At 46.7% G+C, this 250162-nt stretch overlaps 2 protein-coding genes and 2 long non-coding RNA genes across 4 annotated transcripts in view; 1 reads left to right on the top strand and 3 right to left on the bottom strand.

Annotated features, from left to right (window-relative positions):
- The first annotated feature begins 41084 nt into the window (after nucleotides 1–41084).
- Nucleotides 41085–149042, top strand: SH2D4B (SH2 domain containing 4B). Its single transcript, XM_077350816.1, has 8 exons — nucleotides 41085–41786; nucleotides 78207–78366; nucleotides 81090–81237; nucleotides 92575–92722; nucleotides 103988–104198; nucleotides 109607–109734; nucleotides 140959–141179; nucleotides 147148–149042. Exons 1-8 carry the CDS (start codon nucleotides 41603–41605, stop codon nucleotides 147238–147240), a joined length of 1293 nt encoding a protein of 430 aa, XP_077206931.1. The 5' UTR covers nucleotides 41085–41602; the 3' UTR covers nucleotides 147241–149042.
- Nucleotides 128421–137972, bottom strand: LOC143842733 (uncharacterized). Its single transcript, XM_077347896.1, is given in 6 exon segments — nucleotides 128421–128474; nucleotides 128595–129078; nucleotides 129234–131185; nucleotides 131645–132117; nucleotides 133684–133791; nucleotides 137960–137972. Coding segments are annotated over 6 exon segments (3084 nt in total).
- On the bottom strand, nucleotides 144309–169094 carry LOC143843955 (uncharacterized). Its single transcript, XR_013233765.1, has 3 exons — nucleotides 168919–169094; nucleotides 145201–145273; nucleotides 144309–144935 (listed from the first exon to the last, which is right to left on the bottom strand). It is a non-coding gene; the product is annotated as an uncharacterized LOC143843955 (long non-coding RNA).
- Nucleotides 169095–245656: 76562 nt separating this feature from the next.
- The window catches only part of LOC143842762 (uncharacterized), a 21630-nt gene continuing 17124 nt past the window's right edge, over nucleotides 245657–250162 (bottom strand). Inside the window, exon 3 of the long non-coding RNA XR_013233343.1 lies at nucleotides 245657–245836. This is a non-coding gene — a long non-coding RNA (uncharacterized LOC143842762). The remainder of the gene's footprint in view (nucleotides 245837–250162) is intronic.

The raw sequence follows: 250162 nt of genomic DNA, 5'->3' as shown, positions 1-250162 counted from the left end.
ACCCAATGGGATGAAATTAACTCCAAAAGAAATATTGGCTAAACATCTGGAAGAGGTTCCTGCCAATTAGAGCAGTTCCTCAGTGGAACAGGCTCTCTTGGGAGGTGGTGGGTTCTCTTTCCTTGGAAGTTATAAGCAGAGGCTAGATAGCCATCTGACAGAAATGCTGATTCTGCTAATTTAGGCAGATTGTGAGTGGGTGGACAAGAAGGGACTGTGTTGATGCTTGGCTCTTGTAGTCCTTTCTTGCATACCCAGGGAAATGCTAATTGGGGTCAGGAAGTGAATTTCCTCCAGGCCAGACTGGCCAGGGGTTCTGTTTTTTTTCGGGGTGGGGGCATCCTCTGGGCATGGAATTGGGGTCACTGTGGGTGGGCAGGTAATTGTGAGTTTCCTGTATTCTGCAGGGGGTTGGATTAGGTCACTTCAAACTCTATGATTCTATGACCCAAGGCAAAATGTAGGATCTAGGCTTTCAAGCTGCATGGTTTCAGTGACCAAAATCCTGCCTGAGATCCTTGTCCCCCACTCTGGCTCAATGGAGAGGTGGGGGAAATGTGTTGCGCTATATGTTGATGTCACTTCCAGATGAAAACTGGACATGACTTCACCATATCCAGACACTGTCTAGGAATTCACCCAAACTCTATGGTATTTACCATAGAAACTTGGAGGATTCTTTGAATGTTCTTGGTTGTGATGTCAACACATCACATGCTATGATGCTCCCCATGCCTTGTCCCCTGGTGAAGACATGCCAATCCTATATTTATGTATTGATTAATTCAAATTGGATCTCAAGATCGTGACCAATATAAATAAAAAGCACACCCAGCAGAGCAGAACCCCAAATTTAAAAACATAATTTAGGACTGCTTTACTTAAATGCACTCCTAAAGAAAAAAAAAGTTTTCAACTTCCTCCTGAAGTTCAACAGTAGGGTTGATTGCTCTGGATTGGGAAATACCTGAAGACTTTGGGGGTGGAGCCAGGAGTGGGCAGAGTTTGGGGCAGGTAGGGACCTCAGTGGAGTAGAATGTTATGGCTTCCATTCTTCAAAACAGCCATTTTCTTGAGAGTAACATATCTCTTTAGCCTGAAGATGGACTAGAATTCTGGGGGACCCCGAGGTCTCACCTTCGGACTGGCATACCAAATCGAAAGTCAGGGATCATGGCATATCTCCCTGCGGAGTTTGTTCCATAATTTTGGGGCTGCCACTGAAAAGGCCCTGTGTACCAACCAAGTTAGCTTCTTTGATTGATGGGGCAGTCAGGAGGGCCTCTTCCTGTGACCTAAATACCTGGACTGTATGGGAGAAGGCAATCCCTCAGACACCAGAGTCCTAATACATGTTGGGTTTTAGTAGGATCCCATTGGACTGTATTTCTATTTATTTACTTGGATTGTTCTCACTGTGTACATGCTGTCTTTTGACAAAAGCAAACAAACACTGACATTTCTGGCTCCAGTCTGGTTTCCCAATCTGAGCAATGTGTCATGCACAGGCACAGAACTAAGCGCCTTGTCTCTCTGCCCACAAGCAGCTTGTCTCCTGATACCAAAGTGGAAATATTCTGTATTCCCTCCCCCCCCCCAAAAAAAGTGTTCACTCTTAAGCCTGGCTCACAGGAGAACACATTTAGCTATGCTGTTAACATTTCAAAATGATTTGGGGGGAGTAAGCGGGTGAAGGAACAATGACAGGAGTGGACAGCGGGGCAGTTTGCCCAACAGACATGCCCATTTAGAACCCCCAAAGCATAGGCAAGAGAAGGAATTGTCGGAAGGTCCAACACCTTGTGTCCCATGGTGGCCAAAATGCAGATGCTGTCAGGAGCTCCACCAGCATTAAGAATCCCTGCCCCAGACATAAGAACTTAAGAGAGGCCATGCTGGATCAGGCCAATGGCCCATCCAGTCCAACACTCTGTGTCACTCAGTATCCAAATCCCAGGTACCATCAGGAGGGCTACCAGTGGGGCCAGAACTCCAGAAGTCCTCCCACTGTTGTCCCCTGAACCCCAAGAATACAGAGCATGCCCCAGACAGAGTCTTCCCTCTACACCTTGTAGCTAATAGTCCTGAAATTATAACTGATCTCCAGATGGTGGAGGGAAGCTACCCTGGAGAAAATGGTTTATTGGGAGGGTGGGCTGTATTTATTTATTTAACTTATATATACCACCCAACCCAGCAAACTGGGTGAGGGCAGTGCACATCCTATTATCAACATCAGCAATAATGAAACATTCAATTAGCTTAAAATTTAAAATAGATATGTTGGAAATTTAATACAAAGTCTGGTGTTAAAATTAGATTAGCAGCCTCAGCAGTCTTCCTTGATCTTCTGATCTTCTGGAGCTAGAGTGTGGTCCGGAGGCCTCTTTTTGACAGGGATGGCCCGGGAGATGTTAGTGCTTCACTGGCCCCAACTAAAAGCCTGGCGGAAGAGCTCTGTCTTGCAGGCCTTGTGGAACTGTACTAGTTCCAACGTGGCCTGGGTATGTTCCGGGACCTCCTTCCATGAAGTGGGTGCCAGGGTGTAAACTGCACGGAGCTTTTATTCCAACCCCACATCGATTCAGTCCCTGCCCTCTACACAGAATGTGATTTCCGTTTGGATTTGGGGCGATTTAAAATTTCCTTCTGCAGCAAGAAGGATTGATCTGGAGTGAGCCTATCTTTATTGTGCGATATCTTAGAGTGCTTTTAATGCTCAATATTTAAAGGCTGTTTTGAATCTGGGCTCTCCTCCATGGTAGAGGTCCTGTGATTGGCCACAGGTGGTCATGTGACAAACTTGCCTTAAAGGAGAAGCCCCTAATTTCTCTCACCTTCTGTCGGTCCTGGATTTTTTCTCCCTTCACCAAATTCTCCAGTTATTTTCCAACCCAGACTTGCCAATACAGCGACAGGTGGCAATACAGCGACAGAACCATTTGCTCTTTCCATCCGGCTGCAGGCCACAGAGAAGAATGAAGCGCTGAGTTCATCAGTAAAGACAAGGAGGGAAATGTGTGTGATAAACTCATCTTCTGTACCCTGCATCCTTGGGTGAGCGCTGTGAATATCAATGGCAGATGCCAGATGCTTTTTGTGGTGTGGGCCGGCCAGCCAGGGGAAGTTTGAACCGAGGAACCCCCATTTAAAGTATTATGCCCTGTCAAAATGGCTTGTAAAGATCATTGCCACAGAAGATGGGGATGCAACAGCAGCGACGGCTAATGTGAGAGCCGGTGGGTACATTCACGTGTGTCACAACGACTGCACCGCCAAAACTAAGTTGCAGTGGCAAAATCTGGAATTGATTTCACTGCGTTTGAGGTGACATTCTAGAAGTTCTCCAAATCTCTATGGTAAAAACTGTAGAGATCAACAGGATTCCTAGAACGTCCTTGTAGTACAACCAGGCTATTTTTTGTTTGTTTGTTTGTTTTTGTTGGAAAAGATTCAATGTCATTTCTGCCTCTTTGTCCAACTCAACCTTCTTGCCAGTTGATGGCTGGTAATTCTAGTCTTTACCTATGCAGACACGGATTGGCTATAAGCAGGTTTCCCTATGTCTCGAAGCATGGACATTTCTTATGAACCATTGAAAATATACGGGTACAATATTGCAAAACATGCCATTTTGGTAGGCTTGACAACCCTAGCTTAGGAAACTCCTGAAAATTTGCTGCTGGTTCCTGGTGGAAAGCAAAGGCTCATCAAGGATGCCATTCTCCTAGACTCTATGATATACCATCAACTCTGTCCTCCAAAACTGCCATTTTATCCTATGTAATAGAGAGCAGTTGCAATTCTGGGAGAACTCCAGGCCTTCCCTTGCCGTGCCAGCTCTTATCTCAGAGTTCTGTTGCTCTGCCATCAACAATTTCCATACAAGCCTGTGTGGCAATCTTCAGGCTAGTCACACATTTTAAAAATTTCAATTGATCTTCCCACTGCACACCTTGGGAACCCCTACGCTAGAGTGTTCCCAGATGCCGAGAGTAGAGGATGGGAAAAGCTGAAAATGTGTGTGTGTGTAAATAAAAGGAGGGTAACTGGTGGGTGAGATGAAACAAGGGAAGCAGGAAAAGGGAAGGAGAGACTCTGGGGGCTTTAGTGGAAAAAGAAAAAGTGGGCAATGGAGAAACTGCATGTCTTGCACTTACAATATCTTTAAACCGCCCACGGCGCCACAGGCTCCGTGGACTAAATAAAAGAGTAAGGACTGGTGGGGAGGAGTTAGGGCGGCCTCAGTCTGCAATAAAAACTCAGAGGAGCGAATCAGGAGCCGCTTTGCGGCTCCTGATTTGCTCCTCTGAGTGGCAATCCAGGGCCAAGTGGCCAAATGGGAGGCGCGCAAAGCGCGCCTCCCTATTGGCTACTTGGCCCGTCCCGAGAACAGCCGCCCATGAACTCCACACTCCTCCCGACCGTCATCCTTGACGGATGGCAGCCGGCCAGGAGCCTTACCCCACAGCGCTGCCCTCCGAGGAACACACTTCCCCTCGGCAAAGCGCCTGCCCTGCCCTGCCTACGCGCCTGCGGACGCCACCCCAGCCCTTCCCACCCCCATCCCGACCGTCCGTTCCCGCCTGCCAAAGCTCCTGCCCTTCCCACCCCGCTCGACTAGCACCATCCCTAGCACCCGCTGCCGGTGCCCTTCCCACACCCACCCCACCACTTGTCGATCCCCGGTTGCCCGCCTTTCCCCTGAATTTCCCGCTGCCGCCGCCGCCCAAACCCTTCCATGCACACGCCTTCATGCTCTCCACGGCCTTCACCACCCCCGGGAATAGAGAAGATGACGAGCCAAAATGGCGGCACTACTTCCCCGAGCGCTGCGCCACCAACCATGATGCCTCCACGCGCCCTACTGCCTTTGCCGCCCCCGGCCAGAGAGAAGATGGGGATTTAAAATGGCGCCTCTACCTCCCGGAGCACCGCGCCACCAACCACGCTGCCTCCACACTTCCCCCCCCCCGGCCACAGTCACGACTCACCACCGCCCAACTCACCACCGCATGCAAAACGCCGCCGCTGCGCCTCGTGGCCCCTCAGGAGCCACCCCCGCTGCCGAACGCCGCGCCGATTCCCTGGGATCCTCCACCAGCCACGGTAAGACCTGCCACGCTCCCCTTCTGCCGCCCCCACGAACGCCACCCCCAGCCTCCCTGACCCACACCACACCATCCAAGCCTAGGGGGAAGCCTTCGCCAGTCAGCGGGGGCGAGGCCCCTGCCATCTAGCTCCCATTTTATTTAGAATTAAAATGGGCTTTAAATCTAGTATATATATATATATGACTGGTTGTTCAGTTGGCCATTTCAGCATTGTCCCATGCTCTTAATCTCTTTCCTGCCTTTTCCTTTGTTGGAAGGAAGAAATTAGCAGGGGGGAACAAAAGTCTAAAATCTTCTCCTGCTTAAAAACTGAACAATGGTGATCCAAGGTTTAGGGTTTGTTTTGCAAGAAGGATGTGATTCCAGGTACGTAATTATAGGCTGTTTCGAAAACGAAAATTATGAGCCCAGAAGCAGCAGAAAAGATGCCTAATTATCCTTTTGAATGCAATTTTGTTTTCCCATTCTCTTGAAATGTTAGGCAAAGATGTTTGGGTGGGTTGTTAAATTTAAAGTTGCACATAAGGGACAGGTGCAGTTCACAGTGGAACCAGAGAGGTGGTATGGCATGGTGTAGGAGTTAAGAGCGGCAGACTCTAATCTGGAGAACTGGGTATGATTCACCACCCGTCTTCCACATGCAGCCAGCTAGGTGAACTTGGGCTAGTCACAGTTCTCTCAGAGGCTCTCTCAGCCTCACCTATCTCACAGGGTGTGTGTTGTGTGGAGGGGAGGGGAAGGGGTTTGTAAACCACTTTTAGACTCCTTCAGGCCATGAACATGACCATATATAGTCATCTCACCTAATAAATGTTTAAAGGTAAAGGTATCCCCTGTGCAAGCACTGGGTCATGTCTGACCCTTGGGGTGATCCCCATCTTCTGTGGCGATAATTAAATGTTTAATTTAAAAAAATATAAAAATTAAATTACTCCCACCCATTCAGGAAACTCCAGGGTTTCACAAAACCCTGGTTGAGAAAATCTGGTATAATGGATTGTATTTGACTTGTTGGGAAGCCACCCTCACCATCACTCATCATGGGCATGGTAGGGCATAAATTGGGTGCATAAGCAAAATAAGTAAAAATCATGTTCTCCTTCTGAGTTTCCTTGGAATGTCTGGGTAACTACTGATGGGAAACAGGAACCTATTTGGTCCGCTTCAACAGAGTTTGTTCTTCTGGAGACCATTGAACACGAAACTCAGCAGAGGGGAATTTTTCAGAGTCGTGGGCTCTTGGTCTAAAGAAGGAAGTATTTAGGAGGAAAAGTGTCTATTGAAAGCTTGTGCGTGAAGTATGATGTTTCTGCTATACCATCTAAGAGAAAACAGGAGGCTATGTGTAGGAGGGGGACTGGAGAAGGAAAATTATAGAGGGTGGGAGCAGTGCTCACAATCACACTTTAACACATGACTTGTGAAGCAAGGATTATTTCAGGACATCCCCCCTCCCCCCCCCGTCCCTAACATCTCCCTCTGTCATACATGCAGGTTCCATGTGCAACAGTCCATATTTATTTATTTTTATTTATTTAGATTTTTATACCGCCCTTCCATAAGGCTCTGGTTGGTTTACATAGAACATTGTAACAAATATAACAAGTATAACAATCATAACATAACATGTCAATCGGAGCAATATTTTAACAGGAACAGGAACATTGAGAAAGACTTGGGTAGGTCGGATTCTTTGGTCATGGAAGGGGGGTGTCTGGAGGGGGGGACCGGTGGGTGTTTTTGGGTCGGTCGGCCTCAAGTAAATGTCTGGCAGAGGAGCTCACTTTTGAAGGCCCTGCAAAATTGTGAGAGTTTGGCCAGGGCCCTAATCTCTTCAGAGAGCTCGTTCAACCAGGTGGGGTTGAGGTCCAGGTTGAGGTCCAACGTGCTTCTCTGGGGCCAGACATCCACAGCCAGTTGGAGGTGGTAGAGTGTAAGTTAGGGTTGTGCGCGGTGGCATCTGAATCGGCCGTTCCACGCCGACGCAGTCAGCTATGTGCCACGGGGTGGGGGAGGGGAGATGCGGGCACCGGCATGTGTGCGCCGAGTTACACACTGGTGCCCACACTTCCCCTCCCCCCTGCGGTGCGGCGCCGGCTGTGTCAGCCTGAAACGGTCGATTCAGACACTGCTGTGCACAACCCTTGCGTAAGTCTCTTTTGGGGTGTGGGCAGGGAGGCGGTCTCTCAGGTCCACTGGGCCCATACCATGTATGGCCTTAAAGGTGATTACCAAAACCTTAAACTTAATCCGGAATTCAACTGGGAGCCAGCTGAGCTGTTGGAGTACAGGCCGGATGTGGGATCTCCATGGTGTATTTGTGAGAATCCTGGCCGTGTCATTCTGCACCAGTTGCAGTTTCCAGGTCAAGGATAAGGGCAGGCCTACATAGAGTGAGTTACAGAAATCCAGGCTAGAGGTGACTGTCACATGGATCACTGTGGCTAGGTGTTCATAGAATCATAGAATCATAGAGTTGGAAGGGGCCATACAGGCCATCTAGTCCAACCCCCTGCTCAACGCAGGATTAGCCCTAAGCATCCTAAAGCATCCTAAAGTGTTCCGGGGCCAAGTTGGGCGCTAATAGCTTGGCTTGGCGAAGGTGGTAGAATGCCAGTTGTGCTACCTTTGTGACCTGGGCTTCCATTGTGAGGGAAGCATCCAGAATCACAGCCAAGTTCCTGGCGGAGTGAGCCGCTAAGAGCTGGCATTAAGTGATATAGTCACAGGTTTTATCCTTAAACCAATGTTCCCTCCCATGGGGATCCTGGAATTGGCAGGAAAACTTCAAAACAAATTGGACAGTGTGAAATTGACGTGCCTATATCAAGGACACCAGGCTGCTCTCCCCGGAACACAGGGAAGACGGAGGGGGGAGGGTGTAAAGGCAGAGGGAAATCAGGACAGGCAATAAAAGCAATTTTCATTGACAAACATTTCCAAATATATATTCTCTACAAACTACTAAAATAGGTTGAGGGACTTGGGAATGTTCAGCCTGGAGAAAAGGAGGTTGAGAGGGGACATGATAGCCCTCTTTAAGTATTTGAAAGGTTGTCACTTGGAGGAGGGCAGGATGCTGTTCCCATTGGCTGCAGAGGAGAAGACACGCAGTAATGGGTTTAAACTTCAAGTACAACGATATAGGCTAGATATTAGGAAAATAATTTTCACAGTCAGAGTAGTTCAGCAGTGGAATAGGCTGCCTAAGGAGGTGGTGAGCTCCCCCTCACTGGCAGTCTTCAAGCAAAGGTTGGATACACACTTTTCTTGGATGCTTTAGGATGCTTAGGGCTGATCCTGCATTGAGCAGGGGGTTGATGGCCTGTATGGCCCCTTCCAACTCTATGATTCTATGATTCTATATGGCAGAAACACAACACTTCCGACACAGCCTCTTGCCTGTGCAAGAGCAGCGGACACTAACTTGCTGAGTCTGTGGGCACTCTTGGGATTTTGAGGAAGGATATCAATGAGGTTGCCAACCTCCAGGTATCAACTGGAAATTTCCAGAGATCAGTTCGCCTGGAGAAAATGGCTGCTTTGGGAGGGGGACTCCAGAGTATTATACTCCACTGGGGTTCCTCTTTGCCCCAAATCCTGCCTATTCCTGGCTCCACCCCCTAAGTCTCCAGGTATTTCCCAACCCAGAGCTGGCAAAACTCCACCCTTACTCCACCTTCTTGCTTCCAAATGTTCTGCCAATACTACCTGCCATAAGTACTGCCCAACCTCATCTGGCAAAAAAGGGGGAGGGGCATTAGAACATGCACTGGTTCCCAACTGAATTCCCAATCAAGTTCAAGGTTTTGTTATTGACCTTCAAGGCAAGGTCTGGGACCACCTAGGTGACTATGCCCCCAAAGAGCACTTCATTCAGCCAATTTCAACTGGCTGGTTATCCCTGGCCCTAGTGAAGTACATTGTCCTCAACCAGGGCCAGGGCCTTTATGATCCTGGCCCCTAACTGATGGAATGAGCTCCCAGAAGAGCTGCGAACCCTTCAGGAACTTTCTCAGTTCCGAAGGGCCTGCAAAATGGAGCTTTTCCACCAGGCCTTTGATTGGGGCCAGAAAACAACCAGTTACACCATCAAATGGGCCCTCCCCAAGGTTAAATCACCCCTGGAGATGGGGGGAACACAGAATCTAATGAGTAGGTCAATATATTTTTAACTTGTTTTAAGTGGTTAATATTTAATCTATCATTGATTTTCATGTTGCAAATCGCCACAAGCAGGTACCTACCAGGAGAGGCATATCACATAATTATAAATACATATCTCTGCCCCAGAAAGAGTGTTCCATCTATTCTCAGCTCTGCTTGCAGATTTGCTGAACATGTCACAGGAGAAACTTTATCGACAGCATTGCTAACCTCAATATATTGCAGTAATAATAGGGACCTTGCATTATTCCAACCTGTTTCTGTGTAACATGGCTATTTGTCTTGTGTCACAGGGTAGGTTTGCTAAGAGCCGTAATTTCCACTCTGAGTGCATTTTTCTTCTTTGATGCTCTGACAGTACAGTGAATGGCTGTCTTTGGCTGCAGATTTGTAACTGGTTGTCTTCTCCTTCCAGGATTTCTGTCTTTGGATGACATCATGTGTTAATATGCACTTGGTTCTTCTGGGGTTACTGAGATGATCTAAGGGATCAAAAAAGAGACTGCAACTCAGGAGATTGAAATTGAGAAGGGCAGCCATGAAGGAGCTAGAAATAATCCTTAAATGGACACACATGAACACAGGAAGCTGCCTTTTACTGAATCAGACTGTTGGTTCATCAAGGCCAGTGTTGTCTAGTCAGATTGGCAGGAGCTCTCCAGGGTCTCAGGCTGAAGTTTCATATCACCTACTGCCTGGTAGTAACTGGAGATGCCAGGGATTGAACTGGGACCTTCTGCATGCCAAGCAGATGCTCTGTCACTGTGCCATGACCCCTCCCAAACACACAAACAGAACTCCCTTATTTTGAGGCAGGTCATTGGTCCTTCAAAGCCACTAATCAGACTGGCAGTGGCTGTCCAGGGTTTTGTCAAAACCTAGCCTGATTTTGCCATTTATTTTTTATTTCTTTACTCCGTTTCCTGTTCATGTAATTGATTAGCTTAGAAGCCTTAAGTGTGAATTACAGCAGTGGTCCCCAACCTTTTTATCACCGGGGACCACTCAACACCTTTTATTGAGGCCCGGTAGGGGGGGTTGTTTTACTCTCAACCACTGCCCTAACGCTCTCTGATCGCTATGGTAATATTTAAGATAGTCCCATCTGGGAGTGATGGGAGACAATGACACCCGAAGTGTGTTGTAAAGGGCGGGGAGGGGGGGATGAAGTGTGTTGTAAAGGGCCAGGGGGGGGAGAGAAGGCATCCTTCGGGGCCCACCTCCAATTAGTCGAAGGACCACATGTGGTCCACGGCCCACAGGTTGGGGGTCGCTAAATTACAGCAGTAGGGATTAGTTGGTTAGTGGGGGAATTTCCTATCCTGTCCTCTTGCCTGGCATCACTATCTCTACAGTGGCCTTGAAGAATGTACCTCTCTGGCTAACTGAAGGATGACATCCTGGAATCTTCACATCCAAGTGGACTAATGAGGGGAACACAGGGGACTTGGAGGTTATGACAGGGCAATGGACAGCAGGAGTTTAGTCTTAGCAAAGCTTCTAGGTAGCTAGCATTGTTATTATCTTCAGTAAAGAGATTTTTCTTGCAAATGGAGTTTTCTTATTGAAAGCAATCAGCTGAAACCTCACAGGTTCCGGGCTGAGGTCATTCAGATTACCTACCACCTGTTTCTTTAAACTGGAGATGTTGGATTGACTCCATCAAGGAAGCTACAACCTTCAGTTTGCAATCCCCGAACAAGGCTGTTAACAACCAGAAATTTGGGAAGACATTAGTTCGTAAGGTCTCTATGAGCTGGAAATGATGGCACTGGCCATTCACACATGACATTGTAGTCCTATGAAGAGTTATTCCAGGATAAACCCAATATAATAAATGGACTTAGGCTGGAGTAACTGTGTCTAGGATTGTGAGCCCCATTTTGTTGGACTCAATGGGATTTCATCATTTGTCATGTTTGATATGTTATTGTGATTTCAGGAATGAGTGGGATGATCTAAGTCTCTGATTTGGAAAAAAAAATCCATCGGTATGTATTTTAGGGGCAGCCTGAAGTGCAAGATAAAGAGGAAGATCCGAGTTCAAAGCGATCTGAATTCAACAGGATTGACAATGGAATAAAGAAAGTAAGTGCAAACTCTGCCCTGGTGTTTCCCATCCTTGACATTTGGTTCATCCCTCCCCCTCACTGCATGGTATAGCACTTATTAAAGTCACACATTTCTGTTGCTGCTCGCCCTGAGCCAGCTGGAAAGGGCGGGTTGGAAAAATGAAGTTGTTATTACTTACACTGATTTTGTAACAACAATGTAGATGTGTGATGAAGACCAAAGCCTGGTTTTGAAACAAGCGAATCGGGCCCACTAACAGAAAGCACAGCAGCCTATTCTAAAAAAACCGTTTATTTTTAGGCAACCGAGTTTTACAGCCTTTCTTATCAACCATCTGCTAGGCTGCAGTTTCAGACTTTCACTGGCCTATATACCATAGATTACATGCACACAAAAATGGAAACAATGCTAAACCCTTTATCTTTTTTTCCCCTTTCCCTGTGCAGCAGTTGCTATTTGTAGAAAACGGAGCTTTATGTAACATTTTTGAAACACCCTGAGAAACGGTCCTTGCTGGACGCCTCGTTATATTAGCAGGACAATCTGTACATAGCACAAAACCCTCGGCTAGCCATGATCCAAATCATATGACATCCAAAAAGAAAGCAGAGGGCCAGTGCAGATTTTATTTCTAGTTAGCATACATTACAGATTTATTGCATACTCCCAAATCCAGGTAGTAGACGTGCATATATCTAGGGCAGCCAGTCCTGGGGGTTTTGGGGGTGGAGCCTGAGAAGATCAGGGTTTAGAGTATGTAGGGACCTCAGCAAGGTAGGCCATATAGAATCAGAGAATCATAGAATAACAGAGTTGGAAGGGACCTCATGGGTCATCTAGTCCAACCCCCTGCACTGTGCAGGACACTCACATCCCTATTGCTCATCTACTGTAAACTGCCACCCCTTTGCCTTCACAGAATCAGCCTCTCCATCAGATGGCTATCTAGCCTCTGTTTAAAAATTTCCAAAGATGGAGAACCTACCACCTCCCGAGGAAGCCTGTTCCACTGAGAAACCGCTCTAACTGTCAGGAACTTCTTCTGGATGTTTAGATGGAATTTCTTTTGAATTAATTTCATCCCATTTGTTCTGGTCTGACCCTCTGGGGCAAGAGAGAACAATTCTGCTCCATCCTCCATATGGCACCCTTTTAAATACTTGAAGATGGTTATCAGATCCCCTCTCAGTCCTCCCCTCTCTAGGCTAAACAGACCATGCTCCCCCAACCTTTCTTCGTATGTCTTGGTCTCCAAACCCCTCACCATCTTTGTTGCCCTCCTCTGGACACTCTCCAGTTTGTCTACATCCCTCTTCAACTGGGGTGCCCAAAACTGAACACGGTACTCCAAGTGAGGCCGAACAAGAGCAGAGTACAGTGGTAGCATCACCTCCCGTGATCTGGATACGATACTCCACTTGATACAGCCCAAAATCCCATTCCCCTTCTTAGCTACTGAGTCACACTGCTGACTCATGTTCAATGAATGATCTACTAAGACTCCTAGATCCTTTTCGCACATGCTACTGCCAAGTCTCCCCCATCTTATATTGGTGTATTTGGTTTTTCCTACCTAAATGCAGAACTTTTCATTTGTCCCAATTGAACTTCGTTTTATTCAGTTTAGCCGACTTCTTGAGCCTATATAAAGCAGCCATTTTCTCTGGAGGATCTTATCTTTGTGGTCCTCAGCTCTGGGTTGGGAAATACCTGGAGATTTTGGGGGTGGATCAGAGAGTGGGAGGGATTTGGGGGCAGAGAGGGACCTCAGTGCAGTATAATGCTATGGAGTCCACCCTCCAAAGCAGCTGTTTTTTTTCAGCGGAACTGGTTTCTTTAGTCTGGAGATAAGCTATAATTCCAGGGGATCCTCAGATCCCACCTGGGGACTGGGATCCTTACTAGATGATCTTTTGGTTTGAGAACGTACGAGGAACCCTGCTGGAGTAGATCAGTGGTGCACCCACTTCAGCATCCTTTTCTACAACATGGCCAACCAGTTGCCTTGGATGTTGTAGAAGCCAAGGCCTTCCCCATGGCTGGCTTTCTGAGATCTCATCAGTGTGGCTATTTGCTAGAAGGGTGCACAAATCTTGTGGGCTCAGATGTTGTATTCCAAGGCCTCAACCCACCCACAAGTTCTACTGTGGATGCACTACTGAAATTAGTGCAAGCCAAATTCCGTGCCACCATCTCATCTCATTTTCCTCTGTTGCCTCATTGCATGCTTTCCCCCTCATGACAATGGCATTGAATATGAACTGTGAGCGCATCTGGAAGCCCCCAGGGACATTTTGGCCACTCCGGGGGATATACGTCAGCCTCTTCTGCCGTTGTGGTGGTTGTAGCATTTATGCATTCTGGCTCTGCTCTCCTAAGGGCTCCCAGAGAAGCACAGCAGGCTGTTTCCAGAGAGAAATGTCACCAAGCGGCCCTGCTTGAAGGCAGTAACTGCCAGGAGGCGCACAGATAATGCAATCGTCTTCGACGGGTAATTTTATTTTGTTTTTATTTTGGTCTCGTAAAACAGTAACGCTTGTCATTGTAAAATCGGTTATAGGGATGGAAACCAAGCAGTTTACGGTTGTTGTTTTTTGAAAAAACATTTTACAGTTCATCAGATTTGCTGATAGGTTAGTTGGCATCAGCAACTTCTTTTGGCTCCTTCGGTCATTAAGGGACAAAACCCAGCAGAAAACAGGTCAGCGTTTCCTGTTCTGAACTCTCTGCATTTTTTTTTTTTGTGATGCGGGCATGATCCCTCACTGGATGGGTTTTTTGCACACTGGAAGGTGTGTGCATAATCAGAATCATACGGAGGTGACACAAGAGGCTGGGCCGATTGAATACATTTTGCATCCTGATTGAGATGTCTGTGTACGCGAGACTGTTGAGCACTGAATTGGGGCTAGTGGAAAGCTGCAGAACTTTAAAAACATGGTACAGGGGTAGCCATGAACTACAACCCCCATGAGCCCCTGCCATGCTGCACGCTGGCAGGGGATGATGGGAATTGTAGTCCATGGACATCTGGAAAGCCACCCTTCCCAGGTTAAGTTTGGCCATCCTGGATAGGCAGGACTGGAAAAGCACCGAGCAGGGATCAGCATCATGGTACCTGGGGGTGCCTGCCAACACATCTCCTAGTACCCACCAAGTGCTTTAGAAAGTGGGTGGTAGCAAGGCTTCTGATTGGTCATTGGAGATCTGAGTGGCCAGACAGATTAAAATAATGTTTCAGTGGCCGCTGTCTTTCTAGTGTTGGTTTTATTCTCTCACTCCTGTTTCCCAGTGTCTTCTTTAACTCATTTCTTCTCAGCACTTGGGCTTCCTCTGTCTGCTTGGCCCTGCCTCTTGTGCCAGCCATTTTGTGGTTGTGTCCACCATCCTCTTCAGAATTGCAAAGGCTCTCCCAGACTCCAAAAGTTGGGGACACCTGATATGGAAAGGGTGCTGACCTCAAGATAGGAGCCTCTCTTCCCCACTGAGGGCGAGTCTGTCGAATATGCAGCTTCCTGCCTCCAGCTGGTCACACCAGGTCTGAATTGTCACAGACTTGGAAGAAGTTTCAGTGGTTAATACGAGAGAAATTTTAAGGACAGGAATGTAGCAGGGTGCATGTCTAATTCAGGAAACGACTTCCATAAAACTGCTGGGTCATCTTGATTATTAACTCCTCCTCCCGATCGTTCTCGGCCTCTAATTGCACTCGTAATCAATTCAGTTGCCTAATACGATGTGAGGCTAATGCAACATGACTGCTACATTATGCAGAACGTAGCTAAACTGTACTAGGGAGGATATTAAAGGACATTAGTGACTTGGTGGCATACTTTGATGCATTCTGTGGGAGAGAGAAATGCTGCGTGTACATATTTGAGAAAGAGAGGATGTTTAATTTGGAACTGCCCTGCACATGTCCCCTTTGCTCTGCATGAGCTGGTGAGGAAAAGAATTTGGAAGAATTACAGACCTCTGAAAATGGGCCTCCTGTTGTCGATTTGTGGATTCACATGGTCTGACCAAGGGAACTGACTCTTAAAAGCTTATAACCGCAACATCTTGGTGGTCTCTTGGTGCCAGCTGCTCTCCCTGGTGAAGGCTTCTAGTGGCTACCTTCCTTAACCCCTGCCTTCCGGGGTTAAGGAGCCCTTCTGTGATGGCAGCGGTTGTTTCTTTAGAAGAAGTCCTGGACTGGAGAAAGGCTTCTAATTTTGCTAAGTAGGGAGTGACAGAATACAAGTGAGGATCTTCCCTGGCTTCTCCACTTTCTGTCAGGATTGTTAGAATCTCCGCCATAAATTAGCCTGAGTTCTTCCATGACAGTTATATTGCTTGGCGCCTGGTTGCTCCAGGTCCTGTAATCATGCTAACAAGTAGAAAGTGAAATGTATGTTGTTGTAACCCTTATCACTTGCTGGGGCCTCTCGGCTGGGCCTGGTTTCACTATCAACGGTGGAAGCCAGTCAAGGCCATGGGAATGTATCACTGTTTCTAATTGCAAGTGTCTCTTCTCTCCCTCTCCCCTCCCTTGGGAACTTTCAAGTTTTAGGCAGGAGAATTGTATTGATAAGAAGAAGCAAATCTGCCCTCAAGCCAGATTTGACTTCGCCAGTCTAGATGTATGTAGTGCTTCTCAATAAAGCTTTCTTATTATTAAGAAGCTAGTTGTGAGTTCTTTCAATGTCTGACATTAAGTCAAATCACACAACACCTTTCGCCTGCCAACATGCAGGACGAAGGCAATATCTATACCGAGCAGGAAGAGGGCCTGGAGTGGGACTTCTCTCAGGGCGAAGTGGCCAGCGCGGGCTTGTTTAGTTCGGGCATGGCCAGAGCCTTGGGAGATGCGACCCCGGGTCACGCAGATTTCCTGGACAGGCACATCACCGAACGCAGGCTTCTATCGAAGTACGACTACCTGACAGGTGATGAGCAGTGGCCTGATCAACTGCCGGTGGGGGTGTCCAGCCAGGGGATGGCGTCCACCCTCGAGGTGCGGGAGTTGCAGCAGAGACTTGACAAGGTGACCAGCTGGCTGCAGGGAGTATTGGGACGGTTGGACCCTGAAGAGGAGCGCGAGGCGAGACGCTTGCTGCGCGAGTTGCAAGCAGACTTCCGCAAGCCCGGCGGCCAACGGCTGGGGGATCTTCCCACCCTGAGGGAGCGCGAGGAGGCGGCGATGAATGCCGCCGCCGAAGCCAAAGCCGCAGCCCTGGCGGCGGCGAGAGCGGCGGCGCAACTGCAGGAGGAGGAAGAAGAAGACGACGGCCTCGGTGTGGCCGATGCCGGGAGAGGAGCGGGACTCCAAGGTTTGGGTCAAGTCGTGGCCCAAGGACTGGCTGCTGGAGTAGGAGCCGGTGGATTACAAATTGCAGCGGCGGCTGCTGACAGGGCTGGAGCAGCGGCGGCGGCTGGTGGAGCGGCTGAAGCAGTGGCGGCAGCCAGAGCCGCGGCGGCAGCGAGAGCAGCAGCGGCAGCGAGAGCAGCGGCGGCGGCGAGAGCAGCGGCAGGAGTTGGTCGAGGTGTCGGTTGTGGAGCGCGGGCTCTGATGGATTGGGGCCCGGGGCGTCTGCTCATCTCAGGGGAGTGGAGATGCGGAGCACCTACAAGTTTAAAGCCAAGTTCTCGGGTGATTCGTCAACTTTTCCGTCGTTCCTGGTGCATCTTCAAGCCTACATGATGGACATGGGGTTCACCTTCAATGATGATGCCGAGCGCATTCGTTTCGTGGGAGAGTGTTTGGAGGGAGAGGCGGCAAAGTGATTCATGGACCTCTACCGCTATAATCCGAGAGCAGTTCGTAACTACAATCACTTCCTGAGAACCATGTGCTTGATGTACGTGGAGCCTTTTGAGAAGGAGACAGCGGTGAAGAAACTCAAGGTCCTGAAGCAAGGGACAATGACGGTGGCAGAGTATGCCCGAGAATTTAAAAAATTTTCTTCAGCTGTTCTGGATTGGACAGAACCCCAGAGAGTGCATGCTTTCGTGGGGGGACTCTCTGGAGACCTGTCCAGCAAGTGCCTCCTTCTAGATGATCCTCTGACCGTTTTGGGATGGGTGCAGCTGGCGGGAGAGAGGGAAGGACGTCTGGAACGGGCGGCCGAATATAAAGGAATTGCAGACAAGACGGGTGGAAAGACCTCTACCCCTAAGAAAGCCAAGCCCAAAGCTAAACTGGAACCGAGCGAGCGCTCTCGGCGCATGGAAAAAGGATTATGCCTGGGCTGTGGCCAGGCTGGCCATTTCCTCGCTCAATGCCCAACCAAGACCTCGCCTAGTGCCAAGCCATCGGGGGGAACCCCAGTCAAAGCCTCTACAACCAAGAAAGTGGTCCCGAAGAAAACCGCCAAGTCCCTGCTTGCTCCGGCTGGAGCCGCGACTATGGTGGAGGAATCGGAAGGTAGCAGCCAAGATGAAGAAATACAATTGGAGGAGCAGTCAGGAAACAAAGACGGCCTGGTGTGAAGGCGCCCCGCCAGCAGGTCTCCGGCAGGGGCAAACGCGCGGTGAGTGACTCTCCCCTGGTTCTCTTGCCCGCTACTCTCACAGAGCCCAACTCTGGGAAAAAACTGGGGGTTCGTTGCATAGTGGACTCGGGGTGTACAAAAACCCTAGTTAGCCCAGCGTTAGCCGAGACTTTGGGGGTGGGGAAGGTGCCTCTAGGGAAGCCCCTACCCATGACTCAACTGGATGGGAAATGTGCCCCAGGGGGGGAGGCCACAGTGAAAACGCTCCCGATGGACTTGGACATTGAAAAACATTGGGAGCAGATCCAACCCCTGGTAGCGCCCCACTCCGCATTTCCGTGTGTGTTGGGGCTGGACTGGTTGTGGGAACACGATCCCACGGTCAAGTGGAAGAAAGGGACAGTGAAGTTTTCATCTCCTAGTTGCAAGCAGCATGTGCGGCCCCAACCCGCTCAGGGCTGTCGAACCGTGGCCGCAGTGGGGGCGGCTAGGGCGCCTGCCCTCCCACGGGAGTATCGAGAGTTTGAGGATGTGTTTGCAGAGACCGAATGCGACCAACTACCTCCCCACCGCAAGACAGACTGTGCAATTGAGCTGAAGAAGGGGGAGCCGCTTCCCAAAGCCAAATTGTATTCTATGAGCCCTAGGGAAATGAAGGAGCTCAGGGAGTTCCTGGACAAGAATTTAGCCAGGGGTTTTATCAGACCGGCCACTTCCCCCCTGGCTGCCCCAGTCCTCTTCATGAAAAAGACGGATGGGTCCCTGCGCCTCTGTACGGACTACAGGGGGCTGAATGCTGTTTCCACCTGCAATGCTTACCCCTTGCCTTTGATTAAGGACTTGTTGGGACATTTGGGGAGGGCCCGGATTTTTACAAAACTGGATTTGAGGGAAGCCTATTACAGGGTCCCCATAAAGAAGGGGCATGAGTACCTGACCGCTTTCAACACCCCCTTGAGCCAATTTGAATACACTGTCATGCCGTTCGGCCTCACCGGCGCTCCGGGCGTGTTCATGAACATGATAAATGAAATTATGCATGATTTGTTGTATCAAGGGGTGCTGGTTTACATTGATGATATTTTGGTGTATTCAGAAGACCCGGGCAAACATGCCAAATTAGTCGGCGAAGTGCTCAGCCGGCTGCAGAAGCACCATCTGTTTGCCAAACTTTCAAAATGCGAATTCCACCGGGACGCGGTGGAGTTTCTGGGGTTCCGGGTTTCCAAAGATGGAATTGAGATGGACCCGGGCAAAGTGCGAGACTTGTTGGCCTGGGAACCCCCCAGGACTAGGAGGCAGCTCCAGAGCTTCTTAGGCTTTGCGAACTTTTATAGAACGTTTATTCCCAGCTTTGCCAAGGTGGCATTGCCGCTTACTGACTTGTTGAAAACGAAGGAGGGGGGAAAGGCGGCAAATCGACCGGGCGCCCCACTCCAGTGGACCCCCCTGTGTCAGGAAGCCTTTGAGAATCTGAAGCTCCTTTTTACATCTGAACCGGTGTTGGCACATGCTGACCCAACTAAGCAATTTACCGTGCAAGTAGATTCCTCGGATGTGGCAATGGGGGCCGTAATCCTACAAGAGGGGGAGGATGGGAAGCTGCACCCCTTAGCCTATCTGTCAAAGAAGTTTTCCGGGGCAGAACGCAACTGGGCGATTTGGGAAAAAGAGGCAGCCACAGTAAAATTAGCACTTGCCACTTGGAGGCATTGGTTGGAGGGGTCTGCCGTCCCACTTGTAGTTTGGACAGACCATAAAAATCTCCAAGCACTCAAGCAGCCCCGCTCACTTTCTGCCAAGCAAATGCGGTGGGCGGAGTTTTTCTCTCGTTTCAACTTTACTCTTAAGCATCTGCCAGGCAAAATGAACTTTTTGGCGGACGCCCTCTCCCGCTTGCCCCAGTACAACAGTAAGCGCGACCCATTGGTGGATACCGTGTTCACCCCCGCCCAATTGGGGATGGCAGCAGTGATGCGCAGTCAAACAAAGAAAGGAAACCCGATTCCCGGTGGGTGGGTTCAGAAGGAGGTGTTACAGGACTCTGAGTTTGCTTCCCTCCGCCCTGCCCTAGTCGACAAGGGGGGCCTGTTCCAGCGGCGGCGTGCGGAGACGTTTTAAAACTTTGTCACGATGCGAAAACCCCAGGACGTTTTGGTTTCGTGAAAACTCTGCACCTGGTCAGAAGACATTATTGGTGGCCAACGTTAAGGATCGATGTAGAGAAATACGTGCAGGGCTGCCCTACCTGCCTGGTTTCCAAATCCCCAGGAGGAAAGAAACAGGGGCTGCTGCAGCCTCTGCCCACCCCTGCCCGCCCCTGGTCCGATGTCACCATGGACTTTATCACAGACCTGCCTCCCAGCCAGGGCAAGACTGTAGTTTGGGTGGTTGTGGATGCGTTTTCAAAGCAAGCCCATTTCATTCCTTGTGCGGGCTTGCCCTCAGCAGCCAAACTGGCTTCTATGTTCGTGACTCACATAATCCGCCTACATGGAATTCCTAGGAGGATGCTCACGGATCGGGGCCCTCAGTTCGTTGCCAAGTTCTGGCGGGAGCTTTTGAAGTTGCTGGGGATAGAGCAAGCCCTGACATCAGGCTACCACCCTGAGTCCAACGGGCAGACTGAGCGGGTGAACCAAATTCTTGAACAGTACCTGCGTTGTTTTATTAATCACCAACAAAATGATTGGGTTGCCCTTTTGCCTCTTGCTGAGTTTGCCTACAACAACGGGGTGCATGCATCCACTGGAGTGTCTCCCTTTAAGGTGGTGTACGGGACAGACTTGGTTGCTGCACCCACCTGGGAATTAGTTTCTGCTGAAGCCCCTGAAGTCACAAAATGGGCGGCAACTATTAGTGCAGGTTGGCCTGACATTGTTTCTAGCCTTGAGGAAGCTAAACGAGCTTATAAGTCCCAGGCAGACAAAAAACGTGCACCTGCACCAGCCTGGAAAGTAGGTGACCTTGCCTACCTGTCTACAAGAAACCTACGTTGTCAGCAACAGTCTAAGAAACTGGGTCCCAAATTTGTGGGGCCCTTTCCCATTGTAAAGCTGATCAATGCTGTGACTGTGGAATTGCGTTTGCCTAAAACTTACAGGAATGTGCATCCAGTTTTTCATTCCAGCCTGCTGCGGCGAGCCCCTGTGCCGGATGTGTGGCACCCTCTGCTCTCAACACCAGTGCCTGTCTATATTGACAAAGACACCCACTACGAGGTCAACCAGATCTTGGCCTCTCGTGTGCACAAGGGCCGACTCCAATATTTGGTGGATTGGAAAGATTTCCCTTCAGGGGAAAGGGAGTGGGTGGAGGCGGAGAATGTGAAAGCCCCCCGCCTCCTCCGAGCTTTCCACCGTGCCTTCCCTGAATGCCCTCGACCAGTGGATGCGGGCTAGTGGGGGGGGGTCCTTTTTAGGGTGGAAGGATGTCAGGATTGTTAGAATCTCCGCCATAAATTAGCCTGAGTTATATTGCTTGGCGCCTGGTTGCTCCAGGTCCTGTAATCATGCTAACAAGTAGAAAGTGAAATGTATGTTGTTGTAACCCTTATCACTTGCTGGGGCCTCTCGGCTGGGCCTGGTTTCACTATCAACGGTGGAAGCCAGTCAAGGCCATGGGAATGTATCACTGTTTCTAATTGCAAGTGTCTCTTCTCTCCCTCTCCCCTCCCTTGGGAACTTTCAAGTTTTAGGCAGGAGAATTGTATTGATAAGAAGAAGCAAATCTGCCCTCAAGCCAGATTTGACTTCGCCAGTCTAGATGTATGTAGTGCTTCTCAATAAAGCTTTCTTATTATTAAGAAGCTAGTTGTGAGTTCTTTCAACGTCTGACACTTTCTGGAGTTGATGTCACCCCTGGAAGTGACATTACCACCTGCACCTTTAGCCCTCCTTTTGCTCCCTTTCCCTGCCTTACTACTAGGATGGCAGCTCTGTCTCATGTAGGCTGAAAAGAAGAGTAGGAGCTGAGAAGACATCCTGGACTTCCCATGCCACACCACTTCAGAGCTCCCATCAGCCCCCTTCAGACCCCTGGCTGGGAATCCTTGCTCTAAGGTGATACTGGACTGGAATTTTGTTCTTATGCTAAAATTTGACACAGCAACACCGGAAACTTTGATCACTGCATTTTTTTTTGGTTCCCATTGTTTCCCAGTTCAGAGCTCTACTCCATTATTTATTTGGGATCTTTCCTCTCTGATTCATTTACTCTGCATATTTTGGAATCTATCTGGAATATCCCTGACAAAGGTGGGCTATAAAGGAAGTTACTAATAATAGCTGATAGGTCTGCCAACTCCAGGTTGGGAAATACCTGGAGATTTTTGGGGGTGGAGCCTGAGGAGGACAGGGTTTGGAGAGAGGGGGAGGGACTTCAGGGGGATATAGTGGCATAGAGTCCACCTTCCCAAGTGGCCATTTTCTCCAGGGGGACCAATGGCTGTCATGAGGAGTTCAGTGGAAGTCCCAGGAGATCTCAAGCCACCGCCTGGAGGTTACCAATCCTAATGCATGAGGATATCAGCTAGCTGGCATGCAGCAGTACCTGCTACTGAACCTGCTATGAGACACATCTGACAACATGGAATTGGTAGTTGACATGCAATGAGATCCTGGATTTGAATTCTGGAATGAACATTTCTCATTCAAAATACAGAACTCTGTCTTTTAGAAAGGTCCTTGCATTGCTGAGTGGTGAAATGGAAATGTCAACGGATCTCAAGGGTCTGCACTCTGAGAGGTGCTCTTGTCTCTTCCCGTGCCCCTTTTAAACACTTTCAGGTTGCAAAACGGCTGCCCTTTTATGCTCCAGTCCAGAGCAGTGCCCTTTCTTGGAGAGCCTTGTTTTAATTAAGTTCTTGGGCGTGACACAGTTATCAGCCTGAAGCCACAACGATGAGAACAGTGCATTTAGCCCTGAAAGGCTGCTGATATGGAACTCTGTTTTCTGCTGTATTATGCATTGGTCAGTTCAACTCCATACTGGGGAACTCAGGGGTCCCTGCAGAGAACGCTCTTTCCCAATGCCTGCTGTGAACTTAAGATCCTTTCGTCTTGTGCTGCAGGGAGAGGAATGCCAAATTCAAAGTGCAGCCTGGAACCCCTTCTCTCCCCCCCCCCCCAAATTACAACCAATCTCCAGATGACTGAGATCACTTCCCCTGAAGAAAATGGCTGCTTTGGACATTGAACCCCACTGAGGTCTCTCACCTCACCAACCCCTGCCCTCCCCAGGCTGCACCCCAAAATCTCTAGGAATTCCTTGACCCAAAGTGGGCAGTTCTATGCCAGGGACTATGTTACATCTGTGGGTTCAAAGGAAGCCAGGACACTGGGAATTCAATCAGCTCTTTAATAGGACCGTAGCATGGTGGTACAAGAACCAAACTGAACCAACATCCCCCCCCTCCGAAAACCCCAGCATATATACACAGGCCAGACAATGGATCTTCCCACCCGGATGCACCATTGGTCAGTTTCAGGTCTTAACTGAGTGGATCCAGCAGACAGGATTTAGTGGTGCATTGGTCAGTTACATGTCTGCTTGGATCCTGCCTCAGACCTCAAGCTTGTCTATGAGCCATGTCTCCATCTGTTGTGGGGTACACATGTGCTAGATTTGGCATTCACCTGAAGTAGTTTGCTAGTGGCACGTATGCACTGATGTTTCCTAATGAGCATGGGGAAATAAAATGTGTACCATCTGCTGTATTTTTAAGAAATCCATTGTAAACTGAGTACATCTAGTGGCAACGCATGGCTAATAAATAACATCCCAGCAGAACCCATGTCTCTTGTTACAGAAATGGCGAAAAATGGCGAAAGCGTCTGGAACTTGGTAAGCGACACTTTTGAGAGTTCGCCCAGTGGCGGTAACCCGCCGCTCTTTCTAATGCGGGTCAGATTTTCAAATACTCTCCACCAATTGAAACAAAAATTGGAGCCGTGCCCTTTCTGACCGGCTTGTCAAAGCTTTAAGAAATTCTGCTGAACCATGCAAGTTTTCTTTTTTTTGCCAGACTTCAAAGTAATCATATGGAGCTCAAAAGGCAGCAAGCGATGCTAGGAGACAATTTCCACTGCCCAAAAATACGAGTGCTGGACCCTGCAATATAACAACAACAACAACAACAACAATTTTTATAGCCTGCCCTTTCCTACTGGTTCAGGGTGGGTAACAACAAGACCGTGATCAGCAGAGAATCGTGTTTGCTTCCCCGTTCCTCAACACAAAGCCAGACATGCTTTCCTCAGAACTCTCTCAGCCCCACCTACCCCACAAGGTTGGTGTTGTGGGGAAAGGAAGGGAAGGCAATGGTAAGCCACTTTGAGACTCCTTCAGGGAGTGCAAAGCAGGGTATAAAAACTAACATTTCTTCTTCCTCTCGAGGAGCAGTGGCTGGTCACTGTGGGAAACAGGATGTTGGTCTACTCTAGATAGACAGTGGCATTACCGGCAGGTCTCCTCGTCTTCCTTTTAGCATGCGGGAAGTATCTCCAAATGACAAGAAGCATCTTGGAATACTTTGTGGGCATGCTGTGGTAAGACTCTGATTCCGCTCCAATTGCTAGAGGCTGTTTCTGCAGTCTTGAGAATAGGTAGGACAGCTGCTACCAGCGCAGAGAAATGAGCAATGCAAATCCCTATTCTTTCTGAAAGCTGGAGAACAAAAGGAAGCTGGTAGGAGCCCGACTGTCAGCTTCCATAATGGTTCTTCCAGGAACAGGAGATAACAGAAGGCAAGCCACTGTTTGCTACAAGCTTATGTCTCTTTCTCTCTCTCTCTCTTTAGCAAGCAGGTCCTTCAGCTTACAGTGTGCTGCTTTGGACTGTGTGTCAGACCCGTTTCTCTTTGCTTGGTGGCTCTCTGATCCGTTCACAGAATGGCTCTTGGATCTCGTAATGTGACGGCTTGCTGAGGAACATGAGAACCATATAGTGTTTGCGGCTGATAGAGAGGTCTGACCTGTAGTTATGAGTCTGTCAGGGGTGGAAATCCAGCAGAATTTATCGGGCGGATGAAGCCGGGGGGGGGGGGGTGACACATGATATAGCTTCTGGTGCAAAATCGGCAGTGACATAATTGCATCCGGGCGACTGACTAGGATTCACCAGTGGTGGTGGTGGTGGTGGGGGGATTTTAGCACTTCTGCAGTGATATCATTTCTGGTTTTGTAGCAGAAGTGTTGTCATGAGTTGGTGAAGAGGCCCCATGCTCTGCAGTCATGTGGTCCTTGAGCATTCTAGCTCAAGAAGCAGGTAGGCTCTCATAGATGATATGGGGTCATTGCCATCCACCAAGCACAATCCACATTAGTCTGCATATGTATGTGAGTACTGCCAGCATGGTGTAGCAGTTAAGATCTGGAGAATGGTTTGATTCCCCACTCCTCCACATGCAGCCAGCTGGGTGACCTTGGGTCAGGCACAGTTCTCTTTGGACTATTCTCACAGAGCAGTTCTCTTAGAGCTCTCTCAGTACCACCTACCTTACAGAGTGTCTGTTGTAAGCTGCTTTGAGACTCCTTTGGGTGGTGAAAAACGAGGTATACAAACCAACTTTTCCTCTTCTTCTACATAAATATTTTAATGAAATACTGTTAAGTGCGTGTGTCTTAAGAGACGTAAATTATTTTTTCCTGTTTTTCTTCAGGGCAATATACTTCCCACCAACTTCCTTTCATGGGTGTGTCTCAGGAAAAACATAATGGGAGTCAACAATGGGAGAAGAGAATGGGCAGAACTCACTACCCCCTCTTAAGAAAATTTACGTTCCTTTAAGTGTTCGGGATGTGGTTAGGTACAGGCTGTAATCTTCTGATTAAAATTAAGAAATCTGACATTTCTACTGTTTTCTGTGAACCCAGGAAAACATAAATTGCAGGTTTGCGAAACTGTGGGTTTTGTTTGCAGAGAGATTTAAAGATGGGGTCGAAAACATGGAGCAGCTGTCTATTAATGCTGTTTCCCAAACCTCCTGTCCGGGGGAAGTCATATCCAATTTCTACTGGCAATTTAAAAAACAACAACATTTCTACTTTTTGTTAACCTGAAGGATAAATAATTAAAATCTAACAGAACTTCAAACTTAAATGAGACGCCACGATAATAACTAGCTAAGCTGGGCCCACCCTGAAATCCTCTTCAGGAAGTTCGCCTTGGTTCATTTCCCCATGATCATAGCCCCTTGATCTTTAGCCGACCAGAGGTGAACAAGCTTGTGTGAATTGGCTGGAAATAAATATTCTGGAAATTACAGGATAACTTCTGAAAACAGAATCTCCTCATCTTCTCCTGGGGTTGTCAGTTCCAGTTCAGGAATCGCTGGAGATCTGAGCCCTCAGTGTCTTTCCTCAGATCTCCAGCGATTCCTGAACTGGAATGATCATGGGGAAATGAACCAAGGCGAACTTCCTGAAGAGAATTTCAGGGTGGGCCCAGCTTAGCAAGTTATTATCGTGAGCCAGTGGCAGAGTGGCAGGGCAGCCCTCGAGGCAGCAGCCGAGGAGGACGAGGAGGAGCCGCGGCCCGGTACCAACAGATCTACGGACCGGTCCCGGTCCCCAGACCGGGGGTTGGGGACCACTGCTCTAGATCACAGAGATCAGGTCCCCTGGAGCAAATTGTTACCTTGAAGGGTGGTCTCAATGGCATTAAACCTCACTGAAGGCCCTCCTCTCCTCCAACTCTGCTCGCCCCAGGCTTCACCCTCAACATTTACGGGAATTTCACAACTTTGGCAACTACAAGTTGTGAAATTCCCGTAAATGTTGAGGGTGAAGCCAGGGACTCCGGTGGGAAAGCAAGTGGAGCAGGGGCTCAGGCGGTGGCAGCGACGTCCCTCGGCAAAAGTCTACACCCCTCCTGGGCCACAGTAAAACTGTCAAGCGTTGACTGGTCCCCGGTGATAAAAAGGTTGGGGACCACTGATCTAGAGAGTAGTCATAACTCTGTGAGATCTCCAGGCTCCACCTGGGGATTGGCAACGCTTGGGAAAACCTCATGGGATCAGAAGCCATTGTGTCTGCCCGCCCCAACTGCCATTTTTCCCCACAGAGGAGCTGACCTCTGTAATCGGGAGATCAGTTGTAATTCGGATAGTACTTAGGATCCATGATAATGAAGGGGAGAGGGGTTGCTTGATCCAGGTAGGGAAACTCCAGGGAATTTGGGGATGGAGCCTGGGGAGGATTGAGACCTCAGTGGGTTTACCACACCATAGAATCTGCCCTCCAAAGCAGACATTTCACCTTGAGGTTGATTACCTTACAAATTTTTCTAACATGAGAGCCAGTGTGGTGTAGTGGTTAAGAATGGCAGCTTCTAATCTGGCACTCCCCTGCGTGCAGCCAGCTGAGTGACTCACCTAGCTCAGCCCCATCTAGCTCACAGGGTGTCTGTTGTGGGCAGAGCAAGGGAAGGCGATTGTCAGCCTCATTGAGACACACAAGGCCTGCTGGGTGACCTGGGGCCAGTCAGTTTTCTCAGAGCTCTCTCAGCCCCATCTAGCTCATAGGGTGTCTGTTGTGGGGAGGGGAAGGGAAAGCAATTGTAAGATGCTTTGAGACTCCTTCAGGCAGTGGAACGCAAACTATTTCTTCTTCTTCTTCTTCTTCTTCTTCTTCTTCTTCTTCTTCTTCTTCTTCTTCTTCTTCTTCTTCTTCTTCTTCTTCTTCTTCTTCTTCTTCTAAATTGTTTCCTCCCTTTCTGGACTCAGAATCCGGTTTGGGCCATTAGAGGGCACCCAAGACTTAACTATGGATTTCAGAGGGGGAAAAAATTGAAAGGCAAGTCTGAGACAAACAAGCCACCCATAATTAAGAGTTTGTGTGTGTGTGTGTGTATGGGGGGGGGGAGGGATTCATAGTTAGGTGTTTCGTTTTTAAAAAATCAACAGACACAGGGACGATTTGGGAGTGTGTGTGTGTGTTTGCTAGCGTTTCCAATCCTTATCAACACTCGGCATGTGGGAAGATTGCCTCAAATGCAACATCTCTCCCCCCCCTGTTGTCCTCTTCCCTTGACTGCTTCTTGATCCAGACAGCGTGGTCTGCATTGCAGCAACCCAACGACGCTACATTTCAGAGTGCATATGCTGAAATGTCTGGACATTTGAAACCACCCTCTGCAGCCGAATCAGCCCTGGCGCCCACGGGGTGACAGATGTCGCAGCCAGATCACCCTCACATTCGCCCATCCTGTGCATTTGGGGGAGGATCCTGTGCAATGAGGGCACAATATCCTGCACTTAAAAAAAAAGTATGGATCTTTCTATGCTGCTTTTCACTCCCAATTTCTTCCATTGGAGCTCCTCCATTTATTTGCACAACCACCATCTGGAGAGAATGGTCAGGCTGAGAGTAGGCGACTGGGCTTCTGAAGGAAAGGCAGGATTCGAATCAGGGTCTCCCAGGATCAGAGTCTGACACTCCCCTGGATCCCCCTGTTTTACGGCTCCTTTCCAGGTGACAGAGATCAGTTCCCCTGAAGAAAAGGGCTGCTTTGGAGAGTGGACTCCATGGCGTTATGCTCCCCTAAGGTCCTGCCCTGCCCCAAATCCCACCCACTTCTGGCTCTGCCTCCAAAGTCTCCAGGTATTTCGTAACCCAGAGTTGGCAACCCTAAGTATACTGCCTCAGTTAGTCATTGCAGACAGGGTTGCCCACTAACCTGCTATGTTACATTGTCTGTGTGCTCCGTGGCATCTGATTGGCTTGTGGAGCTGGTTGCTAAGGTTACCAACCTCCAGGTGGGACCAGGAGTCTTCCTTAATGGACAGCTGATTTTCCGACTACAGAGATCACTTCGTCCAGAGGGAATAGCAAATTCAGAGGGTCTCTGGTATCGCACCCATTACTGGGCTCCCTTATGCTCCCTCCCAGATTTCCCCAAGTGGCCAACTTCCAGGTGGTAGATGGAGTTCTCCTGGGATTACCACTGATTTCCAAAGATTGATTCATCTAGAGCAAATGGCAGCTGTGTAAGGTGTGCTCTATGGCATTAGACCCCATTGAAGTCCCTCTCTTCCTCAAACTCTGCCCCCCCCCTCCAGCTCCACCCCAACATCACTATCCTCTGAAACCTTGAAACCTCTGCTGCTGGGTCAGCAATGCTCTGTATTCTTGGTGCTTGGGGAACAAGAGTGGGAGGGCTTCTGGAGTTCTGGCCCCACTGGAAGCCTTCCTGCTGGCACCTGGGATTTGGCCACTGAGTTGACAGTGTGTTGGACTGGATGGGCCATTGGCCTGATCCAATAGGGCTTCTCTTATGTTCTGTCATGTTCTTATAGTCCAAAGTATACATTACAACTTTAAACTTGTAATCTCTGGGCACCCCCAAACAAATTTTGTCTGTGCGCTTACCTAGATGGGAAACTGTCCCCAGGGATGCCTCATTGTTACAATATCTGCTGTTCAACCAATGGCACCATTTGGGGGAAACACTCCTCCCCCTCCCCTTGTGCTGTGGTGGTCCCAACCAGCACTGGGGCCTTGTGGTGTATTCTTAGAGCTTGGTATCAATATAAGGAGGCAGCCTATCTCCAGATAGTCCAGTTCTTCCTCCGTCCAGCGGTATAGTCCATACAGCTTCCTTTTCTCCCCATTCCTACCAAGGCCTAGAGCAGATGAGGGTGGTCTAAGACACACTCCTGGATTGCAGGAACGGAGTTCTCCTCACCACACCACACCGTGGTGCTGTTTAAAGGAGTTCCCCGTGAGAACTCGCCACTGCAACTCTAAAATGTCTGGGGATGTCCAAGTTGTGTCCAAGGATTTTGCCTCCTCTAGTTTTACATTAGACAATTGCACGTTAGGTGTGGGGAAACACATTTCCCAAATGCCAGGACCCGCTGTTCAGAGTGGGACTTCAGGCTAGGGGATCCCTCAATGTCAATTAAAATCAGGACCCCCCAATCCCAGCGGAAAGAGCTCATTGGACCCAGGTGCTGAGCGGGCGAGGGGGGGAGGGGAGATTGGGACTCGGATAGTACTGCCACCTGATAAATTTGTTAGGTTTTTTTTTCAGGGGTTTTATATTGTATTTTATTGTTTTATTGTAAACAGCTGTGAGAGTATTGAGGGCAGTGGTATAAAAATCCAAATATAAAATAAATTTTAAAAATGTGTGGGTGTGTGGGAGACTGGCCTTTCCCCATACCCTTTTCTGACCCTAAGTAGTCAAGTGGGGGGCAGAATCTTACATAGGACATGCTTAAAATGGTGCTGAGTATTTTGGCTCTTCCCAGTCCCCCCTCCCCCCAAAAACCCCAAACAAACTAGAAGTGTTTCCTGTTTTTCAGAAGTGACAAAATAGTGCAGAGGGTGGAGTGATTATTTTAAACCAGGCTAATTTTTGTGAATATAGAAGTGAGGGTAATTGCAATCCCAGGCTGGCGATTCCAGAGGAAAAGTGCATGACTTTGTACAAGTCACGGAAGGTGAGTGACAATCACAGTTGAGAAAATAGCATCGGCGACACAGTCTTTATTATTCTTTTTCGCTTCTGCCTTTTTTCTGATTGGAGAAGGTAGATTTGCTCTTTTAACTTTGCCCACAGAGTAATTTTATATAAATTCCGCAGCCGGCATGGAATTTTGGCCATGTCATAAACGGTGAATGGAAATTCTTTTCCTGCTGTCTCAGCACCTTCCTGTTTTAGCGAGAGAACTGCTTAGCCCAGGGAAAGATGCTTCGAACGAAAACAGAAATGGGAGAAAACGACTGTGCGATCCCAAGAATGCTTCCTTGGAAGTAAGCTCCGTTGACCAGTCCAAGGAGACTTATTTTAGGGGTGTCCAGGAAGTGAGAACCAGTTAAAGGCATAATTAGGAAAAAAATCAGTCTTTTCTTGCAACCATTTTAATTATTGTTATTATTATTATTATTTAAAAAATACATGGGAAACCACATTTTGCTGTGAAATTCACTTATAAATATCTTCTTGTTCATCCACACTCTTCCGAATGTTTTCATGTGCCCTCCCCCCACTTCCCACTGGTTCTATGTATGCTACTTTGACATGTTGCAGTGAGGGGTGGTATATACATCACATGAATAAAATAAAAAATAAAAATAAAATTTATTTACTTCATTTGTATCCCGCATTTGGCCCCAGCAGCTTGTGTCATTCTCCTCTCCTCAGTTTTATCCTCACAACAACCCTGCCAGGTAGATTAAGCAAAGAAAGTATGACTAGCCCTAGGTCACCCTAGGGTTCCTGGACACGAGTTGGAACTCAAACCTGGATCCCCCAGTTCCTAGCAGCATAGAGAAGGTGGACTGCCAATCTTTGGTGTTTGAAGACAACCCACTGGCTGCCTGTGAAGGCACACAAAGGAACAACAAGGTGATGGGCTATACTTGTCTATACACCAGGCGTGGCCAAACTGTGGCTCTCCAGATGTCCACAGACTACAATTCCCATGAGCCCATGCCCGCTGGCAGGGGCTCATTTGGAATTGTAGTCCTTGGACATCTGAAGAGTCACAGATTGGCCACCCCTGCCATACACAGTGGGAACCAGCTAAGCCTCAGTCACACCGGCTAGTGCCTCTGGGGTCTTTCTTTGATGTGGCTGGTGGCTTTGTCAGTCTGAGGAATTGCCTTTCCGTGTTGCCAACCCAGCCCTGAGGATTTCTAAAGACTAAGTTTCCCTCATTCTGGCTTCAGGTATTTCAATCCTGGATGTAGATGGAGGTGGGGCTGAGAGCCCTTGGAGTCTAGCCTAAAGGCTCTTGGCCCTTGTAGCAGCCTCTGGGGTCCAGTGTGTAGGGTTGCCAACTCCAGTGTTTGGGAGGTGGGCTTTGGGGAGGGTGAGGACCTCAGCATGGTATAATGCCACCAAGTTCATTTCCGATCTACCATTTTCTCCCAGCTAGCTGATTGCTGGAAATTGGTTGGAATTCCAGCAGATTTCCAGCAGGTCCCATCTGGAGGTTGGCAACCCTAGTAGTTCAGCTTACCTATCCATATAGAACACGGGAGCCTGTGGCAACTTCACCAATGGGCTTATTGCTCTGGCAATTAGAGCAATACACACTGAAGTGGACCCAAGAGAGGCCCTTCCCATACAGGTCTTAGGGGCAGAGGAAGCAGAAATTAATGTCTGAGGGCTCAGTTAAAGGTGTACATGTATGTAAATGCTACAGCACTTGGCTCACAGTCCATCACCCTGGCCTTGATGTTCTAACCCAGGGCTTCAATACCTTGATACCGAAATATAGCAAGGTACCGCGAGGGCCCCTCAATGGTCCTGTCGCATGGGATTTTTCAAAATGGCGGCTGGGGAGAGCCTTCCACCCTTTGGAAGAAAATGTCTTTTAATTTCTCAAAAATTCTACCCTGATTTGGGTAGGTTGACCCACCCAAAGTGGCCAACGATAGGCCTGGAAGGGGTGGGAAGGGGAGGGCTCCCAACTATTTAAGCCTTTGCTTCCTGGGGCTCTAGGGAGGGCAAGGCCAGGAAGGGTGGCCAACTGACATCACTTCCTGGTACCTCGAAGCCTGGACAAAATATTTCAGCAGTACCTCCATGGTCAAAGGATGAAAAAGGCTGTTCTTACATACTAGTTTTTAAATTTAGAAAAATGCTTGTCATATGCACTAAACATTTGTGGAGTTTTATGCACTTCATTAGCCATGCACTTTATTAAATGTACAATTTTCTCTTTTTCCTTCCCTTCCAGCCATTTTTCCCGTGTCCTTGATAGACTGTGTTCTATGCCCTGAGCCTACGCATGGTACAATTTATGAATGCAGATCTATGACGAACCACCGAAGAAGGCTGCTGTGCCTGATCTATTGACTCCTGGTCTGTTTATTGTCGTATTGATTTTACCTGTGAGGCTAATACAGAGGCCTTTGAGTGTTTTTAACTTTCTTTAAAAATAAAGACATGCATTTTCACATATTCTAATATTTCCAATTCTTTTAGGTAAAATATAACATCTGGCCTCATGTTTATATTCATTTAACCGTTTGGGTGTCTGAATCTATTGGACACCAGGCTAGGATGCTCTGTGTACATTTATTTATTTGTTTATTCAATTTGTATCCCACCACTCCCAATGAGAGCCTCTTGTGGCGCAGAGCATCTTGTGGTGCAGAGTGGTAAGGCAGCAGACATGTAGTCTGAAAGCTCTGCCTGTGAGGCTGGGAGTTCAATCCCAGCAGCCGGCTCAAGGTTGACTCAGCCTTCCATCCTTCCAAGTATCCAGCTTGCTGGGGGGTAAACGGTAATGACTGGGGAAGGCACAGGCAAACCACCCCGTATTGAGTCTGCCATGAAAATGCTAGAGGGTGTCACCCCAAGGGTCAGACATGACCTGGTGCTTGCACAGGCGATACCTTTACCTTTACCTTTACGCCCCAATGGGCTTGTGATGGGTAAAGGGGTCTTAAAACCCCATCAAAACACCCCATTAAAAGACTTAAAAACCCATAACATGGCGGATGATCTCCCAACCTACTTCCCCATCCCAACTAGAGGCGTTGAGAGCATGGGGCAGCATGATGTCCACAGGCCTACAACCTCCCTTCATGGGGGGGGGGCAGCCAATCTCCTCCGCTGGTCCCAGCCTCAACTATAAACCCGGCAGAAGAACTCCATTTTGCAGGCCCAAAACCTTGAACTGAATCCGGGCAGCAATGGGCAACCAGTGCAGCTGCCCCAGCACAACCTGGATGTGGGCCCTCCAAGGTGTCCCAGTGAGGGCCCTAGCAGCTGCATTCTGCACTAGCTGAAGTTTCCAGATTAAGGACAAGGGTAGGCACGCATAGAGTGAGTTACAGTAATCTATTCTGGAGGTGACTGTTGCATGGGTCACTGTGGCCAAGTGTTTGGGGGACAGGTAGGGCGCTAGTAGCCAGGCCTGGCAAAGATGGAAAAAAGGCATCAATGGTCAACCCCAAATTCCTGGCTTGGGGCACAATGGTAAGTTGCACTCCTGCCAAGGTGGCTGTGCATTTCCTGATCCTGCCCCCTATTTCCCAGCCGCAGTACCTCCTTCTTGGAGGGGTTGAGTTTCAGGTAACTCTGCTCGAAGCATTTAGACATTGCTTCCAAACATCTAGCAAATGGTTCCGGGGGGGAGTCCGGGCGGCCGTCCATAAGGAGATAGAGCAGGGTGTCATCATCAGCATACTGATGGCAACCCAGTCTATAGCTCCGCACCAGCAGTGCCAGAGGGCGCATGAAGATGTTAAACAGTTTAGGGGAGAGAACTGCGCCCTGTGGGACCCCACAAGGGAGTCTATAAGAGTGCGAGAACTCCTCCCCCACTGCTATACTCTGCGCCCGGTTCTGGAGAAAGGAACGTATCCAACGCAAGGCTGTGCTTTGTACCCCCGTGCCGGCGAGGCGGTGGACCAGCAAGTCATGATCCACGATGTCAAAGGCCACCGATAGGTCCAGAAGAACCAATACGGCTGACCCGCCTCTATCCAGATGGAGACGGACATCATCCAATAGGGCCAATATGGTTTCCACTCCGTGGCCAGGATGGAAGCCAGACTGATATGGATCAAGTGCCAAAGTTTCCTCCAAGAAAGCTAGGAGCTGCTCTGCCGCGGCCCTCTCGAGCATCTTGCCCAGGAACACTAAATGCAACACTGGGCGGTAGCTGGCAGGGTCCTGCAGGTCCAGCATAGATTTTTTCAGGAGAGGGCAAACCACTGCCTCCTTGAACCGCTTAGGGAACTTCCTGGACTCCAGGGAGAGGTTGATGATGTCCCTGAGTTGGCCTCCTATCTCCTGGCCCCCTCCTTTGAGGAGCTGAGAGGGGCAGGGAACAAGGGGGCGGCTGGTCGCTCTGACTAACCCCAGCAACTTGTCCACTTTGGAAGAAGAGAGCTGCCTGAAGCCATCAAACCTCACTACCAAAGGCGGCCAGCGAAGTCGACCTGTAGAGGTCAATACAAAGGAGACCCAGAGAAAATGGACAACTGTGGAAATGGCCTAGGAGGAGTCATCTCCCAGGGTTTGGTCCCTCTTTGATTCCTTCCTCTGGAATTTCTTGTGGGTGGAGTTTAAATCTTTAAAGGGATTGAGCACCAACTGCTGAAAGAATAATTTTACCATGAAGAGAAATAACTTTGTAAAGAGAGAGAGAGGGAAAGAGAGGGGGGGGGGGGCTAAATTGAGCGGCACTGGTGGGCCAGCAGAGCCTTTCTCTCACAGTCTCCAGACTGTGGATTTCTTGAAAGTGCTGGAGAGTCCAATGAAGCTGGGTTTTCTTCCTGGAGAAAGGACACCTATTTTGGTCCCTCTGGTGCCCTCCGGGATGTATCAAATGGAGTATCATGTCCAGATCACGGGAGGTGATGGTACCGCTGTACTCTGCTCTAGTTTGGCCTCACTTGGAGTATTGTGTTCAGTTTTGGGCACCCCAGTTAAAGAGGGATGTAGACAAACTGGAGCGTGTCCAGAGGAGGGCAACAAAGATGGTTAGGGGTTTGGAGACCAAGACGTATGAGGAAAGGTTGGGGGAACTTGGTCTGTTTAGCCTGGAGAGGAGACGACTGAGAGGGGATCTGATAACCATCTTCAAGTATTTAAAAGGCTGCCATGTAGAGAAGGGTGCCATATGGAGGATGGAGCAGAATTGTTCTCTCTTGCCCCAGAGGGATGGGCCACAACCAATGGGATGAAATTAATTCAAAAGAAATTATGTCTAAACATCTAGAAGAAGTTCTTGACAGTCTGAGTTGTATTGAGGAAGCAACAGGCTTCCTTGGGAGGTAGTAGGCTCCAATGCCCTGTTTTTAAAAATTTAGACAATCCAGAACTTTGGAGAACTTTGGAGTTTCCCAGTGGAACAGGCTTCCTCAGGAGGTGGTGGGTTCTCCATCTTTGGAGATTTTTAAACAGAGGCTAGATAGACATCTGACGGAGAGGCTGATTCTGTGAAGGCTCAAGGGGGTGGCAGGTTACAATGGATGAGCGACAGGGTTGTGAGTGTCCTGCATAGTGCAGGGGGTTGGACTAGATGACCCATGAGGTCCCTCCCAACTCTATGATTCTATGAGTTTTGCTCAGGTATAAAATGGGTGGATATATATTCAGAAAGCTGTTGTCCTTGACCGGCAGCATTCCTTAGGAGAAAGTCACCCTTTTCTATTACACTCAATAAACTTCCATATCTAAAGCAAACATGCCGACAGTGTTCCCCCTGATGTTGAAAAGAGCCTGATGTGTTTCAAGTTTTGCACATTTTTTCTTTTTTAAAAACTGCATCTAGCTTCAGTCCTGTTTACTCAAATCAACAGTAACATTTTTTTTCAGTCCCTGTTGTTAAAATGATAAAAGGACAATATTTGCCAACTCCTTGACCAGCACGGTCTATAAGGTTCAGAGCACCTAAAAAGTAAAGTGATCTTTATTTTTTCGAGACTGGAAAATAATTTTAGATGGTGCTCGAACAAGTCTCAAGAGACTCGGTTGGGAGGCTGACCGGTGGATGAAAGAGGTACAGTTTGATGGCTCCAGTCTGCCTTCATCCATGTAAGCTGTGGAAACTGGAGAGGATTTTGGTTTACCTAACCATTTAATTAAATGTAACTTGTTTGTGATTATTTTAATCATTGTTTAATTTCAAACTCTTCTTTGAAATTCAATAACGGAGCGCCTGGGGACAACATCAGGAGAGGGCTTCGGACCCTTCTACCTTGTTGTTGACTGTCCTGAGGAACTGGTTGTCCATTGTGTGAGACAAGATTTTGGACTAGATGGACCACCGGTCTGATCCAGCAGGGCTAAGTTTAAGTGCTTATTAGGGAAAGCGTTGTTGGCTCTCCCTGTTGTTGGCTCTCCAGAGGAATTGGTTGGCCACTGTGTGAGACAAAATGCTGGACTAGATGGACTAATGGTCTGATCCAGAAGGTTTCTTCTGATGTGCTTATTAGAGAAGGCCTTGACCTCTGTGCCCTGCTGTTGGCCATCCAGAGGAACTGGTTGGCCACCATGTGAGAAAGGATTCTGGATTTGATGGACCACTTGTGTAGATCCAGCAGAGGTCTTACTTTCTTAGTAGAGGAAGGCTTCAGGCCATGTCCTGTTGTTGTCTTTCCAGAGGAACGGGTTGGCCACTGTGTGAGACAGGATGCTGGACTAGATGGTCCATCCAGCAGGGCTTTTTAAATGTTCTTACAACAGTGACATCTCTGAAAGCTCCCAAAAATCTAAAGTCCAGACCAGCATTTTTGCACAAAAGGATTCTCTTTTTTGTAGGTGTTCTTCGGTATTTATCGCAAAGCATGATAAAGAAGGAGCATTATTCCTATTACTTCAGGATCTTCCATATATGGCTTTATTTGGTGTACCAATAAATAGCATATTTGGCATCCCAGATTTTGCATATTCCAACACGCCTTCTCATGATCCAGTTTGACAGTCCTTTACCATCATCCAGTTTGGTGTAGTGGTTAGGAGTGCGGACTTCTAATCTGGCATGCCAGGTTCAATTCTGCGCTCCCCCACATGCAACCAGCTGGGTGACCTTGGGCTCGCCACGGCACTGATAAAACTGTTTTGACCAAGCAGTAATATCAGGGCTCTCTCAGCCTCACCCACCCCACAGGGTGTCTGTTGTGGGGAGAGGAATGGGAAGGTGACTGTAAGCCGCTTTGAGCCTCCTTCGGGTAGGGAAAAGCAGCATATAAGAACCAACTCTTCTTCTTCTTCTTCTTCTTCGTCTTCTTCTTCTTCTACTTCTTCTTCTTCTGTCAAGTCTTCTGGGAGTCTTCTTATAAAACCCATCTGCATCCTTCCGCTTTCTTCCCTGGAGGAAGATCTGTGAATGTCCATATTTGGTCCTCAATCAGAGCTTCAATTTTCTCTTCTGCTGGGTCCTTCTGCTTTTCTCCTTTGCTGTTGGAGATCTTCTCTATGTCTTCCTATGTGGAGGGTTCTGCCACAGCCTCTGATTAGGTTAGATAGGGGAATCTTCTTGGTGGTGCTACCTTATTTGCTCTAGTTGACATGCTGACTTCAGCTTCTACATTCCTTTCTGGTTCTTGGGGTTCTGCTTGGGCTTCATCTGCAAAGTTCATGGTGCTCAGTTGCAGTGCTGCTGATTGCTGTACTCTGTGTCCTTCCATCATTGGTGTGGATTGATTGATGTTTTCCTTTTCTGTATTATGCCTTGCATTCATCTGGTTAAGTGCTGTGTGTTTAGCTGTTTTTCAAGTGGAATTGAGTATGTAGAATCAAAGAATAATAGAATAATAGAGTTGGAAGGGACCTCATGGGTCATCTAGTCCAGGGGTAGTCAACCTGTGGTACTCCAGATGTTCATGGACTACAATTCCCATGACCCCCTGTCAGCACTTGCTCATGGGAATTGTAGTCCATGAACATCTGGAGGACCATAGGTTGACTACCCCTGATCTAGTCCAACCTCCTGCACTATGCAGGATACTCACAACTCATGTATATATGTTCTTTTGGTCTGACCTGGATAGCTCAGGTCTAGCCTGGTCCTGCAGATTTTGGAAGCTAAGAAGGGTCAGCCCTGATTATAACTTGGATGAGAGACCACTAAAGAAGTCCAGGATTGCTCTGCATGAAGTCAGCAATGGAGAGCTACCTCTGAATGTCTCTTGTGCTGAGCACTCAACAGGGTCACCATAAGGTGACTGCAAGTTGATGAGAAGACAAATGCTTTGAAGAGCTATTCTCGCACTCTGGGATCTTTAGAGATTGTGTATTATAGGTGGGATTCTACAGATCCCTTCTGCTATTGGTGGTTCTTCCCTTTGGTGCAAGGTGAATTCCTTTGACACAAGAAACAACTCCACCATTGGAAGAGCCTTTTTCATCAGGGAAGACTTCCCTGCAGAACCAGAATCCCATCATATGTGCAGTTGCATAGAAACCTGAACAGACGAACAATAGGAAAAAAAACTCAGCAGAAAGATTGAAACTTTGGGGAGAAATCTTGAAATGTTCTCCAGAGAGCTCTTCGATCTAGTAACACCAGTCAGCTGAGGATCCCTGGCCTCAACCGGAGCCAGGGCCTTCTTGGCCCTTGTTCTTGCCTGGTAGAAAGAGATCCCTGGAGAAATCATGGCAATATCCAAGCTTGCCAACTTCCTCAGGGCATGTAAGAAGGAGCTCTTTTGCCATGCTTGTAGTTGAGGCTAGCCAGAAAACATTTACATCCAGTTCTGGACCTCCTTTCCATCCCTCCTTTCTCCCCCTTTTCCCCCTCCGATCCCTCCCTACATTCAACATCTTCACTGGATGAAACAATCACCAAGCTCTCTTGAGACAGCGTGCTGTATTGGTTAAGAGTGGCAACTTTCAATCTGGCGAGCCAGGTTTGTTTCCCCGCTTCTCCAGATGCAGCCAACTGAATGACTTGGGGCTCGTCACAGCCTTGATAGTGCAGTTCTGAACGAGCAGTCCTGTTAGAAGCTCTCTCAGCCTCACCTCTCTCATAGGGAGTCTCTTGTGGGGAGAGGAAGGGAAGGCGATTGTAAGCTGCTTTGAGACTCTTTTGGGCAGTGAAAAGCAGGGTATAAAAGCCAACTCTTCCTCCTCCTTTCTTCTTCATCATTGTTGGTGCTGTCTGTGGTTTTACCTGTGATTTAAAAACGATGGATTTGATTCTTATTTTCATGTACATTTTTATTGGCTTTATTATGATGTATTTCACCACCGTGAGAAGGAAATGTCCAAAAAGGGTGGTATAGAAATTGCTTAATGTAGTGGTGTAGTAGTTAGGACGGTAGTGGTTAGGAGTGTGGACTTCTAATCTGGAGAGCTGGGTTTGATTCCCCACTCCCTCACATGCAGCTAGCTAGGTGACCTTGGTCTTGCCACAACACTGAGAAAGCTGTTCTGACTGAGCAGTAATCTCAGGACTCTCCCATCCTCACCTCCCTCACAGGGTGTCGGTTGTGGGGAGAGGAAAGGGAAGGCGAGTGTAAGCCACTTTGAGACCCCTTTGGGTAGAGAAAAGCAGCATATAAGAACCAACTCTTCTTCTTCCTCTCCTCCTGTGATGCTAAGAGAGCCTTTGGTTGTACAGCAGCACAGTAGTGGGTAAAGCATCCTGTCTTAAGAAAAATTAAAGTTCTCCAAATGTCCAGATTGCCTAATTTTTTAAAAAACAGGGCATTGAAGAAACCCTGCTGAGATTATTCCGGCCAAATAACGGTCTCTTAGATTGTGCTGCCTTTCGCTATCCAGGATTCTTTGGCTTGATTATATTCCATCCTTAGCAGACACTGATGGGGCCAACCATAGCAGGCCAGCTTGTGAATGGGAGGTTTCCGTTGGGGGTTTCCAAGGCTACGGCCCTGTTGAGTCAGAAGCCCAGGGCATTCCGGAACCCAGGAGGGTGACAGTTAGAAGACTCCCGTGCTGAAGGGATTTCGCTCCTGACAGGATGCTTTAGGATGCTTTGGGCTGATCCTGCATTGAGCAGGGGGTTGGACTAGATGGCCTATATGGCCCCTTCCAACTCTATGATTCTAGGAGATGGAGGCAAGTGGGTCACCATGGGGCTCTGGAGCAATAGAACAAAGCCAGAGTCCAGGGACACCTGAAAGCCAACCAGCTTAGTGTTGTGGCTTCTAATATGGTGAGCCAGGTTTGATTCCCTGCTCCCCCACATGCAGCCAGCTGGGTGACCTTGGGCTCACTACAGCCCCAATAAAGCTATTCTGACCAAGCAGTGATATCAGGGCTCTCTCAGCCTCACCCACCTCACAGGATGTCTGTTGTGGGGAGAGGAAAGGGAAGGCGATTTTAAGCCACTTTGAGACTCCTTCGGGTAGTGAAAAGTGGCATCTAAATACCAACTCTTCTTCTTCTTCTTCTTCTTCTTCTTCCATAAAAAAAATAAAATTGTAAAAGGCCACTGTTGCTTAAAAAATGGTCTCGCCCTTTTCCTTGGTTCCGGAATGGATACTGCTGGAGGCCAAGCAGACAAACTTTTGAGGGTCGACATTTACCTCATTAATGTTAATTGGCTACTCACAGAGGTTTTGTGCAGCACATTTCGCCTTTTTATCCACCCCTTTTCAAAACTTTTCTTTCGCAGGTTGGGAAATCCTTCTGAATCAGTCCGGGCCGAATCACCACCTCCATCGACAGTAACTAAACCTTTGTGGGAGTCGGGCGGAGGCAAGCTCTCCGACAGAGCGTAAGCGGAGCTGGGAGCCAATGTGTAAACGCGTGTAACCTCTTATCATCGGTGATCAGATCGGCGCTGGAGCGACATGGATCGCACCGGTGTCGCTGTTTCTTTTAACCATGACATCACGGGTTTAAAAATAAACCCAGACGACACTCATGCCCCAATGCCGCACTGAGACAACACCGATGGGCAGGCCCTGCCAAGAGAACAAGGGAGGCCGGGACGCAGGGACACAATGCCTTTATTTGACTGGCTTTATTTGAACACACCGAACTCTCCTCAGGTTTTTTAAAGAGGCTGTCTTCTGCTGTTTGGGGGTCCAGTTTGCCCTTGCCAGCACTCCTTGGTGTGTCTTTCACCTGGCTCCTCTCCGGTTCCGTCTTCCCTCACTGAACACCTGTCGACAGGTGACGTGAGTGACTGTTTTTGTGACCGTTAAGGGAAAGCGATTGGAGCATGCAAGAGAACCGGCCGGCCTCCGGGGAAAGGGACCGGCTCTTTCATTTAGCTCAGTTCGAGGCTCACTGAAGGTGGTGTTTCGGGCAGGGCGTGTTCCTTTCAGGTTTCCCTTCCCCCTCCCCGGCGACGGTGTGTGAGCGTGCAGTTTTTCCAAAACCCCTTTTGCTATGCTGCAGCAAATTCTGCGGGACATGTACATCGATCCGGAGCTGCTGGCCGAACTGAACGATGAGCAGAAGCACATCCTCTTCTACAAGATGCGGGAAGAGCAGGTCAGGCGATGGCGGGAGAGGGAGGAACAGGTGCGCGAGGAAGAGGCGGGTCTGAAGAGGATGGCGAGGCTCAAGCTGAGTAAGCATTTGGGAGCTTTCCGTTTTGCTGCTTCTCTCTGTGAATTCTCACGTGCCGAGCTGTATACAGCAGGAGGGGCCAAACTGTGGCTCTCCAGATGGAGCTCAACTGTGGCTCTCCCTGGGGCTCCTGGTAATTGTAGTCCATGGACATCTGAGAGCCACATTTGGCCACCCGTGCTGAATATGCTCTTTTACGTCATCAGACATTGTCTCAAGAAGTCAATCTTAGAGAAGTTAAAAAGTGAGATGGTCAAGGCAACCTTGTCCATTTCAGGAGAAAATGTCCATGAATCCAGGCTGGTCAAATTTAGGTCAAGTATTCCAGCACCACTTGCAATCCTTTCAGACATTAGAATAGCACCCAGCCCTCCAAGTAAGCCGTATTGGAAGCATGAGCTACCCAATTTACAGGCGATCGCTGTATTGTGTGTAAACAGGAGCAATGGCATATTTATGGCATATGTTCAGCCTCAGTACAAGTGAGTACAAATTCTGAAACATCCCATTCATGCACGCAGAGCTTCTAGGGCATGGTTCATATGTTGCCACCGATAACTGCATGCGTCAGGAGATTCCCGGGACACTCCGTTGTAACATCTGAAAAGGTCTTCAGGAACAACTAGTTGCACTCCAATGGAAACAGTGATTGATTAGGGGATTTCGAAGGTGCGTTCCACTGAAAGGAAAATCCAGTTATTTGTATGTTGTTCCTCCTGAATTTTTCATTTGGGATTTGGTGTAATTCTCTGCCTTTGAAAATCAGTTTCTATGTCTGTCTTGCAGGGGTAGAGGAGGTGGGGCTGGTAGGAAAGGAGACTACTCCAGTTTGAGGGATCACATGAGTTGGGCACCCTTCTCCCCCATGGCTGGCTGACTTCTTGCTGAGCTCAGCTTTGTCACTGCGACCAGAGGATGTCCAACCCAGTGGCCTCCTTCTCTGCTGTCACCACCTCCTCTGCCAAGGGCTCCTGGGGTGGGCCCAGCTGCTGTATGCTGTCGAGGCCCACAGCCATAGCCCTGGTGCTGCTGCATGGCTTGCTGGGGCCAGCTCCTCCTCCTTGTCGCCAACTGCCTCTGCTGCTGGCCTCTACTCCTCCACCAGTCAACTGGGGAGTTCCCACTAGGAGGACCAGGTATCAGGGCCATCCTCAGGCAATGGGCAGAAGGGGGTAGGGGGTGGGAGCCTGGGTTCTCCTGGGTCACCAGGATGGCGCCTAGTTGGATGGCGCCTAGTCCTGTTGGATGGCGCCTAGTCCTGGTTTTGAACACGAGTGCTCCTGCGACTCAGCAGTTTTTGTGGATTTCTAAAAACCCTACTGAAAGGGACTGCAGTCCCTTTAAACGAGGTTTGCTGGGCCCACGAACTTCAACAAGAACCAGTTCATCAGAGAACGTACTGGTGTTTAGGTATGTGGATTGTTACATGCACATCCCTCATAGAGCATCTGCTTGGTGTGTGGAAGCACTGGTCAATCCCCAGTGTATCTAGTTAAAAGGAACAGGTAGCAAGTGAAGTGAAAGAACTGGAGAGTGGCTGCCAGTCTAAATAGAGAATACTGGCCTTGATGGACCTAGGGCCGGATTCAGTATAAGGCAGCTTCACGTGTGTGTTCCTATTGCCTCTGAACATGCAAGGAGGCCTTCTCACAGTTGGAGTCTTGGTCTGCCAAGGTCAATATGGTAAGGTGACCAGATTGTCCCACTTTTGGAGGGACATCTGGGGTACCTGGCAAATTGTACTTATATTGAAATTATACTATTTTTGTGTTCTATGTGTTCTATGAAACTTTTTGTTGCTCCATATAGACCAAATTTTTAATCAAGACCCCCCCCCCCCATTCAATGGTATCCCATTTTACCAATGTTAAAATCTGGTCACCTTACAATATGGTTTCCTCTTGGGCAGAGATCTTTCACATCACCTACTGCCTATTTAAACTGGAAGTATCAGGGGTTGAAAGTAGGTGCTCTACAACTGAGCCACGCCTTCTTCTCCACAACTCAATGGGAGTGAAGAAGATTAGGGGGAACTACAATATAACTGGTGTTAAAGGCAGCAGTACGCTAGGGGCATCTATTAGCGTCAGATCATGGCTCCCTCTTGCCACTTCCCTTTTTGGAATGTTCATGGGCAGGGGCATGGATAGTTGATTACACCACCATGTTTCTCCTTATGTTGTAATTTGTATGTCCTATTTTTAATTTTAACATGGTATTATTGGGGTTTTTAATGGACTGTTGTAACCCTCCATGAGCTGGCTCTGTGAATAGTGGGAATAGTAATAGTAATAGTAATAGTAATAGTAATAGTAATAGTAATAGTAATAGTAATAGTAATAGTAATAGTAATAGTAATAGTAATAGTAATAGTAATAGTAATAGTAATAGTAATAGTAATAGTAATACTGCCCTTCTATCTGAGGGCAGGCCATGCCCTCCTCTCCTTCAAGAGTGTAATAGGGTCACCCACATCAAGGTGGAAAGGCAAGCATTCTCCCAGTATTAGAACTCATCCCCAGATGACAGAAATCAGTACTCCTGGAGAAAATGGCCACTTTGGAATGCTGACTCTATGGTATATCATCAAGTCTAGGAGAAACAGAAGTCCCTGCCCAAAAGCTGGCAACCCTAAACCTTGGTGCCAGGCTTAGTGAGAGTGTTGACAGAGATCACTGGTATCCAGCAGTTAGGGATGCCCCACCTCACACTATAGCAGGATGTCTCCCAGGAATCCCTTTTTTATGCCTACCAATGCATCAGGCACACGCAGAAGGAATTGGGGGAGGAAAAACATGGCCTGCTGCATGCCAGTTTGCTGTAGTGGTTAGGAGTGCGGACTTCTAATCTGGCGTGCCAGGTTCGATTCTGCGCTCCCCCACATGCAACCAGCTGGGTGGCCTTGGGCTCGCCCTGGCACTGATAAAGCTGTTCTGACCGAGCAGTAATATCAGGGCTCTCTCAGCCTCACCCACCCCACAGGGTGTCTGTTGTGGGGAGAGGAATGGGAAGGCGACTGTAAGCCGCTTTGAGCCTCCTTCAGGTAGGGAAAAGCAGCATATAAGAACCAACTCTTCTTCTTCTTCTTCTTCTTCTTGTCAACCTCTGGGAGATGAGGATGGAGATTTCCCAGACGTACAATGGATCTCCAGATTATAGATATCTCCCTGGAGGAAGTGGCTGGTTTGGAGGGTGGACTCTGGGGCAGTAAACCCTGCTGAGGTCTCCCAATATCTCCAGGAATTTCCCACCTAAGGTTGGCAACCCTACCCTAGCAGCAACCCCTGGAGATACAGTTCGTCTCTAGCAGCAGAGTCAGCATATGGTATGCGATGAGACTGTTAAAGGCAAACAGTGGTCAGAAACATATGTGGTAGCTGCTCACCGAATGACCCAGCCGGTAATAAAACACAGAGGGGAAAGTTTCCAAGAAAAACAGGCCTTCTTACAGATCTTACCCTGACTTATTTGCACCAGGACTTGTCGACCTTACGATGGCACATCCCTTTGTCTATTCCCACAATTTTAAGTGCCGTAGAAAGAAATGCAAGGGACGGACTATGGCTCAGTGGCAGAGCATCTGCCCTGTATGTACAAAATCCTAGGCTCTGGCATCTCTCGTTTTATTTTTTTAAAGCACCAGGGAGCCCTTGCTAGCCAGTTCCTACCAGATCTCCAAAGCTAAACAGAGTCAGCCATGGCTAGCACTTGGGACCATTTCTGCATTTGAAGACTTACCTCGTTTTTGCCTTGCTTTGGATTTCCTTTGGATGCTGCAAGTCAACTCTAGGCTTTCTGCACTTGGGTTTTGCTCCAGGCAGAAATTTCACCATATGAGTTCTGTATCCAAATGGGATGGAGGAAGCGTCCCTTGATGCTTTGCTCCCTTCCCCTTTTTGACCCCCCCCCCAAATAGTGCGTGCTTGCACCCTTCATTTCATTGCTCCCATTAATTCCACCATTCTGCATCCTTGATTACCTCCCCCTCTAAGTATACTGGATTTTTTTTTTAAAGTGTGTTATTGAAGTACAATGCTGCTGTAGTGCAACTTGGAAGACTTCCATTGTTTTTCTTGCTAGAAATAGTGTCGTAATGCGGTAACCCACTTTTTTGAAAAAGGCTGATGTTTCAGGAGGGAGGGAGAGGAAGAGAAGGGGAAGGGAGGATGGTGATGAGGAAAGGGGTGTAAACAAATGACTCAAAATGACAGCTGCAGGAAAAAAATCTGAATGTACACATTTCTCCATTGGGCAGCCCCGAATTAGATTCCACCTTGACGGATGAAATCGCTGTAAGTGGGAATTTCCAGAATGCATGATAAGTCAGAGGGCTATTCAGGTTCATACCTGGGAATGTGGATTTTAATGCAGAAATGGACAGACAAGTCGGCCCTTTAAAAATGCAAATCCAAATGATATTGCTAGTGCAGAAATGTTCTGGGAGACCACCAAGAGTGTCCAAGGTTTTTATGCAGAGGCAAGCAATGACAAATTACCTTGGTGCGTCTTTTGCCCTGACCTGTATAGCCCAGGCTAGCCAGATCTCATAAGCTAAGGAGGGTTAGCGCTGTTTAGTGCTTGGATGCAAGACCACCCAGGAAGTCCAGAGTTGCTACTCAGAAGCAGGCAATGGCCAACCACATCTGAACGTCTCTTGCCTTGAAAATTCCTGAGGGTCAATATAAGTTGCTGTAATGTGACAGCACTTTATGCCACCCATACAAGGTCTGACACAAAAGACCTGTCTCCCCAAACCCGAGCAAGCCACGGCCAGTCAGAGTACAGCAGGGCTGATCTTGAGGGACCAATGGGATGCCTCCTGGCTTCAACCTCCTGTGTCCCCCCCCCAACCCAAATAAAGGCCTGTTTGATTGATGTGCACTTTGGAGGGAAGGGGCTAACAGAACTCAGAACAGAGCTCAGTTCTGCATAGCAAAACAACATTAGGGAACGACAATTGCCTTGCTCTAGAGATGAACTTCATGCGCGCCAACTCTGAGAGCGGGAAAAAAAAATAGCGGCAACATTTTAATATAGTAATTTGTCACACTTCTGACAGCGGCATTTCCATATATAAATTATACATTAAACCTATTCTGCTTTTTAGCACACGGAATTGTTGTCCGGGTAATTAATTTTCTGGTTTGCAAAGGAGGATGGGGAAAAGAGGAACGGAACCGGCACAGGAAAAGCTAGACCATCTGTCTCTCCTCTCAGAAAGAAAGTATCTAGACCCCATGTCTGCTCCCATCCATTTGACTCCTGGTTGAGCTGCTAGAATCTTCGGGGAGAACAGAAATGCAGGGTTGATAGGTAAAGTGTGTTGGCAGAATTTTGAGAGGCAAAGAAGTGCAAAGCACCAGAATACTTAAAAGAATAAAATAGTTTCATTGAAAAGAGAAAACTTAATACAGAAAGGGAGAATGGTTTCTGCACTAGAGATATTGCCTGGATTTGCATTTTTAAAGGGTCAACTTTTTTGTCCATTTTGGCACTTAAAATTTGCTTATTCAGGTGCAGTGCTGAATTGACCCCTCGCCCACAGCAAGGGAATCCCCAGAAAACTGGATTTGATCTTTTTATCAGGGTGTAACGGGTTTAATTTGGGGCTGCCCAATACAGAAATTGATTTTTCCCCACGCATGCTGTTTTGAGTTATTTGGGAATGTCCCTTTCCTTGTCACCATCCTCCCTCCCCCTCCCTTCTACCTCTGCCATTCCAAAAAATCTACCTTAAAAAAAAAGGGGGGGGGATCCCATTACAAGTTTTTTTTTTTTTTAAGTAGTCTTGCAGTCTTGCACAGCAGTGGTATAGCGTTATAAAATTATAACCCTTTTTTTTTTTAAGTTGCATTCAGGACACTTTGGGGGGAAGGTGGGGAGGCAATTAAGGATGCGGAATGGTGGGATTAAGGGGCACAACGAAAACAAAGGTGCAAGCAAAAACCCACACATTTTTGGAAAAGGGAAAGGGAGCAAAGCATGATGGGAGGCTGCCTCTGTGGGACTCCATGTGGAATTTCAGCCTGGGAAATGAGGGGAGGAAAGCCAAATGTGGAAAAGCTAGACTTGACTTAAGGTTCCAAAGGAAATCCAAAGTGAGGTTAAACGAAGGTATGTCTCCTAAGACGGAAACAGAGAGAGATTCCAATCGAACTGTTCTGTTCATTCTGTCTGTTCAGGAGGCAAGCAGGGAGGAAATGTGCTCAGAGGGGCAGGAAGTTTCCAGCTCATCCAATCAGGATGCAGGAGGAGAGTATTCGAAAAAATGATTCAGATTGTTTCCGACCTAAATATGCTAACTACCCAGCTCTCCCAAAGTCCCCTGCAGGACAGATTTTGCATATTCCAACAAAGTGTTCTCTGTCCTACACAACAAAACATCCCGGTCTATATTTTTCATCTCTTTTAGAGATAATGTCAGCCTGATTGATAGGGTTGCCAACTGTGATTTCGGAAATTCCTGGAGATTTGGGGGTTAGAACCCGGAGGGGAGGGCAGGGTTTGGAGAGGTGAGGAACATCAGCGGGGTCCGATGCCACAACCCACTCCCTGAAGTGGCCATTTTCTACTGGGAAACAGTTCCCTGTATTCTGGAGGTCAGTTGTAATTCTGGGAGATCTCCAGGTCTCACCTGGAGATTGACAATGCTACAAGATTAACTTGTACATTCGGACGCAAAATCCTCATGGACAAAGTAGCTGTTTTGCTATGCCAGTGCTCTAGAAGAGACACAAGGACTGGGTTGGAAAACTGGAATGAGATATAACAGGCTTCCTCAACCAGGGTTTTGTGAAACCCTGGGGTTTCCCGATTGAGTGGGAGGTAATTTTTTATATATTGTTTCATTTTGATAAACATTTATTGGGTGCAATGACCTTATTGGGTGATATGACCCCCCTCTCCCAAAATGGGCAATGATGGGCCTGGAGGGTGGGAATGGGAGGGGCCCTGGGGTGTGTGTGTACTGAGCTATGTTTCTGAACCATAATCTACACCAGGGGTAGTCAACCTGTGGTCCTCCAGATGTCCATGGACTACAATTCCCATGAGCCCCTGCCAGTGTTTGCTGGCAGGGACTCATGGGAATTGCAGTCCATGAACATCTGGAGGATCACAGGTTTGACTACCCCTGATCTACACAATTGCACCATTTCCAGGGGCTCTCAGAGCCTGAAGAATGCTTCTAGGGTTTCTCAACAGTAAAAAAGTTGAGAAAGGCTGAGGTATAGGGTGCAAGGGAGTTCATTAGAGCGCTGCATGCCAGAGGCAATCTCATGCCAAAAGCTTTGTGCCAACATCTTAAAACAGAAACCTGTAGAAGGGAGCAGGACCCCATCTCCTGATGCTGCCCAATTGTGTTCACCCAGCCTGAACGTTTGCAGAGAAGTTGTGTTAGCTCAGCCTGGGGATATCTCTTGCTCTGGCATGAAGCCTCCTGCCAATTGTTCTTGGGAGAAAAATAAAAATGCTGCTGGGATGTCACCGGGTACTTCTCAGAATCATTTTATTTTATTTATTTATTTTTGGATTTCTATAACTCTATAACCGAATTCTGGCTCGGGGAGGTTTACGATATAATAAATTCATTAAAACATTAATCATCAAACAATAAGGCAATCGCAATTAAAATGATGATAGCTAGAATTCCAATTATCAGCAAAGCCTATGTGCAGATGTTGAATCTCTCAGATCTCTTTTGTTCTAGGGGTAGATCTTCCGGGGACTTCTGGGAGGAGGCCAATAGATGTTATACCATAGATCAGGGGTGGTCAAACTGCGGCCCTCCAGATGTCCATGGGCTACAATTCCCATGAGCCCCTGCCAGTGAACGCCCATGGACATCTGGAGGGCTGCAGTTCGACAACCCCTGCCGTAGATCATTCATTGGCCCCAACCAACTGCCTTTTGAAAGAACTCCATTTTGCGGGCCCTTCAGAAAGCTCCTGAGGGGCCCACATGACTTCCAGGGGCTCATTCTGTATTGGCAAGAGCTGCTGCTGAAGCAATCATTTAAAAACTGCACAGCCAGTCAGAACCCCTGCTGGGCCAATGCTCTATCAGGCCCTGTCCATTTTCTGAAAAAAACCTGGGCTAATGCCAGCAAATGTGTGGGTGGGCACCACAGCTCCCATGGCAGATCCCTGGCTTGTAGTTTAATTTCCCCCACATTTCTATTTTTGAGCAACCACCAAGCCTTTGAAAAAAGATCTCATGGATATCCAGAAATTTCTCCTCTCTAAGCAGAAGGCAGGTCTTTCTGGGCCCTGTGAGACATCAGCATTTCTACGAGCCCAAAGCCCTCATTTCCGCACATAACCTTGGGCTTTATGCTGTGCGCTTACTGCATTAAGAGGATTTTATTCCCTTCTTAAAGAACGCTGCTTGCCAAACAAGACGTGAGTCAAGAACCGGCCACCTTGTTGTGTGCTCCAAGTAGTTTTGTGCAGACGGGTGATGGAACAAAATGCAAGGGCTGTTAAACCAGACAAGCGAGGTTTAATTTGCTCCAGGTTCAGGGTGGTCAAGTGCAGGGCTTTACTGTTACTGGATACTATTAGGATTCCCTTGTCCGCTCTAGGAAGGATGCAGAAAAGGTCGAATGGAAGTTTAATGTTGTATTAAACACAAGCCATTTTTTGCAGTAACAGAAGATAATGGGCTCAGTTGAGCATACAAGCGATGAGTCCAGAAACTTTCCTGTCTTATACTCTGGTACCTAGCTGTCTGATTTCTTTTGCCTGGGCAGCAGGAGGGACATGGAGGAGACAGACGGACATAGCAGGAATGTACCTGACTCGGATACCATCCAGCCAGAAGAGATTGCCAATATCCCACCCAACAGGAACACTCCCATTGGCATTTCTGTGCATTGCATTACCACCCCCCCCCCCAATTATTGTGTTCCCTTATCCTAGTGTCTTTATGAAGGAGTTCCTTCTTCCATGGAAATTCCTTGTTTGTATAGATTGTTTCATTTTCTGAGGTGGAACTTGCCTCCTATGCTATCTTTACTAAATTTTCTCGAGTCATGAGATGGGCGTCCCATTGCTCCTGGAGGGGAGAAATGGTGAGGGGAGATGAGTGGCATGCATTGTCCAGAAGGATAAGCACTGTGGGAGGAGATGGTGGGCAAAGGCAAATCCAATCTCTGGCCTAACAGCTTGTCTGTGGGAAGAGAGAAGAAAAGTTTCCACTCACGCTCTCTCCTGTTGGCTAGCAGGGTCAAGATATGCTGCAGGCTGGAAGGCGAGGCAAAAGCCAGATGAGTCAAAACCAAGGCCCATTTTGCGCATGCTAGACAATGTGCTTTCAGTGTACTTTAGGAATAGATTATCATATTCTGCACATGAAAATCCAGCTGCAAAAGCACACTGAAAGTGCATTATCCAGTGTGTGCAGAATGGGCCCAAGAGACACAGGTTGAACACAGGCCTGGGTTCCCTTTTGATGAGAGATCATGGACATGATGCTGCCCTGTGGTTAGTTAGAGCATTGGTCCCTCAAGTCAGACCTGTATGCCCAGACTGGCAATAGCTCCCTCAACCAGAGATACCAGGGATTCAACATGAGGCCTCCTTCATGCAAAGGAGATGCTCTGATGATGAGCCATAGTTCCTCTCCCCCAAATTAGTGATGGAGATCACATGGCTGAAATCTCACAGCTGACATGTGCTATAAAAGCAGATGCATCCTTTCCTTTGGACAATCCTGCCCTTCTAAGGAGCTCAAGGGCTGTGATCTTGGCTCTCCTGTTCCCATTTGAGTCTCCAAAAAGATTGAATGTGATTAGCTGAAGAGGAAGAGTTGGTTTTTATATCCTACCTTTCTGTACCCCAACAAGTCCCAAAGCAGCTTACAATCGCCCTCCCTTCCTCTCCCCACAACAGGCACCTTGTGGGGCAGGTGGGACTGAAAGAGAGCTAAGAGAACTGGCACCAGCCCAAAGCTACCCACCAGGCTTCCTGTGGAGAAGTGGTGGATCAAACCTGGTTCTCCTTCCTCTTCCACATGGGCCTGGCCTGGGACAGTGAAAAAGGGAACACGGAAATATCCATGTTCCCTAAAACGGGCCAGGGCCCAGCTGGCACCAACATCATGTGGAAGTGGGGATTAGTCCCACTACAAGTGCCCGCCCAGCCTTTAATCCTTGTGTGGAAAAGGCCTCAGTTCCACAGGGCCTGCAAGATGGAGCTCTTCCACCAAGCTTTCCATTGGGGCCAGTGATCCTGTAACATCAATTGGGGATAAACTCCACAAGGAGAATTACTTCTGACAGTTTACATCTAAAAGAAACTGCATGGTTGCACTGAGCTGTTTATGTTTTACTGTCAATGAACTACTGTTGTTCACTGCCCTGAGATGTTAGGGAGGCCAGTACATAAATTAAATACGTACATACGTACTACACTGGCTTTATCCAGCCAGATTCCCCAAGTGACAAGTGTATGGTTTTGAGCTGAGGTCTCACAGATCTAGGTTTGGGAAATACCTGCTGATTTTGGGGGTGGAGCCAGGAGTGGGTGGAGTTTGGGGTAGGGAGGGAGTTCAATGGAGTATAATGCTGTAGAGTTCACCCTCTAAAGTATACATTTCCTCCAGGGGAACTGATCTCTGTTGTCTGGAGATGAGCTACAATTCCGGGGGTCCCGAGGTCCTGCCTGGGGACTCCAACAGATGACTACTCAGTGGAAGGCTGATTAAACCAAGAAACAAAAGACTGAGTTGAGGCTTTCAAGTCAGCTGTGATAAGAGTTACTGTTTATTCAAAACGATGGCTGAAAGCCACATGGGCTGAATCGGTTTTTCCATATACTTTCTCATCAACCAGTATGTATTAAATTTATAACATGTCAGATATATCAAACAACCAAACAAATTACATTCCGGTATTCCATTTGGAGGTCACTTTCTATAAAAAGCAACAGAAATAAAGTCTCACAGGAAAAAAAGAAAAAAACATATCATGTGTGCCAAGTAAATATTCCAGTCAAAAGGAAAACAAACAACCTTATAAATTGTATATTGGACAAAGAGATTTACCTAAAGACAAATTTCAAAGTAAGATCCAAATCTGCAGTGCGAAGTATCTTGTGAGGGGCCCGGTCTTCTAACAGAGCATAGTCTATGAAGTAACTTTTGGTCTACCCAAATATCCAGTACTGGTCATGGTTGTGAGTCATACAATTAACATAGCATAAGAAAAATTTAAAGAGGGGACTGGTACCTGCCCCAGATCCTAGACTGACGCCCTTCTGACTCTCTGATGCCATTTGTCAGTTGCTCTTAGCTCTCTTGTAAGGAAAGAAGAGCTGCATTCTGTTTAGGATTGCCAGCTCTGGAATGGGAAATACCTGGAGATTTGGAGGAGGAGAGTTGGTGGATCTCCGAAGGATATAGTGTAGAGGCCACCTTCCAAAGCAGCCATTTTCTCCAGGGAAACTGACCTCTATAGCTTGGAGAAGAGTTGGATATTTTCAGTGTTTCTCAGTGGAACAGGCTTCCTCGGGAGGTGGTGGGTTCTCCATCTTTGGAAATTTTTAAACAGAGGCTAGATAGCCATCTGACGGAGAGGCTGATTCTGTGAAGGCTCAAGGGGGTGGGAGGTTACTGTGGATGAGCAATAGAGTTGTGAGTGTCCTGCATAGTGCAGAGGGTTGGACTAGATGACCCAGGTGGTCCCTTCCAAGTCTATGATTCTAGGGGCAATGCATAGAGAAGGGAATTGCTTGGCACCTCTCCCCTATATAGATTAATTAAAAATAACACATTATTGTATTGCTTTCCCTTTTGCCTTTGCACTTCATTTCCTGTGTTATGAAATGCCATAACCCAGATGATTCAAGGGTTGGAGCAGATTTCCTAGGAGAAAAGGCTGGAGAGTCTGGGACTTTTCAGTGGAGAAAGAGATGACTAAGGGGACATGATAGAGGCTTTGATAATTGTGCCTGGGCTGGAGTGAGACGACCAACAGAACTTTTGTCTCCCTCTCCCCAAATACTAGAAGTCGAGGGCATCCGATGAAGTCGATGAGCAGTAGATTCAGGATGGACCAAAGGAAATAATTAAAATGTGGGATTCACTGCTAGAGGATGTAGTGAGGACCACAGACATAGACACCTTTAAAAGAGGATTAGTCAGATTAATGGAGGACAAGTCTATGAATGTCTATTAGCTGACTTTATGTTCTATTTCATGTTCTTATGAAGGCCTCGGCCTCTCTACTCTGTTGTTGGTCCTCCAGAGGAATTGATTAGCAACTATGTGAGGTTGGATGATGGACCTCTGGTCTGAGCTAGCAAAGGCTCTTCTTATGTTCTAAGGAAGGCCTTGGCCTCTATGCCCTGCTGTCGAGGAACTGGTTGACCACTCCGTGAGATGGGGTGCTGGATGAGATGGACCACTGATCTGATCCAGCAAGGCTATTCTGCTTTAGGCAGGTTTTGTCTTTTTCATTGGTTTGACAGCATTCTCCCCCCCCCCCCCCAAAAAAAATCTGTAATCCTCGTCCTGCTGCACTTTCTGTTCCATGTCTGAGGCTGCCCGATTGAATTGTTTTTGTTCTCTCCTTTGCAATGCACTTCAAGTCGGAGCAATAAAGGCAGCCTATAAATGAAACCACAGAGCAAAGAAACAAGTAAATAAGCACTCATTTCCTTGCTTCTTTAATAATTTAATATCAGAATTGAGACTAAATTCAGACTAAACAATTGGGGAAATTAATCTGATTGTTCTTTTTGTTAGTTTAAATGCAAAACATTTGTCCTCTCACACTTTCCCCACTTTTCTTGGGGGGCCCACCCCCCGTGTTGCAGCGTGAGTTTATGATCCTGCCTTGGGACTCAGACTTGAACTACAGACATAACAGTAGATATAGCTACCTATGTGTAATAATTGGTAACTCCTTTTTTAATGTACTTGAAGAAGTGTGTTTTCACACAAAAGCTGATACCCAGAGCAAAACTCAATTGGTCTGAAATTTGCCACTGGACCCAAATTTTATTCTGTTGCTCTAGGTGTACCTCCTGCTTTGGATACTACAATACAAGCCCTTTCAAGGTTCTGCTTTTTCCTTAGGCTGGCCCTGTTGAATCTCTAGTTGCACTGGAGGCATAGTGGTGGTCGAAAGCCCCATTCAGTTGCAGCTGTCTTCTTGTGACCCCTTAGTGTACTCAGAGGAAAAGCCAGAGATGCTTGGCCATTGCTCATCTCCAAGTAGCAACCCCAGAAGGGCCATAAGTGCTGAGTCCCCATGGAAGCCCATTGCAAGGTGGTCAGTGGCCAGAGCAGGGACTCATGCAGATCTGCAACAGGCAACCTCTTTGGTACTCTTTGCTCAGCAGAGCCATGAATTATTTCATGTTGTCACTTCGTTTCTCATGCTGCCCTGGCGTAGGGCAGCACACACTGTGGGGCTTGCCATTCAAGGATGCCGCTTCCTTTTCCTGTTTAAGAGGAGTAAGCATAAGATGGAACTCCAAAGGGGCCCTTAAGTGTCACTCCTGGGAGACACGGCAGGTCTCTCCCTCTCCCTTCTTTAGCCATGCCGAGAGCAGGAGGGACATGCTGAGCAGCTGCCAAGGCGTCGTGATCAAAGGCAAATGGGATCACTAGGGTATCATTTCCCCTCTTGCTCTCTAAGTGTAGATTAGTGACTGAGGCCACAGGTGCAACCTCAGCACCGTTCCTGGGTTGCAAACTGAACTGCCATGTGTGTGTGTTTGTATGTGTGTTTGTCTGTAAGCCGACTGACAAGTCAGGGCCCGAAGTTGCATAGCAACGCTTCAAGAATCAACCTTTTGGAAAAAATGCTGGCCGAGATGACACCGAGGATGAAGCGGCCCCCAAATAGCGGTACCCAGACAGTATCCAGAGTGTTTCATTAAATAGTGGCCCACATGCGTCTCTGGGTTGGCTGAGCATTTGCGTTCATCAATTATGGATCCTGCCGCCCTTCATCAATTATAAAAAACAGCACCTGGACAATGTAGAAACCAAAATGACAGTGAAATTAGCCCTGAGCTGTAATCACATCAAAGCCCCTTTCCAGGATTGTCAAAGCACCTTTATTGATGCAATAAGAACAGTGATGCTGGATCAGAGTCCCCCAACCTTTTCCCAGCCCACGGGCATCTTTGGAATCCTGAGCCAGCCACAAAATGGCTGCTGCAAAAGGCAGAGCCAGCCACAAAAATGGCACGGACAACTTACCTTCGGTGGTGCATTAAAGAGCCTGAAGTTGTAGCAGCAGCTGCTGCCAAAGCAGTGTTTTTAAATTAATCTGCCCAGCCAATCAAATCTCCAAGCCCACAGGTCACAGAATCATTGAATCATAGGGTTAGAAGGGACCTCCTGGGTTATCTTGTCCAACCTCCTGCACTATGCAGGACACTCACAACCCTACCACTCATCCACTGTAACCTGCCACCCCCTTTAACCTTCTCAGAATCAGCCTCTCCATCAATGGCTATCCAGCCTCTGTTTTAAAATCTCCAAAGATGGAGAGCCAATCACCTCCCGAGGAAGCCTGTTCCACTGAGAACCCACTCTGACTGTCAGGAACTTCTTCTGGATATTTAGATGGAATTTCTTTTGAATTAATTTTATCCCATTCGTTCTGGGGCAAGAGAGAACAATTCTGCTCCATCCTCTACATGGCAGCCTTTTAAATACTTGAAGATAGTTATCAGATCCCCTCTCAGTCGTCTCCTCTCCAGGCTAAACAGACCAAGCTCCTCCAACCTTTCCTCATACGTCTTGGTCTCCAAAGTCCACACCCACTTTTTAAAAACAGTTGTGGGCATCAGGAGAAGTAGGGAATCAGGAGAGTTGTCGGCACCAGGGTGTCCATGGGTACCACAATGGCGATCCAGCTTGGGAAGATAATCTCTTGGAGGTCACCAGCTGAGAATGATGCTGATTTTAGAGAATATTTCATCCCTACAAAACTCTCCATGATGGCCAGAGGAACATCCCACTGGATGTTCAGATGGCACAGGACTATTTCTGGCCCATTTGGCAGTCATATTCAGGTTCCTTATCTCCCAAGGAGGCCTCCTGTGCCAAGGGCTGACTCTTGACACCAAGAGCACCTTCAGAACTAACCAAATTTGAAGGTGCTCTTGGATACTTGAAGGTGCTCTTGGACACTTGCTGTTTTCTTCTGCACCAGACAAACATGGCTGCCCATCTTGATCTATCACCCCTGCACCTTCCACCAGCTTATAGACAGAAATACTAATCTCAGTAAGCTGTTCCATGCACTTCAGGATTCGTTCATTTGCAGCAGGCTACAAAACTCCCCTGAACCCAAGCTGTGCGGCTCCACGGTCTTTTATTTCCAGTTGATGGCATTGCTATGCACCACGCTAGTGCACTTTCCAGCCCCCATCTTATTTATTTGTCTTTATTGATAAATCTTTCCAGCTGCCTCTCTCTAAAAGGCCCGGAGTGGTGTGTACAATAAAACAGGGAATTAAAGCAATGTATCTATTAAAAACAACATGCAACAAGCAAACAGTACTTTAGAATCACAGGCAATGAAATCCCAAGATAAAGTCCGAAGACAGAATGAGACTCTTCTCAAAATGCTATTGGAATAGAAATCTGCTGGGTGGGGCAAAGGGCACATGGATCGACCTTGGCCTTGTTGGCATGGCACCAAGCCCAAGAGGGTGGGCATCACAAGTATGGAGGCCCTGCATTCAGCTGAAGACTTCTCAGGGGTTTTCCCTGCCTGCTTGCCAATCTCAGTTGCATTTCTGTGTTCCTGAGGCAGATATAATTTTCAGATTTACTTTTATTGATATATTTGATCTTACTGTTTGGCATTTTTTGCTTTTCCGTTGCCCAAATACCTTGGGTAACAAGCCAAACTCCGATGTACTTATTTACCAAATTTATATTCCTGAATGGGAGTCGAGGAGGCTAACCTTGTCTTAAATGCTCCCGAGAAAACAGTTCAAAAGATACCAGAAATAAACTTTTAAAAATATAAAACGATAAAAAGTCAATCAAAGGAAGCTGCATGAATGGTGAAGCCGCAGCTGGGACACCATTTACTGGCCACCTGGTGGATCACGACAACCAAAAGAGTGGCCTTGCATGCCCTGCGGAGCTTAGGGAGGCCCTCTTCAGGAAGCTGGTTTCACAGGATAGGGGCCACTACCAAGAAGGCCTTTGCCCTTGTGGACACGGTAACAGTTTGTGGGCCAAGGGCCTTCAATGAATTCGGAGGTGACGATTGGAGAAGATGGGGAGGATCACATTGGCAGGGTTGGTCCTGGAGGTATGAGGGTCTTAGGCCGTTGAGGGCTTGAGTGACTTTTCGGTGTTTGCAAAGTCACCTCTCTTGTATTTTCTTTTTAATTAAAACCGAGCTCCAAAGAGAACATTTGAAACAAATTTGGGACGGCGTTTTGACGTTCCTCCAGCCACAGTGTGTGCGTCATTTTTCACTCATCCAGCCATCCTTTGATGAGTTTGGCTGAAGCACAAGGCCACAAGGGGCCTCCTAGTTGGCATGTTGACACCTCTTCAACAATGGAGCGGACGGCGGAGCAGCAATGAGATTTTGGAAGGTATTGCTGCCCGGAGTGCTGAAGGACAGGCTTGTGGGATGGGAAAGGTAATGGGCTGGTTTGCTGCCTGCTGACTCTGATACTGGCGTGAGCAGCAGAAAATTGTGTTGAAACAGAACCTGCCTTGTGGTAGCTGTGGCCCAGTGTTTGCCCGAGAGACTTTAGATTAGGGCAAACTCAGCACATAGCCTTCTTGTGGGCCTGAAGGTCTCATGGGCTCTCCAGGCAGCGTGGTGTAGTGGTTAAGAGCAGCGGCTTCTAATCTGGCATGCCAGGTTTGATTCCCTGCTCCTCCACGTGCAGCCAGCTGAGGGACCTTGGCCTCGTCACAGTCCTGATAGTGCTGTTCTCACAGAGCAGTCCTGTCAGAAGCTCTCTCAGCCCCAATTCCCTTACAATGTGTCTGTGGTGGGGAGAGGAAAGGGAAGGCAACTGTAAGCCACTTTGAGTCTCCTTCTGGTAGAGAGAAAGCAGCATATAAGAATGAACTCTTCTTCTTCTGTTCTTCTAGATGACAGAAATCAGTTCACTTGCAGAAGATGGATGCTTTGGAGGATGGAGTCTATAGCCTTATACCCCACCAGGGTTGCTTCCTTTCTCAAAACCTACTCTCCCCAGGCTCCTCCCCCCAAATATCTAGCTATTTCCCAACCTTATTATAAAAAGACCACATAAAGAATGTCCGTACAGCTCTGCTGAATCAGGCTAGCGGTCCACCTAGTCCAGCATCCTGTCTCACACAATGGACAGCCACACCTAGCCAGCGTGGTGTTAAAGAGCAGCAAACGCCAATCTGGAGAACTGGGTTTGTTTCCCCACTTCTCCTCCACATGCAGCCAGGTGGGTGACCTTGGACCCAACAGAGTTCTCTCAGAGGTCTCTCAGCCTTATCTACCTCCAGGGTGTCGTGGGGTGAGGAAGTTAAAGGTATTTATAAGCCAGGTCTCCTTTGGGAAGTGAAAAACAGGGTATTAAAAAAACCCTCTTCTTCTTCCGTTCCTATGAATAGCCAACACAGACACCTTGTGAGGCAAGTGGAAGTGAGAGAGCTCTGAGAGAACTGCTGTGAAAGAGCAGCTCTAAAAGAACTGTGACTAGTGCAAGCTGCTGCACATGGAGGAGAAGTAGGGAATCAAACCCAGTTCTCCAGATTAGAGACTGCCGCTCTTAACCACACCACTAAACTGGCCAGAAGTTCTTCCTGATGCTATGAAGACACGGCCATCATTCTGTGAAATAAATGGCATCCATTTTTCTATATGACTCAAGGAACCCACTCTAACACGGCCATGCCATTTTTGGATTTTTCTACCCCGGAAATTATTCTTGAGCAGGCTAAAGACAATGTATGAACAATCTTTAAGTCGCAATGGTTGCTGGGAAAGGACGCTGATCAGGGCCCTGCTTGCAGGGACCCGGTCTGCTTCAAGCCATCATTAATACATGTGCCTGCTATTCATAAATAATGCTGTGTGTATTTCCTACTGAGGAAGAAGGGAAAATTTCCCCAGTAGGGAAAATAAAAACGAACTGGCCCAAAGACATGTGTGTTTTTTTCAAATACGTCACCCAGCAGCCCTAACTCCCCCCATGTTCTGGCCATTCTAATTTGGTGTCCTTTGAAAAAATTTTTTTAAAAGATGCCCATGTATGATTCTCATTGAAAGAAAAGTTTACGGCCTTTGATGATCTAGAGTCTGGGCTGTAGCTATCGGCCCATCTCACTGGAGATGGAAAAAGCATTTTGAAACATGAGCAAAAACGGCCAGGAGTTCTGGCAAGGTGGAGTGGAAGCATCAATTACGCTCCTGAGAAGTGATAAACAAGGATGGGGTCATGGGGTGGGTACCGATACCCAGTATGGCGTGGGCTGGCTGCAAAGGTGGTGTCGATGGCCGTGAGATACGTGGACAGTTATTGACAAATAACTGTGTGTGGGGGGTGGGGTGGGGCGGGGGAAGGTGAAAAGCCAGGCATTGGCTCATTTAGGAAGGCAGTGTTGCGGTTTTTCCGTGACTCCCTGCCTATCACCTGCCCAGGGATGGTTCAAGGTATTTGGTTACCCCAAGCAATGATATCCATCACCCCTTCAACCCATGCAGCTCTTGGTCAAATCCAAGCTAATGCTCTTGGCAGGGGCCCAGCCAAAGAAAGGCGATAAGTCACCCCTTGAGCCGTGGGTGGCTGAAAATGAGTCGGGCACCTGCAGTGAATTGGGGCCCTGCTTATCAGGGTGCTCCAAGCAGTGGTCCATAGCTCTGCTTTCCAACCGTATTCTGCACGTTCCTGCCACTTCTGGGGTTTCTTGAAGCCTGGAGAATGTTTCAGGGGTTTCTCAGTGGAAAAAAGATTGAGAATGGCTGATCTATACTATTCAACAGCAGAAAGGCGGCTGGGGTTTGTACCGGTTGAAGCATCTGAACTGTCTTTGAGGACAGCCCTGTGTAAAGCATACTGCAATAGTCAGGCTGAGGAAGTTTCAGAAAGGTCAGAACAGTATGAAGGAGCTAAAGTCTTTGCTCCAGCTGAACAGCTCTTCTGAACTCCTTTTGAAAAGCAGGCCCAGGTCTTGGAACACCGCTAAGCATTTAGCTGGTTTGATAAGGAACCTTTCTTTCCCGCCAGGTCAGGTAAACCCCTTCCAGAACAACTGCTCTCCCAGCTATCGACACAATCATCCAGTCTGGGTCCCATGTGGATTTATTTGCTATTCTTCCCTTGTTAGCTCAGCTCAGGGCAGGTCCCAAATCCCCCTCCTTTCGGCTTTCCAAGATGTTGGCGGGAGCAGTGTTGTGATGCTCCTGCTTCTGCCACCCCATTTCAACTCAGCGCCTTATTTCCACGGCATTTCCAATTCAAAGGTGCAGCACCTGGCTGTCCCTCAGGCCATCGGAATAAATGAGGTGGTACAGAAAGGGGAGAAGGAAGGACGCAGGGCTTGAGTTTTCTTATTCCTGCTCTCCCCGTTGCTAGCCAGCAGAAGCTTTTGAACTGGCACATCTTAAGGCAGCTCTCATCTTTTGTGAGATGCCAGAATGGAGGGCCAGCTGTTGAGCATGCTTCCTTGTGCCAACATGCTGTCCCAGTGTAGCCTTTTGGGCAATTTTTTTTCAGAGGGCCTTCCTTGTTGACATTACAGCTGGGTGCAACATAGGAAAGGAGAGAGTCTCATGCTGAGTCCAAACTATTTAAAACTTCATTAGGTCCTCACAGTTTCTGGAGTTGAGGCTCTAAGGCTTTTTGAAGGTGAGAATTGTCTTATATGGGACTTTTCTTCTTTGTTCTCTATAGCAAGATTTTTGTGAAGTGAATCTGTTGGCAATAAGTGAAATGCATCTACATGAATATGCTATGGAGAACTGTCCTATTTTTGTAAGTAAAATTTTGTTGTCTTGTTATCATTGGAGTTGGAGCATCTTGTTGAAGAAACATTTGTTTGAATAGCAATGTCCCTGAACTGGGAAACAGGAAGGATCTGGAATACTGTGTAATGCATCTGTACTTCCACTTCAAATGATTCCCCCATCCCCCCCACACACACACATTTAACCCAATTCAGATGAGTTCTAGTGTTCCTGGTGTAAACAGGTCAGGAGAGGAAGCCAGTCTTAGGGGATTTCTGCCCCGGTTAAATGTAGTGAGATGCTTACCTTATGTTTACTACAAGAATTTTTACAACAAGAGGTGCATTGCCAGTCTCTCTCTGAGAACTGAGTAATCAGAGGGCCAAGCTCAAGGGAAGAAACAAAATGGCGGTGAGATGAAGGTTGTAGTTGGCCATGCACACTTGAAGTTGGCAGGCGGTTCTGGAGGCAAGGATGAGCAGAAGGTGTATCTGTTGCATTCACCAGTACCCTGGACAGCTCCTCTGGGGACGTCTGTGGCTCCCTGCAAGAGCCTCTGCTTTCCCATAGGGCAGGGGGGGGGGGAACGGTGGCTCTCCTGATGTCCATGGACTACAATTCCCATGAGACCCTACCAGTTATGTCCTGTGTAATACATGAGGAACAAAGACCACATGCATTTCGACCCCTAAGGGTCTTCCTTAGTGATCAAGTAATTTAAAATGCAGGCTTCCTCAGGAGGTGGCGAGTTCTTTATCTTTGGACATTTTTAAAAAGAGGATGGATAGCCATCTGACGGGGAGGCTGATTCTGTGAAGGCTTAAGGGGGTGGCAGGTTACAGTGGGTAAGGGATAGGATTGTGAGTGTCCAGCATAGTGCAGGGGTTTGGACTAGATGACCCATGAGATCCCTTCCAGCTCTATGATTCTGTGATTCTATGATTATGCAGTAAAATGGTGGTGAGCTTCCCCTCACTGGCAATCTTATTTTTTTTTTTTATTAGATTTATTTCCCGCCTCTCCCGACAGGCTCGAGGCGGGTCACAACAACCAATCCCATTAAAATTCCCATTAAAACATCACTCTACTAACATGGCGGCTAAAAATCCCATCCCTCCCCCAATTATTAAGAGGTGAAAAGGAAAGGATAGAGGAGTAGCGTACACTCCAACTCCTAGGGGGGGAGCGATGTCCCTGATTTGCTGACCCCAGCCTCAACCATAGACCTGGTGGAAGAGCTCTGTTTTACAGGCCCTGCGGAAAGCTGACAAATCCCGCAGGGCCCGCAGATCACCTGGGAGCTCATTCCACCAGGTAGGGGCCAGGACTGAAAAGGCCCTGGCCCTGGTCGAGGCTAGGCGCGCTTCCTTCGGGCCGGGGACGACCAACAGGTTCTCACCCGCAGAGCGTAAGGCCCTGCGGGGGGCATAGAGCGGTAGGCGGTCCCTCAGGTATGTGGGTCCCAACCCGCGTATGGCCTTGAAGGTTAAAACCAAAACCTTGAACCGGATCCGGGCAGCAATTGGCAGCCAATGCAGCTGCCTCAGCACCGGCTGGATGTGGGCCCTCCAAGATGTTCCAGTGAGGACCCTGGCAGCTGCATTTTGTACCAGCTGTAGTTTCCGGATCAGGGACAAGGGTAGGCCTGCGTAGAGCGAGTTACAGAAATCTATTCTGGAGGTGACTGTCGCATGGATCACTGTGGCCAAGTGGTCAGGGGACAGGTAGGGCGCTAGTAGCCGGGCCTGGCGAAGGTAGAAAAATGCCTGGCCCGCTACTCTCTTGACCTGAGCCTCCATAGTCAGGGAGGCATCAATGGTCACACCCAAATTCCTAGCTTGGGGCACGATGGTAAGTTGCACCCCTGCTAGGGTGGGTAAACGCGCTATCTGTTCCCGCCCCCTTCCCCCCAGCCACAGGACCTCCGTCTTGGAGGGGTTGAGTTTCAGGCGACTCTGCTCGAACCATTCTGTCACTGCTTCCAAACATCTGGCAAATGGTTCCGGGGGGGAGTTCGGGTGACCGTCCATTAGGAGATAGAGCTGGGTGATAGAACCTTAAAGCAAAGGTTGGATGCACACTTTTCTTGGATGCTTTAGGATGCTTGAGGCTGATCCTGCGTCGAACAGGGGGTTGGACTAGATGGCCTGTATGGCCCCTTCCAACTGCAGGATTCTGCAATTCTGTGAAAATGATCTAACATTAGGGCTTGCTAGGTGATGATTCTTTTTTTCTTTTTTTTGGCTCAATGGAAGAGAATGCATTTCGAATAAGAGTCAGGCAACACTGAGTGGGGTGTTCTTTGAATACTATTTGAAAATGTGGGCTCCTTGCTAGGCAGCTTTATACACAACACATATTAGTTGGAGCATACCCTGTAAGGGTTTCACAAGCCCCTTTGAGACTCCTTTGCATACTGAAAAGGGAGGTATTAAAAAAACAGCTCTTCGCTTCTTCTTTTAAAACTCTAAACTGGTTCTTTTAAAACTGGTGGGCAGAGCCATGAAAAGCCAGACTTTGGGATGGAGCTGGGAGTGGGCAGGGTTTGGGGCAGGGAGGGACCTCAGGGGAGAAGAATCCTAGGGAGCCCCTCTCCAGAGCAGCTGTTTTCTCCAGGGGAAATGATCTCTGTCACCTTGAAATGAGCTGTAAAACCAGGGGCACCCCATACCCCGCCTGGAGATTGGCTTCCGTAGGCCCTTCACAATTCCTAAAAGCTATTGGGGGGTTCTCAGAAAGGGGTTGGCAGGGGCCAAGATGTTAAGAGACCAACTCTGGGAAATTTCTAGGTTGTGTTTCCCCTACTTTGGACAGTGCCTTTGTAACATCAAGCAAGAATCTTGTGACATCAGAGGTTGTTCCACCAATCCCTTCCCACAATTGGGAACTGATTTGCATGCCTAGCAACCAGCACAGCTGGGGAAAAGAGCAAGGAGATGAGGGCAGGAAGGGAGGAGTGAGGTCACCCAGGTGGCTGCTGATGTCATAAAGGCAAGACTTTCCCTCTGATTTGGGCAAAGGCCTGGGTTACCCAGGAGGAGGACTAAGGAGAGGCGAAGAGGATGCAGGAACTAGATATACAGGATCCCAGAAGACAATATGAGAAGGTGAGAAGAAGATGTCATGGTGACTAAGGGAGGGGGATGGCTACCAACCATGGTGACTAACCAGTCTCTGAATCCCAGAGCTGGGAGAAAAATGAGGGGAAGGTCTCAGCCTCCATGCCTTGTTGTTGACCCTCCAGAGGAACTGAGTGGCCACTGTGTGAGACAGGATGCTGAACTAGATGGTCCACTGCTTTGATCCAGCAGAGCTCTTCTGATGTTCTTATGTAAGCCTGGGCCTCTCTGCCCTGTTATTGGACCTCCAGTTGGACCACTGTGTGAGACAGGATGCTAGACTAGATGGTCCACTGCTCTGATCCAGCAGAGCTCTTCTGATGTTCTTATGTAAGCCTGGGCCTTTCTGCTCTGTTATTGGACCTCCAGGTGGACCACTATGGGAGACAGGATGCTAGACTAGACAGACCTCTGGTCTGATCCAGCAGGCTTCTTCTGATGTTCACATGAAGGTCTCAACCTCTCTGCTCTTGTGTTAGTCCTCCAGAGTAATGGGTTGGACATTGTGAATGGTGGAATAGATGGACCCTTGGTCTGATCCAGATCTTCTGATGTTTTTATGAAAGTCTTGGTCTCTCTGCCCTGTTATTGGACCTCCAGAGGAACTGTTTGGCCATGAGACAGAATGCTGGACTAGACAGACATTGTGCATGCTGGATGAGATGGACTAGATAGACCACTGCCCTGATCCAGCAGAGCTCTTCTGATGTTCTTATGAAGGCCTTGGCCTCTCTGCCCTGTTATTGGACCTACAGAGAACTGGTTGTCTACTGTGGGAGACAGGATGCTAGGCTAGAGGGACCTCTGGACTGATCCAGCAAAGCTCCTCTGATATTGCAATGATGCAGAAAGAGGGTATTTGGGCATTTTGTCATCCACAATAAGCTACAATACCCACTTGATCCACTTAGATATTACATACTGCAACATGGGTTCATAGAATATAACCTTCATTTTTCTGGGATCTTTGCTTTTTTTAGATTTCTTTAATATACAGAATTTATTAATTCATCAGAAGGGCTTACAAATCCAGGTCAGAGTGGATTTCCCCCCATTCCTCCACATGCTGTAACTTTGGTCTAGTCACAGTCCTGTTGGAACTGTTCTCACAGAGCAGTTGTGTCAGAGCTCCCTCAGTTCCACCTCCCTCACATGGTATTTGCTGTGGGGAGAGGAAGAGAAGTTGATAATAAGCCACATTGAGATTCCTTTGGGTAGTGAAAAACAGGGTATAAAAACCAGCTCTTTATGTATGTATGTATGTATGTATGTATGTATGTATGTATGTATGTATGTATGTATGTATGTATGTATGTATGTATGTATGTATGTATGTAATTAATTAATTAATTGAATTTATATAACCACCACTCCCCAAACTGGCTTGTGGTGGTTTATAATTTCACCACACAATCCATACAATAAAACAATAATATCCCCATTAAAACTCCATTAAAATACATTCTAAAACTCCAATACAATTTATGGCGATACATAATTTAAATTTACATCCCACACGTGCCTAGTGGGTGGATCAAAGATGGGCCAGTGGAGAATTGAGATGATGTCACAGGGGACCTACAGAGTTAAGGCCAGTCTAGTACAGGCCCTGACCCTAAGGGAAGAGGGGAGCCTGATCTTAACTCCTGGAACCACCTCCTGACCTCAGACAAACGCCTGGTGAAAGAGCTCCAATTTGCAGGCCCCATGGAATTCAGAGATCTCCGACAGCTCTTCTGGGAGCTCTTCTTATTTACCTGAGGATCCATTGTAATTCCAGGAGATATCCAGGCCTCACCTGTAGCCTGGCAACCATAATCATCCACTGCCCTCAAAATCGCAGGAGACACAGATGAGGCATCCGGAAGCCATTTTTAATGTCACATTTGTATTCTGGCCTTTGAAGAGGTCAGGGAGGTGTGTGTGCTTGTCTCCTTAGTTTTGTCACCACCACGCCTTGCGAGGTAGGATGAGCAGAGAGAGGGACTATCTCAAGGTTCCTTGTTGAGCTTCATGGCTGAACAGGGGATTTGAACTTGGCCAGGATGAGGACAGGGACTAGATGACCCATGAGGTCCCTTCCAACTCTATTATTCTATGATTCTATAATTCTAGGGGAGATGGCACTCGGCAGGTAAAGGGCATTCTCTGTCTTTGCATTAGTTCTTCCACCTGCGTTTCAGAGCTTAGAACAAGAACATGCTGCACCAAAATTATTTTAAACCTCCCCCACGGCTTGCAATCAAATTCTATCTTGATATGGGCTTCTGTGCCCTGACCAGTATAGTCCACGCCAGCCCAATTAATTAATGCACCTTCCTTTGAAGTTCCCAAGGCAGGTGACAAAAATGCTGAATAAAATAAGGTAAAACACATTAAACCTTCACCATTAACATTATCATCATTGTTAAGATTTATTACATTTGTTATATGCCCCATCTCTGTGGAATCAGGGTGGATTACATCAAAGTAGAACACGTACAAAAATAGAATGTATGGATTAAATATAGATAGTTAATAATCACACATACCCCACCAACCATCCATTAGGTATGATGGCTTCCAGGTGGGACTTGGGGCTCCCTTGGAATTACAGCTTATCTCCAGACCAAAGGGATCAGCTTCCCTGGAGAAAATGGATGCTTTGGAGGGGGGACCCTATAGCATGGTGCCCCATTAAGGGACCAATCTTCCATGGGCTCCATCCCTAAATATCTAGAATTTTCACAACTTGGAACTTTCACAACCTTGTCCCCTGCCCATCCCCTGTCAGTAGGCATGAGGGATTGGGCAAACCAATTCCAAGGACCAGGTCATGTGAATGATCTCTGTTAAATCTGTGGGTTCAGAAACCAGGACAGGGGGAGCTCATTCCAGCTCCATACAGAGGACCAAAACTGAACTGAGAACCTCACACAAACCTACAACTTTTGTACATGAATGAACAAAAGGATCTTCCCACCAGTACATGCTATTGGTCAGTTTCATTTCAAATTGACTGGATCTGGCTGACTGGATTTGACTTCACACTGGCCAGTCATGTACTTGGGATTATGATCCTGTCTGGGACCTCAAGCTCAGTCCTCAGACACAACAATCTCTACCTGTGACTTGCATGCAAAAAGTACATCCTCACTCATTCAATAGAAGAAAGTAAGACTGTGTTGAAACACAGTCTGCTAGCAGAGAGGTAAAATGGTCCTTAGAATCAGAGAAAACATTCTCTTTGACTCCGCAAAGATGGTGGCTTCCATAAATTCTACCTGCGTCCCTCTGTGATTGGTTGCGAGCATTGCTCAACATGAAACTGAGTGCACAGTTTCTACAGTGCAAGATCAATTGTTCACAGGCTCCTTCCCTTCCTGGCCCTTCCATATATGGAGAATGCTTCCAATCCTGCACTGTGCATGTCCATCCAAAGAGGGAGAGACAAACCCAAAAGAACACTATACCTACAGGGGGAGGAGACAGAATCCTACACATGCTCTGTGTCCGACAAGACTTTTGAGAGCCACTGGAATTCTGAGTCAACAATACTGACCAATGAACCAATGCTTTGATTCAGTGTAAGGCGGCTTCATGTGTAATATGTAGATAAGAGCTGCAGCTTCTAATCTGGTGAGCTGGGTTTGATTCTCTGCTTCTCCAGCTGGGTGACCTTGGGCTAGTCAGAGCCCTTATAGTGCTGTTCTCACAAAGCAGTAATATCAGGGCTTTCTCAGCCCCACCACCTCACAGGGTGCCTGTTGTAGGGAAAGGAAGAATAGGAGATCGTAAGCCACTTTGAGAAATTGGGGTATAAAAACCAAGTCTTCTTCTCCTCCTCCTCCTCCTCCTCCTCCTCCTCCTCCTCCTCCTCCTCCTCCTCCTCCTTTCTTGGACTACCCTGCAAAGAAAACTAAAACCTTTAACTCAGCAGGCCAAATGGCTGTGGGCAGCTCTGTCCATCTAGTCCAGGAATTCTTGATGCCCTGTGGTGGGAAGGAAGGCCTTCTCTCCCTCTCTCCCTCTCTCTCTCTTTTCACCTAATGATCAGAACCCCCCCTTTTTTTGAAGCTTTGTCGGCCGTTGGTGAATGTGAGGTTGGGAACAACACTCTCGCTTGTGGTATATATTAGACCAGCCGCACACTTCATTGGAGACTAATAATTCGTAGAGGCCAGAAGCCGAATCTCAAGATTAGTCTCCCAGGCCTTGTTTCCTGACTTCATTGCCGTGAACTTCAGCCAGAAGCACTTCCTATTAATCTGTCACGGAAGGCCGTGGAAAAGCACAAGCAAACATTATGCTTCCAGAGCTGAGCCAGGGTATGTTTATTGGGGATAATAAGAATAGGTTTCTCAGGTTCTGTTAGCCTCAGCTGCCCGCTGCTGGAAAGCTGCCCCATGTGGTTGTTGATAGTCCAAAACAGGAGCCTCTCAGGACGCATCTGAATCTGTTCCGTTAGGCCCATAACTGGGCAGTTCCTAGGCATAGAGAATGGTGCAAGTGATCATCATATGGCAAAAGGCACTGGGAAGATCATCTGTGAATGACCCAGTGACAGGGATGCCAATCCCCAGGTGAGACCTGGGGATCTCCTGGACACTCTGCCTGGAGTGCAGCTTAACATTGCTCCCTCGGCCAGAAATTTGGTAAAATGCCTCCCTCTCAATGGAGGCCCAGGTCACAGGTGTATCCGACATGGCATTTTTCAACCTTTCTCAGGTGGGGCTACTAGCGCCCTACCTGCCCTTGGACTGTCTGGCTACAGTGATCCATGCAATGGTGACCTCCAGATAACACTTCTATAACTCACTGTATGCAGGCCTGCCCTTGTCTTTGACTTGGAGATCAGAGCTAGTGCAAAATGCAGCTGCTAGGGTCCACACTGGTACATCTTGGAGGGATGATATCCAGCCTGTGCTGAGACAGCTGCATTGGTTGCCATTCATGGCTTGGATCAGATTCTAGATTTTGGTATTAACCTTTAAGGCCATCTGCAGCTTGGGCTCTGCCACTTGTCTCCTAATGCCTTCCACAGGGTTCTTCTCTCTGTGGGTGCTAATCTGCTCATGATCCCTGGTCCCAGGGAAGCATACCTGGTCTCGACCCAGGCCAGGGCCTTTTTGGTCCTGGCCTCAACCTGGTGGAATGAGCTCCCAGAAGAGCCGAGGACCCTGACGGAGCTGCCTCAGTTCCACAGGACCTGCAAGATGGAACTTTTCTGCCAGGTCTTTGGTTAAGGCCGGGACCAGGAATAACTGCGGCCCCTCCTCTAGCTATGCCATCTTGCAAACCCTCACCCTGTGGTGATTGGCTGTTGATAGGGGAGGAATGGGGATCATGTAGCTTCTTGTGTTTTGTGGTATTCAGCGGTTTATGATTGGTTTTATTGGGGCTTTTATCTTTTATGTAACCGGCTGTGAGTTTATGGAGAGTGGTGGGATAGAAACTGAAAAAAATAAATATATAAATAAATATATAACTAAATAAAACTATAACTTATCTCCAGACCAAAGGGATCAATTCCCCTAGAGAAATGGTTGCTTTGGACTCCACAGCATTTCCAACAAGGAGGGCCGTACATCCATCTCCATGCTTCCCCTCACAACAACCCTGTGAGGTAGATTACGCTGTGAGAATGAGTGGCTTCCAGAATTTCCTAGAATGCTTCACGTAAGAGTGGCATTGAGCCTGGGTCTCATCTTCCAGAGTCTAATCTGCTGTAACCCACTGTTGTTGTTGTTATGTGCGAAGTCGTGTCCGACCCATCGCGACCCCATGGACAATGATCCTCCAGGCCTTCCTGTCCTCTACCATTCCCCGGAGTCCATTTAAGTTTGCACCTACTGCTTCAGTGACTCCATCCAGCCACCTCATTCTCTGTCGTCCCCTTCTTCTTTTGCCCTCGATCGCTCCCAGCATTAGGCTCTTCTCCAGGGAGTCCTTTCTTCTCATGAGATGGCCAAAGTATTTGAGTTTCATCTTCAGGATCTGGCCTTCTAAAGAGCAGTCAGGGCTGATCTCCTCTAGGACTGACCGGTTTGTTCGCCTTGCAGTCCAAGGGACTCGCAAGAGTCTTCTCCAGCACCAGAGTTCAAAAGCCTCAATTCTTTGACGCTCGGCCTTCCTTATGGTCCAACTCTCGCAGCCATACATTGCAACTGGGAATACCATAGCCTTGACTAAACGCACTTTTGTTGGCAGGGTGATGTCTCTGCTTTTTAGGATGCTGTCTAGATTTGCCATAGCTTTCCTCCCCAGGAGCAAGCGTCTTTTAATTTCTTTGCTGCAGTCCCCATCTGCAGTGATCTTGGAGCCCAGGAAAATAAAATCTGTCACTATCTCCATTTCTTCCCCATCTATTTGCCAGGAATTGAGAGGGCCGGATGCCATGATCTTTGTTTTCTTGATGTTGAGTTTCAAGCCAACTTTTGCACTCTCCTCCTTCACCCGCATCAACAGGCTCTTTAGTTCCTCTTCACTTTCTGCCATTAGAGTGGTATCATCTGCATATCTGAGGTTGTTGATATTTCTCCCTGCAATCTTGATCCCAATTTGTGACTCCTCTAATCCCGCATTTCTCATGATGTGCTCTGCATACAAGTTAAATAGGCAAGGTGACAGTATACAGCCTTGCCGAACTCCTTTCTCAATTTTGAACCAGTCAGTGATTCCATGTTCAGTTCTCACTGTTGCTTCTTGACCTGCATATAAATTTCTCAAGAGACCAATAAGATGCTCTGGTATTCCCATCTCTTTAAGAACTTAAAGTGTAACCCACTATACCACAGTTATCCTTCAAAATGGCACTTTAAAGAAAAAAAAGCACTTAAACAATGCACATTCTTTGCTAGTTTCTGGAAAACAGCTCCTGCTTACAGTATCACTATACTGGGGATGTCTGTTTTTAAATTTTAGACAACTGTACATTATTTCAAAGGACTTCTTTTGAACCTATGTTTGCTGTAATGCTATGTTTGCAACTGAGAGCGCTGTGCGTCAGACGCCCATATCTATGTTTGCAGAACAATGTGCACGCTCTTCACAGACAGCATGGATGGCGACAGCCCAATCTCTGACCCTCCAGCGCTGTCATGTGGCTGCAACATTTCCAGCCGAGCCTGCCAATCTACGTGGGGACTTCGTTAGGCCTGAAGCCATTAAAATATTTTAAGCTGATAAGCACCATGCGCAAATCTATTGCCGTGTCAGGAACGAAGAGTTAAGACCCTGTTTACCCCTCCGCCATGTTTTACACGGCAATAGCCATTAATAGGAGTGAAGTGCAGTGTGGTGTGAATTAAACAGAAGTCATTTCCACTAAGTGTTACCGCTCAGCATCCATCATTCACTTGTTATGGCAGTAAATAATGACCAAAAATTGCCACTAACTTCTGTGTGACAAGAACCCTGCAGACGACTGGGGCCTTCTTTTCATGCACATAAGCAGATTCATTTTACCTCCGCAATTGTTCCTAAAAGGAGGACATCACCCGAGCTGAGGGATAACTGTAGTTTTGCTTCTAATATAGCAGGGGGTGGCCATACTGTGGCTCTCTAGGAATGCTGGCAGGGGCTCATGGGACTTGTAGTCCATGGACACTTAGAGAGCCATAGTTTTCCCACCCCTGTAGTATAGGGTTGGCAACTCCAGGCTGGGATATTTCTGGAGGTACTGAGCTCTATTCGAGGTATGGTTTATGACATATTAAGCCCTTCTGGCCTTGGACCTTCGTATCTGCCAGACTGCCTCTCCACCTACGTCCTTCAGTGATGATGTTATCAGAGCAGGGCCTTCTGCATCTGCCAGCCTGCAGAAGGGAAAGATATAAGACTTCCTGTACACATGACTTTTCGGCAGTGGCCCCCGCCTCGTGGAATGGCCTAACTGAGGAGGTTAGGAAGGCCTTCAGCCTCCTGACATTTTGCCAACTGTGAAAATTGTTCAGGAGGTCATTTTTGTAAAGACAGTTAGCCTGGTGTTGTGTTTGTCTGGAGAACTCGGTTTGATTTTCCATTCATCCTCTGTCAGGAGCCAGCTGGATGACCTTCTGAGATCTCTCAGAACTCTCTCAGCCTCACCTGCCTCACAGGGCGTATGTTGTTGGGAGAGGAAAGGAAAGGTGTTTGTAAGCTGCTTTGATATGTCTTTGGGCAGAAAAGTGGGGTATGAGAACCAACTTCTTCTTCTGCTATAGAGAACAGCTGTTGCCTAATGTTAACATGGCATTATTTCATATGTTGTGTTTAATGCTTATGCTTTGTTCAGGTTTCATTTCAAAAATCTGCATTTCTTAGTCCCATGACCTTGTTTATTAGATGTCTCACCTTTTTGATTGCACTGATTTATGTCATGTAACCCTCCTTGAGTGTGAGAAGGGTAGCCTATAAGTAACATGATAAACAATTGAATGTTGCCCTTTGATGATGATGATGATGATGATAGTAATACAATTTTATTTATAATTTGCCATTCCTTGAAAGCTCAGAGCTGGAAAATATACATACATACATACATACATACATACATACATACATACATACATACATACATACATACAATAATTCAATATAAGTGTTATTTATTGTTTATTAATTATATTTTTATACCGCCCTTCTCATATGGCTCAGGGTGGTTTACATCATGGGGCGATATATAGAACAAACTAATATATAACATAGTCAAATACAACAACAATAATCTAACAAATTAGTTTACAAATTAGATCTGTGTTATGTTTTTATGTCTGGGGTTTTAATGGGGGTTTTATTGGGATTTTATTCAGACTATTGTAACCCAATAAAAGGCAACTAAGAGTGGCGGGTAATACACTGAAGTAATAATAATAGATTAAAATAGATCCTTATAACGCTGTCTCTTCTCTTTCTGATGTGAGGAGTAATGTAGACATAGAGGGGTGGTAAGAAGATGACTGGGTTAGCCCAGGATTTTTTGAGGGCCCTGGAAGCATTTCCTGAATGGATGGGAGTTAAGTTGTAATATATATATTTTATTTGTTAAACATTTATCGGGTGATATGACCATATGGAGTCCTGTCGACCTACCGCCAATGGCCAATTATGGGTCTGGAGGGGGTGAGAAGGGGCTGGGCCCTGTGTCGGAGTGTATGCAGCTATGTATTTCAGTTTATGACCCTATATATACATTTGACTTTACTTGACACAGCTATACTTCCCAACAATATTCTGCCCAATTGCACCACTTCCAGAGTTTCTCAAAGCCGGATGAATGTTCCAGGGGTTACTCAAAGAAAAAAAGTTGAGTAAGGCTGGGATAGCTGATGTTCTGAGTGGACTGATGTTTTGGGGACCAAGCATAGGCCTGGCAGGACACCTCTGTCTTACAGGCCACATGGAGTTGTCCATATCCTGCAGAGCCCTGATCTCACCAGGGAGAGCATTCCGCCAGGGCAGGGCCGGGGCCCATAAGGCTCTGGCCCTGGTCGAGCTGGTACCCATCTACCATGTGTACCCCCAATCAAGGCTAGCCCTACCTACTATTTGCTGCCTGCCTTTCCCATCAGTCAGAAATGAAAGCTTTCCCTGTGGAATCTGACTTACAAGGTCAGACCTTACAAGGTCTGACTTACAAGGTTGAAGGTCCTTGCAGAAGAGAAGTTTGAGGTTCTGGAATCACAAACAAGAATAAGGAATCTGAGGATTAAAGGTGCTTCGGATGAATTTGGCAAACGCAATTTACAACAAGAAATAACCACCTCCCTGGAAGAATACATATTGGAGGAAGATATTCGAATTGGCAAGGTTGTTTGAAGGCAGAGGTCCATAAGAAGTAACAAAGAGATATCTTGGTCAGCTTTGACAGCAAACTTGTGAGAAACACAATTCTTCAAAAGAATTGTATTGTCCTGCTTAAATTTGCTGCACAAGAAGTAATTTTTTTTCAAGATTTACCAACTGATTACTTACGAAAGAGGGCAGTTTTATTTTTTGTACCAAATTTTGCTTCACAAGGATATCAGGTATTTTTGGAAGATTCCATTTGCCCTGGAAGTTATCTTGCCATCTGGGAGGAAGATGATTAAGACAGTACAACAAGCTCAATACTTAGCCGGTCATAGAATCATAGAATCAACTAACACAAGACTCTGGCTCAACTCCACAAGAAGACCTGCAGCCTGCAACCCACTTGGAATTGTTAGGAGCATCGGGCTTGGGCTGCCAACAACCACTTCCATCTTCAGTAACTCCTGCACCACAAGGAGCCACCATTACCACAAAGGTCAACAGATCTCTGGTTGGGAATCCCTGAGCTAAGAGGACAAAACTGGTTAATTAGCAGGATGCTAGAAGTGAGTAGAAATGGGTAGTTTTCCTGGTGAAAGGTGGTGAGCAATGGGGCACCTCAGGGTTCAGTGCTAGATCTGGTGCTTTTTAATTTAATTAATAATTTGGAGTTGGGAGTAAGCAGTGAAGTAACTAAGTTTGCAGATGACACCAAGTTGCTCAGGGCGGTAAGAACCAGGGAGGTCTGTGGGTCATTCCAGAGGTATCTGCCGCAGTTGGACACATTGGTGTCAAATGAGGTTTAGTGTGGGCAAGCGCAAGGTAAAGCACATGGAAGCCAAACATCCCAACTATAAATACATGTTGATGTGGACTGAACTGGCAGTCGCTGATCAGGACTCAAGAGAGAGATCTTGGAGTTATGGTCTAGATAACTCACTGAAAATGTGAACTCAGTGTTGCAGTAAAAAATAAAAAAGGCAAATGCTATGCTGGGGATTATTAGGAAGGGAACTGAAAACAAATCAGCCAGAATCATAATGTGCCTGTATAAATCTATTGTGCGGCCTCATTTGGAATATTGTGTATAGTTCTGGCCACTGCACCTCAAAAAAGATGCTATAGCATTTGAAAAGGTGCAAAAAAGGGAAACTAAAATGATGAAGGCAGCTTTTCCCCCATCCTTTTGACTTGGAGGAGCCCCTGAAATAATTTCCCAGGCTTCGAGGAGCCCTGGAAGTGATGTCAACTGGCCACACCTCCCTGCCCCGCCCCTGGAAATGACATCACCACCCATGTTAACATGCAGGCTTGAGGCAGACTGAGGGGGCATGGAGAGACAGGAGGTGGTTTAAGGTGGGAGTAGGTGTGCAGGCTCTGCCCCCTCCCAGGCACAGAAACCACAAGAGAACTCACTCATGCTTGGGAGAGGGGAGGGGGAGCAATGGAAGTGGTTGGTTCCCTAACTTGTGATTGAGTCCATTAAGGCAGGAGGGGAAAGGCTGTGGACCCCCTCTGCAGTTCCTGCAGACCCCTAGGGGTCCATGGATCATTGGTTGGGAATCTCTGTACAAAAGGGATGGGATACTTTCCATATGAGGAAAGGTTAAAGGAGTTAGCTTGGGGAAATGATAGGATTATGCCTGTTAGAGAAAGTAGAGAAAGAAATACCTTTCTCCCTTTCTCACATACAACAACTCATGGGCATTCAATGAAAATAATGAGCAGTAGACTTCGAATAGATAACAGGAAGTCCTTCTTCTTCTGCTACTGGCTGGCAACCCCACCCTCAGTTTCCCCCTGTTGACAGCCTGGTATATCTGCACTACCCTCAGCTGCTTCTGGCTGTGAAGGTATAATGATTTCAAACAGTGCAGTGTTCCTAGAAAGAGCCAGGTTGGTCTTGTGGTTAAGAGTGGTCACCTCTAATTTGGAGAACCTGGTTTGATTTCCCTCCTCATTCTTCCACATGCAGCCAGGTGGGTGACTCTGTGCTAGTCCCAGTTCTATCAGAGCCTCACCTACCTCACAGGGGGTCTGTTGTGGGGAGAGGAGGGATAAAGTGATTTCAGTCTCTTTCAGGTAGTAAAAAGCGGGGTACAAAAATCCAGCTCTTCTCCTCCTCCTCTTACCTCCCTCAGATCCACAAATTTGCTCTATGTCAACACCATCTTTCAATCAACATGGATGTATTCCTTCCTTCTCTACTATGCCCACTTTGGTGGCCAGGCTGACTCCCCCTGCTCCTGCTAGCTCTTACCAGCTTTTACAATGTAAGGAAACAAGGGTGGGGGTGGGGAAAATGTCATCACGAACATGTCAACGTCACTGCATCCACATTCCTCTAGCAATTTCCCTAATATGGCCTTACCATAGAAGTCTGGGGAATTCCTAGAGTGACAGGGAAGGATTACATCACTTTCCCCTCTCTGTCGTCCATCCTCTGAAAAGCTTCCAGAAGTTTCCAGCACTAAGCTGAGTCAATAGATCCCTGGAGGGATCTCTCAAAGCAGCCTCCTTTGAAAAGCTGTTCTCTGCTGAGAAACTGGGGGAAGGTTTGATAGCTTGATGGGCCACCAAAGTCTACTGGCAATTTTAGGATAGCCTTTATGACCCATTTTACTGATCTTGGACCGCAGCAAATATGCAAGGGAAGCACTCCGAGAAGTTAACTTACAGTGTCTGTGTGGCCAATAAAATGTGACTTTAAAACAATCCCTTGAACTGAAGGCCACATATAAATGCAAGGAGGAGGGAAAGTAGCCTTGTATAGCCTGATCTCATCAGATCTCGGAAGCTAAGCGGGATTCTGTACTTAGAAGGAAGACCACCAAGGAAGGCTGCAGAGAACCACCTTTGCTTCTCCCTTGCTCTAGGTTTCTGGCCCATCCAAATAACCTGAAAGGTTATTCTGAAAGGAAGTCTCTTTTTTTTTTCCAGGCTAATGTTGTAATCCTGCCAGGAGGCTACAGAGAATTCAGGTGTGGATGTAATGAAATCACAACCTGCCTTATACTGTATCAAACTTCCTGTCCATCAGAGTCAATATTGGCAGCAGGTTTCCAGAATCTTTCATACCACCCACAGCCTGCTTTGTTTAACTGGAGATGCCAAGGACTGAGCTTGGGACCTTCTGCATGCCAAGCAGTAGCCATACCCCCTCCTCTAGTGATGTGACAATCTGTAGTCCTCAGTCCGGGATATTTTGGGAATCATGCTTCAAAAGGGTGATCTGCTTCATTTATCAACTATATATATTTTTGTCTTCAAGCCTACATTTTGATGTCACCCATCATTATAATGTCAACAGTGGGGTGAGCAGGTATGCTTGCCAGCCCCACCCCAGCACAGGGAATTCCCACCTCCAAGTTCCATTTTATTTTTAAAAAATGGCTGTGTTGCACATATCATTTTATCACTTGCAGTGGAAACCTGGAGGTGATAGAAATAGCTGGAAACTCTATGGTTTTACAATAGAGTTTATGCCAGGGGTAGTCAAACTGTGGCCCTCCAGATGTCCATGGACTACAATTCCCAGGAACCCCTGCCAGCAAATTCTCGTGGGAATTGTAGTCTCAAGGTCTCTCAAGTAACGCAGTTCTACTTTGCTGTTTTGATTCTCTTCCAGAGAATGGCAAACGAGTCCAGTGGCTCCGGGGGAATGACGGCGAGGTCTGGGTCTGGATCATGGGAGAAGCACCTGGAGATAAGCCCTACGATGAGATTTCGGAGGAACTCATGGCAGAAAGAGCCCGGCAACAAGCCCAGAAGGAAGCGGACGAACTATGGTGAGTGGACTGCAAAAGGTGAAATCCATCTGTTGAACATCCACAAACACCAAGTTGCCTTTTGCCGAACCAGACCCTGGGTCCATCAAGGTCAGTATTGTCTATTCCAGGGGCAGTCAAACTGTGGCCCTCTAGATGTCCATGGACTACAATTCCCAGGAGCCGCTGCCAGCGAATGCTGGCAGGGGCTCCTGGGAATTTTAGTCCATGGACATCTGGAGAGCCGCAGTTTGACTACCCCTGGTCTATTCAGACTGGCAGCAGCTCCCCAGAGGTCTTTTGCACCCCCCACCATGTGATTCTTAAGGTGGCCAGGGACTGAAACTGGGACCTTCAACATACCAAACAGATGAAGAAGAGTTGGTTTTTATACCCTGCTGTTCACTGCCCAAAGGAATAGAATCATAGAGTTGGAAGGGGTTTCCATGGTCATCTAGTCCTACACCCTGTACAATGCAGGAACTCACAACTACTTGCCCACCCACACTGAACCCAACTTCATGCCCAAGTGATACCCTTCATCAAAAATCTCTGAGAACTTTGTAATCTGGTCTTGGAGCATCTCATAGAATCACAGAACCATAGAATCATAGAGTTGGAAGGGACCTCATGGTCATCTAGTCCAACCCCCTGCACTATGCAGGACACTCACATCCCAATCGCTCATCCACTGTAACTTGCCACCCCCTTGAGCCTTCACAGAATCAGCCTCTCCATCAGCTGGCCCCTGTTTAAAAATCTCCAAAGATGGAGAACCCACCACCTCCCGAGGAAGCCTGTTCCACTGAGAAACCGCTCTAACTGTCAGGAATTTCTTCCTGATGTTTAGATGGAATTTCTTTTGAATTAATTTAATCCCATTGGATCTGGTCCGTCCATCTGGGGTCATGAGAAAACAACTCTGCTCCATCGTCTATATCAGTGGTCCACAACCTGCGGGCCTTGGCGCCGGGCCTTGGCTCCCTCTCCCCGCCCACCCCCCACAGTAAAAAACTTCCCAGGCCGCAAGTGGAACTGACGAAAACACAACCTGTGCTCCAAAGTCCTTCACTTCCCCCCCCCCAAGACCACGGAGTCTCCCTTCATATGCTCCACCCTGCACTGGGCAGTATCATTTCTTCCCCCCGTGAATGAGCAGGAAGGGATATCTGTCCCTGGGCTTTACAGGTCTTTCCACCCTTCCTGTAACATCCTTGATTCTCATGCCAGGTAGCCAGCATACCTCTCAAGACAACAAGTGCAGTCGTCATAATTTGGCTTCTACTTCTCTCAGTAGGGAATCCCCAATTACCAGCATGTGTCTCCTAGTCCTAACACACTGTGGAGCAGAAGAGGTAGCCCTCTCATCCACAGGGGTGAAACATTTGTGAAACATTTCCCGAGCTTTGTGGGAGTTGGGGGAACAGCCCTTGTTCCTGTGGTCCAGAGTTTCTGTGGTCCTGTGGTCCACTCTCTACAGGCAGATCCTGGAAACGATTTCTCAGTGTCAGAGGGGCAGAATATTTCAAAGCAGCTTACTATCACCTTCCCTTCCTCTCCCCACAACAGAAACCCTGTGATGTAGGCGAGGCTGAGAGAGCTCTGACAAGACTGCTTTATCAGAGCAGCATTATCAGGACTGTGATGAGCCCAAGATCACCCAGGAGGAACAGGACAAATTGAACCCAGCTCACCAGAGTAGAAGCCATTGCTCTTAACCACTGCACCAGTTAGACACCTTCACAGAATGTGACCTAAGTCATTTTTGTTTCTAGGAAGAGTTTATTATTTTCATTTGTCCCCTGCCCCTCCCAGCATGTTGGCCCTGGGTGGCTTGATTTGATCTAGTCTTTACCTGGTCTAGCATAAATTTACACAATGGTATGCTTAACATTTCTTACACTAACAATGTTATTTTCCAAAAATCACTAGCTTTTATACAGACATGTGAAGCCCTTTCTCATACTGTGTTTAAATGGTTCTGTTTGTTTGGTTTTTTTACTAAGGCATGAAGGTCATTTCCCCGCCCTTCAATTCAAATTGAATGTAAACTGTGACTTTTAAAAAAAGTCTATTTCCCTTAGAGATGACATGCTGCGAGGCTGTTTCGCCATTTAAAAAATACAAGGTTCTTTCATTTTGGTAGAACCTCCGATCTCTTAAGATAGCGATCCCCAACCTGTGGGCTGCGGACCACATGTGGTCCTTCGACTAATTGGAGGTGGGCCCCAAATGACGCCTTCTCTCCCCCCCCCCCCGCCCTTTACTTCATCCCCCCCTGGCCCTTTATAACACACTTCGGGTGTCCTTGTCTCCCATCACTCCCAGATGGGACTATCTTGTTGCAGAGAAACAAGCTCAGGGTTCCCATTGATTTGTCATTGTCATGAGTTAACATTTCCATGAGAATAAAATGTTCCTTATGTTCATTGTTGTGGCGTGCCTGTATCTTATTTTGAAGGGATGTTTAAACATTACCATAGCAATCAGAGAGCATTAGGGCAGTGGTTGAGAGTAAACTACCCCCCCCCCCCGGGCCTCAGTAAAAGGCGTTGAGTGGTCCCCGGTGATAAAAAGGTTGGGGACCACTATCTTAAGACACTGAACGAGCGTGAACGTGTCTGTCCATAGGAACAATCTCCTTGATGTGGTGGTAACAAATAGTAGGCTCTTCACCGTCACTTGAAAGTTTTAAAACAGAAGCCCCTCCATTTAACATACCCTTATTTGTCTTATTTTTAAAGGAAGAAAAAAGAAGCTGAAATTACGCAGAAGTTCCGGGATGCTATGGCGAAGGAGAAAGCTCGGATCGTGGCAGAGAAGTGGAAGATCGAGACAGAAGATCGCAAAGCGGCCAAACTGATGGAAGAGAAAATCCAGGAGGAATTAATGGTTTGCCTCTGTCTATTGTATTCTTTTTTTTATCCCCCCCCCCTTCCTTCAAGAAGCTCCGAGAGATGTATGCATTTTCCCCTTCCTTGCTTGATCCAAAAGTCACTCAGTGAGGTTTAGGACTGACTGGGGGATTTGAACAAGGATCTTTCTGATTCTAGTTTAGCAGACTGAAATAATGTTTTTAAAAGTTTGCACAGTCAAATCCCTGATGGCCAGTCAGAAGCCCTGCTGAGCACATGCTGGGGACTTTCCACTATTTCTGGCTGCAGTCCCAGCACTGACCACACGGCACCACTAGTGTGCACACAGGTGCAGTTTAGCTGCTTAAGTAGTTTAGCAACAGCCCTTCAAGACTGACTTCACCAAATGACTTGCTGCTGGCAATTCCAACAAGAAGTCATTTTTACTATAGAGTTCCTGCCCAAATGCCAGAGCAATAGTCTCACTTCTGGTTGCATCACCATGTTGCTAGCAGGGGGTCTTGCCAGCTTAGGTCTCCCTCTGATGCTGTAAGCCCCCCTGCCAGCCAGCTACTCAGCACTGGGAGAGGGGCCTATGGGTAGGGATGTCCTGCCCCAATGGGGAAATCTGGCAGCCTGTTTCAGGGATTCCATTAAGCTGTACTGGGTGGGAGGGGAAGAGGCAGACAAGTTCTGTTCCACAGATGGAGATGCAATTGGTTAATGGAACTGAAGTTTGGATGCAGCCCACTGGTCTTTTATTACTAGAAGAAGAAGAAGAAGAGTTGGTTCTTATATTCCGCTTTTCCCTACCCGAAGGAGGCTCAAAGCGGCTTACAGTCGCCTTCCCATTCCTCTCCTACTAGCAAGTCTACATGAGTGACCGACTCAGTGAATTTTTAATTAACCAGTTTTAACAAAGCAAAGCACCCGTAAGACATTGCACAGGTAATAACAATGACACCGCACTTTGAATGGCTTTTAAAAGACCATATTCTGAACATAATAAAGCAGAGGCCCTACTCTTCTTTTAATCAGGGCCCAAAAGCCTCTTGACCTGTGACCCCACCAGCCCTTAAGAGAAGCTCCACTATCTGAATATGAGAATTCTCACTACTCTCATGCCAAGCTGAGCAGATAGAAACTTTTTTACATTCAGTGTTCCATACAGATAAGTTGTAAGAGATTCAGCAGAAAACCTCCTGACAATTTCCTTGGCTGAAAAATTGGAGAGGGTCAAATGCCACCACAGTCAGGACAATTCTGAAGTCAACAGAGTCCTAGCAGGTTTATCCTAGGGTCACCGACTTTGCAGATATGCTGCAGTCCCTTGTTTCAGAACGTCCAATTGCAACTTTGTTTGTCCTCTCTGTTTGTCCTTTCAGTAAAAATGAAGATAACAAAAGTGAGGCTGTAGCATGACATTTTTGGCCTTTGGCTTCTAAGGTTGTCACTCCCTGCCTCCCCCCCCCTCCAAAAAAAGATCCTTTTCTCTTAACAGGGTCAGAAATACTGCAAAATAATAGGCAAATTTAGGTCTAGCCATGAAGAATATCTGATGGAGGAATTTGCGTCTTCTTAATCCGTGTTTGGAGCTGTGGCTAAACAGTTGTGGGAGGAGGGCTAGTGAATTCAGTGGCGGAGATTCCCATCCTGCTCTGTTCTACCTCTGCAGATGCCAGCCAAAGATACTGGCGGAATGTCAGAGACTCAAACTAGCAGGTCATGGCCATCCAGGCCAGAAAAATCACAACCACCAATGGCGAGGCTGTTTTGCATGATACTTCTGAATTGTTTGAAATGACATTTAAAAGAGGGAAAACAGTGGAAGCGCCTGCGCACCTGCAGAGACATGTTTTACACATCTTGAAGTGAAATTGGGTGCATCAGGTCGGTCTTTTCTGATTCTCACTCTCAAGTTTCTACCTCTCCTGCCTCCCCTGTGACAGACTAAGGAGTAGGGCTAGTATCTCTGGGTTGGGAAATACCTGGAGACTTTGGGGGTGGAGCCAGGAGTGGGTGGGATTTGGGGTGGGGAGGGACCTCTGTGGAGTATCATGCTATGGAGTCCACCTCCCATCGTAGCCATGTTCTCTAGGGGGACAGATCTCTTTAGTCTGGAGATGAGCTATAATTCCAGGGGATCCCCAGATCCCATTATGGAGGCTGGCCGCCCTACCAAGCAAGAGAGACTCTTCCTCTGGGAGAAGAGCTGATTGAGTGGAGGGAAGGCTTCAGAGTTCGCTTGGGAGAGAGTTTGGATACAGACAGACTTGGGGCTACATTATTCATAGCCTTGTTCATTTCTGCTAAGTCCTCCTTGGCTTTCCAAACACCCAAACCAAATATTCTAAAATGTGTTCCCGGCATGCTGTCAAATGCTTGAAGACGTCCAAAGCTTATTTCCCATTCTCATTCCTGAGTTAGAAGCAGCTTCTTCTTGCAATAGCTTGAAAATAATATTTCAAAAGGTGGATTCTCTCTCTGTAGATGTTTTGCAGCTTGAAGCCCTTCTGTACAGGTGCAGTGGTGCCCTAAGTACATTCATTCTGAAACAAGTCTCATACAGTTACATTGGGTTACATCAGGTCTGAGACATCTACCTCATGCCCACCTCATAGAGCTGGCTCAGATGCCTGGACCGATGCAATAGTACCACTCTTTCAGAGTCATCTCCAGGGCCACCTCCGAAGGTCAGGATCCTCACAAATGCATCATGGAGATCTCACATCCAGCCGAAACTCCAACAATTAAATTGGCTCCCAATTGAATTCTCGATCAGGCTTAATGCCCTGGTAATCACCTTCAAGGCCATATGCAGTCTGGGCCCAGTGTACCTGAGAGACCATCTCTCTGCTTATACCCCCAAAAGAGCACTACGCTCTGCCACCACCAACTAGCTAGTAATCTCTGGCCCTAGAGAAGCATGTCGGACCTCAACAAGGGCCAGAGCCTTCTCAGTCCTGGCCCCTGCCTGGTGGAACCAGCTCCCTGAAGAGATCAGGGGCCTGACTGAACTCCCAGAATTATGCAGGACCTGCAAAAGGGAATTCCTCCACCAGGGCATTTGACTGAGGTTAATCCGACCTAGAATCCGGTTAATCGGACCTAGAATCAAAGCATCCATAATGTTTCTGACCTCCCTAGGGGCTCTGTTAAAGTTGTTCTATTGAAATTGTTCAATGAGTTATGGTAACCTATTAAACTTATAAACTGTTTATAAACTGTTATAAACTTAAAAACTGTTTAAACTGTTGGAATTGTTATTAATATATTGTTGTTACTGTTGTTAATGTATAGTGTTCTATGTATCCCACAGTGTTCCCATGTAAACCGCCCTGGGCTGTATGGGAGGGCAGTATAAAAATCTAATAAAATAACATAAATTCTCCAGACCAGCTCTGGAGCTTCTGACATGGCATAGGGTCACTGGGTCAGCACTCAATGCCCAGGTTGGCACTTGGCAGAGCATTCCCAGACCTCTGGCGTCAGCTCATATCAGGCTCAGCTCTATCTAGAAGGCTGAGCTGCGATAACTTTAACATTTTAACCTGAACCATTTCAGAGTATCTATCATTCACTTCCAGCCTAATTCTTCCATTTATCTAAAAACCTTGCATGAAATACAGCCTTACATGGGCTGCTGGCTCTGCTCTGTTGGGGGCAAAAGGCTACGCAGCATGCTGCATTTACTTAATACAGAGCAAAAGAGAAAGATCCAATCTTGGTCGACACTATAAGACTGAAGCCAATTTCCAATAACTGTACAATCAATTAGAACACACTTTCTCAACCAGGCTTTCATGAAACCTTGGGGTTTCTTCACAGCCCTGGAAGGGGGTGGGAAGGGGAGGGGCCCTGGGTGGGCATGTATACAACTTTGCTTCCCAACCATATTTTATATGATTGTGCTCCTCCTGGGATTTCTCGAAGCCTGAAGAATGTTTTAGGGGTTTCTCAACAGCAAAAAAGGGTTCAGAAAGGCTGAATTAGAAGGCTGTGATCATTTCCTTAAACGCCACCGTATCAAGGGGGAACTCATGCACAAAGCTGGTTTATTGAAAAAAAAATCCATTCATGTTTGACTGGAAGTCATTGAAGCCTTGACGAAGTGTAACCGTTATGAATGATGCAGGGGGTCAGAATGAGATGCAGCTCAGTTAACAAGCCTGCTTTACCAAGTTTTAAATATTTAACATGTCATTAGTCATCATTCGAAGCAGATGACTGGGTCCCTACTTGAAACAGACTCAAAGGGAGAGCGAGAGAGAGAGAGAGAAAATTATGAACTCCATTAAAGTTTCATCACCCGGAAGCTTTTTGATTTGCGAAATTAAATGATGTTGTCCATTTTCCTGACGTGTCTAACCTTTAATGACAACGTACGATCAGGCTCCACTCTTAAAAATAACTTTTATTCCTTTTGACACCAATCAGGGCTCTGAACCTGACCAGATGAAAGGAATTATCTTTTCACTTATCAAGGTGAATAATGATTCCTTTTTTCTCTTGCCAATACTAATCTACCCCTAGCACTCCTTGAGAGGTGATGGATTTTATGGCATGAGATGAAGTGAGGCCAGAAATTTGGGGGGGGGGGGAGGTGGTGGAGGGCAGCTCATTTTTCTCTGTCTTTTTCTTTGGGGGGGGGGGGGGGAACAGGTCTGCGAGTGAGTCATTTCCTTGCTATGGAAACAGTGACCGTGCCCCACTTCTTACTGATCAATCGCTCAACGTTTTGCTATGGGTTGTGTTTGTTTAACATGTACAGGAAGTACATACAGTAAGGATACATGGCTATCGATGAGCAGATGAAGCTACAGAGCTTTTTGAATGGGCTGGACAGTCTGATATAGAAGAGGAAGAAGTTTTTTATACCACACTTTTTTTACCTGAAGGAGTCTCAAAGAGGCTTATAGTTGTTGTCACTTCCTTTCCTCACAACAGGTACCTTGTGAGATAGGTGGGGCTGAGAGAGCTCCAAGAGAGCAGGTCCAAGGTCTAGGACTGGCCCAGCAGGTTTCATGTGGAAGAAAAAGAACCCTACCCTACTTTTCTGAAGGCATCTCAAAGCATCTTTCACTTGCTTTCCCTTCCTCTCTCCTCAGCTGAGAGCCAGTTTGGCGTAGTGGTTAGGAGTGCGGACTTCTAATCTGGCATGCTGGGCTCGATTCTGCACTTTCCCACATACAGCCAGCTGGGTGACCTTGGGCTCGCCACGGCATTGATAAAGCTGTTCTGACTGAGCAGTAATCTCAGGGCTCTCTCAGCCTCTCCTCCCTCACAGGGTGTCTGTTGTGGGGAGAAGAAAGGAAAGGCGAATGTAAGCCGCTTTGAGACTCCTTCGGGTAGAGAAAAGCGGCATATAAGAACCAACTCTTCTTCTTCTTCTTCTTCTTCTTCTTCTTATTCTTCTTGGTTTCAAAAAACTTCTACCCAGCTCTCCTTTGACTTTAATTAAAACTCTCTCCATCCTTGACAAAGGCAAATAGTTTTGCCTCTAGGAAAGAATTCTCTTCCAGACCCCTCCAGGCGCTGTCATAGTTTTTATTGTTGTATTGTGTTACTTGATTAACATAACAAATATAAGAGCATCCTGCAGAGAGATGTCTGTTCTGTGACAGATCTCCTCTCTGTGTGTAGCAGATTGCATCTGCTCAATGGCTGTAAAATGGGTATAAAACATACAGTGCAGGAGCATTAATATCTTGGGGAGGCAAATAGAATGATCTGGTATCTCCAAAGGTGTTTTCATGTTGGATTCCCACCCCCCTTCATCAGGATTAATAATGTATTTTGCTGCGATATGCTGAAGTTAAAAACCTGTCCTTATCTCCCCCTCCCCCCATGAGTTTGGCTCTCTAAAAATGGGAAAGTGCTTTTTTCTCAACTTAAATCTTTTGAAAATTGGGGAAAATGCTTTATTTGTTCTTGTTAATATCAGAACCACAGTCCTGGACTGTTCTGATGCATCTCCCTGGTGCATCATGCATCTAAGGTACCAGTGCATCACTGATAGCAAGAATGATGTAGTGACTCCAGGACTGGACTAAGATCTCTTAGTGTAACCCAGGGGTTACAGCGTTTGCTGGCAGGGGCTCATGGGAATTGTAGTTCATGAACATCTGGAGAACCACAGGTTGACTACCCCTGGTGTAACCCACCTCAAAGGCCCGTTGTGCAGATAACAATGAGTAGAGGAGAATTATGCAAGCCACTTTGGATCCCTGGTGGTGAGAAAGACAGGGTATAAATGAAGAAAATAAATTGAGAGGTGGTGCTTTTAAGCCTTCACCATCTTTAGTTTAGTGGCTAGAATTATTGAAATAGGACAAGGGATACCTTTGGTCAAATCCTGGCTTGCCATGACACTTACTGAATGATGATGAGCCAATCATTTTCTCTTAGCCAAGCCTACCTCATAGAGTTGTTCTGAGGTTAAATAGGAGGAGGGGAGAAACCATGGACACCTGCACATGAATGCCAATTGGTTATCACTAATGTTCATCAACCGAGCTTATCTGTTCAACTAGACAATCTCCTCTGGCTAAAATCTTCAGCTGCCCCATACCTTTTGTGGCTATTTTAGCTTTTTTCAAGGAGGAAGGTACAGATCAGTCTTCTCCAATCTTAGAAGTTCAGCAGGATGAGTACTTGAATGGGAAGCCACCAAGAAAAGCTCTGCAGAGGAATTGTTGGAATTGCAATCAGCAAGTAATTTGGTGAATTCAACTCTGAAGGCCCCCATCAAACCTGGCAAAGGGCACTCTGGTGCAATTGCCACCAGTTTGCCCTGACTGTGCTGGGATAGGAGGCTGGTAGGGCTGGCTGGGGGTGGGGGTAAAGGGAGTTCCCTGACCCGAAAACACCTGCCGAGGCTTGGACAGGCCGTGGCAGTCGTTTTCAGGTCAGGGGAGAGGGCTGGCGGGAGGGGCTGCAGGGGGGGAGGGAGGGAGGAGAGGACATGCTGGCACCCATTGCATTTACATATGCAATGGGCTTTAAATCAACTAAGAGGAATAAAAATGTTACGGTTAGTGATTAATGGCTGGTGCTTTCCCAGTTATGAAAAGAAGTAATTAAAAGACAACTGTTGCTAGCAATATTTATTGATCCTGCCATAACCATACAACTTCTGAACACCAGGTTGTCCTGATCTAACTAGCTATTAAATTTAATTGTATTCGGAGAGGGAGGAATTGGCAACTGCCAAAGTGATAGTATGATCAGTTCCACCCAAAAGAATCTGCAACTTCCAGTGGGCAGGAAGACAAGCAGATTCTATCCCAAAAAATGAAGTAAGGATGTCCCAGGATTCTTTGATTGTAGTCCACACTATAGGCATAAGGGAATGCCAGAATTTTTGTTCCCTGGCAGACTGGGCAAAAGGGGGAACTGTATTAACCAGACTAACTTACAAGCTAAGACAAGGAAGTGTACAGATTGCTTTCAATTCTGACCGGGGCGAGAGATATGTTAAAGTGTAACCTTGAGGACTTGTAGGGAGAAGAATCATATCACTATATCTGGCTGGTACACTCACCTCAGGTTTCAAAATGGAATTGTAGCAGCCATTTTGGATTACCCAAGAAGTTCAGAATAGCTGCCAACGTGCTGTGCGGTAACCCCACAAGTTCTTAGCACTTAAATACTTTTAATTTTTCCTCTATCCAGTCTTTTCTATTTATTAATTTAATAATTTAATTCCCTCTCGGGCTTTCTCTTTGAGTTGGAGAAATATATCCTTGTTTTTGTTCCAGAACCCCACTGTGCAGATTGTTTGATCTGTGCCATGGGGCCAGGTTCAGATTTAAATCGGGACTACCATATTTTGAAAAGCGTAAAAGAGGACATATTTCTCGACTGACTACATCAAACAAGTGATCACTGTGACAAATCTCATTTTAAATGCCCCAGCTATTTAAGCTGTGAGAATTGACACCAAATAGAAATATTTCTACCTTCCTACCCCAAAAGCAGGCATTTTAATCAGTTTTTTTAAAAGAACAAAACAAGATGGACCCCAAAATAAGTGGACATATTGTCTTAAAAGAGGACATCCGATAAATGGAAATAGAACTTTCTGAGTATTTTTTTTATAAATGAGTGAAACATATGCCCAACATTAGTCTGAAAAAAACTGCATTCCAGGTTGGGTTATCAGGTGCCATTTGGGAAATACCTGATGATTTTGGGGAGGGTGGGATTTGGGAAGGAGAGGGACTTGAGTGGGATGAAAGGCCTTAGAGCCCACCCTCCAAACAGCCATTTTCTCCAGGGGATTTTTGTCTTCTAGAGATTTATTTTAATACCTGCAGATCTCTAGGACACACCTGGACATTGGCAACAGTAGATATCAAGAGACTGGGAAATTCTGTCACAAGGGAACAAGAGCACCCTTAGAATTCAGACCTGTGCAATCTGCAGGCTATTTGGCAGGCTCTCTGCACCGCAAATCCTCTGCAAACCAGGCCTTACGTTCCCAGCTGGTATGAACCTCTGGCATTTGCTGCTGAACCCCTTCAGAATTAGTTATTGCCCTTATGGAACTTTTCCAACCCCCTGGCATAGCAACTTGATTACTTGCCAGTGGTAGAAACTAGGGCCCAGTCTGCACACATAGGATAATGCACTTTCAATATGCTTTGGCAGCTGGATTTTCCTGTACGGAACAGGAAAATCTACTTCTAAAGTGCATTGAAAGTGCATTATCTATTGTGTGCAGACTAGGCCTAGGTGGGTGCATCTGATTTACCCCAGGTGGAAAAAATACTGAAAAAACACCTTACTAACGTTTTACATTATTTTCTAAGCCAATCCCAAGTTCTCTGATCTGTTTCGACTACCGGTATAGCAGACTTGAATAAAAGCTGAATTTTTCTGGCTTTTTGAGTGTATTCAGCTTTACTGATCAGCGTTCAGTTTCCTTCCCCCCTTCCAAGTTAGGGGAAATAAACCATTTCCATGGCTGCTGCCCATTTAAAATTAGCAGCTGGATGGACCCACCCATCAGGTTCTAGTGGCCAGCAGCCATTTAAACCCTCCATTTTGCTTCCCCCCTTCCATACAGAGGGAAGTGAAAGGGACCTTTTGGTGGACTCATACTTAAAGCCACATGACTTTGTGGCTTGGAGAACTCTTATTTTTTAAAATTTATTTATCAGATTTTTATACTGCCCATTCTGGTAACCTAGCTCTGGGTGGTGCACAGCACAGCATATAATACACTTAACATTAGATTACATTAAGACAGTTTACGAGCCTCTTGTGGCACAGGGTGGTAAGGCAGCCGACTTGCTGTCTGAAGCTCTGACCATGAGGCTGGGAGTTCGATCCCAGCAGCCGGCTCAAGGTTGACTCAGTCTTCCATCCTTTCGAGGTTGGTAAAACGAGTACCCAGCTTGCTGGGGGTAAAAACAGTAATGACTGGGGAATGCACTGGCAAGGCCACCCTGTATTGAGTCTGTCATGAAAACGCTAGAGGGCGTCGACTCAAGGATCAGACATGACTCGATGCTTGCACAGGGAATACCTTTACCTTTAAGACAGTTTAAAATACAGTTAAAACAATTAAAATAGCTCCTTCCACCAGGCAGGGGCCAGGATGGAAAATGTGATTCTGAGTTAGCTAAAGCAATGGTCTCCAACCCCCAGTCTGCAGACCGGTCCTGGTCCATGCACCAGTCGGTACCGGGCCGCAGCTCCTCCTCGTCCTCTTTCCCGGCTGCTGCCTTGAGGGCTGCCCTGCCACTCTGCCGCCGGCTCACCTTTGGTGCTCTCCAGCAGCTGCCATGGCTGGGGCTCCACCTTGGTGTAGCACTGTGCAGCTGCTGCTGGCAGCGCCTCCCAATGGGTGGCGGGAAGTCAGGGGCACCGGCGGGAAAGAAAGTAGAGCAGGGGCACTGATGTCCCTCGGCAAAAGACTACCCTCTCCCCAGGCCCCAGTAAAATTGTCAAGCATTGACCGGTCCCCAGTGATAAAAAGGTTGGGGACTGCTGCGGAGTTCATGGAGCCAAAATATTCAGCATTCTCAATTATTTCCAAATCCAAATACCATACTGGCATTGGGATTCAGGAATATCAGGAAATACCTGAATCTTACAAATACCGGATTGTTTTGCAAACCCCTAGTAGAAACCTGCACTTCTTGTATTCTTGGAATGTAGTAATAAATAATAATTGCTTCTAATAAAGCTGATCTCCCACTTAGTTTTGATCATTTTGTTAAATGTCAAGGATAAGAAGGGTTTTTGAATGTTGTCGGAGGACGGGGGGAGGGGAACAGTTTGTGAGAGGAGTCATCTTGTTGGAACCCAAGACACCTGTCCTTGCTTATTTACAATTGACAAAGTATGTCTTTTCTTTGCTTCTCCTTCCTAACAGAAAGTGTCTATTCTTCTTAAGTGCATCCTTAAAGGGGGGGGGGAGCACTCTTTGTCTCTCAGCAGTCAAATGACCGGAGGCCTTTTTGGTATCGTAAAGGTCATAAAAAGAAACACTGGAGGATCTTTTGAAAGATCTTCAGATCTTGGCAGAATGAAAGCTCTCACCAGACACCCTTGCCATTCTCAAGGTGCAACTGACTTCAGCGCAGAGCTGTTAGGAAATAAAATGGAAAGGGCCTTCCAGGAAACAAAACGATTCCTTTTAAGACTTGCAGGAAACTGTCAAGATTTCTCTGCTTTAACCACTCATCTGGTCCCAACTTTATTGATTTATTTATTTCCAGAGAGCAGGTTCTTTTGACAAAAACACATCTTTGGGGTGCAGGCTCCGTGGTATGCCACAGAAAAGGGCTAGGCAAACTGTGGCTCTCCAGATGTCAAAGGACTACAATTACCATGAGCCCCTGCCATGTGACAGGGTCTCATGGTAATTGTAGTCCATGGACATCTGGAGAGCCACAGTTTGGCCACCCCTGCCTTAGAGGCTAAGAAAAATTGAACTTCTGGAGCAGGCTTTCTCAACCAGTCTATATTGAGGAATCCATGATGCTGTACTTTCTTGTGTGGGTGAAGGGGCAGGTCTCCAGCTATTCTTGCATTTTATCACTGCTGTTTTAGAGGCAGATGGGAGAAAGTGGATTGCATGTGCTGGCAGTGTGTGTCTGGCTAAAAAACCCAGAAGTGAGGTCATGACATGATCTTGATATCAGGACTGAGTGTCATGCCTGGGATATATCTATGAAATCTGTCCTTAGATCAGAACATTGACCAGGAATACATTTTTGAAACATCCTGGTGAGAACTGTGCACGGCATGTGGCTGTTGTATGATCTTCTGCCATCTTGGCCAAGAGACTGCTTTGGGGAGCTGTTGCCATAGGGCATGGGAGACTTTCTTATTCAGAGCTATCTTCTTTTGCTTTGTTTAGAAACGGGAGGAAGAAGAGAGACAGAGGGGCGAAGAGCAGATCCGTCAACAGGAAGGACGCAGAGCTCAGGAGCTTTACTTGAGCCTCAAGCAAGCCCAGCAGTACAGCCAACACCATGAAAATGAGGATCCAGAATGGGTGGAGCAACGTGAGTGAGCCTTAACATGGAATTTTAAACAACAATCAGAGCCTGGTTTTGCTTCTGCCATTGTCACATAATGTGACACATGGATACACGTGAAGCTGCTTGATACTGCATCAGACCTTTGGGCCATCAACGCCTTCTCAGACTGGAAGTGGCTCTCCCGGGTGGAGGTCTTTCCCATTACCTACTGCTTAGTCCTTTTAACTGGAGATACCAGGTGATTGGACCTGGGGTCGTCTGCATGCAAAGCAGAGGCTCTCCCACTGAACCACAGCCCCTACCAAGGCCAGCGTTGCATTCTTTGATGTTGAGTTTGATAGGCCAAGGATATAGCTTATCACAACATGAGAGAAGCCATGTTGGATCAAGCCAATAGCCCATTCAGGCCAACACTCCATGTCACACAGTAGTCCAGGTGTTACCAGAAGGTCCACCAGCAGGGCTGGAACTCCATAAACCCTCCCACAGTGACCTCCCAAATTTCAAAAATATAGGACATCACTGCCCCAGATGGAAGAACATAAGAAAAGGCATGCTGGATCAGACCAGTGGCCCATACAATCCAACACTCTGTGTCACAAAGTGGGCAAAACACAGGTGCCATCAGGAGGTCCACCAGTGGGGCAGAACTCCAGAAGCCCTCCCACTGTGCCCCCCCCAAGCACCAAGCATAGAGTGTTACTACCCATAAAAATACGAGAGAGCATCATGTCTGTATTCAGTCATGCTCATAGTCTGTCAGTAGTTCTCAAGGGAAAGATTTTTCACATCACCTACTATCCGATGGTTTTAAGTGGAGATGATGGGGATTGAACCTGGGACCTTCTGCATGTAGAGCAGATGTTCTACCACTGAGTCATGCTTCACCTCCTGTCACAAGGACATAGGGGAAATGGTTGAATCATGGGTGAAAGCAACTAAAGGGAAAATTATTCACCAAGTATGAGGAAATAGGAACTGTCCCGATAAACAGGGTAATTGGAGTGCTTATTTTAACCCAACTCCTGTCTTCTCCTGTTCCCTTTTGAGTTCCATTTCTTCAGCTTCTAAGTTTTTGAGCCAGGACTTTGTTCTTTCTTTTAATTTTCTGTGGGGTACCCAGTTAAAGGTTAAGCACTGCACAGATTAATAACAATACGACGGCGTTGCATGAAGTGCCATTATGGATTTCATTTGTGTTGTGTTAGAGGCAGCGACGTTCTGCGAAGATGCCATTAGTCATAGAATTCGGCACAATTCCTTTAATGCCAATGAGTCCAAGTCTGTGACCTGCCATTCATATGAGACAAAATTACTTTGAGACAAATTAATCTCATATGCGACAAACAATACTCCTTATTAACCGCGAGCGTACCTGGCCTCTGCATTTCTGATAAGAGCCGAATCCTAAAGAATTTCAGTGAACGAGGGGGGAAAAACCCATAATTCTCTGAGGAATGAAATCTGGCCTTATTGTTCATGTCAAAAGGAAGCAATTATTGCTTTGAACAATTGGGTCTCTGTGGCGTGGGAAGAGGCTCAATGTGAAGTTCGCCTGATTTCTGTCAGTGGTAGAGATGGTTATCTGTTTTATTCTTAGAGAAATAGTCTTACACAAGATATGGAAGGAACAAGGTCAGAAACTATTAACTATATGTAGGGGACCTGCAAGGACTTTTATGTGGGGATCCCATTTCCCCCTGTGTCCCTTTTCCTTACTATTTCCCCTTTCCCTTCCCTGGCTGGCTCCATAGCTCCTCCCCAATTCCTGCTTCCTTCTCTCCTGCCTGCCCATCAACCTACTTGTATCTGCCACCATGTCTTTGGCTTTCCTTCCTTCTCTCCCTTGGCAGAATCTTCCTGGGATAAGTCTGGTTGAATTGTGTGGGGGCTGCAACATGCCTACCAGGTCAGGCTGAGGCAAGTGATGGGCATAGGGAGTCTTCTTTCATCAGGGATCATGAAGGGGATGGCCTTTTCCAGGGTTCTCTAAGTCTACCCCTATTTCTTCCCATGGCTTGCTTTGGTGTAGAGCAGGCTTTCTTAACAGGGGTTTTGTGAAACTCTGGGGCTTCTTGATAGCCCAAGAAGGTTCATTTCATTTCATTTCATTTATCTATGGTCATTGACCAGCATCAACCCAAGAACGGTTTTGCTGATTGGGTGGGAGTTAATTAATTTTTTAAAAACTTAGGTAATATGACCTTATTATTATGATTATATAATAAAGTTATATTGACCCATGAACAATAATAGTCCTAAATGAGGTGGAAAGGGGTGGGGTCCCAGTCATAAAAATGACTTCTGGGGACGCGGCAGGGAGGTATGGCCTGCTGACATCACATCCAGGGTTTCTTGAAGCTTGAAGAATATTTCAAGGGGTTCTCAACAGTAAAAAGGATGAGAAAGGCTGGTGTAGAGGTTAAGAGTGGGGCTCTCTAATCTGGAGGACCAGGTCTGATTACCCACTCTTTCACATCCAGCCAGCTGGATGACCTTGGACTAGTCATAGTTCTGTTCTCACAGACGAGTCCTATCAGAGCTCTCTCAGCCCCATCTACCTCACAGGGTGTCTGTTGTGGGGAGAGGAAGGGAAAGCGATTGTAAGCTGCCTTGAGATTTCTCCTCCTCTTCCTCCTCTTCCTCCTCCTCCTCCTCCTCCTCCTCTCTCTTTATAGAAACCACGTCTTGGAAAGCTCACCAGTATAGCTGGAATTGCCTGTGAGGTTTTAGTTAATATTCCCTCTAAGCAGAATTTGTTGAAGAAAATCTCTTTATTTATGGAAAGGCAAAATGGGACATCTCCTATTTCTTGCTTAGACTAAACCTCTAAACAAAGCTCCTTCATATCTACACATCCCTTCACAACGGCCATCTCTTCCTATGGCAAAACGATCTGCATAGTGTGACCTGGTTTGGAACAGATATATAATTCTGTTGGGGGAAACACTAATGGGATAATCTCATAATTTTTGATGTGGACATTACTAGGGAGATGTAGCTCACTGACGCTTGGGGCCACAAGCAGGGAGATAAGATATTTGCTCCTTTCTTTGTTGCTAAATTGAGTGGTAAGATAAGGGTATGATGCTGGTGGAAAGTGCCATCAAGCCACAGCTTACTCATGGCAACCTTGTCGGGGAGGGGTGGCCAGACCATGGCTCTCCAGATGTCCTACAATTCCCATGAGTCCCAGAGGCTCATGAGAATTGTAGTCCATGGACATCTGGAAATCTACAGCCTGGCCATCCTTGCCATATGGTTTTCAGAGCAAGAGACATTCAGAGTTGGTTTGCCATTGCTTGCCTCTGCAGAGCCACCCTGGATTTCCTGGATGGATTCCCACCCCAAGACTAACCAGGGCCTACCATGCTGAGCTTCTGAGGTCTGGGGGAAAATTGAGCTAACATACAGCAAACCAGCCAGGGCATTGGTAGGATCCACTCCATTAAAACAAAGAATTAAAAGTTTACTCGTCATGGATTTGAAGGCCAGTTTTATATTTATTTCTTTATTTTTCTATTTATTTATAATTCGATTCATAAGACCACCCCTCTTGGCCCAGCTGATGGGATCTGGAGGCAAAAAGAAGAAATCCTTGGGCTTCCAAACCCCAAAATAAAAATTAACAACATCATGATGAGGTATTGGGGGGAGGGGGAATAACCACAAAGGCTCTTAAAACATTCTTGGCTTTTACAAATGAGTTCTTGAGAATCCAAGAATGCAGCAGCACACCTAACCTACCTGTATCTCTGGTATTCTATTACATTTGGCTTACCCCTACAAGTGTGGCCAGGGGAGGGCAGCCCGTTTTCACCCCTTGGTAGAACATAGCGCAACCCTGGCCTCTGTCCACCAGCGCCGGAGGCTGGGGAGATGCAGACATGTCAGTGTTGGCATCGTTTTGCCATTATGTGCTGACTGCAGATGCCAAATTATCCATTAGGACCGATGCCAGGCCCCACGATGTCTTGCCCCCCCCCCAAGTCAGCAGCCGCACTCAGCAGTGCCAGGGGTCGGGGGGTCGAAGTGGCACGTCGCTAGTGCAGCTGCTGCCTTGGGAGAACGTCGCAATGATATTGATGACACTACTAATTTATTTAGTGGATGGAATTTCCAGCAGAACGAGGATTCATCGCCTCATCCCATCGCTATTTATTGCCAAGTCAATAGGCGAAGCGTTACTAATTTTAGTGTTCAGCTTAATTCGCCACTGCGGTTCCCTTTGTTGAGCCAAACAAACAACACCACCGGTCTGCTGGAGGTAATTGAAATATAGCTTTTAAATATATATTCTGTTGACTTCCCTCCAATGTGGACATCAGCGTTTCGTTATATTGCCCCGTAAGTATTTCCTTGATGAGTCAAACCAAGGACCCTCTAGCTTAATAATGGGACATGGGTAACCCAAATGTGTTAAACTCCCCCTCCCCACAGTTTGGCATCTCTTATTCAGAGGTACACTGCCTCTGAATTTTGGGGTTCCATTCCACTATCATGGCTGTTGATAGAGCTATCTTTTATTAACTTCAAAAGGACATCTGAGCAAACTCTTACTGCCACACCTCATGGGAATGAATTCCATAAGTTAACATAGAATCATAGAATCATAGTTGGAAGGGACCAACTCTAGTCCAACCCCCTGCACTAAGCAGGACACTCACATCCCTATCGCTCATCCGCTGTAACCTGCCAACCTCTTGAGCCTTCACAGAATCAGCCTCTCCATCATCCATGCTGATAAAGCTGTTTTGACCAAGCAGGAATATCAAGGCTCTCTCAGCCTCACCTCCTTCACAGGGTGTCTGTTGTGGGGAGAGGAAAGGAAGGCTTATATAAGCCGCTTTGAGACTCCTTCGGGTAGAGAAAAGCAGTATATAATAACCAACTCTTCTTCTTCTTCTTCTTCTTCTTCTTCTTCTTCTTCTTCTTCTTCTTCTTCTTCTTCTTCTTCTCTTGTGTTTTTTTTAATGCTCTGGTCTGTGACCATTTAAATAAAGATCAATTGATGGATAGCTCATCTCCAGGTAACAGAGATCAGTTCTGTTGGCGAGAATGTCTGCTTTGGAGGGTGGACTCAATAGCACTTTATTCCACTGAAGTCCCTCCCTGCCCCAAATCCTGCCCACTCCTGGCTCCACCCCCAAAGTCTCCAGGTATTTCCCTAATCAGTAGCCAGCACTTTAGTATGTTCTCCGTAGTTTGCCCCAATCAGCAGTCTAGCTGCAACCGCACTCAAAGCTATCATTGCCAGGATCATGTGATTAATGTTTTGTGAGGACCCTTCTCCCCTTCCCCTCCTCAGCTGAAGAGAAAAACACCTTTTGCAATGTTTGCACTCAAATACCACTTCAATCCGGAATATTTGCAGCGAATCGCTCCCAAATTAGCTACAAGACCAAGCACTATTAACAGGAGAGCAGCTGGAACCGATCATTAAAAATCCGAGATGCATATTCATATGGCCTTCTTAGAAGGCACAGCCAAGCTTAGCAGGATGACTCACCGGCCATGTGAAGAGCAAAGAACAACCATAAAATACTGAGCTCTCCTAAGCTACCCCCAGCAGGGGAACTTGCTCAAGTTCATTCCCAGCGCAGTAGGATTTCATTCACATATTTATCAAAGAAACTGGAGTGAAAACCTCATCATCGCTACCCATAAATTCTGTATTATGCCAGGACAGTGCCAAGGTTTTATTTCTTGTGCCACTTTCCCTGTCCCAATATGCGTGCCCCTACTCTGTGATTAAGGGGGTGAGAACATGGGAGTGGGCCTTCTCGCATGTGGCACCAACACTCTACAATACTCTCTCCCCAGAGAGACTCACCAGTCCCCACCAGTTATCTTCCACCCAGTGATTGAAGCCTGTTTTTTCTGCTGTTCCCTCAATGATTCCTCCTTGCTGCCCTATGTTTGAGTTGCTTTTATGTTTTGGTCACTGCTGTTTAGCTCAGTTTTTATGATCTGATTTTGTTTGACTTTAATTGTTTTTAAAAACTGAGGTTTTTGTTTGTTTTTTTACTATGTGCGTTTTTTACCATTTAGTTTTCTTGATGACCATGATTAGGGTAGAAAGGCCAGATATAAAAATTGTAAAAAAGTATATAATGACTAGCCTTAAAGCCCACTGTAAGAGAAATACAGCGGGCTCTAGTGGGGCCCCCCACGGGAGGAGGAGATGGATCAAGTGGCTTCCCGGCCCAAGGGGGAAGAGCAGCCATCCTTCCCCGCCAGGCTTACCAGTGGGCTGGGTGCCAGGACTGCAATGGCGGTGAGTTTGCCAGAGTGCTTCTGGCCAGGCTGGGGGGGGGGGGGGCTGGCTTTGCGCCTCCCAATTGAGCCAAAGATTGGACAGACCTCGCCCAGTCTCCACCCACCTACCCCTACGCTTTTTATATTATACAGCGAAGCTGTTACAGATTCTTATGCCACTATTTTTTTGTTTTATTTATCATATGGTGTGTGAAGTGTAGCCAGGAGATCCAAGGATTGTCCAGCAGCCAGGAAAGGGATGGTTGCAGGTGGTTTGCCACTACCTACCTCTGCATCATGACCCCTAGGTTTCCTTGGAGGACCCTTGGTGGTCTCCCAACCAAATATTAGCCATGGATGTTTGGAGGTGGTTTGCCATTGCCTGCCTCCACATTATGAGGCCTAGTGTTCCTTGGAGGAACTTCCACCCAAATCCTTGGAGGTCTTCCATCCAAATATTAGCCAGGGTCAGCCCTGCTTAGCTTCTAATATCTGACAGGACCAGGCTTGCCTGGGCTAGCTTATGCCTCTGTTATTGCTTGATCCAATCTCTGTATATCTCCAACCTAAAGCAGTTTTTTTTTCTGACAGCAATGAGTCCGAGGCACTTCACCAGGGATCAGTCCTGGAAACAATCCAGAATCCCAATTCTAGTTCCGCAGGCTGATTCGAGCACTTTTCGGGCTTATCTGAGCCGAATCACACTTCCCAGAAGTTTAAAACAGCTGAACCTGAGAAGCCAAAATCAATTTGTCTCTGAGTCGGCTGATTCATGATTCAGCTAATGAAGGATGAGCTGTTTGGCAGTAACGTTACCCCCATAGATCCCCCTGAAACTGGAGCTGGGGCTTTGCATAGCCTTAGATGATCTATAGGAGAGAAAGAAAGATCCTTCCAAACAGCTGATCCTGAGGATAGCTGCTTGATAGACTTTTTTTCCCCCTCTGAAAGACTCCTCTGGTGTTAGCCAGTTTCTTACTGAGACCCCCAACCCCAGGGTCCCAGTATGCAGACTGGTCCCTGACCAAATTCCCCACCTCCTGCCCCTATTCCACAGCTGTGACAAACAAAATTAACAACCCCCCCCCCCAAAAAAAAATTACAACTGGGCTGGAGGGTGGGCAGCTGTCCTTCGGCTCAGTGCGGCAGACAAAGGGGCAAGCTCCAGCACATGGTGCCTTAAATAGGCATGGTGCCTTAAAAACCCCTACACTACCACTGGAGCACGCCTCACAATCACGCCCACCTCCTGCCGGGCCTGCCATAGCCGCATCCTTCACGGCCTGCCCACCTGCCACACCAACCGCAGCCTCTGCCCGAAAAGCAGAGCATTAAATATTTTTCACTCTTTTGCCTCTCTCTCAGTTTTCCATATTTTTCACCACCTGGAGGATGGCATTGGTGGAATGTCACGGGTCTCGATGAGACAGTTGCAACTAGGGTTGTGCGTGGCGGCGTCCAAATTGGCGGTTCGGTGCTCGGCTGCTTTGGTCTGGAACGGCTGATTCAGACCATGCTGCGCACAAGCCTGGTTGCAACTCCCCGGCACACTTTACTTTTAATCACAATTTTTATCCTTTTCACATGTTCGCTGCTTCCAGAAGCATGTTCCTCTGCCTTGATGTGAGCCTTGGTTTTACTACAGAGGGGGGAGCATTTCCTTTTTCATCTCTCTAGGCCAGAAGAAAAGTGGGTAACCTGCCCGGGGGCGGGGAACCAATTTCACAGGAACCTGTGTTATTTTTCATGACTCAGAAGAAGCTCTCATTCAGGGCAAAGTCAGCAATCCCAGCTGCTGAAAAGGAGACTCTGCCTTGGAACTGTTGAACTGGAATTCATCAAGAGCTTTGACACCATTTCACCTTCGGGGCAGAATGGCAACCTGGGATTCCTTAGTCATTATAGGTGTTAACAATCTTGGTAGAATCTGGACTCCAGAGCCATTTCTGTGCTAAGCAGCTTAGCAGTGAAGTGACGCAGAAACGGCTGCTTTTGTGACCGAGTTTTTCTTGTCGTCTACTAGGAATTTATCTCACCCTCTAATTTCGGCTTTTTCTGGCCTTTTATTGATTGATTGACTGACTGATTGATTTATATACTGACCCTGTTGCTCATCATCACAGGATGGTGAACAACAATCAAATTTACAATTAATATAACAATAACAATAATACAGTTAATAACATAACAATGATCAACACAACAATAAAAATTATACAATTACAATTAAAAGCAGCTATCAGCACTAATATAAATTGTTGCTGGCACAATATACAGTACGGGAGGTGAGGAATCAGAGAGAAGGAGGAGGGAGGGAAGGAGGCCCGGTTTGTTGTTATAATATAATTTCTGACTGGCCTCAACCGAAAGCCCAGTTGTTCTATAACCAACCACAACCTCCACAAGTTCATTGAGAAATGACTGCTTGGTAAATACCTACCATGATTTCCTTTACTTATGTCCTATCTTTCTTCCCAATGGGCATCCAAAGTGGCTGATGTTGTTCTCCTCTCTTCTGTTTTATCCTCTCAAGAACCCTGTGAGGTAGACTAGGCTGAGAGTGGGTAACTGGCCCAGGATCACCCAGCAGGATTCCATGACACAAGCCAAGAATTTAATTAGTACTTCCCAAATCCTAGCCCAACTCTTTAACCTCTATACCACGTTGGTGCTCCATCTATGTTTCCTCGGAAGAAGTGGGAGAGCCATGAAGTTTATGTTTCAATACAACTACTGTTAGTTTTTGAAGAGTCACAAGGACCCATTATGCACAACAGCAGCCATGCTGGGCTGCTGCTGGTCATTGTGCACTGGGGCATGCCCTGGCGCTTCCTGTGTACTCATGGGGGAGAGAATCCCCCAGTGTATGTGGGCTGCCCCGGCATTGCGCGCACGCAAAAGGCTGGGGCTGGAAATCCCGGCCCACTGCCTGGAGGCAGCAGTAGTAGGGGGGGGGGAGTGAAGGGAATGGGGCCCCCACTGCACAATGGTGGGGAGTGGTATGCCACTCTCCCACCAAGGTGGTGATAGCCAAGAGCCTGGTGTGGGCGTTTTGGAATCGTTTGCCTAGTGTGCATTACCCAAACAGAGTGACCACTAGACTGGAAAACCTTTTATAATTTTATTCATCTGCAGAAGAACACAGTGGGTTTGTCCCAGAAAAGCCTATGTGTTAAAGGATTACATGAGATTTTATAATATTTCACTGAAGGCAGGGAAGGATGATGCTTTTCAGGTCAAGCCAATAACCTGGGGTCTCCACCCCCTTACACGTCCCACCGGGCTACCCCATTCCCATTATGCTAAGTCACCGGAAAAAGGTTCCAAAAGGCAATTTCCGAATTCTTTCTCAATCCTCTGGTAACATAAACAATGGCATGATATAAACAATTGTCTCTGGCCTTGAGAATAGAACATATCAGCCTTGGTAACATTTCAAAATACAATCAAGAACAGGAATAAGTTTTCTGGGCCTTCTTTTACAAAACAATCTGGTACACTAAATTTCTCTTTACAGAACAATAATCACAAAAAAAAAATTATTTCACTCTCCTATATATCAGTGGGAGTGAGGGCACTCCCCAGCCAACTCTGCGGCTCTGTGGAGCTGACGGGCTTGCGGGACACCATAGGTTGGGGGAAAGGCTGGTCTGCCGATTATGCTGGTGCTGGCATGATCCAGCCACCACTTGTGCCTGCGGCATCCCAGGGAATGTGAAAAATTCCACGGTCCCTTGCCACGGGTCTTCCAGGGTGCTGCGCCATGCCATGGATGGAATGCTGGCAGCATCAGGGCTGCCCTGTTGCCGCCATCCCAGATTTCCTGCCCCGTGCATAATCAGTCAAGAAGTGGCATATTCTTCCTTTTTTCATATCTTTTGGTAGGGTTGCCAACCTCCGGATGAGGCCAGGAGATCTCCTGGAATTACAACTGATTTCCAGCCCACAGAGGCCAATTTCCCTGGAGAATTCTGCCAGGCATTTGGATGAGGTCGACTGAAACAACGGCATCTACTGGGCCCCCAGAAAACCCCTGTCCATATACTGAATCCTATGGAATCATAGTTAGCAAGTTAATGCTGTTACTGGGGTTTTTATATGGAAATGTTACATGAAATGTTATAGACACTCTTATCACCAGCTGAAGCCACTGTTACTATTGGTTTTATTCGATTTCAAGAATTACATTGTGCTTCCTCTCTGTTTTATGTAAACCACCCTGAGCCAAAAGGGAGGACGTTATAGAAATATAAGAAATAAAATAATGAAAATTAGAAAATTGCTGCTTTTGAGGGTAGATGCCATGGCATTATAGCCTCCCGAGGTTCCTTCCTAAACCCTGCCCTTCCCAGCTCCACCCCTAAATATCCAGAAATTTTCCAACCAAGAGTTGGTAACTCTGCTATTCAATCTATTACTCTGAGGTCTAGTCTTAGGGAAAGGGCTGTGGCCAGGGTTGCCAACATCCAGGTGGGGCCTAGAGTTTGACATCAATCACAGTGGATTTTAGACTATGCAGATCAGCTCTCCTGGAGAAAATGGCAGGTTTGAAGGGCAGAGATCATGGTAATTGTAGTCCATGGACATCTGGAAAGCGACAGTTTGGCCACCTCTGCTCTATGGCATCACCTCCCATGAAGAAAGTCTAGGCTTCAGTTCCTGGCATCTTCAGTCCAAAGATCATGTGGCAAATGTTGGGGAAACCCTCCATCAGAGAGCTGCTGCCAGTCAGAGCAGACAATATTCATCTTGACAGATGAAAGGCCTGACTCAGTAGAGGACAGCTTCATCCAGTTATTGCACTTGTGGTTTTGTTTGCATTATGCAGGCTTCCAGTTTCTGCCCTGCTTCATTTTGGAACCTAAATTTGACTCTTCTTTACAAAAAATTTTTCTAATAATAAATCTTCTTGTTCCCCTCATATAGCAGCTGGAGTTTTCCATCTGCTGCAGAAGCGCCCCACAATTTTAATTACAGTGGAACAGGGGAGCCATGCCATCCTTACGACTCTCTGCTTCCTCTTCCCCGCAGTGCGTCGCTCGAAAGCTGCTGATGAAGAAAGGAGCCACAAAGCACGGCGGGCTCGGGACGAGTATCGGCGGCAATCCTTGCGGGCCATCCAAAAAGGGAAAGTGGCCGGCCTGAGCAACCTCTTCCAAGGGACGGGTCTGAATAACGAGCAAGAGGCAAAGCTGGCCGTCACCTGTCCTGTTCCACCAGTGATCGTGAAGATACCAAACAGGTTGGTTTGCAGGGGAACTTAGTGGTGCTCTGTATCAAGGATCATAGGATCATAGAATCATAGAGTTGCGAGGGGCCATACAGGCCATTTGGTCCAACTCAAGGCAGGATCAGCATAAAGCATCCTTAAGTACTTGTCCAGTCACTTCTTAAAGACCACCAGCGTAGGGGAGCTCACTGCTCCACTGCTGAACTACTCTGACCTTGAACATTTTTTCCCTGAAACCTAGCTGGTACTGTCTGCATGTGGTTTAAACCCATTACTGCAGGTCCTCTCCTCCACTGCCAAGAGGAACTGCTTCCGGCCCTCCTCCAAGTGACAATGTTCCAAGTCCTTAAAGAGAGGAATTATGTCCCTTCTCTTTTCGCTCCCGTATCAGAGTCATTGCTCTCCTGCCTCTATATATGAATTGCCTAGGCTGTATAATGATTTATATGTCAGAATAAAGTATGAAACATCATGATTTTCAAAAAGGTGATGAAGAAGGCCTGTTTTTTTTTTTAATAACCCCACTTTTCACAACCCGAAGGAGTCCCCCAGTGGCTTACCAGCACCTTTTCTTTCCTTTCCTCACAATAGACACCCTGTGAGGAAGGTGGGCTGAGAGGGTTCTGAGAAAATGGCTCTGTGAGGACAGCTCTAAGAGAACTGGGACTGGCCTAAGATCACCCAGCTGGCTGCATGTGGAAGAGTTGGGAATCAAACCCGTTTGTCCAGATTAAAGTCTCCACTGCTTTTAACTACTAGACAATGTTGGCTCTCAAAAAGGCTGGGTCCCTCCTTTAGAAGCCCTCTGGAAGCCCGTCCATCTGGGCAGATGACCTCAACTGAGGCTAGTTGGTGGTTTCAACGGGGACAGGACAGTGGGTTGGGAGGGAACAAATGGGCATGTGCTGCCAATATTGTTTCATCTTATACTGTTTTCTGCATTTTTATCTGTAAGCTAGAGCCTCTTGTGGCGCAGGGTGGTAAGGCAGCAGAAATGCTGTCTGAAGCTGTCTGCCCATGAGGCTGGGAGTTCGATCCCAGCAGCCGGCTCAAGGTTGACTCAGCCTTCCATCCTTCCGAGGTCGGTAAAATGAGTACCCAGCTTGCTGGGGGGTAAACAGTAATGACTGGGGAAGGCACTGGCAAACCACCTCGTATTGAGTCTGCCATGAAAACGCTAGAGGGTGTCACCCCAAGGGTCAGGCATGACCCGGTGCTTGCACAGGGGATACCTTTACCTTTTTATTTGTAAACTGCCTCGAGTCGGCAGGGCTGGGAGTGGCGGTCAATAAATTCAAATATAAATACGTAAATAAATGCATAAATAAATACGTAAATAAATGAAAGGCATACTCTTGAATATATTCTAAACAATATTGCATAAAAGGCAATGCATTTTTTTAAGGTGGATTCAACCATCCTTCAATAAGCCTTCCTCCAGGCTAAGGAGGCTTCTTCTATCTGGAGTGGCCTTTTTTCCAAGGGAAGAGCCTCCTAAGTTGGAGGCAGGCTCCTTGACCTGGAAGATGGCTGCAAACATTGTGCAATGGAGCAGTAGGGTGGAGGGAGGGGGATGGGAAGGAGAGCCCACCATTGTGTCATAACAACACCATTCACAATTTGTCTTTTTCAAAAAATAGATGCAAAGCACACGTCTCAAAATTGTAGGATCCTCATTTCACCAAGCTGTGCGCAACAGCCCCTAATAATTTTCCTAAGTAACATTGTGAATCACTTAGTACAGTGCAAGCCTATGGGCTGTGCGGAAAAGCCCAAAGTTTCTCATAGTTTGAGGAAAACTTCTTGACATCATCACAGTAAAGTGAGTGTGGTAAAGATTGTGGGAAAGAAAGGGAAAATTAGGGAGGGATGCACAATCCTTGCAATACCATGTGGAGATGGGGAGGGAAATGCTTCCCAGTAAGGTATAAGCCAAGGCAAACAACTCATACGTAAAGGCATTACTCTTGGAGTGGGTAATTCAGCATGCTTGGACATTGGGGCAGGGGATGCTAGGTGTTACTTCCTTGAATGGGATGCCTCTCTTTGTCTTCACCTGGGAGTTGCCCTCTGACCCTTTTTCTTCTCTCTCTCCCTCTTTCTTCTCCCTCTCTTCACATGGCCTTCCACGGTCTCTTCTGTTTCATGGTTGGCCTTCCTCATTTGTATAATAATTGCTTGTGACCAATAAATTCAAGCAGAGCTCAAAATCTCTTGGGTAATGGACCACAAAACTAAGACATCAGTCTTGATTGCATTTGATGATCACCATTCAAGACAATGAAGACAAAATACCCTTCTTCTTGCTTGGCTTAGCATTGACCTCCAGTGAAAATATAAGACTAGACTATGACAATTCAAATGAAATATTTGGAAACTTACAGGATTTATTGAGCTATGTGTTTCCTCCCCCCCCCCCCGTTTGCGTGCCACCTGGAGGTTGGCAATCCTATTGTGGGCAAAGAGTACTTGGCAAGGGGCCTTCCATCCTTGTCCACCCTCTTGACTATTCCCCTGAAGGGCTGCCGGGCTGCCATGCAAAGTGTGTTGTTAGCCTTGCTTTGAAGGCAGCCTGAAGAACTGAGCATACCAAGGCCATGTGGTGTCAAACCGGAGATCTGCATCTCCTCTCTGTTTTTCCTCTGTGGCCAGCTCCTCTGACTCAGAGTCTTAAAAGGAAGGTGTGAGATCATGGATTCATCCCCCAGTCTTAAGCTCCTGCTGGGTTCGGTTTGTGCTTCTAGCCGTCACAGCGCGCCGCCACCGACTCATCTGCCCTCCTTGTAGTTTTCTAATCCTTTAAAAAGCTGGTTTTGCTCTTGGCCATCGCATCACATCACACAGTGAAGAAACGCTTTGTTCAAAAAAAATTTTCATCAGCCTGCTGCCTGTCCGTTTCGACGGATGATCTCCGGAGTGTTCTGTGCATCGGGGATGAGTGAATCGTATCTCCATGTTATTCGTTCTGTCCTCACTGCTCCCAGTCGCACACGGATCTCCCTTATCGTGTTCCTTCCTCTGTCTTCTTTCATAGATGAAAAGATCCAGGTGTTTAAATGCAATGCATTCGCTTCAGCGACTCGTGTAGCGAGCACAAGGCCACCTAGCAGAACAGCGGCTGTCTCCGCGTGGAGGAGTGGATTTCATTCATTCATTCATTCATTCATTCATTCATTCATTCATTCATTCATTCATTCATTCATTCATTCATTCATTCATTCATTCATTCATTCATTTTTATATTTATTCCCCACCATTCCTGAAGCCAGTTCGTGGCGGGTCACACTAGTCCATAAAATGACATTAAAACCTTATTAAAAGTAAATAAAAATTCCATTAGAATTGCAACAATATAATAAGATAGGAAACATGGCAGGAAGATATAGTCCCATCCCCACCCTACCACTCGGGGGGGGGGGGGAGGAAAGAGGCCTAGATCACTTAAGATGTTAAAAAACACTAAACAATGGAGGGGGGGACACTGATCTTCCTCGCCGACCCCAGCCTCAACCACAGACCTGGCGGAAGAGCTCCGTTTTGCAGGCCCTGCGGAACTCCGAGAGATCCCGCAGGGATGGGCAGCCGCTCACCTGTGTGGGAGAGAATTGCCTTTGCTATCTAGACTTAGGCTTACTCGGGGTCTTAGGAGGAGACATCTCCATGGCCCCATCCTGGCATCTCTTGTGCTGACAAGGAAAATCATGCTTGTTTTGATATGGGTTTTGCAGGACCAAAATACGCCCTCTAAGGGCTGCCAAACCTCTGTTTTTTGCCATTGTGATGTCTGGTCGCCCAAAGGAATCAGGGCCAAAGTAGGACCCAAAGAATTCTGGTCCATTCTGCCTGGGAAAATCTGTTCTGCTTTGACAGGCTGTCCGTTTCTCTCCCTGTCTTTCTGTACAGAGTCCCTCCTCTAAGGACGTCTGTTTGCTTTTCCCAGCTCAATGAGGGAATGAAATTGGCACCTTCTGAGACACTCTCCGTGTTTGCTCAGGAGCTGCTTGTCAAACAATATTCTCCTCGTTTCCCTGTTCTCCTGTGTGTCCTAAATCCAAGTGTTTTCTCAGAAATAAAGTTATTAAAATGTGTATGCCAGCATTACATTTTAAGGACAGTTGGACACAATTCAACTTCTGGCTCTGAACGCTTCTGATGCGGTGCCTCGTCTGACTGCCGTGGTGAGCTGTGGGCTGTTTTATCACACCAGCTCCCCCCACCAGACTGTCCCCAATCTCACTAAAGCTTAGATGAATCCTATAGAAAAAAAGAAAGAAGGAAAGTCGCTGACCAAACATGGCAGCGGGTGGGTTTCCTTTTGCAATTTTGTTACATTGGAATCTCATTGTAATGCAATCGGACGTGCTTGGTTTTTCTTAAGGCTGGGGAAGGTTGCGAGGGTAGATTAATGAAGTGACACTGTGTGTGTGTATGTGTGAATGCCCAACTGGGGTGGCCAGAGTTTTCCCACTTACGCATGGCCGAGCCCCTACGTGCCCCCCGTTGTATCCCACGGCAAAAGCAAAAAAGGGAGCACAGATTTCTCCATGGTCCCTTGCTGTTGGGCAACTGAGAAGGCAAGTCATCCCAGCTCTGTGACCACCTCAGAATGGGCCCGATTCCGTGAATAACTGGGAGGAAAAAACGGTGATCTGAGCCTCATTGGTCATGTTGAACCAACTTGCCATTTGGGAAATGGCCCTCTGTGCTCATATGAAGATAAATGTTAATTTAATAAACACAACCTATATTTAGTGTGAGAGGAAAAAAACACACTATCTTTCCAGGTTCTATGACTTGTAAACGTTTCCATTCAAGCAGCAAAGGCTTACCACAGAGAAGCTATTTTAGGAACTGTCTTTAGGAACTGTTTGCATGACCCCTGACATGCTTCATGAGAGACAGTGTAGGATAGTGGTTAAGAATGGTGGACTCTAGCCTAATCTGGAGAACTGGGCTTGATTCCCCTCTCCTCCACATGAAGACTGTTGGGCGACCTTCAGCCAGTCAAAGTTTTCTCAGAGCTCCAAGCCTCACAACTCACAAAGTGTCTGTTGCAGGGAGAGGGAGGGAAGGAGATTGTAAACTACTCTGAATCTCCTCAGGGTAGAGAAACATGGAATATAAAAACCCTTTTCTTCCTCTTCATAAGCAAGAAAATTTAGGAAGACGTTTAGGAAGATGCTACTGCTCTGTAATTAGCTCATGTTTGGATTGACTCCTCAATTTTGCCTCACAATTTGGAGAAGACATTTTGGGAATGGTTGAAAGTTGCTTAGAGAAACAATAGTTGCCTGCAAGACTTGTAAAAAGACAGAGCATAAGAGAGAAAGCCATTTATTTGGTAAGCATGGTATAATCCCTTTCAGCATGATCTCTGCCTGCCTCTAACCCCGCTTTTCTTTTTTTTTAATTTAATACAGCAAAGTTTGGGAGCGGCCTCTGAGGCCTTTCTCCAGAGAAGTCATCATTCAGTGGTTCAAAGTGGAGCAGCTGCCACGCCGTGCTGGATTTGAAAGAAATACGAACATGATTGCTCCGTGGTTTCACGGTAAGCGTTCTTGAGCAGAAAATGCTTTTTTCTGGAAGCTATGGTTGGTGGCAGCCAGGAGTACCTAGAGATGATAGTTTGTTTCCCGTAGTTTGCTCCTACTACCTGTAGGAGTCTCAGAGAAGCTTACAATTGCTTCCCCTTCGTCTCCCCTCAACAGACACCCTGTTAGGTAGGTAAGGCTGAGAAAGCTCAAAGTATGACTGTCTGAAAGTCATTCAGCTGGCTGCATGTGGGAGAATAGGGAATCAAACTTGGTTCTCCAGGTTAGAGGCTGCCACTCTTCACCATGACACCAAGCTGGCTCTCAATAGCAGATCTCCAGCCACCAGCTGTTGGTTGTCAGCCTAGTTGTAGGAACATTGATGACATTGCTTCCTTTTGAGCAGGTAGAAGTGGTGTCATGGCATCAGTGACACTGTAGAACTTCCCACGATTTCTATGGAAAATATCATAGAGATCTGGGAAATTCCTACAGCGATGCTGATGTCGTGACATCACTTCCCCATGCTGTATGGGAAGTGATGTCATGGCACTGCATTGATGTCCCTCCTTCCCATTTTTCCTTCTTGCTACTCCATAGACCAGTTTGGGAGTTGGAGCATGGGGTGGGTGGGAGATTACCTGCTATGGCAGAGCACCTGGCAAGCTTGGTGTAGTGGTTAGGCGTACGGACTTCTAATCTGGTGAGCCAGGTTTGATTCCCTGCTCCTCCTCCACATTCAACCAGCTGGGTGACCTTGGGCTCGCCACAGCACTGATTAAGCTGTCCTGACCTATCAGGGCTTTCTTAGATTCACCTCCCTCACAGGGTGTCTGTTGTGGGGAGAGGAAAGGGAAGGTGACTGTAAACTGCTTTGAGACTCCTTTGGGTAGAGAAAAATGGCATATAAGAACCAACTCTTCTTCTTTGTGCCTAACTGTATAGTAGTTGTAGTGCTGGAGGGTCATTTCCTTTTGCCATGTTTCTGTTCTTGCATTTGCACAGCAGATGAAATTAACTTTTTCCTAGATTCATGAACGGCTGAGTAAGGTCATTAGGGAATGCTGGGAGAGGGGAATTATGACTCCCATAAAGCTCTGCAAAAATAGGCATGAGCCAAGCAATGGTGGTAACAGGAACGTTGATAAAAGCAAACAGTTTATTTATGACAATACCCATAATATTTATAAATGACTGACCTACATCATTTATTTATATATTTGACTGTGGCGTGACACACAATGACTACAGATTTTGGGGGGTCTACAGCTTCCCTTGGGCCGTGCAAGAATGCAGATGCACAAAATGCCGCCCATTGCATTTGGCTGCACTGAATGGGGCCGGGCTCCTTACGAGCGGTTAAACTGCCCCACAACCAATCCCTCTGTCCAATGAGCAGAATGCAGGCCAAACCAGAGGGTTCCCATGTACCCCTCGTTCCATAAACTGCCATGATCTGTACAATACTATCTGGGGCAGCCCGTAATTTGGCAATTTGTTTGCACCAGACAATTACTTCAAACTCTTCAAGGCTCTTTGGAGGCCCCAGTGGGCATTTCCAAGGTCAGTCGGCCTTCTGGCAGCACTAGGAAAGCTGATTTGCCTTGTTGACTCAGATCCGCTGTTCCCCTGGGAAACCACGGGGTGTGTTTTTCCTCCTCTGTCCTCGCAAATAATTCAATCCTCCCCACAACTCGTCACCTCATTTTAGTTTTTAATAACTCTTTAAGTCCATCCGTCCTTCTGACGGACTTGTGACTGTTGTTCTTCAGGCCATTGTCGCAAAGTGTTGGGGCCCATATGGTATTAGCAAACACGATAAATGTTTCAGAGCCTCAGCCTCCCAGAGGAAGAAAGAAAGGGAGCGTCCAAGTGAGGTAATGTGAGTTGGGACATATGGCAAGGAGAAAGGAAGCAAAGGGGGGGAAGGGCCGGCTTAGCTATCGCCTGGAAACCAGAGAGCCAGGGGGAGGCTGAATAATTCATGCCGGTGGTCTAATTGCCAAGGTGGAAAGAGGGCTTTGCTAACCCGCCACCAGACGCCCGACATCTTTGCTTTGTGTTTAACCAGGAGTCAAGTGCCGATTCGCTGAGGCGGTAGATGATGAATGGGGGGAAATTGCTGTATTGGACAGCTGTTCCTGATTTGGAAGGGGAGAGAAAAATGTGATTGCACAGTGTGTTAGCACAGATGTGGAGAGAGGCTTGTTTGCTGACGCGTGATGAAGGCTTAAGAGCTTGAAGCAAGCTCTTGTACGTTGGATACAAGTTGCCCCCAGACACAAAGGCTTTTCATTTTAGTGTACATTTTAATCTAATCCTGAGGTTTTAGGAATGATAAGACTCACTTTGTTGTTAATCAAGGGGACACACCACTACTGGCCTATGAGAATTTGCAGATGCGTTGCCTTTCGTTCTACCTGCCATGTATACTGGGAGACTCCTAGCCATGGCAGATGAATGTGCCCAAGACTCATTTACCAATATGGAGAGAGATGATGTTGAAATACACACCTGCTGCGGCCTAGAACAGGGAAGAAATAATGGCTGAACCCTTCCAAGTCTGACAGCATGGGTGGTGTAGTGGTTAAGAGTATCAAATGTGTATTTGGGAGACCCAGGTTCGATTCCTCGCTTGTGTCATGGAAGTTTGCTGGGTGAACAGAGGAAGTGGACTTCTTTTGAATCAGATCATTGGACCATCACAGTCAATATCGTCTACCCAGACTGGTAGCAACACTCCAGGGTCTAGCAACTTCAGGGAATGGTTAACCACTATGTGAGATAGGATGCTGGGCTAGATGGCCCACTGGTCTGATCCAGCAGGGCTCCTCTTATGTTCTAAGGAACGTCTTGGCCTCTATGCCCTGTTGTTGGCCCTCCATAGGAACTGGTTGGCCACTGTGTGAGATAGGATGCTGGGCTAGATGGCCCACTGGACTGATCCAGCAGGACTCTTCCCGTGATCTTATTTTCTTAATTTCCCATCGTATATCAGTTGCACCTACTAATGAGCCAGCAGCCAGTGGCATTAGCTTTCCCTAAATCTGCTTTGATTCTAAATAGCATGATGCGAGTCAGGCAAGTGCCTTTTCTGTATGTGACCTTCGTCTAATGATCTTATCATCGGGGGCACTGCAGTATGTCCTTTTCTGTTCCACTATGCTAGAAAATGCCACACAAGCCCACGGCTCCATCCCACATCATCAATGCTAACATGGCCAGTTTCTCCCGCGTGTCCTTGGTGTATTGATGCTAATGAGAGGCATTTGCTACAGTGACTCAGAGTTGCGGAGAGAACTCAATGCCTGCTGCACAATAAAAACGCCTATAATTTGATTTTATTTATTTATCTACATGGTTTATAGCCCACTGTTCTGCCCTCACAAGGGTCACCAAGATGACGAATAATTTAAAACATACTTTATAACATTGCAGTTTGAAGCCATTGAAATCAACCCATCCCTAGCACACCTCACTGAAACCAGTGAGGTGAAAATACATACTGGGTCTGGTGTTTTTCAACATTTTTATCAGTGATCTGGATGAGGGGGTGGAGGGACCCTTCATTAAATCTGCAGATGACACCAAATTGGGAGATGTAGTGAACACCTCAGAAAATAGAACATTCTGGAAAAGTGGGCAAATGAGAGCAAGATGCAATTCAATAAGAAGAAGTGCAGAGTTCTACATCTGGATCACACAAATGAAAAGCATGCGTACTGGAGGGGAGATACACTTCTGGGTAACAGTGTGTGTGAATCAGATCTTGGGGTCCTTCCAGACTGTAAGTTAAATATGGACAGACAGTATGACACAGCAGTACAAAGGGCGAATGCAGTCTTGGGCTGTATCAAAAGAGGCATTGCATCAAAATCCCAAGACGTCATACTCCCTATATACCGCATGAGTTAGACTGCACCTGGAGACCTGCGTGCAGTCCTGGAGGCCTCAAAAAGCATGTGGACAAAATTGAGAGGGTGCAGAGGAGAGCGATGAGACTGATCCTGGGCCTGGGGAACAAGCCCTGTGGGGAAAGGCTAAGGGACTTGTGAATGTTCAGCCTGGGAAAGAGGAGGTTGGGAGGGGCCATGGTGGCTCTTTTTAAGAAGAAGAAGAGTTGGTTCTTATATGCTGCTTTTCTCTACCAGAAGGAGCCTCAAAGCAGCTTACAATTGTCCTCCCTTTCCTCTCCCCACAAGAGATACCCTGAGGGAGGTGAGGCTGATATGACTGCTCGGTTAGAACAGCTTTATCAATGCTGCAACAAACCCAAGGTTACCTAACTGGCTGCATGTGGAGGGGGAGCAGGAAATCCAACCTGGCTCGCCAGATTAGAAGTCCAAGCTCCTAACCACTACACCAAGCTGGCTTTAAGTAACTGAAAGCTTGTAGTTGGGGGAGGGCAGGGAAGGTTCCTGTTGGTGGCAGAGAATAGAATCCACAGTAATGGCTTTAAACTATGAGTAGAATAGTATTGGCTAGATATCAGGAAAGAATTCTTCACAGTCAGAGTAATTCAGTAATGGAACCAGCTGCCAAAGGAGGTGGTGAGCTCCCCCTCACTGACGGACGGACAGCTACTTATGCTGAATGCTTGAGGCTGATCCAGTATTGAGTGGGGGTTGGACTAGATGGCCTGTAACACCCCTTCCAACTCTACGATTCTATAAAAACAGCCATTGAAACATTGGTCAGGAAGGAAGAGTCGCCGAGGGAATGTCACACAAAATGATCAAGTCTTCCCCTGCTGGCGGGAGATGGTCACAGGAAGGGACAGATGGATCTTGCTGGGGTCAGAGTTCTAGAGCTTTTGTGACATGAATGAGAAGACTCTTCCCAGAAGTGTCATCGGCCTAACTTTGGAAGAACTTGAAGAAAGGCTTCCAAAGCAGACGGTTGGAAGGATTCATAATCTGCCACTCCTTTGTAAAACGATGTGGTATTGGGGGTAGAGTGGTAATCTGTCAGAAAATTGAGATTCCCAGGGAAAGAAGAAATTAAATTCTTTTTTAAAATATAAAAACAGCTGAATGGTGCCTCCTGAGGGTCATCTAGTCCAACCCCCAAATGATGCAGGAAACACATAGCTACCTCCCATCTCTCCCAGTGACAATTGTTCTATTCCCAGAGGCATAGTTATTTCTCTTAAATCTTCCTCGTTGTCATTAGTTCCCCTGTTTGCTTCAACTCCGGCAACTTTTTTTTTTTCCCCGGTGGCTACCGGCTCTTTCTTTTCCTGGATTATTCACAGTGGTAAGCTCAGTCATTCAGGGTTTGCTTAATAAACAGGATGATGTTACCACACTAATGGCCAGGTTTGGGTATATAATGACATCGTCAAGAGTCGATGAAGGCAGCTGAGACTGGAAATACGAGAGGCCAATGTACGTTTAGAACCACATTTGATTAATTTGGTAGGAGCTCTAAATTTTGGGCTTTTCCGCCTTTTCATATTCCTTGATTGTTCGTTCCTATTTCTTTGGGTTTCTTCTCCCCTTGCTCTGCTCATATTACATCCGTTTATGTCAGGTATCTGCATGTTTTTGTGTTAGACATAAACTGGTGTAATTTCTAATTGACCACTTGAAAGTGTAAGAACAGAAGCAGCCCCCACCCCCTATAAACAGGAACTTACAAATGAGGAAAACCAGACTGTAGAAAAGCACTTAGATTTTTAAATGTTGGGGTTTCGAAAATGTATTTAATGCATTTTATCTGCATTGTAAGGCACCTTGAGTTCTGTAAGGCAGAAAGGTTGCTAATAACTGTTTTGAATGAATAAATGAATGAATAGGTACATTAATTTGCAGGTGTTGAAAAACATTTCAAAGAGGGAAATGTGTTTTTCAACACAGCCACCGTGTTACTGAAAAAATAGTAGGCAGTTTGGGGCTCAGCTATATAAACAAGCGTTCAATATGAAGTGTAACAAAGATATCAATATTCTTTCACTCAGTTTAGAAGTTGAATTAGATGTTTTTTTAATTTTTTTAAATTAACAGCAAATATTATGGTAGATGTCCACCTGACCTTAACAGTCAGCTCTTTTTTGCCGGTCTTTTCCCCCAATGTCCGGCATACTGAAATGGCATACCATTGATCTGTAGGTGGGAGTTCCTACAGCTGTCAATCTGGGGGGGGGGGGGAGGAACCCCGTCCTATGGAATGATGATATACGTATTTGAGTACTGCCAAAGTAAAATCATGCTTGCAAATGGGCTCTCTGTAGGTTGCTTGTCTTTTGCAATCGCACTACAAAGGGGGGGATGGGGGCACACCATGTGATTACATAGAAATATGCAGAGAGATCAAAAATGCAAAATGTTGTCACTCTGGGAACAGCGGGAGGCAGTCCTTATCATACTGATGTTACAACAGATGAAACAGCAGAAGATTAGAAAATAAGGAAATAAGTCTCTGATTTTTTTTTTCAGCAGGAGGTTTTTATTAGCAATTCTGCTCACAAAGCCATGGGTTTATTTGTGTGGACCAGAGGTGTCCGTAAGGAAAAAGAAAACTTGCAGGAAGTGTAAAAGAGAAGGCTTCTTTCCAGATATTAATTTGGAGAACCAGGTTTGATTTCCCACCTTTCCTCCACATGAAACTTACTGGGTGACCTTGAACCAGTCCCATTTCTCTCAGAGGTCTCACAGTTTGGTGAAGTGGCTAAGAATGGCAGTTTCTAATCCAGTGAGCTGGGCTTGATTCCCCTCTCATCCTCATGCAGCTAGCTGGGTGACCTTGGGCTAGTCACAGCCTTGTTACAGCTCTTCTCACAGGACAGTTCTGTCAGAGCTTTCTCAGCCCCACCTACCTGACAGGGTGTCTGTTGTGGGCAAAGGAAGGGAAAGCGATTGTAAGCCACTTTGAGACTCCTTCGGGTAGTACAAAGCAGGGTATAAAAACTACTTCTCACAGGGTGTCTGTTGTGGGGAGAGGAAGGATGGGCAATTGTAAGCTTTAAGAAACAGGAGGCCCACACTGTAAGGCCCCTTTCATGTAATATAGCAGCCCTGTGTATGCTGGGGGGTTGAGTGTCCTTCCAGTGTGTGCAGTTGCCAGTCTTCGAGGATAGGCAATCATAACATCTGGAAAGGGTTACAATGAAGGGCAGAAGATGTCAAAATGGCACATAATTTTTCATGGGATGCCAGCCTCCAGGTGGGTCCTGGAGATCTCCTGCAAGGACAACCGATCTCTAGACAATGGATAGCCATTACCTTGGAGAAAATGGCAGCCTCGGAAGATGGACACTGTGGAATTATGCCCTGCTAAGGCCCCTTCCCAAGCCCTGCCTCCCCGGGCTCCACCCCCAAATCTCCAGGAATTTCCCAACCCAGAATTGGTAACTCGGGTGTGTATGGAAGGGTCTAGTCACAGCAGGATAAGAACAGTGAGGTGAACTGTGTGACCGAAGCCCTGATTCTTGTGGAAACCCTACCAGAGACGATGGCCTTACTGATTGACTTCCATCCTTCATTCCCACCGGTGTTGTCGTTAGCACTTCCTTAAGACAAAGCTTTTATTTTGCCTAGCTCCCATTAAATAAAATCAATATATAAATACATCAGAAGCAACTAGACAAATATTAAGTCAACTTTGTTAATTAGAATTCTCACTTTAGCCCAAGTGATTTAACAAGGAGGAGGGAGGCATGGTTCCAATTCCCTCAAGCTATTTAATCTTTAATTGAAAAGCAGTTTCTGAGGGGAATTTTTTTTTAATTTCTAATTTGTTGTCCGTTAATGTAAGGGTATGTGTGTGCGCGTGGGTGGCGGGGAGGGAGTCCTTCCGCTTTGAATAGCAGAATTTTCATTTGGAGATGGATTTTAGACTTCTATCATTTAGACTTGGTGTCTGATCCAAAATGGATTTAAAGCTGTGGAGGACCATTAAGGCACACAGTAGATTTGTTGGGTGTAAGCAGTAAGACCTGATGCATTGGGGGAAAAAAAAGGGGGGAAAAAAAGAGTGGAATTCTTTCATTCTCTGTGGAAAGGCCTTTTCATATATTGGGTATGCACATAATTGTACACCTGAACACATATAGATGTATCATCACAGACTTACCTTCATCAGGTACACAGGTTTGACTTCAGTTCACCGCTGAATGAGGACTCAGAATAAAAATGAATTTGCTGTCCTGAAATCTGTGGAAGAGTTCTTTTCTTTTGCCTTGCAGGCAGGCATCCCTGGTCCCAGGAAGGACATGCACACCATAACTTGGCTTAACATGGACACAGCTTTATTAACAAAACTCAGATTGTTAGCATGGCATAGGTGGAGACTTGCTGCAGTGGTCAGCTGACCATGCCCCTTGACCATAGCGGCCCCCTAAAGGAATCCTCCCATTTCCAAATGGGGAACACGGGTCCCCTTGCCAGTAGGATCCCACACAAGGGAGGTGCCTTCTGAGGCGCACACCTCCCTTGGAGGCGCACACCTCCCTTGGTCCACCTCAGGCCACCTGGCAGAGCAAAACCTTTGGGGTCAACCCTGCTTGCACTGGGCTCCCTCTTCTGGAGGCCCCTAACCTGGGGAGTCTGGTACACAGGCCAGGCTCCCCCCCCAAATGGGCTGCACCCTATGCCAGCCGGCAAGCTGTGACAAAATCAGTGCAACCCTAACATCATGTAACCAAAGACAGCTGTAAACCATCAGCATGATGGGTGGATGTGCAGGAAGCTTTCTGGCTGCAGCTACCAGGTGAAAGAGGCCAGGCTCACAAACATGGCACCTTTTAATGGCCCGGCCTCCCTGCCCATTGTGGCACAATGCCCCTGTACTATGCCATGCCAGGTGTGCTGCATCCCGGCGCATCCTCCTTCTTGTTGCCTGCACCGCTACTTCTGGGGTTCCTTGAAGCCTGAAGAATATTTCAGGGGTTTCTCAATGGTAAAAAAGTCTGGTGGTTGTTGTGCATGGGGGCATGCTAGACTCCTCCATAGTCGGGGCCTCCATAAGTGTGTGGATGACAAGCCACAGTTGTGCCCCCAGGTGGGGGCTGCTCAGCTGGCTCGCATTTCTGGGCAGTGAGCAGAACCCAGTAGAAACCAGCATCCCTATGGGTCCCCCATTGCCTGCCACCCCTAGAAGTTCCAGCAGGCAGGAGGAGCTCATCTTCGAGCTAAAATGGAGTCGCTTGATTGCTCCAGGCTGGCTGTCAGATGGCTGATTTGGTTCCCCATATGTCAGCCATGATGCCACACTGGGTCCCGCTAAGAACCAAGATCTATTTCTTTCAAAAAGTCAAGATAAAGCAAAGCAGGGAAGAGAACTGGAATTTAATGGAGGCTTACTTCAAAACAAACACTATGACTGGTTTTGCCAAACTGGGGCTTCCTCCCACCATGTGCAGAAGCCCTTTTCCTGTGGCCTAAGCTAGCCGTAGCCAAAGCCGGTGTGATTCCCATCGAGGGCATCTCAGACCCTCCCCTACGGAATTCATAGGAGGAAATATCGGAGCATCAACATGTAGCGCTGAAGTTATACCACGAAATGCACAGGAGTTAATCCATCATGGCGGAGCACCGCTGAGCATTAATATCAAGCTGTGGTTTGGGGAGGAGGCTGCTGAGACGTAATTTCATAATGCTTGAATGTTTCCCTGAGGAGAACATTTGGGATGTGCACTGCTCTCAGTGGGGCTGCACAGAAGAAATTTCGTCAAGGTTTAAAAAAATTTTTTTTACAGGGGCCGGCTCTGTTTCTTATATTCATTTAGTTCATGGCTGAAGAAGTTGTCATTCTCTTCGGGGCGTTACGGCACAAGACCAAGTAATATCTTAAGGCTTTTAGGGATCAGATGCAATGCCTTGGATTCTCAGGGGAGCAAACTTTGAACGGCCGGGTCCTTTTCCCCCTTATTATCAGGCCCTGCAGCATATATTGATGGCAAACGACTGAGAGCCAGACTCACGCTCTGCGATGCTGCTGCCAGGAGATAATGTGCAGCTCTCCTAATAGCATCCTGCAAAGTTCCTTGAAGGTACAAGCTCCTGCTGTTTGCATTTGAATAGAAGGGGGGTGGTGGTGGTGTTCTGTTAGCCTCCCTTCACGACATTGATGTATTTCCACATTATGGCTGCACCAAGGGCCTTCCGGAGGGACTCTGCACCACAGTAGTTGTAACCAGCTTTTTGAGTGCTAAAAGCGAGGTCACCTGCTGGGCTTTCCTGGGGAAAGCGTTTAGCAGGCAGGGAGCCAGTGCTGAGCATGCATAGAATGTCCCTGCACAGCACACAATGGAAGAAGTTGTCATTAGGTTATGGCTCGGACCTTATGAAATTTGGTGATTTTCAAGCTGAGCTGTGTGTGTGTGTGTGTGTTTGTGTGTGTTGAGAAATAATTTAAAAAATGGTTTTACCATAGAATTTCTGGCAATTCCTAGAGCAACCCCATGTCACTTCTGGATTTTCTCCAGAAATGATGCAGTGGAACAAGGATATGCTTAAGTCCTGACCTGGATAGCCCAGGCTGCCCTGCTCTTGTTAGATCTTGGAAGCTAAGCAGGATTGGCCCAAGTTAGTATTTGTATGGGAGACCGCCAAGGAATACTAGAGTGCTCCCGCGGCAGGCCTCCAACTCTTCCCCCTTGTCCAGCATTGAAGGGGAGTTTGGAAGAGAGGGAGAATCCTGGTCTGCTGATGCCCAGAATAAGATACCCAAACTCTTTCTCATCATACCTCAGTAGGTTTGCTGAAGCAGCAAGCTTCTTAAGGTAGGAGAGGGTCAAAGAGAGTGTCAAGCCTCTGTCAAATCCCCAGCAAGAAGACTTATTGTGGAAGAAAATCTTTTTATTGAAGAAAGTAATGAACAGAGGGCAAGGTGATTCCTTGCTAGAACTAAAGGGCAAGCTTACAAGCATAGCATACAAGAATTCCCTGAGATCCCTCCCCCCAATTGGATATTAGGCACACCTAACAAACTACCGGGCATGAAAGCTTCCCAGGCAAAGTTTCCCATGCCATGTACACACTAACACCTCAGCACTATGAAGCATTTTTAACCCATGAATATACAAAGTTAAAGCAATAAAAAAAGTTCCGGGAAGAAGTGGCCTCTCTCCCCCTTTGGGTCTCTGATCTGTGTAAAAATACTTTGCAAAGCAGGCATACTAGCACGTCAAGATAGGGAAGAGACCTTGGAAACAGGTAACATATGAACATGGCATCACTCATGGCAAGACCGTGGGAACAGATAAACAGGTAATAGGTGAACAGGGTCTTGGCAGGGGGACTGGAATGTCAGCAAAAAGCCAGGGGGACCAAAAGGACAGGGCAGAAGATACAAACAGGAGAAAACGGGATGTTACCATCAGTGGGGAGAGGACTAGGACAGTGTTGCAACAATGCTGCCAACAATGTAGCAATGTTACTTCTGGTATGCACCAGAAGTGATGTAATTGTGTTGCAGGTGATGCACGACACTCCATGGTAGAAAACTATTGTATTACAGAGATTTCTGCCCCAAATGCCAGAGTGTCCTGCATTGCTGGTGGCACAGTGATGCCACTTCTGGGGTGTGCCAAAAAATACTTCACCACATCACTGGTGATACTGCTGCAACATTGGCCTAGGTCTCCCCCCCCCCCACTGCCGGTGAGTCCCCCCACTGACCAGCTGATCAGAGGGGGCAGCGTGGCTGCGGTTGGGAGATCCCTTCCCATTGGGGCCTGACATCTCTGGAAGTAACTGAATTCCAAAGCATTTATCTTGGGCACAACAAAGCCAAAGTGTAGCACAGCTGGCTTTAATGCCTGTCTTGATTATTAAATGTACACATGTAGATTAGCAAGGGGAAGGAAAGCAAACTGTTTTGCATCTGGGCCAAAATGTTCGAGCATCTGAAGGAAAGCTGAGGAAATCAAATGGCCTCTGCTCCTCTCCACAAACTAATTAACTGGAACAAAGATTCTGACAGCATCACACGAAGCAGAATCAAGGTAGCAGCACAAATTGCATATTTTCTTTACAAGCGTCCGTAAATAATACCATTGTCAAAACAGACCCCCACGTTGTAGGTTAATAACTGGTTTCACACTTAAGAAAGGGCTGTGAAATGAAACGCAACCGTCCTGTGCATTGTTCTAAACGTGGCGGAGGGCAATTCTGCCTTTGCCGTTCAGAACTGAGATCTCCATCATTTGCATGGCCAGAAGAGGATCTGAATCTTAACGCCAAATTCCTGAAGCACCTTAACGAGACAAACGTTTTTACAGTAGAATGCATTTCCGTAGGCCAAAAAGGCTGTCAGGGGCCGACACCTGGGGGGAAATTTGGGGGCGAGGGGCATCGGGGTGGCATTGCGGCAAAACTGTGATGTCACATCTGGGGTGAACCCTCGGGCTCGTCGTGAAAGTGATATCATGCAGTAGGCTCCATACTGGTTTTCCCATTTCTCCCCAGTGCCCTAAGCAGCATTGGGGGGCAGGGGGCGGGGCGAGAGTGGGGCCGCCAGGTCTCATTGAGACTTGAAGGCCCCCCTGTGAACTCAGGGGCACAAAATTCTGTGGCACTAAATTGCTAGGGAAGGCAGCATGTTGTAGTCCAATCTTATCAGATCTCAAAAGTTTAGCAGGGTTGCTACTTGGATGGGAGACCACCAAGGAAGACTTTACAGAGGAAGGCCATGGCAGACTGCCTCTGCTTCTGCCCCTTGTTGAGGTCTCGAGTTAAAAGACATTTGAATAGCTGCTTTGGGGGAGCAACCACCTCTGCTTCTCACTTGCCTTTGCCCCTTGCTTGGGTTGCCACTGCCTGGTGGCATTTTGATGAGCTACACTCACGCATTAGGGGAAAATATGATCTTCTCTATTCTGGAAAGAACTGGGTCTGATTGTCCACTGAGATACTCATTTTGCAAATAAATAGTGTGAAGCGCTCCTCAGAATAACAGACAGTATAAACTTTTATAATCAAAGGTTTCTGTAAAGTGACTGTCCTCCATCAGGGGGTGAGATGAAGCAGCTTGAAAGAGATTCCAACCTTCCTCTGGAATCTTAAACACTAGTTCTAATTAGGAACATCCTGACCTGGATGGCCAGGTTAGCCTGATCTCGTCAGATCTAGTAAAGTAAGCAGGGCCGGTATCTGAATGGGAGACCACCCAGGAAGTCTGGTGTCATGACAGAGGCAGGCAATGGCAAAGAAATGAGGTCACCATGAGTCCGCTGTGATTTGCTGGCACTTTCCACCACCACCAATTAGAAATAGTGGTGGGACGTAGGGATGTGCAGAGAAAAAAAAATTCAGTACTTTTGAGATTCTAGTTGAATCGAGTTTGCCAAATTTGAGTCACCCAAATCACTGCTTTGGATTCTGGGTTTGGGGTCTGGTCGAATGGATTCGGCGCCATTATAACCTATGGTGCCATTGAAGTCAATGAAACCCTGCGCTGGGTTAGTTCTGGCTAGCAGTACTTGGATGGGAGACCACCAAGGAGGTTCAGGGTTGCTGTGGAGAGGCAAACCACCTCTTGTTTTGAAAACCCTGTGAGATAATCCTGTGCAATAAACTGTCCATGATTTGATGACACATTCCACCATGTTAACTCTCAAAACCCAAATAGAGATGTAAAGTTGAAGAGTGGTCTCCCTCAACCTTTCTCAACTCCTGAGAGCAGGAGTAAGACCATGACTCAGGTACCGAGCAGCCATTTTTCAAACAGGAATTTCTTATTCTTGTTGAGTAATGCGGTATTTACACTTGTACCTGATCTTTTTCCTCAGTGAGGACCAAAACCCACTGACATTGTTCTCCTCTCCTCTAGTTTATCCTCACAATAACCCTCTAAAGGAGAACATCTGTATTTGAGTCAGATACCTGAGAAAGGGAGTGTTGTCTTTCAAAAGGTTATACTCTAGAAAGCTGTTGGTCTCTAAGGTGATCGGACTCAAATCTAGCTCTTCTGCTAAGACTAACATGGCTGCTCTCTCAGAGATTGTGACTGGCCCAAGGACACCCAGCAAGCCTCCATGGCTGAGCAGGGATTCTCAGAGACTAGCGTTGTATGACACTCTAGCCCGCCTTACCACAGTGATTCTATGTTTCCATGAGAAAAGCTTTTTCCTTAATCTTGATTAGCATTAGGTTGGGCCAGCAGGAATCAAATGACGTTGTTTCATAGGTTGGATCAGGCCCACCACCATCTCTTTCAATGTGGTTGTCATTTGCATTCATGCATCTCTTTGGGTGATTTAGTCTCTCCAAAAATAGCATAAAATATGTCATGCTGTAAATATTTATTTATTGTATTTATATGTGGATTTATATCCTGCGCCCATGCCCAATGGTCCCAGGGCAGGTCACAATGGTCTGGGGGGGAAAGAGATAAAATAAATATACATAAAAATATTTAAAATATAACCTCTCACCCACCCTGGCAGGACAGCACACAGACGAAACTAGATGTCCAACTCCTGGATGAAGAGGTGTATCTTTGCCAGGTGCCAAAAACCACACAATGTAGGCACCTGGTAAGTCACCATGAGAAGGCTTTTCCAAATGACGGCACTGCGTTAACATCATGAAATTCATCACTGGGCTTTTCCATATCATTTGACAACCTTTTGGCACATGAAAACCCCCTAAGGGGATGCAGGAATCAAATCTAGTTCTTCTGCTACAGACTAACATGACACCCAACATTTGCGAGGTACATCCCAATGCGGCATGCATGGCAACGGGATTTGTATTCAGCCCTGCATGAGGTTATGCAAGCATGCAATTACCCCAGCAAAATCTAATCTAACTGACACAAATTATGTACAATTTTTCTGCAAAGGGAGAACACTGAAAATGATCAGGACAACCATTTGTTCATGCTTTAAAATGGATACGCGAGCTAGAAAGAAATGCCATCTTTTTCTTTCTTAATTTTTCCCTCTTTTGTTGGCAATGGCTTCCATTTTTCTTTTCTCCCCTTTTCTGGGCCATTTTCTCCAGGTAATAATGCAGCTCCAAGCTGGCCTGCCGTTTTCTGTGACTGCTGATGAAATCCATAGCTGCTTAAGAAAGAGCAGAATAAATGAGGCTACATTTTCTCTGTGTTAGTAATTAGATTCCCCCCACCTTCCCAAGAGAGGAAATAGCTGCGATGCTTTACGAGGTTACTGAAACAATGCAATCGTTTCATCATATTTATACTGCGGTTATTTTTACCAGCTTGTTCCTCCTGGGATTGGAGTCCCATTTCATCCAGAACGCTGTATGCATACTATGCTGTTCCTTTCACTTTACAAGTATACCATGCGGCAGCCTCCAGGTAGCTTGGAACCATCTAACCACTAGGACAGCTTTTTGTGCGAGTTAAGTTGTGTCAATTAACTTTGGACATCTGAATGAATGCTCTCCAAAATTTCCTAGCATCGAAAGTCTTGCTCTGGTCTTGCCAACTGAGGGCTGTGGCTACCTTGATTGAGTCCATCTTTCTCTGGTTGATTCTTCCTCTTTTCCTGCTGCCTTCCATTTTCCCCAGCAATCTACTAAATAGCATTGAAAGTACACTATCCAACGTTTGTGGAATGAGCAGAGCCAATTTTTTTGGCATTTTATCTCCTTGGATTCTGCCATTATAAAAGAAGAAGAAGAAGAAGAAGAAGAAGAAGAAGAAGAAGAAGAAGAAGAAGAAGAAGAAGAAGAAGAAGAAGAAGACGAGTTGGTTCTTATATGCCGCTTTTCTCTACCCGAAGGAGTCTCAAAGCGGTTTAAGCTGAGAGAGCCCTGATATTAATGAAGAAGAAGAGTTGGTTCTTATGTGCTGCTTTTCTCTACCCAAAGGAGGCTCAAAGCAGCTGCCTTCCCTTTCCTCTCCCCACAACAGACACCCTGTGAGGTAGGAGAAACTGAGAGAGCCCTGATATTCCTGCTCAGTCAGAACTGCTTTATCAGGGCTGTGGTAGCCCAAGGTCACCCAGATGGCTGCTTGTGGGGGAGTGGGGAATCGAACCCGGCTTGCCAGATTAGAAGTCCACGCTCCTAACCACTACACCAAGCTGGTTCTGAAGACACTGAACAGCCCCCCCCCCCCAATTGCTACTGCATCTGCTTTAGCTCACCTTAATACTATCTCCTCTGAAGTGCTACAGGCAGATTTTGTTGCATTCCATATTCGGATCATCTCTGCACATTTGGGTAAAATTGGCACTCGGTCTCACAAAACCTTGGAATGGCCTTTCTTAACCACTTTTAGGTACAGCTGATCTTACCACTTTTATCACACACTCTGGTTACGAAACTCTGATGCCAGACGGTGACCCAAACGCAACCTACTCGTTTGCCAAATTTCTGTCTGGCATATTTTCCTTTCGTCAATAATGGATGATTCTTTTAGTCACTGCTCAGGATCGTCTGCTCATTGGAGCTCCGGAAAGGAACGGAAGGGAAGGAAAGTGGATCTCCCTTAGCATCTCATTCTCCTAAGCTAGCATTGCTCAACAAATGAAACGGCTTCATGTAGATAGACAGAAGGCTTTATTGGCACTAGGAGCAAGATATCCAAAAGATACATAATATAGTTATGATAAAACAGCATTACCCAGATTTGTTAATTAATTCTGAAAACATTATCTACAAACGCCGTAATATGAGAGGTTCGTATAAGAGCAGAGCCTTCAAGCGGTCAAGATATATTCCCATGTACTCCTGGGAAGAAACGTAAGGTACAAATGTGATAAGTAAGGGTTTTTTTGTTGGGTTTCAAGGGGGGGAAAGCTCCATTAAACAGGAAAAGGATGTCATGTGTGTGGCCAGGATCACAGATTCCTTGCTTTGATTCATTCTGGAACACCTAGTTAAATTATTTACAATGGTGTTCTGACTTGGGGTGGATGATTCAGTGAGGATAAGCTTGAAGATAACTGAATCAATGCTGATTCAGGGACTTTTGGGATGTATCCAAGCCAAATTGCACATTCCTTCAGTTTAAACAAGGCAAATCGGGCAAGTCGGGCTTAACTCAGCAGATTTGGCTCACTGAGAAAAACCCTGAGATCCCTGACAAATAGTTGATATTTTCCCTGAGGATCAGCTGTTTGGTAGGCTTTAAATGTCTTTGCAGCAGACTACACATAAGCTGTGAAGAGCGGGCTGTCCACAGCCTCAGAGGGGTCTGCTGGGGAGACATAGAGTGTAGGAACAGGGATTATATGGATGGTCAACCGGATTCACCCCCTGAGATTTTTGCCAGTTGCTTGGAAGCAACTGGATCAAGCAGAGGAAGCAACTGGAAGCAAGTTTGGATCAAGCAGAGTCACCTGAGACTCAGCCCTTTGAAGATGGAGGTCCTGCGGCTGGAGAGGAAGGGATCTCTGTGGGTTTGGATCTTCAGAAAGCCATTGTATAACTGGTAAAAGCCTGTCATAGAATTTGGCAGGAAATCCAAAGCAATTATGGCCCATTAATACCAAAATAGTATAAAGTTATTTCAGGTCACATCTTTTTGAAAAGAGACACGGGGATAAGTGGAAGGCCATCTACACACTGGACTCCTGACAATTCCTATAGTTGAAGGTCTGTTCCCTCCAAAATATGCAGCTGCCCCTCAAGATGGAAATGTGAGATGAGACCTTTTACAAGGGTAGGTTTGGACCACAACCACCATTCCTGATGAGACTATGATTATTGTTAGACATTCCTCATGGGTGCTTAAAATGAGCACCACATTGCTTTGATTCCCACCCTTTTTCTGGAGGTATTTTCCTCCCTCTAGTGGTTGGTTTGATATTACATTACGGTATGTCTGGCAAATTGACGGATACACAGTGATTATAATATGGAATTGACCACTAGAGGAAACAAAACATACACAGAATAATAATGGAGACACAGTAGCCATGAAAATGAGAATGTGGAAGAAGCCTGCATTCTGAACATAGGTTATTATTTATTTATTTATCTATCTATCTATTTATTTATTATATTTATATACCACCCTCCCCAAAGGCTCAGGGAGGTTTACAGGAAACAGGAGAAGATAAAGATAACATATGGAACAACAGGTGATAACAGCAATAAGATGATAACAACAATAATATTAGAGAATGATAGAACTGCAAAAGAGCCTCAGCTCAACTTTTAGGAGACATTTGAGAAAAGATGTTCCTCTGCTCCTTAAGAATCTGCTGCTCAGCCTGATCGTGCTACCACAGAACAGATCTCAGCTGATGTTCTAAACCGGCCTGGAGAGGAGGATCATAACACTTCAGATGTGCTTCCAGCACCTGTAGATTCCCTCCAACCCCCAGCTGAGCCAAGCACTAGCGAGCGCTGATCCCACATTTTTTGCAATATATGTGGGTTGTACCAACTACACTAAAGTAAAGAAGGGGGGTGGTGTGGAGAGAAATTAGGGTTGTGTATTGCCTCTCTAGATCTGCTTTTCGTTTTTAAAAGTTTGTGAATAAAGGATGGTGGCTGGTCGGTTCATTGTGCGAGCTCTTAGAACTTGCAGAAGGTTTTTAAAAATTGATTTCAATTTATATGTAAACAGGATGAACTATATGTAATATAATCCCATGCTGAATGAAAAGCCACGTTCTAAGGCTAAACATTCAAACATTTCTTTGTTCCAGTGTAGGATTTGTAACACTGTTAAAGTCTACTGCTGTTACTCAATCTCTTTCCACAAACACTGAACATTCAAAAGGTTTCTCCCTCTGGATTTTCTGATGCTCTTGATGATTGCTACTAAACCTGAATCTCTATCCACAGTCTGAGCATTCAAAAGGTTTCTCCCTGGTGTGGGCTCTCTGATGCTTTTGAAGATGGCCACTATGACTGAATCTCTTTCCACAGTCTGAGCATTCAAAAGGTTTCTCCCCTGTGTGGGCTCTCTGATGCTTTTGAAGATGGCTACTGTAAATGAATCTCTTTACACAACCTGAGCATTCAAAAGATTTCTCCCCTGTGTGGGTTCTCTGATGCTCTTGAAGATGGCCACTGTGACTGAATCTCTTTCCACAGTCTGAGCATTCAAAAGGTTTCTCCCCTGTGTGGGATCTCTGATGCTTTTAAAGATGGCCACTGTGACTGAATCTCTTTCCACAGTCTGAGCATTCAAAAGGTTTCTCCCCTGTGTGGGTTCTCTGATGCTTTTGAAGATGGCCACTGTGACTGAATCTCTTTCCACAGTCTGAGCATTCAAAAGGTTTCTCCCCGGTGTGGGTTTTCTGATGCAGTTGAAGATGGCCATTCTTACTGAATCTATTTCCACAGCCTGAGCATTCAAAAGGTTTCTTCCCGGTGTGGGTTCTCTGATGATTTTGAAGATGGCCACTGTGACTGAATCTCTTTCCACAGTCTGAGCATTCAAAAGATTTCTCCCCTGTGTGGGTTCTCTGATGCTCTTGAAGATGGCCACTGTGACTGAATCTCTTTCCACAGTCTGAGCATTCAAAAGGTTTCTCCCCTGTGTGGGATCACTGATGCTTTTAAAGATGGCCACTGTGACTGAATCTCTCACCACAGCCTGAGCAGTCAAAAGGTTTCTCCCTGTGTGGGTTCTCTGATGCTGCTGAAGATGGCCACTTTGACTGAATCTCTTTCCACAGTCTGAGCATTCAAAAGGTTTCTTCCCGGTGTGGGTTCTCTGATGATTTTGAAGATGGCCACTGTGACTGAATCTCTTTCCACAGTCTGTGCATTCAAAAGATTTGTCCCCTGTGTGGGATCTCTGATGCTCTTGAAGATGGCCACTGTGACTGAATCTCTCACCACAGTCTGAGCATTCAAAAGGTTTCTCCCCGGTGTGGGTTCTCTGATGCTCTTGAAGATGGCCACTGTGACTGAATCTCTTTCCACAGTCTGAGCATTCAAAAGGTTTCTCCCCGGTGTGGGTTTTCTGATGCTCTTGAAGATGGCCACTGTGACTGAATCTCTTTCCACAATCTGAGCATTCAAAAGGTTTCTCCCCGGTGTGGGTTTTCTTATGCTCTTGAAGATGGCCACTGTGACTGAATCTCTTTCCACAATCTGAGCATTCAAAAGGTTTCTCCCCGGTGTGGGTTTTCTGATGCTCTTGAAGATGGCCACTGTGACTGAATCTCTTTCCACAGTCTGAGCATTCGAAAGGTTTCTCCCTGGTGTGGGTTCTCTGATGCTGTTGAAGATGGCCACTGTGACTGAATCTCTTTCCACAGTCTGAGCATTCAAAACGTTTCTCCCCGGTGTGGGTTTTCTGATGCAGTTGAAGATGGCCATTCTTACTGAATCTATTTCCACAGCCTGAGCAATCAAAAGGTTTCTTCCCGGTGTGGGTTCTCTGATGATTTTGAAGATGGCCACTGTGACTGAATTTCTTTCTACAGTCTGTGCATTCAAAAGATTTGTCCCCTGTGTGGGATCTCTGATGCAGTTGAAGATGGCCATACTTACTGAATCTCTTTCCACAGTCTGAGCATTCAAAAGGTTTCTCCCCGGTGTGGGTTCTCTGATGCTCTTGAAGATGGCCACTATGACTGAATCTCTTTCCACAGTCTGAGCATTCAAAAGGTTTCTCCCCGGTGTGGGTTTTCTGATGCTCTTGAAGATGGCCACTGTGACTGAATCTCTTTCCACAGTATGAGCATTCAAAAGGTTTCTCCCCGGTGTGGGTTCTCTGATGCTGTTGAAGATGGCCACTGTGACTGAATCTCTTTCCACAGTATGAGCATTCAAAAGGTTTCTCCCCGGTGTGGGTTCTCTGATGCTCTTGAAGATGGCCACTGTGACTGAATCTCTTTCCACAGTCTGAGCATTCAAAAGGTTTCTCCCCGGTGTGGGTTTTCTGATGCTCTTGAAGATGGCCACTGTGACTGAATCTCTTTCCACAGTATGAGCATTCAAAAGGTTTCTCCCCGGTGTGGGTTTTCTGATGCTCTTGAAGATGGCCACTGTGACTGAATCTCTTTCCACAGTATGAGCATTCAAAAGGTTTCTCCCCGGTGTGGGTTCTCTGATGCTGTTGGCCACTGTGACTGAATCTCTTTCCACAATCTGAGCATTCAAAAGGTTTCTCCCCGGTGTGGGTTTTCTGATGCTCTTGAAGATGGCCACTGTGACTGAATCTCTTTCCACAATCTGAGCATTCAAAAGGTTTCTCCCCGGTGTGGGTTTTCTGATGCTCTTGAAGATGGCCACTGTGACTGAATCTCTTTCCACAGTATGAGCATTCAAAAGGTTTCTCCCCGGTGTGGGTTCTCTGATGCTGTTGAAGATGGCCACTGTGACTGAATCTCTTTTCGCAGTCTGAGCATTCAAAAGGTTTCTCCCCGGTGTGGGTTCTCTGATGCTGTTGAATATGACTACTGTAAATGAATTTCTACACACAATCTGAGCATTCAAAAGGTTTCTCCCCTGTGTGGGTTCTCTGATGCTCTTGAAGATGGCAACTGTGACTGAATCTCTTTCCACAGTCTGAGCATTCAAAAGGTTTCTCCCCGGTGTGGGTTCTCTGATGCTGTTGAATATGACTACTGTAAATGAATTTCTACACACAATCTGAGCATTCAAAAGGTTTCTCCCCTGTGTGGGTTCTCTGATGCTCTTGAAGATGGCCACTGTGACTGAATTTCTCACCACAGCCTGAGCAGTCAAAAGGTTTCTCCCTGTGTGGGTTCTCTGATGCTGCTGAAGATGGCCACTGTGACTGAATCTCTCTCCACAGCCTGAATAGTCAAAAGGTTTCTCCCCTGTGTGGGTTCTCTGATGCTGTTGAAGATGGCTTCTGTAAATGAATCTCTTGACACAATCTCAGCATTCAAAAGGTTTCTCCCTGTGTAGGTTCTCTGATGCTGTTGAAGATGGCTACTGTAAATGAATCTCTTTCCACATTCTGAGTAGTCAAAAGGTTTCTCCCCGGTGTGGGTTCTCTGATGCTGTTGAAGATGGCTACTGTAAATGAATCTCTTGACACAATCTCAGCATTCAAAAGGTTTCTCCCTGTGTGGGTTCTCTGATGCTGTTGAAGATGGCCACTGTGACTGAATCTCTTTCCACAATCTGAGCATTCAAAAGGTTTCTCCCCGGTGTGGGTTTTCTGATGCTCTTGAAGATGGCCACTGTGACTGAATCTCTTTCCACAATCTGAGCATTCAAAAGGTTTCTCCCCGGTGTGGGTTTTCTGATGCTCTTGAAGATGGCCACTGTGACTGAATCTCTTTCCACAGTATGAGCATTCAAAAGGTTTCTCCCCGGTGTGGGTTCTCTGATGCTGTTGAAGATGGCCACTGTGACTGAATCTCTTTTCGCAGTCTGAGCATTCAAAAGGTTTCTCCCCGGTGTGGGTTCTCTGATGCTGTTGAATATGACTACTGTAAATGAATTTCTACACACAATCTGAGCATTCAAAAGGTTTCTCCCCTGTGTGGGTTCTCTGATGCTGTTGAAGATGGCCACTGTGACTGAATCTCTTTCCACAGTCTGAGCATTCAAAAGGTTTCTCCCCGGTGTGGGTTCTCTGATGCTGTTGAATATGACTACTGTAAATGAATTTCTACACACAATCTGAGCATTCAAAAGGTTTCTCCCCTGTGTGGGTTCTCTGATGCTCTTGAAGATGGCCACTGTGACTGAATTTCTCACCACAGCCTGAGCAGTCAAAAGGTTTCTCCCTGTGTGGGTTCTCTGATGCTGCTGAAGATGGCCACTGTGACTGAATCTCTCTCCACAGCCTGAATAGTCAAAAGGTTTCTCCCCTGTGTGGGTTCTCTGATGCTGTTGAAGATGGCTTCTGTAAATGAATCTCTTGACACAATCTCAGCATTCAAAAGGTTTCTCCCTGTGTAGGTTCTCTGATGCTGTTGAAGATGGCTACTGTAAATGAATCTCTTTCCACATTCTGAGTAGTCAAAAGGTTTCTCCCCGGTGTGGGTTCTCTGATGCTGTTGAAGATGGCTACTGTAAATGAATCTCTTGACACAATCTCAGCATTCAAAAGGTTTCTCCCTGTGTGGGTTCTCTGATGCTGTTGAAGATGGCCACTGTGACTGAATCTCTTTCCACAATCTGAGCATTCAAAAGGTTTCTCCCCGGTGTGGGTTTTCTGATGCTCTTGAAGATGGCCACTGTGACTGAATCTCTTTCCACAATCTGAGCATTCAAAAGGTTTCTCCCCGGTGTGGGTTTTCTGATGCTCTTGAAGATGGCCACTGTGACTGAATCTCTTTCCACAGTATGAGCATTCAAAAGGTTTCTCCCCGGTGTGGGTTCTCTGATGCTGTTGAAGATGGCCACTGTGACTGAATCTCTTTTCGCAGTCTGAGCATTCAAAAGGTTTCTCCCCGGTGTGGGTTCTCTGATGCTGTTGAATATGACTACTGTAAATGAATTTCTACACACAATCTGAGCATTCAAAAGGTTTCTCCCCTGTGTGGGTTCTCTGATGCTCTTGAAGATGGCAACTGTGACTGAATCTCTTTCCACAGTTTGAGCATTCAAAAGGTTTCTCCCCGGTGTGGGTTCTCTGATGCTGTTGAATATGACTACTGTAAATGAATTTCTACACACAATCTGAGCATTCAAAAGGTTTCTCCCCTGTGTGGGTTCTCTGATGCTCTTGAAGATGGCCACTGTGACTGAATTTCTCACCACAGCCTGAGCAGTCAAAAGGTTTCTCCCTGTGTGGGTTCTCTGATGCTGCTGAAGATGGCCACTGTGACTGAATCTCTCTCCACAGCCTGAATAGTCAAAAGGTTTCTCCCCTGTGTGGGTTCTCTGATGCTGTTGAAGATGGCTTCTGTAAATGAATCTCTTGACACAATCTCAGCATTCAAAAGGTTTCTCCCTGTGTAGGTTCTCTGATGCTGTTGAAGATGGCTACTGTAAATGAATCTCTTTCCACATTCTGAGTAGTCAAAAGGTTTCTCCCCGGTGTGGGTTCTCTGATGCTGTTGAAGATGGCTACTGTAAATGAATCTCTTGACACAATCTCAGCATTCAAAAGGTTTCTCCCTGTGTGGGTTCTCTGATGCTGTTGAAGATGGCTACTGTAAATGAATCTCTTTACACAATCTGAGCATTCAAAAGGTTTCTCCCCGGTGTGAGTTTTCTGATGCAGTTGAAGATGGCCATTCTTACTGAATCTCTTTCCACAGCCTGAGCATTCAAAAGGTTTCTCCCCTGTGTGAGTTCTCTGATGCTGTTCACCCCTCCCCTTTCCACCCTCTCCAGTCCCACGACTGGCCACTTTGACAATGGGTGGGGTTAACCTGCCCAAATAAGGCTACAGATTTTTTTTTAATTATAACTTTTTTCTTTCGGTGAGAGAGGGTTCTCCCCAGCTGCCATTTTGAAACTCCCCATGCCATGTTACCATTAAGGGGCCTTTGCAATACTGTAAGGTACTGTAAGTTACTGTGTCTCTTGTGGCACAGAATGGTAAGTGGCAGAAATGCTGTCTAAAGCTCTGCCCATGAGGTTCAGAGTTCAATCCCAGCAGCTGGCTCAAGGTTGACTCAGCCTTCCATCCTTCTGAGGTTGGTAAAATGAGTACCCAGCTTGCTGGGGGGTAAATGGTAATGACTGGGGAAGGCACTGGCGAACCACCCTGTACTGAGTCTGCCATGAAAACGCTGGAGGGCATCACACCAAGGGTCAGACCTGACTCGGTGCTTGCACAGGGGATACCTTTACCTTTTTTTAAAGGTATTGTAAGGTACCTTGATAGAGCCTCTTGTGGCGCAGAGTGGTAAGGCAGCCGTCTGAAAGCTTTGCCCATGAGGCTGGGAGTTCGATCCCAGCAGCCGGCTCAAGGTTGACTCAGCCTTCCATCCTTCCGAGGTCGGTAAAATGAGTACCCAGCTTGCTGGGGGGTAAACGGTCATGACTGGGGAAGGCACTGGCAAACCACCCCGTATTGAGTCTGCCATGAAAACGCTAGAGGGCGTCACCCCAAGGGTCAGACATGACTCGGTGCTTGCACAGGGGATACCTTTACCTTTTTAAAGGTACCTTGGTACCGTGGTTGGAAAACCCTGATCTAGAGTCACATGATATATATATATCAAGAGAATTCTCCCAAGTTTTAGCTTATTCAGCCTGGAGAGCTTCTCCAAACTTGGTTAAACAAGCTTAGATGTTTGACCATTTCCATAAGGTATGAAAACCAGCATTTTGGAACCTTGGCTCTCATGCTCATGTTTTGGTGGGACATTTCAAGGGAGGCAAATCCAGATTAAAAGAGAAATACTCTTGTGCTTCTGAAGTGAAAACAAGAAATAGAAGCTTCTTCGATACAGCATTCAGCACAAGCACACCTTTGAAAAGTCTACAATCCCATATTTTTTCCCTTTTTCCTTTTGCAAAAATTATTATTATTATTATTATTATTATTATTATTATTATTATTATTATTATTATTATTATTATTATTATTATTATTATTTCAAGAGGCAGAAGACATCTATGGGAATCATTGAATGCCCTTGCTCTAGATCTCACAGGTAGTGCAAGATCCTAAACAGGGGGGATTTGGAAGCCGATGGAAGGAAGGGCACCCAAAGCGCTTGACTGGAATCCAAACTGATCCAAATGTTCAGGTAGAATTTTGCACAGGTGTTGTTTGTTTCTGAGCAGCCATCCTGAAGAACGTGGAAATAGTTTTGTGAGTCCCCTCCCATTTTCTTTGTACTCTGTTTTTCCTGCTGCTGCCATGAGAACTCTTTAAAAGGAGGCAAATAAGGGCTTCCATTGCTCTAATTGACATACTCTCTGCACAGAAGCACACATAGAAATGAAGGCAGAGAGAAACAGAAAAGAAAGGCAATTCTCCAGAGTCACTTGACAGTACCAAGAAAGGAAGTCTGGTTTTATAAAGAGGGAGGAGGAGGATTCATCGAAAGCTCTGGTGAGTTAAAGAAAAGAGAATTAAAGCAAAGCGTTGCTGTAAGTGAGGGATAATTTCCTACCTAGGCAATGATAATAGGGCCTCGGATCAAAAATATACTCAGACAAGGAAGAGAGACTGTGTTGAAAATTATACCATTTTCACATCAATGGTGGGAGCTGGGAGCAAGAGAGCAGTGTGTTTGGAAATAAAGAGCCAGATTTGTACTGCTTTTCTCCCCATGTGGACCACAAGTGGTATACAGCCTTCTCCTTTCCATCATTTTAATTCTCAGAAAAATTCTGGGAGGCTGGCTAGGTTGGCAGAGAGTGACTGTCCCAAGTTCATCTTGTGAATTTCCATAATAGGGTTTTGAACCTAGGTCCAAGATACTAGTCCTCTACACCCGTGTTCCCCAATCCCTGGGCTGTGGCCCGGAACCAGAAGTGGAGCCCTTGGTACTGGGCCATGGCAGTGGGAGGGAAGCACGGGTGTGCCTCCCTCCCTCTGCGGCACTCCCTCCCCCCACAGCGTGGCGCTCAAGCCTAGCCGTGCTGCAGGGGGAGGTGTGGGTGCAAACATACAGGCGCAGCAGCTCCACGCCTGCGCGTTTGCGCCTGCGCCTCCCCTTGCAGCACGGCTAGGCTTGAGCGCCGTGCTGCGCCATGGGAGGAGGGAGCACAGCGGGGGGAGGGAGGCACACCCGCCGGCATGCTGGTACCTGCACCTCCCTCTCCCGATGCCCTCGGTGGAGGACTGGCTGTTCTGCTTAATGGCTGCCATTGATGAGATCGCTCCTAGGCTCCACCCTCACCTCAGACAGGCTCCATAGTAATCCCAGAGGCTTTGGGAGAGGAAGAGAGAAGTGAGACGGCTAAAGTGGGCATGGCAGAGGACTCGCGATGAACTAGCAAGAACATCTTATTGCATGCTCATGAGAGCGTACGAGATGGCAGTGAAAGTGGCATGGTGTGACTTTGCTGCGGAAATCGCATCTGCTAGCTCTTGCTTGGCACAATTATTTAGGGTAGTTCGATCTTTTACCGCCCTTGAGGAGAGGTGCCAAAATATTAGTAAATTGGAGTTACACTGTGAAGCATTAGCGACCTTTTTTGCGGACAATGTCTTGTCACTCTGCCAGGACCTTTCTGCCACAATTGATACAGAACTGGGAGCTCCATGGCCGTTGCAGGGGATAACGTGTGAGGGCTTCAGATGGCTCTCTTTTACTGAAGTGGGCAACTTAGTGGGCTCAGTGAGGGCCACCACTTGTCCCTTAGATCCCTTTCCATCATAGTTGCTCAAATCAGGTGACTGACGGATAGGAGGTTCCTTAAGGGAGACTGTGAACCTCTCCCTAACATCGGGGGAGTTCTCTGAAGAGCTTAAGGCCCTAATGGTCCATCCTCTCTTGAAGAAGCCATTGCTGGACCCGAGGGACCCCACCAGCTACTACCCAATTTTGCATCTTGAGTTTCTGGGAAAGGTGGTTAAGGGCTGCAGCAGACCAGCTCCTAGCATTAGTGGAGGAAACTTCGGCCCTGGATTCATACCAGTCCGGCTTCCGGCTGGCTGGAGCTCTCTGGTGTCCGCCAGGCATTTGGTTGAGGCCGGGGCGGAGACCAGGATAGTATGATCGGGTCCCTCCCTTCCTTTTTTATAATCTGTACCCCCTCATGCTAACATCGCCTAGAGTCATCTATTGGGACACAACAACTACGAACAGAAGAGTCAGGGATCTGCAGGATAGAGCAGGACATTGATTGTTTCTACAATCAATTGAGTAAATTGTATTAGGTTTGAATGGGTTTTTGTATATTTTTATATTTTTATTATAAGAGCCTCGTGTGGTGCAGAGTGGTAAGGTGTCTGAAGCTCTGCCCATGAGGCTGGAAGTTCAATCCCAGCAGTCGGCTCAAGGTTGACTCAGCCTTCCATCCTTCCGAGGTCGGTAAAATGAGTACCCAGCTTGCTGCTGGGGGGTAAACGGTCATGACTGGGGAAGGCACTGGCAAACCACCCCGTATTGAGTCTGCCATGAAAACGCTAGAGGGCGTCGCCCCAAGGGTCAGACATGACTCAGTGCTTGCACAGGAGATACCTTTACCTTTATATTTTTATTGTAAACTGGCACGACATGGCCTAGCCGAGGCAATCTATAAATCTAATACTAAGTACTAAGTAGATAAGTAAACAAACAAATAAACAAATGGCTAGAGTCTTGCTGGGCAGTACAGTAGCCCCACTTCCTGTGCATCCTTTTTAGGGCATTGTAGGTTGGGAAATACCTGGAGCTCAGTATTGTCTTTTCTGGGGGTAAACATCCAAATCTTCAGGCACTGTTCTTTACCTGGAGTCCTGCTACCTGATAGCCTTCTAACAGATGCCAGGGACTGACTCTGAACTGTGTACACGCACATTAGATGTCCTGCCACTGACCTGTGGCAGGCATGGCGTACATAAAGAGTGAGCCAAAGCTCTTTAGCTAACTTTGGTTTTCTTTTCATGAATGTTGAGAAGTACCTCCCATTTCCCAATAAGTTTTCTATATACTCCTTGTTAATCTGCGTTGTGCAGATGCTGTGGTTTACCATCTCAGTCCGTATACCTATTTGCCCAGAATGCAAATTAATCCAACAGGGTGATTTGAAATCATCAACATCTGCTTTCCAATATCTAGGATTGATGGACTCATGTTCTAGCTGTATCTGAAGAAGTGAGAAGTGGCTCATGAAAACTCCTCCCCTGCCACAATTTTGACTTCAGGTGCTCCTGAACTCTTGTTCTTTTCTCCTGCTACAGACAGTAACTTTTCAGACATAATCAAAGTCTGTAATTATTCCATGTCCTCAAAATGGCATGTCTAACCAAAATGATTTTTAAAAGCCGTATTAATTATAGATTTTTCATAGCAGCCACCTTATCTCAAATCATGCTCTTCTAAGCCCAGTAACCTTCTGTTCTTCAACATGACCCAAACTAGACATTAAAATACAATTTCAAATCAGTAAACCCAGCTCCATCCTATGATGCTCATGGGCACCATGTTATGGACCCCTAATTGCAGCCCTGACTAATCGGGAGGGGCAGGTTTGTGCTGTGGGGGAGCAGCAGGAAGAACCCGGGAACGGGGCGCGGCAGAGTGGCATGACCCAAAGAGTCGTGCCATTGGAGGAGGTGGGCCAAAGAAGTGCAGGATATAAAGGGCACCATGTGTGCCTCTCGGCCTCTTTTGCCTGGACCGCTGCCAGGACAGCATCCCACCCACCCCATTTGGTTGTGCTTTTGGGTGGGGATACTGGTTGTTAAAAGTTGTCGTTTCTTGTAAAAATTTGTCATGACTTGCGAGGGTATAAAGGATGGAGCCTGTTTTGTGGGGAAGTCCTGCTTGTGTGCTTGACTTCTCAGCTGTGGGGTCTCCTTAAAGAGGCAGCAGGGTTGCGAGTAAGTGGCTGACCTGGCTGGAGAGGACTTGATCTCACACTGCGAAGTGGCCTGGGGAGGATCAGGGGAAGTGTGCACCTCTTCTTGGTGCCCCAGATGGATACTTCCAGGTGGAGGTACCCAGCGGATGAGGAGCCCTTGTTTCCAGCTGGGAGAAAGGAGAGGAACCCTGGGCATCAGAGTTTAGGGTTTTTGGACCCAGGGACCAGGCTTCTTCCTCTGTAGGGCCAACACTTGGTTTGGTTGTATTAATAAAGCTGTTGCCTATGATTAAGCCATACCATGGTGATACGTGATTCTTGAAGCCAGTATTGCTCTCCTGCCAGCCAGTCTATGTCACAGAGACAGGAGCCGGGACAAGACAGGGACTGGACTAGATTCCCATGGGAAATATTTGTGATCGTTATAATATCAGTGATTACAGAAGCTGCCTGACTTGTGCCCTGCATAAGTAGCAGAGCAGGTTTCTTTTGGCACAGAAGTGCTGAGGGAGGGTACAGATAAGAGCTCTCTAAAGGTCACTAAGAAGGTAACTAAGGAAAATGCCCACCGAATCTCCCACCAGCTCTCTTTGAATGTGTAGTACTGCTCCGGTCAGTGTGACAGTCTTAAGCATCAGTCTGTTTTCATGCAGACCTAGTAGCTGCCTGCAATAGGAAATGTCGTAAGCAAGGTCCGTTCCTCCATTTGCAGATTGAGATAGGGATCATCCTCAATGCCAAAGAGGCAAAGACTTGAATGCTTCCCTTGACCAACGGAGAGCTCCTTTCCCATGTAAGCCTTCTTGGCCTGTGCAACATGTTGCATTCAAGCCTGCTGGAGCAGCTTCGTGCAACATGTGCGACTTGAGCTGCTGGAACTGTCGGTTCCTGCCATGCCAATGTCGAGCGAGAATTATGCAGATTTGAATGCTTCTTCTTGCACTTGGGGAATAAATGAATAGTTGACTGCTTTGGCTCATCTTTTGTCAGGCAATTCCATATTTACATGCACTATTGAAAAGAGGCTGCTATATTTTGGGGGAGCTGGGAGAAAGCAATTAGAATTAATCCGATGCTACATATTGATGTTATTTGCCAGATATGCACACCGCTGTAAAGGTCCTAATAATTTTAATCCAGTGTTACTGCATATTCCTAACTCAATGTCTGTATTCCCATCTCTTCTGAGGCACAGATAGGTCTCCCAGAATGACAACTGATCTCCAAACTACAGAGGTCAGCTCCCCTGGAGAAAATTGTTGCTTTGGAGAGTAAACTTTATGGCATTATACCTTCTTGAGGCTCCACCCTTTCCTAAACCCCTCCCTCCCGAGTCTTCCCCTCAGAAATCTCCAGGTATTTTAGAACCTGTTGTTGGCAACCTTAGGCATGGAACAAAGGCTTGTTCTACGACCAGGCTCAATCCCTGAAATCTCCAGGGTAAAATATCAGGTAGCATGTGTGAGATTCCAGTTGATAGGTCCAGATTCAAATATGGCTGTCCAAGGCCATGGCCTTCACATCTCACAGCCAGTCACAATTTATTCATGACACATGCGGAGAACTGAAGAAGGTAGGGATGCCATCCCTAGGTTGGGAAATACCTGGAGATTTGGGGGGAATATCCAGTTGAATGTTGGGTTTGGGGAGGGGCTTCAATGGGGTATAATGCCTTCTATCTTCTATAGTGGCCATTTCTCCCCCTCTGTTGCCTGGAGATGAGTTGTAATCCCAGGAGTTCTCCAGCCACTTTGATTCCTAGTTTAGGAAAGTTTCTTTCTAATGCTAACTTGTTTCAGTGTTTGAGGCTGGGTGCCATAATGTCCTGCCTTTTCCAGAATAGCATGTTTTGACATGGCCCTAAAGATGAAGTCATTCAATGCTTTTGTAGGTAATAACTTGTTTCATCCGATACCAACCCTGAATGGTAAGTGAGTGGACAGAGCTTAGGTTTTCAGATCCATGAAAACCCACAATCTTCTTATCACGGCCCTTTTTGTTCTCTTTTGTCAGGTATTATTAGTCGCCAGGAAGCGGAAGAGCTGTTGATGAACAAGTCGGAGGGAGCTTTCCTGGTGCGGGTCAGCGAGAAAATCTGGGGCTACGCCTTGTCCTACCGCCATCAGTGTGGCTTCAAGCATTTTCTGGTGGATGCATCCGGAGATTTCTACAGCTTCTTGGGGGTGGATCCCAACCGACATGCCACACTCACGGACCTGATTGATTTCCATAAGGTATTGCCAGGCCCAGCTCAGTCCGTGAACTTGAGATATGATTAATACAGGGGTATTTTCTGCATGAGCCAGCATGGTGGAGTTAATTAACTCATACCCATTCGGAAAAACCTTTCAGGGCTGTCAAGAAACCCCAAGGTTTGTGATTCCTCATTTAAGCTGGTTTGATTCTCCACTCTTCCACATGTTGGCAGCTGGATGATCTTGGATTACTCACAGTTTTCTTAGAGCTCTCTCCACCCCACCTACCTCACAGGCTGTGGGAAAAGCTAGGGAAGGTGAATGTAAGCTGCTTTAAGACTCCTTTGGGTAGGGGAAAGTGGCATATAAGAACCAACTCTTCAGTAATATCAGGGCTCTCTCAGTCTCACCTCCCTCACAGGGTGTCTGTAGTGGAGAGAGGAAAGGGAAGGCGACTGTAAGCCGCTCTGAGACTCCTTCGGGTAGAGAAAAGTGGGATATAAAAACTAACTCTTCTCCTTCTGCATGTGAAGTAAGCATTAGCTCAGTGAGGGATGTTTTACATTTTGATGAAGACCTTTTGGAGAGACAGATGGAAGAACAATAGCGCTATACAGAGACTTGTGTACTTTGGGCTAATTCCATGTAATTCAGAGCCCATAAAAGAAAGGCTGATTTTTCTCCCCAGTTTTTCAACCTGGACATCTCAAGGTAGCCCGATTGTGTCAGATCTTGGAAGCTAAACAGGTCAACCTTAGTGAGTACTTAAATGGGAGACCACTGAGGAAGTCCAAAGTCATTCCACAGAGACAGATTGTGGCAGATGACCCCTATTTGTCTCTTCCCTTAAAAACCTATGGGGTCCTTTAAATTAGCTGCAATGATGCCATTTTTCACCACCACAAAATTGAGTTAACAGTGCATTTGAACAGTCTGTTCATTTTTATATCCCTGACTGTTCCATTTTTGCACATCCCCTCTGTGCCTTTGCTGCTCCTACCTGGGGCAAAGATCAACCAAGGGCCTATCACGGACAGTATCCCTTTATTTCTTCTGGAGGCTTTGAGCGAAAAAATTCTGCATTCCTCTTTGCTTCCTGTTTGCTCCTCGCCAGTAATCAGAGGCCAAGAAGGAGGGAGGGCAGAGATACCTGTCAGGAGCGACGGATCCATTAGCCTCTGACATTTCAACTGAAATAGGTGGGAGGGAGGGGGTCCCCTGATGAGAAAAATCAATGGCTGCCATTTTGACAAGCTTACAAGAGGCTGGGCTCGGCCCCTCGCAAGCAGGTAGCTCTTGCTTAATTGTCTGCGGTCAAACAGGAAGCCACTTTAATCCTGTCGTCTCGGGAGGTTGGCCCTTCCTTATCTCCCCAGCCACTGACTCCGGTGTTTTCTTCCGTCTGAGTGCTCTCGAACGACAAACACTGAAAAAAGTTAGCCCTCTTCTAATAAAGGCAGAAGGCAACCGATGTCTAGGCACCAGACAGTCTAGCTTCTATTATTAAATCCACTAATGTATTTCTTTTCCAAAAGTTGGTGTGCCTTTCGATGCAGCACGGAAAGCGCTAGAGGAGGCAATTACAATCAGGTGGTGGAGTCATTTCTATCTTGTGTACGTTTCTGGCATTCCTAGCTGGTGTAGTGGGATAGACTCGTATGAGTGATCTTTTCTGTATGGGTGACTGCTATTTTTCAGCACGGCCTGAAATCTGGACTGTGGAGGGTACGTACTCGCAGCGCTGCTCAAAACCTGTATTTTCAAGGGTATGTGTTTATAGAGCTGCCCGAAACCTGGGTTTCCGAGGCTATATGTTTCCAGCACTGCCTGAAATCTGGGTTTTCAAGGTTATATGTTGGCAGCACTGCCTCAAGCCTAGATTTTCAAGGGTTCACAGAGCTACCTGAAACTTGGATTTGTGAGGGCGTGTGTTCACAGTACTGCCAGGAATCAGGGTTCTCGAGGGTACGTGTTTGCAAGTCCTAATGCTACAAAACGTATGCATTGCAATTTTCCCATCAAATGGCTATCCCTTGTACCATGCTTGTAGCAATACATGAGAACAGGAGTCATGAAATACAGTGCCTGAAAATGGTAATAGGTAAAGGTAAAGGTAAAGGTATCCCCTGTGCAAGCACCGGGTCATGTCTGACCCTTGGGGTGACGCCCTCTAGCGTTTTCTTGGCAGACTCAATACGGGGTGGTTTGCCAGTGCCTTCCCCAGTCATTACCGTTTACCCCCCAGCAAGCTGGGTACTCATTTTACCGACCTCAGAAGGATGGAAGGCTGAGTCAACCTTGAGCCGGCTGCTGGGATTGAACTCCCAACCTCATGGGCAGACAGCTTCAGACAGCATATTGCTGCCTTACCACTCTGCGCCACAAGAGGCTCTTGAAAATGGCAATAGGTTTTAAAAATATAGATCCCCCACCCGAAATATCAGCTGCTGTGGCTGCTGGGACAAGGCAAAAGGGATAACAGCTCATGAGCTCCAGGTTCATTTTGCAGTGTTGCCTTAAAAAAAAAGTCAAGCCATAGCTGACTTATGGTGACCCTGTAGGCTTTTCAAGGGAAGAGACTTTCATGGTGGTTTGCCATTGCCTGCCTCAGTGTAGGGACCCTATTTTTCCTTGGAGGTCTCCCAGCCAAATACTATCCAGGGCCGGCCCTGCTTAGCTTCCAAGATCCAATTAGATCAGGGTAGTCTGGACTATCCACATCAGGTCAGATGTTGTGACTCATAATTTTTATGCCTTGTTTATATTATAATGCCCCCCCCCCCAAGTATCAAACTAAGCCTAGACAGGGAGTCATTTACTTCATTCCAAGGCATTTTCCTCCAACAGAAAAAGACTTTCTCCAACAGGAACCGAAAATTGTACTCTGTTGGAAGAATACTTAGCAGAAGGCAGTAACTGAAGCCAAACTGGGGTTTCATTAGACAATATGAGCAACACAAATTGGGGGAAAATCTAACTCAATTCACGCTTAATGTGTAACCTGGGATTCATCTTTAAAATGGGGGGAGGCTAAACTGTACACAGATGCAGAAGGGGCTTTGTTCACACCTGCTTTCATGAGAAGAAAATGACTGGGGAACAAAGATTTTGTTGTTTTTTTATGTGTGTCTGCCCAAGAGTTCGTTCCTCATTCCTTCCTTCCTTCCTGTTTCAGTATGCCTGCCTCCAGTTAAAATCAACATCAGGAATTATAATGTGAGAAAGAGCTTTAACAAATATGATTAAAAAAAAACATATAGGGGAAGATGTAGATGAGACATTTTGTAGAAATATAACATCAAGTGTTGATTTGCTCTCTCTGTGCGCTCTGACTCCCTATTTCTGTTTCATACATGAAAATAATTAGAAGGACCCCAAAGCTGTGTCTGTTCCATGGGCTCCGAACATCCCTTGATGTTTTATTCCATCTTCCCTGCTGCTATGTCAAACGATGGGGGCTTTTCAGGTTGAAATGTGGAAGGCTGCCCTCCCATACGGAGGGGTTGGTGCTTGGTAGCCATGAGGCTTTTCTTCTCTGTCTGAAGTCTTCTGGAAGTTCTCTGGAGGTACCCATGTGCCAGGCAGCCCCTTGAACACGGGCTAGGCAGCTATGCACAACTGCCACACGTTGGATGTTGAAAGAGGCAAGGCTCCAGCTTGGAGACAAGCATCGGCTCTGGATTGTGCACTGGAGCACTTGTGCCTGTGATGGTAGTTCCAGGGCCGAGAGCATCTCTCTTGGGCTGCTCTGTTCCTGCTTTGAATGTACATGGAATGTCCTTGAAAACTTTTGTCCTGTTAAAGAGAAGCTACATTCAGAGGGAAACTTTTATGGCTTCTGGCATAGGATGAGAGCTCCTGACATGGGCTGCCCTCTTTCTCTGCAAGAAATCAATCAGAGTTTTACGATTGATTTTTATAGGTTTTGCCCATTTAACTTGCAGCTCTCCGGGTTTTTCTCTGGACTTCTTATTTTTTGGTTTTCTAAATATTTTTGTTAAACAAAAAGAATTGGAAAAAAACTAAAATACCCCCCCCCCCCAAAAAAAAACACTCTCACCTCTCTTCAGTCCCCTTGAAGAATCTCGATATGCCAGACATGGCAAGAAATCATTTCTTCAGTGAGTCATGGCCTGGAAGCAAAAGCCGAAGAAAAGAAATCCACTTTCAAAGTTGTTGGGACTTTTGGATTAAGTCCCTCTAGAAAATTAGAGCTGCAGAGCAACAGAGCATTTTGAAAGTATGCAGTTTTGGTCACCTTTTGTGGATGAGGCTCCCACCCAGACTCACAATGCTTGGAGATTTAAAAGAGAGATAATCTTTCCTGGAAAGATTATTTAGAGAAATATATATCGTATTCATCTGTTTCTGTCTCCTTACTCAAGAAGAGTAAAAGGTAAAGGTAAAGGTATCCCCTGTGCAAGCACCGAGTCATGTCTGACCCTTGGGGTGACGCCCTCCAGCGTTTTCATGGCAGACTCAATACGGGGTGGTTTGCCAGTGCCTTCCCCAGTCATGACCGTTTACCCCCCAGCAAGCTGGGTACTCATTTTACCGACCTCAGAAGGATGGAAGGCTGAGTCAACCTTGAGCCGGCTGCTGGGATCGAACTCCCAACCTCATGAGCAAAGCTTTCAGGCGGCTGCCTTACCACTCTGCGCCACAAGAGGCTCTTAAGAGCCTCTTTTTGTACTCTCAAGAAGAGTACAAAAGCTCAAAAGACAATTACAAAGAAAGCACATTGGAAGCCTCTACATTGGAAGCAGACTACATGCTTACACATCAGCAGATGCAGAGAGAGCAGAGCATAATTGAGGATGCTGCTCTTCCTTGCTAGCAGAAGCACACATGAATCTTCTCTTTCTCTTCCTGAAGAAAGAGGAAGTGGGCAGGAACCCACCTTGAACAAAGGAATCCCCTGGACATGTGCTTGGGTTTTTCCCATTGCAACCTCTCCTGTGACCACATGGTGCACTAGTGAGCACACAGGGGCAGCTCTGCTATTTAAACACCTTAACAGCAGCCCTTCAAGGCTGACTTCACCCAATTACTTGGTGATTGCAATTTCAACAAAAAGGTTTCAAATGATCGATGTTTATGTAGAGGCAGCTGAGTATGGGAGGAACAACCACTGTTGGATTATTGTTGCTGTCATTTCTGACTATTTTCTATGCTTAGGCCATTCAATGTGTTACGTCACAATGTTGTATGTAAACTGTCCTGAGCCGTATGAGAAATATAAAAATCCAATAAATAACTAAAACAAAAAATGCCCCAGGCAGCTCTGCTGCACTGCACAGCAGAGCCGCCTTAACATATGTTTAGTTTTTAAGAATGAGGCATTGCATAGTAATGCAATACCCTGTTCTTAAAAATAAATAGTGGCTCTCATTGCCCTGCAGCATGGTAGAACTTTGTTGCGCCAGCTGCCTCATCCAGGGCACAAATCTGGGGCAGACCGAGTCCAGTGGGGAAAATGCTCCCCATGTGGGACCTGAAAGTATCCGGGTGACGTGGTCTGGATCGGACGCCTGGTGGTAGCGTTGCGTGATGCTGCTAGTGCGGAATAGGTCAGGAAGAGGCCCTCCTGATTGTTCTGCCAATTGAAGAAGTTCATTTGGTGGGCACGTGAAAGAAGGTGGCAGCCCCAGAAGCTCCAGGGAGGAGCACCTGGCCCCCTCACGATCCATCTCAAGGCAATCATAGACTTTTTAAAAAAATTGGACTGCATTTGACTAACTTAGTTTTTAATTGATTGGCAGTCCTGATTGAGATATCAAGCTGGGGTCTTGGAAGTTTTGTTAAAACAATAACTGTGGTTTTATTAATATCGCAAACCGCCTTGAGTTTCCCGAGATAAGAAAGTCGGATAATGAATATTTTAAATAAATCAATGAGGAATCACTCGGTTGAGGATTACACTGTCGGTCTGATTTCCACTTGCAGCCATACACTCATGGTACAATCTGTTTTCATGCTGCTGAAGCGATTTATTTTCTCTTTCCAGGAAGAGATCATCACCTCCACCGGTGGAGAGTTGCTTTTGGACCCCTGCCGCCAGATGAAGAACCCTCCGGACTACAGTCCTTTATTTGAATGATTTTTTAAAAAGCTTACAGGAAATATTTCTGGACTGAAATTATTAGTGAGACAACCCCACCTTGAGAAACTAGGCACCAATGATTGCTGGGTAAGGGACCTGCATAGTTTAATCAGTAAGAAGTCTTAGATGGGATGACCATTTTTAAAAAATCTTCAAGTGTTATTTTATGTCATTAGGAATAAAAAGCTGGGGGAGGGGGAATGGAAATGAAGATAATCCATTGTCAGTTACCCACTGATGCTCCCTAGACTTCCAACAAATGGAAGCCTTTATTTCTGTAATGTTTGCACACTTGTACATCACAGCATGAGCTTAGAAATGATCGATGGAGGCTATAATTTCTGGGTCTGTGCTGAGATGTACGTATATACACACAGGGCTCAAATGTTACAGGAATGAGGTTCCCCATGGGGTGAGGGTCCATGGGGCATCAGCAGGAAGTAATCCAACTAATACTGAATGGCAGTGAGTCACGCTATGGGTAAAAGAAATGTAAGGCAGCTCCTCCCTCCATCACCCGAGGGCTGTTTCCCTCAAGGACCTTGGTGTTCCCTCCCTGATAATTTGATCTTAGCAAATGATCCAGATCTCCAAGGTAATAAGCAATGGGCCAGTTCCAGCAATTCCTCCTACATCTTAAAAACTGTTCAGGAAGGTTTTGGCCACAATGTAATGAAGTCAGGTACCCAGCCATAAGTACTTTCCCAGCTCTCCCAGAGGGAACGTTACTTTGGTACTCTCCATGCAAAAAGGGAAGACGTTCCTCCACAATGCAAAGAAAGGCTTTCTGTTCAAAGTAGGTCATCTGTTCTCATCTCAGGACATGGACAAACTGGAGAGAGTTCAGAGGAGAGTTTTGAAGATGATCCGGGGCCTGGGGACCAAGTTCTGTGAGGAAAGGCTGAGGGACCTGGGAATGATCAGCCTGGGAAAGAGCAGGTTGAGAGGGGACAGGATGGCTCTCTTCAAGCATTTGAAAGGTTGTCACTTGGAGGAGGGCAGGGAAAGGTTCCTGTTGGCAGTCGAGGAGAGGATCTGCTGAAATGGCTTTAAACTATGTGTTGAATGGTTCTGGTTAGATATCAGGGGGAAAAAATTCACAGTCTGAGTAGTTCAGCCATGGAATCACCTGCCTAATGGAGATGGTGAGCTCCCCCTTTCTGGTGGTCTTCAAGCAGCAGCTGGACAGATACTTCTCATGGATGTTTTAGGCGGATTCTGCACTAAGCAGCAGGTTGGACTACATTATCTGAATGGCACCTTCCAACTCTATGATTCTATGACTCCATGAAGCCCATGGAAGGGTGGGAGGGTGATAGTGCTATAGAGACACTAGTCTCCCCCCACAGACACAAAAAGAGTCAAATCTAGATTGGGAAAGGCTTGCTGAAATGAAGAAATTGTGTGATTCTTTAATGGGAGGTGCCAGTACATATATATTTCCCTCCTCCCTCCCTGAAAGACCTTCTCAAAGCTTGTCCATTGTCTTGTTACTAACAGGGTCTTCTTTAAATGGGAGTTAACCATCCTTCACTACATTCTGGATGAAACTCTCAAATCTCATAGCATTCCTTTTGTGATCTGACAAGTGTTGGGGGAGATAGGAATGATATAATAAACTTTTTATAACAAACAATAAATGTTTCTGAAACGCACATTGTGTGTATGTGTGTAACTATAGATCTCTCTCTCTAGCTTTGATTTAGCTGGTAAATTACTCTCCTGCACCCCTGTGTTTTCCGTTTCAAACCTATTTTGTCAGTTGTGCTAATGCATTTGTATTTTTTTTTGTACCAAGCTTGGGTGTGATGCATGTGTGTGATCGACTGGGAGATTTTCCCACTGGACTATAAATAAGCTTTTTAGTTTCATTTATTTGCTTCTCTGTTTTTACCTTCATTTTCTACCTTTAAGAACCCTCCAAGTGGCTTCTAGGGATGAAAACATTCTAAATGCAACACAACCATTTAAAAGATAAAAAATATTTAAAAGGAATAAAGGAAAAATTGTGGCTAGTTTCACAGATAGTGAGGAAGAGTGTACAATATGCATGACCCCTGGTATAATGAACAGCAACAGAAGAAGAGCCCTTTAGCTTGTCTAAAAGTGACAAAGTTTTCCTATCGGCTTCTGCAAGGAAGGTGCCACGACAAAGAAGGCCCTGCTTGTGGTGTATTTTTCACTGAATTTTGACATTCATTCATTCATTCATTCATTCATTCATTCATTCATTCATTCATTCATTCATTCATTCATTCATTCATTCATTCATTTATATACCACCCTCCCTGAAGGCTCAGGATGGTTTACATACAACGTGGAAATTGTACAAGAAACAATCCATATATATAAATAACCATAACATTAATACTACTAGCTGATAATTATAACAGTGGTAACAGTGCAACAGTACAAACAGTATAATAGTACAAAGAGGTCCATGAGCAGAACACATTGATGGATTTCTGGGAGGGAGGGAGCAGGGGCCATGCAGATGTTGTTGGTTATTCCAGGTCTCAACCAAATGCCTGGTGGAAAGAGCTCCCTTTTGCGGGCCCTGCGGAACTGTTTTAGCTCCATCATGTAACACAGTGGTCCACAACCTTCTTGAGGCTGCGGACCGGTGGCCTTGGGGAGGGCGATTGCCCGGCTCTATGCTCTATGCAAATGCACATGCGCGCATGCGTGGGAGTGCTGCGCATGCACGTTTGCGGCCACGCAGCTCCGTGGTTGGGGACCATCGATGTAACACAATGAGCAAGGTCTATTCTAAAGATCTCAGAATCCAGAAAAAGAGGATGGATAACTCCTCAGAGTATCCTGGTCTTAGCAATGGAACCTTGCATTGTGCAGGAATGTTTGAAGAACTCTAAGAAAGGCCTAGGCTAGCTGGCTCTCATCAGATCCTGGTTGCTAAGATGGGCTGACCCAGGTTAGAGTGTGTCTGGTAGACCACCAAGGAAGTCCACAGTCATGATGCAGAGGCAGGCAATGGCAAACCACCTCTGAATATCTCTTGCCTTGAGACCCCACCAAGGATTACCAGAGATCAGCTGTGACTTGATGGCAAAAACAACTCCAAAACCAAACTACAAAATCCTGGAAGAGAAGATGTTATAATGTGAGAGGAGCATAACCGCCAAACACGGTGACTTGTTTCCTGCTCAGCGTCAACATCAGGAACTCCCATCTGCCCTGTGCGGTGTGAGCTTCAGCTGTGGGTGCATCTCAACCAGCTCATGACAGCTGGATTGGCTTGACTCTGTTTATAGGACCCTGTTCCTGGGTGAGACTGAAGGTGGATTGCAGAAGAGAAACTAGGGTCATCAGATGGCACAAGACAACTCATGAGCAATGCAATAAGACTATTTATTAATTTATTATTTATTATTTATTTATTTATTTATATTTTATTTATTTATAAATTTATATTTTATTTTATTTATTTATATTTATATACCACCACTATATACCAAATGTCTCGCGGCGGATTACAAGATTGATAAAATACAATAAAATCCCCTAAAATACCCCATTAATATCAATATAACATGGCGAAATAATAACATAACAAGATGGCGAATAATGAAATACCAACCACTTCTCCCGTTCAGCAAGTGTCAAGTAACTCTTTCTCTCCCTGGGAGTGAGGAACACAATTGACCACAGCTCAGAGATACCCAGAGGGTAACACCGGGTACTGCTCTGGCCTCAACCATAGGCCTGGCGGAAGAGCTATGTCTTGCAGGCCCTGCGGAAAGCTGACAACTCCAGCAGTGCACAGCTCTTCCGGGAGCTCATTCCACCACATTGGGGCAAGAGCTGAGAAAGCCCTGGCTCAGGCTGAGGCCAGGCGTATATTCCGGGGTTCCGGGACAACCAGTAAATTCATACCCGCAGAGCGGAACAAAAGAAACAGTGTGAGCAAAAGGCAAGGCCAACCGACTTACGGCAACCCCTCAGTGGGTTCTTCATGAGCAGAGGTGGTGGGCCATTGCTTGCCTCTGCAGAACAACCCTGTTCTTTCTTGGTGGTCTCCCGTCAGAGTCCTAACTGCAGCCGGCCCTGGTGAGCTTCCAGGCTGAATGCCGGTTTGTAAATCTGTGCACAACTTTAAAAAGAATACAAATTCTAACCTTTTAAAAACAGTTAAGTGTAAAAGCCAGTGAAGGGGGGGGGGCGAAGCCAACAGCAGATTGAAAAACCACCAACAGCAGCCTCCCCTTCCAGTTCCTTGCGGGGGAGGGAAAGAGCTTTGTCCATTTATTTACTTAAACCATTTTTATCCTGCCGCTCGCAACCTAAAAAGCCTCCCGAGGCAGCTTTCAATATCGCACAAGACAATGTTAAAATGCAATAAGAACATCTATAAGAACAGCCATAAAACAAGTGGGTTTCCTTAAAGGAAGATAACGGCGACTTTAAAGCGGCAATAAAGACATTTCGGATTGGAGGCTAAGGGCGGCGTCAAAATGTCCTTCTGGAGGTAGGGCATCCCAGGGCATCTTCTAAAGAGGCTCCTTGAGTGGATGCTAATTTTGCGACCGCATAAGGTGGCACCCAAATGGAGCCTCCCTGGTAAATCTTAATGCATGGTGGAATCATTGGGGAGCAAACAATCCCTGGGGGATTCTGGGTCCAGACCAAGTTCGGTGGGGGTGGAGTTGCTTGGGAGAACATTTTTAAAGGAAAAATAAGGCTCAACTACTTACAGGCAACTGATGGATTCAAATGGGTCGCCGTGTTGGTCTGAAGTAGCACCATAAAATCAACCAAGATTTATTCAGGGCGTGAGCTTTCGAGTGCTTGCACTCAAGTGCTTGCACTCGAAAGCTCATGCCCTGAATAAATCTTGGTTGGTCTTAAAGGTGCTACTGGACTCTGATATTACAGGGTCATTGGCAATTCGCTGTCACCACTGGCACCTTGGCAGCCCTAGATGTAGTGGCTGTAAGATGGATGCAATCTACTCCTATCAGTTTGTGTAAGTGAAAAGCTTATGACAGTATTGGGGGCTGAGACTTCTGTGGTAGTGTATGCAGGGCATAGAGGGTGGGCAGCATGCCCTAGGCACCGCTGGGGGGGGGCACAGGAGGACCCATGAGCCCGGCTGAACAGAGGGATTGTGCCTGCTGGGGCCCACCCAGTTCCCCCCCACCCACTTACCAGCTGCTGGTCTCCAGCAGGCCACTGGGAGGCCACAGTGAAGTGGAACCCAGAGCCAGCATGGGCAGGCTTTAATTTGGACACAGCACTGGTGTTCCCACCCTTGTGACACCAGGCCCCACCCACCCACCCACCTGCCCCAGGAACCAAATAGCCTAGGAATGCTGCTAGATCTCGCTGATGGCTTCAGAACACCACTAAGCAGTTGCAGAACTCCTATGTAAAGGCGGTGTCCTTTTTTGAATCTGTGGGCACAGGTAACTGTGTACAACCATGGACGGGGGTGCCATGAGTGAAGGAGCCAACCTGGAAAGCACAAAGAACAACAAAACTGAAACGGAGCCAAAACCACAGGTCAAGGGAGAAAAGTGGTAATTTAAAAAGAGACACTGGGAAAGAGGAGTGTGGGAGAAAATGAAATGAACACTGATATCGCAGCTGTCACTGGCATGACTTTTTGAAAATCTTTGCAACCAATCCAATTCCCTAGTGGCCAGTCCAATGCCCTGCTGCAGGGGTAGGCAAACTATGGACCTCCAGATGTCCATGGACTGCAGCATGAGCCCCTGCCAGCATTTTGCTCTGCTGGGCAAAAGCTTCCCCTCATGTTCTGAAAACTTCTAGGCTCCAGGAAAGGTGTTGGTGGCCCCCATCGTGTACATGATTGCATTCAGGGCCAGCCAAACTTTCTGTTGGCTCCTCTGAGCAAATACACAGTACAGTTGGAAGCTATTCAAGCATAGGAGGCCCCGACCTGGGTGGTCCAGGCTAGTCCGATCTCATCAGCCCTCAGAAGTGAAGCAGGGTGGAACCTGATTAGCACTAGGGTGAAAGATCACCAAGGAAGACTAGGATCATCAGACCGAAGAGGCTACAGCAAACCACCTCTGAATGTCTCTTGCCTTGAACATCCCACTGGGACGCCAGATGTTGGCTATGACCTTCTACCACCCTACTGAAGCACAGATGATGGCCATTCTCCTCTAAGAGGGGTCCAGTCTGTGATTCAGCAGAAGCTGGTGAATGGCACTCATAGGTCGCTTCCAAACTGTAACGGTTCTTCATGTAGCTGTCATCACAGATGCAAATGAGCACGGGATAGGAGAAGCTGATTCACTTCAAAAAGGACGTGGACAAAACAGGGAGGGGGCAGAGTGACGAGGATGATCCGGGGCCTGGGCACCAAGCCCTGGGAGGAAAGGCTGAGGGATTTGGGAACGTTCAGCCTGGAGAAGAGGAGGTTGAGAGGGGACAGGATGGCTTCTTTAAGGGGGTCCCTTGGTGGAGGGCGCTGGAAGGCGTCACCCCAAGGGTCAGACATGACTCGGTGCTTGCACAGGGGATACCTTTACCTTTACCTTTACCTTGGTGGAGGGCAGAGAGCGGTCCCTGATGGCAGTAGAGGAGAGGAACCACAGTAATGGATTTAAACTATGTAGAATGGTACTGGCTGGGTGTCGGGGGGGGGGATTTCACAGTCAGCATTGGGATCAGCTGCCTAAGGAGGTGAGCTCCCTTACACTGGCAGTTTTCAAGCAGCGGCTGGGAAGATAATAATCTTAATTATTGTATCCCATCCTTCCTCAGGGCAGGTAACAGCATATGTTAAAACCAGTATACTCTTTAAAACATCTACATACATTAAATCAGTCCCAGTCAATGGAGCTGAGGGGGGGGGGGGTTCAGATCCTTCTTGGAGAAACAGATCTTCCTTCTATTTCAGCAGTAAGGAGGTGGTGAACTTTCCCTCACTGGTGGTCTTCAAACAGTGGCTGGATCAAAGCTTATCAAGGATGCTTTTAGCTGATCCTGCATTGAGCAAAGGGTTGGATCGATGGCCTGAATGGCCCCTTCCAACTCTGCGATTCTATGATTCTAGTATAGCTATGGAGCATCTACATGCATGCTTCCCTCTGACTGATTATGCACAGCGGCAGGACATTCTTCTTATTATACTACTAGGGGCCAAGCCCATTCAATTCAGAAATACAAGGGCATTAGTTTGGGGTATGTGTGTGGAAGAACTCGGAGGATGGCCTCTCCCTCCTCCCATGACCTGGAAAGGCTGCAGGCAGCTGTTATGGAACTCACCGGCATGGACAGTTCTCACGCGGCAGGGATCTGCAGCCTCCGAGCCTCAGAGGGAAGTGGAAGGAGGAGGGGGTGGTCAGGTGGGGGACGGAAGGCAATTGGCTGGCCGCTGGACAGACAGGCAAGCCGGTTGGAGGAGGAGGTTCTCAGGGGCGGGACAGCTGCCCTGAGTGGGTATTAAGTGCTGAGTGGCACTTAAGCCATGAGTCACATTCCTCCTCCAAGGCCTTACCAGAAATATATTATGTGGAACAGACAGTGATACAGGCAATATAACAGTAATAGAAATGTGTGTGGAGAATTCATGTGCAGACACTCCATTGGAGAACCATAGCTGTGTGGAAACAACCTATGAATGGCATTTACTGCTGGTGTCTGAGATGGTAACTGCACCCTCTCTTGGAGAACTGATGTGGGTTGGGGTTTGCAAAAATGCAGACCTTCCTGCTATGATTGTTAACAGAGTTTAAATATGCAAATGGGTAAAGCACAGATTGCGCAAAAGAATGACATAGTTCTATTTAGAAGAAGAGAAACAATTGTGGAGAGAGGGGGAGAGAGAGAGAGAGAGAGAGAGAGAGAGAGAGAGAGAGAGAGAGAGAGAGAGAGAGAGATCTAAACAGTCTAACTGATCAATTGTGTTGTTCATCTCTTCAGTCTGTTATGGAGCCAAGCAGGGAGGAAGGGAGTTCAAAAGAGCAGGAAGTATCCTAATGAGTCAATCAGGACACTGAGGAAGATTATTTTTGGGGAAAAAATAAATAAGTTCCTATTCTATCTAAACTAAATGCACATCTCCTCTGATGCCCCCTCTAGGATACGCTTCAAATGCCATTGACTCCTGCAGGCTAGAGATCTTGCATATTCTAGCACCTGGGGCATGCAAAAACAGGTCAAATGTCTTCAAAAAGATTGTCTCAAATGACATGTGGAGTAAAAAAAGGGGGAAAAACTCGGAAGGGGGACAACTGACGGATGATGTGGTGTGAACAACATTAAAAGTAAAATCCCAGTTCCAAATTGGAAGCAAATCACATGCTCCATGTGGAAGCAGCTCTCAGAACAGTGACTGCTTGAGCTGCCGGCCACCAAGCTGAACAAAGAGTAATCTCAAGTAACTGTTGGCGGAGTTTGACTATACAGAGAATGCAAAACATAGGACTGCTTAAAGAATAAAATGTTTATGAAGAGAAACAACTATGTACAGAAAGAGAGAAAGAGAGACCTATCTATTTCGCTTGAGTCATTCTTCTGATCAACTGCTGTTGTGGAGGCAAGCAGGGAGGAAGTGTGCTCATAAAGAACAAAGTCTCCTATGAAGCCAATCTGGATACTGGAGGAGATTATTTGAACTGTGAAGTTCCTATCCTATGCTAAATATATATATATATATATTGATCCCCCCTGCAGGACAGCCTTTGTATTCTGCTCAGTCATGCACATTGCAGATCTTCCATATGCCAACAGTAATTGCTCCCATTGCTGATTGTTTGAGGGACTGGGACACAATTTTGGGTTGAGGGCAGCTGAAAGATAGGCCATCTGCCTCACTGTCCTCTAATGAACATATATGGGACAATGGCCTGATTTCTCATCCCATAATCCATTTTCATCTGTTCTCCGGCCTGCGTTTCATGCATGCCTCATATTTTAGGTTTCACCTGGCTTTAAAATAAATTCCTTGTAAGTTCAGCAGCAAATGAAATTACCGGCTGGAAAACTGCAATTTCATCTTGAGAGTTTTATTATGCTAATAAATGTCAGGATTCTCAAATAAAGGAATCAGGGTTCTTTTTTCGCCTTTTTTCTTTTGCCCAAAGTCCCGTGGAAATAATGAAAAACGGCCAGCCAACTCATCGAGTCCCAGCCGGGAAAATCTCGACAATATATAACCAGAAACAGGAGCCGTATAATAGAGTGAGACTTAACTGAAGATAAATTTCAAAGGAAACAAAGGGAGATCATAGTGGGAGAGAATTTAAAAGATAAGAAGCATGCTGCAAAAGATGCATAGCCTAAGCACACCTGAAAGACTGCCTCTCCCAATACATCCCCTGGAAGGCACGACAATCAACTAGCACCAATGGGCTGGTGATCCCTAGCCCCACAGACGTGTGCTTGGTCTCAACTAGAGCATTGTTGAGAACTGTTGAGAACAGGGCCATGATGGAGCTGTCAAAGTTCCACAGGGCCTGGAAAATGGAGCTCTCCCACCAAGGCTATAGTAGAGAACAGGGCAGCAAGAAGTTTATCGCCCCTTCCCCCTACCTCTTCCTCTTTGGCTTCCCCCGCTTTGATGTCATCTCCAGCCTGGGTAGTTGGCGGAGGGTGCAAAGGAGCGAGGGGGAGTCTGGGGAAGGGGTTTTAAATGCTACTTTATTGTAATCTTACCATTGTAACGGATTGCATTGAATGTTTTACTGTTTTGAACTGCCCTGAACCCATATGGGAAGGGCCAGTATAGAAACTGAATATTATTGTTGTTGTTGTTACTACTCTTATTATTAATACCCGGGATGAGGGCAGAAAGCATTTAACATGCCAAGGCCTTTCTTCTAAGCTTCTAAATTGTTCAGGTTGACTCTGTGAGGTAAACTGTATTTGGGAGACAGAGGGAGGTGGAAATTAGTCTGCCAGTGGAAAAAGAAACAGGAGCCTGTACGATTTCCCACGTGATGCAGCTTGGTCTGGAGGCATCTCTATAGCTCTACTGGTACTGAGAGCAGAGCTGATTCTGCACAGAGCTGATTCCATTGTGGATCCTGCTGAATTCAGATCAATTAGAACTTGGATCTTCTTCTATCACCCCCCCCCCACTGAAACAGAAAAATGTTCTGCATGTGATTAGGGAAGCTTGGGGGGGGGGGAGACAAGTGCGGCAGAAGCCTCTTTCTTTCTTTTCTTGAAAGGGGGTGTGTGTGTGTTAGGATTGGAGACAGCAGAGGTGGGAGAATAAATCCAAGAGGCAAATCTCTCCAGAGAGAAGTTAGGGCTTCTGGAGCTTCTGCCGAGAGAAGTTAGAGTTTCCTCTTTAAGGGAAGCCTTGCAACATGGGAATGAGGAAGCCTTTGAACTGATGCCCTGGCCAATCAGTGCTTTTCTACAGCGTCGGAGGCTCCAGGCAGCAAGTCAGGAGAAGCAGAGAGCTGCACCTTTAGTCATGCCGATTTTTCAGTTTTGGCCCCAAACCAATTGGGGCCAAATCTGATTCATCCAAATCACCCATAGGTTTTTCAGATTCAGCTGAAACAGTTGGGCTGGATCTGAACTGATTCATTGCCATCGAACCAACGGTGCCGTTCAAGTCTATGGGGATTTCCCCCTTTTTAATTTTTTCTGGGCTTGGGGTGGGGGGTTTGTGGTATAGGCACCAAACTAGCCGCATGGCTACAGGAGCCTCTCCTCCCCACCTTTCAAAAAGTTTGTGCCAGGGGGTCCTCTTTGGGTGCCCCATCTGACCATTATTTCCAAAGATCAGAAAAAGGCAGATTCTCTGGTCTCTTTGGAATTTACCATCATTGGAAATAATGGAAGGTGGATGGGGACACCATCTTTGGGTGCCTCTAGAATTGGCCCTCCAAGGTCCCTGCAAAATATCAACCCCTTTTTCACAAGAATGCCAATAATCATAATGCCTGACATTTGGCATGCTGTTTCTTGCCTTATACAGTACAAAAGAACAGGGTTTGCTGCTCTGAACTGAGAAATTCCTGGAGGTGTGGAGGGAGGGGGGTGGATCCTGAAGAGGCTGAAATATGGGGAGGGGAGGAATGCTCGGCAGTAAAGAACTGACAGTACAACCTAGTCAGGATCTGTGCTTGAATCCTCAGCATATCCCTGTTTACATGGCCAGCTGCTTATTGGCCGTTTCATTTCCCTAGGTTGTTGGGGTTTATGAGCGTAGAGCAGTGACCTTCAAACCCAACTCCATGATTTACTATTCCTGTTATACTTAACGTGGAGTTAGGGGAGCTTTGCCTTTTGTGGGCTTCCATTAGAAGCCCCCCTGCCAATAATTCCTGTCAGCATGACTTTCTGGAATCGATTACAAGACACTTCGTGTACTTCAATTTTTTTGGGGGGGGGGGGGAGAAGCCCAGTAAAGTGGGAGGGGGGGATCTCTCAATGCACGGCCATTTTCTTCTGATATTTAGTAATGGGAAGTTCATAAATATAAAAAATGAAGGGTTGATTCTTACAGAAGGGAAAGCAACGCCCTCAACCGTTTGCTTAGCCAAAAATAATTCTGATCACATCGGACTGGATCTCGGACAGTTATTTCCACAGGTGTAAGGACTTCCTCCCACAGAGCACAACTTTTGTGTCTCCTCATCCTGTGGCCACCCAAAACGTCCTTAAACCTTATTCCAGAGAGGGTCCCTTCTCTCCCCATAGCAGAATTTCAGATGGCATTTTGGGCTGTCAAAATCATACTCTGTGGGTGGAAGTCCTTGCCCCTGCAGAACTGCTGTGCTGGATCCAACCATAACCCACAGCCATGTTAGCAGTGTCACCACGATATACTTATGGCATTTTTTGCTTTCTCCAGGATGGCCCAGACTAGCCTACCTTTCCCCACCCCACAACAGGGACCTTGTGAGGTAGGTGAAGTGGAGGGAGCCCTGAAAGAACTGTGACCGGCTCAAGGTCCCCCAGCTGGTTGCCTGTGGAGGAATGGGGATCAAGTTTAAGGTTCTGGGACTTATCCAAATGTTACCTGAATTGGTAGTGTCACGTTTGAGAAAATGGCTTGTGAGAGGTCAGGTAACTTTAAAAGATCAGAGGTCTAAGTATACCAGGTAATTACACCCTAGGAACTTCAGGCAGACAACCGATATATAAGGATAAAATAAGCAGCCTCTATTTAATAGAAAAATAAATAGACACAGACAAATATAAGAAGCACACGTCAATCTAGCAGATGGGGACTGAAAAGAAAAGAGTCTGGGATAGAGGGTGAATGGAAAGATAATTACCAGTTCATGAAGAGGCAGAGACAGAGACAGCACAGAGTCCAGCAGGGTGTCGAGCCCTCTGGATGGATCCTGTTTGAGGATGGTGTGTGCTGGAGATTGCATGTACACCGGGTGAGCTGTCTCAGGGTTGAGACAATGGGTGAAATGGGTGCTGATGGCTCAGGAGATGGGTGCAGCTGAGGCTTGATGACTCTGAAGAAAGGAAACCATCGGGGTACAATGAGAAAGTTCTAGGTGTCCCAAGAGATTAGCTAGCTGGGTGGAGGGAAATTCCCTCCTGGCAGAGTGGCTTAGGTTGAGTCGACTTGAAAAACCCAGCTTTAGGGCTGGCAACTGGCAGGATACAGAGGGGGGAGGGTCATCCTTGTGCATGACATCACTTCCAGGAAAACTGGAAGTGATGTCAGGTCACTCTAGGAATTATCAGAAACTCTATGGGAAAACTCTGTAGCAAAGCCACAGAGTTTCTAGTGATTTCTGGAGTGGTGTGACATCACGTCTGAGTTTTCCCAAAAGTGATGTCCCATTACATGCAACTCTGGTGATTAAAATATTTTTTTTTCCCCTTCTGCTTTTATATTTGTCATCTGCTGGCTGCCGTGATGGCAGGAGGAGCGGGTTGCCGGCAAAAGGCACGGGAACCCGTCCTGGATACCTGCTCAATAGGAACCGGCACAGAACAATTTTCCTTATATAAACACAAGCTTTTATATACTGATACATTATCACAGAGTCCTCGTGCACCATTGTGGCTGGCTGTCTGAACTAATAAATCCTTATCTGCAAAGATTTTATATTCTGTCGCATCACATATTTGTGTTAGGGCGAAAAATGTTCACCCGCATCTAGGGAACAATTTTCTTCCCTGTCTTCTCTCTCTTTTTTCACATAGGAATGTATTCATTTAAATTGTTTGCAGACGAGGGTCTATAGTTCACAGGTTGGCAGAGATTTACATTCTTATCTGTTTTCTTCTGCCATGACTCCTTCCCTGGAGGTTTGGGGTTTGTGAACCAAGATAGCCGTGCGTCTTTGACTGAGTGATCAATCTGAAAAAGAAGGCTGTGGGGGGGGGGGGATGCCTAGGACTGGGTGGGAAAGATGGTTGACCTTTTTCCTGGACTGGGCCTAGTGATGATGGGGTGCAATTGATCCACTCCCAGCTCCTCGCTTACCATGCTAGCACTCTGTGAACATCTTTTTGACTACTGGTTTATTCATGTTTCTTAGGCCTGCAGCCTGTTTTCATTATGATAAGGTTGCCAGTCTCCAGGTGGGACTTGAGGATCCCCCACTTTGGCTCCCCCCCTTTTAAGGGTTCAAGAACAAGGGAGAAATCCCTCCCAAAAATTTGTGGAGCTTCTGATTGTGGTTCCATCACTATCACACTTGCTCCCCCTCACGCTAAACGTGTGGAATTCTACACCAACAGTGGCTCTGCAAGTTTCAGGTGTGTGTGTTTGCTTGTGATGGAGGCAGGTGGCATCTGTGGGCAGCAAAACCACAAACAGGTTCCGAAGGTTTCAGGTGGGGGGGGGAGTGGGTGTAAGGTCAGAGTGTCACCCTCAACATCTCCAGCATGCTGATGTCATTTTCGTGTGACATCAACACATTGGGGAGCTTCTGGATCACACGTCCAAATCCTCTGCCACCAGCCTGATTCCAGCTGGCAATCCTAATTGTGACCCTGTGGCTAATGTAGATTTTCTAACCAGCTGGAGTCGTTTGCTAACAAACATCTCCACTTGCCTGATGCACTGGTTGTTTTGAGTGAATAAAATCCTGCTACATGAGGTGTTACTGTCTGTTGGATTAACAGGGAAGATTGAACTGCATCCTGACATTGTTGTGAGGGGAAGCATAAATGGAATGATTAAATACAAACATGTAACTATTTCAAAATGGGAAGCATAACCTGGTTTTGAGAGTTGCCAGCCCTGGCCCAGGCAACCCTGATCTCATCAGATTTTAGATTCTCTGCCTGCCTGCCTGCCTGCCTGCCTGCCTGCCTGCCTGCCTGCCTGTCTGCCTGTCTGTCTGTCTATCTATCTATTGTATGGCATGTGTAAAATGTAGCCAGAAGATCCTAAAATGTTCTGGCTGCCAGGCAAGAGATGTTCAGAGGTGGTTTTGCATGCCACACATCATAACAAGGGATGGTTAATTCAGTTCAAATAACTGAAAAGTACTCAAATAAATTATGGTTCAGGCACTTTTTAGACTTATCCAAGCGGAATCACCAATCCCTGTAGTTTAAACCGGCTGAATTGACTGTCACAAAATCATGATTCTGTGATTCAGGAAACTTTGAAGGAAAGACGGAAGAGCACACCAATCAGCTGATCCCAGTGGTCAGCTGTTTGGCACACCTTTTAAATGTCTCCCCCCAGAGCCTTCCAAGGCAGTGTAGAGAAGGCTTTCTGCTGCCTGGGACATCTAGGGTGGGGGAAGAACTGCCAAATGTGATTTCTTAGGATCACCTGTCTGATGGTTCTTTAAATACCTCCTTCCCCCCACTATCCCAAGCAGCAATGAGCTGGATTTTTGCTACATGGGAAAGATGGGGGGAGCTGCCATCTCTGGGATCAGCTGTCTAGTGACTGTTTCAGCTGGATTGGCCAAACTGGTTTCAATCTCCCAAATTTGCAAAGCTCAGATAAATATACCAAATCAATGATTTGTACTGAATCAGGAAACCCGAGACAAAGAGTACTAACCCCCCCCCCCCCCGGTACATCCCTAGTCATGATCCTGGTATTCCTTGGAGGTTGCCCTCCCAAGGGCCAGCCAGAGCCAACCCTGTTTAAGCATCCATGATCTGATGGCACATGACTTGTCTGGAGTATAATAGGCCAATAGGAAGTCATTCACAGGGATGCATACATCAGAAGTAACTTGACAGCACATTTAGAGACAAGAAACTCTCTTCTGATGTCAGAGACTCATCCATCAATAGAATGGTCAGCAAAGGGCTTCTTGGGCCTCATACAAGTACCGGCATTAATGGGCCTGATCTGCAGGATCTGACCCATTGCCCATAGGATGCAATTGAGGGTCTGTGGTCACAAACATTGTTCATAGTACAACAAACTAAAATAAACTCATTTGAACTACCAAGGAGTCAGTCAAGGTGGACTGAAAAGCCCCAACTCTATTATCAGCTGGTCACTGTTTTCAGATCAAAGAAGAGGCATCCTTTTGAACCCCCTCCCCACCTTCCTGATTGATTAATAATGAAAGACATTTGCAATACCAAGGAGAAACTTGCCTGCTGGCTAATATTCTGTTTGGGGATGTAATTCCATCTCTGTCTGCTCGCCCGAGGATTCGATCATTTCATTCTGTTCTCGCTCTTTCTTTTTTTTTTGTAATTGATGATCATTTGTGCGTCCTTTTATAAAGCTTTCTTCCAGCAGTGTCTGCATGTTTCATTTTATATCAACAGAGAATCAATGAAAATTTAATGGAAGCAAGTGTGTAGCTTCAGTCTGGATTAATGCCCCTTTACTTCTTTCGGTATGAAACCCTGGCACCCACATTCAGAACTTCCTAGTTCTTTTCATTCTCTCTGCTTTCCTCTTTCTCTAAAAGAAACAATGCTAACAATTTAGACAGCACTACGGCATTATTCAGAGCCTCTTGTGGCGCAGGGAGGTAAGGCAGCAGAAATGCTGTCTGAAGCTCTGCCCATGAGGCTGGGAGTTCAATCCCTCTTGGGGCGCAGGGAGGTAAGGCAGCAGAAATGCTGTCTGAAGCTCTGCCCATGAGTCTGGGAGTTCAATCCCAGCAGCCGGCTCAAGGTTGACTCAGCCTTCCATCCTTCCGAGGTCGGTAAAATGAGTACCCAGCTTGCTGGGGGGTAAACGGTCATGACTGGGGAAGGCACTGGCAAACCACCCCGTATTGAGTCTGCCAAGAAAATGCTAGAGCGTGTCACCCCAAGGGTCAGACATGACCCGGTGCTTGCATAGGGGATACCTTTACCTTTATGGCATTATTCATGTGAAGATAAGTACATAGTCCAATATTCTGTGCCCCACAGTGGCCTAAATCCAGGAGCCATCAGGAAGTCCTCCAGTGGGGCCAGAGCTCCAGAAGCCATCCTACTGTGCCCCCCCCAGGAATACTGCCCCAGACATAGTGCTGCATCTATATGTTGTGGCTTATAGCCACTGAGGGACTGCCAGTGAGGAGGAGCTCACCACCTCTTTAGGCAGCTGATTCCACTGCTGAACTACTCAGACGGTGAACATTTTCCCAAGCAAATAAATATAGGCAAATAGCTACATCATCAATATAGGATAGGGTAGAGGGAGGCATGTGCCAGTGAAGTTTAAAGGCAATGTATACATGAAGCCGATATATCCTGGAGACAAAAAGTGCAGCTAGCTCTCTATTCATATAAAATAATAATGGTCCCATTTTCAGTATCAGCTTATTCCAGAAAGGGAGGAACAAGAGGGATCATAGGTTTCTCCTACCTTCAACAGAACCCAATAGAACAATGCCAAGAGATGAACAGTGAGCATGAGCAACCCACAGAATTCAAGAGCTTTAACTGATACCAACTGGTTACAAGCAGCACCCACCCTGAAAGAACCCTATATCAATGGATCTCAACTGCTGCCACTCTGCAACCCCGACAGTGGGGCGGCGGTGGCAGCGGCAACGTGCACACTCATGTCTGCACATGTGCATGCACTCACGTGGCGGCACACATGCGTACATGCTGCCGTTGCTCCAACTGTAGGGTGAAGTGGTAGCGTCATGGCACTGGCTTCCTCCGTGAACTCCAAGGCTGCATGGAGGACGCCAGCTCCATGCTGCCACCACCACCACTGCAACTCCCCACAAAAGGCCAAACAACCCCTCAGGTGGTCGTGACCCCCGGGTTAAGAACCGCTGTCCTATATGAATGAATGAGTCATAATTTTTGATTGGCATAAAGCCATTGGAGATTGCAAAACAATATTCAATCCCACCAAAGTAAAAACAATGTAAAACACTATGTAAGCTATAAGACAATACAAGGAATAGGCCTTGAGTAACACCTGAGCAAACAAAGTCGTTTTATCAGAAATATAGGCCTCAGAACCTGATAGAGTGCCAGCTGGAACCAGAGAGAAGCAGGACAAGGCATTTGGCCCTGGGTTCTTCATAAAGTGGCCGATCCAGGAAGAAGAAGAGTTGGTTTTTATATGCTGACGTGCCGCTTTTCTCTACCCGAAGGAGGCTCAAAGTGGCTTACATTTGCCTTCTCTTTCCTCACCCCACAACAGACACCCAGTGAGGGAGGTGAGGCTGAGAGAGCCCTGATATCACTGCCCGGTCAGAACAGTTTTATCAGTACCGTGGAGAGCCCAAGGTCACCCAGCTGGTTGCATGTGGGAGAGTGCAGAATCGAACTCGGCTTGCCAGACTAGAAGTCGCACTCCTGACCACTACACCAAACTACCCCAAAATGGAGATCTTAAAATGCACTGGCATTGTTCCTTTGGCTTTGAATGATAACGACCAACTCAAATGGCCATTTGTACGGACTGAAAATGAAACAATGTGAGGACCGCTCTAAGGTTGTGATTAATAATATTTACTATGTAGGGCGCTCTAAAGTGATGAGTTTTTAATAATTTGAACCGAGACTGCAAGATTAATGATTGCAAGATTAATGATCTGTCAGGGCATTGCATTTAAACACCCATGTTTAAGTTGGAAATTATCAACAGACGGTTCAAAGAGGTCACCAGGAACAGGGTAGTGGGATAATATACTGTTCAAGAAAGCAAAGCGGGTTGAATCTTTAATTGACTAAATGATCTTTGACTAAGCAAAATAAGAACCCTATATTATCCTCTTTTACAATGCATCACCACCCACAAAAATGTTGCTACTTATAACATGATCCTATTATTGGCATCTGACACCTTAAGATCTTACATGATCTCTGACTGTCTCAAGAGTTTGTTCTTACTTAGCCTGTTCATTAAGACAGAACAAGCCAGTACCCTTCTGTTATTGTTATATAAATTTTATACACCAGCTTTGTGTAGTGGTTAGGAGTGCGGACTTCTAATCGGGCAAGCCGGGTTGGATTCTGCACTCCCACCCATGCAGCCAGCTGGGTGACCTTGGGCTCACCACAGCACTGATAAAGCTGTCCTGACCGAACAGTAATATCAGGGCTCTCTTAGCCCCACCAACCTCACAGGGTGTCTGTTGTGGAGAGTGAAGTGGAAGGTGATTGTAAGCCACTTTGAGACTCCTACAGCAAGCGGGGTATAAAAACCAGTTCTCCTTCTTCTTCAGGTTGTCATCCCTGGGATGGGAAATTCTTGGAGATTTGACGTTGGAGGCTGGGAAGGGGCCTCAATAGGATATAATGTCATCCTCCAAAGCAATTGTTTTCTCCAGGTCAATGTGAGTCCAGGAGAACCTTAGAGAGCAACAAGAGTATTGGAGGATATTCTGCCAGAGTCAGTGATCCATCCATCACAGACCACTTTGACTCTAGAGAACCTTAAAGAGTAACAAAGTTTGTGGTGGGGTCTTTGTGAGCCACTGCTCACTTTCATCTTAATCTGCCTCAAACTCTTGTTAGTCACTAAGGTGCTTCTGGCCTTGAATCTAGCCTCCTTTCCTGCCCCCATCTCCTTGCTCTTTTCCCCAGCTGTGCTTGGTTGCTAGGCATGCAAATTCTCATGGTTAGTAGCCAACCCCCCTCCTTTAGTCACCATGACATCCTCTTCTCACCTTCTCATATTGCCTTCAGGAATACTATATATCTAGTTCATGCTTCCTCTTTGCCTCTCCTTAGTCCTCCTCCTGGGTAACCCAGGCCTTTGCCCAAATCAGAGGGAAAGTCTTGCCTTTATGACATCAGCAGCCACCTGGATGACCTCACTCTTCCCTTCCTGCCCTCATCTCCTTGCTCTTTCCCCCAGCTGTGCTGGTTGCTAGGCATGCAAATCAGTTCCCAATTGTGGGTAGGGATTGGTGGAACAACCCCTGATGTCACAGGATTCTTGCTTGATGTCACAAAGGCACTGCCCAAAGTAGGGGAAACCCAGCCTAGAAATTTCAGAGTTGGTCTTGCCAACCCCTTTTCTGGCACTCTCCAAGAGTTTTTAGGAAGTGTGCGGGGCCCACGGAAGCCAATCTCCAGGTGGTGCCTGGGGATCCCCTGGTTTTACAGCTCATCTCTAGGTGACAGAGATCCTTTCCCCTGGAGAAAATGGCTGCTTTGGAGGGGGGCTCCATAGGATTCTTCTCCCCTGAGGTCCCTCCCTTCCTCAAATCCTGCCCACTCCTGGCCCAAACCCCAAAGTCCCCAGGGATGTTCTGACCCAGAGCTGGTAACCCTCGCAGTGCCAGATGGGGCTTTTGCTAAGCAAGGCTTCTGATTGGCTACTGGAGGCTTCACTGGCTGCACAGATTTCAAGTATTTAAAAGGCTGCCATATAGAGAATGGAGCAGAGTTGTTCTCTCTTGCCCCAGATGGATGGACCAGAACCAATGGGATGAAATTAATGCAAAAGAAATTCCGTCTAAACATATGGAAGAAATTCCTGACAGAGCGGTTTCTCATTGGAACAGACTTCCTTGGGAGGTGGTGGGTTCTCCATCTTTGGAAATTTTTAAACAGAGGCTGGATAGCCATCTGGTGGAGAGGCTGATTTTGTGAAGGCTCAAGTGGGTGGCAGATCACAGTAGATGAGCGATTGGGATGTGAGTGTCCTGCATAGTGCAGGGGGTTGGACTAGATGACCCAGGAGGTCCCTTCCAACTCTATGATTCTATGATTCTATGACTTCTCAAAATGTCACTTTGGCAGCAGCACGAGGATAGTCACTGTGTGGCCAAAGGTAAGGTGGCTATTTTTGTGGCTCTGCCCACCACATTTATTTATTATTTTATTTATTTAGATTTCTATACCGCCCATTTCTTTGCAGCTCTGGGCTGTTTACATTGAACATTATATAACTTACATGGAACAATATATAGACTGCAACAACTTTCAAATAAGGCATCAAAAGATTGCAAAACCACATTTATAATATAAAAATAACAATTAACAGTAACATTGGGGGTTGGTCCTTTCAGTCATGGAGGGGGCATCTGGGGGCTCAGCAGGTGTTCAAAGTCAGTTGGCCTCAAGCGAATGAATGAATGAATGAATGAATGAATGAATGAATGAATGAATAAATAAATAAATAAAATAAATCTTGGCTATTTTCGTGGCTCTGTCCACCACATTGCTTTACAATTTTGTAGGAAGAAGTGAAGAAGGAGTCCCAAAGGGGTTTACAAACACTTTACAGACATCTACCAGGTGATGTTCCAACTAATATGCATTGTGTATAAAGCTGCCTAGCAAGGAGCCCACATTTTCAAATAGTATCCAAAGACCATTCATCTCAGTGTTGCCCGACTCTTATTCAAAATGCATTCTCTTCCGTTGAGCCAAAAAAAGAAAAAAAAGATTCATCACCTAGCAAGCCCTAATGTTAGATCAGTTTACTGCAGAAGTGCATTTGTTCCTTTGTTCCTCATGTTTCGTGTGTTATGGTTGATTGTATTACACATAACTGGCAGGGGTTCATGGGATTTGTAGTCCATGGACATCTGGAGAGCCTATGGGAAAGCAGAGGCCCTTGCAGGGAGCCACAGACTTCCCCAGTGGAGCCTCCAGGGTACAGATGAATGCAACAGATACACCTACTGCTCTTTGACTGTGGGATATTTTTTCTTGCTTCAAGAAATTTATTAGGTTTTCAGAGTACCACAATTAAAAAAAACAAAAACAAAACCTACTCTGATGTTTATCATAAAGGAAGGAAAGGCTAACAGGGAAATAAAGGTTATTTTCTATGAACCCATGTTGCACCATGTAACATCTCAGTGGCTGAGGTGGGTATTATAGCTTATTGTGGATTACAAAATACCCAAACATCCCAAATTCCCTCTTTCTGCATCATAACAATATCAGAGGAGCTCTGTTGGGTAAGAACAGGGATCCCTCTAGCCCAGCATTCACAACAGCCAGACCATTCCTCTGGAGGGCCAATAACAGGGCAGAGAGGATGAGACTTTCATGGGAACATCAGAAGAGCTCTGCTAGATCAAACCAGTGGTATGTCTAGTCCAGCATCCTGTCTCCCACAGTGGCCACCCAGTTCCTCTGGAGGTCCACTAGCAGGGCATGGAGGCCAAGGCTTTCATAAGAACATCAGAAGAGCCCTGCTGGATCAGACCAGGGGCCCGTCTAGTCCAGCATCCTGTCTCACACAGTGGCCACCCAGTTCCTCTGGAGGGTCAACAACAGGGCATGGAGGCTGAGGCCTTCCCCTCATGCTGTCTCCCAGCTCTGGGATTCAGAGACTGGTTAGTCACCATGGTTAGTATCCAACCCCCTCCTTTGGTCACCATGACATCCTCTTCTCACCTTCTCTTATTGTCTTCTGGGATCCTGTATATCTAGTTCCTGCATCCTCTTTGCCTCTCCTTAGTCCTCCTCCTGGGTAACCCAGGCCTGTGCCCAAATCAGAGGGAAAGCCTTGCCTTTATGACATCAGCAGCCACCTGGGTGACCTCAGTCCTCCCTTCCTGCCCTCATCTCCTTGCTCTTTTCCCCAGCTGTGCTGGTTGCTAGGCATGCAAATCAGTTCCCAATTGTGGGTAGGGATTGGTGGAACAAACCCTGATGTCACAGGATTCTTGCTTGATGTCACAAAGGCACTGCACAAAGTAGGTGAAACCCATCCTAGACATTTCCCAGAGTTAGTCTCTTAATGTCTTGGCCCCTGCCAACACCCTTTTGAGCACCCTCCAAGAGTTTTTAGAAATTGTGTAGGGCCTAGGGAAGCCAATCACCAGGTGGGGCCTGAGGAGCCCCTCGTTCTACAGCTTATCTTTAGGTGACAGAGATAATTTCCCCTGGAGAAAATGGTTCCTTTGGAGGGGGGCTCCCAAGGATTCTTCTCCCCTGTGGTTTCTCTCCTGCCCCAAATCCTGCCCACTCCCGGCTCCACCCCAAATTTCCCAGGGATTTCCCAACCCAGATCTGGCAACCCTAGATGGGGCTTTTGCCAAGCAAGGCTTCTGATTGGCTACTGGAGGCTTCACTGGCTGCACAGAAACCGTGGCTTTGGCAGCAGAATGCAGATCTTCACTGTGTGGTCAAAGGGAAGGAGTGGCGGCTATTTTCATGGCTCTACCCACCACATTGCCTTAGAATTTTAGGGGAAGAAGAGAAGAAGAGCTTTTTAAAAATGCCTTCCTTTTCAGTATCCAAAGGAATTCCAAAGGGGCTTACAAACACCTTACAGACACCTACCAGGTGATGCTCCAACTAATATGTGTTGTGTATAAAGCTCTTAGAGCCTCTTGTGGCGCAGAGTGATATGTCAGCAGACATACTGTCTGAAGCTCTGACCATGAGGCTGGGAGTTCGATCCCAGCAGCCAGCTCAAGGTTGACTCAGCCTTCCATCCTTCTGAGGTCGGTAAAATGAGTACCCAGCTCAGTGGGGGGTAAACGGCAATGACTGGGGAAGTGAATGGCAAACCGCCCCGTATTGAGTCTGCCATGAAAACGCTAGAGGATGCTTGCACAGGGGATACCTTTACCTTATAAAGCTCTTATTCAAAATGCATTCCCTTGCATTGAGCCAAAAAAAAAAGAATTATGACCTATCAAGCCCTAATGTTAGATCATTTTACTGCAAAAATGCATTTTAAATTTCTTGACCACTGAGGAAGACCCTTAGGGGTCGAAATGCATCTGGTCTTTGTTCGTCCTGTTTAATGTGTTATGGTTTATTGTATTGCACAGTACGTAACTGGCAGGGGCCTGTGGGATTTGTAGTCCATGGACATCTGGAGAGCCACCCTTGCCCTATGGGAAAGCAGAGGCTCTTGCAGGGAGCCACAGACTTCCCCAGAGGAGCCTCTAGGGAGCTGTCCAGGGTACTGGTGAATGCAACAGATACACCTTCTGCTCATCCTTGCCTCTAGAACCGCCTGCCAACTTCAAGTGTGCGTGGCCAACTACAACCTTCATCTCACCGCCATTTTGTTTCTTCCCTTGAGCTTGGCCCTCACAGGAAGATGCTGCTTGCTTGGGGGGGAGGGGTGTGATCCATCCCCCCCAAAAAAGTTGGCCACCTCAAGTTTAGCCTGTGATTGAACAGATGATAGGATAAATGAAATTTGCCCTTCACATGCATGGTAGTTGGACGGAAAAAGATAGATGGGGCAGCAGGCCTTATACACATTACATGGTCCTTGGGTCATGTCTGCTGTCTGCCATGAGGGCTTTTAGCCAGACGTATGGTGGACTCAGTTTCCAAACATACAGGAGTTTGATTTTGATCAAGACTGCGGCACGCAGGGGGAGGGTACTTAAGTCTTCCCTCACATGAAGATGCCTTGAACTATTGGTCTATCACAGCTGGAATTGCCTGCTCAGGTTGGGAGCAGCCCTCCAGGATCTCAGGTTGAAAACCTTCCACATCATCTGCTTCCAGATTCATTACCTGGAGATGCTAGAGCTTGATCCTGGGGCCTTCTACATGCCAAGCAGATGCTCTGCCACTGTTCCATAGTGCCAGCTATGAATTCTTCTGCGTTCGCAGCAAGAGCAGAAAAAAATACCCAAAACTGTGGGATGCTGTCGAAATCAGGTTATCACAAAAGTAGATTATTTTTTAAAGTTAGATATTAACATGATTTATTCATGCAATTTTCAGATTGGCAGCCACTACAGAATGTTTCACAGCGTGAGGAAATACTTCTACATCGGGACAATGGGATAATTCGGGTTGGAGAGAATTGTTAAGGCAAGTTGAAGGAGAAAAACAGGACTCTCCCAACCAGCTATTGTGCACACCACTGCCATTATTGACAAGAAGCAAATGAAAATGTGAGGAAAAGGATAACGACATCTAAATAGCCCACCCAGTGAAGTCATATTTGCATCTGAATGTTGCTCATGATACACTTTTCTATTTCCCAAACAGCTCCATTAGCCTTGATTGGAAAGGGATTTTTGTTGATGGTGAGAAGAACTATCTCTGCTTCTGTCTGAATTGACCCATGAAAGGGAAATTAGTAAAATCCTCAGGGCAGCCTTTCTCAGCTGTTCTTCCACTGAGAAACTCCTGAAACATTTTTCAGGCTTCGAGAAACCCCAGAATTGACATGATCAGGCAGAATATGGTTGGGAAGCAGAGCTGTGGACATGCCCATTTGGGGCCCCTCCCCTTCCTACCTCCTCCAGGCCCACTATTGGCCACTTTGGGAGAAGGGTGGGGGTTGACGTGACCATACATGGTCTTTAAAAGGTAAAGGTATCCCCTGTGCAAGCACCGAGTCATGTGTGACCCTTGGGGTGATGCCCTCTAGCGTTTTCATGGCAGACTCAATACGAGGTGGTTTGCCAGTGCCTTCCCCAGTCATTACCGTTTACCCCCCAGCAAGCTGGGTACTCATTTTACCGACCTCAGAAGGATGGAAGGCTGAGTCAACCTTGAGCCGGCTGCTGGGATCGAACTCCCAGCCTTATGGGCAGAGCTTTCAGACTGCATGACTGCTGCCTTACCACTCTGCGCCACAAGAGGCTCTTTTAAGACATGGTCTTATCACCCGATAAATGATTAACAAATCTAAAAAAATATTTTAAAAATAATTAACTCCCACCCATTTGGGAAACCTTTCCATGGCCATCAAGAAACTCCAGAGTTTCACAAAACCCTGGTTGAGAAAGTCTGCCTCAGGGTCACCCATTACATTAGGACATGTTAAAATATTTCATTTGGCTCACTGTAGCTAACACTATATGAAAACCCATACATACATAGCTAAAAGCCAATAAAACAATAATGGTAATGAACAGTGTAGAGGATATAAAGGGCTTCAACAAGGTCACCAGTAGAGGCTAATCCAGTTTTTGTTTTCTTGCCGTCAGGAAGGAGACAGGGAAGGAGGGATGCCGATCTTGATTTCACTTTTGCTTGTTTTGTCTTCAACTGCAAGCCTGGTGGGAGAATGCCATTTTGCAGAACCTTATGAACATTGATAGTTCTGAAAGGGCCCAGATCTCTGCTGGCAGCTCTTTCCACTGGGCTGAAAAGTCATTGGCTCTGTTTAATGTCAATTATACCTCCTAGGTCCCAGGCACCACCAAGAAGTTGGTATTAGCTGAGTGCGATGTTCTTCAGGGTACATAGACAGGTATTTCCTCAGGTATGCAGGATCAGGACTAGATAAGGCCTTATTTTAAAAAAATTATTTCTTAAATTTCTAGACTGCTTTCCTGGTGAGCCAGCTCAGGGTGGTGTACAAATGCAATTTAAGGTTAGAATTAGTTTTTAGGTAGATAACAGATCGATTATAAATTAACAGCAACAGTTTCTTCACAGCAGCTGTTGAGGTCATTCCAAATAGGTCAGGTTGGTCTGAGGATAATGGACAGATCAATGGACAGATGGAATGGCTGGGACCATAGGTGGGTTAATGGGTAGATTTTGGCCCCAACCAAACTCCTGAAGGAAGATCTGCGCCTTACATGCCCTGTGGAATTTTGCTAACTCTGGGAGGGCCCAGATGTGTCCCGGCCATGGTTGAGGTCAGATGTACCTCCTCTGGGCCCCCGGGACCATCAACTGGTTGGTATTCAACGAACAAAGGGCTCTTTGGGGGGTATAGATAGATAGGCGGTCTCTCAGATACACAGGGCCCGGACCACAGATGGCCCTATGGGTAAGCACCAGTACCTTTAGCTTCATCTGGAATTCAACTGGGAGCACAGGTTGAATATGCATTTTCCAAGCAGTACCTGTAAGAACCTTGGCTGCTGTATACTGGGCAATGCAAAACCAAAAAAGGAAATCAAAACCCAACCTAGCAAAAAAAGTTAGGAACCCAAAGGTTGAGCTGCAAAAATAATTTAATTTTTTTTTACAAATATTTAAAGTGCACTAATTCAACATATTAAAAACATAGTCATCATAATTAAAAAAACAGCACATTTCTAACTGTAGAATGGACCAAACGTGTTTCGACCCCAAGGGGTCTTCCTCGGTGGTCAAATTATTGTGCGGAATGCACTCATGTATAAAATCAACATCAAAAGGCTTGCTGGGTTGCAAAGAAAAATCTTGAAAAAATAAAATGTTCAAAACCTGTTAGAATTAAAGGTAAAGGTAAAGGTATCCCCTGTGCAAGCACCGAGTCATGTCTGACCCTTGGGGTGATGCCCTCCAGTGTTTTCATGGCAGACTCAATGCAGGGTGGTTTGCCAGTGCCTTCCCCAGTCATGACCGTTTACCCCCCAGCAGCAAGCTGGGTACTCATTTTACCGACCTCGGAAGGATGGAAAGTTGAGTCAGCCTTGAGCCGGCTGCTGGGATTGAACTCCCAGCCTCATGGGCAGACAGCTTCAGACAACATTTTTGCTGCCTTACCACCCTGTGCCACAAGAGGCTCTATTGTTAGAATTAGCATATATTTTAAAAAATCTGATGTAATATATTTTTTATTTTATATATTTAATTTGTATAAACATGGTGGTAACTTTCTGTTAGGTGGTGTTCCAACTAGTCTTTCTAAGGTTTGGAGTTTACCTTCTAAAATATGCACTTCCAGAGGGCCACCACTCTGTAAATTAGATGGAGATTAAATTATACAATTCAAAAACTCAAATGCCCATATTTCAATAAGAATATCTCCTTACGTACCTGTGCTTTTTGCCTAGCTCTCAATCAAGAGTGCATTCCCACGTGTGTCAGAAAAAGCTTTGGCATTGAAAATAGGGGGGGGGGCTTTTTATGCCTGCCTCTATTCTGGGCCACTTGCAAATTAACACCAGCACCTTGAACCTGACCCAGAACTCATCTGGAATCTAATATAGCTGCTGGAAGGCAGCTCAAATATGAACCCTCCAGGGGATATTTGTAACAGCTGCATTCTGCACCAGTAGTCATTTCTGGAAAGCCAGTATAGAGCAAAAGCCCTGCTTCTCACTTGCCATGAAACTCCCTTGTTTGGGTAGCCATAAATTGGCTGTGCTGTCTTCACCTACTTCTGGAGGAAGGGTGGGCGCTACAGTTTAAGTGGGGACTGTCAGGATCTGTACCTGCTCTCTGCCATGAATTGTCCATGAGCAGGGGTTACCCCATCTTGTCTGTATTCCTCTGTTCTTTTCCTGGCTTTCTATGTAACCGAAGCTTGTTCTCTGTTCCCATGTTATCATGCTTTGTAGTGCCCACTCTGAATTGTTTGTCCTTTGATCCCTGCTCGCCAGCTCTGCTTTTTGTAACAACAACATTGTATCTTGTCAATAGGCGCCGGCCAGTCCAAGGACGTGCGAATAGTGGCACCTCTGGCAGGATGCTTGGGCTGACACCTGGGGATGAGGGCACCCCTCCCCTTGGGAACATTCAAGTTTTGGGCGGGAGAATTGTATTGAAAAGGGCTTGCAATTCTATTGTGGGGTAGATTTGACTTCTTGAGTTATAGTGACTAGAGTAAACTTCCATTAAAGCTTTCTTATTATAGAAGTTTTGTTGTGAGTTCTTTTAGCGCTTGACAGGGATTGGATAAACATATATCAGAAGTTCATGAAACTTTATGTGTGGGGCAGTGCTGCTGTATATTGCTGTCATCCAGTCCAGTTCTTAAGATTCAGTGATTCCCTCCAATCTTCTAATAATCAGAGGTTGATGTTTTTTTTAACGAATTCTTCTCTCGGGTCATTTAGATTTTCATTTTTCCAGTGGACTAACAACTGGGCAAAAGCATATTGGATCAAAAATGAGATTAGGTGAAGGGCATGTTGTCTTTCTTGTATTCACCTTTTCATATATCCTTCAAGTCTATCTTTCTGCTGAAGTTTTAATTTCCTTTCCATTCTTTTGTGCTTAATCTCTGTCTTAATATCCCCTGAAAAAATAAAATGCATAAAGGAAAGGTGCAAAAGCCCGGAATTAGAAGGGACTGATCCAAAGAGAACTAGTATAGGAGGTTGGCCAGAATTTACCACAATTAAAAATGTATGAAAAATGTACCCTCATCTTATTGGACAATTTTTATTACTGACCTCCAAAGTCATAAAGTGTCTCTCTCATTCTCAGTTATTCTACTTTGCTGTCAGTGACATTGTCACATAGAATTCGGTATATACCACTAGGATATCACAACATTTCCTGATTGCCTAGGATGACTCAAAGATGACCTACCAAGGAGAAAGACACATTAGCCAGAGGAAACTAGAGGATCAAAGCAAGACGAACAGTCATTCAATCAAGAGATTTTCAGGAAAGTCTTCTACCACAATAAAGTTAATTTTTCTGTCCAAAACCTTGATCAGGAGTGGCCAAGCTGTAGCTCTCCATATGTCCCTGGACTACAATTACCATAAGACCCTGCCAGCACAGCAAGGGCTCATGATAATTATAGTACATGGACATCCGAAGGGTGACAGTTTGGCCACCTTTGATTGAGAGAATATTTATCACAACCTGGCTTGTACCCTTTAGGTATCTCCTTAGGTTTTCTTTCAACTTTGATGTAAACTCCTCGGCAACATGGCTCAAAATACAATTCTCATGAAACTGAGAAACATAAAAGGGAGCAAATACCTTCCAAATCTGACCATGTCCTGCAGGCCTATCAGCGATTTTGCTGAACTTGAGAGGCGTTGACTCTTTCAAGAGGTTTCCAAGAAGCATCTGTACTCTTGTATGGATAAACGAACTTCCCGAACTTTGCAAGATTAAGCTGTCTCTAATATAAAACAACGTCCTTATGTCGATTTTTAATCTACTCCGGGAGAAAGTGCAGCATGAAGAGGTTCGCTTCTTAACATCTCTCGGGAAAGCGTCCAAATGTCAGGATGCACAATGTGGCACCTTCCTTCATAAAACCCAGAGGCCTAGCTGACAAAAAAAGAAAAGAAAAGAAAAAAAGATTGTAATACAGAGGGAGATCATCATGGCTTACAAAGCAGCTTCTGAAAATGTCAGTGGTAAGTAGCCCGTAAATCCCTTATTATCAATATTGTGGCATTGATATACGGTCGAAAGGCATATATGATACTTTCAAATCCATACCGTCAGAAACGGTTTAGTCTGTAACAATCCCAGTAGACCCAAGCCAAACCCAGCTCTAATACATGCTGGTTCTCGGGTTTTATAAATACTGGAGAAATTGATATCACATTCTAGGGACTCCTGATGGGCAAGTGGACTTGGTTTTAATTGCGTTCTAGGGAAACATGGGTGGGGTTTCTTTTGCTCTCGTTTCTCCATTTTGAACATCATAGAAGAGACTATAATCCCGAAACACCGACCTTTCTCAACTTTTTTACGTTGAGAAACCCCTGAAATGTTCTCCAGGCTGGGAGAAACCCCAGAAGTGGCGTGATCGTGAAGAATATGGTTGGGAAGCAGAGCTGTGGACCCGCCCACCCAAGGCCCCTCCCCACCCCTCCAGGCCCATCATTGGCCATTTGGGGCAGAGTGGGTGGGTCAATATGACCATATATATAAATTAACATGTTTGTATTTTGTGGCTGGAGTAGAGTTGCCAATACTAGGAAATTCTTGGAGATTTTGGAGCAGACCCCTGAGTGCAATGATGTGGTTCCTTCTCACATCGGATCATGTGGCTCCTGTCTGTTTACATTTCAGAGGGTTGGAGCCCATGGAAGCAGGGCTCATGCCACAAAGGGTCTGCCTGACTGTGCCACTGTTAGCCAAGGAGGCTGTTCTTCATTTCTAAGGGATTTTGCTTCCTTGGGAAATTTTTTAATTTGATTGGCAAAGAGACCCCAGTCTGCACGTCTGCATCTTTATTTCTTACACTGTGGCCCATTCTGTGCATATTGGATTGGGAAAGAAAACATGAAAATCGACTTCCAAAGTGCGTTGAAAGTGCATTATCCAACATGTCCAGAATGATCTAAAGAGCAGAAGCAAATGCTATAGGGAATGGTTGGCTAGACTGTAGCTCTCCAGCTGTCCTTGGACTACAATTCCCATGTTTTAGCCATATTAATTCTGTAACTGTGAAATAGTTTTGATTTTGCTGGTCTATGACCATAATAAAGCTATGTAATGTAATGTACAATTCCCATGAATCCCTGTTGGCAAGGGCTCATAGAAGCTGCAGTCCATGGACATCTGGAGAGCCACAGTCTGGCCACCCCTGCTATAGAGGATCTAGCTCTGAGTGGGGAAATACATGGGGATTTCATAGGTGAAGCCTGGGGAGGGTGAGATTTAGAGGGGGGAGTAGGGTTACTGAGTCTGTGTTCGGAAAAACCTGCAGACGGCAGAGTTTGAGAAGGAAGAAGGATTTCAGACTAAGGCATTCTAAGTGTCTGTTTTCTACAGGGATCTATGTTTTACTTTTAATTTTGCCAAGAGGGTCAAGCTGCAACATCTTTAAACAGCCCCGTGGCGCAGCGCGCCACGGACTGTATAAAGGAGTAAGGGCACTGTGGGAGGAGTTAGGGCGGGCCCTGTCCGGGATAAAAACTCGGATGGGCCAATCAGGAGCCGCAAAGCGGCTCCTGATTGGCCCCTCCAAGTGTCCATCCCGGCCCAAACAGGCAATGGGGAGCCGCGCAAAGCGCGGCTCCCCATTCCCTGCTTCACTTGCAAGGGAGCACCCACCAGCCGCGCTTAGCGCGGCTGGCGGGTGCTCCCTGCCCGGCAGCCTGATGACTGCCTCCCGAGCCATCAGGCCGCCGGCAAGAGAGGACCCGCCAGCCGCGCTTAGCCCGGCGGCCTCCCGGCGGCCTGCCCGGCGGCCTGCCCGGCGGCCTGACGCGGCTGCCAGGGACTCCCGTCCGTTCTTCCAACGGACCTCTCAAAATGGCCACCGCCGCCGACAGCCAGCCGCCGCTGCCGCCGACAGCCAGCCGCCGCCGAAAATGGCCGCCGCCGCCAGCCAGCCGCCGCCGAAAATGGCCGAAAATGGCCAGCCAGCTCCCGCCGCCACCGCCTGCAACCCAGCTGCCGCCGAAAATGGACGCCGCCGCAGCCTACCAGCCAGCCGCCGCCGCTGCCAGCGAGCCAGCCGCCCAAAATGGCCGCCGCCAGCGAGCCGCCGCCGCCGCCGCCGCCCCTACCCGAGCCGCTACCGCCGTGACTGCCCCGTTGCCGCCCATCAAGACAGGTAGGCCGCTTCCCCCCAGCCCCGGCCCCACTGTACCCTTATGCCGGCCGGAGGGGGGAGGAGGATAAAGACTTCTGCGGCCCCACAGCTGCGGAAGCCTTTGGGAGTCAGGGGCAGGAGGCCGTGCCCATCTAGCGCCCATTTTATTCCAGATTAAAATTGGCTTGATTTCTTGTATGAAATAAAATACTTAACAAATTAAATATTTGATAGGGCGCACATATAAAATTAAAATCATTAAGTGTCTGAATATCAGACTATACAATGTACAAGCTTTCCTAGTAGATGAATGTGTTCCATGAACCAAATGAAAACAGACCCGTTTTGGCCTCTGCTGCCTTCCTCGGGTGCTCAAAAATGCATCAGATATACAAAAAACACTTTCAGAGAGTATTATACATTTTACCCAGCCTGTTGTTGTTCTCTGAAATTTACAAAAAAAAAAAAAGGGGGGTGAGCCCAAATGAGATTGACATTATACTAAAATTTTATTAAATTATCACCTTGGTGTAGTGGTAAAGAGTGGCAGCCTCCAATCTGAAGAGCTAGGTTAGGTTCCTGATTCCTCTTCTACGTGCAGTCAGCTGGGGGACCTTGGGCCATGTCTCAGTTCCCTCAGAGCTCTCTCAGACCTCACAGTGTATCTGTTGTGGGGAGAGGAAGGGAACAGTCCCCTGCCCACGGCTGGAGGCACCTGGCAACCCTACCCCATAAACTCCCTTGATTGGTCGCCATCCCTTTTGTTTTCTGTCTTGATTTGGCCTTTGGATTTAATTTTTTTTTAAACTTTGAGGCCTTTCTTATTTAAAAACTGGCTAAACTGAAAGAAAAAGCTGAACCGTGTTCTGTCATGATGGTTATACAGCATATCCCTCTGTCTGAGGAGAAGCTGGGCAGAATTTTTAAAATGTGCTCGCTATTTTGTGACATCCCATCAGGCATTGGGCCACTGCCATTTGATATGGGCCCCTGACCTCCAAAGGCATGGCTTTGGCAGCTCCCTCTTAATGTCCTTCACCTGCTTTCCTCTCGGCTGTGGAGGGATTAGTCAGCATTTCGAGCTCCACACTCACGCTGCTTAGCTGAATTAATTCCATGCCGCGGCCTGAAGGAAAGAAGTTATTACGCCATTATTCACTTCAAATCACGCTTTGGTGCAATTAGACGGCGACGTTAAAAATGGTAATTTGGGGTGAAAAAAAAATTCCTGTTCCTTATGGATGAGGTGGATAAATATCCAGGCAGTGATGGATGGGTGATACTCAGAGATCTTATTGGCCAATATTATTTTTTTCCTACTCATTATTTATTTGTTTATTTCCACCCAAGAAGAGTTACACTCTCAAGAGCAGACTTTCTTAACCAGGGTTTTGTGAAGCCCTGGGATTCTTGATGACCCTGGAAGGGTTTCCTGAATGGCTGGGAGTTCATTAATGTTTTAATATTTTTTTTAAAAAAATTGTTATGCATTTATTGGTTAATATGACCATATATAGTGAGGTTAACCCAACCCCCCCGTTCCAAAAATGGCCAATGATGGGCCTGGATGGGGTGGGAAGGGGAGGGCCCCTGGGTTACTGCAACCTGTTTTCCCTCCGTTGCCAGCAAAGCCTCTACCCAACCCTCCCTTGTTGAAGGAGGGCAGGATGCTGTTTCTGTTGGCTGCAGAGGAAAGGACATGCAGCAATGGGTTTAAACCAGTGGTCCCCAACCTGCGGTCCGCGGCCCGGTGCCAGGCCGCGAAGGCCAGGGCGCCGGGCCGTGGTTCCCTCTCCCCGCCCCCCCCGCAGTAAAAAAATTCCTGGGCCGTAAGCTTGCGGCCCGGGAAGCTTCTTACTGCGGGGGGGAGAGGGAATAAGGGCCACACCGCGCATCGCGCATGCGCGACCCGGCCGCGCATGCGCACATGCACGCTGCGTGGCCGAAAATGAGCATGCGCGGCACTTTCGCGCAATCGCGGTGCGCGGGCGCGGCCACGCATGCGCGAAGCGCGGGCGTGCCCATTGCTCTGCCGGTCCCCAGCCAAAAAAGGTTGGGACCACTGGTTTAAACTACAAGTACAACAATATAGGCTAGATATCAGGAAAAAAATTTCACAGAGTAGTTCAGCAGTGGAATAGGCTGCCTAAGGAGGTGGTGAGCTCCCCCTCACTGGCAGTCTTCAAGCAAAGGTTGGATACACACTTTTCTTGGATGCTTTAGGATGCTTAGGGATGATCCTGCGTTGAGCAGGGGGTTGGACTAGATGGCCTGTATGGCCCCTTCCAACTCTATGATTCTATGATTCTATGAATTGTTCTATTATTGGCACACATTGTTACATACACAATTGTTTGGGTTTAAAAAGCCTTGACACCACTTGTGGGATTGGAGCTTGGACGATCCATTTGTGGGCTGGGCTGAGCCTTTGTGCTGGCCTTTCCATTAGAAGGGGGTCTCCATAAGAGGTTATGCAGATGTGCAGCTTGGTGACCTCCCCTTCATTGTGAGGGGGTGGGGGCCTGGATGGCTGGCATGCATTTCCAGGTGGCAGGAGAACCTACCAGAGGCTAATGCCCAATGGGTTCCTAACCATCTGCTGCCTCCCAAGGGCACAGAAGGCCATATGGGGGCCAGGGGATGCAGACGGGCTTACCGAGGAGGTTCCTGGGGCAGTGGCTGGCTGACTGAAGGGGGTGCCTTGCAGCCAACTAACTGCAAGAGGGCAGGATCCTTCCCCATTCAGTGCAATGCTCTTGATGTGAAATAAAGTTGTGGCCAATTTATACCAAAAGAGAGTTGGGCTGTGTCCTTCTTGGCCACTGGAAATGTCCCCCTGCAAGACAATAGCTAAAATTAATTCTATAGAGTTTGAAACTGTATAGTTCCTAGAAGCATCCAGTTCTGTTAGTTGGCACATTATTACCAATCTACATTAGAATGTGCACTGGAACAGAACATGGCAAAAATGTAGCTTGGTTATCCAAGGTGTAGTCTGCACGGGGCTTTTTACCCACTCCAAGTTTGAATAAATTCCTCCCGTCTACACTGAATCTGATTTCCATTTTGATGCAGAATCAGCCCAGGTGATCGTATTGAGAATCTGTCATTGTGCAGTGCACAGACAACACTGCTTCTCACTGCAGTGTACAGAACAACAAACACAGACTCAGCCTTCTTTGTGGACGTGTAAATTTGTCCTAACACATATACCTTCTCCCATGTACCAGCAAAGCACCATATAAGAAGGATATCATTATATGGACCACCATCACATTAGTTGCATTTTTTCTGGTCCATGTTTTATTAATGTGCACACACAGGTAACACAGAAGAGGGAAAGCACTGGAGGTGGAGCAAATTGCCCATGTGTGACATTCCGTATGAAACTCAAGGGAGGAAATCAAGGAGAATTTATAATGCACAGGCTGCACTTTGGAAATCAAGACCAGGTTGCTTAGAACTCCAGAATCCCGAGAGGAAGAGAAGTTCAGAAGAATCCCCAAGGGCTAGTGGTCTCCCCACCCCACCCTTCTGTTTTCTTGCATGGTAAAAAATTAATGTGTTCTTGTAAGCATTGATCAAAAAGCTATGATGAGAGGGCTGCACAAGCAGAATGTTACGGCGCCTCTTGCAGACACAAATCTGTGGAAAGCACAACAACAATTTGTTTGTGCTGCAAGTTATTGTTGGCCTAGATTTCTCCCTTCAGAAAGGGATCACAATTGCCTGAAGTTTACAGTTCCATGACCTGATCGCTACACTATCAAGACCCTCTTCTCTGGTTTACCAGCTATTGCCATGTCGTCTGCATTGAGGCTCATTTATTTTTGTTATGATGTATTAACCTTGGATTTTGTTATGACGTATTAACCTTGGATGCTTTGGCATAACTGCCCCTGGTGAGTATTTGGATGGGAGACCAGAAAGAAAAGCCAGGGTCCTGTCATGGAAGCCGGTAATGAGAAATCATCTTGAATCTTTCTTGCCATGAATCTCTTTTGCCTTGAAAAACATACAGGGTCCCTCTAAGTCAGGGGTAGTCAAACTGCGGCCCTCCAGATGTCCATGGACTACAATTCCCAGGATCCCCTGCCAGCAAATGCCAGTAGATGCTGGCAGGGGCTCCTGGGAATTGTAGTCCATGGACATCTGGAGGGCCACAATTTGACTACCCCTGCTCTAAGTTAATTGTGACTCGATGCCATGTTCCACCACGTATTTATTTATTTATTTATTTATTCCATTTGTATACTGCCCCTCTCGGACTTGCTGTCTCAGAGTGGTGAACACACAATGTAGCTGTTGCAAATCATTAAAATACAGAACCATCAATTAATTTAAAATTATTAAATTCCTTAAAATACACTAAAATGGCTGTAAAATGGCACTCTTGTTATATAGCAAGAGTGTGAAGAGAGAAGTGGGAGAGGGGGAGGGGAAAGGGGGGATCCATTGATGGTTGTCAGAACTCCCAGGTTTTCTGCCATGATTTTATTCTGCTTCAGTGATTTGCTTCAATTGTTTATTAAGGGGTCACTTTCACCTGTCTTGCCCTGATGTAAAACAGATGCTCTGGCTTGACACCATAAGGTTGTTTCCTGCCACTGTTTTATGCCTCCCTATCCTTCCTCAACATTCCTTCCCCTCCCTCTTGTTAGATCCCATATTTCCCAGACCTGTTGTTTCAGATGGCCAAATTGTTATCTCTACGTTTTGACTCCTTTGAACTGTGCCTGGTTCAAATTCCCAGGGGAGGGGGAGTGAACCCCTATATTGTTTGTTCTATGCTTTATACCTCAGTCCTGACTATGCTTTTATTGTAGATGCTTTCTATTTTCTTAAATAAAGAAACTTTCATTCTTTGAGATTCCTTACTTAGAAATCAATGTTTCTCACAATGGTTAATGATTCCATGTTGGCCTCAACCATAAGCCTGGTAGAAGAACCCTGTCTTGTAGGCCCTGCAGAATTTAGCTAGTTCTGCCAAGGCTCTGATCTCCTTGGGGAGCTCATTCCAGCAGGCAGGGGCCAGTTTCAAAAACACCCTGGCCATAATCAGGGCCAGCCAGGTTTCTTCAGGGCCAGGGATTCTCACCTGGTTGGTATTATTGGAACAAAGTGTTTTCTGGGGAATGTATTCAGACCTTGACTCTTTCCCTAGATTGTATGTTGGAATATCAAGCATCAGCATCTTCAGAAAGAGTTAAACTGCGGGTTAACCACATTTCCTGTTGCTTACTTGTTTAACTAGTTAGCATAGCATCCATAGGGCATTGAATAACAGTTTCCTGACAGAAAAGAGAAAGTCATAGGCAAATAAAATAGACCTTAGGAACACTGATTGGTTAATCAATTTATTGACCATTGATAATGAATGTACTTAATGTAAACAGAGGGAGGAAATGAGATGCAGTTTCCTGTACCTCTGTTCTCTCTTTCATAGAGTCGAAAAAGCCAAGATGGTAAGGTAAGAAAGGAGATGTTGTTGTGCTTGTTATTTTATATATATACCTTTCCTATTTCTTTTTGTAAAACTTTTTTATGGAAGCTATATACACATGTCTGTCTGATTCATTCAATTTTAATTACAACATTATACCTCCCTGGCCTCCCTAGAGTATGCTTACCAGTCCTACCTACCCTGTTAGCAATGAATTTTTTTTTTGTTCCATAAAGAGGAAGGTTATGGAAAGAATTCTGTGTTCCCAAAACTCTAGAAGGTGGTAGTAAATAGACTAGTTGGATCAAGAGAGACAACAATCTAGAAGTTACAGGATGGCCTTCTTACTGGAACACACTCTGCCAAGACTACCAGCCATGGGTTAGCAAGTGTCAGGAGAGGAAAGTGGGTAGGGATGGAGGGAATAATTATTTTACCATAGAGTTTTGAGGGGTTCCTAGAGTATCACACCAATGCAATGACATCGGATTTACACTGGAAGTGGTGTCATGCCATTGGTATGATGGCTCCCTCCTCCATTTTTCTGCTGGAGGACAGTGAGAGGGCTCCTGCTACCATGGGAGATCTGGTAAGCCTATCTTCTGCAGATTTCCAGAAGCTGGAGCCTCTGTCCCATTAGCTGTGCAGATCGATAAAGTCATAGAAATGAGAAAGACTAATTATCAGGAATGTCAATATGTTCAACTAACACCACATTGGGGCCTGCTGCTTTAAAATGCCATGAATTTACATATCTCTAACACTTCAGGGAAAGTGGGATGGCAATTCTTTTTAAATTTCCTTCATCAGCAGCAGTATATGAAACAGCACAGCTTGGTCCCATCTTCTCCAGAGATGGCAAATGCATATGAAACAAGTCCTTTGGGTTGGCAGTTGGGTTAGAACGGCATAACTCTGTAGAGGACTGCACTGTAAGTCACAGACTGGTATGGAAATATCAATGTATGCAGTGCTAGGCTTGACAAATGGACCCAACATGTAAACGGTAGGATTCACATATGGTGATAGTAAGCCATAAAATGTCAAGAATGCAATATGCAAAGCTCCTCTCCTCAACTTTCTCAATCACTTACTATGATGTCCATACATTAGAATTCTGTTCAAGCCCCTTAGTGTTCATTGAGCGTGTGGTTGAAGAAGAGGCATCACTACTTCTGAGTCTGCGCATTTGGCTGAAGGACTACATGTGCACAATCTCATGTATATTGGGCTCACTTTGTAGGCCTTTTGGGGGTGTCTAATGACCTAATGTCCATGAGGTCAAGATGGGTCAGACACAACTTTGCAACTAACAACAACAAGTAGAAGAAGAACAATGACCTCTACCGGGAGAGCATGCTACTAGCAATTCCCTCAATACATGCAGTCGCCATGGGCACCACCACAAGTTATTTCTGCTTCAGTAGCAACAGATTCCTGGAACACTTGGATGGATACTCCTATAAAACCTACTGAAAAGGGCTGCAGTGGGCAGGAACCCCAGGGGAAAATAAAAGAGGTATTCCAGTAGCATCATGACATCCCTACATTCATCAGTCGAGCTGTAGAGCCCTTCATCAGAGTCTAAACAAAGAGTAAGAAAATCAGAACATCAGAAGAGCCCTGCTGAATCAAACCATTGGTCCATCTAGTCCAGCATTCTGCCTCACACAATGGCCAACCAGTTCCTCAGGAAGTCCAACAAAGGACACAGAGACTTCTCTTGATAAGAACATCAGAAGAGCTCTGCAGGATCAGACCAATAGTCCATCTAATCCAGCATCCTGTCTTATACAGTTGTCAACCAGTTCTTCTGGAGGTCCAACAGCAGGACATAGAGGCCGAGGACTTCTCCTGATAAAAACATAGGAAGAGGTCTGCTGGATCAGAGCAATAGTCCATCTAGTCCAGTATTATGTCCCATACAGTGGCCAACCAGTTCCTCTGGAGGTCCAAGAGCAGGATGATAAGGATGTCTCTTGATAAGAACCTCAGAAAAGTCTTGCTGGGTCAGAACAATATCCATCTAGTCCAGCATCCTGTTTCAAATAGTGGTCAATCAATGCTTCTGTCCACAGCCACTTAAGAAGTCAGGTTGTCCTCCTGGAGAGTTTCAAGCATGACATTCATAAAGAATAACTACTGTCCCTCACTTTAGTGTTCTCCCATATGCCTAAGCAACAATGGACCAAATCAATACATTTCAGAGTGATTGAAATCATACCGTTTAGATTGGCTGCTAAGTGTGTCTTTTTAGCCAATGAGAGCGAGACAGCTAATCACAGAGAGTACTGCACAGAATGGATATTCCAGCATCAGTGAATGATGCAACGTCAGTTTGATGGGCTCGTTGCTCCAGGGGACGGTCTAACAGGAAGGGAAGATCTTTTCGGCAAGCTAAGACATGGATAATGAGCCTGATCAATTAAACTAGGAAGGCCTGTCCCAGTGCTGCTGAGAGGATCCACCAGGGGAAATGCTACATTTCCTATAGCCGTTTTCAGTCAAACAAAACTGGAAACCTTTTGAACCTGTTAAAGAAAGCAATTCAATAGAAAAGAAAGTACATTGCCTGCAATGTAAATAATACATTGCTAGCCTCCAGGTGAGGGTGTGGAACTCTCCCAGAATTACAGCTGATTGACACGCAAGAGATCAGCTCCCCTTGAGAATATGGCTGCTTTGAAGGGTAGACTCTATGGCATTGTGCCCCCCCCCACTAATTGAAGACCTTTCCCATTGCCACCACCCAATCTCCAGGAATTTCACAGCACAGAGTTGGCACCCCTATGGATAGTCCTGCTTAAAGAGACTCCCATCAAAATTTCAACAAGAGAATGGAGGGAAAGTAAGGCAGATGCTCGGGTGATGGGAGGAGATTGAGGCATCAGTTCAGTTTTATGAACATCTGAGGGTTTTGTTTGGGTACAAGATGGGAGGCGGGGGAAAGGTCCACAGGAAAAGTAGGTTAGAGGAGAAATTTTAAAGACATGGGAAAATGAACCACACACCAGAGTGGTGTGGTGGACACAATGCCGGAATAGGACTTGGGTGGCACAGAGCCAAATTCTATGACTAAGCAGTTTCTGGCAGTTGCTCAAGCTTCTCCTCCTCCTCCTCCTCTTACTGGAAATAATGTGACACCGCATCATGTCTCCCCCCCCCCCCCCATAACCCAGCCTACAGCCCTTCCATCAGCCTAAACAAGGGAGCAACAGTGCCCGCCTCTCTAGAAAGTGCTTGACAGGCAGCACCTCAAAGTTCTTTTTGGAACATGAAAAAGAGAGATTATGAACATGGCTAACACTATTTCTTTAGTATTTTTTTTATTTTCCTTTGCTCTCCAACGGGGATCCCGCAATGGCATACAGAAGATATGGTTTTCAACAAAGTTACCAACAACATGGTACAAAGAACAAGGGGAAAAACAGTAGGCACAACATCATGGACCAAACATTAAAGTTGTTTTGAGTTGGGCTTGGAGCCTTGTAAGGGCAAGGTTTGTGGGAGGGGCCTCCATAGGGTATAAACTACTTATAGAATGGTACCAGCTAGATATCAGAAGGCCAGATCCTAAAGATGAAAGTGAAATACTTTGGCCACTTTATGAGATGGAAGGATTCCCTGGAAAAGTGCCTATTGCTGGGAGTGATTGAGGGCAAAAGAAGAAGGGGATAACAGAGAATGATGTGGCTGTATGGAGTCACTGAAGCAGTTGGTGCAAACTTAAACGGGCTCCGGGGAATGGTAGAGGACCGCAAGGCCTGGAGGATCATTGTCCATGGGGTCGCGATGGGCCGGACACGACTTTGCACCTAACAACATAACAAGATATCATAATTTCCCCCCCCTACATTGAGCAAGGGGTTGGACCAGATGGCCTGGATGGCCCCATCCAACTCTATGACTCTATGATTCTCATCCTGGGTGCCTTAGGTTGATCCTGCATTGAGCAGTGGATCAGGCTAGATGGCCTGGACGGTCCCTTCTAACTCTAGGATTCTATAATGCTCCAGACTTCACCCTCTGAAGCAGCCATTTTCTCAGAAGGAGTTGATCTTGGTCATCTGAAGGTCAATTGTAATAGTGAGAGATCTTTAGGCTGCTTATTTTAATTTAACATCTGGATCACCTTTGTTCATCGCAACTCAGTTCCTGTGATATGTTTCATATGGGATGAGAAGAATGGCTCATAATGGAATGACCAGCCATCAGCTTTCTCTTTCCCGCTCAGTCCATGAGTCACCTGTCTCCTTACTTGCTAGGCTGACTAGCAAAGCTTCAGCATCTATAAAGCCACATCACCAAGTTCGGGTCAAGGTTTAAAAAAAAAAGATTATGTTTTCCCTTTGACACTCAAGGAGGAATGATAGGTAAGCAGAATGTAATAATCATTCAAGTTGGGATTTGTACAGAAGGAACCGGTTTTGCTGCCAATCTGGTATCCTTTTCTGTTTATTTCATATTACAAGTCATCGTTGAGTGAGAAAAATAGGATCAAAATATGACTAGCGCAGGGCAGGTTGCTAGGTTGATTATGTGGAAAGGCCCCAAACCACTGAAAACGTTCTGGTATAGACACTTCACACAGAACTCACATTTCAAAGCTTGAAATTCAAGAGATCAGCACAAACCTCTCAAATCTGTGAAGCAACTTGCTCTGTTCATTAAGGAACAGAGAATCTTTCCCCCTCCATAGGAAACAACAGTCAGATGGGGGCAACCTTTTTGGGTGCCGTGGAATTAGACCCCTGGTCCATTTAATTTTCTGTTTAGGAGAGGCTAAAAAGGCTGCTTTCTGGCAGGTGGGAGGGCACCCACTGGCACCATGTTGGGGAACCTTGTCTTAGAGGAGAAGGTACTGAGACTGTACTTTTGTATCTGATGATTTGGCCAGGGATGGAGGTTCGAGATTTGGTATCATCTATGCAGGTACCATCCTGTTTGGACAGACTCTCTGCATTTTTGTTGGGCAAGTATATTTCAGACTTACTGGGGGGGGGAGTGGGTTGGAAAGCAAGCCTGCTGTAGTGGTTAAGGAGGTCTTTTATCTAGAGAATTGGGTTTGATTACCCAGTCCTCCTCTGCATGTAGCTAGCTGGTTGACATTAGGCAACTTACAGTTCTTTCAGAGCTCTCTCAGCCTCACCTCCCTCATAGGGTGTCAGTTGTGGAGAGAGGAGGGGTAGGCAATTGTAAGCTGCTTTGAGACTCGGGTATTAAAAAGCAGGATAAAAAATCACAGCTCCTCCTCCTCCTCCTCCTCTTCTTCTATTGATTAAACTATCTATACTCCACCTTCCCTTGTGGCTCAAGGCAGCTAATACAATTAAAAATATCACAATTGAAAGCATACAAAATAATCCAAATATCCCTTCTCTTCCCATCCCATTAAAAGTCCCGGCAAATAAGAGCCCTGGCACATAAAGATGATGTCCCCTCTGGATGCCCATTCCACACAGTGGGAGGGACTTGGGAGAAGACATCAGCTCTGCTCGATGCCTGGGAGCCTCCTTCATGGGGGAGCCACAGTAGGAAGCAGAGAAGACTAGGAATTTGGGAGGAGATGCACCTTTAATTACGTGGATCCTAGGCCACATACTGCTTTGCATTTCATAACCAGCATCCTGAACTGAACTCAGAAATAAACTGGCAGTCAGTGTAGCTATTTTCAGATAGGCCAGCTGCAGTCTCATTGGCTTTCTCCTGACCAGAACTGGGATGTTGCATTCTGAAACAGCTGCGTCAGGATTACCTTCAAGGGTAGCCCAACACAGAGTGCCTTAAAGCAGTCCAGCCATGATGTTGCAAAAACCTGGAAAATAATGGCCAGCCAGGATTGGGCGGGGCGAGGTGGGGAGGGACCTCAGTGGGGTGTAAGACCATAGAGTCCACCCTCCCAAGCAGCCATTTTCTCCAGGGGAGCTGATCTCTTTTGACTGGGGATGAGCTAGAATTCCAGGGGCTCTCCAGGTCCTCCCCCCAGGACTGCTATCCCTACCTGTTGAAGATGGGAGGGAGGGTATGCATGGCAAAGAATCTGAGAGGAAAACAAACCAGGCAGATAAATAGCTGGGAACCCTTCATCCATCTCCCTGAATGCAGGACTGCTCTTCACAAGCTTGCTTTTCCACTTTGTGACCTTGAAATGTGGCCTCTGCTACTTTGGATGGCAGCATTTCCTCCTCTCCTAAAAGATTAGAAAGTTATATTTTAAGACAGCTCGGAAGCCAGACGGCGTTTGGAGGGACAGGCTCCTTTGACGTGAAAACAGCAACGTCTGTCGAGCCAGCAGAATCCTTTTTTTATGCCGAACAGTCTTGCGGTTGTTCCAGTTTCCAGAGCTGGATAGGAGGAGGGGAGATTTCACCGGCTGTGTCTGCTTCCTTTCCTCTCTCTGCCTCTTGTAGCCTCCATGCTGGAGTTACATCCCTCCAATCGCTTGGGGTGTTTTGGGGGGGGGGGGTTGTGGGCTGCGTGAACGAAGAGACAGCAGTTTTCTGGATCCACAGAGGTTTACTAACAGGAGACAAAAGCAGCTGGAAAAAAATGAGCCTTTCTTGCAGATAAATAAAAGCTGATTTGATGTAGATCACAACAAACCTTTCTTTTTTTTTTTCTCTTTGAGGATGAAATGGAAAGGATGATTCTCTCTCTTATAAAACCCAGGCTACATTTTGTTCAGACGGTGCTGGGTCTTTTCATTTGTGTGGTACGGATTATTTAAAGCGGGACCGGGAGAGAACAAGCAGCCGCAAGAAATCACGCAGAGGGTATGAAACGAGATGTTTTGTGGCTGTCAGAATCCACGGACGTGAGAGTGCCTGTCTGCCTTTGACCCAATAGGTGGCAGCATTGAGCTAATCTTTTTGGCTAATAGGATTTATTTTTATAGATACCTTCATTAAATAATAATAATAACAACAACAACAACCCAAATTGCCCAGATTCCATATTGTGGATCATTTTTGACAGTGTATCACTGGGTTTCGTGCTGGGTCTGGTACTGTTTTAACATTTTCATTCATGGTTTGGATGAGGCAATATAGGGTAATTTGCAGATAAATCTAAATTGGTTGGGGTGGCTACTACCCCGGAGGAAAGGACGACTGTGCAAGGAGATCTGGATCGATTGGAAACTTGGGCCATAGTCAACGGAATTATTTTTAACAAGGAGAAATGTAAAGTGTTCCATTCGGGTAATAAAAGTTTGATGCGAAAATACGAGATGGGGGATACCTGTCTTGATATTAGTACATATGGGAGGGACTTAGGAGTTCTGATGCGACACTGTTGAATATGAGCCAACAGTGTGAGAGGGCAGCTAAAAAGGCTAATGTGATACTAGGCTGCATTACTAGGAACATAGAATCTAGAGCGGTTTTCCTCAACTTGTTTACCATTGAACCCCCCCCCCCTGAAATATTCATTCTTCAGGCTTTGAGAAAGCCCAGAACTGGCATGATCCTGCAGAATATGGTTGGGAAGCAGAGCTGTGGACATGCCTACCCAGGTTTCCTCCCCTTCCCATCCCATCCAGATCCAATATTTTTCAAATTTATTTATTTATTATTTAGATTTATATTCTGCCGCTATCGAGCTTTTTCTCACAGTGGGTTACAATTTTAAAAATGTAAAACCGCACAGAGATTAACCATTTTGGGAGAGGAGTCAATGACAAATGTCAACTCCCCGCATTTGGGAAACCCTTCCAGAGATTTCAAGAAACCCCAGAGTTTCACAAAACCCTGGTTGAGTAAGCCTGATCGAGGGCAAGGAAAGTTTTAATACCACTCTCTTCCACATTTGGTACTTAGCCTTGTAAATTCAGCGTCCCGTTTTTGCAGGGAGGCGTTCCAAGCATGGGCTGCCAGCCTGCAGAAAGGTATGAAAGAGCTGTCGACAGAAAGGGACGGATTTCAACCTCTCTAGTTAGGGCTGAGTGCGTGGTCTGTCTCGATAATGTTAGCAAGCTCTGTTTCCAATGAAAGGTCATTTTGCCGAAAGCGTCGTCTCGAGCAGGTGAAAAATAATCATGCACTTAGCAGGGATGTGATGCTAGTAAAATGAGATTTCCAAAGGTGCTTGCAACATGCACAGCCTGTCACTCTCGGGCATTTTACACATCTTACGCCTCTGCACAGTCATTGCCAATCAGCTGGTTTTCACATGGGGGTGGGTGGGGAGAACAAAAGAAGAATATGCTTTTGCTTACAAGAGGGTAACTCTTTACTATCGGGATGCAGCAGGAGTGTCAAGATCCTGTTTGTTTATTTATAATTATATTTATATACCGCCTCTCCCTGTATAACGTGCTTGTGGCAGCTCACAGCATCATCATAATACATTAAATGTTTACCTATTTACACTTTTAAAAAAAGTTAAAATACATCAACCCATATCATCTAAAAATAATTTGTTTCTGTATTCCCCCCAACTCCAGGGATGGGTTAGTCTTGGGGTGGGCCCGTTTGATGGGGTCACTAGTCATTCTCTGGCCCTAAGCAAAACCTGGTGGAAGAGCTCCATTAGCAGGCCCCTTGGAACTGAGGGTTCCTGAAAGGCCTGGAGTTCTTCTAGGATCTCATTCCACCAGGTAGGGGCCAGGATCAAAAAGGCTCTGGCCCTGGTTGAGGTCAAATGTAATTCTCTAGAACCAGAGATAACTAGCCAATTTAAGCTAAGTGCTCTTTGGTGGGGGCCTAGTCAGCTAGGCGTTCCCTCGGGTATGCTGGGCCCCAACCATGTATGGCCTTAAATGTCAATATCAGAACCTTGAACTGATAGAATCTAGAATTCAACTGCGGACCAGTGCAGCTGCCTAAGAATAACCCAACATGGACCCTCCACGGTGTGTTCCCGAGGACCCGAGATGCTGCATTCTGGACCAGTTGTAATTTCTGGATCAGGGACAAGGGTAAGCCCATGTAGAGTGAGCTACAGAGGTCTAGCCTGGAGGTGACCATTGCATGGATCACTGTGGCGATCACTATGTTCTCAAGTTCACGTGGTGTCTGCATTGCCATGTTGTCAGTATTGGGACTCATATTTATCCTGATATAGCTGCCTCTTGTGGTGCAGAGTGGTAAGCAGCAGAAATGCTGTCTGAAGCAATGCCCATGAGGTTGGGAGTTCGATCCCAGCAGCCGGCTCAAGGTTGACTCAGCCTTCCATCCTTCCGAGGTTGGTAAATGAGTACCCAGCTTGCTGGGGGGGGGGGGGGGTAAACGGTAATGACTGGGGAAGGTACTGGCAAACCACCCCGTATTGAGTCTGCCAAGAAAATGCTGGAAGGCATCACCCCAAGGGTCAGACATGACTCGGTGCTTGCTTTACCTTTACCTTTAGCTGCCTCTTATTATGCATTATGTTGTATTAATAGATGATTATGCCTTGGTCTCTATGTATTGGTTCTGTTTGCTTGACAAGTTTTATGTCTTTGCTTGACGCAAGTTTGGGCCTTTTGTTTCTGATGCCTGCTGGGTATTTTCTTAACCTAGGGTAGATGTGCAGTAAATTTCCACTCTGAGTCTCCTAGTTATCTCCCTGACCTTGGGTGCCTGGGTCTGCAGTTTTGATACATCCTGGGGAGCCTTTCATTGCTTTCACTTTTATAGGCTTGTATGTTGGAACATGAAATATTGCCCCTGGATTTTGCATGCCCAAGGAGGTATGAGGTGGATGGGTTATAGGGTGGTCATATAGGCAAACGAGCTTGCATTAACTTTAGTTTTCGCAAATAAATTCATGCACCTGTGTTGTTATGTTCATTAATAAAGAGAATTCTTCACCCAAAGAGTCTGCTATTGAGAATTTGACTGGGCATTGACAAGCAAGACCTGTAGACCCCACCCTCAGAAAGCTCCTGCTCCCCCATTTCAATGCTCCTCCCTCTTGATCCCAACACTTAAAACTGGCCTTCTCAGATTCAAACTGAGCAGAGGGCTGTGATTCGGTGGAAATGCCTGTGCTTGGCATGCAGAAGGTCTAATCCCTGGCATCTCCAGTTAAGAACAACCAAGCTATAGATGGTATGGAAGTCTTCTGTCTAAGAGCCTGGAAAGCTGCTTCCAGTCTGAATAGACACTACTGATTTTTATGAACTGGTGGTTGGATCTATGGAAACTTCGATCCCAGCATCTCCAGGACTGAATAGACTGAAGCAGAGATGTTGTAGATGATGGGAAAGACTTCTGCCTGAGACCCAGGAGAGCGGCTGCCAGTATGAGTAGTTAACTAGACCTGTCAAAACCATACCTGATTTTGCCATTTGTTCTTGTATTGCTCTGCTCTGTTCTCTCTCCCTGTAACTGTGTGAATTACATCAGCAGGGGGTTAACAAGTTTCCTGTCCTGGTCTGTTGCCTGTTGAAGGGTGGTTGTGTCTCTCCAGCTAACTGAAGAAAGGCATCCTGGAATCTTTGTGCCCAAACAGACTGGCAGTCGGTGGAAAGAGACTTGCAGGTTAAAGCAGGGCAACAGACAATGGAAGAGTCTTAGCAAAGCTTCATGGTAGCTAGCATCATTGTTCCTTTCAATAAAGAGATTTCCCTGCAAATGGAGTTTTCTTATTGGAACCTGATAATACCAGCCTTGATGGACCAATGGCCTGATTCGGTATAACGCAGCTTCATATGTGGCCAACTAAGGCTCCCGTTGATTCATCTACAAATTAAGCCAATCAGACATGGCAGCTCTGAAAAAAATACCTAATTAAACATGATCCTGTATGGCCAAGGAAGGCCGTCTGTGAGTAACCCAGCAAGGGATGTCTAAACCTGCCAGTTTGACCTTATGCAAAATGGGTCATACAACTTCTCCGGGACCTTCGGCTTTCTGATCAGGATGATCTCAATCTTGTCTGGATTTAGCTTCATGTTTATTTGTAACCACTTGCCCACTGTTATCAGGACAATAGCCAAGAATCCTATCTGAGCTTGGCAGAGTTTTAACATGCAAATAACAGTGAAGTACCAGACTGCTTAAAAGAATCAAATATTTTTATTATGAAGAGAAGTGACTTTATAGAGAAAGAAGGAAAGTGAGAACTGGCTGACAATCCAAAAAGAGAGAGGAAAGAGAGACCATGCAGCCCTCAGGGTGGCCTTGGGCCACTCACAGTTCTATCAGAGCCCTCTCAGTCTCATTTACCTCACAAGGTGCTTGTTGTGGGGAGAGGAATGGAAGGTGATTGTAAAACGGTCTGAGACACAATGCCTGCTTGGTGACCTGGAGCCATCCACAGTTCTCTAAGAGCTCTCTCTGCCCCACCTGCCTCACAGGGTGTCTGTTGTGGGGAAAGGAAGGGTAGACGATTTGAGACATCTTTGGGCAGTGAAAAGCAGGAAGAACAGCTCTAACTAAGTGTTCTATTGTCTTAATTAAGCCTGTTCAGGAGGCAAGCAGGGAGGAAGGGTGCTCAAAGCAGCAGGAAGTCCCCACAAGAGCCAATCAGGACACAGGAGGAGATAATTTGAAAAATACCAGGAAATTCCTGACCTCCCTATGCTATCTACACATCTCCTCTGATGTCTCCTGTGAGATATTCTTCTCATGCCAATGAATCATGTACCCTACAGATTTTGCATACATTTAGGAGATGGGGGACAGGTTGGGAACCCTGAAAAGTCCTGTTTTCCACCCTCACGGCCTCTTCCATGGCTCTTTGCTTCTTAGCCATGATGACCAGGCATCACAGAGAGGCCATCCTCCATCTTGTGAGCCGCAATAAAGGCTCAGATTATCCACTGGTTCACTCTGGCACAGACGATAGGCCGATAGTTCACTCCGGCACAGAATAGAGGCCAATTCAGTTGCTTTGTGCCGCCGAAATAGCAGGGGAATGAGGTCTCCAGGATTTCTGACCCTTTCTGAGAGACAGAAAGGGCAGCCGGTGCCCATTGGCTGCTTCAAATTATCTAAAATAACACGGAAGGAAGTTGTTTAGAAAAAGAAATCTCAAGGGAGGAAAATAGATGGGTGGATTTTATATATCTTTCCGGAAAAAATACCTATCATTTAAGATATTTTGCTACAAAATATATAAAATCTACCCATCTATTTATTTTACTTTTTTTGTCTGAAGAATGGGATGTTGATTACGAGAAAACCACCTCCAAATCCTATTACTTAGCAGAGGGGAGCACACTGAGAGCCAGTGTGGTGTCGCGGTTAAGAGCAGCAACCTCTAATTTCGAGAACTGGGTTCAGTTCCCCACTTCTACTACATGCAGCCAGCTGGGTGGCCCTGGCCAGTCACAGTTCTCTCAGAGAATCTCTGAGCCTCACCTACCTCACAGAGTGTCGTTGGTGGAGAGAGGAAGGGAAAGCAATTGTAAGCCGCTTTGAAACTCCTTTGGGCAGAGGAAAGAGGGGTACAACTAGAAACAAGCCCTTCTCTTCTTTTGTCTCTCATTGGCCTCACCTGAAATAGTTTTTTTTTCAAATTACAGCGGTCCCTAACATTTTGTGCCTATGGGGTACTGGCACAGTGCAGCAGGCACAGAATAGCTGGCACAAAATGGCTGCTGCAGGTAGAGGAGGAAATGACTCACTGCCACAGGTTCCCTACAGCCATCCTTGTGATGGCAGCTGATGCCAAAGCCATCTTTAACACTTTTTGCTCCCTTTTATAAACTGGAAACGGCCTCCTGGGAGGAGACTGTCCGGGGCCCTGTCCGTCCAGTGCATCCTCCTGATTGGCCAGTGACCATATGGCCCGCCCTCCACAAAGCCCGTAAGGCCAGTAGCCACCATTTGGCCACTGGACATCACCGGAGACAGAGGTCAGAGTCAGGGGCACTGGTCTGGAGAGTCGGTGATTGAAGGGCCTGCCTGCTGCTGCCCTTGCTGCCAGAAAACCTCTGCTGCTTGGGAATTGGCGCTGAGACAATGACTGCTGCTCTAAGTCGGGGGCTGACTGATTCCTTGCTGCCCCTCAGAGCCCTTATGGGTGACTGTGGACCATTACAGTTCTCTCAGAACTCTCAGCCCCACTTCTCTCATAGTGTGTCTGTTATGGGGATAAGAAGGAAAGGTGATTTTAAACTGCTTAGAGTCACCTGAGGCCTGCTGGGTGACTGTGGGCCATTCCAGTTCTCTCAGAGCTCTCAGCCCCACTTCTCTCATAAGGTGTTAGGGGAGGGGAAGAAAAGGTGATTTTACACTGCTTAGAGACACTTGAGGTCTGCTGGGTGACTGTGCACCATTCCCAGTTCTCTCAAAGCTCTCAGCCCCACTTCACTCACAGGAGACTGTTAGGGGAGATGAAGGGAAGGCAATTTTAAACTGCTTAGAGACATCTGAAGCCTGCTGGGTTACTGTGGGCCACATCACCCGGTGGCGCATTTATGAGTTTCATGCATTTCTATATATCTTCTGGTCTTTTAACAGCTGACACAAAAGAAAGCATTGTCTGATTCTGGAGACAGGCATCTGGTGAGGTTTCCTGTCAACTTTGTGCAAAGCTGCAATTCCAGGTCAAACAGACACTGTATAAGTTTGGATGCGGCCAACGTTTTTGCTCAGTCTGCTAGTTCTCCCTTTATCACAGCCCCCCCTCCACATGGCCTTTGCTCAGGAAGGTTGCAAGGTCCTCAGCATAACCTTATTGTGGTCAGTGCTCACCCTTCCTCCTCTTTTCAACAGTGGAAAAGCTGGTGGGATCCAGCCCATTAATCTGCCCGACGTTCTTTCTGACCTGTCAGACCTTAGTTCAGGTCAGAACTAAGCAGGGCTGTGCACAGAAACAAAAATCAAATATATTTCGGATTCATCTGAATTGATTCAGCCAAATCTGAAAAACTGGGGGTGGGTGTCATTCAATTGTGTGATTTGGATTCGGTCCAATTCAGTTTGGGCTGAATCCAAAATGGTCCAGATGTCATTTCCCTGGATTAAAATGTAGCAACTAACTCTATAAATCCTGAGGCTTTTAAACAGATATTGGAATGCTTGTAAAGGCAACCATGTCGGCCTGGATGATCCAAGGTAACCCGATCTCATAAGATTCTGGTAGCAAAACATGATCGGCTCTGACTAGTACTTGGCTGGGAGACCACCAAAGAAGTCGAGGGTTGCTACAGAGAGGCAGGCAATGGCCAACCACTTCGGAACATCTCTTGCTTCGAAGACCCTATGGCAGCCTTTGTCAACATTCTTAGCATTAAGAACCCCCTGAAACATTCTGCAGGCCTCGAGACACCTCAGAAGTCATGTGATTGTGCAGAACATGGTTGGGAAGCAGAGCTGTGTGCAAGTTCCCCTGGGGCCCCTCCCCTCTCCACTCCCTCCAGGCCCATCATTGGCCATTTGGGGAGGAGGGAGGCGGGTCATCATGACCATATATGGTGATATCACGCAATAAACATTTACCACATTTTAAAAATGTATCCCACCCATTCAAGAAACCCTTTGAGGGCTGTCAAGAATCTCCAGGGTAACACAGAATCTTGGTTGAGAAAGCTTGCCCCATTGGTCTTTCTTTCTTTCTTTCTTTCTTTCTTTCTTTCTTTCTTTCTTTCTTTCTTTCTTTCTTTCTTTCTTTCTTTCTTTCTTTCTTTCTTATCAGGAAGCACCGAAATACGTGCTGGCAGCAAGGACAAAAGCTGAAATAATGTGAGCAGTGGAGGCTTCGGGTGATAATTCCCTCCCTATTCTAGTGAATTTTTGCCTTCCTTTGCCGAGCGATAGCTTAACTATAGCGCTTTACTTCAGAGATACTTAAGAGCAATGGAGCGTGCAAGAGTATATTGGAGTTTGGAATACCACGGCTGGCCTCTCTCTCCCCCTCCCTCCCGATGCTCATCCTATTCAAACAGTAAATTTACTATCTAATCACCAGTTGCCATGTCATTCTAAACAGAGAAATGCAGGGACTTCAAGCAATGCATAAAATCATCGAAGGAGACTGGCAGACAGTAAAATTACTGTTGTGTTTGCTTTTTCATTACCAAGGCAGCCTTTGATCTGGCAGAATTAGAAGACTTATTTGCAGTTCAAGGCCTCTTGGAGTTCTCTAATGTGTTCAGCAATCAAAGGGAGGAGGGGAAAGGCAACTTCCTCTTGAAGAGGGGAGCTCTGGAAGTGGGAAAGTGAAGTACAATGTTGTGATGATGACGAAGAAGGAAGTGTCTTCTGTCTGAAAGAGTCTCAAAGCAGTTTACAATCCCCTTCCCTTTCCTCTCCCCACAACAGAAACTCTGTGAGGGAGGTGGGGCTGAGAGAGCTCTGAGAGAACTTGGACTGGCCCAAGGTCACCCAGCTGACTACATGGGGAGGAGTGGGAAATCAAACCCAGTTCCCAAGATCAGAGGTTGCCACGCTTAACCACTACACCACGTTGGCTCTCAGTCTGTGATATAACAACACAAATAATGTTGACCTTCATTCAATTACAATGGCGCACAAACCTCACATGTGGTTAGAGTGTCAGACTAGGATCTGGGAAGACAAAGGTTCAAGATCCTATCATAGAAGCATAGCAGGGCTCACCCTGTCTAGTATATGGATGGGAGCCCTCCAAGGGTTTGGCTGGTAATTCCTCCAAGGAACACTAGGGGTTATCATGACGTGGAGGAAGGAAATGGCAAACTACCACGGCATGTCCCTTTCCTGGCTGCTGGACAATTCTCAGATCTCCTGGCTGCATGACACAAGCCATATGATTAATAATAATAAATGGATTGAGCTTTCAGCAACGTGGTGATCAATCATGTGGAGAAGCGGAGAATCGAACCAGGTTTGATTGCTTCTGTTGAGAAGGTGCACTTATTGGTGGGTGACTTAATTGCATGGGGGAGTGTTTGTTTTTTTCCATTTGTGCCAAGCAGGTAACTGCTCTGTGTGGGGCCATCCTCTGCATATACTGTGATCGGGGGGGGGGGGTCTAACACCTCCCTCCGCCCATTTTGGGGTTCAGTTGGGTAGCCACTTGAGCTGGGCTTTATGGACTGCTCAGTATTCTGCTGCAATTGGTTTATCTTGCATTGGCAACCAGATCGTATATCCAGTAAATAAGAGTCAGCTGAGAGTTTGCGCTCCAGTCATTTTAATTTCATTTTACTGGGGCCGGTTGGGCCACGTGGTTAGCAGTATTTCCGAGCTTGGATAATTAGAGTTAATTATCTTGATATCTGGCCTCACTGCGGCCAGTCCTGGCACTTTCTAAATTTCCACCTAATTTTTTTATTAGCAGCTTACTACAGCAAGTTTGTTAAGCTCTAGTTGTAGAAGGTATTAATGGAGTGGTTGCATTATTAGCTAATGCTTGGATAATGAGGAAATAAGTTTTATAACATTAACAGAGACTGGTTAATTTAATTACGTACATTTGTTAATTCTAAACCGGTTAGTGCAAGAATTGTGGGGCTACCTTTGTGCAGCTGTTACTTGTTAGGCTAAGCAGGCTCATAGAAAGAAGGCTGTCTGACTGTCAATTAACTTTAAGGTGGATTTTTTGATCACTGAACATGGCTCCCAAGAGAGTCGGAAATAAGAGGAAAGAGGCAGCATGCACCAGCGCACGGCTATTAAAAAAGGGCCCAGCAACTAACCAGCACAGCTTAACTTCTGCTTCCGCTAAGAAACAACAAATGCTCCACAGGGTGCTCTCTCCAAAAAACCAGCAGGTGCTTAGGGCCAAGCAGATTGGTCCAAGGCAGGGCAGGCCTCCTCTAGGACTCTGACCAACAACAATCTGACCTGACCCCCTCCCCAGCTTCAGTGCCAGACAATTCAGACATCCTGTTAAGGATTTCACAGACATTAATAACAATAACAACAACTATAGTTTTGTTTATATAGCTTGCCCTTTCCAGCTGGCTCAGGGCAGATAGCAACAGGGCATACACAGTAATTAATTTACTTCGATAAACAGTTACTATTTAAAATTAAACTATATCAATGATATCATTAAACTGTCTCCTTAAAAACCATCTGAATAGGAACTGGTTTCTGTTGGGTGAGTTGGTGTTTTGTGAGCAGGGAGGCCAGTTGAAGAGGGATGTTGACAAACTGGAACGTGTCCAGAGGAAGGCAAGAAAGATGGTGAGGGGTTTGGTGACCAAGACATACGAAGAAAGGTCGGGGGAGCTTGGTCTGTTTAGCCTAGAGAGGAGATGACTAAGAGGGAATCTGATAACCATCTTCAAGTATTTAAAAGGGTGCCATATGGAGGATGGAGCAGAATTGTTCTCTCTTGCCCCAGAGGGACAGACCAGAACAAATGGGATGAAATTAATTCAAAAGAAATTCCATCTAAACATCCGGAAGAAATTCCTGACAGGGGGGTTTCTCATTGGAACAGGCTTCCTCGGGGGGGGGGGTGTCTCCATCTTTGGAAATTTTTAAACAGAGGCTAGATAGCCATCTGTTGAAGAGGCTGATTCTGTGAAGGCAAAGGGGTGGCAGGTTACAGTGGATGAGCGATTGGGATGTGAGTGTCCTGCATAATGCAGGAGGTTGGACTAGATGACCCATGAGGTCCCTTCCAACTCTATGATTCTCTGATTCTCTGATTCTAACCAGATGTGAATGAAAAAGATGATTTAGAAGATTCATAGAATCATAGAATCATTGAGTTGGAAGGGGCCATACAGGCCATCTTGTCCAACCCCCTGCTCAACGCAGGATCATTTCAATTCATGTCAATCAAGTTGTTAAGATCATTTTTACCATAATACAGTATCCTTTACTGAACAGCCTAATCTATACTGTTTATTTTGTAATCAGTCTTGAAATAATAACCAGACAAGAGTCCTCAATACACCTACATTGTAATATCCTGAAACTCTGTCCCCCATATGAAGAATAACAACTCTAAAGCAGGCCATAAGGCTCCCCACTAATAAATGGGCTACAAAAGAAAGTGTTTTTTGTAACAAATGTAAATTAAGCTTTATAAAATTGTTCCCGGGTAGAGTGTTTGCATTTGTTTCATTTAATGTGTGCAAAATACTTTAGACTAACCGCTGGAGCTGCATATTTTATTGCCCTTTTCAACCCAGCCCCAGTTGCTCTGCACGTCAAAGAATCTGGGGAGAAAGCATGGATGCTGTGGTGTGCCAAAAACTCACAAATTACTCTTCCACCTGACTGCCTAAAACACAGAGAGGAAGAAGAAGAAGAGAACTCAGAAGCAGAAGCAAAAAAATAAGACAACTCCCCCCCCCCCCCACGAGTGTTTTCCTTTAAGATTATTGTACAAGCTGGTCCATAGCCTTAAGAAAAAAAAATGCATTTAATTTTTAACCCAATGACAAGTTACCCTCTATTACATGAAATAAATCAAGCTGGTATAAAAGATGCATAGGCTGACATTTCCCTACAAGATTAGTATTTGCATGACAAAAGTCAGCCACGGTGGTGAAAATAAACAATTTCGCAAAACTGATGTTGAGATAAAAATGTCCTCCCCACCCCCCTTTTGACACCTAACACAAGTTTTAGACAAATGGAGATTTTCCTTCCCATCCCTTCCCCTTATGTTTTCAGTAATGCTTCCCACCCAGAAGAAAAAAGGTCCCAGCATCCATTCTCGCCCTCCCCCTTCTTGTTTAAAGCAAACATTTTAGGGCTGACTGCAATACAATGTTGTGTTTCTGATTAGGATGACCGGGATCCCTTACCCCACAAGGGAATGAAATTCTTACCAGGCCCTTGAAAAGTTCTCCAGACATTCTATTAGAAACAAGACCTGATACATGCTTTAAGGGAAATGTAGTTGCAGCTTGAGAAGAACAAGTTGCTTCTCTTCCACCATAAGAGGTCAGATTCTGCAGAAGGTCAGCAGAAGATACCAGTCGGTCACTGATCTTTCCAGATTTCTCCTCCCCATCTGTTTCTAACATGGTGGTGGAAAGTGCCCTCAAGTCACAGCTGATGTATGGCAGGAGCCTGTAGGTTTTCAAGGCCACTGATGAACCGAGATGGTTGGCTGTTGTCTGCCTCTGCACAGCAACCCCGGACTTCCTCGGACTCTCCTTCTTCTTCATTATTGTTTCCATGACAACAGTCACACACATTCTAAAGTGGAAGCCAGGGGCTTACTGTTTGAGTTAAAGCCATGTGACCATCAAAAAGTTAGCCACCTTCCAAGTTGTGCCTTATCCCTGCAAAGGTCTGCTGAGTTTTTCCTATTTTTTGTTCAGTACAACAAAGTTCGAATCCAGGAGCATCTTTAAGATCAGCAAGGTTTTATTCAAGGTAGAGGCTTTCGTGGGCAGTCACACTTATTCATGCTTTGGTTCTGCATGTGAAAGCTCACACCTGGAATAAAACTGTGTTGCTCTTCAAGTTGCTGCTGTTCTGCTGCTTCAGACCAACACGGGGACCCCCCCCCCCCCAGCATTTGATCAGCATTTTGCTGTTCCTCCACTGGAAGACGGCTGAAGGTAGGTTTTGTTTCTGAAGATCTGTTTTCCCCACTTTGTTCTCTATATCTTTCTCAGGGTTAATTTATTCATGTGCTGCAGGAGTGAGTGGTTTAACCGGTCTTCAGAACCCATTCTGCACACATTGGATAATGCACTTTCAAGGTCCTTTTGCAGCTGGATTTTCTTCAGCAGAATATGATAATCTACTCCTAAAGTGCATTGAAAATGCTTTATCCTACATGTGCAGAATGGTCTAAAGGGATTTCTCGATCATTAATGGTGTCAGGATTGTAGAATCTCTGTCATAAATTAGCCTGAGTTCCTCCATGTCAGTTATATTGCTTGATTGGGCCTGGCGCCTGCTTGCCCTGTCCTTGTAGTTTGTAAGCTATAAAGTAGAATAGTGATGTTATGTTAACCTTTATCTTGTTGTGGGCTCACAGGGTTGTTGTCACCTCTCTCAAGGCTGGGAGAATGGAATCCTGTTGTTTTAACACACATGTCTTTTCTCTCCTACCCCCCTCCTTGGGAACTGTCAAGTTTTGGGCGGGAGAAATGTATTGATAAGCTGGGGCAAATCTGGCCTCTGGTCAGATTTGACTTTCAGTCCAATGCGTATAGTGCTAATCAATAAAACTCTTTTCTTTTGAATAAGTTTTGTTGTGAGTTTCCTGTGCGTCTAACATCAAGTCAAATCTCACAACTCCTTTCACCTGCGAAAATGCAGGGCGAGGGACATACTTTTTCTGAGCAGGGAGAGGGCCTGGATTGGGACCTTTCCCAGGGCGACGGCGCTAGTGCAGGGCCGTACAGCTCGGGCATGCTGAGGGCAATCTCGGGGACAACCCCGGGGCCCGAGGAATTTTTGGAACGACACGTCACCCAGCGCCGGCGATTGTCGAGGTACGACCGCCCTACTGGGGACGAAGTGTGGCCGGAGCACCTGGCACTGCCTAGCTACGGACTGGAGCCTGTGGGTGAGACGCAGGACTTGCAGTACAAGCTGGACAGGGTGACCAACTGGCTGCAGGACCTTTCGGGTCGGTTGGATCCGGAGGAGAAACGACGGACACAACGCCTGTTGAAGGAAGTGCTCGGTGGTGGTGCACACGATACCGGCGGGCGCAGAGCGAGTGGTGGGCTTGCCCTGCGGGAGCACGGCATGGCGGACACACAAGCAGCAGCGGATGCTGAAGCGGTGGCCAGAGCCAGAGCGCAGCTGGAGATCGAGGCGGAGGCTGCGGCGCGGGCGAGAGCGCAGCGGGAAAGGGAAAACGAAGACGAGGAGCGAGAGGACGCGGGTGGCGCTGGCGGCGACGGAGCCGGAGGCGACGGCGCGGACGGAGACGCTGAGGCAGCGGCGGCGGCAGCAGCGGCGGCGGCAGCGGCGGACGTTGCGGGAGCTGAGGCGGCAGCAGCTGCAGCGGCGCGAGAAGCAGTGGCGGCGGCCGCACGGGCAGCAGAGGCGGCGAGAGTGGCAGATCGAGCGAGAGTGGCGGCGGGACGAGGACGGGGCATCGGCCGGGGTGCAAGGCCCCTGGTCCCAGCTCCGGCACCAGCGGAATGGGGCCCAGGGCGCCTACCCCCCCACCTCCGTGGTGTGGAGATGCGGAGCACCTATAAATTCAAGGCTAAGTTTTCGGGGAACCCCGCTGAATTCCCTACGTTCCTGGTGCATCTCCAGGCCTACATGATGGACATGGGTTTTACGTTCCATGACGACGCCGAGCGGGTGCGTTTTGTGGGGCAGGCCCTAGAAGGCAAGGCTGCCAAATGGTTCCTGGACTTGTACCGTTATCATCCCCAAGCCATCCGTAATTACAACCACTTCCTGCGAGCCATGCGCCAGATGTATGTGGAGCCGTTCGAACGGGAGACGGCAGAGAAGAAACTCAGGTCTCACCGGCAAGGAAAATTGTCAGTGGTGGAGTATGCCAGGGAATTTAAGGAGCTGGCGTCTTCGGTGCCTGACTGGACCGAACCCCAACGCGTACTGGCGTTTGTGGGGGGCCTCGATCCCACTCTGGCTGACAAATGCCTCCTTTTGGAAGACCCGCTTACCATCGACGGGTGGGTCCAATTGGCTGGAGAGATGGAAAATCGATTGGAGCGGGCCTCGATGATTCAGGTCTTAGCGGGTAAAACTGTGGCGAAGACTTCCACCCCGGCGAAAGTCAAGCCCCGTGCGAAGCTGGAGCCGACGGAGCGCACCCGGCGCATGGCGAAAGGGCTGTGCTTGGGTTGCGGCCAAGCGGGGCATTTTCTCGCACAATGCCCGTCAAAAGCGGGATCGACACCGAGAGCCGTGAATAGCCCCCCAACGAAAGCTCAGCCCACCAAGAAAGCCGCTCCGAAGAAAAGTGCCAAGTCCCTGCTGGTGCCGGTGGCTGCCGTACCGGCAGTGGACGACTCGGAGGAAAGTAGCGAGCCGGAGGAGGAGGACCAAGCCGAGGCGCAGTCGGGAAACGAGGACGGTCTGCTGTAAAGGCGCCCCGCCAGCAGGCCGCCAACAGGGGCAAACGCGCGGTGAGTGATTCCCCCTTGCTGCTCTTACCTGCCAATCTCTCCAACCCCAAGTCGGGGAAAACAGTGGGTGTCCGATGTATCGTGGACTCGGGGTGCACCCAATCCTTAGTGAGCCCGGCGCTGGCCGAGACTTTGGGGGTGGGTAAGGTGCCGCTGAGAGAACCCTTGCCAATCACCCAATTAGATGGGAAATGTGCCCCCGGAGGGGAAGCCACGGCAAAAACGCGCCCAATGGACTTGGACATAAAAAAACATTGGGAGCAAATCCAACCTTTGGTAGCCCCTCACTCTGCCTTCCCTTGCGTGTTGGGATTGGATTGGCTGAAGGAACATGACCCCCTAGTGAAATGGAAAGAAGGGACTGTGGAATTCACCTCTCCCGCTTGCGAGCAGCACGCTCGGCCGCGGAGCCCCCCGAGCTCGGGGGTTGTGGCCGCATTGGGATCCGGGGGGGCAGCGCTCCCTCCCGAGTATCGGGACTTTGCTGATGTGTTCGCGGAGGTGGAGTGCAACCAACTTCCCCCCCATCGTAAAACTGACTGTGCAATTGAATTGAAGAAGGGAGAACCCCTCCCCAAAGCCAAGCTTTACTCCATGAGCCCGCGGGAAATGGCGGAGCTCAGGGAATTTTTGGATAAAAACTTGGCGAGGGGCTTTATTAGACCGGCCACATCGTCCTTGGCGGCCCCGGTCCTCTTTGTGAAAAAGAAAGACGGTTCACTGCGTTTGTGCACCGACTACCGGGGTTTGAACGCAGTCTCCACATGCAACGCCTACCCGCTCCCCCTGATAAAGGACTTATTGGGCCACTTGGGGAAGGCGCGAATCTTCACGAAACTGGATTTAAGGGAGGCCTATTACCGGGTCCGAATAAAGAAGGGACACGAATATTTGACAGCCTTTAACACTCCCCTGGGGCAGTTTGAGTACACCGTAATGCCGTTCGGCCTCGCCGGCGCTCCGGGCGTGTTCATGAATATGATTAATGAAATTATGCATGATTTATTGTACCAGGGGGTGTTGGTTTATATTGATGATATTCTTGTGTATTCAGAAAATGTTGAGAGTCATGCTAAACTGGTCCGTGAGGTGCTCCGCCGCTTGCGGGAGCACCAGTTGTTTGCCAAACTGTCAAAATGCGAGTTCCACCAAGATGCGGTGGAGTTTCTGGGCTTCAGGGTCTCCCAGGCTGGGATTGAAATGGACCCGGGCAAAGTGCGGGACCTGTTGGCGTGGGAACCCCCCCGTACTAGGAGGCAATTACAAAGTTTCTTGGGGTTCGCTAATTTTTATAGAACCTTTATCCCCAATTTTGCCAAAGTGGCGTTGCCTCTCACTGATTTGTTGAAAACCAAACAAGGGGGAAAGACAGCTAACCGTCCGGGGGCGCCCCTCCATTGGACTCCCCCATGCCAGGACGCGTTTGACAGACTGAAATTGTTGTTTACGTCCGAACCGGTGCTGGCCCATGCTGACCCAACTAGGCAATTCACCGTGCAAGTGGATTCCTCGGACGTGGCAATGGGGGCCGTGATCCTCCAAGAGGGGGAGGATGGGAAATTGCACCCGCTGGCCTATCTTTCAAAGAAATTTTCTGGGGCGGAACGGAACTGGGCCATTTGGGAGAAGGAAGCGGCTGCAGTCAAATTGGCTCTTTCCACTTGGAGGCATTGGTTAGAGGGGTCCGCAGTGCCATTTGTGGTCTGGACGGATCATAAAAACCTCCAGGCGCTCAAGCAGCCCCGCTCGCTTTCGGCAAAGCAGATGAGATGGGCGGAGTTTTTCGCTCGTTTTAACTTCTCCCTTAAACATCTACCCGGCAAAATGAACTTTCTGGCAGACGCCCTGTCGCGCCTGCCCCAGTACAACAGCAAACGAGACCCATTGGTGGATACAGTTTTTACCCCCGCCCAACTGGGGATGGCCGCGGTGACGCGCAGCCACACGAAGTCTGTAACGCCCATTCCAGGGGGTTGGGTCCAGAAGGAGTTGTCACAGGACTCGGAATTCTACTCCCTCCGCCCCGATCTGACTGAGAAGGGGGGGCTCTTTTTCAAGGGCGAGAGACTTTTTGTCCCGGCTGCGGCCAGGGGAGAGGTTTTAAAACTTTGTCACGATGCGAAAACAGCTGGACATTTTGGGTTTGTGAAAACTCTGCACCTGGTCAGGAGACAGTATTGGTGGCCCTCTCTGCGCAAGGATGTGGAAAAGTATGTGCAGGGGTGCCCCATTTGTGTCGCCTCAAAGCCTGCTGGGGGAAAGAAAAAAGGGCTGTTGCAGCCCCAGCCCACCCCCTCTCGGCCTTGGACGGATGTCACTATGGATTTTATTACGGACTTACCTCCCAGTCAAGGGAAAACCGTCATTTGGGTGGTAGTGGACGCTTTTTCAAAGCAGGCTCATTTTATCCCGTGCACGGCCTTGCCTACTGCAGCCAAATTGGCTTCAATGTTTATTAACCACGTGGTACGTCTGCACGGGATCCCGACACGTGTTCTGACGGATCGGGGCCCCCAGTTTGTTGCCAAGTTCTGGCGGGAGCTCCTGAAGTTGTTAGGCATAGAACAAGCCCTCACCTCAGGCTATCACCCCGAGTCTAATGGCCAGACCGAGAGAGTCAACCAGATCTTGGAGCAATACTTACGCTGCTTTATCAATCATCAGCAAGATGACTGGGTTTCTTTACTGCCACTCGCTGAATTTGCCTATAACAATGGGGCCCACGCCTCAACGGGGGTATCCCCCTTCAAGGTGGTGTATGGGACTGATTTAGTGGCAGCACCCACTTGGGAACTTAGCTCCACCGAAGCCCCTGACATAAATAAGTGGGCTGCAACCATCAGTGCAGGGTGGCCGGAGATAGTTGCCAGCCTCAAAGGAGCGAAACAGGCCTATAAAGCCCAGGCAGATAAAAAACGGGTACCTGCACCAGAATAGAAAGTGGGAGATCTGGCCTATTTGTCCACAAAGAATTTGCGGTGTCAACAAAAATCCAAGAAGCTTGGCCCAAAATATGTGGGCCCATTTAAAGTGGTTAAACTAATAAATGCTGTAACTGTGGAACTTGCTTTACCAAAGACTTATAGGAATGTGCATCCGGTCTTTCATTCCAGCCTGCTGCGGAGAGCTCCCGTCCCGGATGAATGGCACCCTCCTCCAGCTACGCCTGTGCCGATATACATCGACAAAGACACCCACTATGAAGTTAACCAAATTTTAGACTCTCGTATGCATAAGGGTCGCCTCCAGTATTTGGTCGATTGGAAAGATTTTCCCTCTGGGGACAAGGAGTGGGTTGAGGCTGGGAATGTGAAGGCGCCCCGCCTTCTCCGGGCTTTCCATCGAGCATTCCCTGATTGTCCTCGCCCGGTGGATGCCGGCTAGGTGGGGGAGTGAGTTAGTTTTAATGTGGAGGGATGTCAGGATTGTAGAATCTCTGTCATAAATTAGCCTGAGTTCCTCCATGTCAGTTATATTGCTTGATTGGGCCTGGCGCCTGCTTGCCCTGTCCTTGTAGTTTGTAAGCTATAAAGTAGAATAGTGATGTTATGTTAACCTTTATCTTGTTGTGGGCTCACAGGGTTGTTGTCACCTCTCTCAAGGCTGGGAGAATGGAATCCTGTTGTTTTAACACACATGTCTTTTCTCTCCTACCCCCCTCCTTGGGAACTGTCAAGTTTTGGGCGGGAGAAATGTATTGATAAGCTGGGGCAAATCTGGCCTCTGGTCAGATTTGACTTTCAGTCCAATGCGTATAGTGCTAATCAATAAAACTCTTTTCTTTTGAATAAGTTTTGTTGTGAGTTTCCTGTGCGTCTAACAAATGGGGGCTCTACCATTGTTTCTACTCATTTCTGGAAGGAGTGGTTGTTCTAGCCTTGAGTTCATCAAGGGCTTTCTTCTCAGATCCTTAAAAGCTCTTGTCAAGTGAATTTGAAAATTCTTAAATACTGGAAGACATCATAGAGGAGATTTTAGGTGGGGAAAAAAGGTCAGCCTCTACCATTCTCCATAAATAGGGTCCTGAGTTGTTGTTATTGTGATCATAGACCATCACATATCAAATACAGATAAAAACAGCACAAAGCCATCAAAATAAACTAAAATCACATAAAAGAATATGAACTTTAGCATAAAACGTTATGTTATGTTATGTTATGTTATGTTATGTTATGTTATGTTATGTTATGTTATGTTATGTTATGTTATGTTATGTTATGTAATACAATACAATACAATACAATACAATACAATACAATACAATACAATACAATACAATACACCTTTACTGGTATCTGTAAACAGCCCGTGGCGCCACGGGCGCCACGGACTGTATAAAGGAGTAAGGGGTAGTGGGGAGGAGTTAGGGCGGGACCGGTCCGGGATAAAAACTCGGGGGGGCCAATCAGTAGCCGCGAAGCGGCTCCTGATTGGCCCCTCCGAGTGTCAATCCCGCTCCAAGCAGACAATGGGGAGCCGCGCAAAGCGCGGCTCCCCATTGCCTGCTTCACTCGCTCGGAAAATGGCGGCCCGCCTGGTGAGAGCCTCGGCTGGGGGGTGGGCCGGGAAGCCTTCTCTCGGCCGGCGGAGCGGCCTCGCAGCGTCATAGACGCTGCGAGCCCGCTCCGCCGGCCGAGAGAAGGCTCCAGAGAGCCTCAGGGGGGTGGATGGGTGGGGGGGGGACGGGAAGCCTTATTTCGCCGGCCGCAGCGGGCTCGCAGCGTCGTAGACGCTGCGAGCCCGCTCCACCCGGCGGCAGAAGGCTCCAGAGAGCCTCGGGAGCGTGGGTGGGTGGGTGGGGGGGGACGGGAAGCCTTCTGCCGCCGGCCGCAGCGGGCTCGCAGTGTCTTAGACGCTGCGAGCCCGCTCCGCCCGGCGGCAGAAGGCTCCAGAGAGCCTCGGGAGCGTGGGTGGGTGTGGGGGGGGGGACGGGAAGCCTTCTGCCGCCGGCCGCAGCGTCGCCGCCCGCCTCACCTCCGCCCGGACTACGCCGCCGACGGCCCCGCGGCCCACAACATCGCCGCCCGCCTCACCTCCGCCCGGATTACGACGTACACAAACCTGCCAGATCAGGAGCCGACGCCGCCAAAAGGTACGCCGCTTCCCCTCCATGCAGCCCCGGCCCTCCCCAACACCTTCTGCGCTCCGCCGTGGGGAGGGGGGGCAAGCCTCCTGCGGCCCTGTGCTGGCCTGTGCTACGCCAGCCAGGCCTACCCTTGCCCCGTGCCAATGCCATCTAGCGCCCATTTTATCTACAGTAAAATGGGCTTAAAATCTAGTAAAACAATAAAAGGCAAATACAGCCAAGCAGGATGGAATATAATAGGATAAAATAGGCTAATATTATAAACTAAAACAGGGTAAAATAGGCTGATTTAAAACATCTTAGTTCTGGCCTGATAAACAACCATTAAAAATTCAGCTACACACAATGTGGTCTCTGCAGAGAGATCATTTAGCAGGAACTAGAGTGTAGCGTCATCATTTACTAAACCCCTCGGATGAAGTAGAGGGTCGAGAGGTTCCCTGCGAAGTCACATGAAGTTGACAATCTAAAATAATATGTGAAGTTGAATCAGGACAGTTCGCAGATCAAGGACACAATCTTTCCCTCCTTGGGACATGCTGGTATCTTCCTACTAGGACGTTGGAGGGAAGACAACTCATTCTTGCCAGCACGAAAACTTTACGGAGGGCTGGATTAATAAGATTATAAAAATAATTCACCATTTTCCTGTTATTTAGTTGGATGCCAAGGGCAGTGGGAGAGCAGGCACAGGGTTGTGCTGGAGACATTTTGGACTGTTCGTCAGCCACTAATCTTTGTTTCAGAGTATTAAAGTTTTCAGACTCATTAAATAACAACAACAACAACAAAAATCCAAGTTCTACAATTCTGGATTCAATACTAGATTCAATACTGAGAAACCAAGAGCGACATTGTGGGACCATCTTTAGGTAAAAGATTAAGCTATGTGACTCGGCTCTTAAAAAGTATTTTGAGCCAAAATTTTAAAATCATCAGCCAAACCTTGGTTTCTAAAAAATGTTTGCCAAGTTCAGCACATGACACACTATGGGGCACACACGTGGGCGCACCAAGAATTTGACGGAAGAAGGTTCCCTGGATCCCTCCTATGTTTATATTGAAAGCTTTTGCCCAAATAGGAATGCCGTATAACAACTGGGATACAGCTTTAGCCTTCAAGATTTTTATGGCTGCCAGGACATATTGGTTGCCTTCCAAAAAATAGAAGCATTTAATTTGAGCTGATATATGCCCTAGCCACTATTACCGTCTTACTTCAGGCCCCAGCCAGTGGCCGCACGCTTCAGAGCACAAGCAGGGGTGGTGGCAGCACGCCAGCCAACAGCCAAACACTGGGACAGAGCCTAGCCACCGAGTGAGCCTGCCATGCAGAGGGGCGGGCAGGCGGGTCCTTGTTGTCCTCCTCCTCTGGGGAAGGTAGGGTCATCCCCGGCCATGTTTCCTTGTATCTGAGGCACTTCGGAGTGCCCTAAAGCACCCTGAAACGCACCTTGGAATGGCCGCCTCGGATCTGGCTGGCCATGGGGTTTGCTGCCTTGGACCACCTCGGTCTGATTTGTCTCTGAGGCAGCCATGCCTCGGAGGTTTTTCGGCCAAGCCGAGGCGCATATCCCTAGTTCGGACAAGACCCAAAAATAAGAGAGATGACACAAACACCAAGTTTGTCTTCATCCAAAGCTCCTCTGGTCTCTCAACCACATACTATCTAGAGCCAACCCTGCTTTGTTCATGAGATTTTATGAGGTTCAGCTCTCCCAGGTCACCCAGAATAGGGCATTTCCAACACAGGGGCAAAAGGATTCCAGGGAAGACCGTGCAGAGGAAAACCATGGCAAACCTCCTCTGCTCCTCACTTGCCTTGAAAACCCACTGCTGGGGTCATGATAAGTTTGGAGATACTTATGGGAAAGATATACATAATGGTATATATATGTATGTATGTATGTATGTATGTATGTATGTATGCATGCATGCATGCATGCATGCATGCATGCATGCATGTATGAGCTTCTTGTGGCACAGAGTGGTAAGGCAGCAGAAATGCTAGGTGAAGCTGTCTGTCCATGAGGCTAGGAGTTCAATCCCAGCAGCCGGCTCAAGGTTGACTCAGCCTTCCATCCTTCCGAGGTCGGTAAAATGAGTACCTACCTTGCTGGGGGGTAAACGGTAATGACTGGGGAAGGCACTGGCAAACCACCCCGTATTGAGTCTGCCATGAAAACGCTAGAGGGCGTCACCCCAAGGGTCAGACATGACTCGGTGCTTGCACAGGAGATACCTTTACCTTTACCTATGTGTGTGTGTGTGTGTATGTGTATATATATATATATATATATATATATATATATATATATATATATATATATATATATATATATATATATAATGTCAATGGTAAAGTCTCTACAAATAATTGGCTAAGTTCTCTGAAGTCACAGAAAAGCAGGGCAAGCAGTTGCGGGGGTGGGGGGAAGAATCTGCCAGTGGATGAATTATTCAGATCTTAGAGAGGTCGGAGAAATAAAAGAACCTCTGCAATGAAAGGCAGTGGAAGCATGAGTCCAGGAAAGGTAAAAGGCTAAGGGGAGGGAACGGGATTAGGACATGAGATCTTGGTTAGATTCTAAGTTCCATTACATGCATACTTCATTATGCTCTCTGGTGTTAAGGCAGGAGACTGAACTCAGCATGGCTTGTCACTTGTCAGGATGCTTCCATGCATGGGTGGAGATGGATGGGGCTAGCAACAGGTTGCTTTTAATTACTTCTTTTTCCAACTGGAAAACTATCTGATATTAATCACTAATCTTAAAATGTTTATTTGCCTTATGGTTTTGTGAAAATTTGAACCCGAAGGATTGATAACTGTTATTCTAGCAATATATAATGCTGCATATTTGTGAGAAATCTTTATGATGCTGTTTAGAATCATAGAATCATAGAATAATGGAGTTGGAAGGGACCTCCTGGGTCACCTGCACTATACACCAACCCCCTACACTATACAGGGCACTCAAAACCCTACCGCTCATCCACTGTAACCTGCCACCCCCTTTTGCCTTCATAGAATCAGCCTCTCCGCCAGATGGCTATCCAGCCTCTGCTTAAAAATTTCCAAAGATGGAGAACCTACCACTACCCGAGAGAGCCTGTTCCACTGAGGAACTGCTCTAACTGTCAGGAAATTCTTCCTGATGTTTAAACAGAATTTCCTTTGAATTCTGGTCCATCCCTCCAGAGCAAGAGATGGTTATCAAATCCGCTCTCAGTGATAAAAAAAAAAAAACTAGAATCATGGAATCATAGAGTTGGAAATGACCTCCTGGGTCATCAAGTCCAACCTCCTGCACTATGCAGGACACTCACAACCCTATTGCTGACAGTATAACGTACCAACCCCTTGAATCTTCACAGAATCAGCCTTTCTGTCAGATGGCTATCCAGCCTCTTTTTAAAAAATTCCAAAGATGGAGAACCTCCCACCTACCACAGAAGCCTGTTCCACTGAGAAACTGCTCTGTCAGGAACTTCTTCCAGATGTTTAGATGGAATATCTTTTGAATTAATTTCATCCCATTGGTTCTGGTCCATCCTTCGGGGGCAAGACAGAACAACTCTGCTCCATCTTCTATATGGCAGCCTTTTAAATACTTGAAGATGGTTATCAAATCTCCAGGCTAAACATACCATGTTTTCCCCCAGACCTTCTTAATATGTCTTGGTCTCCATACCCCTCACCATCTTCGTTGCCCTCCTCTGGACACTCTCCAGTTTGTCTACATCCCTCTTCAACTGGGGTGCCCAAAACTGAACACAGTACTCCAAGTGAGGCCAAACCAGAGCAGAATACAGCGCTACCATCACCTCCCGTAATCAGGACACCATACTCTTTGATACAGCCCAAAATCCCATTTGCCTTTTTAGCCACCGAGTCACACTGCTAACTCATGTTCAATGTATGTTCTACTAAGATTCTTAGATCCTTTTCACACATGCTACTTCCAAGACATGTCTCCCCCATCCTATATTGGTGTATTTGGTTTTTCCTACCTAAATGTAGAACTTTACATTTGTCTCTACAGAACTCCATTTTATTTAGTTTAGCCCACTTCTCAATCATCCTGTATTCTGTTTCTGTCTTGAGTTGTGTTTGCTACCTCTCCCAGTTTAGTATCGTCTGCAAATTTAATAAGTATCACATCTAATCCCTCATCCAAATCATTTAGAAGAAGAAGAAGAGTTGGTTCTTATATGCCACTTTTCCCTACCCGAAGGAGGCTCAAAGTGACTTCTGTGCCCCATGGTTTTGGTTTTTGAACTTCCTTGCAAGTTAATAGTTCCCTGCTTATTTCCATTTCCTGTAGGTTTACAATCTTCTTATCTTGAGGGGCTTTCCGCACTCCTTCAAAATTGCACAATGGTTGCCAATTGAAATCGCTACTGATTTGCCATTATGCACAACATCATTGACAGTCTGCAACACTCCTGAAACCGATCCGCGCTTCGTTGTAGCGCTTTCAGGGAAATCCCAAAAAGTGGATTTACCCTCCAGAAAGCGCTACACTCCTGCAACCAATCTGCAACACTAGCGGGAAAGTTCTGTGCGTTACCATTGTTGTGGTTTCTGCAAAGTCCCTCTCCCTGGCTCTCTTCTCTGATCTTCTGGTGAAGCGATCGCCATTTTTTTTCTCCGAGCGAGTGGAGATCAATGCACCGGCGAGCCTTCGTTTACCCAGCGAGGCTTCCCCAGCTGCAGTCCCTGTGTTTAAAGTCACTAAGCACAAGCAACACAGAAGCCCGTTTGCTGGTTTATTTTCCCTTTTTTTTCACACTGTTTTCGGCTGAAAATCGCGCCCGTGAGGGGGGGAGGATTTTTTTTTCACTCGGGGGGAGCGTGGCAACAATGAAACGGCAGCTCAAACACCACCTGCCAGCTGGATGGGTCTGTCCGTTGCAACGAATCAACGCAGATTCGTTGCAACGGGTGTTTTTTTTTTTTCTTAAAGGGAAAGGGGCTGTTTGGGAGCATGCTAATGGCCGTCCATTGGCTGCTTGACGGCCAGGGGCAGGACGAGCTCGGCAATAGCGCTTCCTTTCTAGCAATTTTTGTCGAGACCGGAAGCCTGTGGGAAACGATAGAAACGCAACTGGATTCCACTACAAAGGCAGGTATGCGTTACGCCGAATTCCACTTTTTAAAATAGCGATTTTTCATTCAGCAAACAATTTGCTACATGGATCCCGGTGCGGAATGGCCCCGGGTTCTTGCCATCACACCAAGTTCTGAATTTATGTCTCGTTCCCCCTTTGGATCTAGTTTAAAGCCCTCTTCACCAGGAGTTCAAGGGTTCTCCCCAAAATACTTTTTCCATCTCTTGTGAGATGCACACCATCTCCTGATAGTAACCCCTCATATTGATAACTTAGACCATGATCCAGAAATCCAAACTTTTCCCGATGACACCAGTGACATAGCCAAGCATGATTTTTCTTTCTCTTCCTAATTTCCTGCTACTTTACTCTGTCCTTATACCTGTTGTGTGATGATCCCTATATCATTATCTGAGGGAGTGTGGCTGCACATGAAAGCTCACACCTAGAATAGAACTTTGTTGGTTTTCAAGATGCCATTGGATTCAAGGTATGGTGGGAACAGTATGTATGGGGCAGTGATGCTCTGTATTCTTGGTGCTTGTGGGCAACAGTGGGAGGGCTTCTGGAGTTCTGTCCCTGCTGGTGGATATCCTGATGGCTCCTGGGTTTGAGCTATTTTGTGACACAGAGCCCTGGAATTGATGGACCATTGGCCTCATTTAGCATGGCTTATCTTACGTTCTTACGTCTGGAGTAGCAATGTTCTGTATTTTTGGTGCTTGAGGGCAACAGTGTTCTGGTGTTCTGTCCCTGCTGGTGGACCACCTGATAGCACCAGGTTCTGTACCACTGTGGGAAATAGAGAGTTGGACAGGATGGGCCATTGGCCTGATCCAACAAGGCTTCTCTTATATTCTTTTACGCTCTAAGAACTGCTTGTAGAAATATCAAGAGACGGGTCGATAGCCTGGCTCCATTTAAGGCAGCACCTTCTGTCTTTATACGACCAACTAATTAGACAACAAAAGTGTGCAAAATGTTAACATTTCCCCTCTCTTAAATCAAACCCTTTCTTACTTTACTCACCCTGTTGACGGGCGTTAACTACTACATCAGGAAGAGTGGGTTTATTTGACAGAAACAAATGGATTTGTCATTCAGAAAAAATATCGGATAGTAACAAGAGTAGCCGAAAATCTATTCTTGCACTGACTGACATCCAGGCACATTATTATTGAGTTTTATAGCCGTAAGTCAGCCGTTACGGAAATCATAGGAAAGGTCTTGTTTAGATTCAGAAAGAAATAAAAGAAAACACCAAACCCACAACACAAAGAAAAACAACTTTGAATACTTGAAATATTACCTTAGGTTGGAAATAACGTATTGCTGGCATCAAAGACAATCTGACTCTCACTCTGATTTTGCTTGGCTCATGCAAAGTAGAAGCTTGGTCTAGATACCCCAGGGCAATAGTGGAAACATTTGGGGTTTATTGTCCTTAGTTACTCTGGGCAGGAGCACATCATCCCCCCACCTACTTCAAAAACCATATTTCAGAAGGCCCAAACTTCACCCTTTCTAGGCTCTGCCCTCATAGCTCTTGACCAGGAGTTGGCAACTGCTGCTACCTCCCCACCCATACGACCACATGTCCTCCAGCTGTCCACTCAGTTGTCAGTCAACTTGCATCTGAACTCCTGGATGCATGTGATGCCAACACCATGGGGAAAAGGTCTAAACTGGGGTGACCAAGCAGTGGCTCTCTAGATATCCTTGGACTACAATTCCTATGAGCCCTTTTAGCATGCTGGCAGGGGGCTCTTGGGAGTTGTAGTCCAGGGACATCTGGAGATCCACAATTTGGCTACTCCTGGTCTAAACCAAGCCTAACAAGTGTTTCCAACCTCCAAGCGGAGCCTGTTATGTTAACATCTCCAGGCCATGTGCAATTTGGCATGCTGCTTTTACCCCTGTGGGGACTCCCTTTGCAGAGACCAGCATGGCGGCGCACTGCTGGTGTTGTGGGTGTGCGTGTGGCTACCCAATGAGCAAGTAACAGAAGAGAACAAACATATGGACAGTGGTATTGATTGCATCCTTGGACCACTACATGGGCAAGGAGACTTGCATCACCCTCACAACTGCAAAGGGACCCAAGATGGGCAGATATTATTAGTGAGAGGGGAGAGTGAGGAACTGTCTGAATGGGAATCCTAGCTTTTCTCTGCTGCAGTTCCATCACTGGGTGAAGCTGATGGACACCAGCTATTAAAAGTGGAGGTGTGGAAGGCTGGGACTATATTCTATGTCATCCTGTCTCTATGGAACCATAGAGACTCAGAGGGGAAATCCATAGAGCATTGCTAAGATGGGTGACCCTGCTGGGTGGCCAGGGACTAGTTGCCAGGTGGCCTGGGGACAGCCAAATGAGATGGGTGCCCATTGGCTCCCCCACACAGGTCACTTCCCTTAGGGTGTTCTCCGGTAGACAAGGGGATCTCCCGGTTGGGAGCACTGTGGGTCCGCAGGGTGCCTCTGGACTTCATGGGTTGTTGGTGCAGTCCGCTGACTGCTAGATCAGTCTCCCTCTCCCATGCTGCACCAACCCTCCTGTGGGGAGGTAATAAAGGTGTGGCCTTGTTTATACTCACACTGGTGTGTCACATCTTATTCCATCCCCAAAATGCCCTTCTGCTAATCAATAATTTCACCTGCTTGGGCAGCAGGCATTAAGTTATTTTCTTGAGCCTGTGGAAGAAGATCTCACTTGTCAAAGGTCTCCTCTTCAATTTACTGTCGTACTTCCCCTATTAATGGAAAAATCAATATAGCAGAAGGAAACTGTGTCCCCCCCCCCCCAGCCTGAAAATAATATATTTATTAGAATTGTAATGGCTTCTTTTCTGACTAGCTCTTTGCCTTCAGTGACTGCATTATGGGGGGGGGGGGTAGCCTTTATCCCCATTAGTGTGTCTCTCAGGGTCCAGTCATAAGAGGCATGGGGTGCACTTTGGAGGGTGGGGTGGGAGGCCAGTGTCCAGTGAAGCCTAGCTGGAATTGCTGCTCTTGCATTGAAAGGGTCTATTTAAAAAAATTCAGAAAGAAAATATTTCTTCCATGTTTTCAGAGATTATACTGATGGGCTGGAATCTGGGAAGGGCCCTGTATCTAGGCCCAGAGGAGAGATACTCTAGAATGCAAAATACACTCAGCTGTCAAATGTCTACCTGCCACTCAGCTGTTAAAGCCATAGAGCAATGGTCTCCCAGCTTTCTGAGCCTGTAAGCACTACAGTGATTCCAGTTGGTGGACTTTAAATTTGCAAAGAGGTTCTGAGCACCAGACTGCTTCAAAGAATACAATAGCTTTATTTAGAAGACAAATAGAAAACAAGAAGAGAGAGAGCCAGAGAGAGTGTGTCTAACTAGTCTGTCATTCTGCATTCAGCCTGTTCATTCTGTTCTGGAGGCAAGCAGGGATGAATTGTGCTCAAAGCAGCAGGAAGTCTACAAGTGAGCCAATCAGTACATAGGAGGAGACTATCTGAAAAAATATCAAGAAGTTCCCAGTCTAACTATGCTAGCTACACATTGATTGATTGATTGATTGATTGATTGATTGATTGATTGATTGATTGATTCTTTAGACGTCTATTCCATCCTGTCTTATCTGACTCTGCCCCCTCTTGGATATTTTTATATTCTGTTCAATCATGCGCTATACAGATCTTGCATAGTCCAACAATTTTGACATGGCTGCCCCGAGAGATGGAACCAGTCACAAAAAATCTCTACAGCCAATCAAATCTTCAGTGACTGACCAGACGCTCTGCTAGGGAAAAGCCACATTTGAGTTCATTCTGATTTGACTCCACTACACAGCTTGGTGTTGTGGTTAAGAGTGGCATCCTCTAATCTGGTGAGCTGTGTTTGATTTCCTGCCATTCCATGTGCAGCCAGGTGGGTAACCTTGGGCTAGACATAATCCTGCTAGAGCTGTTCTGACTGAGCAGTCCTGTCAGAGGGGTCTCAGCCCCAAATACATCCCAAGGTGTCAGTTGTGGGGAGAAGAAGGGAAATGTGCTTATAAGCCATTTTGGGACTCCTTCGGGTTGTGAAAAGTGGGATATAAAAACCAACTCTTTTTTCACAAACCTCTTGGTGAGCACCAAGAAAGGTGTTGGTGGGTGCCCTGGCTATTTGGGGGCTTTGCTACAGATCTCTTGCTGCCCCCTCAAGAAAGTCTCTACAACATTATGTTGTCTCTAGCAATTATTAAATGCTTCCTTCTGGGTCACATCCAGAAATGTTGATGCCATGCCACTGTCGGTTAGTTTCATATGAATTAGCACAGCAGGAACGGTCTCCTTTTTCTTTTCCTCGTCGCTTAAGGGTCAGAACAACCCCTTGAAAGAACAGCAGAAAATTAAAATGTCACAGACTCATCTGGCATCTGTAAATTCCTTTCCCGGTACAATCTGGAATTGATCTAATTGGGCAAGACTTGAAGGTTTGGCACCTTTCTCACCTTTTCCAGCTTGGCTTTAAAGGCCACCGTGGATAATGAGCACAGTTAGCATTTGCCAAAACACTGGCCTTGCCCAGTGAATATATTGTAGGCTGGAGACAGGCCAGGGTCATGAAAACAAGGAAAGGTTGAAGGAACTGGGCATGTTCCTCCCGAAGAAGAGGGGAGACATGATCCTACTCTTCAAATACCCAAATGACTGTCAACCTGGAAGAGGGTAAAGACTTATTTGTACAGAGAACCTTGAGAGCCAGCCTGGTGTTGTCAGTAAGAGTAATAGCCTCTTATTTGGAGAACCAGGCTGTAGTCTGCACGGGGCTTTTTACCCACTCCCAGTCCGAATAAATCCCTGCCGTCTACCCTGAATTCGATTTCCATTTTGATTTTGGGTGCTTTAAATTTTCCCTCTGCAACATGCATGATTGATCAATATTTTAAAAAATCGGCATCAGGAAGTATGTAGATTCCTTCTTTGTGTGAATAAACTCCCTTCTCCATGCCTTGTAGCAAAGCAGTCTTCTGTGATTGGCCAGGATGTCAGTTCAAAGACTTCCTGGTTCCCGGTTGCAAGGCTTGTTTAAAGTGACTATGCTCTAAAAGCCCTAACTTCTTTCAACAGAGAGTTGCCCCTTGTTATTTCCCTCTCTTCTGCTGTCTCTAATCCCCCCCTCCCATTCAAGAAAAGAAAGAGACTCCTGCTGTGCTTGGCTCTTCTCCCCACTCTGAGCTTTCCCAATCAAGTGCAAAACACTTTCTGTTTCAAAGGGGGAGGGGGGATAGAGGAAGACCCAAGATCAAATAGATCTAAATGGAAAAAAGCAAAGTAAGTGCAGCATCAGCCTAGGGCCTAGTCTGCACACAATAGATAATGCACTTTCAATGCACTTTAGAAGTAGATTTTCCTGTTCCGCACAGGACAATCAAGCTGCCAAAGAACATTGAAAGTGCATTATCCTATGTGTGCAGAATGGGCCCAGGTTTGATTTCCCGTAACTCCTCATGCAGCTGGCTGGGTGACTTTGGGCCCGTGCCAGTTCTCTCAGAGTTCTCTCAGTCTCACCAACCTCCCAGGGTGGTTGTGCTGGGGAAAGGAAAGGAAGGTGATTGTAAGCCACTTTGAGACTCATTCATGTGGTGTAAAGTGGGGAACTGCCCCTCCATTCCTCCTCCACTCCTTAGGGCAGCCTTTCTCAACTTTTTCACCATTGAGAAACATTCTTCAGGCTTTGAAAGACTCCAGAATTGGTACAATTTTGCCAGCTATGTTTGCAAAGCAAAGTTATGTACATGTCCACCTGGAGCCCCTCCTTTCCCCACCCCTCTAGGCCCATCATTGGCCATTTTGGGTGGCAGGTGGGGGTCAACATGATCATATTTATTTTGCATTTGAATGTAATTTCATGTTGTGTTTTAATTATGTTGTTAGCCTCCCTGAGATGCTGTTGAGGAGCGGGATAAATCTTAATAATAACAATGCTAGCGCCCGTTGTATCCCTACATGCAACAGGCTTTCTCCCCTAGTAGTAGTAGTAGTAGCAGTAGTAGTAATATAGGTTCCTTAAAAATTCTTTTTCGCTCCTGGTAGTCATGCCTAGTGAGTGGCTGATACCATTGCTCCAGTTACATACATTAGGGTTTTAAATGATTCCCCACTCTTCTTCCACGTGCAGACAGCTGGGAGACCTTGGACCAACCACAGCTCTCTCAGAACTCTGTAAAATGGCACTATTCCACCAGGCATATGGCTGAGGTCAGGGCAAACAAAATCCTTGGGCCTCCCCTTGCCCTCCAGAATAAACCCCCTTTGAGCATAATAACATGGATGGCCTAAGGACACTGGAATAAGAACACCTAAGAGGTGAGCTAACAAGGGTACTCAAGGTTATAGTCATATGGTTTTTACTGATTGTATAGTTTTATCTGAGTACATATTTATGGAGAATTTTAAAATGTTGTATGCTGCCCTGAGCTTATTATGGAGGGACAGTTTAAAAATCTAAATAATAATACTATCCAGGTCAGTATTGTCTGCTCAGATCAACTGTGAATTGAGCCCAGTAATTTCTGAATGGCTGAGCTTGGACTGCTCAGATTACAAATTGCAACAGCACTGAACACATGAAGCTGCATTATACCGAGTCAGTCCCTTGGTCTATCAAAGTTCAGTATTGTACACTCAGACTGGCATTACTCTCCAGGGTCTCAGGCAGAAAGACCTTTCACATCACCCACTCCCCAGCCCTTTTTAACAGGAGATGCCAGGGATTGACCCTGAGCCCTTCTGCATGCAAAGCAGAGGTTCTTCCACTGAGCCCCAGCCCTTCCCCAATTAATTTGCTTTAGATCAGACCACTGGTCCATTTAGACTGGTAGCTGCTCTCCAGGGTCTCAGGTGCGAGGTCTTTCACATCACCTACTGCTTAGCCCTTTTTAACTGGAGATGCTGGGGATTGAACCTGGGCCCTTCTGCATGCAAAGCAGTGACTCCTCCACTGAGCCCCAGCCCCTCCCCAATAAATCTGCTTTAGATCAGACCACTGGGCCACCCAGACTGGCAGCTGCTCTTTAAAGTCTCAGGCAGAGAGGTCTTTCACATCACCTACTGCCTGGTGCTTTTTAACTGGAGATGCCGGGGATTGAACCTGGGACCTTCGGCTTGAGAAGCAGGAGCTCTTCCACTGAGTCACTGCCCCTCTCCAAATGTATGGACATACATCACACTTTTGCCCCATCATCCTACCCAAGAGCTCAAGTTCATTTACATGGTTGCCTCCTCTTCTGTTTTGTCCTCATGATGAATTCCATGAGGACATCCGGCAGAAAGTGAGTAAGTATCCCAAGATCACCAAGAGAAATTCCTGGCTATTACCCCCAATTCCTTGTAAGGATAATAAGAGTCAGCATAGACATTTACCTTCCACAGTGTTATGAGGGCTACTTGCAATGAAGACATCTATGCACACAAAGACTGCACCTGAATCTGTGCTAGGGTTACCAGCTAGAGGTTGGGAAATTCCTGGAGATCTGGGGGGTGGAGTCTGGTGAGGCTCAGGGGATTGGAGGGACTGGGTGATGGGAGGGACTTCGGTAAGGTGCAACAGCTACCAACCACTTCCCAAAGCAGCCTTTGTCTGCAGGGATAATCATCTCTATAGTCTGGATATCAGTTGTAATTCTGGTTGATCACAACGTCCCACCTGGAGGGTGGAAATGCTAGATTATTTGGATGCTGGTCCATAGAGCCCATCTCACATGCTGTCTTGTTTGCATCATGGGGTCATGGGCTTGCCATGCCACAATGTGGCAGTCTCAGTCCCGTCTGACCATGCGGTACCCATGCGGAGATACCTCCAGGTTGTAGGCACACTACACCTACCATGGAGACTTGGAGTCTTCCGATTTGCACAGAGAACATTGCTCCTTCCCTGTAATAGCCTCTGTGGGAAGTTTGTTTTGATTAGCAATTTCCATTTGAATGTTAAGTACCACCTCATTAAAACAAATTATCCAGTGGGTTTGCTGACTCTTTTTGCTTTACAACGCACATCATGGGATTTCTGCTTGCATGATTTCAGCGCTGTGAAATGACTGCTAGGATGCATCAAGGTTAGAATCATAGAATCACAGAATAATAGAGTTGGTAAGTACCTCCTGGGTCATCTAGTCCAATCCCCTGCACTATGCAGGATACTCACAACCCTATCGCTCATCCACTGTGACCTGCCCCCTTTTGCCTTCACAGAATCAGCCTCTCCATCAGATAGCTATCTAGCCTCTGATTAAAAATTTCCAAAGATGGAGAACCCACCACCCCCCGAGGAAGCCTGTTCCACTGAGAAACCGCTCTAACTGTCAGGAAGTTCTTTCAGATGTTGAGATGGAGTTTCTTTTGAATTAATTCCATCCCATTGGTTCTGGTCCATCCCTCTGGGGCAAGAGAGAACAACTCTGCTCCATCCTCTATATGGCAGCCTTTCAAATACTTGAAGATGGTTATCAAATCCCCTCTCAGTCGTCTCCTCTCCAGGCTACAGGTCAGAATGAAACTGATGGTTAAGTGGGATAGAGTAGAGCTCTGCTGGGAGACCCAGAGAGGGTCCTTGGAGAACCTCTTTGAGCAGCTTCCCAGCAGTGGAGCTCTGGTGTCTTATTTATTTATTTGTTTGTTTATTTGTTATATTTATATACCGCCCTCCCCAAAGGCTCAGTGTGGTTCACATAAAACAGAAACAATACAGATAACTTAGTTTAACAATAATACAGTGATAACAGCACGCAACATAGAACAATAGAAAAATATGGAGAACATTAAGTTAACACATACTTATAACCCAGTGGGTTGGGTGGATCTGCGGTGGGTGCCATAGGAGGGAGGCCTAGGGGGAGGGCCCATGGGAAATGGTGGTTCAGGTCGACCTCAACCAAATGCCTGATGGAGGAGTTCCCTTTGGCAGGCCCTGCAGAACTGTTCATGTACAAATCATATAAAAGTGTATGTGTGGGGGGGAATGCACATTTTTAAACATGCAGTTGATACGAACCCTTTTCAGGCACTACACTTGACTATGTGTACAAGGGAAACAGGCTAGCCACAATCCTCCCGAAATGTGCAAGCTGTCATTTTGTTGGGAAGAGACCAATTGGTCATTGTTTCTCAGGGTACCAGCTCCTTGTGAAACATGCGGATCATGCCTCTAATACAGGTGCACCCAATGTAGTGTCTGGCTGCCTGTCTGTCACTTACCAACTCCTCACCTGGCGCCTAAGTGTTTTAAGAAAATGGGAGGGGCCAGGTGAGGTTTCTTTCCAGCAAGACTTCTGATGGGCTACTGGAGGTTTGATTGCCTTTGTAGATTTTTAGCTATGTTGCTTTGACAGCAGCTGCTATCACAGCACACGGAACCCTGTATAAGGGAACCTTAGGCACACATTTCCTGGCTGGCTAGACTTCTTACGGTGGCCATTTTGTGGCAGTTCTTTGGTAGCCCTGCCCACCACACTGTGTCAGCATTCCAGAGGTGACCATAGGCTTTCTCTTACAATGGGAGAATTCCTGGAGGTTGTATCCAGGGGCAGGACAGTCTTCCTGATTATTGGCTATTCATTAGACAGATGGCCAATCAGATACACAATGAGTCCCAACTCCTCCCACCATCCCTGCCCGGCTTTATTTATGGTGCAGAGGATTCACGATGAAAGGCAAAAGATATTGAAAATTAGATTTTCAATGGATCCAAAATGTATGTTATTAAGTGTACTACCAAACTATTAGTGTACAGGGAACTTGTTAAATATATGGTAACAGCTGCCAGGATCTTATATGCAAACAAGGAAAAAAAGTGTGACCCTGACTAGTATCTTAGGTAATATCTAGTTTCATTATTGGATTTCCTCAGTTGTGTAATAATAATTGCACACAACCAAAAAATTCAAGCAGGGCTCTCTTGGAAAGGAGAGCAGAAGTAGTTAAGAGTCTGCTGATCTTAACCCCTGGCTTTGGTCCTTAGATCTGCTATGAGAGGGAGAGGTGAAGGAATTCAGATTGCTTGTATATGATTTGGTAGAGAAGCCCTTGAGGACATTCTCTCAGGAGACCAACTTGAGATCAGACTGAGATCCACCCATGATAAAGCTAGTTAACCGGTGACTGAAGCAGAGCTTACAAAATCCATTCTTTATCTCAGGACAGTTCCTTGGATCAGTCAGGCAACATGACCAATTCTTCAGAAGAGGTGCTGTCTTGTTAACTCCTTTTCTTCACTAACAGATGTGAATTGGCTAGCCCCTACACCAGGGCTAGTTAAACTGCGGCCCTCCAGATGTCCATGGACATCTGGAGGGCTGCAGTTTGACTACCCCTGCCCTACACTTTTCACTCCTCACTTTTTTTGTTGCTGATGTAATGCTGAACTCTCTCTCTGACTCCTCTTTCTGAAACCCTGTTTTTAATTTCAGACAGCAACAGAAATGTCCCTAAAGGATAACTATTATCTAAGCCTCTTTTCCCTAAAGTGGTACCTAAGGGTGCCTTATAAGGTTGTCTATAAAGGTGTGCTTACCAGGAGGAGGGAAGAACACCGAGCATTTCTGTGATGTGTCTATGTGATCTGGAAGTAATGTAGGCACATCAGAAACATTGGGGGTATTGCTCAGTTTTGGGGACAAATCTCTGATAGAATTAGCTTCTACTATAGCGCTTTTGTCCATAAACCAGAGAATCACCCCCAATGTGCCTACATCACTTCTAAGTCAAAACCAAGCCTGTTTTTGCCACCTGGCCATATATCCCAATCTGTTTTTTTTTTATTGCTGGTACTGCTATGGGACTGACTACCTTAGAAGTCTTAGGTGTGAATAATCACAGTAGAGAGTTAGTTGTGGGGACTCTCTGCTGTGCTCTATTACAATGACAATGCTCTCTCTTACAAGTCTTTGGAATGTGGTTGTATCTGCCATGATAGTGGGAAAACAACATCCTGGACTCTTTATGCCCAAAAGGACTAGTGGGGGGAACAAGAGGGGCTAGAGGTTAAAACAGAGCAGCAATCACCTGACATTAGTCTTAGCAAGGCTCCTACAAATTGAGGTTTTTTTATTGTAAATAATCGGCTGAATCCTCACATTCTGGTCACGTAGTTACATTTCTTTAATTTCTGGAGTTCCTTCCCTTTTGGGAGGGAGGGGAATAAGTTCCCCCCACTGGCCAAGTAGCCAGTGATGGTAGGGGTCTGGCAGTGTGAGACCCCTGATTGCCATCGATTTTCTTGTGCCTACTTGCTTCTTCCACAAAGTGAAGTGAATAGGTATGTTAGTCGCCACATGGGATCTGGGGATACCCTGGAATTACAAGCTCATCTCCAGAGTAAAAGGATCAGTTCTCCTGCAGGAAGTGGCTACTTTGGGAGGTGGACTCCAATGCATTAGACTCTACTGAGGTCTCTCCCCATCCCATATCCTGCCCACTCCCAGCTCCACCCCAAAGTCTCCAGGTATTTCCAGGAAAAGAGCTAGCAACCCTAGTCTTTGCTTTCTTTCACCTCATTGGAGCTGGAGGTACTTCAGAACATCCCAGGAGGTATGACCTTTGTGATGTCTTGCAGAAACAGTCATGTTCATTGAACAAGAAAGCTTGGCTTGTAGCCTTCCAACATGATGGGACCAGGCTCACCAAGGCAGACATTTTGTGATTGCCCCCCTCTCCCCAAACTGCTGTTCTCAAAATTCCCAGAGTGCCCACTGTTACCCTTACACTGACAACACACTGGGCTAAAAACTGCCTAACTAATATAAAATTCCCTGTGTGGTTTCTCCCCCCTTTCTTCCACCCAAGACTACTGCCTGAACTTCAGTTGGAAGCCCCTCAGAGAATGTGTTTTCCTAAAATTCTATAAAGGGCCCTGTATGGTGATGGGCAAGGTAAATAAATAATAATCCACAATGAAATGAGAAAGGAATCTTTTAACGGCATATGAATTGAGGATCAGATTGTATTTGCATTTGACAGATGAGTAATTATGGTGGAATATTCTGCTAGGTGCAAAAGGCATCTATTCCATGCATTTTTCACAGTTCATAGCATTTCCTCAAATTAGAAATCATGTTCTGAAAGCTTATCCGTATGTTCGGGTCTCTAAAGAAGGCTTTCACAACCCTTGAATCTGGACATCTGACATTCCTGACGTTTGCTGGCAGGGGCTCATGGGATTTGTAGTCCATGGACATCTGGAGGACCACAGGTTGACTACCCCTGCCTTAGAGTACCATGCCCAACTAAAGCTATGTAGTAACTCCAACCCAGAAGAGGTGCTTGAAGCTGCTTTCTACTGAATCAGACCCTTGGTTCACCCAAGTCAGTATTGCCTACTCAGACTGGCAGCAGCTCTCCAGGATCTCATATCACCTGGTCCTTTTAGCTGGAGATGCCAAGGGATTAGACCTGGGACCTTCTGCATGCCAAGCACATACTCCATGCCACTGAGCCTTAGCCCTTCCCTGTCAGTAGATTCACGGCCAAAAATCCACCGAGGATTGTTTATAAAACATTTATATTGATGGCGGGTCTCCAAAAAGGGTTTTTGGTGGGAGTTTTTGACAGGAGAGAAACCAAGAATGATTGCTCTATCTATAAGTGAAATTGCTGTCCCCGGAATCAACTGTGAAATAAGCAAAACAAAAGCCACCAGAGATATGGTAGGTGTCTCCAGAAGATCCCCCTATGAGGGCAATGGAAGTAGGGACTTCAGGAAATGACTTTGAGATTCCTGGAGATTCAGAGGGCAAAGCCTAAGGAGGGTGAGATTTGTGGAGGAGAAGAACATCAGTGCCTATAATGCCACCAAGTCCACCATGCAAAGCAACTATTTGTCTCTAGGGGAACTGGTCTTTGTAGACTCAAGCTTAGTTGTAATTCTGGGAGACCCCCAGACCAGATCTTGAGGTTGTAAACTATATTTTGGGCTGTCAGCTTCCTCCCATTCCATCCCTCATTGCCTCTGTCTTGCCCTGTATTTTAGACCCCCACCAGATTTCTTCTTCTAGCGAGAATTTGGCTATCTTTTTGGGTTGCCTTGGGAACTCTGCCCATTACTGTGAACTGCTGACACAACTAAAATATTGACTAAACTTGTGATATGTGCCATATTGCACTATTCTAGAGGAGGGAATGGGAATGAGCTGCTCCAGAGCCCAGCGGTAGTTGGAGGCAAGGGTATGATGAATCTGGAGATAGGGAGGAAGATGTAAAGAAGGGAACAAAGCAGGATCTCCCTTAGGTGGGCTCAGGGACATGAAAGTATTGAGTTGGCATTTGGTGCCTACTAGGATTGCCGGCCTTCAGGTGGGAGCAAAAAATCAGCAATAAGGGAAGGAGAGGGCAAGGGCCTCAGGGGGGGAACTGGCACAGTTCTGCAGGGCCTGCAAGGTCGAGCTCTTCTGCTAGGCTTTTGGCTGGGGCCAATGAAGTTGTAACATCTGCTGGGCCCTCCCTGTCAAAGTGATGCCCCCAGACCATGTTCTGGCTCTGGAAGAGCACAGGACCAACTCAAACTGTTGATGCTGCTACTCTGTTTTGAATATTGAAGCTATTTTCCATTTTAAACTCAATTTTCTAGATTTTAAATTCATTTTGATGAACCTTTTTACCTGTCAGTATTGTTCTCAATAAGGTATGCGGCCCCAAGACGGTTTGCTAGACAAGGCAGTATACAAATTAAATCAATCAGTCAATACATAAAGAGTCCAGCCTCCAAAGCTTCCGTTTTTTCCCAGGATCATTGATCTTTGTGGTCTGGAGATGACCATCCCTGGAGGTTGCTCTTTGGACTACAAGATGTGGCTATTTGATGGGAAATATTGGGATTGTGTGAATTAGGTTCCCAAACACACACAAGCTGGGCAGAGTCTGCACTTACTTTGTTTATTCCATTGTCAATCCTGTTGAATAGGTCTTCCTCTTCCCACCCCCCATTGAAACAGAAAAGTGTTCTGCATGTGGTTAGGGTAGTTCAGAAGGGGGGGAGCCAAGCCTCTTTCTTTCTTTTCTTGAAGGGGGGGGGAGAGGAGCCAAGCAGGGAGCCTCTTTCTTTTATTGAAGGGGTGGTGGAGAGGATCAAAGAAGGCAGAGGAGGGAGTAAAAATCCAAGACCAACAGAAGTTGAGAGAAATTAGGGGTTTCTCCTTTAAGGCAAGCTTGTCACATGGCCACCTTTGGCCAATCAGGGCATCTCTACCACAGCTCTGATTCAAAACCGCCTGCTTTCTAAATCTGAAACTTTAAATATTGAGCATTAAAAGCACTCTAAGATATCGCACAATAAAGGTAGGGTCACTCCGGATCAATCCTTCTTGCTGCAGAAGGTAAATTTAAATCGCCCCAAATCAAAACGGAAATCGCATTCTATGTAGATGGCAGGGACTGAATCGACCTGGGATTGGAATAAAAGCTCTGTGCAGTTTACACCCTGATCTTACTAAAGCCCAACTCTGAGCCATCCTTGTCGCCAGAGAAAACACTTCCTCAAGCCACAGGAAGTGATTTGAAGCCATATGGTAGGCATAAATAATTGACACATTGATTCCTCTCTCCCCACCCTTCCATAACAGGGATGGAGAATGGCTGAAGAATAAAAAACATAAATTTTAATGTAATTAAAAAAAACAGAAAAAACACACCACCCGGCGCATTGTTCTATCAGTTTCTATAGAACAGCAACACATAAAAGTCAAGATACTTGGCTGTGATAAGTGGAGATGCGCTCCCGCAAGATATTAGGAGTAGAAGGAACACTAACCGTAACTCACTTGGCACCTTAAATGAATTCCATTAAACTGTGAAATAAGACACCTTAGGTCATCCCAGGGAAGAGATCTCTAGGCATTTCATAAATTACTTTTAGAGGCACAATGTTTGGGAAAGAAAAATAAAACAGAAAAGGGTTGCTCTGAGCCTAAGCACATTTGCCTGAGAGTAAGTTACATAGGAACTGATGGGGCTTCATCTGTTTAGGATGTCATGCCCTCTGACATTTCAAAAATTAAAAAAATAGGGATAACTGCTATGGGCTTGGAATGGTACCATTGACGCCCACATGGAGAGTCTATGATATACTGTAGAGACTGGAAGAAATGGCTTTTTCACTCAATTAGGGCACTCAAATCAGTAAACCAGCCTTTCTCAATTTTTTATTTTATTTTTGCTATTGAGAAACCTCTGATGCATTCTTCAGTTTTCAAGAAACCCCAGAACTGTGCCGATCATGCAGAATATGGTTGGGAAACATAGCTGTGTAGATGCCCACCTGCAGCCACTCCATTGAGGCTCATCATTGGCCATTTGGCTATGAGTGGGTTGACATGAGATGCACACATGAGATGCACTCTCTGTGCAGAGTACAACAGTAGCTGACAGTGGTGTTGTTCTTAGATATCACATATCTTAGAAGATGGTGCTCCAAATGGAAATATTATACCAGTGTTTGTTGGGGCTACACCTAACAGATTTCCCATCACCACACAGGGGGAGGGGGAGGGAAAAAGGCCTTCGCAGCTGGCCCAGAACCTGGGCCGGCAAGTCTCAGATGCACCGGCCCAGCTCCTTCCCTGGCCACAAAGCTGGGAAGCTGGGCCGGGAGGGGGTGGAGAGAGCCTGGGCAGGGAGGGGGGGGGAGGCGGCTTCGCGGCTGGGGAAGGAGCTGGGTTGCCGCATCACAGACACGCCAGCCCAGCTCCTTCCCCAGCCACAATGCAGGGAAGCTGGGCCAGGAGGGGGCGGGCAGAGCCCTCCTAGCAGCCTCTGTATTTCAAGTACAGCGGGCTTAACTACTAGTCAGTTATAATCCCAGGAGATCTCCAGCCATCACCTGGAAGCTTACAACCCTGTGGGGAAGGGATACTACAACTAGAAATATCTACATTCTTAATTATTCAAAATATTTTAAAGCCACCTTCCACTCCACTTCACGCACCACGTGAACAATAAAATGAAAACAAAATTTAAAATTTATATTATTGTTATTAATAATAGTAGTAATCATAGTCCTAATAATAATAATTTAGACAGACACTGTGGCAATGCAACATCTGCCTCAATGAGAAAGATTCCCAAATGTGCAGCCCCAGCCTGTGGAAAGCCAAAATTAAGCAGTGACATTTGTACCTCCCTAACCGTTGCCTTGCATATCTTTTCTGTAACCGTTTTGCAAATGTCACACGCACAACAGCATTTACTTTCTCTGAAGCTGCAACCTTATTGCTGTTTTCTATTAAAGCCGTGATTCACTGTTAAGCCCCCTGGTTTGGCATGTTAGATTCTCTTCGTGGGTCGTTCAGTTTACATAGCCCCAAATAACATCAGTGCTGCAATTCCACGCTACAGATTAACCGGGGCATTGTAACTCTTGCCCCATGGAATGCTTGAAATTTCTTTCCTAAAAACTGGCTGCTTTTGATGGATATGTGCTCAACTCCTTCATCCAAGTCATTAAAGGAGATGTGAATGAGAACCATGGTGGAGCACCACTTGGCGTGTCCTTTGTGTCTGACACTGATCCTTTCACGTGCTCTCGCTTCTCTTAAGAAATGAGCTCTGGAGTGACGTGGTTCTCCACACCTCTCCTTCTAAGGGGGATAAATAGCATTAAAGGGCAATTAAAATGGCATTACTTCACTTTTATTAGTTTCCCAGGTGAGCCATTACAATGGATGACTGAAGAAATGTTAAGAGCTTATGAAGCAACAAATCGATGCTCTGTGGGCTCATAAACAGAAAGGGGGGTGGTGCAAACCCAAACAATACCTTTCTTCCCACACAAGAAAGCAAAAAGAGGAGTGAGGCGAACGTGGAATACGTCAGCCCTGTAAACCTTTCTGCTAACTTTGGACGGTGTCCCCTGCCCTTTCTGTGGTTTTCAGGAGGTCTTCGAAAGGGGACAAAATGTTCATAGGTGTTGGAGGTAAGAGGGGCTACATCCCTGTTGCCATCAGTAGATTAGGTAGATCAATTGTCCCCAATAGCAACAACGGTTTTAAACATTGTTTTTTATATTCCATCATTCATGACCCATGGAGGGGAGGGCAGTCCAGCAGCTGGCCCCCAGAACCAACAGAGCTGAACCCCAGCCAGGGAAACTGAGGGCCATTTTGCACAAGTTAAAAAAAGTGAAATCCTTACCATTTGTAAACACCATATTTTTGGTGTTTTGCACGATGTCGTGCACATAGAATCCTAGAATCATAGAGTTGGAAGGGGCCATACAGGCCATCTAGTCCAACCCCCTGCTCAACGCAGGATCAGCCCAAAGCATCCTAAAGCAATTACATCTGCATCCAGCATTACATCTGCAAACCTGTAACTATATCCTTCATTTTATAGCGCTTGTAGGGAAACCCTCAAAACTGGATTACCCCTGGGAAGTAGCTCTTGCAAGACGAAAGTAGCCAGCAAGACGCCCGCACAAGACACGTAAGTTACCAAAGTGGCTGAAGTAGCGCGATTTCCAGCTCCAGTGCCTGCCCTCAAGCCTGCCTCCCTCTCTCTTCACTCCAGGTTAAACAGATCATACTCCCCCAGTGTTTCCTCATATGCCTTTATCTCCAAATCCCCTCCAAGAAAATGATGAACCATTTAAAAGCACACTTTGGGTGCGATCTGTCAACCAGTTCTCAATCCACTTAACAGCAATAGGATCCATACTAGGGTTGTGTGCTTTGGCCGCCAAAGCAGTCATTCGCACTACAATCATAGAATCATAGAATCATAGAGAGTTGGAAGGTGCCATACAGGCCATCTAGTCCAACCCCCTGCTCAACGCAGGATCAGCCCTAAGCATCCTAAAGCATCCAAGAAAAGGAAGGAGCCAGCGCTGTGGTGCAGGGGGGAGGGTGTCAGAATACAGTTGGTTCTGCCATGTTTAATTTTCTGTGGGTTAAAGTTAGCCTTCCTGTAGCCATCTTGTCTGTCTGCTTTGAGTTTATATATTTGCTTGTCTGCTGTAACTTTCCATTCTTTGCTGTCTGGCCTGCAAGGTCAGACTCCCAGGCTGGTTGTTATCTACATGCTGGCTGGGACGTCAAGCTTACAGGTCATAGTTACCTGGATCCTCCTTTTTCTGCTTCTTGAAGATGGGGACAACATTTCCCACCTCCAATCTTTTGGCACTTCATCTTTTCTCCAATTATTGTCAAAATAATTGATAGAGGCTCAGAAATTACAAGTTCTTTTCTGGACCAGAAGATTTGGTTTAATTTAAGGAAACTAGGTGTTTATGGACTAACCCTAGAGTAATCCTAGGCCACAATTCCAATCCATCACATGAAATGATATTGTCATGTTAAGCACGATTCCCCTTGCAAGAGAAGACTGAGGAGAAGTAGGAATTGAGCAGGTCAGCCCACTCTTCATCATCTGTTACAATGTCACTTTCTGGTCCCAGCAATGGTCCTACCACGCCCCTGTTCTTTTTCTTGGAAGCCTAAGCTCCTACTGAGCTTTAGCTTTTCTAACACTCTCCCTTACAACATTGGAGGCCATTCCACACAGCGCTAATGTTGCTGAAGTCTAACTGTTGTGTAACACTATTTTTTTTACATTATGCACAATATCGTATACAATCTGCAACACTCCTGCAACACTCCTGCAAAAAGCGCTTCAATGTAGCACTTTTTGGGGAATCGCAAAAAGTAGATTCCCCCTTTAAAAACTGCTTCACTCCTGAGAACAACCTGCAACACATCTGAAAAAGATATGTGCATTCTCAATATAGTGGTAGAAAGAATGTCCTTCCTTAGCTCTTTCCCCTGAGCTTCCGGAGACGTGATCACCATTCCCCCCCCCCCCAAACCAGCTAAAGCAACAAATAAGTGAGGGGCTTTCCACACTGGGATCCTTGTAGCAAATTGTTTGCTGAACGAAAAATCGCCATTTAAAATAGTGCAATTCGTCATTATGCATACCTGACTTTGTAGTGGAATCCAGTTGCGTTTCTATCGTTTCCCAAAAGCTTCCGGTCTCAACAAATATCGCTAGAAAGGAAGCGCTATTGCCGAGCTTGTCCCGCCCCTGGCCGTCAAGCAGCCAATGGGCAGCCGTTAGCATGCTCCCAAACAGCCCCTTTCCCTTTAAGAAAGGTTTTTTTTTAAAAAAAACACACCCATTGCAACGAATATGTGTTGATTCGTTGCAACGGAGAGACCCATCAGCTGGCAGGTGTGTTTGAGCTGTCGTTTCATCGTTGCCACGCTCCCCCCAAGTGAAAAAAAAATCCCCCCCCCTCACGGGCCCGATTTTCGGCCGAAAACAGTGTAAAAAATAAAGGGAAAATACATCAGCAAACGGGCTTCTCTGTTGTTTGTGCTTAGTGACTAAACAGCTCTGGGGAGGGACTGAAGCCGGGGAAGCCTCTAAACAGGCTTGCTGGTGGGTTGAACTTCGCTCGCTCGGAGAAAAAAAATGGCGATCGCTTCGCCGGAAGATCAGAGGAGAGAGCCAGGGGGAGGGACTTTGTAGAAACCACAACAATGGTAACGCACAGAACTTTCCCGCTAGTGTTGCAGATTGGTTGCAGGAGTGTAGCGCTTTCCGGAGGGTGAATCCACTTTTGGGGATTTCCCTGAAAGCGCTACAAGGAAGCGCTTTTTGCGGATCGGTTTCAGGTGTGTGGCAGATTGTCAACGACGTTGTGCATAATGGCAAATCAGTAGCGTTTTCAATTGGCAACCATTGTGCGATTTTGAAGGTGTGCGAAAAGCCCCTGAGAATTCTTTGGCTGAAGTTCCCCTACAGAAGTGCTTAACAGTAAAACAAAGCTCCCTTCTGCAATTGTCTTTAAACTTTCCGAGCACAATAAAGACCCCTGTTCAACCCTGTTATTTTCGGCCAGAAATTGCACCCATCAGGGGGAATTTTTTTATTTTACTTGAAGAGCGAGTAAACGATTAAGCACCACCTCCTACACCAATGAATAAGGTCTTTCTGAAACATTGAATGAACAAATATTTGTTGCTACTGGTGTTTTAGGGTTTTTAAAGAAACAGATTTTAAAGGGAAAAGGGATATCCGGGAGCACAAACACAACAGTTCATTGGCTGTTCTGTTTGATTGATGGCCAGGGGTGGGAAGAAAAATATCACCTCTTTTTTTGCGATTCTGGCAAGACTGGAAACTTGTGGGTAACGAAAACAGCGTTAGTGGGAGAGCCTTTTTTCTGCTAGAAACGGCTGTGTGCGTTGTCAAGACCGGCTGCTATTAATTGTAGCGCTTTACAATAGCACGTTCATTTGGCTACATTGGCGGTTGTGCGTAATGGCCCTGGATTTTTGTTTAAATTCCTCCTTGGTTATAAGGTCCTCCTTCCATTTCTTAAATGAGTCTTTTTTATTACTCAATTTTTTAAAAGCTGTTTATGGAGCCATTCGGGTTTCTTCAGGTTTCTCCTGGTTTTGCTTCTGAAGGGAATTGTCGGCGATTGTGCCTTCAGTATTTCACTTTTGAGAAACTCCCAACCTCCTTGGACTTCCATCTCCTTAAGTTTTTCTGATCACAGGATTCTACTCAACATAACTTTAAGTTTGTTAAAATTTTCTCTCCTGAAGTCCAGCCTGTATATGTGACTATGTACAGCTTTTCTGTTCCACAAGGTCATAAAGTCCAAAATCACATGGTTACTACTACCAAACACACCCACAACTTTTACCTCATCAACCAGTTCTTCCCTATTGGTGAGAACCAAGTCTAAAATAGCAGACCCTCTGGTTGCCCCTTCCATTTTCTGGGAAATGAAGTTGTCAGCTAGACAAGATTTTATTGGACTTTTCATTTTTAGCAGAGCTGGTCTTCCAACAGATTTCTGGGTAATCTCCCATCATCAGTAGGTCCTGTATGTCTGAGAACTTCATAATCCGGTCTAGGAGCATCTCATTCACATCCTTCACTTGGCTTGGTAGTCTATAGCAGACCCCCACCATAATACCATTATTATTTCCAACTCCTTTTAATTTTACCCAAAGACTCTCAGCTGAATTCTCATGCACATGTATTTCCTCACAAGTGTATATATTCATAACATATAGTGCTACTCCTCCCCCTTCTTTATTTGTCTGTCCCTTTTGAATGTTGTACCCCTCGATCCTATTATCCCAGTTGTGAGAATTATCCCACCAGGTTTCTGTAATGCCTATTAGATCATAATCCCCTTCCTTTATTAGGACTTCCTGCTTGTTTCCCATACTCTGTGCATTAGTGTAGAAACATCGTAATCCTTCCTATGAGTACCCCCAGGCTTTTCGTTTCTGAACTTTCCTGTTTTATTCTTGGTGTGAGCTTTTGTGTGCATGCACACATCCTCAGACAATGAAGTAGGAATCATCAGAGGACAGATATAAGGAAGGAATTAATTAGCAGGGAAAGGGGTTATATGTTTTGTTATGTGTCGGCAAGGCTTTTTAAAAAAGCAAAATGATTGTTTAAAATGTCTCTTGTTACGCAGAGCATCTACCTGGAAGGTAGAAACATTGCTATTAGGGTTCAGCATAACTTCACTCCCAGACATTTTGTGGTTGGCTTTGCTCCTTGTGGCAGCCATTTTGTGGTTCTGCTTATCAGTCTATATCAGGATTCCAAATGTGTCCAAACGCTCTGAAAGGTTCCTGTTTTGTTTTCACTGCTTCAATGGAGCTGCATTGCCTCTTCAGTTTGAGACCCCAATTCATCCCATGTTACCCAGATGGAATATACAGCAAAGTAAATTCAGCCCAGAATTGATTTCAGATTAAGATGAGGCACAGAAGTCCTTCCCTCACCCATATACCATTCACCCAGAAGCCACCTGTACATCCTTTCCCATCAATCCCTTCTACTGTCCATGCCCACAGGCATGAATTTCTCCTGGCAGCACCAGGCAACACAAGTAGTCAAAAGCCTGGATGGCAGGAACACTGTCAAATAGGGATGGATGCATGTGTGGTGGTGGTGGTAATGGACAATGTTTGAAGCCCTGGGAACTAGTAGTTGCTTCACATTAGTGTATGCTGACACCAGCCTTGCTTCCATCAAGAACTATATAATCTGGATGGACAATAGCTTATGTAACATTTTATGCTCTGTGTTTGGTCCTCTAGAGCAGAGGTAGTCAACCTGTGGTCCTCCAGATGTCCATGGACTACAATTCCCATGAACATCTGGAGGACCACAGGTTGACTACCCCTGCTCTAGAGTAACTGGTTGGCTACTATGTGAGATGGGATGGGATGATGGATTTGATGGACCCCTGGTCTGATCCAGCAAGGCTCTTCTTAGCAGAGGAAGGCCTTGGCCTCTTTGCCCTGTTGTTGGCCCTCCAGAGGAAATGGTTGGTCACTATGTGAGATGGGATGCTGGACAACATGGCTTTTCTTATCAGAAAAAGGCCTTGGCCTCTATGCCCTATTGTTGGCCCTCCAGAGGAACTGGTTGAACACTGTGTGAGTCAGGGTGCCACTGGTCTGATTCAGTAAGACTCTTCTTATGTTCTTATGTAAGCGGGGGAATCAAACACTGTGTAAAGTAGAACTGGTACAAGGTGTGCTGTTCGGGAATTTCAGACATGAACAAGTGAGTCGTGTTAATAATTCAAAACACCTTTCACAATGTAGTAATCTGTCTGTAGTTGTACTTCAACAGGTACTTTGCAGTCAAGGGTCAGACTTAGATCTTTAGCAGCTCACTGGTGAGAATTGTGGGGCGCTGTTAACAGAGCTTCCTAGCCATGACAATATTTTTCTTGAGAGGAACTGACTCAAAGGTGACTGACAATTTGCCTATGAAAAAACAAACAAACTGAGGAGGCAGTAGCATGGCATCACAGCTCATCAATCCCTATTAACCTGCCAATTTCAACATTTCTCAGCTAGGATTGCTAGACATTCTGGGGGAAACAACCGAGGAACTGTAAGAGGGGCAAAAAGAATTTCACGAGGAAAAAATGAAATTCCTTAGGGGGCTCCAACCTATCTCAAAATTCAAGGCATATTTTAGGGAGTCCTTCTGAGCTGAAAATCTGAGCAACTCTGAGAAAACCTAAAATAATTTAGGACCAGTGACATTTCATGAGAATGCCTCCTGTGCCTCTGCAGCCAACTCTTTTTCATCATCTAGGTCAGATGTTCTTAGTGAGAGGTATGGAGCAACCAGTCTGGGAGCTGCCTGGGAGCCGTATGTGCTCTGGGCAATTGGTGTAAAACATACCTTGGGATAACTGGAGTTAGAGTCACAGATCCTCTGAAAACTAGTGCTGCTCTGTCAGCATGGGCTGCAGTGAGCAGCTGTGAGAAGATATGAGGTTCTACACTGGATTTCTCATCTAATGAGCAATTACTGTATAAGGCCAGCCTCCCTCCCGAAAGCCTAGGGAGGGAACACACTGGGTTTTCACGCCTGAGAATTAAAACTTGCTGCTGCTTCTTCCTTAAGTCAACAGCAACGCAAACATGAAGCTAACATGGGCCTGTGCGATTTGCATTTCAGATGATTTCTCTCTTCTCCAGCCCCTGTTTTCTGTCACACTTTCCTATGAATTGCCTGTGTGAGATTAGAAATGATAAAAGTCTGATGTCTCTCTGAACCATCCCCATTGAACCAGAAAAATATCCGAATTAGTGAACTGTAAGCTAACTCAACACAGACGTATGCACATTCCCATTCTCAACTGGCATTACCACCTTGGGGTTGGGAAATACCTGGAGATTTTGGGAGTGGAGCTTGGGGATGACAAGGGGTAAAGGAGAGGAGGGACCCCACAAGGTACACCATCGTCCACCCTCCAGAGCAGCTGCTGTTTATTTATCACATGGGGTGTGTCAGGAGATCCGAGGATTGTCTGGCAGCCAGGCAAGGGATGTTCAGAGATGGTTGGCCATTGCTCACCTCATGATGACCCCAGAGTTCCTTGAAGGAACTCCATCCAAATCCTTGGAGGTCTCCCATCCAAATAGTAGCCTTCTGAGATCTGACAGGATTGGGCTTGCCTGAGCTATCCAGGGATGATTCTGCACTTACTTTGTTTATTCCATTGTGGATCCTGCTGAATTCAGATTGATTTGAACTCGGGTCTTCCTCTACCCCTCCCCCCATTGAAACAGAAAAGTGTTCAGCACATGATTAGGGAAGCTCAGAAGGGGTGGGGGAGCCAAGCCAGGAAGAGCCTCTTTCTTTCTTTTCTTGAATGGGGTGGGGGAGGATTGGAGACAGTAGAGGAGGGGGAATAAATCCAAGAGTAAAATCTCAGCCGAGAGAAGTTAGGACTTCCCCTTTAAGGGAAGGCTTGCAACCTGGGAACCAGGAACTGACAACCTGGCCAATCAGGGCTTTTCTACAGCGTAGGAGGCTTGAGGCAGCAAGTTAGTTCAGGATAAGCAGAGAGCTCCACCTTTACTCTTGCTGATTTTTCAAATGTTGAGGGTTATATCCCCTCCAGGATATCACAGGGGGAAAGGTAGGGTCACTCCAGATCAATTGTGCATGTTGCAGATGAAAAATTTAAATAGCTCAAAATCAAAATGGAAATCACATTCGAGGGAGACAGCAGGAACAGAATCAACCTGCAATTGGAATAAAAGCTCCATGTGGATTCAGCCCAGGTCAGGATAGAAGAGTGTTTTCCAAAGGGGGACTGATCTGTGTCACCTGGAGATCAGCTATAATCCAAACAGATCTCCAACCACCACTTAGAGGTTGACAGCCCTCTTTTCAACCCAAATTTCAGGTAGGTTAGACCAGTGGTCCCCAACCTTTTTGAGGCTGGGGAACAGCAGGGCACCTGCCCGCCCGTGCATGTCGCGTAAGCGTGCCTGCGCACATGCGCCATGCGCGGCCGAAATCGAGCATGCGCGATGCGCGGGCACGGCCCTGATTCCCTCTCCCCGCCCTCCCGCAGTAAGAAGCTTCCCAGGCCGCAAGCTTGCTGCCTGGGAAGTTTTTTACTGAGGGGGGGGAGTCGGGGAGAGGGAGCTGCGGCCCGGTGCCATGGCCTTCGCGGCCCGGCACTGGGCCACGGCCCGCGGGTTGGGGACCACTGGGTTAGACTGTGAGTCAGTAAGCATTCCAGCTTTGTGCACAAATGGGGGCTTGAGTTCCAGTTTCCCCGATTCACCATTCTGCCTTTTACACCCACTTCCTGCCCAGCATTAAAATGGGCATTTTGCTAGTCCTGAAATTAACAGGTCTCTGATGAGGTACTATGTTTATGCTTGCTTGTCTCTATCTTCCCCTATGCTCCAATCACACAATATTGCAGGGGTAGCGAAACTGAGGCTCCCCAGATGTCCATGTCCTATGCTGATTCCACTGAGAATTGTAGTCCATGGACATCTGGAGGGCCACAGCTTGGCCACCCCTGCCCTAGATAAACCTTTCTGGTTGTATATTAAATTGGACACATGGAGAGAATGATTTTCCTTATTGTCGCCTCCCAGGCCGTTTTACTTAACACAACATTCGTCTGATGAGTGCCTTGGCTTAATAAACTGATTACACTTGGCCATTAGGGAGAGAATAGGATTGTTCTCACTTTGTTTTATAGCTTTGATTTTGCTCCTTCTCAGAATAATGTCCTTTCACTTACATTTAGGACTACCCCCAAAATCTCAGCTGGACAGATGAATCTCCTGCATCCACATGCCTTATCCTGAGTCCATGACAAAACGTGAATACGCTGGCCTTTGTAGAGTACCGTTCCATACAAAATGTCCCCAATCTCCTATGACAATTCTAGAATAGAACAGACCTGAGTCATTATGAAGCCCTGTGTTGTCATCATTTGCAACCTGCAGTAGAACAGTGATATTCTGTCCAGTAGTGTCTTTCAGACTGATAAGATCTTGGGGCATCTGAGCCTCTAAGTGTCAAAGCTGCTTGGCAGGGGCTCATGGGAATTGTAGTCCATGGACATCTGGAGAGCCACAGCTTGGCCACCCCTGATCTAGGGCATCATTTGATGGCGACATTTGGATGAGGCGCTAAATGGTGGCAGGAGATGGTCATACCACCTTGCTGATGTTTGGCTTAAAGTCTTCCACCGCTACCCAGCCTGGGTTGTATAACTGAAAGGATCCTGCCTTTTGCATGAGGCAGGAGAAACTGAGCAACGATCACCTTCCTAGTGGAACCACAAAGGGATCGGTTGCCAAGGCATTGCAGTGTGAAGGGTGGATCTCGGAGTAACTATTTTAAAAGAATCAATTAACTCCCACCCATTTGGAAAGCCCTTCCTGGGCCATCAAGAAACCCCTGGGTAACTTTTAGTGGACATTTTAGTGGATGTCTCAGCAGGATCTCACTGACAATAATAATTGCTAGATATGGTTGCCAGATCTGGGTTGGGAAATATCTGATGATTGTTTGGGGGTGGAGCCTGAGTAGAGGGGGCTTTTGGGAGGTGAGGGATTTTAATGAGGTATCATGTCATAGAGCCCACCTTCCAAAGTGGCCATTTTCTCTGGCGAACTGATCTCTATTGCCTGGAGATAAATTATAATCCTAGAAACTCTCCAAGAAGAAGAAGAGTTGGTTCTTATATGCTGCTTTTCCCTACCTGAAGAAGGCTCAAAGCGGCTTACAGTCGCCTTCCCATTCCTCTCCCCACAACAGACACCCTGTGGGGTGGCTGAGGCTGAGAGAGCCCTGATATCACTGCCCGGTCAGAACAGTTTTATCAGTGCTGTGGCAAGCCCAAGGTCACCCAGCTGGTTGCATGTGTGGGAGCGCAGAATCGAACCCGGCATGCCAGATTAGAAGTCCGCACTCCTAACCACTACACCAAACTGGCTCTCCAGCCATAACCTTGAGCTTGTCAACCCTATCTGTTTAGCCTAGTGAGAAGACAACTAAGAGCTGATATGATAGCCATCTTAAAGAAAGGCTGTCACACAGAGGATGGAGCAGAGTTGTTCTCTGGTGCCCCAGAGGGTTGGATCCGGACCAGTGGGCACCAAAGAACTTTCAGCTAAAAATTCAAAAAAAGTTCCTGAAATTCAGAGCAGTTCCTCTTGGGAACAGGCTTCCTTGGGAGGTAGTTGGGTTTTCTTTCTTTGGAAGTTTTTAAGCAGAGGCTAGATAGTCAGAAATGCTGATTCCATGAACTTGGGTAGCTTATGAATGGTTGGACAGAAGGGATTGTGTCTGAGCTTGGCCCTTGTGGCCCTTTCTTGCATGACCTGGGAAATGGTGATTGCCACTATGGGATAGGGAGATGAACTTCTTCCAGGCCATACTGGATATGGGGGGGGGGAGCATCATCTGGACATAGAATTGGGGGCAATGTGGGTAGGCAGTTGTGACTAGCCCAAGGTCACCTAGCTGGCTGCATGTGGAGGAGTGGGGAATCAAATCTTACTGATTTAATTGGTCTCAAAGGTGCCCCTGGACTCACACGGTGTTCTGATGCTTTAGACCAACATGGCAACCTAAGTTGATGATAGAAAGAACCAGTCAAACCTCCCTGGGGAGGAAATCCCAAATATTAGGCACCACAATTAGACCTTTGGGGGGGGGCTGTCACCCATGTACATAGGAGCACATGAAGCAATGCCTCTGATGATGACTGGAATGGTCAGGTAGTGTGTCAGACTGTAAAGGACAATAGCAGGACCTTGAATTGGGCCTGGAAGCCAACTGGGAGCCAGTGTCAATGGAACAAGACTGGAGTGATGTGGTCCTACAAATCACTCCAATCAACAGCATTCTGTATGAACTGTAGGTTCCTGACAGTCTTCAAGAACCATCCCACATAGTATACAAGGCAGTAGTCTAATCCAGATGTTACCAGGGCATGCACCACAGGAATGGGCCCAGGGAGGGCATGTACATAGCTATGCTTCCCAACCATATTCTACCCAATAGCGCCAATTCTGGGGTTTTTGTGAAGCCCAAAGAGTGTCTAAGGAGTTTATTTATTTTATCCTTAACACTATTTAGTTCCCTTATATTTGGGAAACAGCCTCCTGGGAGGAGACTGTCCAGTGCCCTGTCCATCAACGTCCACCCTGATTGGCCCTCCCACTCTAGCTTCCACCCTCCCTCCTTGCCTGCTGGAAGCCTTGTGGCTGCGGCCTCCATTGTCGCCCACGAGGAGAGAGGCAGCAACAAGGCTTGCTGGCTCACATGTACACTCCTGCTGGGAGGGAGCCGGAGGGGGGGAGTTTGGAGCCTCCCTGCGGGCCACAAAGCGGGGGGCTTTCTACTCCCTTGAGCTGGGCCAAAGGGAGCCTCCCACAGCAGCGCTGCCAGCAGTAGGGCGGGGCCTTTCCACTCCCTTTAGCCCACTTTGTGGGCCAAAGGGAGCTGCGGCCACCCTTTCACGCCCTCCTGCCTGCCGCCCCTTTCAAATCCCATTTTTAAAATGGGCCTTGATACTAGTTTATTTATAATTTGATTTCTAGACCACCGCTCCCAGCGAGCTGGCTCTCGGTGGTTTACAGCATATATATAAAACATTGTACATGAAATCTTATAACAATAAAAATCTCCAAATTTTACCCAATAAAATAAACATAAAAATAGCAGACAAAAAGACAAGATGGCGGTACAACTGAAAGATCTCCCCAGCCTCCAATACAGTCAATTTGGTTTCTCAAAGGTCAAAAAATTCAAAAAAGCGGAGGTGGAGAGCAAGCAGTAAATTACCATTTGCATAATCAGGGCTGTTTAACAGATGCAAGGACCAAATTGAAATAACAAACGTTGCTTCTATGGTCACCATTCGTTTTGGGGGAAACATAGTGCAGGAAACAAATATATCAACATTGGAGATCGATGTGCAAATGTACCCTTCTTAATTTTATTTATATTTCGACATCTAGGCCACCCCTCCCATAACCGGACTTGGGGCAGCTCACCACGCATAATCACATTAAAATCATCTTAGAACAGAAAGCAATCTCAAATTCATTTCCATGCTGATTTCCGCTTCCACAGCCCCACCCCCACTCCGTGCCTTCTTAATTGTCTCATCTGCATGCACGGTGGAATGCTGAGATTAATTAAGCAAAACCCTGCTGCCATGCTCCAGAAGTTGTTTCTGCCTGACAGAATCCTCTGCGGTCCCTTTCCCAGCGAGCTCCAAACTCAGAAGGCATAAGAACCAACTGCAAGCCACTTTAAAGCTGCTAGCTGAGAGAAAAGGCATGCGGCACCAAATTCTAGCTCTTACAGTAGTCGCCAGCCATTAAGAAGCTATTATCTCCCGTCAAACGCCAGACTAAAGAAACTCTAGAAGGAAGAAGCAATTCTGCATAAATCAAGGAACTTATTTACAATACAGCACAGCCTGTGAAGGTATTGACTCGAACGTAAAAAGTTCAGGAAGGAAGAAAAAAAGCCCAGAAAGCATGCAGCCTCTAAAATACTGCTAGACGCATGAATAAGTCATAAACGGTATTCTGAAATAACTATTTACTGCCGAGACTAAGTAATGAACGCGATACTTTGCTTCAAGTATTTACACATATTCATAATGTACAATCTATATTCATGTTACCCTCTCATTATTTAATACAGCGCCTTGATTCCATCTCAAATGTTATGCCTAATGGGACAGCAAATAGGGTGGGAATCAATAGATTTGTTAGGCATTCAGCAATCCTCTCTCCTTTTTCTTTCAGGTCCCAGTTCCTCACAGTTGGGTGTCTTCAGGGGGCTGGAAAGCTCAAGATATGATGAGTGTCCTGCAGGGGGCATGAGAGGTGATGTGTATTTATTATTATTTATTAAGTTTGTATACCAACCCTCCCCAGGGATGGGCATGGAGCAGTTGACAACATAAAACAGCTGACCTTAAAATATCATTATCACCAATGTCTATAAAACCATAATGAAAAACCTAACAATAGTCACTAGCCTCCATTAACACCCCTACCCATCTATCTCCATCTTTAGACTTGTCATTCATTGTTGGGTCCCCATAGAGGTGGAAGGAGCACTGTATGGCACTCAGGGGGGGGGGGAGATGGGAAAGGGAAAGAGGGAAAGGGAAAGGGGGGCCCAACTGGATTTTAGGCCACTATGGTTTTGAAGTTGGAAGGGGACTGTATAATCTAACACCCTGTTCAGCGAATTAAATTAAGAGCTAGACTGTCCCAAAAAGATGGGCTTTGGTTGATGAATTCCAGTGAGGGATAATTCATTATCTTTTCATCAAAAAGTCTCTCCTGAAGCTCAACTGTACCCTGCTGTACTTAAGACCCCTAGAACTCATCTTGCCTTCTTCCACATGGGTGTTAGAAGAGCTGAGTCGAGATTCCCCTCCATCTTCTCCAGATGAAACATACCCAGTTCTGTCAGTCTCTCCTTAAAGGACATTGTCCAGTCCCCTAGCTCTGGATGTTGTCCTCCTCAGAACTTTAACATCACTGGGGACTAGGCCGAGAAGCAAACTGTTTTTTGAAACATCCCTTCTGCAAGCAGATTGGCTGTCTGGAAGGGGTATGACATAGCACCTCAATCACATTGACATAAAACGATGTAAACAGAAATTTAGAAGCACTATGAGAGCTATGTCAAGCTGCTCAAGGAGTGAGCAGTGGCTGAAGGGCCACCAGTTCCCCGATCCTGTCTAACTAATGACACATTCTGCTTCTTCTCTTTGAAGGACCTTTTCGAAAGCCGTGGGCTGATTGGCTTTGTGTTGGTACAAAGCAGCTCCCTTCATCCAGTATCATCTGTCATCTTCCTTTTTCCTCAATATCACCTCTTATTGAATTGGATGGACAATATCGTTAGGAAATTGCCATCATGCAATAGAAACTCATTTCCTCCTTCTCCCCCTCAACACTCATTCCTGATTATTCTGGTTTTGCTCAATACAGTTGTCGCTGATACAACCGAAGTGACAGTTTTGTTGAAGTATTAATGCTCTGCCGGCGTGATTTCTCGATACTTTCTGAGATAACACTTTATTAGGAAGAATACTATCCCACCAGGATTATTCTGTTGCCTCTCCAGAGATAACACAGAAAAGGGAAACGATGCCGGCTTCAGATGAACAGCACGTATCGCCCATCGCCTGCTGTTCGGAATGCCTGAGCAAAACTTTCAGGGGATATTTACAAGTGATGAAGAGAAGGATGTATCTTGTGGTGCAGATACAGACCAGAAAACACTATTCAACATAGCTGGTACCCAGAGATTGGGCTGTGTTCATAAGGATCCCAAAGTTAATGTATTTTATCTGAATGCCCATTCTAATTACCACAGGCCTGTGGGAGTTGTTTGAACGAATTTCTTGGAAACCACAGGAGCATAAAGTGTCACATCACTTCTGCTCCAGAATGAACATGTGGTTTTCTGGACTGACTGGCAAAATACATAAATAGATGCTACAGTTGATCACTGACAAGCTTGTTTGTTTTGGTTCCCTGGCTCTTCTATAACTAGCCTCCTCTGAAGTAGGATGATTGAACCCCCGCCAGTTCAGCTCATGTACTGTTTGCCAATAATGATCAGTCAGATCTTTTTGACAGTCTGATAGTCCAATCTCACTAGCTGTTCAATACAGCACAGTTGGCTTTTTGTGTCTTCTCGCATTCCCCAGTTGTGTTCACCAATGCCCATCCTTGTGATTGCCAGGAGAAGGCAGAGTTTAGAAAGGGTAGTCAAACTGCAGCCCTCCAGATGTCCATGGACTACAATTCCCATGAGCCTTTGAAATCGCATCCACAAGCTCTCACCCTATACAATTATTTAGGGTAGTTTGGACTCTTCTGGCCCTCTTCTGGCCCTTCTTTGTCTCTCCTCTTTGTCCGTCTCTACCTCTCACTCTGCTCCTGCTGCCACCCTGTGCATCTTCCCTGTCTGATTTTTATACCCCTGTCTCCTCCAGTATTCTCCCTGGGCCGTTCCCCAACCACATCTTTATTAACCCTGCCCCATTCCTTTGGCAACATCCCGGCATGCTCTGCGCCCAGCAGCCGTGGCTCATGCTGAGTTGGGCAGACCCACCAGTCCGCTCTCCCTCGGCCGGGTTGGGAAGGTCGGTGCTGCAGCGCCACAGTGGTATGAGCCAGTCATATCTCTGTGGCCGCCTCCTGCTGTGAGATGGAGAGGCAGCATTTCCATGCCTCTTCTCCGGTGGTGGGGTCCCAGACAATGGGCAAGGTGGTTGTGGGATCACTGGAGGTGACAGTGGGGCTCGCTGGTCTGGCTAGGTCCTCCCCTTCATTTGGTGAGTTCCCCAGCTGCTGAGGAGGCAGAACAGGAGAGGGGAATGGAATCCAGGCTCCTACTCCCAGTCAGGAGTCCCAGGATAACTGGAAATCAATCTCTCTCTGATATTTGGGGAGTTCCCTGGGTGCTGAACGAGGCACTGATTGGTCTGAAAAAACCATTGCTAGATCTGTGGGAGCTCACTAGCTACTGCCTGGTCTTGCATCTTGCCTTTCTGGGCAAGGTAACTGAGAAAGCCACTGCAGACCAGCTCTTGGCGTTCTTGAAGGAAACTTCGGCCCTTGCCCCATACCAGTCAGGTTTCCGTCCTGGCCATGTGGCAGAGATGGCGCTGGTCATCTTATTTATTTATTTATTTATTTATTTGGATTTCTATACCGCCCATTTCTTTGCAGCTCTGGGCGGTTTACACAGAACATTATAACTTACATCTTGATGGATGATCTTTGGTACCAGCTGGATTGGGGTGGTTCAACTATCCTCATGTTGTTAGATCTGTTGGCTGTGTTTGATGTGGTCAACCGTGAGTTGCTAGCCAGGGCAGAGATTTGGGGAACAGTCTTACAGTGGCTGAACTCCTTTCTCCAAAACTGGACCCAGAGGGTGGCTTGTGGGGAAGGAGTTCTCCTGCCTCTTTGTGCTTCCTTGTAGAGTGCCACAGGGAGCAATACTCTCCCCCACACCTTTCAGCATTTTTATACACCCTCTGGCACAGGTGGTCCAGAGTTTTGGGCTCGGTTCACCAATATGCAAATGATACCCAGCTCTAACTCCTGATGGATAGCCAGCCAGACTTCCCCTTCCCGGAAACTTTTGCCAGATGTTTGGAAGCAGTATCTGGATGGCTCAGGCAGAGTCGCCAGAAACTCAACCCTGCCAAGGTAGAATTCCTGTGGCTGGACAGAAGAGAACAGGACCAAAACTATGCCTCCCATCCCTGAACAGGGTACAGATATTGGTTGTGCCCACCACCAGGAATTTGGGGGGTTATCTTTGACACCTCCTTATCTATGTAGGTGCAGATCATTAGGGTAGCCCAGCTCCTGCTTTTCTATCTGTGCAAGGCCAGGTTACTAGTGCTTTACCTGTCCTTGGAGCACTTGGGCATGGTGATCCATGCAACTGTCACTTCCAGACTAGACTTCTGTATCTCGCTCTAGTTTGGCCTTTGCTTGTCTTTGACCTGGAAATTACAGTTGGTACAAAATGTGACTGCTAATGTCCTCATGAGATCATCTTGGAGGACCCATATCCAGCCTGTGCTAAGGCAGCTGCACTGGTTGTCAATTATGTACTAGATCAAGTTCAAGGTTCTGGTACTTACCTTCAAGGCCATTTGTGGCCTGGGCCCCACATATCTAAGGGACTGCTTGTCTCCTTAGATGCCTCGTAGTGCTCTCCACTCTGTGGGTTTCTATCGGCTGGTGGTCCTTGGCCCTCAGGAAGCATGCCTGGTCTCCACCATTGGGCCTCTTTGGTCCTGGCCCAGGCCTGATGGAATGGGCTCCCAAAAGAAACTCCCAACCTTAGAATCGTACAATCATAGAATCATAGAGTTGGAAGACATCTCCAGGGTCATCTAGTCCAACCCTCTGCACAATGCAGGAACTCACAACTATCTGCCCACCCATGGTGACCCCAATTTTATGCCCAAGTGATCCCCTCCACCAAAAATCTCCTGAATCCAGCCTGGCCTGGAGGAAATTCACCTATCATCCCATAGTGGTAATTAGCAATTCCCTCTGAGTATGCAAGGAAGGACCAAAGAAGATGACGAACCATTTACAAGCACCCTTTGGATTAAATCTGTCAGCCTTCTTGGACTTTCA

This window comes from Paroedura picta, chromosome 8 (genome assembly GCF_049243985.1).
Source record: "Paroedura picta isolate Pp20150507F chromosome 8, Ppicta_v3.0, whole genome shotgun sequence".
Lineage (NCBI taxonomy): Eukaryota > Metazoa > Chordata > Lepidosauria > Squamata > Gekkonidae > Paroedura > Paroedura picta.
Note: the sequence above shows the minus strand (reverse complement) of the source record. Positions and strands in the feature narration are given on the sequence as shown.

Excerpts from the sequence above, each read along its gene's own strand:
- SH2D4B (XM_077350816.1), top strand. The coding sequence starts at position 41,603 with ATGCTGCAGCAAATTCTGCGGGACATGTACATCGATCCGGAGCTGCTG. Across the intron at positions 78,367-81,089 it reads AAGGAAGCGGACGAACTATG|GAAGAAAAAAGAAGCTGAAA; the intron begins GTGAGTGGACTG and ends TTATTTTTAAAG. Across the intron at positions 104,199-109,606 it reads ATCGTGAAGATACCAAACAG|CAAAGTTTGGGAGCGGCCTC; the intron begins GTTGGTTTGCAG and ends AATTTAATACAG.